The following is a 288,358-nucleotide window of genomic DNA, read 5'->3' as shown; positions in this document are numbered from 1 at the left end:
CTGCGGGCTGGGTGAGGCTTCGCCCCGACTCCAGGGCTCCAGCAGGTGGCCAAGGTGAGGCTGTAGTGAACACTGGGCAGTCATTGGTTCAAAGATGGGTATGTGACCTATGCCAAGCCAATCAGAGAATCCCTAGGGCATTGTGGGAGCCACTAGAAAAGACCCTCACTCTTTCCTGCAGGACATAAACCTGAGAGGGCAGGAAGCCCACGCTGCCACCACGTCGTCACCACAGGGAGCCTGGTGGGGAGGGGGACAGGAAGGCAGGCCAAGAGGTGAGGGACGTTCAAAGCCTTGGAACAGAATGAGGTTTGAGCACTGGAGGGAAAAATCCAGAGTTGAAATGGCAGAAGGGACAAAGGGTGACAGAATTAAAGGATGAAACAGAAGACCAGGGGAAGAGGAGCCTGAGGAAGGAGGGGAGGATTGAACACAGAAACGCAAAGAGGCAAAGGAGCAGGGCAGCTTCCCGAGCCTCCCCAGGCCCAGCCCCTCCCATGCCCCACCCATGCCCCACCCACTTCTCAAGGTCCTCCTCCACCACTGCTAGCTAGGAAGTCAGCTTCTAGCCTTTAAAAACATGCAACTTCCCTGTGTAGCTTCCGTTTGGGAAGTTATTCAAAGAAATTATAAAGTATATGCACAAAAAATTATGTGCAAAGGTGTTCATCTTACCTTATTTAAGATAACAAAGTGGGTAACAATATAAACGTCCCGCAATATGCGTATGGAATATGAATCCATTCTGTTTGTGTGTGTGGAGATACATATATATACATATATATTTCATACGCCCACCCAATCTCAGAGGAAATACACAAAAAATGTTATTAACAGTGGCTGTTTGGTGGTGAGATTATGGGAGGTATTTATTTGCTTATTTGTACATTCTAACCGATTCTATAAAAAACATGTATTATTTGCAGAGTAAAAAGAAAAGAAAATAACCAAATGTCAAGGCTGCAACTAGGGTGAAGCCCAGCTGCTGCTGATCTGTTGCCAAGGGCCCTGCTCAGGAGAACCAGGTGGGGTACCCACATGCCACCTGCTCCTCAGGCGGAGCCACCACCTGTGGCCTCCTGTGGGGCCAGCATGGACCCCAGCTGCCAGGGCCGAGTGATGGCCCCAGACCTGAGAGTGGGCCGAGAGCCCCGCCCCACAACCCTGCTGAAAAAGGCCAAAGGGCAGATGAGGCCTTTGCTCCCCGGACCAGGTCACCCTCTCCAGTTTTCCTTCCAGGCAGACAGGCCATGTACTAAAGAACAGCTGCAGAGGAAAGGCTGGACCAGGTGTGCCGGGGGGCAAGGTGGTGAAGGTGAGTTTTTTCCTGAGCCCCTCCTGGGACTCATTAGCACCTCACCATCTGCTAGGAACCGTCTTCACAAATGTAATTGTGCCTGTAGGGGGAAGATAAATTTTTTTGTTCTTTTGTTTTGTTTTTGCTTATTTTCTTAAAGACAAAAAAGGCTTTTTCATTTTGAAACCCTTTCAAATGGCTCAACCTTCTCCAGTGGGTAGAAGATCTCTTAATTACATCTTGGGCAAGTCCAAAATTTTACTGTTGTTTTCAGGTATTAACCCTCAGTCCACTTTAAAACATCAGTTCCAAAGTTGATTCTACTCTCATTCGTCTCCCTGCGCCACTGCCCACCCCCAGTCCAGTGCAAGCTTGGACCTTGACCCTGAATGAGGGAGGTCTATTTCCGGGACACGCCTCCGCTCCCACTTTCCCTTTTGGGAACTAGTTCCTCTAATGCACTGGGTTGAGAGGTAGGACAGAGAAAGGGCCGAGGGTCGTAAACTAACAGGGCACGAGGTAGCCTTCTCTCTAGTGATGGCCCACTGGGACTGGCTGTGAGGCAGGTATAGATGCACTAGCTTTCTCTGGAAGACACATCTGTGTTCTTTTAGAGAGACTTGCAGGGCAGGGATATGGTAAATGCAGCCTCAACACCTCCATGCCTCTCAACTCCCATGACTGAACATGTACTCTATGGACTCTTTGAGCTCAAGCTCCGCAGTAAATAGGAGAGAGAATCCTGCTGGGACAGGGATGAAACAAATCCAGCCACCTTCTAATTAGCATCCACTTGAATTGCAGGAAATGTATTTTCTGGCTCTGACCAACTCGGTGGGTTCGGACTGCCCCTGCGGCTCCTCTTTCTGCCGTTTCTTCTTTCTCCAAGACCCTCCTCTGTCCCCAGTGATATACAAATAAACCAGCAAATTCTTTTCCTAATCACATGTCTAATGGAGGAACTACTTTACATCCCAATATTTGTGGATTCATTTTCTTAAAACCTTACTAGGGAGAAAGGACAGCCACTTCCCATCACCATGGGGAGGGGAGGAAGTCCCCTCTTCTCACATGTCCTGTGCTCCAGTGACACTTAGATTTATTTCTCTCTCTCCCTCCTTCCCAGTCTTACTGGGTAGAAGGTGGAGCTGGTGGTAACATGGCCACATATGTCATCTATTGGGAACCCTTTGTTCCCGGTTCCAGTGGGTGTCAGCTCAGGCATAGAGTACTTCTCTGTCCTCACTCTGGGTCCTGGGAGCCCCTACAGAAAGAGTCCCCATTCATGGTTTGTTACATGTTTAGAGAAGTTGAAGTTCCACTTTCAGAGATCTTCATCCTTTTTGTAGAGCCAGATTTTTGTCTGGTATCATTTTCCTTCTGCTGTAGCTACAAAAGCTAAAAAAAAAAAAAAAAATTAGTCGGGCATGGTGGATCTTTTCCTTTTCTTTTTAGCTTTTGTATGTTTGAAAGTCTTTTGCATTTGTTTTGAAAGACGTTTTTGCTAGGTATAGAACTTTAGGTTAGTGGCCATTTCATGTGAAAGACCAACAACAACAAAAAAAAATACAATTCTAGGTTCATAATATTTTTCTTTGATTACTTTAAAGATTATTGTTCCAGGCCGGGCACAGTGGCTCAAGCCTGTAATCCCAGCACTTTGGGAGGCCGAGGCGGGTGGATCACGAGGTCAAGAGATCGAGACCATCCTGGTCAACATGGTGAAACCCCGTCTCTACTAAAAATACAAAACATTAGCTGGGCATGGTGGTGCGTGCCTGTAATCCCAGCTACTCAGGAGGCTGAGGCAGGAGAATTGCTTGAACCCAGGAGGCGGAGGTTGCGGTGAGCCGAGATCGCGCCATTGCACTCCAGCCTGGGTAACAAGAGCGAATCTCTGTCTCAAAAAAAAAAAAAAAAAAAAAAAAAAGATTATTGTTCCTCTGTCTTCTCCCTTGCCTTGCTTCTGACATGAACTCTGCTGTCATCCTTATCTTTGTTCCCCTGTTTCTAATATAATTTTAAGATTTTCTCTTTATCACTGGTATTGAGCAATTTGATTATGATGTGCCTTGGTATAATTTTCTTCATGTTTCTCTTGTTTGACTTTTACTTTGCTGAGTGCTGAATATTTTTATTAATTTTTTTTGAGACATAATCTTTCTTTTTTGCCCAGGCTGGAGTGCAGTGGCACAATCTCGTTCACTATAACCTCCATCTCCAAGGTTCAAATGATTCCCCTGCCTCAGCCTCCTGAGTAGCTGGGACTACAGGTACCCACCACCATGCCCAGCTAATTTTGTATGTTTAGTCAAGAGTTTCACCATGTTTGAGGCCAGATTGGTTTCACCCTCCTGACCTCAAGTGATCCACCAGCCTCGGTCTCCCAAAGTGCTGGGATTATAGGTGTGAGCCACCACACCTGGCCTGGATATTCTTTACAAAAAAAAAAAAACAAACAACTATTGAGTGTTGTTCTAGGACACAGTTAATTTACTTGAAAACAGTTTGATCCTTTTATGACTTGTTTAAAATACATATATATAAACAAAAAAACAGTCTCACTGTATTTCCCAAGCTGGTCTTGAACTCCTGGCTTGAGCAATCATCCTGCCTCAGCCTCCTGGGTAGCTGGACACACACCACCGTGCCAGCCAAGACTTGCTTTTAAGCCTTGTTAGGAGGGTCCAGAGGAGCCTTTAGACTAAGCTGAATTGGGCTTCATTACTGAGACAATGTTCTGGGTGCTCGACTCACTGCCCCGTGAATTAGAAGGTTTTCAACCGTGGGTGGTGGCCACAGGGGCTATTCTTGGGCTGGCGAGAGCTCTAGGAATGGTTCTTTCTAGTCCTTTTGGGTGATTCTTTTTCTGGCCTCATGTGTTTTCTTCACATGCATATGCTGATCAATACTTAGCTGAAGACCTAAAGGTGACACTCTGCAGAGCTCCAGAGTTCTCTCCGTGTGCAGCTTTCTTCTCTCCAGTATTCTCTCCTGTGAGTTCTAGGTGCACGGGTGTCCTTGGGATCCCAGCCCCATCCCTCTACGCAGGAATATGCCTGTGCTCCAGCTGTACTCCCTGTCCCTGAGACATGGCCTGGAAAGTGTCTCCAGGCAGCAAGCTGGGGCGATCACAGGACCCACCTCACTTGCTTCCATTCAGGAATCATTGTCCTGTGCCACCTGTATTCCAATATCTGAAAAATGTTGGTTCGAATATTTTGTCTGTTTTTTTACTTGTTTCAGAATGTCGGTTTTAGTGTGCATTTCCTGGAACTCCTGGAATTGTGGATGTTAGCTCCTAGGTGGGCTTTAAAGATCATCTAATTCCATACCTTCCGTTTGCCAGTGAAGAAACTGAGATGGGAGAAGGGGCAGTGCCTGAGTTTGTGGCAGACCCTGAACTGGGCCACATCTCGCAACTCGAGATTGAAGTTGCTTAGAAAGCAGTGAGCTCCTGGGAGAAAATAAGGGGTTTGGGGAATTTCAAGTCAAGACTCTTTTGTGTCAGAGGGTAAGGAGAGTCCGCTGCTGCCTGTATCTCACTGTCTTCACTCCAACATCTGCCCTGTTTTGTGCAATGATGTTGGCCTCTTGCCTCAATTTCTGCACTGATAATGTAGAGGCTTCCATTCCCTCTGATGCCTTCTACTAACTCAGTCCTGTAATAATTGAAGGATATTATGGAATCCCAGCACCAAGAAGAGATAGATAGCAGAGCCAGGGTTGAGCTGAAGCCTCAAGGACCTCCCAAGGGAGCCTGAAGAGCATCAGAACCAAGCTATCATTTTATAGACAAGGAAACTAAGACCTGAGCAGGTTCACTGGTACACTGAGGCAGAGCTCGGATCCAGGTGTTGCACCTAGACACCCATCTCTGAAAGATACTGTGCTTAAGTGTTACACAGTTAGCTCTTAAGGATTTGTAGTTTTAATGTATGTTCAGCTCACTGCATCCTTTGCATACAAGAAACACTCCAAATCCAACTGGAACTCAGTATCAGATTTTCCATTTCTTTTGTTGTCTGTGTTATCTGAACACATTAACAGTTGCTTGTTCACGCACACAGTGGGTGAGACTTCCGGACAGGAGCTTGGGGTCACTATGAGGGGAAGTTTTTAGAGAGGAGGGCAAATGTCAGAGAAGGAGGCAGAAGAAGAAAGGAAGCAATGAAAGCAATAAACCTATTTCTCAGGTTATTTTAAAAGCCTCTACTTTGGGACACTGAGTAGACAGTATCTATTTTTACTTGCTTTGAGTATTTTTAAAGACATTGCCCCTCCCCATTTACTTTAATACAATACTAAGCACACATTTCTCAGCACGTAACAAGTCAGGATGTTCCAGGTTTTGATGCACAGGGCAAACTTTGCTTTGCCTTGTTGACCAGCCTTGTTGACAATAGGGCCTTTCATTGCAGGAGCACATGAATCCCGGCAACGTGACTCAAGAGCTGGCTGACGTTCCAGGACAGCACAAAGGAACGGAACTTGTTTTCATGCTATGAGTGAGCAAACCAATGGACAGTTTTGGGGGTTACTCATGATTACTCCTCGGTCCAGAACTCAGGCAGCAATCTGAGCCACTCAACTGCTCTTCTTTACCCCTCTACCTCTGCAGTTCATTGATGGCCAAAGCTGAGCCAGGCTCCTGGGACAGAAGAAGGAGGCAGGCCTGGGGACGTCCACTTAGGGTAACACACAATTTGCACACATAAAGAAATTTTCACCTTTGTATGGACTGTGGTAATTATTTTACCTTCTTTTGTGAACTTGCACATTCTCAGAGAGAGTTTATTTAAGCAGAATCTGAAAGTGGAGAATTCTCACACAGATAAAAGAGTGGCAACCTGAAATTGGATCATCAGGAAGTGTCTTATGGCAAAATACACTTAGTGTCAAACTAAAGAAAGAAATATTTCAAACATTTTCTTTAAGGAAAACTTAATGGATGTGACTTAATATTGTCCAGATTGACCCAACAGCACGAGGTGGTGCCTTCAGGGACTTTTCATCTCAATCCACAGGAAAAGGGTTCGATTTAGATGAGAAAGAGAGGGCAGGGCACAGCTAGGCTGGACAGGCTTCCTGTCCAAGGATTAGTCTTCACTCTTCGTGTAGGCAGTAGAATGGTAAATGGGGCTTTCTTAAAACAGCAACTCCCAAACAAACACTGGGAGATTGATGTGTTTTCCAAACGCTCACTGATTCCTGATGTTTGGCGCAGTATGGGGCCACCTGAAAATGGTGCTTATCATATGGAGTTTGTGGAACGTCTCCTGTGTGTACTACGGGGACTCTACTATCCTCTGTGATCACAATTTCACTGGGCCAGTCACCTAGAAGATGTCACAGGGGTGTTCAGTCTTTTGGCTTCCCTGGGCCACATGGGAAGAAGAATTGTCTTGTGCCACACACAACATACATTAACAATAGCCGATGAGCTAAAAAAGGACGTTGCAAAAATATCTCAATGTTTTAAGAAAGTTTACAAATTTGTGTTGGGCTGCATTCAAAGATGTCCTGGGCCACATGTGGCCAGTGGGCCACAGATTGGATAAGCCTGAAGAGAGCCATGAGTCTACTGATGAAAAAATGGATGTGGTTTATTGAATCCATATTGTCTACTAGACTCTTCACATGCAGAGACTCATTTAACGCTACATGTTATGATAACAATCTCATGAGGCTGGGACAAGCATATCCCCCGTCTTACAGAGGAGGAAGCCCACTTGGAGAAGCTAAGCCCACTCAGGGAAGGCAAGATCACACAACCAGAGTGGGGATTCAAACCAGGCGACATGAAACTACAGACCACAACTTACCTACCGGCAATGTAAGTACACAGGGAAACCAGAGCAGGAGGGCAGAAAAAAGGAGGGGAGGTGGGGGTTATAAGCAAGGTGTGGGTTATAAGGAAGGTCAGTTGACGTCTTCTATCAATGTCCTGAAACCAGGATGAAGAATTCCAGACCAAGAGACTCGAGAGAGAAAAACTGCTCCAAATGAGAGAGAAGAGAAAGAGTGCTGATGGTAAAATATCAGTGAGATGCTGTGATTTATCTTTTCTATCTGGCTCCCCTAGCAACAGTTAAGTAATATGAATGTAAATGCTCAGTAACACGCCGACGTGACTGTTCCACCAGGCATAGCATCTCTGGTAAACAGAATACAGGCTAATTTCTGCTCCTTTAAGCATGGGAAACATCACTAGGGGCTTCCCAGTGGAAAGGGACAAAAAGCAGATAGAAAAATGTTTAAATCTCAAGGTTATGTGAGAACAGAGAAGAAGGAACATGTTGTAAATTATTTTTTGAAATATTAAGCTACTAACAAAATCCTAACACCAAGACGGACAACAGGGGAGGTAAAAGGCAAAGGAGAGACAGTCACAATGCAAACGGTTTTGTTACAGCATATTGCTACCGCCACGTTTCTCTGGAGTATCTGAAGATATCAGTCTTGAAAATACATATGCATTATTTTTTCAGAGGTGTGTGTCTGTAGCCTTGGGGCTGGAGCTAGAAAACAAACAACACTATTGCCATGAGCTCATGCTGAAGTCTGTGTAAACTGTTTCCTCTCCTTATGTATAATGTTTCTAATTAGGACTGTTACAGAGGATGAGCTCTGTGGGCTGCTGAATTGACTCTTTGTGCTCACTGCAAATCTAGGGCTTTATGCCTGACCTTGCTTGGGCTGACCTGCTTCTAGATGACCTGCCTCACTAGATGGGGAAGGTGACCTCGTCCTGCTTCCTGATGTCTGGTATCGGGGCTGTTGGGGAAACACCCAAGAGATACGGTCTCACCCTGGAGTGGATACATGACTCTGGTTTCTATATGTATAACTCTTGTTTCTAGTTGGCTCTTTTATCCAATTATACCTTTAATAAACAAAAGTCCATTTTGAGGTCATTTCTCTAGGAGACAACTATTTACCTCAAAGTTGTAGGGTGGGCAGTAAATACTAGTTCCTCCCTCTGCATCAAGAATTTAAGAAATGGGCTGGGCACAGTGACTCACACCTGTAATCCCAGGACTTTGAGAGGCCAAGATGGGCAGATCACTTGAGATCGGAAGTTTGAGACCAGCCTGGCCAACATGGCAAAATCCCTTCTCTACTAAAAATACAGAAATTAGCTGGGTATGGTGGCACATGCCTATAATCCCAACCACTAGGGAGCCTGAGGCAGGAGAATCGCTTGAACCCAGGAGGCAAAGATTGTAGTGAGCTGAGATCGTGCCACTGCACTCTAGCGTGGGCAATGGAGCAAGGCTCCATCTTAAAAAATAATAATAAATAAATTTTTGAAAGAATTTTAGAAATATTTAGAGAAAGTGGAGTAGGACTCTGCTTCCCCAAGATGCTAAGGATTTGGAGAGAAGGTGGCCCAGAGGGTATGAGATTCCCTGGCTTGGACCCACTCCTACTCCCCACCTCTGACATGTTTCTAGGTCAGACACACTTAGAAACTTAATCCTCAGCCATCTGAATTGTGCAGGCAATTCCCTTCCACCAGTAAAACCTCAGTCAGCTCTGCTGGGCAATGCATAGAAATACAGTATCGGCTTGGCTTAGAGGTCTCCCAGTGGGTCCCAGAGGACGAAGTAAAGGTTCCTTGTTGATCTAGTACAACATTCCCACTGTGGGACCTGTTAGGCTCCATAGTACTGAAGAGGTGCCAGGAATTCAAGGAGGATGGAGACTGGTGCTGAAAAGCGTCCCCCAGTGATTCTGATATGCTCCGAGGGGGCGATGATGGTCGTCTTGGGCAGGCTTCCCATTGTGTCAGGCCTGTGGTATCACTAATTCTTGTCCAGACCTGCAGAGCCAGAATAGCCCAGCCCACAGAGCAGAAGCCACAATGTAAGAAGCCCAGCCTGGGCCAGAAAGGCTGACGATGCCAGAAAAAAATTCTCATCAGTGTGGTGCCATGGAAACCCTCGACAACAGGCAGATCTTTCTGCCTACAATCCCATTGGCACCTGCCTGGGAAGTGGGAGCTGAGTAGGGAGGTAAATCCCAGAAGCCAGTGGGACACAAGTTTCATGGAGAGCCTGGATGCAAACCAGTAGCAGGGGACTGCTCCTCTGCACCCCAGAGGTGTCATGCCTTCCCCCTGGTGGCTTGCCAATGGACAACTTCTCCATGACCTAGTTTTCTTCCTGGTCTGAAATGAGAAAAATAAGTACAGCATAGCAAGTTTTTCATTAAGCTAGATTTGTTCTATCTAAAGAACCACCGTTTGTTCTGGATCTATGTCCTTTCTACTGTTGTTGGTAGAAAAAAAGAACTTTTAGGAAACAGATGTGACAATGTGGTAGTGGGTGACAACATTTTTGGTGTTGCCTTTTAATATTTCTATTTGCCAAAATAAAACCTGGCAACACTGTGTCAGTCCTCCATTCTGTTTGCCTGCTTTTGTTTCTGTGTGTGGTAGATTAAAGATGGCCACAAAGTCTTCGGAACCTTTCCGACTGAAAGGTGCATCTAAGTTGCCTTCTCTTAAATCTGGGCTGGCCTTAGTGACTTACTTGACTCATAAAATGTGGTGCACATGACCACGTAGGGCTTCTGAATCTAGGTCACAGGAAGCCTTGCAGCGTCCTTTCCAGGCCTCTTGAAACTCTTACTCTTGGAACCCGGCTGCCATGCTGCCAGGAGCCCAAGTGGCCAAGGTAGAGGCCCAGACAGAAAAGAAGCAAATACCTAAATGTTTGTCTTTGGTTAAGCACTCCAGTAAAGTTACTAAAGGACACAAACTACAACATTTTTAAAGACAAAAATATCTACATTACATATTCTACTTTACAGATTATGTGACTTTTAACAGTGCTCTATTTTTAAATCTCATCATTTGCTTTCGTTATAAATTATTATGTTTTCATCTAGGTATGTGGTACAAAATCCAAAGAGTACGAAAGAATACAATGAAAAGTAAGTTTTCTTTTCATCCCAAACACCCAAAGGTAACCAGAGTAGTCAGCTTCTTGTGTATTCTCGCAAAGATACCAAGCCATATAAAAGCATACATACGTCTATTTTTTTTTTCTTTCTTCTGAAGATCAGCTTCTGCACTGTGGCTGTTTCACCAAGAATACTATCCTGTGAGGCCTCTCAAGAAACAGACAGCTTTCTGGTGGCCAGGCGGAAGCATGTTTCCTTGTATAATACCTTTTTTATGCAAATAGAAACTTACCACACCCAGTGTTCTGCACTTCACATTTCTTACCTAACAATAAATTTGGGAAACAAATAACTTATCATCTCTCTTGTCACAACTATATTCCCTATCACAGCACCCTCTGCATGCAACAGGTGCTCAGTAAGTGTTTTTTAGCTCATGGTAATAAGTTTCCTGTTGAGAACTGTAAGGGAAAGCTGTTTACAACCATAAACCACCAGAGAAAGGTAAGAAACTGTCACGACCGTCTAGCTGCTATGGAAAGAAGTAGGTCCTGTGTTGATCAGTATTCCTTCTGTTTTAAGGGCCAAACCCAAACTAGAGCGTCCACTTCTTCCCCTGGGTTCTAGACTCAGCAAAGCCGGGGCTGTCAGTCCAGATAATGCTGTTTAACGAACAGAAGTCAGAAGGCGAACTTCCTGTTAAGTCAAGCTCATAAAGCCACCGAGAAGGTGAAATGGTTGAGGCAGAAAAGGACCTCAAGAGAATGGTTTATTTACTCTACAGGAAAGGCTACAGAGTGACTTTTATAGCCTAAGAGAGCCTCAAACAGGAAGGAAAGGGCTAAAGAACCACAGGAAGAATAGAATGAGCTTCGGAAAGATCTCTGAGCCTGGTGCGGTGGCGTGCACCTGTAGTCCCAGCTACTGGGGAGGCTGAGGCAGGAGGATCTCTTGAATGTAGGAGTTCGAGGCTGCAGCGAGCTGTGATCACTGCTTGAGTGACAGAGCAAGACCCTATCACTAAAAATAAAAAATAAGAATAAAAAGACCTCTGGGATAGCACTATGGACTGCAGCTTCCACCCCAGCATTTTGGCAGGAGCCCCCTACCTCTGCTAGCACATATGGCCCTTTTGTAGGATTGAGGCAGACCCAGCTGAGAGGACTAAGGTATTCAGTGGAGGAAGGCTTTGCCCCAGGATGAGACTTCAATGCAGGGCTCCTGCTGGATTTCAGCCCCACTCGCCCCATCTTTGTGCAAAGTGCAAACTCCCACCCCTAGGTTTCATTCATTAGTTCATTAGTTCGTTGGATATATATGTACTGATACCCACTACGTGTCATGCACCATACTAGGTACCGGGGACACAGCATGAACAAAGCTCCCAGCTCATGAGGAGTTTATTTCCTAATGGAAAAGATACAACAAATCTTCAAGAAAGGCAATTTCAGAGAGTGAAAAGTGGAAAGAAGAAAGTATACAGGATAACTTGAGAATGACGTGAGGGTGGTGGGCAGTATTTGGCCAGAGTAGTCAAGAAAAGCCTTTTTGAAGAGGAGATCCCTCAAGTTCCAGGCTCCAGGCTGGAGTCCTTTGAGTCTCTTCCTCCTCCTCTTCCATCCCTCCAGTGGGTCTGAGCTGGGGACTTACGTTTCCCACTGGAAACAACCTCCAAGATAGCCCCTAATGAGCTTACCTCTTGGTGTCCATGCCCTTGAGCCGTCTCTTTCCACATTGTCTCAGGGTTTGTCTGTGTGGCCAACAGAACACAGTAGAAGTGATGGTTGTCACTCCCAAGGCTAAGTCATCAGAGACCTCATGCTCCCCTGCCCTGCCCTCTCTCTCCCTCTCGGGTTACTCGCTCTGGGGGAAGTAAGCTGCTATGTTATAAACAACCATAAGACAAGGAACTGAGGTCTGCCAACAGCCATGCACATGAGTGAGCTTGGAAGCAGAGGCTGCAGCCCCAGTCAAGGCTTCAGATAACTGAAGCCCCGAAAGACATCAGCCTCATGAGTGAGACACCCAGCAACTATCCAACTAAGCTGCTCTCAAATTCTTTTTTTTTTTTTTTCCTTAATGAATGAGGCAATTTATTAACTCAGGATAACTTGTTCTAATGCTTCTTGTTGGCAGCTGCCACCTATCCAGCAATTCTGTCCAGATCTTTCTGATCCTGAGGTGTCAGCTTGTGGCTCCCATCTTGGTCATTTTCCACTATTTTCAGCCCCTCCAGGGCTTGAAGGATTCAGTGGGCCACACTCTTGGAATCTCAGCTGACGTGGCTGGGCATGACACCATTTCTCTGACATCCTCCATAGATCTTGGTCATGGAGCCAACCCCAGCACCACCTTGGCGGTACTGGTGCCACATTGTGAAAGCAGCTCGTGTATAGAACTAGTCCTCATCTCTCATCTCAGAGAGTAAGCCCTTTGTGCTTGGCCAGTTTGGTGATGTCCACCCATTCAGGGACTTTCAGCTTCCCGGACTTTATGAGGAAGGCTACTAAAGCTCTGATAAACTCCTGCTGATTCATGTCTTCTACAGTATCTCCAGGATTTGTGCCACCTCTGCGCTGCCAACCAGGGGAACAGCTGTTCTCAAATTCATGATCCACAGAAATTACAAGATAATAAACACGTTATTGTAAGCCACTAAGGTTGGAGGTTATTTGTTACACAGCACTAGATAGCCAATACACAATAGACAGCCCTTGTACATCAATCTCACTGCACCCTGCAATCCAGACCTCCTTGTCTCCTATGTCCTCTCCAGCCTACGTCCTCTCCAGCATCTAGCCTGCCCAGTTCTCACACACTAACATTCCCATGTCACTGCTTCAACTGTAACACTGTCCCAACCCACTCAAAGACCATCCGCCACCCCATATTTCTCAGTCACCTCCAGGGAAAATGTTAAATCAGCCTGACTTCTAAGTATGTCCATAAATCTAACTCTGCAAGCATTTATTGCAGATTTGTGATGTTTAGCTTAGTGTTTCATGCTGCAGGGAAAACACAGGAACTATTTATTATAATTCCTGTCCTTGGTGTTGTTGGTAAGATAGACTGATGTCTCTGAAACAATCAGAAGACAGTGCAGAATAGTTAATCAAAGGCTTGTGGGGTTGACAAAGTGTTAAGTGAGAGGTTGGAGAACTCTGTGAAGGCTGGAGGTGGGAACCAGGGAGAAGTTGGGGCCTGGGTCAGCACAGGCCAGGGAGGAAGGGTAGGGCCCAAGCAAACAGAGGGGCTGAAAGCAGAGGTCGGTTTAGGGAAATAAAGACTAGAGCAGAGGTTGGTTTAGGGAAACAAAGCCAGGGGCGGCTGAGGACGTGGACAGCCTTGAGAGCCTTGTGAAAGAACCCAGACCCAATCCACTGGGCAATAAACAACTGTGAATCTATTTAGATCGATGACATTAAAGGCAGGGAGTGAGATGGAAAGAAGATGAAGCAAATAAGAAGGTGGGAAAAGAGATCAGGGCTGGGGCAAAATGACTTTAGAATTGTTTGCCACCACTGAGATGTGAGCACCTGAAGCTAGACAGCAGGAACAAAACCAGGGGCATTGCTCTGATTTGAGGCTGCACAATTGAGGTGCCACCCCCACCCCAGGCCTGGCACCTGCCTCCTATCTCGGGGAGCATAGATTCAATGAGACTGGAGTCAAGAACAGGTCAAGTTCCTGCTGCTTCTGTAGCAGAGGCGCTTAACCCTCGATGGACATTAGGATCACCTGTGGAGATGTGAAAGGACACTTGGGGACCAATTTGAAGCACTTTAGTGTAATAATCTAGTGCAGATTCGGATAGACTGCCCAGCTCTACCTCTCACAGACTGAGGGATCTTTGATCAGTCACTTAACTCCCCAGAGCCTCACAGTCCTCATCCAAAGATGAAGATAATAAGAGTGCCCACTCCACAGGGTTGTGGAGATTCAACAAAATGAAAAACACTTGAAACAGTTAGCTTTTTTGCTATCCAAATGTTCTTGCACTGACCTGGGTTGCAGTTTAGGCATAAACATTTTTAGTTTCCTGGGTACAGCCAAGATTAAGAATTAAAAATCTAGCCATGCACAGTGGCTCACACCTACAATACCAGCATTTTGGGAGGCCGAGGCAGGAGGATCACTTGAGTCCAGGAGTTTGAGACTGGCCTGGGCAACATAAGCAGACCCCATCTCTACCAAAAATAAATAAACAAATAAACAAAGAGAAATAACAAATTAGCCAGGCATGATGGTGCTTGCCTGTAGTCCTAGCTTCTTGGGAGGCTGAGACAGGAGGATTACTTGAGCCCAGGAGATAGAGCCTGCAGTGAGCCACGAATGCACCACAGTCGAGGCGATAGGACAAGACACTGTCTTGAAAACAAATAAAGCAGGCCAGGTGCAGGGGCTGGTGCCTGTAACCCCAGTACTTTGGGATGCCAAGGTGGGAGGATTACTTGAGCCCAAGAGTTCAAGACTAGCTTGGGCAACATAGGGAGACCCTGTCTCTATAAAAAATGAAATAATTTTTTTAAAAAATCAGAAATCCACAAGGACAAATAGCTCACCTCCTCATCCTTCCTACCATCCTCTCTACCATCAGAATAGGAAGTGAAAACTATCACTTCAAACATTCTCTTTGATTCAATGAAGGTAAGACCTGGCTGGATTATGGTTTTGACTCAGAACCATGGGCAAAGTCTATGATTTGGGAGTTTCTGCAGGAAGCTTGGGAATGTTCAGCAGTTTCAGCTAAACTTGACTCTGAGTTTCAAGTCTATGAAATTCCAAAACTCAAAGCAAAACAAAGGCACCCTCAAGGTCAGGGATCATACGCTGTCCATCTCCATCTCTGGCACCCAGCGTGGCACCCACACTTGCTGGTTGGCTGGAGGAGGTGAAGCAGGCCTTAACTCGGTCGGCACACAGAGCTGACTGGTCTCGGATATGGACCACGGCAGGTAAATTTGATGAAGCAAAGACAAAGGCATAAAGGAAGCAGGCTTTGTGCCATTTAGGAGTGCAAATTAGATGTTCTTCATTGCTGGAGGATTTTCATACTGCTAAACCAGGAATATTCAGACACCCACTTTCCACCCCCAGTTTAGGATATTTATGTTAACAGAAGACTCAGAGGGAGATGACTTGTTGGGTCTTTTGAGTTGGTACAATGCAGATGCAGGTGCCATATTCAAAGCACGCCTGAAACAGGTGGGCAGCCTCCCAACACCCCTCAGGCCAGTGCTTCTCAAACACTGATGCACACACCACTCACCCGGGAAGCTTGTTCACATGCAGATTCTAATGCGGTAGGTGTGATCGAGAGCCTGAGCTTCTGTATTTCTATTTCCTTTTCTTTTTTTGAGACAGAGTCTTGCTCTGCTGCCCAGGCTGGAGTACAATGGCATGATCTCAGCTCACTGCAACCTCCACCTCCTGGGTTCAAGCAATTCTCTAGCCTCAGCCTCCTGATTAGTTGGGATTACAAGCACCACCACCACCACACCCGGCTAATTTTTCTATTTTTAGTAAAGACGGTGTTTCGCCATGTTAGCCAGGCCGGCCTCAAATTCTCGACCTCAGGTGATCCACCCACCTCAGCTTCCCAAAGTGCTGGAATTACAGGCACGAGCCAACATGCCCGGCCAAGGTTCTGCATTTCTAACAAGCTCCCGGGAGACGGTGATGCTGCTGGCCCAGAGACCAGCACATTGAGAGGTGAGGCATCAAAGTCCACTTTGGGACAGAAGCCAGCCCAGATTTGGTGTATCACCCAGACAGTAGCCCTAACATGGATTAAAAGAATTAACAAGTCCATGCCCACTGGTCACATATTTATCATTTTTTCTGCCTTAAAAGTATCCTGGCTGAGTGTGGTGGCTCAGCCTGTAATCCCAGCACTTTGGAAGTTCGAGGCAGGGGTTCACTTGGGCCTAGGAGTTGAAGACCAGCCTGAGCAATATAGTGAGATCCTGCCTCTACAAAACGTAAAAAAAATAAAAAATTAGCCAGGCATGGTGGCACGCACCTGTAGTCTCAGCTACTCAGGGGGCTGAGGTGCGAGGACTGCTTGGGTCTGGGTGGGCAAGGCTGCAGTGAGCAGTGATCGTGCCACTGCACTCCAGGGTGCAGTGCAAACTCCTGTCTTTAAAAACATCCTTAAAGTAGGCTGAGAGTCTGAACGTCTTAATTATCAAATAGGCTCACTGGATTTTTAGACTGTCCTTGTCACTTCTGGTGTAATTTGTCGCTTTGAGCATGCTGACTCTGAAATGCTCTCTGTAACTGGAAAGGACATGTCCACCAACACTCACCCTTCTTGCTGCGTAAATCAGGGACCTTCTTGGGCTCCAGGGCTAGGACAGACCTCTGGATTAATGATTTAACTCCAGGGCTGGTTAATAAAGGCCCAGCTGAATCTGGAGCCTTGCCCCAGGTCTCACAGCTGGTGGAAGAGCCAGGAAGATCTGAGCTGTGTTTTCCTGGTATACGGTTTGGTGGTGATGGTTTATATGATATCCCGCTTCCATCTCAGAGCACTGGTTTAATTCAGGAAGTAAACTGGCTGCTTTCAGGGACCAGGGTCCAGAGGGAGCCAGTGGTTATCTCAAGATGCCAGGTGAGAAGATGGGAAAAGAATGTCTGGCCTCCGACATTTCATCTCACCCTGGGTGAGATCTATTAATACTACACTCTCTCAGCACCATGCTGAAAGCACTCTCACAGGATTAACGAGAATTTCAAGCCAGGGTCTAGGCAGAGTTATAGTTAGGCAGTGACCAGGGTGTGCTGGTGCACTTTGACCCACTTCCCTGCAGTTGCTCACAAACCAAGAATCACGTAGCATGCTGACCACTGGCTCCCTCATTGTTCCTGTAGATAGAATCTCTGACACTGGACCTTTTTCTCCAAATAATTCCTTAGGGTATTTTTCAGATCCTGCATTCCAGCAAAATGCTTGGCATCAATGAGTCTGAAGATCCGCAGCCCCAAGGTGCCAACCCAGCACAGAACTGTTTCCTTCCACTCCTTGTCCCATAACTTCACCCATCACTTCTCGACCAATCAGCAACCCCTAGCTCATCAACCTCCTACCCACCAAAATTCCTTTAAAACTCCAGTCTAAAACTCCTTGGGGAGGCAGATTTGAGGTTCCCTCCCACCCCCTTTGTTTGGCTGCCATACGATTATTACACTGTTTCTCTGCTACAACTCCCACCATTTCTGTGTATTGGTTTGTTGCTGTGCAATGGGCGATTGAACCTGGTGGTCCTATAACAGCACCTCTCCCTTAAGCACTGTGTACTGTTATTTGCAGTACAATTATTGATTAAGATCTAAATGTCCCTCATTTAGACTAGAAGCTTCCTGAGGGCAACATCAGTGTTTCTTTGTATTCACCATTGCATCTCCATCACTTGATGCAGCATGTACCAAGCGGGTGTTCAATAACGTGTGTTGAATAAATAAATAAATGCACAAGAACCAAGCCTTATTCCATATGCCAGCATTATTCAACTGTTTACCTGGACTGGACATGGTGGCTCCTGCCTGTAATTCTAGCACCTTGGGAGGCCAAGGTGAGCGGATCACTTGAGCCCAGGAGTTGGAGACCAGCCTGGGTAACATGGCAAAACCCCGTCTCTACAAAAAAAAAAAAAAAAAAAAAATTAGCTGGGTGTGGTGGTGCATACCTGTAGTCCCAGCCATCTGGGAGGCTGAGGTGGGAGGATCTCCAGACCCCAGGAGGTCAAGACTACAGTGAGCTGTGATCACGCTACTGTGCTCTAGCCTGGGCAACAGAGTGAAACCATGTCTCAAAAAAAAATGTTTACGTATATTTACTCTTTCAATTCTTACAAGCTTATGGAAACAGGTAGTAGTATTATCCCCTTTCACATAGAAGGAAACGAAGGCAGAAGGTGCATAAGTAACTTGCCCATGATTGCACAGCTCATAAATGCACGGCACCAGAGCCTATCTTCTTAACTTCTGCATGATTCATTGCCTTTAGACAATGAAATTTCGATGAGTGCCTGAAGAGCCAGGCTCCCATGGCAAAGAAAGCAACATGCACTTGCACAGCCCAGAAGACAGAAACATGTGCAAGACCATGGGGCCATGTAGGCAGAGCAGAGAAGCAGGCAGACCAACAGGGACACAGGTGCTGGAATAGGAAGATTTGACCTTTAAGCCATCTCAGATTCCTCATGTGTGTCCTGGCCATGGCAAAACCCTAGCTAGACAGATTCTGAGGTGACGGGGTGAGGAGCAGTATTTAGGACTTGCAGGGAGAGGCCAGAGGAAGTCAGGCAGCCTTAAGGGAGTCAGGGCCTTCTCCACCAGAACCGCTGGGCTCAGGGAAACTTTTGACACGCAGGCGCACTAGTGACTCCAGGCCCTGCCCTCCGAGGCTTCCACAGCCTCCTTGCAGGTACCCTGTCATCTGCTGTCCCAGGGAAGATCTCAGCCTCCCTGCATGCTTCCTCCTGCCCAGGGCTTCTCACTTTTCTTTTTATTTCATTTTTGTTTTTTAGAGAAAGGGTCTTGCTCTGTCATCTCACTCTGTCACTGAGGTTGGAGTGCAGTGGCATGTCCACAGCTCACTGTAGCTCAAGTGATCTTGGGCTCAAGTGATCCTCCCGCCTCAGCCTCCCAAGTAACTAGGACTATAGGCACACACCAGCACATCTGGATGTTTTTACTTTTTATAGAGACAGGGTCGCACCATGTAGGCCAAGCTGTTCTCAAACTCCTGGGCTCGAGCAATCCTCTTGTCTCAGCCTCCCAAAGTGCTGGGATTACATGCATGAGCCACTGCACCCAGCCTAATTTCTTTTTTTCTTTTCTTTTTCTTTCTTTTTTTTTTTTTGGTGGAGACAAAGTATCACTATGTTGGTCAGGCTGGTCTGGAACTTGAGCTCATGCAATCCTCTTGCCTCAGCTCCCAAAGTGCTGGGATTATAGGTGTGAGTCAACCACACCTGGCCTCATTGTGACTTTTGTCCAAGGGACATCCTTCACATTACTGTTCCTCCTGCTACATTGGGCCCAACACCTTCTCACTTTTGAGTGGGAACCTCACTACTCTTGTGGTGCTGAATGAGCCCTGCAGTTTGGTACCTTCTGTATGAAGTCAGCCAGATCACCTCATAGAATTCTTGGGCATTGCTTATACTGCCCAGAGTCCCCAGGGACCCTAACCTATCCTTTGGCAAAAATGTAGACACAGTTTTTAGGTCTGATGAAAGACGGCATCCAAACACAGGCAGAATTGTGCAGGTGGGAGGCCTCCTTTCAGGCACCTAGAACTCTCGGCAGGCTGCTCCCTGAACTGGCTCTGTATCCATTGCTGTATTTGTTTAAACCCCAGCCTATGGTTCCCCTCTCCTGCAGTTAATATTTTAGACCAGGCGTCCCCAAACTACGGCCCGTGGGCCGCATGCAGCCCCCTGAGGCCATTTATCCGGCCCCCCACCGCACTTCAGGAAGGGGCACCTCTTTCATTGATGGTCAGTGAGAGGAGCACAGTATGTGGCGGCCCTCCAACAGTCTGAGGGACAGTGAACTGGCCCCCTGTGTAAAAAGTTTGGGGACGCCTGTTTTAGACTTTCTGTCTCTAGTGTAAGTAAATGCTTTTTGTTAAAGGAATTTGGGGTATCATCAAGTACATGAGGAGGCACACAGGGCCCAGGGAGGGAGGGATCCCACATTGCACAGGCCCGGGAATGCCCGAGCCTGGGACGTGAGTTCTCACCGTCAGCTCAGTGGGGTCTGCCTCAACCGTCCCAACATTGTCTCCAAACCTGCCCACTATGGTCCAGACTGAAGCAGGGAGAGAAGTTATATCACCAGATCTCTTAGAATTTGGGGCAAGATGGGAGATTGGCAAGGAAAGAAATTACTCAATTTATATCACCCATCGTTTTCCTTTTCAAATTGCAAAATAAAATAGGAAATAGAATAGAAAATTAAATAAAATATCCTTTTTGGTGATTTTGGAGATAGACCAGTTCTGGTTTCCTGCCGGCGGAGATTACCCAACAGTAGCCTCATTGAGCTTTTGGTACTGTAGTAACCGTCTATTTATAATAAAGTCCAAGGTCCCGGCTAAGAACAGGGAAGGAAGAAATACTTAGAAATGTCTTTTTTCTGCACATGCCATACCATTTACAAACACGGCCCCTTTGCTGACTTCGTCACTGCTTTGCCCTTGAAAGAGGAGTTCTTATAATGTGCCTTGCAAATGACAAAACCTGATAAGTCGCTGTGCAAATGTCCCTGCATGCAGAGGAGGTGGCTCCTCTGTGTGGTGGCCTAGGAGGCCCTGCTTGTCACCGAGGACTCTGCTGGCCCCCTGCTTGGTCATGGGACAGATGAGGGGGCACCCTGCTACATTTGCTGTCTTTAATTTCATGCTTTCCGTTCATCTTTCCCTTTGTAGAAAGTGAGAAATGTGTTCTCATTTACCCAAACCAGCATTTCGTCCACTCGCTACCTACTCCAGAAAATACTGGGAGAAAATTATTTGTATTTCTTTTAAATTGCAATATTTAAATTCTCATTAAAGAACCAAACCATGTTTATTATTGAAAACTTGGAGGGGGAAAAAAAAAACTGCCCATAATCTCATCATCCAGAGACAAATTATTCATAATTTGGATTACCAAGATAAACCCCTCTAGGTTGTGATGTACTGTCTTTTTATTTATATTGCTGAATTTGATTTGCTAATGTTTTGTTAAGGATCTCTGCATCTATGTTCATGAGGAATTTGAGTCTGTTATTTGATTTTTTTTTTTTTTTTTGGTAACATCTAGTTGTAGTTTTGGTATTAGGGTATCACTGCCCTAATTAATTGAGCTGAGATGTGTTTCTTCTGATTCTATATTCTGGGAAAGACTGTAGAATTTATTCCTTAAATGTTGGTAGAATTTACCAATGAAAACATTTGGGCCTGGAGTTTATTTTGGGCCTGGAGTTTATTTTAGCTGCAAATTCAATTACTTTACTTGTCATAGATGAATACAGAATTTCTGTCTCTTCTTGAGCTAGTTTTGATAATTCGTGTTTTTCATAATAGTCCCCTAAAATCCTTTTGATTTGTTTCAAATTAGCAGTGATGGGCACTCATCATTGTTGACTTCGAACATTTGTGTCTTTTCTTTTTTTTTTCTTATTCAGTCTAGCTAAAGGTTTATCCTTTAAAAATATTTTCATGCTTTTCATTTAATTAAATTGATTTTCTATATTGTTTTTCTGTTTTTCTGTTACTGGTTTCCACTACAATTTTTGTTATTTCTTTTCTTCTGCTTACTTAGAGTTTCATTTTTCTTTTTTCAATTGCCTAAAGCAAAAGCTGATTTATAGTATTTTAGTCATTTTTTTCTTTTATAATATAGGTGGTAAGTATATTATATTCAATACAAATTTAACATGTTGTATTTTGTTTACTTTAAGTTTTTTTTGCGGGGAGGCAGTTAGAAATGGAGTCTCACCATGCTGCCCAGGCTGGTCTGGAACTCCTGGTCTTAAGCAAATCTCCTGCCTCAGCCTCCCAAAGTGTTAGGATTACAAGCTTGAGACACTGCTCCCAGCCTCCTAATGTTTTTTAATTTCCTTTTAAATTTATTTTTTGGTGCATGGGTTACTTAGAAATAGATTGTTTAACTTCCAAATATTTAGGGATGTCTCAAATTTCTTAACTCCATTGTATTCAGAGAACATGCTTTAAATAATTTAAATTATTTCAAATATGTTTATATTTGTTTAATGGCCTAGCATATGGTCTATCCCAGAGAATGCTTCATGTGCACTTAAAAAGAATATATATTCAGCCAGCCACGGTGGCTCAAGCCTATAATCCCAGCACTTTGGGAGGCCGAGGCGGGGGGATCACGAGGTCAGGAGTTCAAGACCAGTCTGGCCAATATAGTAAAACACTGTCTCAACTAAAAATACAAAAAAATAAAAATTAGCCAGGTGTGGTAGTGTGTGTCTGTAATCTCGGCTACTCAGGAGGCTGAGGCAGAAGAATCACGTGAACCCAGGAGGTGGAGGTTGCAGTGAGCCAAGATTGTGCCATTGCACTCCAGCCAGTTTTTTTTGAGAACTCTGTCTCAAAAAAAAAAAAAAAGAATGTGTATTCAGTAGCTGGGCCCCAGTAGTGGGTGCCTATACTCTCAGCGACTCAGTAGGCTGAAGTGGAAGGATTGCTTGAGTACAGGAAATCAAGGCCAGCCTAGGCAACATGGTAAAACATGAGACCCCATTAAAGAAAAGAAAGAAAATAATGCATAATCTTCCATCATGCTTTTTTCCAGCATTACTCATCTTCTGTCCAGTTGTTCTATCAATTATCAAAAGTTGGGTATTGAAAAACCTAATTATAGTTGTGGAATTGTCAATTTCTTCTTTTAATTCTGCAAATTTTTGTCTTATGTTTTGGGGCTGTTTTTAAGTGTGTATACATTTATATCTTCCTGAGGTACTGACATTTTTGACACTATGAAATATCTCTCCTTATTTCTAGCATATTTCTTGTCTTAAAGTCTATTTGTCTGATAGATTTACTATGTAAACAGTAACAGTAAGAGAGCTAGGCCAGCTCTCTTACTGTTTACATAGTAAATCTTTCCCTATGCTCTGTCAGTCTATATTTATTTTTGAATTTCAAGTTTGCCTCTTGCAGACAGCATATTATCAAATCTTGTTTTGTATCCAACCTGAGAATTTCTACCTTTGATTGGATATTTAGGAAATAATATACTTTTAATGTACTTGATAGGATTGGATATCTATCATTTTGCTATTTAGTTCCTATATATTGCAGATTTTTATTCTTTTGTTGCTTTTTTACTGTTTTGTGTTAAACAAATATATTGTGTAACATTTTATTTGCTATTTATTTTTTTAGTTTTATTTTTCTGAAACAGGGCTTTGCTCTGTTGCACAAGCTGGAGTGTAGTGGCCTGATCACAGCTCGCTACAGAGTCAACCTCCTGGGCTCAATTGATCCTCCCATCTCAGCCTCCCAAGTAACTGGGACTAAAAATGGGAACTACCATACCTGACTAATTTTTGTGTTTTTTATAGAGATGAGCTTTCACCATGTTGCCTAGGCTAGTCTCGAATTCCCCAGCTCAAGCAATCCACCTGCCTTGGCCTCCCAAAGTGCTGAGATTACAAACGTAAGCCACCATGCCTAGCAGCTTTTTAAAAATTTTATTTTAGGAATGGTTGCTCCACAGATGAATATATACATCTCATCTTGTCACAATCTAGCTCAAGTTAATACTGACTTAGTTCCAGTAAACTATAAAAACTTTTCTCCACTATAACTTTATTCCCACCTTCCTTTATTTGGTTAGTATTGAGATGTTACACATATGTGTTACAAGTTTAAAATTGACTTGTAATTATGATTTTACAGAATGTTTTTCAAAGTAATTACAATGAAAGATCAATATTTATATAATTCTTTATATTTATCCACATATTTACCATTTCTTGCATTTTTTATTTCTTTATGTTTTGTAAACAGGTCAGCTAGCAACAAATTATCTCAGTCTTTCTTTATCCGGGAATACATTTTACCTTCATTATTAAAGATGAGTTTTTCCAGATTTTGATTTCTTGGTTGACAGTTTTTTCTTTTTCTTTCAGCAATTTGAATATATCATTCTACTGTCTTTTGGCCTCCATGGTCTCAGGCAAGAAGTTGACCATTAATCATATTGTTCCCTTGTATGTGGTGATTTGTTTTTTTCTTGCTAGTTTTAGATTTTCTCTTGTCTTTAGTTTGCCTTCCAGTGGTTTGACCATGATGTGTCCAGGTGTGAATCTCTTTGTATTTACTTAGAGTTTCTTGAGCTTCTGGAGTCGGTGAAATGATTTTTTGAAGTCAAATTTGGGGAATTTTCATCCATTATATCATTAAATATTTTTCTGTCATTTCTCTGGAGTCCCCTTCTGGGATCTCAATTCCATGTATGTTGGTATGCTTCATGCTATCCCACCAGTCTCTGAGGCACTGTGTATTTTTCTTCTACGTTTTCCTCTCTGTTATTCACACTGAGTAATTTCTAATGATTTATCTTCAATTTCATTGACTCTTCTGTGACCTCCTCTAGTAAATTTTTAATTTTTGTTATTATTTATTGCAACTCAGAATTACCACTAGGTTTTTTTTAAAAAATAATTTCTGCTTTTTAATTGAGATCCTCTATTTGTTGAATCATTGTCATTACACTGATTTATTCATTCTTAAATGGTTTTCTTTAGTTCTTTGAACATATTTACAACAGCTGTTTTGAAATCTTTGTCCAATAATCTAATTTCTGGAACCACTCATAGTTTACATATATATACATTTTTTTTTTCCCTGAGTATGGGTCAGATTTTCTGTTTCTTCACGTGTCATAATTTTTCTTGAAAATTTGACATTTTAGATTATATACTCTAGCAACTCTGGACTCTGATTTCTCTTCCTGAAGCAGTTATTTTTGTCTTTATTTACTTTCCCAGATGTAATCTGCAGAATCTTTGTCTTCTGCAGCACGGGACCACTAATGTCTCAGTTCAGTTTTTTACGTCTTATGTTTAATTTTTAGCCTGGCCTTCTAAGAGTAGTCCCTGTAACTTAGTTTAGTGGTTAGCCAATGATTGGGCAGAGGTTTACATAAAATTTTAGTAACTTTTCTTTTTCTTTCTTTCTTTCTTTTTTTTTTTTTTTTTAGATGGAGTCTTGCACTGTCATCCAGGCTGGAGTGCACAGAGAGTCATTTTGGCTCACTGCAACCTCCGTCTCCCAGGTTCAAGCAATTCTCTTACCTCAGCCTTTCAAGTAGCTGGGATTACAGGTGCCTGCCACCACGCCCAGCTAATTTTTCTATTTTTAGTAAAGACAAGGTTTTCCATGTTAGCCAGGCTAGTCTTGAACTCCTGACCTCAAGTGATCCACTCACCTCAACCTCCCAAAATGCTGGGATTACGGGCATGAGTTGCCATGCCTGGCCAGTAACTCTTCAGACTAAAATTGTCTTAATTCCTTTATTCCTTTTGGTTGATTTCCATAGCCCTGAAATTGTTTTTTGCAATGTTGCCCAGTTTTGTGGGGGTAAGAATTTGCCAACCTCTTCACTTTGCAATAGCCAAAAGTCCCATCCTATATGTACTTTAAAAATGCAACCACACAACACATCCTATTTGCTCACTGAAAAGTCTATATGTTCTAGATTTTGTTTGATTTACAGATTTGATAACTAGGTTTTTTTAATTGATGTTTTAAATTCTCATATTAAACTTTTGGGATCTTTACCTCCTATTAAATAAAATTTATAGGAGTTCATTGATTTGGACTGGGTTCCTGCCCTAGATCCCACCAGACCAAACCAAAATGGAGTCACTCATGCCAAAGTTTCATATCAGCAAACTGAAACTAAGTTGTTTATCTAACCTTCCAGAGAAATCAGGAGAGAGATAATAGTCAACTCCTCAAACAGGCCAGTTTTAGCCATCTTAATAAAGAAATCCTCCCTGCTTTAACCCTTACAAGCGTGTGCCACCATGCCCAGCTAATTTTTGTATTTTTAGTAAAGTTAGGGTTTCACCATGTTGGTTAGGCTGGTCTCCAACTCCTGATCTCAGGTGATCTGCCTGCCTCAGCCTCCCAGAGTGTGGGATTACAGGCATGAGTCACTGCACCTAACCCAATAATAGCTAGTTTTGTTTAATGTCTTATGAAAATTTTCATGAGCAATTCAAGCATAATTGTTAAGAACAAGGGAATTAGGTGAATGAATGTAAGTGAGATAAAAGTTTGTAAGCAAACTTTTCATAGTTTCAAAATTTTCTTTGGTAGCTCAAAAGCTTTAAAGTTATGGTAAGTTAAATTAGGTAATAGATATTCATTAAATGCCTAGGAAATTTCTAATTAACTTAAAATAGGTTTGGCACAGTGGCTTACACCTGTAATCCCAGTATTTTGGGAGGCCAAGGCTGTCAGATCACTTGAGGCCAGGAGTTCAAGACCAGCCTGGCCAACATGGAGAAACGCCATCTCTACTAAAAATACAAATACTGGCCAGGCGCGGTGGCTCACGCTTGTGATCTCAGCACTTTGAGAGGCCAAAGCGGGCGGATCAGGAGGTCAGGTGTTTGAGACAAGCCTGGCCAACACAGTGAAACCCTGTCTCTACTAAAAATACAAAAATTAGCTGGGCGTGGTGGCGGGTGCTTGTAATCCCAGTTACTTGGGAGGCTGAGGCAGGAGAATTGCTTGAACTCAGGAGGTGGAAGTTGCAGTGAACCGAGATTGCGCCACTGCACTCCAGCCTGGGTGACAGAGCTAGACTCCTTCTCAAAAATAAATAAATAAATAAGTAAAAATACAAATATTAGCAGGGTGTGGTGGTACACACCTGCAATCCCAGCTACTCAGGAGGCTGAGGCACAATAATTGCTTGAGCCTGGGAGGTGGAGATTGCAGTGAGCCAAGATCACACCACTGCACTCCAGCCTGGATGACAGAGTAAGACTCAGTCTCAAAAAAAAGAAAGAAAAATTAAAATGTTGATGCACTGACCAGGCACGGTGGCTCATGCCTGTAATCCCAGGAATTTGGGAGTCTGAGGCAGGTGGATCATGAGGCCAGGAGTTCAAGACCAGCCTGGCCAACATAGTGAAACACCATCTCTACTAAAAATACAAAAAGTAGCGGGGCATGGTGGCACATGCCTGTAGTCCAGCTACTTGGTAGGCTGAGGCAGGAGAATTGCTTGAACCCAGGAGGTGGAGGTTGCAGTGAGCCAAGATTATGGCACTGTACTCCAGCCTCGGGCAACAGAGTGAGATTCCATCTCAAAAAACAAACCAACAAAAACCCTGAAGCATTAATAAGTGTTAGTTTATGTTTATATACTTTTGGAATTTTGTTTTTAAATGGTATAGAGAAGCTAAAAATATTGTGTCTGTTAATAAACATAAAAATTGGTACTATAAGAAGGCATATATTAGGCTAGGTATGGCAGCTCACACCTGTAATTCTAGCACTTTGGGAAGCCAAAGCAGTGGATTGCTTGAGCCCAGAATTCAAGACCAGCCTAGGCAACATGGCAAAACAACATCTCTACAAAAAAATGCACAAATTATTTGGGCATGGTTGTGCACACCTGTGGTCCCAGGTACCTGGAAGTTCAGGTGGTAAAAATCGCTTGAGCCTGTAAAGTTAAGGTTGCAGTCAGTCACAATTGCATACTGCATTCCAGCCTGAGTGACAGAGAGAGACCCTGTCTCCAAAAAAAAAGAAAAAAGACAGAAAATAGCATATTTCTAGAAATAAAACCTACTAAGCTAAAAAGTAATTGACATATGTAACTAAAACTATCAGAAATGGTAAAAGAAACAACTCTATGAGAAAAAAGTAAGACATACTCTTGGGAAAGAAAGTTGTAAGGTGTGAGGATGCGTTTTTGTTGCTGTTTTGTGGTAAAGATGTCTTAGTCCATTTTCTCTTGCTATGACAGAATATCACAGACTAGGTAATCTATAAAGAAAGAAGTGTATTTGCTGATGGTTCTGGGGGCTGGGAAGTAAAGGTCATGGCACCAGCATCGGGTGAGAGCCTTCTTACTATGTCATAACATGGCTGAGGGCATAGCATGGCAAGAGGGCAAGAGAGTGTGTGTCAGCTTAGCTCTCTCTTTCATTTCTTATAAAGCTACCACTTTCATCTTGGGGGCCCCATCCTGATGACTTTATCTAATGTGAATTACCCCCCCCAAAGCCCCACCTCTAATCAACATATGAATTTGAGGATTAAGTTTCCAACACATGAAATGTGGGGGATACATTCAATTCATAGTATTCTATCCTGGCCTCCAAAATTCATGTTTTTCTCCCCTGCAAAGTATTTAATCCATCCCAATAACTCCAAAGTCTTAATTGTCCCTGTATCAATTCAAAAGTCCAACGTCCGCAGTCTCACCTGAATCAGATGTATCAGATTCAAGGCATAAGTTATCCTGAGGTGAATTCCCTCCAGCTGTGAACTTATGAAATCAAACAAGTTCTCCATCTCCAAACATGATGGTGGGATAGGTAGAGGATAGAGATTCCTGTTATAAAAAGGGGAAAGAGGCAAGAAAAAAAAAAAAAGGGTAATTGATCTCAAGTAAGTCCAAAACCCAACAGGGAAAACAATATTAAGCCTTAAGTCTCCAGAATAATTTTGGTTACCTCGCTGTCCTGTTCTGTAGATAAACTGAGTGGAAGTTGGGCCCCAAGGGCCACAAGCAGCCCCATCTCTGTGGCTTTACTGGGCTCAGCCCACCTTTAAGTTTTCATGGGTTAGAGTCTTGTGATCTGCAACTCTCCCAGATCGGTGCTGCACACCGGTAGCCCTACAGTTCTCAGGTCTTGGTAGCAGCCCCACTCCCACAGCTCCACTAGTCATTGCCATAGTGGGGACTTTCTGTAGTGGCTCTGACCCTGCAGTTCTCCTGGGCATTAGTCTAGTAAGAGCTCTCTATAGTGACTCCACCCATGCAACAAGCCTGTGTCTGGGCCGCCAGGCTTTCTGTGACATCCTTTAAAATCTAGGTAGAGGAAACTGTGCTCTCAAAGCTTTTACATTCTTTATGCCTAAAAGATGAACACCATGTGAACACCACCAAGCCTTACTGCTTGTGCCTTCCGGAGCTGTGGATCAAGCTGCACCTGGAACCTGAGCTACAGCTAGTATGGCTGAGGAGGACTGCGCCAGAATGAGGGACAGAGCTGCCCAGTGGTTCTGGACAGCAGCCCATTCCCTGAAACCATTCTGCTCTGCTAGAGATCTGGGCCTTTGATAGGAAAGGCAGTCTCAAAGATCTCTGAAATGTCTTTGGAGTTTTTCTCCCATTGTCCTGATGCATAGCCTCTGCCTTCATTCTAATCATATTACTCTCCTTATTAATCAGTTGCTTGCTTACATCCTTGGTTTTCTCTGCTAAAAAGTTGTTTTTTTTTTTCATTCTTTACCACATGGCCAGACTGTAAATTTTTCGTATTTTTCTGCTGTGCTTCCCTTTTAATTATAATTTTATTTTTAATAGAGACTGGGTCTCACTGTGTTGCTTAGGCTGGTCTCAAACTCCTGGGCTCAAGCAATCCTCCTGCCTTGGCCTCCCAAAGTGCTAGTATTACAGGCATGAGTCACCACACCCAGCTGTTTTCTAATCGTATCTTTCCTTGCTTAGTTTACTATAAGCAGCTCAAAGTAATCATACAGCAGGCTGAATGCTTTGCTGCTTAAATATTTTATCTGCCAGATAGTTTATTACTCCTAAATTCCACCTTCCATAAAACCCACAGGTATAGACACAGTTCAGCCAATTTTTTGCTATAAAAATAAAGAATGACCTTAATTCCAATTTCCAATACTTCATTCCTCATTTGAGACCTTGTCGAAATGGCCTTTACTCTCATATTTTTATCAACATTCTTGTCATGACCACTAATGTAATCTCTAAGAAGTTCTCGACTTTCCCTTCTCTCCTTGAGTCCTCACTAGAATCACCCTTAACTCTCTGTTTATGGCAATATAGGCTTTTTCTAGCCTGCTCCTCCAAAGTCTCCCAACTTCAGCCCATTACTCAGTTCCAAAGCCACTTTCACATTTTCAGGTATCTATTATAGCAACAGCCACATTTCTCAGTATCAATTTTCTATCTTAGCCCATTATCTGTTACTATAACAGAATACCACAAGCCAGGTAATTTATAAAGAAAAAAAGGTTGTTTCGTTCAAGGTTCTGAAGTCTGGAAAGTCCAAAGGCATGGTAATGACATCTGGAGAGGGCCTTCTTGCTGTGTCATAACATGGCTGAGGGCATCACATACTAAGAGGGCAAGAGCACATATATGAGCTCAGGTCTTTCTTCCTGTCCTATAAACTACCAATTCCATTATGGGGACCCTACCCCGATGACCTTATCTAATCCCAAGTACCTCCCAAAGGTCCCCACCTCCAATCAACGTATTAATTTGGGGGTTAAGTTTTCAACACATAAACTTTGTGGGGACACATTCAAACCATAGCATAAGGGGAAAAGAAAGTAATTTTTGACCTAAGGTAAAGTGACTAGTTATTCCACAGCAGGCAAGAGGAAGAGAACAGGACAAACTAAACGAACATAAGAAAGTTGTAGGGGGAGGGACCAAGATGGCCAACTGAAGACAGCTGTGGTCGGAGGCTCCCACTGAGAAGAATGAAAATGGTGAGTGAATCCTGCACTGGCAATTGAGGTATATCCAGATTCTCTCATTGGAACTGACTAGGCAGTTGGCGCCATGCATGGAGAGAAAGGAAAAGCAGGGTGGTGTGATGGTCCCTCTGGAATGTGGCAAGAGGAGTTTCCACCCCCCAGCCAAGGGAGGCAGTGAGTGATCATGCCACCCCCACACCACCACCACCACCACCGGGAAACCATGCTTTCTCCATGGCTCTGCAACCCACGGATCAGGAGATCCCCCTTGTGAGCTCACACCACCAGGGTGAAGCACAGGTCCCAAGCACAGAGCTCAGCAGATTCTCGAGGCCACTCTGATGGAGACTGCCTAAGACTACTGAGTTCCCGGGTCGGGGGGTGGGGGGTGGTGATCATTACTGTGGCTGCCTGCTGCCTAAGATGACTGAGCTTCTGGGGGAAGGGGCAGCAGCCATCACTGTAGCTCCACTCTGCCGTTTTTTCCCCGCCGGTGCCATGGAGATTGGATGGTTTGGACCCAGGAGGAATTCCCCACAATGTAGCACAGCAGCTGTGGCAGATCGTGGCCAGACTGCCTATTTAGACCAGACCCTGACCCATCCCTCCTCACTGGGCAGGGCCTCCCTGCAGGTTATTCAGCAACTCCAGCCAGGGGTTTAGAGATAGAACTCTGATTTCCCTGGGACCGAGCCCCTGCGGGCAGGGTGGCTGCAGTCTCTGTGGATCAGCCGACTTAGTCTTTCTCCTGTTGGCGCTGAGGAATCCGGCAGTCCAGATGAGTGGGATTTCCCGCAGTGCAGCATGCCTCTTTCGCCAAGGGGCAGCCGGAATGCTTTGTTAAGCAAGTCCTCGATCCTGTGCTTCCTGACGGGGTGAGACACCCCCAACAGGGGTCACCAGACACCTTACACGGGAGTGTTCCCACTGGCATCAGGTCAATGACCCTCTGGGACAAAGATCCCAGAGGAAGGCGCAGGCAGTCCTTCTTTGCTGTTCTACAGCCTTCACTGGTGACACCTGTAGGTGCAGGAGAGACCCAGGCAAATAGAGTCTGGAGTGGACCCCCAGCAAACCACAGCAGCCCTACAGAAAGGGGCCTGATTGTTAAAAGAAAAACAAGCAGCAGCATCAACAAAAAAGTCTCCATAAAAACTCTGATTGTTAAAAGAAAAACAAGCAAACAGAAAGTAACAACAGCATCATCAACTAAAAAGTCCCCATAAAAACCCCATCCAAAGGCTGGCAGCCTCAAAGATCAATAAACCCATGAAGATGAGAAAGAATCAATGAAAAAACACTGAAAAGTCAAAAAGCCAGAGTGCCTCTTTGCCTCCAAATGATTGCAACACGTCTCCAGCGAGAGTACAGAACTGAGCAGAGGCTGAGATGGATGAATTAATAGAAGTAGGCTTCAGAAGGTGAGTAACATCGAACTTCACTGAGCTAAAGGAACATGTTCTAACCCAATGCAAAGAAGATAAGAACCATGACAAAACATTACAGGAGCTGTTAACCAGAACAACTGGTTTATACAGAAAGATAAATGACCTGAGGGAGCTGAAAAACACTAGAATTTCACAATGCAACCGTAAGTATCAATAGCCAAACTGACCAAGTAGAGGAAGGAATTGCAGAGCCTGAAGACTATCTTGCTGAAATAAAACAGGCAGGCAAGATGAAAGAAAAAAGGATTGAAAAGGAACTAACAAAACCTCCAAGAACTATGGGATTAAGTAAAAAGACTGAACCTACACCTGATTGGGGTACCTGAAACAGATGGAGAGAACAGAACCAAACTGGAAAACATACTTCAGGACATCATCCAGGGGAACTTCCCCAACCTAAAAAGACAGGCCAACATTCAAATTCAAGAAATCCAGAAGACCCTCGTAAGATACTCCATGAGAAGATCAATCCCAAGACACATAATCATCAGATTCTCCAAGACCAAAATGAAGGAAAAAAGTGTTGAGGGCAGCCAAAGAGAAAGGCTGGGTCACCTACAAAGACAAACCCCTCAGACTAACAGCAGACCTCTCAGCAGAAACCCTACAGGCCAGAAGAAATTAGGGGTCAATATTCAACATTCTTAAAGAAAATAATTTCCAACCCAGAATTTCATATCTGGCCAAACTAAGTTTCATAGGTGGAGGAGAAATAATATCCTTTTCAGACAAGCAAATGCTGAGGGAATTCATCACCACCAGGCCTGTCTTTCAAGAACTCCTGAAGGAAGCACTAAATGTGGAAAGGAAAAACTGTTACCAGCCACTGCAAAAACACACTGAAGTACAAAGACCAATGACACTATGAAGCAACTGCATCAACAAGTCTGCAAAATAACTAGCTAGCCTCATGATAACATGATCAAATTCACACATAACAATATTAACTTTAAATGCAAATGGGCTAAATGCCCCAGTTAAAAGACACAGAATGGCAAGCTGGATAAAGAGTCAAGACCCATTTGTACTATATTCAGGAGACCCATCTCAGTGCAGACACACATAGGCTCAAAATAAAGGGATGGAGGAAAATTTACCAAGCAAATGGAAAGCAGAAAAATGCAAAAATCCTAGTTTCTGGCAAAACAGACTTTAAACCAACACAAATCAAAAAAGACAAAGAAGGGCATTATATAATGGTTAAGGGTTCAATTCAACAAGAGGAGCTATCTTAAATACACATGCACCTAATACAGGCGCACCCATATTCATAAAACAGCTTCTTAGAAACCAACAAAGAGACTTAGACTCCCACACAATAATAGTGGGAGAATTTAACACCCCACTGTCAATATTAGATCATCAAGACAGAAAATTAACAAGGATATTCAGGACTTGAACTCAGCTCTGGATCAAGTGGACCCTGATAGAAAGATCTAGCTTTCTAGCTTTTGTTAGAAAATTGACACCCTGACATCATAACTAAAAGAACTAGATAACCCCAAAGCTGGCAGAGAACAAGAAATAACCAAAATCATAGCAGAACTGAAGGAAATAGAGGCACTAAAAACGCTTCAAAAAAATCAATGACTCCCTCCGCCCAAAAAAAATAAAAATAAAATAAATAAATCAATAAAGCCAGGAGCTGCTTATTTTTTTAAAAAAAAATTAATAAAATAAACTGCTAGCTAGACTAATGAAGAAAAGAGAGAAGAATCAAGTAGACACAATAAAAAATGATAAAGGGGATATCACCACTGACCCCACAATAATACAAACAACCATCAGAGAATATTATAAACATCTTTATGCAAATAAACTAGAAACTCTAGAAGAAGTGGATAAATTCTGGACACATACAGCCTCCCAAGACTGAACCAGGAAGTCGAATCCCTGAATAAATCAATAACAAGTTCTGAAACTGAGGCAGTAATAACTAGACTACCAACCAAAAAAAGCCAAGGACTATATGTATTTACAGCTGAATTCTACCAGAAGTACAAAGAGGAGCTGGTACCATTCCTTCTGAAACTATTCCAATTGAAAAGGAGGGACTTCTCCCTAACTCATTTTATGAGGCCAGGATAATTTTGATACCAAAACCCAGCAGAGATACAACAAAAAAAAGAAAACTTCAAGCCAATATTCCTGATGCAAAAATCTTCAATAAAATACTGGTAAACTGAATCCAGCAGCACATCAAAAAGCTTATCCACCATGATCAAGTCGGCTTCATCCCTGGGATACAAAGCTGGTTCAACATACACAAATAAATAAATGTAATTCATCACATAAACAGAACTAAAGACAAAAAACACATGATTATCTCAATAGATGCAGAAAGACTTTTAATAAAATTTAACATCCCTTCATGTTAAAAACTCTCAACATACCTCAAAATAGTAAGAACAATTTATGACAAACCAACAGCCAATGTCATACTGAATGGGCAAAATCTGGAAGCATTCCCCTTGAAAACATGCACAAGACAAGGATACCCTCTCTCACAACTCCTATTCAACATACTATTGGAAGTACTGGCCAGGGCAATCAGGCAAGAGAAATAAATAAAGCGTATTCAGATAGAAAGACAGGAAGTCAAACTGTCTCTGTTTGCAGATGACATGATGCTATATCTAGAAAACTCCATTGTCTCAACCCAAAAGCTTCTTAAGCTGATAAGCAACTTCAGCAGAGTCTCAGTTTACGAAATCATTGTGCAAAAATCACAAGCATTCCTGTATACCTATGATAGACAAGCAGAGAGGCAAATCATAAATGAACTCCCATTCACAATTGCTACAAAGAGAATAAAATACCTAGGAATACAGCTAACTTTAAGCAATCCTAACTTGGCACACTTAAGACCTAAGGGCGGGAGAAGGTAGTAACAGAGACAGGGAGCAACACTAATAAGTTATTTTCAGTATTTGAAAGACGCCACATGGAAACTGTACAATTACTAGAGATAAGGTGCTAAGCTAACCATAATGTCCTGTTTCTAAGTTTGGGCTGGAATTACTTCAATTCATGATAAGAATTCTGATAATTTTATGCCAATCAAGGGTTTTGTTGGTAGTTATAAATAGCCTTCATTAACAAAAGTGGGAGGGTAAGCCAATCATTATCTAATAAAGCAGTTCATTTTCATCATGGGTGTGGGTCCAAGAGAACAAAGACACAATCACAGGGACCCTTGAAGATCAAGTAGATGGAAACCTCTGATGTGACTGAACCTCCCTGGTCAGAGGAGGGAATGTAAAGCCAGTCGGGCAGGCCAATAGCAAGTTAATAAATAGGATTCAAACCTACATATATGGACAACTCAACTTACCCTTTAAGCCTACAAATGTATTACAGCACAGAGGATATAGCTACTGCCTGTCTACTAAGTCCTATGACTTAAACATTAGAACATACAGACCAGCAATGTCTAACAGAACATCCTGTAACTGAAACTGCCTTTGCAAAAATTATAACAGAAAATTATGACAGTGAAAGAGACCTGACCTAATCAATTCCATCTTGTGTTTAACCTCCAAACTGCTCTTGGTCATTCCCAGGTGTGGCCCAAGCTAACTTTGGCAGAAATGTATAGTTTAAATGACAATAGTCCTCAAAACTACACCATCTTTGTAAAAGTAATGGAAGCTTACCAGGTTAGGAGGATGAGAGGGGCCTGAACTCTGCTACCATGTAGGCACAGCTAAATGATTACCAGCCATTATTCCAGAAGTCACAAAATTTGCACCTTCCCCAATTACTCCTGTAAATAATGTCACTATTGTAGAACCTAAGATTGGCCTTTTGAGATGTCTTTTCAAGCTTTTGCATTTCTGACCAGATGGCCCCACCAGGACCAGTGACTCTTCTGTGGACCTCCACCCAGCAGGGGACTCAGTAAACCAGGACCAGCTTCCACACCCTGAGGGTTGCATCCCCAACCAATCAGCAGCACCAATTCCCTAGTCCTCTGTCTGCCAATCTATCCTTGCAAAACCCTAGCCTCCACATTTTTGGGGAGGCTGATTTGAGTAATAATGAAGCTCCCATCTCCCCTTCAGCCAGCTCTCTGTATTAAACTCCTTCTCTTTTGTCATTTCCCTTTCTTGAGAAATCTGCTCTATCTGGGCATTTGCATCATTTGTAAAATTAAATTCCTCCTCTAAACTATTCAAGGCATAGGCAGTTATTTTCAAACTTTTTTTTTTTTTTTTTTTGAGATGGAGTCTTGCTCTGTCACCCAGGCTGGAGTGCAGTGGCACAATCTCAGCATACTGTAAACTCAGCCTCTTGGGTACAAGTGATTCTCTTGCCTCAGCCTCCTGAGTAGCTGGGATCACAGGCATGTGCCACCATACCCAGCTAATTTTCTGTGTGTATTTTTAGTAGAGACAGGGTTTCTACTATTACCAGGCTGGTCTCAAACCCCTGACCTCAGGTGGTCCACCCACCTCCACCTCCCAGAGTGGTGGAATTATAGGCTTGAGCCACTACACCCAGCCTATTTTCAAACTTTAAATCACAGAATCCCTTCTTCAAGGAAGAAAATATTATTTCCATATCAATTTAAATGCAAACTAGCAGTGCGAACATAGGGGAGGGCCCAGGCCCAACTCACCCCTCCCCTCACTGTTTATCCTTATCAGTTCTCACCTACCCTTGCTGGCTTCACCTGCCCTGGTCCACCTGGGCTCTCAGGCACCTCCTCAAAACTCCTAAAATTGCACTGAACACAATTTGAAAGCCACCAATTAAAAAAGCAGAAGAAACCAGTATTAGGTAATTCCCCTAATAAATATTTACTGAGCAGCAACTAAGAACCAGGAACTGGTCTAGATGATGTAGGAGGTGCATGGGAAATAAAGTCCCTGACACAGAGACAGGAAAAGGTGATCACGTTTGTCAATAACATCTTAGCTGGATGCTCCTTAGCTCATTTTGCCCTGGCATGAGCCCTGTGGTCCTCCTTTCACAGTTTAGTACACTGCGTTCCAAAGAGCTCACCCAGGGGCACACACACCATGCACCAGGGGGTGCTGGGACCCAGGTCTTCCTGACTAGAGCTGTGCATTGCCTTGCAGAGCTTGTCATTGAGATGGGGAGTTTCTCTGTACCCAGATACGCAAACACAGGCCTTCGGGAGCTGGAAATGTGAGAAATAACATGACTGCCTGAGGGTTATGCTGCCAATGGATCAAAGAGAAGATATTCACAAGTAACTCCCAGGCTCAGAGCCTCTACTATAAACAGATAGAATATAGGCAGTATCTAAATAGAGTTGTTAGATAGGGGTGAGGGTGCGTCAGCCATGAAAGGACAGGAGAGGAAAGGCCCAGGCAGATGTATACAAGGTGGACACAAGCACAATCAGGAGACCAGAAGCCGGCTGAAGAATTGAGTATGTCTAACTCATCGCAGGATACCAGGGCATCCTGACCGTGGGAAGAATTCATCAGCTCTTGAGCTTGAAGCCAGAGAATCTTGTGTCATTCTAGCTCCTAAGTTCTGAGTCCAGGCCCACTGTGTGCTCTCTCTGCCAGTAAGAGGAAGAAGTGCCAGTGGGAGGGATCTTCTTTCTTCCTGGAGATGCCCAGCATTGAAGTGCTTCCAGAAGGCCAGGACCACCAAGCCAGGCCAGCCAGTCCTGCTTAATACTTCTTTTTCAACCCAGAGTCATCTCTCCTTCACTGCTCTATTGTCAGAGATTTCTCTCCTTGATGAAGGATTTCTCATGATGAATTTTAAAAGTGGCCATGAGCCACGATGTGGTTTCCCATGAAGTACTGATCACAGGAAGAGAATGTGCTGACTGAACCCTGAGATGTGAGGCTCAGCTATGAGGGACCAGCACCAATTATTGACCCTGCATGGGCCCAGAAGTTAGTTTCAGCAAAGACTTCAAAGCTATTATATATTTGTTCAAAGCATTAAAGAAAACGATAATGACAATGACTCAATAGACAGGGAGTCTCAGCAGAGAGGTGGAAACTATAAACAAGAACTGAATGGAACATTCACTTCTGGCATAATGGAGTGAGAAAATAAACACACCCCCTCCCAGAAAGGCAATTATAAAGCTGAACACAACTGCCAAAACGTATGTTAACACTTCTTAAAATGGAGGAACCCTTTGTTCAAACAGAAGTGTGCATGGGAACTCAACTGGTGCATGGAACAAATAGAAACCTGAGGGGGAGGCAGACCATCCTTCTCCCTTAGTTTGACCTGCTGTCTCCTGTGATAGGTCTCAGCACCCCCTTGAGAACCAGGGCAGTGAACCAGTAAACTGGCATTTGGGGGTTCACCTCAGCCCCTCAGGGTAAAGCTGGATTATATGGCAATAATCCTATCTCCAGAGGGCCTTGGTTTGGGGATCAGTGGATCTTACTATAACCATTGCATCCTAGGAGCCTTTCTAGAAATTTGTGAGGACTTTTGAGGTTATCTAAAAATTGGGGGTTAGTGTTGGACTGTAGAGGGTGAGGGCCAGAGTTGCTAGGTGTGCCAAAATATGCCAGACTGTGCTCCACAATAAATTATCCTGCAGCCTTTGCAACTTTTGAATGTCCTGAAATCCGTTTATTATATAAACTAATAAAAGTGAACCTAACTTACTTTTCATATAAACAAAACATGCTTTTTGCATAGTTTTAATATGTGTGTATTGCTAGAAATAAGACCACCACATAAATCAAACTAAGCTGTACTTTGGCTTCTTTTTCTTTTTTACCTTTACCAAAAGTTGTCCATTGTTCCAAAAGTTGTCCATTGTTTCAAGAGTTGCACCATGACCACAGAAGGTATCTACAGAATAATAAATGATAAAGAAAGCCACATCACTGATAGTAGCATAGCTTGTGGCATCTGAGTTGCCAAGACAACACCTCAGATCAGTCTGTGTTTTCTCACTAGCTCATTTGGCATCTAATGCAGTTATACCAAACATCTATATAATGAAATTCACATTGTCGAAGGTCTCCAACTTACGGTAGTTTGACTTACAATTTTTCAACTTTATGATGCTACAAAAGTGATATTTACTCAGTAGCTCCTAGATTTGTGATGGGGTTACATCCAAACCAGATGTAACCCTGTCAGAAGCTGAGGAGCATCTTCACTTTATCATAAGTTACTTTCCTTTTATTCTGTCTTATAAGTCACCTAGGGCATTGTATTGATGTATTTTGAAATTGCATGTGGAGGCCAATTATATTCTCTATGATTTTCATGATAAATAAAGGCACTACAGAAATATTTCTTGTAAAAGGAGATGTAGGTCTGACAGAGAACCGCTGACTTAGATAGTACTCTTACCATTTCCACCATCTCTTTACTACTTTCTTTCAATGAGATGGGGGAGAGAAAACAGGAGCTCATATGAGAAAAATGTATGTATATACAATTAAATCCCCGACCGCGTGGTTCAGCTTGGGCATCTAGGATGAATTCTTCAAAGGGCTTGCTCAGTGGGGGCTGGAGTAATTGGGGAGGCCTCATGGAGATGAGGCTTAAACAGTACTTTTAGGGTGAGGGGTTAGGGCTTGGAGGACAGAGGAGAGGAACCTCTTCTAGGGCCTGGCATATAGGAAGGACTCTGTGCAAATGAGTTGAAGGTGAAGCGGAGAACAGTCTTAGCCTAGGTACTGCAGCAGGTGAACAGGTAGCCAGGCAGAGGCACAGGCTGCTAAGCGTGTTCTGCTTCCTAAGAGGCTCCAAGGGATTTCAGCACTTATTTATGGATTTCATTTTTACAGTGCTTTGAGAATTGTTTATCATCATAGCCTGTCACTGCTGCTAAGGAATAAATGTTTAATTTCCTAATTCAGAGGCACTAGACATAGTAATATTAAAGTCATTCATTTATACGTAAAGATTGCAGCCTTTAGGAATAATAGTAGGAGACACTCAGTTTGTAATCAGCCACTGCTTTTTAACAATAAAGATTTCCAAACAAAATGCTTTGAATGTTCTGTAATCATGCCAATGGCATTAAGTAAGTCTCAGACTGGTTAAACTCTCTGTATCTGAATAATTTTTACTGCTAATATCAGAAAATCCAAATAAAATTTATTTTTAAAATAAGGCTATTTATAATCTCCCAGAAAAGAAACCCAGAGATAGGGCAGTTCCAGGGCTGATTAGATCACGGATTTGATGCTGTTCTTAAGATCCCAGCTCTTTCCATCTTTGTTCTAGTTGTTTCTCGCATTTGAGCTTGGCCTTTGAGGCTAGCTTCCTTTATGTCCCTGACATGGCTGCCACAGTTCCTGTCGCATGATGCCTTGGTAATCTTTTTAAGCTTGAAACAAATCCTACTAGAAATCCCCCAGAAGATTTTCCCTCCCATTTTATTGGCCAGAATTGTATTACATTCCCTGTGATATGGTTAGGAGGCTTGCTCCCTCTAAATCTCATGGTGAAGTGACCCACAATATTGGAGAAAGGGGGGACCTAGTGGGAGGTGTTTGGATAATTGGGGTGGATCCTTTATGAATGGCTTGGTGCGTTCCCCATGGACATTAGTTCACACAAGAGCTGGTTGTTTAAAGAGCCTGGCACACCCCCTTCTCTCTCTCCCTTGTCATGTGACACAACAGCTCCCCCCTTACCTTGTGCCATGATCAAAAGCTTCCTGAGACCTTACCAGAAGCAGATGCCAGTGCCATGCTTCCTGTATAGCCTGCAGAACCATGAGTGATATGGTTTGGCTCTTTGTCCCCACCCAAATTTCCTATCAAATTGTAATCCCTATGAGTTGAGGAAGGACCTGGTAGGAGGTGATTGGGTCATGGGGGCAGTTTCCCCTGTGCTGTCTCTCTCTCTCTCTTTAGCTGCCTTATGAAGAAGGCACCTGCTTCCCCTTCCACCATGATTATAAGTTTCCTGAGGCCTCCCTCTCCAGCCACGTAGAACTATAAGTTAATTAAATCTCTTTTGTTTATAAATTACCCGATCTCAGGTAGTGTCTTTATGGCAGTGTGAAAACAGACTAATACAGCGAGCCAAAATAAACCTCTTTTCTTTATAAATTAACCAGTCTTGGGTATTTTTTTATAGCAATGCAAACAAACTAACACCTCATGCTTAAACCAATAGCTTGGCAAAGAAAACAAGACGCTACAGTTTGAATGTCCACTCCAGAACTCACGTTGAAATTTAATTGCCATTGTGATAATATTAAGAGATGGGACCTTTAAGAGGTGATCAGATTATGAGGGTTCTGACTTCATGAATGGACTAATGACATCTTCACAGGAGTGGGTTAGTTATGGCGGGAGTGGACTTGTGATAAAAGGATGAGTTCACCTTGTTTCCTCTCTCCATCTCACACACTCTCACCCTCTTTGGCCATGTGACGCCTTCTACGATGTTATGATGCAGCAGAAAGGCCCTCATCAAACATGACCATTTGACTGTGAACTTCCAGGCCTTTAGAACCATGAGCCAAGTAAATTACCCAGACTGTGCTATTCTACTATAGCGCAGAAAATGGACTATGACAGAATTCAGTGTATTTAGTTAGGTCCAATCAGTATTTATCTGGAGCTGAGGAAGGGGCCCAGCCTCCTCAGAAGGACATGGCCACTCTGGGCAGAGTGAACAGCAAGGGGAAAGCAAAGGATGCCTGGGCAGGAGGCAACATCAGCATCTGTTGAAACCAGGGATTTCCAAATTGTTTCATCAGAGCATTCTTTGTAGGTACAAGAAAAAAGACAGTTATTTGGCCAAGTAAGCTTAGAAAGGGTACAGCATATCACCTTCCTGGAAATTCACAATGTTATCAGCATATTAAAGGCTTGGCTGAGCACCATGGCTCATGCCTGTAGTCCCAGCTGAGACCAGTTCAAGACCAGCCTAGGCAACATGGTGAAACCCCGTCTCTACAAAAAACACAAAAATTAGCCAGGTGTGGTGGCAGACACCTGTGGTCCCAGCTACTTGGGAGGCTGAGGTGGGAGGATCACTTGAGCCTGGGAGGTAGGGGTTGCAGGGAGCCAAAATCATGCCACTATACTCTAGCCTTCATAATAGAACAAGACTCTGACTCAAAAAAAAAAAAAAGATTGTGGGGAGCTCTGAAGAAGTCCTATTCTTTTTGTTTGCTTATTTTGAAACTGGGTCTTGTTCTGGCATCTAGGCTAGAGTGCAGTGGTGCCATGACAAGTCACTGCAGCCTTGACTTCTAGGCCCAGGGGATCCTCCTGCCTCAGCCTTCAGAGTACCTGGGACTACAGACAGGAGCCACCATGTCTGGCTAATTTTTTTTAACTTTTTCTAGAAATGGGGTCTCACTTTGATCAGACTGGTCTCAAACTCCTGGGTTCAAGCAATCCTCCCAGGTCACCCTCCTAAAGTACTGAGATTACAGAGATTATAGGCATGAGCCACCATGCTGGCTTGGTCCTGTTCTTTTTAATGGTGTTAACCCACAATTTTCCAGATGTATTTGGCCATGTAATCTTTTGTTTGTGAACAAGACAATAAAAGTAGTGTTTCATGAAACATTCATTTGTTACACACTAGGATGGATAGTTAATATTTGTTTGGCTTTCTGAACAATATTTTAAGTTGGATTTAGATGTTAATACGTTTTATGTGCAGATACATTGATAAGGAGAATTTTAGGTAGTTTTAACTTTAAATGTTTTGCTGATTTTTTAAAACAGCGTAAAATGTTGCAGAATTCATTTGCTGCTTTCTCTAAAGTAGAAAGGGTGGGGTGGCCACGGCAGGTTGGAGATTAGCTTGTTTGCTGAAACTAGGTCTGGTAAAAAGATCTAGATTCTAGATCCATTGTTTTTAGTCGTTAGCCTTGGAAGCAAACAAAAGTTAATTCTGTTGGCCAAGGCAAGTCCCAGATAAGATGTTCAGCCTTTCTATTATGTCGTTTTCCCACAGAACATAGGGATAGGAACAATACAAAGAGCCTGTCAAAAGTCACATAGTATGTGAACCACCTCAACAGCAATGGAATGGTTGATGGTTTCCAACAGTGAGGTTACGTGTCGTTGTGTAGATCAGTAACCAATTAGAAAAGTTTCAATTTAGGAAGTTATTCCATATGCCCAATCTTAATCTTCTAGCTCACTTAAACAATATAATAGGACATTCATTATATGTAAAGGGCCCTGGGGAGATTCAAAGGTGAACAAAAACAAAAACATAGTACTTGCTGTAACAAGTACACTATTTAATTCATGTCAAGATACAAGCCTAAATGTTAAATGATAACAGAACAACCAAATAATGCGGGGCAATTTTACGAGAAAAGTCACCAAGCAGTATTAAGACTACATGAGGCTGGGTACAGTGGCCTACACCTGTAATTCCAACACTCTGGGAGGCTAAGATGGGCGGATCACTTGAGGTCAGGAGTTCGAAACCAGCCTGGCCAATATAGTGAAACCCCATCTCTACCAAAAATTTAAAAATTAGCCAGGCCTGGTGGTGGGCACCTGTAATCCCAGCTACTGGGGAGGCTGAGACACGAGAATCACTTGAACCCCAGTGGGTGGAGGTTGCAGTGAGTCAAGATGGCATTACTGCACTCCAGCCTGTGTGACAGAGCGAGACTGTCTCAAAACACACACACACACACACACACACACACACACACAACGAAAAAAGACCATATGAAACACACCTTGAGTTTCTACTTAAAAACCTATTTTTCTTCATTGAGAACTTAATAGAAAAAAAATAACCTATTACATCTGCCCTTATATGCCTATTAACGAAAAAAAATTTTTTAAATAACATATTGCAATCGTAGGAGAGCGTTTCATACAATTTAGTTGGTAGAAGCCTCCACTTTGTCTGTAATTCTTTTTTGGAATCTTCTTCTTCAAGTTCCTATTAAGCAAGTAAGTAATCATATATGAAAATGTGTATATGCATATATTACGGTCAATGCTAAGCTCCCTGTTCAGGTCAAAAAAGCTTTTATATACATAGCATGAGCAGAGAAGCAAATACAAATCTATTCCTTGCCTATGTGAAAGAATGTGTGGATTTTTTTAAGCCATTGGAAAACTGAGAAAGTATTTTTTAGAAGATGTTTAGATATGTGGTAGAATAGAAACACTTATGATTAGAAAAACTCAGAAAGCTTCTACCAGTTCCCTAGGGAGAAATATGCCTTTGGATTTTCTGGACCCACCTCTTTTCCATTCTCCACTTTCATTTGAACCTTCTCTTTCCTTTGTCCTGCTCAATTTGGATGATGCATCCAGCAGTTTCTCCTGACGGCAGGACTCTGGAAGGGAATCCTGTATTATTGGTTTGGTGTTTATGGACCCTGACTGCTTCAACTCCACCAGGCCTCACTGAGTGGTGAGTGGTGCTCACCAGCTGACTGGAATCTGAGAGCTCCTACACTCACCCACTCACCCACAGGGGCTGCTGAAATCAGAGGGACCCCTCATGCTGTCTACTTGCAGATGGGTGATCTCTTTCTCTCTCAAAATTCACAAGTTATTTTTGTTCCTGGCCATCTTCCTCATATAAATGGTACAAAAGTATTGGCAACTGAAAAGTTTTGTGAATCTCTAGGTCACGCCTTATAAGATATGACCACTTAGGAGTTGGAAGTACAGATGGTAATTTATGAGAACCACAGTTTAGAAACAGAGGAATTACGTTCCCTTTAGAATCTCAGATGCAGGTGGATCCAGACTAGCTGGGTGGCTTCTTTTTAATGTTACAATTGAATGTCCAGAAAAGATAGTTGCTCTCATTGGTGGAACTACAGCTATAAATGTTATAGAAATGCAATTCAGTGAACTTTTCCCTGCTGATGTAGGAGGAACAAAAGGAGGTGATGGGTGATGTCACCAAAACACAACGAAAGAATGCCTTATTTTTTCAAGAGTTTCGTTAATGAAGCCGGGTCCTGGGGCTTGTTGGACAGCCCGCTGCTTGTGGGAATGCCCCTAGGCATGAGGGGTGGTTGCCTTCCTGGCATTCATTCATGCAAAATGGCTAACCCAGTCAACTGTACAGATACAGATGTCGTCCTCTTTAAAAGAGTGATCATCGGCCAGGTGCAGTGGCTCACGCCTATAATCCCAGCCCGTTGGGAGGCCAAGGCAGGTGGATCACCTGAGGTCTGGAGTTTGAGACCAGCCTGACCAACATGGAGAAACCCCATCTCTACTAAAGATACAAAATTAGCTGGGCGTGGTGGTGCATGCCCATAATTCCAGCCACTCAGAAGGCCAAGGCATGAGAATTGCTTGAACCCGGGAGGCGGAGGTTGCAGTGAGCTGAGATCATGCAATTGCATTCCAGCCTGGGCAACAAGAGCAAAACTCTGTCTCAAAAACAAAAGAGTGATCATCAAATGAAGGAGATAAAGAACATGAAACTTTTTACTTATACCAGAAACACAGATTCAAACACGGAAATTGAAGAGGAACATGTGAACCAAAGGAAATCACATTTATTGAGAATCTACTTTGGGGCAGGCACTCTGCTCAGCACTCTTCTCATTTATTCCTTAAGCTCTGTGAGGTATATAATATTTCTGGCATTTTACAAAAATTAAAACAAGATTACAGAGGTTCAGTAACTTAGCTAGGGCCACACAGCTCAGAACCTGGTGTATAGAAGGGCTAGGCATCAAGCCTAAGTTTGTCTTGTCTCCAAAACCTGTGTACTTTGTGTCATGCTGTGTTGATACAGCTGAGGGAGAGGTGAATATCACAACTCAATTGTTATTAGGACGTATAAGTAGAAATCATCCCTGTGAGATTTAACCAGCTCAATGTTTATGGTCTTTTTTGCAACATGGGAAAAATATAATGGGAAATGTCATGAAATCTACTGATTGGGGACCCTGGGTCAATCAACTTTTTTTCTCTTCTTGGTCATAATAAAGGTAACCACCCTCAAAAAAATGTTGGGATCAGGGAATAGTTTTCCCCAAATGCTGGAAAGGTTATCCCTTGGTGCTGTGGTTTGAAGATGTCCCTCAAATTTCATGTGTTGGAAACTTAATCTTCAATCACCAGTGTTGAGAGGTAAGATAAGAAGTGATTTGGTCATGAAGTCTCTGCTGTCATGAATGAATGGACTAATGCTGTTATTGTGGCATGGGTTTGTTACCACAAGACTGGGTTTGTTCAAATTCAAAAACCAGCAAAAGACAAGAAATAACAAAGATCAGAGCAGAACTGAAGGAGATAGAGACACAAAAAACCCTTCACAAAAATCAATAAATCCAGGAGCTGGTTTTTTGAAAAGATCAACAAAGCAGATAGACTGCTACCCAGAACAATAAAGAAGAAAAGAGAGAAGAATCAAATAAATTCAATAAAAAACGATAGAGGTGATATCACCACTGATCCCACAGAAATACAAACACCATCAGAGAATACTATAAACGCATCTACACAAATAAAACAAAAAATCTAGAAGAAATGTATAAATTCCTGGACACTTACACCCTCCCAGACTAAACCGGGAAGAAGTTGAATCCCTGAATAGACCAATAACAGGTTAAGACGGCAATTAAGACAGCAATTAATAGCCTATCAACCAAAAAAGTCCAGGACCAGATGGATTCATAGCCTAATTCTACCAGAGGTACAAAGAGGAGCTGGTACCATTCCTTCTGAAACTATTCCAAACAATAGAAAAAGAAGGAATCCTTCCTAACTTATTTCATGAGGCCAACATCATCCTGATATCAAACCTGGCAAAGACACAACTAAAAAAGAAAATTTCAGGCCAATATCCCTGATGAACAGCAATGCAAAAATCTTCAATAAAATACTGGCAAATGGAATCCAGCATCACATCAAGAAGCTTATCCATCACCATCAAGTCAGCTTCATCCCTGGGATGCAAGGCTGGTTCAACATATGCAAATCAATAAACGTAATTCATCACATAAACAGAACCAAAGACAAAAACCACACGATTATCTCAATAGATACAGAGAAGGCCTCTGACAAAATTCAGCAACTCTTCATGCTAAAAACTCTCAATAAACTAGGTACTGATAAAACATATCTCAAAATAATAAGAGCTATTTATGACAAATGCACAGCCAATATCATACTGAATGGGCAAAAACTAGGAGCATTCTCTTTGAGACCGGCACAAAACAATGACGTCCTCTCTCACCACTCCTATTCAACATAGTATTGGAAGTTCTGGCCAGGGCAATCAGGCAAGAGAAATAAATAATGGGTATTCAAATAGGTAAAGAGGAAGTCAAATTGTCTACATTTGCAGATGACATGAGTGTATATTTAGAAGACCCCATCGTCTCAGCCCAAAATCTCCTTAAGCTGATAAGCAACTTCAGCAAAGTCCCAGATACAAAATCAATGTGCAAAAATCACAAGCATTTCTATACACCTATAACAGACCAACAGAGGGTCAAATCATGAGTGAACTCTCATTCACAATTGCTACAAAGAGAATTAAATACTAAGGAATAAAACTTACAAGAAATGTGAAGGACCTCTTCCAAGAGTATTACAAACCACTGCTCAAGGAAATAAGAGAGGACACAAACAAATTGAAAAACATTCCATGCTCATGGTTAGGCAGAATCAATATCATGAAAATGACCATACTGCCCCAAGTAATCTATAGATTCAGTGCTATCCCCATCAAGCAACCATTGACTTTCTTCACAGAATTGGGAAAAAAAAAAAAACCCTTAAATTTCATATGGAACCAAAAAAAGAGCCTGCATAGCCAAGACAATTCTAAGCAAAAAGAACAAAACTAGAGGCATCATGCTAGCTGACTTCAAACTATACTACAAGACCACAGTAACAAAAACAGCATGATACCAGTACCAAAACAGATATATAAACCAATGAAACAGAACAGAGGCCTCAGAAATAATGGCACACATCTACAACCATCTGATCTTTGACAAACCTGAAAAAAGCAATGGGGAAAGGATTCCCTGTTTAATAAATGGTGTTGCGAAAACTGGCTAGCCATGTGCAGAAAGCTGAAACTGGATCCCTTCCTTACACCTTATACAAAAATTAACTCAAGATGGAGTAAAGATTTAAACAAAGACCTAACATCGTAAAAACCCTAGAAGAAAATCTAGGCAATACCATTCAGAACATAGGCATGGCAAGGACTTCATGATTAAAACACCAAAGGCAATGGCAACAAAAGCCGAAAGAGATGAATGGGATCTAATTAAAGAGCTTCTGCACAGCAAAAGAAAATGTTATCAGAGTGAACAGGCAACCTACAGAATGGGAGAAAATTTTTGCAGTCTACCCATCTGACAAAAGGCTAATATCCAGAATCTACAAAGAACTTAAACAAATTTACAGGAAAAAAAAAAACAACCCATCAAAAAGTGGGCGAAGGATATGAACAGACACTTCTCAAAAGGAGACATTTATGCAGTCAACAAACATGAAAAAAAGCTCATCATCACTGGTCATTAGAGAAATGCAAATTAAAACCACATTGAGATACCATCTCATGCCAATCAGAATGGTGATCATTAAAAAGTCAGAAGAAAATAGATGCTGGAGAGGATGTGGAAAAATATGAACACTTTTACACTGTTGGTGGGAGTATAAATTAGTTCAACCATTGTGGAAGACAATATGGTGATTCCTCAAGGATCTAGAACTAGAAATGCCATTTGACCCAGCAATCTCATTACTGGGTATATACCCAAAGAATTATCAATCATTCTACCCAAAGAATTATCAATCATTCTATCATAAAAACACATGCACACATATGTTTATTGCGGCACCGTTCACAATAGCAAAGACTTAGAATCAACCCAAATGCCCATTATTGATAGACTGGATAAAGAAAATGTGGCACATATACACAATGGAATACTATGCAGCCATAAAAAAGGATGAATTCCTGTCCTTTGCAGGGATATGGATGAAGTTGGAAATGATCATTCTCAGCAAATTAACACAAGAACAGAAAACCAAATACTGCATGTCCTCACTCATAAGTAGGAGTTGAACAATAAGAACACATGGACACAGGGAGGGGAACATCACACACTGGGGACTGTCAGGGAACGGGGGGCTAGGGGAGGGATAGCATTAGGAGAAATACCTAACGCAGATGACAGGGTGATGGATGCAGCCAACCATCATGGCACATGCATAGCTATGTAACAAACCTGCATGTTCATAGAACTCAAAGTACAATTAAATAAATAAATAAATAAAAGACTGGTTTCTTATCAAAGCAAATTCTGTTCCCTCTTGCTCTCTTGTACTCTCTGGCCCTTCTGTAGTCTGCCATGGGATGATGCAGCATGAAGGCCCTTGTCAGATGCCAGCACTTTGATCTTGGACTTCCCAGTCTCCAGACTATGAGAAATAAATTTCTTTTCTTTATAAATTACCCAGTCTGTGATATTTGGTTATAGCAGCACAAAATGGACTAAGACACTTGAGATGACTACAAAACTCCTCTGCTCCTCTACCTCTCATCCTCACTCATGTTCTGTAGCTGGTACCAAGAAGTACACAAAGATCTAAGAAACATGTACAATTTAGAAAAAGATTTTCATTAACAAAAGTTGAACTAAAAAAGATGTACTTTATGCTCAGCAAACAAAATAAGATTTTTGTATTTATGTAAGATAACCTATTTGCTTCTCCCTACTCCCAAAAACTAAGATTAATTTAGTGCTCAAGCCCCCAGTTTCCTGTCAAGGTTAGAAGTGTTAGAACTGAGAATCCTCAATGGAGCCAGAGACTAGGCAGTGAAGGAGGTCCAAGTAGAGACAGGAGAAAGGACAGAAGCTGACTCCCTCATTAGAAGGAGGATCAAAATATATTTTTTAAAAGCACAAGACTCTACTTTTTGCCGGTCAGATTGGTTCATAATTTAAAGATTGCTCACAGTGAGTTTTGGTAAGGCCAAAGGATATGGGCACTCATACACTGTTAGTGGGGGTGTCATTAGTACAGCTGTTTTGGAAAGTAATTTGGGAGAATGTGTGAGAAGGGTACACATAAGTAGTGGTTCTTAAACTCCAGCATGCATCAGAATTACCTGGAGGCTCATTAAAGCAGATTGCAGAGTCCCACCCCCAGAGTTCCAGATTCAGTGGTTTAGAGTGGTACCTGAGAATCTGTACTTCTAGAAAGTTCCCAGGTGATACTGATGCTGCTGGTCCAGGGAGAATACTTTGCAAGCCACTGGTAGAAATGGTTAGGAGGCTGGCTCTGATGCTTTCAGCTGTGTGACTTTTACAAGTTATTTAACCTCTCTGTCTCAGGTATTTTTTTTAATTTGTTAAAAATGGGGACAGGTTGGGCACAGTGACTCGTGCTTGTAATCCCAACAGTTTGGGAGGCCGTGGCAGGAGGATCACTTGAGTCCAGGAATTGAAGACCACCCTGGACAACAAAGTGAGTACTTTTCTACAATATTTTTAAAAATTAGCCGGGCATAGTGGCACACGACTACAGTCCTAGCTACGTGGGAGACTGAGATAAAAGGATGACATGATCCCAGGAATTCGAGGTTGCAGTGAACTGTGCACTGCACTTCTGCCTGGGTGACAGGGGCAAGACCCCCATCTCTAAAAAATAATCATAATAATTAATTTAAATTTTTAAAATGGGGACAATCTGGGCAATAGCAAGAACCCTGTCTCTAAAAACCAAAAATAATTGATTAGATTAAATTTTTAAGAAATTGGGCAATAATAGTATCTACTTCATATGCTTGTTATGAGAATGAAATGAATTAATATATATAAAGCATGTATCGGAAGTGCTCAATAAATGTTAGCTCCATAAATGTTATCATTAAAGGTGTTCATTGCCTTTCAGCTGATATTTCATATCTAATAGTTTATCTTTTTTTTTTTTTTGAGATGGAGTCTTGCTCTTATTGCCCAAGCTGAAGTGCAATGGTACGATCTCAGCTCACCGCAACCTCCGCCTTTCGGGCTCAAGCAATTCTTCTGTCTCAGCCTCCTGAGTGGCTGGAATTACAGGCATGCACCACCACGTCTGGCTAATTTTTGTATTTTTATTAGAGACACGGTTTCACCATGATTGGCCAGGCTGGTCTTGAACCCCTGACCTTGTGATCCACCCGCCTCAGCCTCCCACAGTGCTGGGATCACAGGCATGAGCCACTGCGCCTGGCTCTAACTGTATATCTTATGAGAAATATTTATATTACAATGTAGATGAAGGCATTCCTTGCCTTGTGGCCTCATCATTCCAATCTCTGTCTCCACCTTACCATTGCCTTATCCTCTGTGTTTATCCCAGGAATGAATGCAAGGTTCTTTTAGCATTAAAAAAATCAATGTGATTTGCTTCATTAACAACATAAAGGAGAAAAAAGTCATGATCATCTTGTATGTAGAAAAGACATTTAATAGGCCAGGCCTGGTGGCTCACACCTGTAATCTCAGCACTTTCGGACGCCAAGGTCGGGGGGGAAATCACCTGAGATCAGGAGTTCGAGACCAGCTGACCAATATGGAAAAACCCCGTGTCTACTAAAAATACAAAATTAGCCGGGCGTGGTGGCGCGTGCTTGTAATCCCAGCTACTCAGAAAGCTGAGGCAGGAGAATCACTTGAACCTGGGATGTGGAGGTTGCAAGTGAGTCGAGATCACGCCATTGCACTCCAGCCTGGGCAACAAGAGCAAAACTCTGTCTCGAAAAAAAGAAGACATTTAACAAAAGTCAGCATGTCTCAAAAAAAAGAAAAGACATTTAACAAAAGTCAGCATCGGTTCATGATTAAACCTCTTATCAAAACATGAATAGAAAAAAACTTATTCAATAAAGGGCATCTATGAAAAACTTTTATCTAACACCATATCTAATGGTGAAATAGGAAACACTTTCTCTCCAAGATTCAGAACATTACAAGGTTATTTGCTCACACCAATTCTTCTGATGTTGTAATAGGAGTACTAGTCTATGCATTTAGGCAAAAAAACAAACAAACAAACAAAAACGAAATAAAAGTTATACATACTGGAAAGTGAGAAGTACAGGTGTCTTTTTTCAGAGACATGTTTGTGTATGTAGAAAACTAAAGGAATCCTTCCTCACACGTACACAAATACTTCCAGAACAGTGAATTTAGCAAGGTTGCAGGCTATAAAGGCAAAATGCAAAAAATGATTGTATTTTTACTAACTGGCAACAAATAAGTAGAAAATGAAATTTTAAATGTGCCATTTCTAGTAGCATCAATATCTAGGAATAAACTTAACAAAAGATCTGCAGACTTCTATACTGAAATTTGCAAAATGTTGCTGAGAAACAATGAAGATCTAAATAAATGAAGAGATACATCATGTTTATGGACCAGGAAACTCAATATTATTAAGATACCAGTTCTCTTCAAGTCAATTTATAGAGTCAAGGAAATTCCAATCAAAACATAGCAGGTTTTATCTGTAGAAACTGACAAGCTGATTTTAAAATGTTTATGGAAATGTGTAGAATCTAGAGTAACCAAAATAATCCTGAAAATAAGAACAAAGTTGTAAGGCTTACCGTACCTTGTTTTAAGACTTATTTTAAAATTCCAACACTTAAAATAGTGAGGCCAGACGTGGTGGCTCATGGTTGTAATCCCAACAGTTTGAGAGGCCAAGGCAGAAGGATCACTTGAGCCCAGGAGTTTCAAATCAAGCTGAGGAACATGGCAAGACTTCATCTCGACAAAAAAATAAAATAAAATTAGCTGGTTGTGGTGGCACATGACTGTAGTCCAGCTACTTGGGAGGCCGAGGTGAGAGGACCGCTTGGGCCTGGGAGGTTGAGGCTGCAGTGAGCTGTGATCACGCCACTGCACTGTAGCCTGGGCAACAGAGCAATAACTTGTCTCAATAATAGTAATAACAACAACAGTAAATAATAGTGGCTCAGGATAGACAACAGTTAAATGGAACAGAATGAGGAGTCCACAAATAGACTCACACACATATAGTCAATTGATTTTTCGACAAAGACACATATGAAATTCAATGAGGCAAAATGACATAGTTTGGGTATTTGTCCCCTCCAAATCTCATGGTGAAATGTGATTTCCAATGTTGGAGGTAGGACCTCGTGGAGACTGGATCATGAGGACCAATCCTTCATGAATGGTTTCGCACCATCCCCATGGTGACAAGTGAGTTCATGCGAGACCTGGTTGTTTAAAAGCCTAGGCTCTCCCTCTTTTCTCTTTCTTGCTCCTACTCTGACCATGTAGTGTGCCTACTCCCACTTTGCTTTCTGCCATGAATGTAAGCTTCCTGAGGCCCTCACCAGAAGCCCAACAGATGTTGCTGCCATGCTTGTACGGCCTGCAGAATCATGAGCTGATTAAACCTCTTTTCTTTATAAATTACTGAGTCTCACATTCCTTTATAGTAATGCAAAAATGCAGAAAGCAATGTCTTTTTATCAAATAGTAGCTAGATGACTGCGTATTCATATGAAAAAAATGATCCCTGACCTATACCTCACATATTACACAAAAATTATTTCAAAATGGATCTGAGACCTAACCATAAATGCTAAAACCATAAATCTAGAAGAACGTAAAGGTATCTTCATATGATAGGCAAGGGTTTCTCAGAAGACGCACACATGGAAAAAAGGGATGAACTCTACCTCATCAAAATTAAAATTTCCTAATTATAGACATTAAAACAATAAAAAAACTGTGATGCATGCATCTCACATAGGACTTATATTCAAAACAAATAAAGATTGCTTCCAAATTAATAATACGCTACTTAAAAGTGGAAAAAGTCTTAAAGAGACACTACAGAAAAAAGATATTACAAATGGCCAAACAGCACATGGAAAAATGCTCAAATTCATTAGTTGGGAAATGCAAAATAAAGCCGTAATGATGTACCATTACAAACCCATTTGAATTGCTAAAATTAAACATTTGACAATATTAAATGTTATTAAAAATGTAAAACAATTGAAATTCTTACGCCTTGTTTGTAGAGTATCAAATGATACAATAATAATATTAGAAAGTGCTAGAAATTTTTTTAAAGATGAAATATACAGCTATCCTATAACTCAACAATTCTAAGTATACCCAAGAGAAATGGAAACATCTGTCCACAAAACTTATACAAAAATGTTCACAGCAGTTTTATTCATAGTAGCCCCAAACTGGAAACAACCCAAATGTCCAGTAATAGGTAAATGACTAAACAAATGGTGGTATATTTATGTAATGGAATATTATCCAGCAATAAAAAGAAACAAATCACCAATACACTCAACATAGATAACTGTTAAAAACATTATTTTGTACAAAAGAATCTAGACAAAAAGAGTACAAACTGTATAATTCCATTTGTATGAAATTCCAAAAAGGTAAAATTAAAATATGATGGTAGACATCAAAACAGTGGTTGCTTCTGTGGGTGAGGAGGTATTAATAGAAAAGAAAATGAAGGAATTTGAGGAGGTAGTAATGAAAAGGTTCTACTTCTTGATTTGGGTTTTGGTTATATACATGTACACATTCATCAAAATTCTTTGAACTGTACACTTAAGATCTGTATATTTTACTGCTTATAAAATATGTCAATAAAGAAAAAAGAAACATTTAATCCTGTGTTTGCAAACCAAACATGGAATCTGCACCTGAATTCAATCAAATCTGGCACCATCTTGTTTATAACTTAAGGCCTACAGGTTTCAACTAATTTAGTTTAATCTTGCAACCAAAGAGGAAAGCTCAGTATAGGATAGTATTTGCTTGAGGACTCAGATCTTCAATTAATTCATTTATTTATTAGAGACAGCATCTCACTCTGTTACCCAGGCTGAAGTGCAGTGGTGCAATCATAGCTCACTGCAGTCTAGAACTCTGGCCTCAACCAATCCTCCCACCTTGGCCCCGCAAAGCACTGGGATTGCAGGTGTGAGCCACTGTACCCTGCCTATGGGCTCAGATCTTTCAAAAGAGGATTTTCCCAGGACCAGCGAATTCATGTAAGAGAATAAATATGGAGGACAAGGCTGGAGGAAGGTACAAGTCTGAAATGTTTGAAGCTTGTCTGCCTAGTTTCCAGTCTGCCTTCTGATAGACTGTGAGTTGGACCTATTCAGTCTATCTTCCTCACCACCATGAAACATATCTTCCTAAGACGCAAATTTGAAATTCATGCGGTCTCTCCAGATTCATCTCCAGCTTTTCTTCTCTCCGCCGTCCAGACACACACACACACACACACACACACACACGCGCGCGCGCGCGCGCGCACGCACACATCATTCTCGAGTTCTTGCTTTTTTCACATACACCTCACTCATTCACGCTTCTTTCTTTGCCTGGAGTCCTTCCCCTCCGGTTCATTCTGTCAAACATCTGTCTTTGACACAAGCTGTGACCCCCAGGCAGCCATCCCACTCCTCCATGCCCTCTCGTATAGTCCTTATCACACCGTCTTGTCTGTGACCTGCCTTAGGTTTTTGCCCGTCTTCAACTCTAATTACAGGGCTGGGAACGTCTTACACACATTGGCTATGTTGGCATCTCCAATTATCCAGCATAGAGCCTGGTTCACAGTAGGTATTTATGGAATGACAATCTGGACAGGAAGTGATGGGGACACATTTACAGTTGTTCTTCCCAAGAACATTAATAATTTTTAGGAAGACAGAATAACAGTCTCTAGGTGTGTGTAGGTGCATGCACGGGTTCAAATATGAAGATAATCTTTGGCCAGGAGACTCTTGGAGGCCCTCTGAATTCACGCCAGCTTGGTAATAAAGAAGGGTTTAGAATTCAGTTAAAACTAACTCAGCAAAAAAGGTGCGGGAAAAGACAGGAAACAGAAGGTAAGGGCTGTCTTACCAGTTCAGGGACAATGTTCTCTACAGAGGAGGGAGAGAAGTCAGAGCCCGAGCAAGGAGTATTACTCCATTCTCACACTGCTATAAAGACATACCTGAGACTCAGTAATTTACAAAGAAAAGTGGTTTAATCGGCTCATGGTTTTGCAGGCTGTATAGCTTCTGTTTCTGAAGAAGCCTCATGAAACAGTAACGGCAGAAGGGGAAGGAAGCTTGTCCTACATGGCTGGAGCAGGAGGAAGACGGGGAAGGCGGAAGTGCTACACGTTTCAACAACCAGATCTCGCGAGAACTCACTATCCGAGAACAGCAAGGGGGAAATCTGTCCCCATGATCTAATCACCTCTCACCAGGTTCCTCCCTTAACACTGGGGATTACAATTCAACACGAGATTTGGGTGTCGACACAGAGCTAAACCCTATCACAAGGATAACTGGTTTTGCTGGCTAAAAGGTAAGACGGCTGGACGTGGTGGCTCACGCCTGTAATCCCAGTGCTTTGGGAGGCTAAGGCAGTGGATCACCTGAGGTTGGTAGTTCAAGACCAGCCTCATCAACATGGAGAAACCCCATCTCTACTAAAAATACAAAATTAGCCAGGTATGGTGGCACATGCCTGTAATCCCAGCTGAGGCAGGAGAATTGCTTGAACCTGGGAGGTGAAGGTTGCCATGAGCCAAGATTGCACCATTGCATTCCAGCCTGGGCAACAAGAATGAAACTCTGTCTCAAAAGAAAAAGTAAGATGAGCATCCACATCAGCTTGGGCTACCATGACAGAATACTATAGACTGGGTGGCTTAAACAACAGAAACTTATTTTCTCACAGTTCTGGAGGCTGGAAACTTCCAATATTTGGTCTGGCAGAATCTGCTTCTGGTGAGGGCTCTCTTCCTGGCTTGAAGATGCTCGCCTTTTTGTTGTATCCCTGAGGGAAGAGGGGAGAGGGAACAAGTTCCCTGGAGTCTCTTCTTATAAGGGCACCAATCCTACCTGTTCAGGGCTGTGTGAATTTGGAGAAAACGCAAATGTTCAGTCCATTGCAGCATCATTGTGAGAACTCAACAGGAGCTTGTGCAGCAAAGAATGTACTGAAGAGATACATTTTGATGTTTTAAGTCAACATTTTCATTTCCTTCTCCAATACTATATTCTCTCATTTAGATAAACAAAATCTTTTTAGGTTTGTAGTTGCTTGTCTACGCTGGTTTCCTACAGCCTACTAGATAAAATGATGCTATGCAAGGCCTTAAAATGCCTACCTCTCGGCCGGGCGCGGTGGCTCAAGCCTGTAATCCCAGCACTTTGGGAGGCCGAGGCGGGTGGATCATAAGGTCAAGAGATCGAGACCATCCTGGTCAACATGGTGAAACCCCGTCTCTACTAAAAATACAAAAAAGTAGCTGGGCGTGGTGGCGCGTGCCTGTAATCCCAGCTACTTAGGAGGCTGAGGCAGGAGAATTGCCTGAGCCCAGGAGGCGGAGGTTGCGGTGAGCCGAGATCGCGCCATTGCACTCCAGCCTGGGTAACAAGAGCGAAACTCCGTCTCAAAAAAGAAAAAAAAAAAAAAAAAAAAAAAATGCCTACCTCTCTGCGGCCAAAAGAAAGATGACTTCGGGCTGGGTGCGGTGGCTCACACCTGTAATCCTAGCACTTTGGGAGGCTGAGGTGGGCGGACTGCCTGAGCTCAGGTGTTGCAGACCACCCTGGGGACAACATGATGACACCCCATCTCTACTAAAATACAGAAAATTAGCTGCGCATGGTGGTGCATGCCTGTAGTCCCAGCTACTCAGGAGGCTGAGGCTGGAGGATTGCTTGAATCCAGGAGGCAGAGGTTGCAGTGAGCAGAGATTGTGCCACTGCACTCTAGCCTAGGCCACAGAGCGAGGCTCTGTCTAAAAAAAACAACAAAAAGAAGATGGCTTCTAAAAAAGATTGACAAGTATGGCTTTTTTTTTTTTGAGACCCTCATTTTGTCACCCAGGCTGGAGTACAGTTGTGCAATTACAGCTTACTGTGGCCTCAATCTCCCAGGCTCAAGTGACTCTCTCACCTTAGCCTCCCAAGTAGCTGGGACTATAGGTATATGCCACCATGCCTGGCTAATTTTTTTAAATTTTTTGTAGAGATAGGATCTCACAATGTTGCCCAGGCTGAACTCAAACTCCTGGGCTCAAGTGATCTTCCCACCTTGGCTTTCCAAAGTGTTGGGATTACAAATGGCATGTGTCACCATACCTGGTCTTCTTTTATTCAAATGGAATTTGAATAGTTTGCCCCTTTAGGGTGATTTTTATTACGACTCTGCAGCCAAACACAGAAATAAACCTATTTTAAGAAAGTGAACCAGGCCAGGTGCAGTGGTTCACACCTGCATCCCAGTAGTTTGGGAGGCTGATGTGGGAGGATTGCTTGAGCCTTAGAGTTTGAGACCAGCCTAGGCAGCATAGGAAGACCCCATCTCTATAAAAAAATTTTTTTAAAATAAATTAACCAGGTGTGGTGGCATGCGCCTGGGTCCCAGCTACTAGGGAGGCTGAGGTGAGAGGATCACTTGAGCCTGGAAGGTGGAAGCTGCCATGACCTATGATCAGGCCACTGCACTCCATCCTGGGTGACAAAGCAAAAGATCCTGTCTAAAAAGAAGAAAAAATTAAGCCAAGCATGGTGGCTTGTGCCTAGGAGGCTAAGGCAGGTGGGTCCAGTGAGGCCAGGAGTTTGAGGCAACAGAGTGTCATGATCACACCTGTGAATAGCCACTGCACTCTAGCTGGACAACACAAACCCCGTCTGTTCATAAAAAAAGAAAGAAAGAAGGAAAGAAAGTAGTGATGTCTGTTTCCAGCATTTTTATTATTCACAGAACAAAGTTATGTTCATTCTTATCCATATACAAACATTGTATGATCCAGGATTTCTATGCAAGTGTACAAGTGATGCTATGACTTACCATATTAAGCATCTTATTAGCACCTGCTCTGTGTTGAGCATCATGACAGCTGCTGGGTGAAAGGGGAATAAATAAAGGGCCTGTTGGGGACAGGCCCTGTCCACAACAACTTACAGTCTGCTAAAGTGATGGACATGACCTTTCCAGAAGTGGTTAAGTTCTCCCAGGAGTGGTAAAGGGTTTGTCCAGTCATCTGCTTTCTCTTAACCCAGATGGTGGGTGAGAAAAGCGGCAGAGGCCAAAGAACACTTTTCCAGGAGAAGATCTGTCCTACAAATAGCACAGCACTGAGTATAAAATCAGTGTCAAAAAGAGAAGCAGCCAAGTAGGATGTGTGCAGTGATTATTTTAAATAGAAACGAAATCTTGTATTCATGCCACTTAAACATTGTTCAATTCACTCTGTGATGCCTTTGAATATTGCAGTAACAACCATAGATTAATCAAACAAATTACAGAAGGAGCAGCCAGGTACCAGAGTGCTCTTATAAAACAAGAAACTTCCAATCTATCCCAACCACAAAATGCTTATTAGTCTTTTTCTAAAAATAATTCTAATTTACATTTTTTAAAAAAGATGTTTCTTCTAAAGATGTATAAAAACCTGCAATTTTACTTATGACATATTTGTAAGCCTTGCTTGCTTTGCAGTGTTATGACATCATAGCATCCTAAACAAAATAACCTATTGGAACTCACAGAAAGACTTCGTATCTCTGCAAGATAAGTATAATTATAAAAGCTTCGAGGCACACAGATAAGATTTTAACACTAGATGGGGTCTCACTATGTTGCCCAGTCAGGTCTCAAACTCCTGGTCTCAAGTAATCCTCCCAACCTCAGCCTCCCAAAGTGCTGGAATTACAGGCATGAGCCACTAAACCTTATTCTAAGAGTTTTCTATACTTAAAAAATCCATACAGAAGCAAAGTCAATTAAATTTTATTTCAACCAAGAATATAAAATAAATGCAATGTAATTTATTTTAGTTTTAACAGTCATTTCAAGAAGGAAGTCAGGACAACTCAAAAGCAGGAAACCCTCGCTCCAAAGCAGCAGCTCCTCCTGCACCCCATGGAGCAGGCCTTGCTGGGGCGCAGCAGCTCTGAGCACAAACCTCGCAGTGGAGCACGAAAAGCTACAGTCATATCTATAATCATACAAAGGGGGATGCGTGCAGAAAAGGACTGAAAAAAGAGACAAGAACAGGTACACTTCACAAATAGGAATTATAGGAATATACAAACTAGGCAGTTTAGAAAGGATATACTACATAACATATATAAAAAGTACTTTAAATTGTTGTTAAAAAGGACACCTTCAGTCCAGATTTTGTGTAATACTTTTAGTGTCTACACAGACAAATCTTTAAAAAAATTAAATAGTATTAATTTACTAAATATTTAGGAGATAACAGTGCATTAAGGGTTTTTTCATATAATACATACATATCACCCCTTTGCAGTGATAGCATAGAAGAGTAAGTATGGCCTTAGGTACAACACATTTTTTAAAAATCCTAAAACAATGAACTTTCTTATATTTGTGACTATTCATAAGGATTATGGGGACCTAAACTGCTAGGTTTTATATAAAATATTAACTTGTACTCGAATCTGTCAAGCCTCTGTTAGTCTAACTGCCATTTAACTGCCTTCCTCTCCTCCCTAGACATCACCATAGTGTTTTGGATTTGTAATTTCCATAGAATTCCTCCTGCATTGTATAGTTCCTGCAGCATAAACTTACTCAAAAGCAGATCAAACTGCATGTCTTATTCTCCAACTATTATTTTTTCTTTTCTTTTACCTTTAGCAGAGAAAACAGCATCATTTCAGAGGTATAGAAAACAAGTAGCAGTTGCTTCACCAGGAATGAGGCAGCACACATAGGTAAATGTCATCCCTTTCCATTCTTAAGAGTACATTATGTTTGTAAAAGCAAAAGAGTACTGCAGAAGGCCAAAAATTCTAAGTACTAAAGTTTCACACCCACACAGATATAAAAATATACATAATCCTTGGTCTTTGTATGTCACTGCATGATCTACTTCATCACAAGGATTGTTTCAGCCTCACTGAATCAGCCCGGCTGCCAAAGCTACCTTATCTTGAGCTCATCTGTCCTGGAACACTTAAATTCCTTTTCACAAACACACACCTCACTAAAAAGCTAACTCTGAAACTGGTCTGTAATAATATGGAGAGCAGAAAGTCTTCACTTGGATTCATTCCTTCCTGTCAATAACCCTTCCTGTTTTGGGTGTTTCCATAGGCTGAGGGATGCCCCTCCAGTACCCTTGGGGGACGTAATAGTATCTAATAAATTTCAAAGAGAAATGCAGTCATTTGGGACCGCAATGGTAAACTTTGCCCTCAAAAAGCTTCACAGGTCTCCTTAGAGGTCTGGCTTGAGAGCTCTTATATGTGTTAAAAAGGCTTTGTTCCTGGCTGGGCACAGTGGCCTGTAATCGCAGCACTTTGGGAGACTGAGGCGGGGAGAATCATGAGGTCAGGAGTTCAAGACCAGCCTGACCAATAGGGTAAAACCTCGTCCCCACTAAAAATAGAAAAATTAGCTGGGCGTGGTGGCACACGCCAGTAGTCCCAGCTACTCAGGAGGCTGAGGCAGGAGAATTGCTTGAACCCAGAAGGCAGAGGTTGCAGTAAGCTGAGATCATGCCACTGTACTCCAGCCTGGGCAACAGAATGAGACTCCATCTCCAAAAAAAAAAGGCTTTGTTTCCCTTTAAAGAGAAAGAAAATGATCTAAAATTATTTCTAAGGATAAAGGGAATCAGTGGGTAGCACTAACCCTGAGGCAAGGAAAGAGGAGAAAAGAACCAGTACCAGTGCAGGGACAGGAACCCAGTCAGGGGTGGAATGGAGAGTTCTGGCTATGTCCCGCAGGATACTGTATACTACTGGGAGCAGAGGACGAAATCCCCTTATGGTTTACATTTCAGTTCTGCCAGTAAAACTCATTATATACAAGGAAAGCAGGGTAGTCCTGTGAATGTATAAGCATAAGAACTATTTAACAAAGCTGCTTATAAAGTATTCAGGGGCACAGTATTTTGGCTTACGTGTCTATGTGGGTTTGTCTTCTTTTATTAAAGGTAATCTCCCTTGAGAGCAGAAACAGAGCTGCTATTTTCCTTGCAATTTCCTACAACCACTTAGTAGAGGAGTATGTTCTGCCTGCAAGGAGCACCCAATTGCTGTCAAAATTCTGCTGTGAACATTTTAAAGATGCATGGATCCCTTTTGTGATATTTAATCACTGGCTTTGTCTAAGATAGACTGACATAGAAACCCTTCCATAATATTATTTACAGAACAGATTTGGGGACAGTAACTACCCAAGTGGGTTTAGAAGTAAACAAAAAGACCTTCATATGATAAGACGGTTTCACTTATAAGTCAGTCACATGGCACAGACATCCCAGGAGGGCTTACTGTCACAGAACAAATCACAAGCTCCTTAAGGACAAGAAGTATGCCCTGTCCTCTGTGTTCTCTATCCAGCAGGGCACTGGGCACACGGTGAGGGTGCAGTGAGCATCTGATGACCAACAGCACTGGACAGTGAGGCTGTGGGGCACAAGATAAAACTGCATATAGGCAGCTACATTATGCAGAGGGCTGCTAATTTCTTCTTTTAAAAAATGGAAGGGGTAAAACAGCAGGAAACTGTCAGAAACTCCTTCCAATGGAGCATGTAACCTGCTTCATCTTCAGTCTTGATGAGTGTCACTATGCAGATTTTATTATTATTAGTGAGCATTATTATGCTGAGATCAGTTAAGGTCCTGACTGGCTACAGTATCACATCAATAGTGCAAAATGTATACTGGCTTCTGTCTAATCTTATTTTACTTGTGTATGGACCCAGAGTATCATAACCAGGTAGATAAGTTCGCAAAGAATAGTTTTAAAAAATGCATGTAATTTGCATATACAACAATCAGGTATTTCTTCTAGCTCAAGAAAACACTTAAAACAAGGCTGGTGCTGCTAGTAGCATTCAGAAGAACACAATTTTTTTGCCCCTTACATTACAATGGGAGTTCTAAGTCTTTACATTTCCTTTCGACTCTAGGGAGTGAGGGGCTCCTTAAAGCAGCTAAGAAAGAACTCCGCCACTGATTCATAGATAATGGAAATGCAAATATTCACTTTGTCTAGTATAGTCTTATACTATCTGCCCATAGTTTTAGGCACAATTATTAAGTTTTCTCCTAGGGGCAAAAGAAATCATTCAGTGCAATGAAAAGATTCTTGATAGAATTAAGTTTCACTAACAACAGCAAAATTATGCATACATAATACATACTTTAAACATGAATAAAACCTACATTTTTAACATGCTTTAAAAATAGTCACTCTATGTCTAATGCAAATATGAATGGAGAACACTGCTCTTTATTTTAAAGGCAGATTAATTTGCAGGCTTCTACTTGAGTACCCTTGATTATGTGAAAAAGTTACTCACGCAGACCCCGATGTGAAGAAACCAGCAGTTCTTTAGAGAAGCCAACTTTATGTACAATACACACTAAAAGCTTTTCCTTCAAAGGGAAGTAACACATCTTTTGATCAAAATTACTACTCCTTAAAGAAATCCTAGTGCAGTTGATTTGGTGTGGGCCATCAGAGACTGTATTTCATCAAAGCTCTTGAAACCCTTTTTAAGGTAGACTTAGCTACTTGAAGGTTAAAATTATAATTCTTAATTACTGAATGCTATTCAGAATGAGATGATGCTGGGAACTCAGTTCCATATGAATGATTACATAAAAATTACTGCATACTTCAGTTCTTCATAGCATAACGCATAGTAACTGCAAAGATCTAGGCAGTTTTTGGTTGTAGATTCCCTCTGTCCCACCACTTGTCTTTTTATTAGACCTTCCCTGAAACTAGATAAATAAAAACCTAATAGTAAAAGTACTTTGGGACAGTAACAGTTTCTGTTTAAGACTTCCATGAGCAAAACAGTTATTGTCTGTGAAAACGTAGTGCTTGAAAAGGTGCATTTTTACCTGTGTTGCTAAAATCAGTTCATGAAGTAGAAAACTATACACCACTGGAATCCTGTTTCTAAAACATTAAAATCCTATTAAAAGAGCTTTGAAAGATAAACCATAGTGATTGCTACAGCATGAGAAAGGTGCACCAGGAAATCCTTCCAAAAAATGCCGAAGGTTACAGAAGTGCTGGGATTAGATCAGACGCTTTATCAGAGAAGTCACAATGGAATACATGCAGGGAGGGGTGCTGGGAAACTTCACAAGAATCTTCTTTAAGTCAATAAAGAAGAGCTATCAGTCCTGCAAAATGCTCAGTATATAAGGTTTTCCTCCCGAGTGTGTGAGTTTTAAATGGCATCATAGTTTGCATTTTTTTTTTTTTTTTTGGTTCTTTTCAATGCAGACATATTGCTGGAGTCTGTGCTCTGGGCTGGGCTGGCCTGGCCCAAGGAGAGCTGGTTAGTACCGGTGGGCCTGGTGAGATGGGTGGTACTGTGAGCTCTGCTGAGACGAGGAAGAGTAGCCAAGTGTGCTCTGGGACTGAGAGGATCCCTGAACGCTGCTTTGGTAATTCAGGCGAGAACTGGAGTGCTAGGGGAAGGAAATAGGAAAAGGGAATTACTGATGGAGGAAGAGGATGACTCAAGATGCTAATCACAGTAGGACAGAGATATGAGCCATTTTCATCATTAGGTTCCTGGTTCAGACCCACATAGCTGATGGCTAACTTAATTTGTTAACACATTTTGCTTATTTGAAATCACAGCCTGCCACCACTGTAACCACACATTCCGGCAGGCACGAAGTCTGGCTGGATTTCTGTGGGAGATAAGCTACTCTGGAAAGAAAGCAAGAGGGGAGATTTCAGGGGCCCAATTCTCTTTATTCCAATTCTGGGGTGTAACTTAATCCTTTGTGTAACTGAGATGTGCAAACAAGAATAATCTATTTGGCATACTGAAATCAGTAGTATTCATAATGTACATTGACAGGCCATTATTTTTCTTATTATAAATAACAAAACTGTGATTAAGAAATCACTATTTTAGAGCAACGGTTTCCAGAGGTAAAAGCTAGGGGCATCAGGAATTCTACCTACAAGACAAAATAAGGCAAGGTCGGGTGGGGTGTGGCAGCAACATGCTGGTTTTATAAACTCCAGGTAACATTTAGAATAAAGCAATTTTCACATATGATTGTCCTCAAGAGAAGACAAAAAATACATTCCAATTCATTTTTACTACACTAAATGAAAGCTTCATTTTCATAGTATCTGAAGAAAAACTTTTGAAACTTCCTTTGCAAAAATTTTAACAGCGAGAAAATTATGACAGTGAAAGAGATCTGACCTAACCAACCAATTCTATCTTGCTTTAACCTCCAAACTGTTCTTGGTCATTGCTGGGCACGGGCTAAGCTCACTGGGAGAAATTTAGGCACTCCAGCCTCGGTACAGAGTGAGACTTTGTTTAAAAAAAAACAACTCAGTTTTGTTCCTTCCTAAGTTACACAACTGACTGCATATGTTGGTTACAGAAGATCAGCCTGGGTAACAAAGTGAGACTTCGTTTCAAAAAAAAAAAAAAAAAAAAAAAAAAAACCTCTCAGTTTTGCTCCTTCCCAAGTTATACAACTGACTAGATATGCCGGTTACAGAAGCCTTTAAAAATTCCAAATTTTAATTACATGTTTTGTTTTGAAGTTTATTATGAAAAATGTTCTTTCAACTTTTAAGTTATTTGTGGCAATTTTGCCATAAAATATGATGTAAACGTGTAAGAATCTAATGTGCTGTGACATAGCTTTTTTAATGATAAGGGGTTTGTTTTGACAGAAAATAAGCCAGTGTCATGCTTTTCAAAGTGCTAACTGTACTTGCTTATAATACATCGATGAAGCAGCTCAAAAGCCTTGAAACTCTACTAATGGAACCAATACCCCAAAATGAAAGCCTTAGGAGCAAAAGTTTTTCTCTGAGCTTTTCGTGCCCTCTTGTCTCACAGTCCCATTCTCCCCAAGGGCAGCCACAGAATTCCCTTTCCCTAAGGCAGGTCATAGAAACCAGAACCCCTCTTCCCCAACACCAGCTGTGAAACCTAAAAATATTACTCTAACTTTTCCCCGACCTTTCTGTGTAAAAACTGGCCATAAGGAAATGATCTGGCATGCTTTGTCAGACTATAGGTCATGAGACTCCTGTTCCAGAGAGGGTCCTGCCCCACACCCAGAGGCAGGAACGTGTGCTCAGAGAGGCCAATAGGAATCTAGACAGGCCGTACTGGGCTTCCCAGTCAGTCTATTAGCAACAGATCATACCCTTTCTGTCCAATCATATTTCTACATGGCTGTCCACACTTTCTTGAATTTAAGCATAAAAATGGACAATTTCTAGCTGGTGCAGTGGCTCACACCTGTAATCCCAACACTTTAGGAGACCAAAATGGGCGGATCACTTGAGATCAGGAATTTGAGACCAGCCTGACCAACATGGCAAAACCCTGTCTTTACTAAAATACACACACACACACACACACACACACACACACACACACACACAATTTAGCCATGAATGGTGTTGCATGCCTGTAATCCCAGCTACTCGGGAGGCTGAGGCATGAGAATCACTTGAACCCAGGAGGTGGAGGTTGTAGTGAGCCAAGATCATGTCACTGCACTCCAGCCTGGGTGACAGAGTGAGATTCTGTCTCCAAAAAAAAAAAACAAAAACAAAACAAAACAAAAACTGTAAGAAACACAATTTGAATTTCTGCTTAAAAACCTAGGACATCATTATATGCTCATTAACTTACTGAATCACCCACTCACCAGCACCACGACAGTTCCAAGAACACCCATAATTTGGCATAAAAATGAGAAGCACCGCAGTTCCAAGAAATCTCCACCTTTTTCCAGGAATTTTCAAGAATATTCCACCCTTTGGTTAAAGAAACCCATAAAGATAGAAACCCACAGCAGACTGCATGACTGTTTTTTTGTTTGTTTGTTTTTTTTGTTTTTTTTTTTTTTTTTGAGATGGAGTCTCACTCTGTCACCCAGGCTGGAGTGCAGTGGCGCAACCTCAATTCACTGCAACCTCTGCCTCCTGGGTTCAAGCGATTCTCCTGCCTCAGCCTCTCAAGTAGCTGGGATTACAGGCATGTACAACCATGCCTGGCTAATTTTTATATTTTTAGTAGAGATGAGGTTTCGCCATGTTAGCCAGGCTGGTCTCAAACTCCCGACCTCTGGTGATCTGCCCACCTTGGCCTCCCAAAGTGTTGGGATTACAGGCGTGAGCTGGGCCAGACTCTCTCTTGAGTATACCTGCACTCTCCTTTCTTTAGTGTGTACTTTTCCCTTTGCAATAAATCTCTGTACTTTTGCTATTTTCTGACTCATCCTTTAATTCCTTCTCCTGACGGTGTTAAGAGTCTGGACACAGGGTGGGGTCGAGGTCCCACCAGAATTTGGGGACCTCCCTCAGCCCACTGCTATCAAACTTGTATGCCTTTCTGTCCTGATAAGTAAGCAACAAGGAGGAAGGGGCTCCAGGTGGGGAAAAACAATGAACAATTGTTCTGAGACACTGCAAGTCACAAACAACTGGTGGGCACAATGACCTCACTTGGCAGGGAGCTCCCTCCCGAAGGACCCTGTAAAACTTCCTTCCAGCCCCTGCTCCCTGCAGGCAGCCCCTTTGCTGCTGTGCTGCCTGTTGCAACAACATGTTTTCATATCTTCTGTAATAAATCTGCCTTTCTTTACCCATAACTGTGTTGGTAAAAGCCTAGACTGCCTGAGACACTGGCCCCAGCTAGTCACACCCATGACATTTTCTCCAATTAACCTGCCATTTGTGAGTTGATTTTTCAGCAAACCTACGGAGGGTGAAGAGGAAGTTTTTCCCTTGGCCCCTAGATGGTGTATGAGTTGCAAGTTCTGTGTAATGGGACACCCGGCTGCGCCTCCTGCCAGTCTCTTCAATTAAATAGCTGAGATAGCTATTCACTTAATAGATATTTTGGAAGGTTTATTATTTTTTTCCACAGACATCAGGACTCAGCTGCGAAAGGTTTATTTTCAAGTAAACAAAACAATATGGACATAGAAAAGCATTTCAAAGAATTTGGGAAAAAAAAAGAAATACAGTTATCTGTCTATAATTGACTATAACTGGGTGACAGAGACTCTTTCCTTTGACAAAAACTGCAGTCTGGCTCCTCTCGGGCAGGGTACGGTCAAGGTTTTTACCAAGACAGTTATGGGTAAAGAAAGGCAGGTTTGTTACAGAAGGCGTGGAAACGTTGTTGCACCCAGCAGCATGGCAGAGGAGGGGCTGTCTGCAAAGAGGGAGGGGCTGGAGGGAAGTTTTACAGGGTCACGCTGGAAGGAGCTGCGTACCATGAGTCTTCTGCTTGACTAGGCCTGAACTTGAGCTTTCCTCTGTCCTTGGAGAATCCTGTTAGAGCAAGAATCTTGCTAAGCTGGCTTGGCAAAAATCCCCACCCTTATCACCCGGGCCTGCCTTCGGCCTAATGCTATGCAGTCAGTTTAGCCAGAAACCCTTTATCCTGGATGTTTCCTCTTGGTAACTTTCCACCCACTGACCCCCACCCTGCTCTTTGGCTATAAATCTCCACTTGCCATTGTGGAAGTCGGAATTGAGTCCAGTCTTCCTCCCCAGCTGCCAGCCCCTGTGGCAGTGGTGTCTTTACGCACTGCCATGGCCCTGCCTTCAATAAAGTCTGCCTTACCAACTTTAACAAGTGTTTAGGTAAATTTTTTTTTAAACACAGGTTAATATGATTTAATCAGAGACACAAAGATGAACCAGTATATAGGAAACATTTGTTGCTCAGAACAGATTTTATAACAAAATTCAAATATGCTCGTGCTACTACCTAGATAGCAAGCTGTTTTCAGTAGATCAAACTGAAGCCTCAATTTGTTTAATTGGAACCAAGTGGAAGTAATATGTACTCTTCTGCTTGCAGGGATCTTAAGAAGAGAAGTTTTTCAGAGAAGCAGCTGTGTGGAAGCACATTAGTTTGTGGAGCTATTCAATATGTAAAGGCAGTTTAGGCAGCTATTTGTTATGTCTTTCTTGTTAACATTTCTCTTTATTGCAGTTCCTTATCAGTGAGTTTATGGCTCCCTTGCCAGAGGTTTTGTTTTCTATTAACTCTATCCTAAGTGCTCATCTCCAAGAGTTCCCTGAGGGACTGTGGTTCTAAACTTAAAACAAAAAAAATTTAAGTTTTCCCTTCTTCTTGGATGTTTTCTTAACTTGTTACTACCTTGAAAAGAATTTTATTTTTCAAGATTTCCTACAATTACCACAATGGGTATTTTTGCCTTTCTCTCCAAATACCAATCCTTAAACTTAGTTCCTTTAATTTCCTGAATTAGTACTGCAATTCATGTTCTTTTTATCTGAATAACAGTAAGTATTTTCTAGTCTCAAAATGATTTCTATTGAGACTTAACAGTTATTTCAGAGAAGCCTCAGTCTTGGCCCCCGTCTCTTCTTCGTCTATGCAGCCATTTTCTCCCAGGAAGAGCATATCTGTCTGAAGAATGCCATTAATTTTGTCTGTAGTAAGCAACCACTCACCTCCGCTTTTCAATTGCTTATCTATGTATCTTTTTCTAATACACCAAAACTGCTAACGCAGATGCAAGGGTAAAATGAAGTTTTTCTTTAAGGAGGGGGGCGCTGCCCTCCCTACCTTCCTCTCCTAAGGGTTTCAGGATACATAAGGCAGAATATGAGATATCTTACACATAAGGCAGAATATGAGGTATCTTACAATTACAGGAAATATGATGAAAATCTTCCTTTTCAAAGAATGCCCTAGAAATAGGATTGTACAGGTGGCACAGTCAATGTAAGAGTTAAGTGTTACCTAACTCTTAACAGGATCTAGCATACATCTATTCCCACTTCGTAAAGCATATGAACATTAGACATTCAGGGAGTACCTGATAATCCGAGGGCATCACAGGCCCGCCTGAGTTTGCGCCTGAAGGCCCTAGCCGTGGCTTCTTGTTCGGAGGCACCTGGTTCAGGCCGGAGTCCTGGCTGTGCTGCAACCCTGTTCCAGTGCCCCCGACCCCGGCCCCGGCCCCACCAGCGGTCCCGTTGGTCTGGGTGCTGTTCTGCTGGGGTGGGGGCGCCTGTGGAGGGGCTGCTGCCTGCTGTGGAGGGGCTGTGGGCTGCTGATGCTGGTTCTGCTGCTGTTGCTGATTCTTTTAAGGGGAAAGAAGCAAGCTTGGTATGAAACCAAATTAACAAAAACTTCCTTTAATTATTTGATATGCACATGAGGCTGCTGACCAACCTGGGGGAGCAATCTATGTCCAACACTAGAGTGACTCGGAGGACAGAAGAATAGAGCAGCCAGGGAGCGTGGTGTTCCCAAAGGGCAGGGCACCAAGCCCCAAACAGGGCTCTTGCCCTGAAGTTCATTTAGATTGCACAGTGATCCTCCAGATCAGTCACAGACGGCCACAGGCACATCAGAAATACACTTCTTATAGGTCACAAAAAGCTATATAAGAAATCTTTTCAATCGTGATTCTGGAAAGGCAAAACAGTCTGGAGAGTGAGCTAATATATCCAGTTAAGAGGAAAGAATAGAGTGATGCTTGCAAAAGTCAGCCTGCATAAAGGGGTGGCAGTGACAGCAAACAAACAGCAAGAGCAAGAAGGGGGACTCCAGGAGTGGAACACGCTGGGGCCCACACCGGGAAGCTCAGGTATCTGCGAGCTGCTCATACTTCAAACTTCAGGGCACCTTTACAATCCCCAAAATTCCACAGAAAGATACGTACAAATTTAATTAAATATTAGAAAAGGTCGTTAAATATACAGGAATTACGGAGTGAGACCTAAGCTATCTTTTTGCCTCCCTCGCTCTTTGGAAGTCAAAGTAGAGCGTGCAGTTTATACCTTGTCACCTTTTTCTTCAGGTTCATCTTCATTAAGGAATTCTCGTTTGGGGTATGGAATCTGGCAGCCAGCAAATACACTAAAAATCATTAAAAAGAAAAAAAATATGTCATGATCTAAAATCTACAATATCACTACCTTGTTAATTTAAAATTCCAATATGTTTTTCTTCACTTATTTCCTATTCTTCATCTGTGGCTGGTGTTTGCTATGTGCCTCCTATCACAACTTAAGCAATAAGAAAAGAACAATCAATTGTATGAAGTTTTATAATAATTGCTACTTTCAATTTCAAATCTTGACTGCTGCTAGCTAGTTGACATATTGGACATAGAAGTTTTTCTATACTAACTTCATTAGCATCAAAATTAATTTGTATTTTCTTTAACAAGAAAAACTCCACCTCTTGTAGATGAAAACACAGAGTATATACTTGGGGGTAAGAAGGATGAAGTTCAGGGGTTTTGTAGCACAATGGACATGCTCTAGAAGACAGATTAACTTCTCAGTTACTTGCTGGTTTGGCTGAATTTCTGAGCCGGCCAGATGGTCTATAAAGATCTTAACTAGTCTCAGCTTTAGTTTTCATCTGTAAAACTGCAAATGGTCATTCCTAAAACACTTGTTTTCATTCATACCTCTCTACAGCTTTGCCTGTTTCAAAATGTGGAAGCTTTCTCTCAAGCAGTCTTTAGGTGGTATTGCTAAAAAAGTTGAATACTTCAGCAGCAAGTGCTTCCCTTGCTTTCAACCACCATGCGACATCCTCGGCCTGGAGCAAAGGACACAGAAAAGACGAGATACATACTCTAATGTTGGCAAGGGGTCCTCCTGAAAATAGGGATCCTGCAGAGCTTGCTCCGAGGTAATTCTCTTGGTGGGATCCATGGTCAGGAGTTTCTGAAGCTAGAGTGACACACAGGAAATTTACAGCACACGAAAAGGTTGTTTACAAGTCAACACCTTGTCTTTTATATTACTGCGTAACAGGATTAATATAAACTACATTTTGTATAGCTCACTGCAGATTATACATACTACATACTTTTATGTGAAACTGGCAGAAATCATCAGCATTAAAGCCATTTTAAAGTTCATTTTCTGCTGATAAATCATTTAAAAAGTTAACGCTGAAAGTCAAGGGTGACATCGTAACAAAAAAATGTTTAATTTTGCCCCAGCATCCACCAATTCCTTTAGTTTCTAAAGAGGAGGAATAGCTGAGTAAATAGGAGAATGCAAGAGTTGCACCAAGGATCAGATTTCAGTCTGGGAGAGAAGCACCTACCAAAAGGAACACTTTGCTGTCAGGCTTGACCTTGTGTTTCTCCATGTACTTTATGAGGCTACTGTTGGCATACCTGCAAGGACACACACAGTCACACATCACTAGGAACACTCATCCAATTGCTATTTTTTAATGATAAGCTTCAAAATCGGTTTTCCTATAAGGTATGTGTTTAAGCCATAGTTGTTTCTGATTAAGGCGGAATACATTGCCAAATATTAGCAAATGTGTGAAGAAATAGGAACTGTCACACACAACATGAGAGTTTATACTGTTACAATGCCTTTGGAAAACAGTTATGCATTAACCATTAGTGTTGAAAATGTGTATAGCCTATACCTAGCAACTCCATTTCTAGGCACATACCTGAGCCTAAGAGATTCTTTTGTACATATAAATCAAGATACATGGATAAGAACGTTCTTAGCAGCCTTTTAGTAATGGCAGAAAAACAAACAAAAATGAAGATGACCCAAATGTCCATCAACTGAAGAATGGGTACATTTTTATATACTCACAGAATGGAGTGTTCCCCAACAGTAAAAATGAGTATGTAAGGTTGAGTGATGAGAAAAAGCAAGTTGCAGAAGAAAATACATACTATGTTACCATTTATAAAAAGTTGAAGGACAATAAATTGAAGAGTAATTTTTAGAGAAACACACATGTGAACTAGAAATATCATAAAAATTGTGGGATGACAAACCCAAATGCAGAACACTGAGAGTCTACCCTCTGGAAGAATGTGGCTAGGAAGTGGGGGCATATGGGTACTTCAGTAATCTTAGAAATGCTCTAATTCTTAGGTTCAGAGGTGAGCAAAAGGGTATTCATTTTATTATTCTAAATACACTATGTATTTTTTCATTATATATTCTTTCCTACATATGAAATATTTCAAATTAAAAGGTCTAAAAATAGGTAACATATGTTTCATGATAAAAAGAATTACAGAATACAGAAAGTATAAGGAAGAAAATTAAAATCACTCACAAGCCACTCAGTAACAAGAAACCACTGACAAAATTTTTATAATGTCCCTTTGTGTGTGTGTGTGTGTGTGTGTGTGTGTGTGTGTGTGTGTGTGTGTGTGTGTATGTGTGCGCGTGCGCGCCTATATATATATGGTATATGGTATAAACATAGATTTTTTTTTTTTGCTTTTTTTCGTAAAACTGGAATCCTACTATAAAAATAGTCTTAACTTTCTATTTAATATTGTTCCATAAACATTTTGCCCTGTCAAATACTCTTCAAATGTCTACTTTGAGTGGCTGCCTATCTCCTACTGGTATGGGTATTACCTGTTTCTAAGAGCTATGGCATACAAGTCCTTGTAGCTAAATCTGATGTGCATGGCAGGGAGCTGATACTCTAGGAGGTGAGACTCAGACCCCTACTAGACCCTGACTCAGTCATTTACCAATTGTGTGATCTTGTGTAAGTTAGTTAACCTCCATGAAAGCCTTAGGTTCTGAATGTGAAAAGTGGACATTGTAATTATACCTACCCTATAGATCTGCTATGAAGATTATATGAAAAAATGTAGGTAAAGGGTTTAGTACCACCCTGGTATATAATAAGTACTCAGCTATTTGTGGCCACTCTGATTACTTCCACAGGATAAATTCCAGGAATTACCAGGTCAAAGGGCATGCACATTTTAAAGCCTTTTTTAGGTGCTCCAGAATCTCACCACACAAATGTAGACCTTACCAGCAATCTGAGCATCACCTGAGAACATATATTAGAAATGAAGATTTTCAGTCCTTACCCCTGATTCTGATTCAGAATCTACATTTTAAACAAAGTCTCCAGGTTATTCGTAGGTACAATGAAGTTTGAGAAGTACTCATCCTCACCAGTAGCATATGAGTAATAATTTTTTTTAAATAAAAATAGAGACAGGATCTAACTATGTTGCCCAGGCTGGTATCAAACTCCTGGGATCAAGAGATCCTCCCACCTCAACCTCTCAAAGTGTGGGGATTACAGGTGTGAGTGAGCCACTGTGCCTGGCCAGAATGTCCATTTTATTGTACCCTTGCTGGCACCACCCTGATGGGTTGTACCTTGTTGGCAAGGGTACAATAAAATGTTAAATGAAAATAACTAGTTTGGTTTTGGGTGTTTAATTTAAAGAATTTATAGAACATTCAGGTTGGGATTCCACAAGGCAATTAGATAAATGATTTTGAAACTTGGAAAAGTGAAACTGAGTAAGATACATATTGGGAGTTATCCACATAATTGATGGTAAATTGTGGCCATCAAAATCATGGAGTCTGACTGGGAAAATCTCTAGAGTGAGAAGAGAGCCCAGGATAGAGCACTGATATCAGCACTATCCTTAAGAAACGGATAGAGGCAAAGAACCCCACCAAGGATTGTGAGAACAAGGGGCCAGAAATGATCAATGCCATTCTCTACTTCTCTTTCTGATGTCTGCTTTTTTTCCTGTAAGCCATCCTGTCCTGAAATGTTCCTGGTAAGTTGCCCATAGAGAACCTCCTCCACCATTTTCGGCAGGGGTGCCTATTTATAACAAACTCCTCACCTGCCATCACCCTTAATCTCATTTTTGCTCAAAGTAAATGCCTTTATCAGTTTGTTTTACTCATATTCCAGGCATGTGTTCTTCCTTCTGCCAGCCTTCCAGGTTTCCTAGTCCAGCCTGTCAGTTACCAGCCATTACTCAGATAAAGATGAAATCACAACTGTGGCCTTGAATTGAGACCTCTATTCATTCTAAAACATAACAGATATAAACTACCTATTGATCCTTAAATTCTTAAGTTTTTAATACTACAGCCTCAACCTGAACTATATATATGTTAACAGTATCTGGAGTATCTTCTTTAAATCACAGGCATAATTAATATACTAAAATCTCAGTTTCTAGTTTAAATAATAATCTACATCTGTTTTTTGAAAAGATTAATTTAAATATTCCCATTGAAATTACTACCTATAACAAATGTGCACTATGGTTTTAATGTTTATGTCCCCTCCAAAATTCATGTTGAAACTCAATTCCCAATTTAACAGTATTAGAAGATGAGTCCTTCCAAAATTCAGGGCTTTGCTTTCGTGGGCAGGATTATTGCCTTGTAAAAGAGGCATCACACCGCATCTGCCCCTTTTTGCCCTTCTACTTTCCACCACGTGAGGAAACAGCAACAAGAAGCCACCTTAGAAGCAGAAAACAACCCTCATGAGATACCAAACATGCCAGTGCCTTGATCTTGGACTTCCCAGCCTTAAGAACTGGGAAAAAAAACAAATTCCTGTTGTTTATAAATTACCCAGACTAAGGTATTTTTTATAGCAGCACAAAAAGACTAAGACAATGTGGAATTACTTACGTTGTTCTTCTAAAGTCTTTTTGAAGTGTGGGATATTCTGGCATCTTTCTGATATCTTCCCAGTCTTTGTCTTACAAAAAAAATTAAATATTTTAGAAAAAATGTGTTAATTTAAACCTATTTTAGTTGAAAACTATACATTAAAATATGCTTTTGAGAAGAAATGATTTTGAAATATGACTTAAAATATGACTTTAAAAAGGAAAATAAATTACCTGCAGGAAATCCCATGACACTAAATATCCGATCCAGTTGATCGTGATGGAAGGGATTGCTTGTTTTTATATCTTCCTGACGACAGTGAAAAATAGGTTCTGAAGTCAACAATTCAGCAAATATACAACCTATTGCCCAAATATCTACGAAGGAAGATAAACAAGATTTTGTGTATATTTTCTTGGTTATAATTCCTAGATATAATCCCAGCCTACTTATAAAAATACTTTTCAGTAAATCAATATACAAAGTACAATAAGTGCATTAAGAAAACATTATTATACTTTGTATACTGACATACATATGTATGTGTTTATGTATACATATGTGTGTGTTTACATATATATATGAAATAGCTATATCATGTAACAGATTGAAAGCCAAATAATAAAAAACATTTATTTGTAAATTTTCTGATGATGATGATAAACAGGAAGAGTCAATTTAGCAAGCAATGAATTCTTTAGATTTAGGCAAAGGTCTTCCTAACCACTTGTTGTTGTTGTTGTTGTTGGGGTTTCTGTCACCCAGGCTGGAATGCAGTGGTGTAACCATGGCTCTCTGAAACCTTGACCTCCTGGGTGCAAGCAATCCTCCTGCCTCAGCCTCCAGAGTAGCTGAGACTATGGATGTGTGCCACCATACCTGGCTAATTTTTTTTTTAACTGTTTTGTAGAGACAAGGTCTCACCATGTCTAACATCTGTTAATAATTTAATCATTAAAGTATTCAATTGATAATCTAATATCTTGCATAATACTCAGATCTAATATACTGAAACAATATCATCATCAGACATGGTGATGTAATTCTTTTAAAGCCATCCAACATACAATGATAGAGCAGAATATTTTGAGTCTAGACACACAATACAGACCACATAATAGAATTGGGGAGGCTGGGTGCAGTGGTTCACACCTGTAATTCCAGCACTTTGGGAGGCTGGGATGGGTGGATCACTTGAGGTCAGGAGTTCGAGACCAGCCTGACCAACGTGGTGAAACCCTGTCTTTACTAAAAATACAAAAAATTAGCCATGCATGGTGGCACATGCCTATAGTCCCAGCTCCTCAGGAGACAGATGCAGGAGAATTGCTTGAACCTGGGAGGCAGAGGTTGCAGTGAGCCGGGGTCATGCCACTGTACTCTAGCCTGGGCAACAGAGCAAGACTCCATCTCAAAAAATATATAAAATAAGAAGAATTGGGGGAAAAAAATTTTGTCTCAAAGACTACCAGCTTGTTTTTCAACAAATTGGTCTAGAACATCATAAATAATATATATATATATATAAAATATATATGTCATATTATATATTAATATATATTATATAGAAGCTCATAAATTATATATATATATATACACCACTGCATGACACCAGCAGACATAGCTCTTATTTAAATATATTCACTTATATGTTGCCCCACAACCATCCCACACCTCAGGATAGTTAGGCATCTTTAGAAGTTTTATTAACTATTCAAAATCACCAGTTATAGATTATTCTATTAAGTTTTACACATTGAAAGACTGAAGTTTATATTCTGAGGTTACAATGATATTAACAGTGCTTTGCCAAATGTATAAATGAATTAACTTTTGTGAAATGCATATTCATACTTGCCTACTTAAATGCCATTTAGTAAATATTTTTAAAATAAAAGATAGGCCAGGCGCAGTGGCTCGCGCCTATAATCCCAGCACTTTAGGAGGCTGAGGCGGGTGGATCACCTGAGGTCAGGAACAGACCAGCCTAACCCACATGGTAAAACCCCGTCTCTACTAAAAATACAAAATTAGTTGGGTGTGGTGGCACATGCCTGTAATCCAGCTACTTGGGAGGCTGAGGTAGGTGAAATGCTTGAACCTGGGAGGCAGAGGTTGCAGTGAAATGTGATTGCGCCACTGCAATCCAGCCTGAGCAACGAGAAACTCCATTTCAAAAAATAAATAAATAAATAAATAAATAAATAATAAATGTGTGTGTGTATGTATGTAAGTGTATGTATATAATAATTCAAAAACCATGGTATAGGCTAGGCACAGTGGCTCACACCTGTAATCCCAGCACTTTGGAAGGCCAAGGCGGGTAAATTGCTTGAGGCTAGGAGTTTGAGATCATCCTGGCCAACATGATGAAACCCCATCTCTACTAAAACCACAAAAATTAGCCAGGTGTGGTGACATAAACCTGGAGTCACAGCTACTCGAGAGGCTGAACCAGGAGAATTGCTTGAATATGGGAGTCGGAGATTGCAGTGAGCCAAGATCACGTACCACTGCATTCCAGCCTGGACGACAGAGCAAAACACTATCACAGGGGAAAAAAAAACAAAAATAAAACCTATGGTACAGCGTAAAAAAGTACTGCGTTTAGTAGCCTATTAAATATGGGAAACACATTCTTTGATAAGCTAAACAAGGAAAAAGGTTAATTACAGTAGTCCTTTTTCATCCAAGTTTTCGCCCTCCAGTTTCAGCTACCTGCAGTCAGCCACTGCAGTTTGAAAATATTAAATGAAACATTCCAGAAATAAACAACTTATAAATTTTAAGTTGTGTTCCATTCTAAGCAGTGTGCTGAAATCTCATGCCATCCTTTCATCTTCCCGGGATGTGAATCATCCCTCTGTTCATCCACACTGTATACTCACTAGCTGCTGGTTAGTCACTTAGCAGCTGTCTGGGTTATAAGATGAAAAAAACATAGTATATACAGGGTTCAGTGCTATCTGTAGTTTCAGGCATCCCCTGGGGGTTTTGGAACATATTCCCAGTGGATACGACTACTGTATATCCATTAGCTAGAAGACCTATCAGATTGCTCTCTTCTAGAAAAAACTGCCAAATGGGAAAATCCATACAGTAATGCCTTATTTGACCATATTCAGGTACAGTTTCCTACCACATAATTTAGCCTTCTGGATAATGGAAATATATTCCTTCAATAACCATTTTTTTTTAATTACACCATTGCCCACCACCAAAAGAGGCTTTAAAACACAATATAATCCTCCTTAATGATGCGGCAAGGTCATCTTCATTATGAACATCCATCACTAACTACAGAGTAGAGTAACAATACTGCTCAATGTTCACTTCTGAATTCTTCTCTCCCTCCCACATCATGTTGATTGTCCCTGCTCTGGCTGCCTCTGATGGTCCCATCTCTCCTCCTCATTGCTGCCTCTACTATGCAGTCCACCAGAACTACTATTGCATGTGCCTGGTCATGTCAATTCCTGGCTTGTCTTTCATTCAAAGGACAAGAGCCAGGGTCTTGAATTCCCAGGGAACTGCTAAGATAAGAAACTCAGATAGCAGATGGCAGTAAATTTGAGGGTTTTCTGCCTTCTATTAGCCTAAAATTTCAATTGGCCATCTGGCTCCTGCAGCATCTGTAGCTACTTCTCAGGTCTCTTTCCTCTACCAATGGCTTATTCTCCTGACACACATACCTCCAATACTGCTGCCACCATCACTGCCACTGCCCTCCCCAACTAAATGTCAATCCATAAACCTCCACTGATTATCAAATAATCAAATGCTCTTTTTTTCTGTGCTCTGAATCCAAGTACTCCTTTCTTTCTTTCTTTCTCTCTCTCTCTCTCTCTCTCTCTCTCGACAGAGTCTTGCCCTGTTGCCCAGGCCGGAGTGCAATGGCGTGATCTTGGTTCACTGCAACCTCCGCCTCCCACGTTCAAGCAATTCTCACATCAGCCTCCTGAGTAGCTAGCATTACAGGTGTGTACATCCACACCCGGCTAAATTTTGTATTTTTAATAGAGACCAGGATTCACCATGTTGGCCAGGCTGGTCTTGAATTCCTGACCTCAAGAGATCCGCCCGCCTCAGCCTTCCAAAGTGCTGGGATTACAGGCATGAGCCACCACACCCGGCCCAAAGTACCAAAGTACTCACTTCTAACATGGACCATGTATAGAGAAGAATATGAAAGAGTGAATAAGTATGTACTTATAAATATTTGCTATTAATATATTTGAAGCCCTAAGATAACTGATTTGGGGATTATTCTTTTTCTCTGTCTTAACTTTCTCCTACCTTCTAATTTTACAAAACTATTCAGCAGTATTTATCATTATTTATAATATTCCAGCATTGGGCTAGAGTCTTAGTCCCTGGACAACATCTAAATGTGTTCTGGTGTCTGAGTTTTGCAGAAAGCAGATGTCTTGATGAAAGAGGACTTACTCTATTTTTTGTTTTGTTTTCTTTTTAACCCATGAGTAGGCTAATTATCAGTCTAATGTTTCCAAATGTGAGCATTTACTTTGTAGTTCTTTGGGGGTCACCAGGTTTTCCATAAGCTTTTTTTAGCAGAGAAAGAATTATGCTTGTCTATTTTTAATAATTTTATACTTGCAGTGCCTTTATTAAATAGAATTCAACAAAAGCAGCTAAATGTAGCCAAAACTGAGATGAGGCTAATATCAGTAAACAGAAAATTCAATAAACGGAAAATTTAAAGAAATATACTTAGGAAATTTGGGTATCTTGCAGAACCAGCCCTTCTAACAGCTACGATGTACTCTCCCCTACTCTCTCCTTTTCCTTCCTTTAAAGAAATCTCTAGGTTTGAGGAGGGCCAGCTCCTACTGACTCCCTTCATTCATAGCTGGGCCCGCTGAGGATACTGCAGTGACCAGGTAGCAAATCTCTGAAGCTACTGTTCTGAAGCAGACTTTAAATCCTACAGAGAGTATGTTTATAACAGATTTTCTTACTCAGTTTTTTTAACTTGATGAGATGGCAAGATGCTGAGCACAGCTAATCTACCCAGACTCTATTTCCTACCTTAATGGAAAAACTGCTATTCTCATAACTGTAATGGCAAGAGAGAAAGATTAGTCATATTGCTTCTTGCTTAGGAAAGGATGTGACTAACTTTTCCCCAAATAGAAGGAGTTCTTTCCAATACTGCACTACTCCTGTTTTTGTTTTTCATTTTGTGAAGAAAACAATTCTAAACTTCTCTCCAGTTCTTCTGATCAATAGCTACTAAGTACAAAGTAAAATGTGTATGTTATTGTTTCCATAGCAACTCAACAGGATCAAATACTGACACCTCTATTCTCTGAAAGAAAATGCTTTCTTCTTTTAAAATAACCATATTCTCCTGTACAGTTAAAAATCCAAATCTACCAGAAATCTATGAATATAGAAGACAATAGGACTTTTACAAAAATGTATAAAATGGTTTTTATCAAGTAGCTTTATTATTACACCATTTTATAGTTATGATCATTAGATGCCAAGATAGTAAATCATTTTAGACCAACTTACCAATGGCCTTTGTATAATGCCTTGCACCAAGCAAAAGTTCTGGAGCCCGATACCAAAATGTCACAACTACTGGATCCAAATCTGCTAGTGGCTTTAGAGGAGAATTGAATAATCTGGCAAAACCCATGTCAGCTAAAAAATAAAATAAATTAACATAAAATTCAGTTTGATCGTTTCTCAGCTTTCTGGCTAAGACCAGGTGTAAAATTCAGTTTGACATGCTATTAGAACCATGCAGGGTTGACAACAATAGCTGCTGACCTTATAAAGCAATTCTTTTCTTCCCTTTTTAAACAAAGATCTATACCAGATACCAGAAAGTAATTGCTTCATTTACCTTTCTTACCTACCATCAGAAGTAGATACTGTTGTTGCACCTGTTTTACTGATGAAGAAACTGAGGCTTAAAGATATTCTGGGCTGGTGCAGTGGCTCATGCCTTGTAATCCCAGCACTTTGGGAGGCCGAGGTGGGATCACCTGAGGTCAGGAGTTCTAGACCAGCCTGGCCAACATGGTGAAACCCCACCTCTACTAAAAATACAAAAATTAGCTAGGCATGGTGGTGCACACCTGTATTCCCAGCTACTTGGGAGGCTGAGGCAGGAGAATCATTTGAATCCAGGAGGCAGAGGTTGTAGTGAGCCAAGATTGCGCCACTGCACTCCAGCCTGGGCGACAGAGTGAGACTCCATCCCCTATCCCCCCCAAAACATATTCTGATTTGCCCAAGGTCACAGAGCTACTAAGTGCAGAGTCAGAATTAGAATCCAGGTCTGACTTCAGATTCCTGGCTTTAAGAGACAGTTACAAAAACATTCTTGTTTTCTGAGATCTAAAATAGTCCAAAAATCTCTCTGATTAATAATGACTTCTGTGTGCTTATAAACCTAAGAACTGACAAAAATAGTCCCAAAGTCTCCCTGATTAATACATCTTCTGTGTGCTTTTATGTCTTTAGTTAAGACATAAAACTTGACTATGTCTTAGTTTAGTATGTGCTGCAGCCAGATCCAACAAACTCACAAGAGCTCATTTTTACCTATCTCTTCTCAATTCTGCATTGAATTACAGCATATTGGTGATTTGGAATTGGCTATGGTAGGAGTATCTACAACATGCAGTAAATGCGACAAACGGAGACTTTTTTTGCTCCAGAGAGCCAGGTACTGAACGGTAATCAGCACATCACATGCATGTTTTCAAGAACATACACGGAACACATAAAAGATAACTGGCTGTAATTCAGCATTTAACAAAGGTCTAAACCAAAGTTAATCAATTGAAATATTTCGGGTATACGAAAGTAGTAAAAAACAGAACAAAACAAAACAAAACTACTACTGCAATAAGATCCTGGAAACTAATTTTCTTAAGGTATCATAAATAACAAACACCTTTTATCAAGAAAGTCCTTTGCAGTTTACAAATGGCTTTCATATACATCATATTTCACCTCATTGAATCCTCGTAAGAACACTGGTTTAATCAGTATTTTGCTCCCTATTTCAGAGATGAAGAATCTAAAGTCCAAAGAAGTGAAATGACTTGCCTGTGGTCACAGGGATAGTAAATAAAGATGCCAGTACTCAAACAAAAACCATGTTATAATTTGGGAGATACCTTCTTAACTACTAAATCTGACATCCAACAAATGCAAATGTAAGTCACCAAGGCAAATTCACAAGAATGATAAGCCTCTATAATTTGAATACATAATATACATAGCAAATTTTGATTGCGTAAGGGGCCCCAATATACTATAAAATGCTAAATGCACATAAAAGTTACAACCACAGAGTGTCATTTAATCTTAAAACTAATATGCCATGATATAACACGCATTACAATTTTACATTTACATAAGCAGAATAGGCAAAAAATCTTTTTAACTTAAAGTGATTTGGGTTTCTTTTTGTTTTGTTTTGAGATAGAATCTCACTCTGTTGCCCAGGCTAGAGTGCTGTCTTGTGATCTTGGCTCATTACAACCTCTACCTCCCAGGTTTAAGCAATTCTCCTGCCTCAGCCTCCTGAGTAGCTGAGATTACAGGTGGTACACCACCACGACTGGCTAATTTTTGTATTTTTAGTAGAGATGGGATTTCACCATGTTGGCCATGCTGGACACAAACTCCTGACCTCAAGTGTTCTGCCTGCCTCAGCCTCCCAAAGTGCTGGGATTACAGGCATTAGCCACCATGCCCAGCCTATAGTGATTTGTTTCTTTGGATTTTGAATAATTTGTAAGACTTTTTTGGAGAATGCTTTGGAGTATCCAGCTCTTAAAAACTAAAGTTTTCTAAAGGAAGCCTATGTGCTGATGTCTACTCTTTTTAAACTACATTTCCCTATAACAAACAAAAATATTCAAGTTCATTCTACCAATATTATACCTATTATTCTACAATATTATACAATATTGAAGGCACTGTTTTATATATTTAATAGATACTGATTGTTGTTGATGACAAAGTAACATGATGGAATACTGTTTCATCCACTGAAAAATATTTTGAAGTGAAGCCAGCTAAAGCCAGTATTTCTCCCCTTATTCTTTACCTCCTTAGTTTTACCTAAACCTCATCTTTTCACTTTCAGATGAAATCAAGGCCAGAAGGAAAAAAAACAGATACTTTCAAAAACAATTCCTGTCTATGGTATGAACTTTAAAAGAGTTTCAAACTACTTTTCAAATAATTACTAATTTAGACAAAAGGTAATTAGCTTAAAGATTACTCTAACAGCTGACTTCCTAAATTTACTAACGGATGTAATTGTTCCAGTCCATGGATAAGGGTAGCACAATTCTGGTGTGGGTGCTAATTAGTATTAAATGATGAAAAGCAGCAACAAACAAGGTTCACCACTAAGGAGCTTACATGAAGGTAAGATGACAAAATATACAGAGTAGATAAAGGCAAAAAAGTGATAACTGCTGTGAAAATAAAGAAAGTTGTTACTGGTTTCTACTAGAAGCTAAGTCCCGTGGGGGAAGGTCTATTTCTCCTTTTTGATGTTATCTGGAATAATGTATAATAAACATTTGTAAAAGTGGACTAAATTGAAAGTGGAACTTGGGCTGGATCCTGAAGGATGAATTGTTTTGAATAGCAAAAAAGGAAGGCAGTAAGTATTTTAGGTAAGATCTGGGAAGTTTTTAGGTTGCTGAGAATGGGAAGGCTCAGATACAGCAAAGGGAACAATGTGTTTTCTATTCAACTATCCATTCTCACCCATTCCACCCCAGAGTCTCACTCTCTTGCCAGACTGGAGTGGCTTACTGCAACCTCTGCCTCCCAGGCAAGTGATTCTCCTGCTTCAGCCAACAGGTGCATGCCATCACGCCCAGCTAATTTTTGCATTTTTAGTAGAGACAGAGTTTCACCATGTTGGCCAGGATGGTCTTGATCTCTTGACCTCATGGTCCACCTGCCTCAGCCTCCCAAAGTGCTGGGATTACAGGCGTGAGCCACCACGCCCGGCCCAACTATCCTTTTCTTTTAAGCCAAAAAAGAACTACATCAAAGCATTAGGCAATGCATCAGTATTACCAATGTTTAAAAAAAAAAAAAAAGTAGCTATTAAGACAATTTAAAAGCCAACTAATAAACTATCTTGATTGTCTACTAGATCTTTATCATTAATTACTGCTTACTTTTAACCCTAGTTTTATCCGTAATCTTGGAAAAATTACAATCTTAAAACTCATAATAGTAAGGTAACTAACTGGCCTGGCCAGAGTACAGAATTTTATGTTAAGGAGTATTAAGAGAAGACATTAGATTTGGGTTACTGGGAAAAATGTGATGAATGGTTCAAACAAGGGGAATATAAGATGATGATGATGAATTTGGTTTGGGCCAACAGAGGATAAGTTACCAGCAAGACATCCAAACAGAAATAAAGACTTCAGCTAGGGTGAGAGATTAGAATCTGGTATCAAGATCTTAGGTCTAAGATTCTGAGGCCACAACTTAACAATTTCCTGAACAAGTAATTTTAGAGGGAGGCCACGTCCTAAACCAGTGCCTTGAAACAATAGGTTAGTAGGAGTAAGAGGCAAGGATGAATAAAATGCAAAGTCACAGCAAAAGTGGGAGGTAGAAAAATGGAATTACGGTATGTCACATAGACCAAGGGAGAAGGCATCCTCCAATCCAGACTGCCAGAAGAACAAATGGTTTACTGCAGTAAAGGAGAATGGTGACTAGAGCCCACTTGATTTGGTAAGGTCGAGGTCACAGGTGTCCTTTTAGAGGGCACTTTTAATAGAATGATGGAATTAGAGGCCAGATTATAACAAATTAGAGCAAGTGGAACCAAAAAGTGAACATCATGTGTTCTAAAAGTAGAGGAACAAAAGGGGAAATGAATAGAACAAATGCTAAAGAAAACAAGATGGATATAAGACTTATTTTAAATTGGGAAGAGGACAACGAGGGTTTGAAGGTGGAAAAGAGAAACCTGAGAAGGGAAGAATGGCAATACTGTACTATGAGGAGCTTAACTAAGGCAGCAAGATATTTAGAAGCTAGGAAGAGCACTAGAAGATAGGACTTAGGGAGGGAAAGTCTCTCTTTCACAGAGGCTGTTTCAAGGGCAGGGCTGTACAGCCGAAGAGTGGATGTCAGTGAGACCACACCAGACTGCTCTACTATCACTAGGAAGGGATATTTGCAGGGAAAGAGCCGCAGTACTTGGAATTGAAGTTCCAGCTTTGAAAGGCAGAGCAAGCTACACTCTCTCTAAGTCTTCCTATCTTCAGAGGGTGGTTGTATAAAATAAATGCGGTAACATCTGAGAGCATCTCTTGTGATGTATAGTAAACTGTTCACTTGACTGTATCTCACAGAAGGGACCATCTTCTATCTCCCTTTCACCTGTATTTGGTGAAAAGTAGGAATTCAATAAATGCCTCTAAGAAAAGAAGTCCAAGAGTAAAATAAAAATAGAGACAAGTGAGAAGCTGTGGGGAAGTGGTGGGGGAGAAGAGAAGGAAAGCTACCAGCTATTAATGAACATCACCGAATTTCTGATGGATCAGAATCTCAGCAAACTCAGGATAGAGGTGTTTAAATAAAAGGAAGTTGATTTAGAACAGCTTCTTCAGGAACTGGGCTAGGGAGTTAACTGAAGAAGTAGAAAACCAAACAGCAGGGCAGGCTTGAAACAGGGCAGCATGAATTTGTAGCGGGTCACCTGAGCATAATTTTGCATCACCTTTAGCATAGTACTTTTTTTTTTTTTTTTTTTTGAAATGGAGTCTCACTCTGTTGCCAGCTGGAGTGCAGTGACATGATCTTGGCTCACTGCAACCTCCTCATTCAAAAGAATGTTGAATGCTTTTTAAAAATATGTTAAAATAAAATTTCTTCATCAGCCCAGTTTCTTTGCTATTAGAATATACCACGTTAGGCCAGGCGTGGTGGCGCATGCCTCTAATCCCAGCACTTTGGGAGGCCGAAGCAGGCAAATCACCTGAGGTCAGGAGTTCAAGACCAGCCTGGCCAACATGGTGAAACCCCATCTCTACTAAAAACAAAAAAAATTAGCTGGGCGTGGTGGCGGGCACCTGTCGTCCTAGTTACTTGGGGGGCTGAGGCAGGGAGAATTGCTTGAACTCAGGAGGCGGAGGTTGCAGTGAGCTGAGATCACGCCATTCCACTCCAACCTGGACAACAGAGTGAGACTCTGTCTCAAAAAAAAAAAAAAAAATTATCATTGTAAGGTCTGGCAAAAAGAAAAAATAATAATAGTAATAATAATTAACAAAAAAATTAGAATAAAGCATTTCTTAGGTCATCTTCTCCCCAAATATGTCATAGTTATATATAAATGATGCTAATTCTTTTGGAACATTCATGATTACAAAGGAAATCTTAATATACAGTAAAATTCCTGCCAGTGCTGCAATCTAAGAGAGGCAGCTAAGAGAGGTTGTAAATATATATAACCATTTGGAAAAGGTATGTTAGTACTTGGCTCAAGATGTGCAGGCCAAGTGTGGTGAAGCAGGGAGAACCTGTGAAGGCTTAAATGTATTTGCTCAGAGTGGGGAGGAAAATATCCAGGGAGAGAATATTTGGTAAACCTGAAACAGAGGTAAGATTTAGAGGATTATACTTAAGGCATCTGTGCAGGACAGTGGTGATGACATAAACACATGCTTAGGTTATTGTATAGGGGGAATGAATGCTTTTGTGAACTTGCTTGTCAATTTCCAGTGATGCCTCAACTTAGAACTAAATAATCTTATTTTGGGAAAAAGCCTAGGAGTTTTATAGACTATCTATCTACATTTTCCAGTATCGTTTCTAAAAATATTATGAGGAAGTAATTTTAAAATTAACTACCTAAATAAGGGCATTAAAGAGGGAAACCATCTTTGCAGTTAACTTCAGTTTTTAAATAAATTATTTTAGGAATAATTACCTACCTATTTTGACTCTCCCCCTCTCAGGACCTTCTCCCATTACTAGGATATTTGCTGGTTTCTAGAAATAAAAATAGAGCATTCAAATTACTATGTTTATTCTTTTGACATGCTCTAAAATGGAGAAAAGTTCTTATCATATAAAAGTATCATTTCTGTATTTTCATCAAAACTAAATCAAATATTAAGCACCTTCTACATAGTTAAAGCATTTGACATACTTGAAGTCAGCACTAACTTTATATAAACATCCTTGCTATGGAAACACACCTTATTTTCAAAATTACATCATACAAATAATTACAAAGCAATTAAAGCTATCATTTCTATTCACTCCATAGAAATAACTGATAATATTTTTTAAACCTGCCCAGAGTTTATGTGGTTGAAAAATTTTATATGAAATTTCAAACCACAACATCATTGCCTTCGTGTAAATAAGTAAAATGGAATATTCCTTCCTAAATATTTCTAAACTACCACAGGAAAACATGACCAGCATTCAACAACTCTATTAAAATTCATGCATCAGCTATCATACATGCAAAAGAAAGAAATTCCAAATATAATTTCAAGATGTAGGAAAATAAAAACCAAGGCTAATACGGAACTACAAGAAGAAATGAGTAGGCAGATAATCTTATTCTGGAAAAATGTATCCACCATATTTCAGTCACCCTTATCTGTAGACACCTGGAAACAGAGGAACTGTTGAGATAAGACTTTGGAAGGGGGAGAGAGTTAGTCTCCTTTGTAAAGTCTTTGGAGAGAAAATTTATGTGTTTTTAACTTACTGGATTCATTTACTCAATCAACGATGTATTTTTAGTATCTTCTACGGATAAAAAACCATGCTAAGCTTTAAGACAGAAAACAAAAGCACAGTAAAAACAGATATAGGTGACGGGAGGATGGAGGCAGCAAACTACCTAACCTCCATGTTTGTACCTATGCAACGATCCTGGCATGATCTGCACATGTACCCCAGAACAATAAATAAATTTAAAAAAACAAGTTCCTAACCTCCATATGCTCACTACATAAAGAGAAAGAAAATTAAGAATCGTGGTGTAATACTAGAAACTAGTGCTGTGTATGAGTTATAGAGAAGACTGAGGTCTTGGGTTCAAGATTAAACTGGATTACTTTTAAGATCCCTTTTAATTTGCTGATTGTTAAAAATGCTTCAATGAACAATAAGCACTAAAAAAACTACTTCAAAGGAGAAAGTGATGAATTAAAGATTTCATTGTTAAGAGAAATATTCATTGGGGATGGACGTGGGAATGGTGTCCATTAGACAGATCATGAAAATGAACAGGAAACATCATGGCAGAGCAGAGGAAGGGCAAGGACACCATAGGAAGTGGAAAAAGGATATGACCAGCTATGCATAAGACACAGAAGTCTGACTTGGGCCAGGTGCAATGGCTCACACTTGTTATCCAGGGGCTAAGGCAGGAGGATCACCTGAGGAGTTCAAGGCCAGGCTGGGCAAAACACAAAATAGTGAGAGTCCGTCTCTACAAATAATTTTTAAAATAGCCCATGGTGGCGTGTACCTGGAGTCCGAGCTACTCAGGAGGCTGAGGTGGAAGGATTGCTTGAGTCCTGGAGATTGAGGCTACCAGGCAACTCCCATGAGCCATGATGATACCACTGTACTCCAGCCTGGGTGACAGAGCAAGACCTTGTCTCCAAAAAAAAAAAAAAAAAAAAGTTCCAAAAAGGGTTCATGTTGAGGGTAGTAGGATGAATCCAGACTCTGGATAGTCTTAAATGTCAAGTGAAGTAATTGGACCGTTATATTACAGTCAGTGAGGTTATAGGTGTGAGGTGGTAAGAGTTCTGCCCAATGTCTTGTCAGCAGAAATGATGAGGGAGGTATGGACTGAGAAGCATTTTAGAGGAGAAAATTAAAGTTATAAAAGGTAATCGTTTAAAAATAGGGAATAATAAAGAGGAGACAATATATTGAGTTTGAAAAATGGCTAGGCATGGTGGCTCAAACCTGTAATCCCAGCACTTTGGGAAGTCAAAGCAGGAGGATCGTTTAAGCCCAGGAGTTTGAGACCAGCCTAGGCAACATGGAGAGACCCTGTCTCTATAAAAAACAAACAAACAAACAAAAAACTAGCCAGGCATGGTGGCACATGCTGTGGTCCCAGCTACTTGGGAGGCTGAGGTGGGAGGACTGCTTAAGCCCAGGAGGTCAAGGCTACAGTGAGCTGTGATCGTACCACTACACTTGAGCCTGGGCAACAGAGTGAGACCCCGTCTCAAAAAACGATAAGTAAAAGGAAAGAGTTTGAGAAATGTATGATGCCTAAGTCATACTAGCCACAGGAGTGAGAAGAGGAAGATTTGGATTTGAAATTTATTATCATTAGAGTATGATACATGAAAACATGAGATGGGATTGGTTCACCATATTAGAAAGAAAAAACTATCAGGGATCCATTATGCATAAAGTGTTATACTTCAGACCTTTAGGAAACAACAAGAAATAAAACATGAAGATCTTGACTTTAAGGAGCTTAAATCCAGTAGGAAATGACAGACAGCTATTAAGAATACAAGGCAGAGGCCGGGCATGGTGGCTCATACCTGTAATCCTAGGCACTTTGGAAGGCTGAAGCAGATAGATCACATGAGGTCAGGAGTTGGAGACCAGCCTTATCAACATGGTGAAACTCCATCTCTACTAAAAACACAAAAATTAGCTGGGCATGGTGGTGTGTACCTACAGTCCCAGCTACTCAGGAGGCTGAGGCAGGAGAATCGCTTAAACCCAGGAGGCGGATGTTGCAGTGAGCTGAGATCACGCCACGTACTCTAGCCTGGGCAAGAGAGGAGACTCCGTCTCAAAAAAAAAAGGAAAAAAAAAAAAAAAAAAAGAATACAAGGCAGATGGGAGATTATGAGAAGTACCAATATAGAAAGAAAAATGTCACGGAATGAATAATTCTCTTAATTGAACATCGAGAGAGTCTTTAGGAAGATGCCTCTGGATGACTTTAAGTAAGGATAACTAAGATTTTGATAAGCATCAACAACAACAACAACAAAAAGTTTTCAGACTCATGGAATCCTACAGATAAGGACATGGTCATATAAAAACACAGACATGGCATACTGAGAGCCTATACATATTTTGACGTGACAAGAACAGTGAATGTTTGGTGCAGAAATGGAACTGGAGAACTACACTGGGAATAAAATACCACATTAAAAAAAACTGGAGGCTGGGTGCAGTGGCTCATGCCTATAATCCCAGCACTTTGGGAGGCTGAGGTGGGTGGATCACTTGAGGTCAGGAGTTCAAGACTAGCCTGACCAAAATGTTAAAACCCCATCTCTACTGAAAATACAAAAACATTTAGCCAGGCATGGCGGCACACACCTGTAATCCCAGCTACTTGGGAGGCTGAGGCAGGAGAATCACTTGAACCATGAAGGCAGAGGTAAAGAAAAAGAAACTGCAATTTATTCTATAGGCAAAGCCAAGACAGGACAGTGAGATAATCATATCTATATTTGGGAAGAAAGTCTGGTAGCCACACGAAGGATGGATTGGAAAGAATGGATGAACCACAAAAACAGAGAAAAGAGATCAGTTGGAAGTGGGCTAAAATAGTCTAGGGAAAAGTAAGGGCATCCTAACTTGTGAAAATGGTCATAGTGGAACACACAAAAGCATTTGAAGGTAAGAGTTCAAGATTTGGCATTGCCTTTTCACATCATCTTCTCAACCCTCATTCATTCAACTAATACTGTTTGATCACATGCTAAGTAACAGGCAGTGATTTAGACTCTACGGAAGCAGCAGAAAACAAAAATAGGAAAAATCCTTGCCCTCATGGAGTTTACATTCTAGTGAGAAGAGAAAGACAATAAATAAGTCTACAACATGTCATATACTGATAAGTACCATAGAAAAGAAAACAAAACAAAGAGCATATAAAAGATTGTCACATCTGCTATTATGGCTGATTAGGTCATACTACGGCTCTGAGGGACCCTTCCCTTAACAGAACAGCTATATGCTATATAAGAAACAAACCAGGCACAGTGGTGCACACCTGTAATCTCAGTTACTCCAGAGGCTGAGGTGGGAGGATTGCCTGAGCCCAGGAGTTCAAGGCCAGCCTGGGCAACATAGTGAGAAACCTTGTCCTGGATAGGAGAGGAAAGGAAGCAGGAAGGGGAAAGGAGGGGAGAAGAAGAGGGGAAGGTGGAGAAGGGAGAAGGAAAGGGGGAAGAGGAAGAGGGAAAGCAGAGGAGAAGGAAAGGAGAAGAAACGGAAAAAGCAAGGAAATATTCCTTGAAGCATCCCTTATCGCCCAAGAGATAAAAACTTCACCCTTACTCAAATAAGGTATCCTTGTGGCTGGAGAGTTAGGGAAAGGCAAGGCAGGTCTGAGAGCAGCTGCCAATAATGCATTTCAGCAAGGACACTGAACCTCGGGCCACCAGCAAGGTGAGGAAGCTGAGCCTGCTACCCCACAATCACCAAGACCTTCAAGGGCACTAAAGGAAACCTAGATGCTACCAGTAGAAGTCAAAGCAAACCCTTTCTGGAGGAAACACTAACTTAGGCCTGACGAGTAAAGTAATATATTTTCCAGCTAAAAGACACAGGTATTTCCATACTGGATTAAAAACAAATTCCATGCTATTTACAAGAGGTCCACCTAAAGGAAGAACCATAAAAGCTGAAACTAAAAGGATGTTAAAAGATATATTAGGCAAACTGCCAAAAGAAAGCTGGGTCAACTATGGTAACATCAGACAAAATAGCTTTTAATACAAAAACATTATTAGGATAGAACTGGTGATCATTACATTAAGTGAAAGAAACCAGGCGCAGAAAGACAAACTTTGTTGTGTTCTTACTTACTTTTGGGAGCTAGAAATTAAAACAATTGGGCCGGGCGCGGTGGCTCAAGCCTGTAATCCCAGCACTTTGGGAGGCCGAGGCGGGTGGATCACGAGGTCGAGAGATCGAGACCATCCTGGTCAACATGGTGAAACCCCGTCTCTACTAAAAGCGCAAAAAATTAGCTGGGCATGGTGGCACGTGCCTGTAATCCCAGCTACTCAGGAGGCTGAGGCAGGAGAATTGCCTGAGCCCAGGAGGCGGAGGTTGCGGTGAGCCGAGATCGCGCCATTGCACTCCAGCCTGGGTAACAAGGGCGAAACTCCGTGTCAAAAAATAAAAAATATAAAAAATAAATAAATAAATAAAACAATTGGCTGGGTGAAGTGGCTCAGTAAATAAAGAAGAGATACTAAGATTTGGGGGTTATAAGCAAGGATAACTAAGATTTTGACAAGCATAAACAACAACGAAGTTTTCAGGCTCATGGAACCCTACAGGTAAGGACACAGTTACATAAAAACAGACATGGCATACTGAGAGTCTATTCACATTTCGATATGATAAGAGCACTGAATGTTTGGTGTAGAAATGCAACTGGAAAACTATATTGGGAATAAAATACCACATGAAAGAAATTGGAATTTATTCTATAGGCAAAGCCAAGACAGGACAGTGATCCCAGCACTTTGCAAAGCTGAGACAAGAGGATCATCTAAGCTCAGGATTTCAAGACCAGCCTAGGCAACAGAGTGAGACCCCATCTCTACAAAAATTTTTTTTGAAAAATTAAAACAAGCCTATAATCCCAGCATTTTGAGAGGTCAAGGTGGGTGGATTACCTGAGATCAGGAGTTTGAGATCAGCCTGATCAACATGGAGAAACCCCGTCTTTACTAAAAAATACAAAATTAGCCGAGCATGGTGGCACACGCCTGTAATCCCAGCTTCTAGGGAGGATGAGGCAGGAGAATTGCTTGAACCCGGGAGGTGGAACCTGCATTGAGCCGAGATCGCACCATTGCACCCCAGCCTGGGCAACCAGAGCGAAACTTCAAAAAAAAAAAATTAAAATGATTGGCCAGGAGTGGTGGCTCACACCTGTAATCCCAGCACTTTGAGGGGCTGAAGTAGGCAGATCACGAGGTCAGGAGTTTGAGACCAGCCTGGCCAACATGGTGAAACACTGTCTCTACTAAAAATACAAAAATTAGCCAGGCACGGTGGCCCGTGCCTGTAATCCCTGCTACTCAAAAGGCAGAGGCAGGAGAACTGCCTGAACCCAGGAGGCGGAGGTTGCAGTAAGCCGGGATCCTGCCACAGCACTCTAGCCTGGGTTAAAGAGCAAGAGTTGGCGGGTGGGAGAGATTCGTATGCAGAATACCATGAAACCTTATCTTAAATGACATTTTAAAAGTCTTAAATAAATTAACCCATGTATTTAGATAAGAAGATTCAGTATAGTAAAAAAAAAAAAAAAAAAAATTCTCCCCATACTTATCTGTAAATCCCATCAGGGATTTTGTTCCTATGGAACAAATTGATCAATGGGTAGAGCAGAAACCCTCAATGGAATCATGACAGAGAAAAGAGAAACCTGAGATCAGTAGAGAAAAGAGCATCTATTCAATGAATGATGTTGGTACAACAGGTTACCCAAATGTGGAAAAAATTAATTAAATGAATCTTCACCTCATGCTATAAACACATCAATTTTAGGCAGATTAAAAACATAAATGTGAAAAGCAAAACTTCAAAACTTTTAGAAAAAATATAGAACATCTTTTTGATCCTAAGGGAAGAATTTCTTAAACAAGATCCAAAAAGCACTAATCATAAAAGACTGAAAAATTTGGCTATTATTAAAATAACTTCTAATTATCGAAAGAGAAACAAAATAAATGACAAAGCAGAAACTAGCAGAAATATATGCAACACATATAAGCAACTAAGATTTAGTATCCAAAATAAAGAACTACTGTAAGTCAATATGAAAAACAACAAAACAGAAAAATGGGCAAAATGTCCAAACAGGCATTTAAGCACAGAAAGTTTTAACCAATACATATATAAAAAGATGTTCAACCTCATCAATAATGAGGGATATATAAATTAAGATCACAGTGAGATACCTTTTTTTTTTTTTAAGACATAGTTTCACTCTTGTTGCCCAGGCTGGAATACAATGGGGCAATCTCAGCTCACTGTAAACTCCACCTCCTGGGTTTAAGCAATTCTCCTGCCTTAGCCTCCCAAGTAGCTATGATGACAGACATAAGCCACCATGCCCAGCTAATTCTGTATTTTTAGTAGAGACAGGGTTTTTCCATGTTGGTCAGGCTGGTCTTGAACTTCCAACCTCAGGTGTTTTGTCCTCCTCAGCCTCCCCAAGTGCTGGGATTACAGACATGAGCCATCGCACCCAGCCTGAGATACCATTTTATACCTACTAGATGGGTTCAAAATTTAGAACTACAGAATAGGAAGGTCAGTCAGAATTCCAGCGCATAGCTGGTGGCAGAATAATTGTTGGTACAACTTCTTCGGAAAACAATTTGGCATGACCTTGTGAAAGGAACAACTGTATATACCCTTTGAATCAGTAATTTCATTTTTTAAAATGCCAGATTGTAATTTAAAAAAAAATTGTGGTAGAGTCACACAATGAATTTTAAAACAGCAATAAAAAAAATCACTGAATTACAAATGAATGTAAAAACATGTTCAAATCTTGGAAGCATTATGTTAGGTGAAGAAAAGCAAGATTTAAGACTATATAGAAAAGGATGCCATTTCATAAAGCTTAAATCCAGACAAAGATAGAGAATATACTATTTAGACGTACGTAAAAATATAATAAATCTGTTTTTCAATAGAAGAGAATAAGAGATTCAAAATCCAGGATATTTGTTACCTCTTGGGAAGAGGCCGGAGGATAGGATGGGGGATACATAAACACAAGCATGCTACTGGTGATCTCCCTCGTGCTGGGTAAAGTGACAAGTTCTCAATAGTTCACTGTATTTTTATGCTCTGTAACATCCATAAATACACCAAATATTCTTTTCTACGTATCGTATATTAAGAAGATAACAAAGACAAAAAATAAAGCAAGGCATGGGGACAGGCATTGTTGGGAGTGATTTGGGAGGGTGTAATTGTAACATTATTTAAGCCTTATTTTAGGTTCTTCAGAGAAAGTGTCTTTGAGAAGGTAACATTTGGGATAAGACCCGAGTCAGCGGGGTATCTAAGGAAAGGGCAGTCCTGGCAGAGGGAGGAGCAAGCTGGAAGGCCCGAGGCAAAGTGGGGTGGGGGATATCTGTAGGGGTGGGGGATATCTGGTGAACTGGAGACAAGACTAAGGAGAATAGGAGGGGTCAGGAAAAATAAGAGTGATACAGCTATGGGAATTATAAAAGAGGAAACCAAAGGAAGGGCTTGCTTGCTGTTTCAAACGGTTCTGGTTTTGTCCAAGTCATTTTAGTACCAGAATTGGACAGGTTCTGGGGCACTTTCTGACCTGTACTTTGGCAGCTGGGGAGGACTGCTACCACTACAAGGTTTGCAGGAGGGCAAGGGCAAGGTCATGGCGTTCAGAGCAGTTAGGAAAAACCTGAGTGAGCTAGCAGACTGGCTAACGAGAGTAAGAGCAAAGGGGTCAATGTGAGAAGAGGAGAGTAAGTACCAGGAGAAGTCGAGAGGTCAGGCAAAGAGTTGGGAAGGGGGTTGTCAATCCTACAAAATCACCTAAGAACTTGGAGAGACTTCAGGTTTGACATGACTAGAATTAGCATCACTTGTTATATTATTTTTCTGCCTTACCCATAATTTTTAAATAGTTGAAATAGTTCTACTATCTATCTGTCTATCTATCTAATCTATCTATCTATCTATCTATCTATCTATCTATCTATCAATCATCTATCTTCTGCCCAATCTCTGATGGCAGGGGATTTGAAAAGACTATCACTTCTAGTACACTAAATATTTCTATAATGTTTGATTTTGTCTATTTTGGTATTGCTTACAATTAGAGAAATGGCATTTTAAAACATATAATAAAAAATAGGCCGGGCATGATGGGATACGTCTGTAATCCCAGTACTGTGGGGGGCCAAGGAGGGCAGATTGCTTGTGCTCAGGAGTTTGAGATCAGCCTGGACAACATGGAGAAAACCCCATCTCTACAAAAAATACATTCATATTTCTGGATTTGGTTTACTTGTATTTTTTTTTAATTTTTACAATGATTCTCTTAGGTGAGGTTAGGCTGAAATTTCTTTTTCATGCTTTGTCTGGTTTTGCTATCAAGATTATACTGGCTTTCTAGAATACGTTTGGAGCATTCCCTCTTACTCTATTATTTGACCATGTTTGAATAGTATCAAAACAATCTGTTGAAAATTTTGAGAACTTGCCTCTTAAGATCATCTGGGGTTGATGTTTTCTCAGAAAGATTTTTAACTACAGTTTTAGTTTACTTAGCATTTCTTAGCTTCTTCAGTCTATGAAAGAAATAATAAATAAAGCAAGCAAGCAAAGAGGAATAAAGGGAGGCTGGAGGAACAAGAGTCAATGAAAGAATCTGTGAAGGGAAAGTCACTTGAACCCGGGATGTGGAGGTTGCAGTGGGCTGAAATCATGCCACTGCACTCCACACTCCAGCCTGGGTGACAGACTGAGACCGTCTCAAAAAAAAAAAAAAAAAAAAAAAAAAAAAAGAAAGAGGAAAGGAAGGAAGAAAGGAAGAAACAAAGAAAGACAGAAAGAAGAGAAAGATCCTTGAAGGAATATTAAAGGTAAGAAAACCAAAAAAGTAATAAATAAATAAATAAATAAATAAGCTAAAAATGAAAGAAAACAAAGGTAAGAAAACCTAGATAGCACAGGGTTCTTTCTCGAAGCTAAGAGAACCTAAAAAGGAAGGAGGAGCCATCAAGTGCAACATAATGAAAGCTGAGAAAGGGCCTTTGGAACGGACAATTAGGTCATAGGTGATTCAGAAAAAAATAATTTCTGTGCATTTATAGAAGCCAGACACAGTAAATGAGATCCAAATAAATGGGGAAAAGGTAAAGGCAGATTTTAGAGTACACTTTTGAAAGCTTTAGTGAGAATGGAATCTCTGGGGGAACATAACAATTTTTTAAATTTTGAAATTATCAAATAAGCCATCTTATTTTTTATTTTTCATTCCTGAAGTTTGAGTTTAAGCCCTTTAAAAATAAAGATAGTAAGATAAAAAAAAAAGAACACTACAAAGTATAAGATCTGAGAGCAAAAATTGCTTCATGTAAGAAATGAAAGTAGATTATTAAGCTGCTGAATGCTAGTCCAGGAAGGTGGTTTTACACTCAGCTATCTCTTGATAGAAGTTCTAGCAGTCACGCTATGTTGAAACAGAGAATATGAGCACCACAATGGAATGAGGACACAAAGAGAGTGATAAGAGGAATGCTCTTTTCTAGTATTGAAGTTAGTAGAGAATACCTTTGATATAACATACTTAAAGCCTATGGAAGCTCTAAGTGCAGGCTCTCCATGTAAAGTCTGAGATGAGGGCAGAGGCAGTGACATCGTTTAGAGGAGTAGCGGCTTATGAGCTCTTTTATACAGTTTGAGAACAGAACCTAGAGCTTGGGCAGTAACCACAGAGAAGGGCTCCTGAAGTCAAGTGAAGACCTCGAATGGCAGAAGGAAGTCATTTTTAAATGTGCATTTCTTAACTGGGATTGCCTGTTCCCTTCAGAACAAGTAAATAAATGTTAAGGTCTTAAGATACTTGATGTTTCAAAATATAAACAATAACAGGATGAAGCACCATTAAAGTGTGTTTAATTTTTCAAAGCATTTTAGCATCCATCATTTCATCTTTCTTAATGGAAATATTCAATGGTACACAAGACTATGGGTCAAGTCTCAGGGCAACTCCAATCAATCCCCAAGATTCTATACTTAGTTGTGTTTGCAGATGTTATGCTTATTTTTCAAGACTAACTTTAGCAGTGATTAATTTTAGCGAAAGTATATGCTTCAAGAAAAAAAAAAAAAAGGAACGAAAACTGCAGTTCAGGCACACATACCTTCACCCACATAAAAAAACCTAAAAAGATGAAGAAAGGATACCAAAATTGTTCTGACCTACTTACATCCCAATTAACACAGACTATGCTTTACTAAAACTCCTCTTCTTACTGTGAACACAAAATGCCAGCTGTGAAAGCAAGCGATACTGCTGGGTTTGCACACTTTGGTTACCATAGAAACAGTAGAAATGGCAAGAGTTGGATGCCTTGCACTTAAGTTATCGACAATAAAATCAGATAGATAAACCAATGCCCAGGGTTCATTTTAGTTAAATTGTATTTTACAGGCAAAAGTCAGGGAAATAATGTGGTAAGTAATATAATTACTCAGAAGCTATTCCTGAAATAACTGCATGTTAGGAGAATTTAGTTAATGCTTGAATTTATATTCATGATACTTTAAATGTACTCCAGATTTGCTTTTTCCTTCTATAGAATCAATGTTTTCACAGGGTTAAATATATTTCAGTTAATTGGCACATCATGAGTAGCGCAGCCTAAAGATACACAATCTTTCTACTACATTTGCTTTCTCCCCACCCCAGGACATTTGGGACAAAAATATGAAACTCATAATAGGACTCTTACCAGCACCAATAAAGAGAGAAAAACACAAACACAATTGTCTACAATCCTGAATAACAGGAACACAGACAATGAGACTATCAATCGGACTAGTTTCTGAAACAATGAACAGTGCAGGCTTGATATTAATGGCTATACCTATACTTTTATTTAAATATAGTTAGTGGTGACACAGCTCTCCTCACATTTGATGCAAACGTACAGTCCCAGGAAAAAACCCTCAGTTCATGCTCCTTTCTTTACACTGTTTTTCACTGTTTACCATGAAAAAATATGATTCTGCGTTGTAACAAATAGGGCAAGGAACAACCTAAGAGTAAAATCTATGCCTTTTCCTTTTTTTTTTTTTCTTAAGCAAATAGTCATTTGCTAATAGCACTACTCTATATAACTTAAAACAACTTCACTGATTAGACAGTAGATGATTTAAAATATAGAGAATCTGATCATTGTGATTGCAACTTCCTAGAGGGCAGGGAGAGTCATTTCTGTCACCACTTCATATGTCTGCTGAGAACTAGGCATATACTGTGTTTAATAAATATTTGTTGAATGAGTAAACAAATAAGCGAATGAGCTAATAATTTGCCAATGGTTTGTAATCATAATCCATCCAGTTATGGCGTAGGTTATGAGTGTCCTTTGAGAGAGACAAGTTCCCAATTTGCAAAGAAGTTGAAGGAAACTAGAATAAATACCCTAAAACATGCCAAGCTCACTTCTGAATAAGGGTTTTAAAAAATATTATTTTAATTTATTCTGCAGTTTCAAAATCCTCTATAGGCTGGCCAAGGTGGCTCACGCTGTAATCCCAGCACTTTGGGAGGCCAAGGTGGGCAGATCACAAGGTCAGGAGTTCGAGACCAGCCTGGCCAACATAGTGAAACCCCATCTCTACTAAAAATACAAAAATTCGCCAGGCACAATGGCACGCACCTGTAGTCTCAGCTACTCAGGAGGCTGAGGCAGGAGAATTGCCTGAACCCAGGAGGCGGAGGCTGCAGTGAGCCAAGATCGCGCCAATGCACTCCAGCCTGGGTAACAAAAGCGAAACTCCGTCTCAAAAAAAAAAAAAAATAGATATGTCAAATGCACGTTGCCCATCACCAGAATAAACACAAACTCAACTTGTCCAAACTAAATTTTTACTTTTCCCTGTCGAAACTGCCTCTTTTTTTGGTTAATCCTTTCTCAGTCACAAAATCAACAAAAGCAGAAATTTGAACTTGCATTGATGCTCTCCTTTCTCCCTCAAATCTAACCAATCCTCAGATATGACTATTTACATCCTAAATATTTGTTGACTATGTCCCCTATTCTCACTTCTGATCAGCTCTGTCATAGTTCAGCCCTTCCTTATTTCTCCACCAGCTGACTACAACCACCTGATAATGCTGCTATCCCTGTGCCCTCAAACCAACTCTCCAGAGCCCTGTCTGAGTGGTCTACCTTTAACAAAAACCTGACCAGCTCAGGAAACTGGACACAAGAAAAATCCACACTTCTAAATAGGACAACTAAGATCCACCATAATCTGGTCCCTACGTCTTTCTCTTGCCTCTTCTTTTACTCCTTTTTCCTTGTCCCAGTAATACAAAGTGCTTGAAGTTTCTTCTCTATGCCCTTATTCATACTCCTGTGCCTGGAATGCTCCTCTCACCCACCTCTTTTCATCTTACTAATTTTTATGAATCCTTTCCAATTCAACTCAGTATGAATCGTCCAAGACAGTTCCCATCCCAGCTGGTTAGGTGTTATTCTGTACTCAGTGCAGTATGCTTAGCTGATCCTTGAATGTACCTCATAATTTCTTTTGTAAACCTTGTTGCTTTATGATTATGTTTGTTGAATCTTCCCCCACTCATTGGGGGAAGGGACTGTATTTATTAACTCTGTATTCCCAGTGCTGAGCATACAGTCTGGTACATGTTAAGAAGCCAAATATGTTTGTAATGCAAATATTCTTAGTCTATAAACCAGTACTTCCCCCACAGAAATCCAGTTATAAATAAGTGATCTAGTTAAAAATGACAATTAGGTTCCATAATGATATTAGTGTCATAACTTTAGGTACACTGTAGGCTAAACAGGTCTTTGTATTCAGAGACTCTGACCGGTTTAAAATGTTATTTCTAAATGGAAATGCCTTTCTAGTTTGAAATTTTGTATTTACAACTAAAATGTAGGCTACCTGTAAGTTAGGAGAAACCTCTACTATTAAATTGTGATCAATTTCATTTTACCTTAAACTGATCTAACAGTATCTGTAATAATAACACCTGTGTTAATCAAACTTTGGTATTCACAGTAAACAATACCTGCCAATCCAGCAATCCCAACAGTTAACAATGCGTTTCATTGTCTTTTAGAAGTAGTTACAGGCCTGAACAACAGAGATAAGGTTTTCTTTTCTCTAACAAGAGCCAATGAAAAGCAATCATAAAAAGCTCAATGCAAGACAAATATATGTATGTAGAAGGCCATTTATCTAACTAACTTCAAGGTCATTATGCTAGTATAATTAAGACATATTCCACATTAACATCTATGGCAAGAATAATGTTACAAAGGTATTCAGATTTATTCCTGTTCATTAACAAGTACAATTCATCCTTAGAGAAGCAACACTGTCAGAGAGTAGTTTTCTATTTACGTTTGGAACATCCACATCCAAATCAAATAATTTGGTCTTACTATCATGAGAAATTAAGAATGTCAGAGATAGAAATTCTCAGACTCAGTCCTCCTGCTTTAGTGATAAAGAAACAGAGGCCCAGAGAAGTGAAAGATCTACAACTTGACCAAGTTCACTCTGTGCGGACAGAAGCAGATTCAGATGAAAACCCAGTTCTCTCAGAGACTCACTCCAAGCCAGACTTGTGAGAGCAACAGCACCCTGGGAAATGAACAGTACTTAACCACTTACGGACTTCCCTACAGAAGACTTCTATCCAATGTATGCTTAGGTGAGAATATGATCCCACAAAATAACCATCATATATAATCTCCTGGTAAAATGAATCATCGGTCCTTGCATGCAAGAGTCCCTCATTCTTATAAGGTAGCTATCTATGTTGCTAGTCTAACAGAATACCTGTGGTGTTAATTAACCAGGTATACATTTATCAAAACTCATCAATTTGTAATTAAAATGGGTGCACCTTCAGCAAAAGAAATTATCAATAGAGTAAACTGGCAACCAACACAATGGGAAAAATTTTTTGCAATCTACCCATCTGACAGAGGGCTAGTATCCAGAATCTCTGGAGAACTTAAACAAATTTACAAGAAAAAAAAAAACCCATCAAAAAGTGGGCAAAGGATATGAACGTTTTTCAAAAGAAGACATTTGTGCAGCCAACAAACATATGAAAACAAGCTCATCATCACTGGTCATTAGAGAAATGCAAATCAAAACCACATTGAGATGCCACTTCATGCCAGTTAGAATGGTGATCACTAAAAAATCGGGAGACAAGGGATGTTGGAAAGGATGTGGAGAAACAGGAATGCTTTTACACTGTTGGTGGGAGTGTAAATTAGTTCACCCATTGTGGAAGACAGTGTGGCGATTCTTCAAGCATCTAGAAATAGAAATACAATTTGACCCAGTAATCCCATTACTGAGTATATACTCAAAGGACTATAAATCATTCAATTATAAAGACACATGCACACATATGTTTACTGCGGCACTGTTCACAATAGCAAAGACTTAGAATCAACCCAAATGCCCATCAATGATAGACTGGATCAAGAAAATTTGGCACATATACACCATGGAATACTATGTAGCCATTAAAAAGGATGAGTTCATGTCCATTGCAGGGCCATGGATGAAACCGGAAACCATCATTCTCAGCAAACTGACACAAGAACAGAAAACCAAACACTGCATGTTCTTACTGATAAGTAGGTGTTGAACAATGAGAACACACGGACACAGGGAGGGGTACATCACACACTGGGGCCTGGGGAGTGGGGAGGCTAGGGAAGGAATAGCAGGTGGTGGGGGGATTGGGAGGGATAGCAGTAGGAGAAATATCTAATGTAGATAACGGGCGACAGATGCAGCAAACCACCACCATGGCACACGTATACCTACGTAACAAACCTGCACAATCTGCACATGTACCCCAGAACTTAAAGTATAATAAAAAAAATTTTTAAAGGGTACACCTTATCGTATATAAATTCCACCTCAAGAAAATTAATTTAATAAAATAGCATGCCTAAATTAATTCTTCAGTAATAGCCAAAGGCCTCAAAATACTGGGGCTCTGTCTAGAGTCCTTGATTGTCAACTAGTTCTGCCATTACTATCAATGTGGGATGTATCTTAATTAGACTCTCTTAGTGACCTTGAAGTTACTTTGGTGAACAGTCTTCTTCATACATGTGTTTGTCAGCACAGGCCACTAAAACTTTATGTTTAAGTCAGTGATCATCAAATGAGCCCTGTCCCTAAGTTAAACCTTAAGAGGCTTCATATTTCACTGTGACTCAAACCACGGCTTCTTGAAAGCTGGCCCTCTTGGAGGTAGGATTCTTGGTATGTACCCTCTGCCTACAGAATAACTGGTAGCGTATTAATTCAAACTGACAGGTAAATGTGCAGGACTCTGCTGAAAGCTCCAACTACCGGGCTATGAGGCCAGATGATAAAACTGTCATGCCAAAAACAACAACAAATTACAGCCCATGTCTAGAAAACACATTAACATTACCTTCTTATATATGTAAGGTGTGTGTCACCGTATCCAGAGCACTGTAAGAAACACTGCGTCTGATCTACACAAGGCCTGTGTAGAGGCAGCAAGACAGGAACATAGAGGGCATCATTACCATCAAAGGCCTCCTGAATGCAGACATGAATGGCTAAGCCATAGACTATCAAGGACTCAGCTTTAAGGAACTTGTTAGGAACCAGAGATCACTATAGGAACACGAGTATGATTCTTCGGCATGACAAGATTTGTAATTGTCCAAAAAGTAGCGGGTCAGAAGATATCCAGGCCATACTTTGCTTTTTGACTACTAACTTTGAGACAGAATTTCGCTCTTGTTGCCCAGGCTGGAGTGCATGGTGTGATCTCAGCTCACTGCAACCTCCACCTCCCAGGTTCACGTGATTCTCCTGCCTCAGCCTCCCGAGTAGCTGGGATTACAGGCATGCACCACCAAGCCTGGCTAATTTTGTATTTTTAGTAGAGACTGGGTTTCTCCATGTTGGTCAGGCTGGTCAAGAACTCCCGACCTCTGGTGATTCATCCACCTCAGCTTCCCAAAGTGCCAGGATTGCAGGCATGAGCCACCGCGCCCGGCCAACTCTTCATTTTAAAAGAAATTGGAATGATTAAGTCATATTAAAAGAAATACTACTTCTTACCATAATCCTCTTTAAGTAGAAGGTTAACTGATACATCAAATAAAAAATAACAAATAATTAAGTAATTTGACTAGCATGGAATTGTTACCTCCAAAGCCTCTCTTATTAATATCTCATTCAAGAAGGAAGAACAAAAAGCATATTTGAAGCAGTTGCTAATTGTGATCTCATTTAATCAAGCTTTTAAAAACCTCCTTATTTTAAATATGAAGACTTGGTAAAAATATTTGCAACATTTAAATACAAACAGGATGAAACAGAGCCTACTTTTTTTTTTTTTTTAACACCAGGAGGCATGCTTCACATATTTATACTAGATCTCTGCTTTGTAAAGCTGAAGGGGCTAGGAAGAGTATTAGACTACAGGCATTCTGGGGGGAAAGGAGGTTAAATAAAGAAAGGGTATCTTTGGTTTACTGACAGGATCAAAACAGAATGTACACAAGCTTCTACAGAAAGGAAATGAGATATTCAGGAACTCTGGAGCTACATTCAGAAACTTTGGTGGAACTGAGTATCAACAACCGTATAAATTACTTCTCAGTATTCCCCATTGTACAGATGAGTAAACTGAGGCTTAAGGATCAAAATCTTTGAATTTTTTAAAATACAGGTTCTCAAAGTTTCTGTATCTTAAGGACTAAGTAAGGCTAAAACTCCAGAACAATATTAAATGCCTGAAAAATGCTGGCATGATGGTTACAGTAAGATTTTAGGGGTTTTGCCTTCTCAAGCCCTATTTAGCAGAGACAAAATTAAAGACCTACTGTATCTCCTTGTCAGACAATTTATGAAGAGAAGCTATGCTGCATGCAGAGATTTCTGAGCACTTATTTTAATCAAATGTTCACAAAGATGAACAGTACAGCATTTTTCTTACAGCTGAATGAATATAGAGGGTGGTCTTTGACTTTTACATACATGGTATTAGACTTTCATACAGAGATGTCTTTATTCTCTTTAGCTAAAGGTCTTTTTCATCTTTCTGCATGGTGTCCTTTCAATGCCTCTGGGCTAGCGGTTATAATTCAGCAGAAATACCAGCCTGGGAAAACAATGTTTTACCATTATTTAAAATTTTATTCGCATTTTTGCCTCTGCTTTACACAAAAGAGTAGAATACAGAAATAAGAAAGTACCAATACTAGTGATAAGCACAGGCCTCAGACTGCATAAAAAGAAGGAAATGTCTAGGTATGTTCAAAGTGATAAATTCTGGACCTCAATTGAACACATCATCTGAACTTAAGTAGATTAAACCTGTGGTTCAACAGCAGGGAGAGGAAGAAGAGGAAGGAAGAAGAGGAGAGGAGGGGAAAATTAGGAAACATATTTTGAATTCTGAAAATCACTGAACAATGTTTCTCAAAGAGAAGAGACAATTAGTACATTATAACTATTTTTTAGCTCTTTCCAACCAGAACTGCCCCCAAATCCTATCATCCATGTAACTTTTACACATGAAAAAATTACACATGAAAAACGGGACTTTTGCATTTTCTCTCTCTTTTTTTCTTTTGTGAGATGAAGTTTCCCTCTTGTAGCTCAGGCTGGAGTGCAATGGTGCAATCTCGGCTCACTGCAACCTCCACCTCCCAGGTTCAAGCGATTCTCCTGCCTCAGCCTTCCAAGTAGCTGGGATTACAGGCATGTGCCACCACACCCAGCTAATTTTGTATTTTTAGTAGAGATGGCGTTTCTCCATGTTGGTCAGGTTGGTCTTGAACTCCCAACCTCAGGTGACCTGCCCGCCTTGGCCTCCCAAAGTGCTGGGACTACAGGTGTGAGCCACCACACCAGGCCTACATTTTCGTTATTGTATTTCCACTGAATACAAAATGACAATAACAGGATCTATTTGCCATTTAATTTTTGCTCTGTTTTGTTTTTTAGAGACAGGGTCTATGTTGCACAAATTAGACTCAAACTCCTGGGCTCAAGGTATCTTCCCACGTTATCCTCTTGAGTAGCTGGGACTATAGGCATGTGTCATCACAGCTAGTCTCAAATATCATTAAAAAGCTTCCTCAACTCTGATAGTGAAGCAGGATATTTCCCTGACCCCTTCGCAGGCTGGAATTGGAATGCATGGGTGCCTGCAGGGGTGAACTCCACTCACTCAACCTGCTCACAGGATGGGGAGCATGCAGGTGAGTAGATGCAGGAGCCGGGGCAAGTCCTTTTGGGTGCCGGCAGGAGCAAAACTCTGTGTGGGTCCCCTGGCAGCATCTAAGGGGGGTGTCTGTGACCTCTGAAGCCCCAGAAGGAATAGTACAGTGGCCCTTTAGCTTTGCCATCTGTGGACACATTTGTTAACAGCTCAGTGGAGGGTCAGCGTGACAGCCTTTTGAACCCACACCCATGACACCCAACTTCTTGTTCAGCACCCAGGAGGAATGAGGTCACCCTAGCGAACTGAAGATGGTAAATGCGGGCGATTTTATTCCCAATAAAAGTGGCTCACAGCAGGAAGGAGAGCAGGAAAGGGGATGGAATAGGAAGCTAATCTTCCCCTGAAGTCCAGCCGTCCCCTGCTAGACTCTTCTCAAAAGCGACAGCATCAAGCTGTCCTGAAGTCAAGCTGCTTCTCTCCAACGTCCAACCATAGTCTCCAACATCCAGCTGCTTCTCCTCCTCTCTGCCACGTGAACCTGAGGTTTTTATGGGCACAGGATGAGGAGCAGGGCAAGCCATGGATGGTTTTGGAAAAGGTAACATTCAAATGGGAAAACAAGGACATAGTTCTCACCTTGGGCCACAGTATCATGGTTTTTGGCTTAAGGTTGGGAACCTTGCCAGAGACCCACTCTCTTCTACCCAGAATTTCCCTGCCTCCTGTCTCTATCAGTAGGTAGCTTCAGACATGTTTTCCAATCTTTCCCATCTCTTGGTATACACACTGTTGTGTAAACTCCTCTCTTTGAGTGTGGACTGTATCTAATGACTTGCTTCTAGCGAAGAGAATACAACAAAACTAATGGGATGTCACTTCCATAATTAGATTACAGAAGATTTACTTTCTTTTGCCTTCTTGCTTGCTCACTCTGGTGAGCGAACTGCCATCTTGTGAGGTGTTCTATGAAGAGGCTCTTGTGGCACAGAACTTCACCTCATGAGCTGATGGATGAAGGTTTTCACCCATCAGTGCACAAGGAAATGAATCTTCCCAACAACCAAATGAGTGAGCTAGGAAAGGGATTCTTTCCAGTCAAGCTTTGTGATAACTAATTCTGGGTAGAATTTCCTTTTAAAAGACCTTGAAACAAAGGACCCAGATAAGCCACCATGGATTCCTGACCCACAGAAGCTGTGAAATAATAAATGTTGTTTAAGCCACTAAGTTTGGGGTTAACCTGTTACACAGCAACAGATAACTGATACAGCATTAAAATATATATAGCCAACATGTCAAAACCTAGAATGCTGTTGAAAATCCAGTAAGTATTTAGCAAACAAGCAGATGTCACAAAAAAGCAAAGTTAACAAACCAAAACTATTTTTAACTATTTTCAACAATTAGTATGAAAAAATATCCAAAGTCATATAATATATATAGTTCCCAACTTATAATGGATCTATGTATTGATCTTTCAACTTCAGGATGGTGCAAAAGCAATACACATTCAGTAAGCTCCTTAACTTACAAAGAGGCTACTTCTGGATAAGCCCACTGTATGTTAAAGATATAAATTATAAGTTAAAAAGGTACTTTTGCCTTATAATATTTCAACTTATGATGGGTCTATTGAGATGTAACTCTATCAAAAATTGGGGAATATCTGAACTTTCCTCTGCAACTAAAATATCTACTGCAACATTTCTTTTTTATTTTATTTATTTATTTAGAGATGGGGTCTCACTATGTTGTCAGACAGGAGTGTAGTGGCTATTCACAGATACAAACATAGCATACTACAGTGTTGTACCACTGGCCTCAATCAATCCCCCTACCTCAGGCTTCAGAGTAGCTGGAACTACAGGTATGTGCTACCCTATCCAGCTTGCATCACTTTCTTTAATCAAATGAAATCATATCTGACTCAAAGTACTGGCAAGGTTTTTTGTTATTACTACTATTCTGATAGACTTCTAATAGAAGTTTTTAGATAAAATAGTAGCTGATAGCTACTAAAAGGTTTAGTAGCTGTTAATTAACAACAAAAGCCAAAAGATTCCTGGATACAAAATTATTTTCTCTCTCAAGTGGATCTCACAAAATTTTGACATACTGTACGATGTTTGCAGACCACATAGTAATTTGTGCCCACAGACTTCAAAAGACTGTAAATCCACCCATTCATGTAAAAAGAGCCTTGGGATGGAAACTCCACACATTATTTTTAATTTATTTTTATTTTTTATTTTTGGGGGACTGAGTCTCACTCTATTACCCAGGCTGGAGTGCAGTGGCCCAATCTCAGCTCACTGCAATCTCTGCCCCCCAGGTTCAAGCGATTCTCCTGACTCAGTCTCCCAAGTACCTGGGATTACAGGTACCCGCCACCACACCCAGCTAATTTTTGTATTTTTAGTAGAGAGGGGGTTTCAGTATGTTGGCCAGGCTGGTCTAGATCTCCTGACCTCAGGTGATCTGCCCGCCTTGGCCTCTCAAAGTGCTGGGATTACAGGCATGAGCCACTGCACCTGGACTCCACACATATATTTTAAAAGACAGAGCTAGGGTTGGCACTCTAAAGCATTCATTCAAATCCTTCATTCAATAAAGACTTAGTGCTTATTGTGTACTAGGTTCTGGGATATGATAATGAAAAATGAAATAGTCTAACTGATGGTTCAATTTATGTCACTGAGCTAGTAGCAAGATTCTGAAATGAAGGAGTCATAAATCCACTTAATAATATTATCATTTAGCCAACATTTGTCTATCATTGCTAAAGAATAATGTAAAATTGCCATATGCCTTGCTGAAATTCAATTCAAATAACTTTTGAGCATAAACAATATGCCAATGCTGGGACTACAAAAATTAGTGAGATATGAACCTTGCTCTCAAGAAGCTCATAATTTGGAAAAAGAGATAAACTAAATCTTGGCATTCTTCCAATCTACCAAAATAGTAATTCCATAAAAATGAGTCATCTTACATTTCATTTTCTTACTCTTAGCTATATCCTGCTATAAAATTAAAATACATCTTTTCTCCCTTGGTGTTTACAAGTTCCAAGTATTTATAGACTTACGTCTCCACTGTCTCTCGGCCAAAATGAATATATTTAGCTCTCTTTCTCTTTTCCTTTTAAAGCAATTCCTCATTTTAAGTTATTTTTCATGACTTTATTTAAATTCCCTATTTCTGTATAAATTCTAGGATTCAAATGACATAATTAAAATACTGATTCAGATATAAAATCAATCATAATGAAAAACACCAATCCTTATGATGATGTAATGCCTCTGCGTATGATGTCCAAAACACTGGCTTTTGTTTAAATTTTTTATTTTATACTGTAAAGTTATATTTACTCTAACACATTTAATTGTATGGATTTTCCAGGTTTCTCACATCACATGAAATTCAGGGACGATGAGCACTCAGCTGTGACTAGCAAATAGTGTAAAGCCAAATTTCTTAAAGCAACAGAAAATGAAACATTAAGAAAAACAAAAGTAGTCATTGACTACAACAGCAACACTACTCTTAAGCTCACAAAAAATAGTATTTCAAATGTCTCCATCATCCTCTTTTAAAGACCGTATTTATATTTGATATACTTTTATTTTTGTATCTACTACAGAATATATTTATGAAGTAAGCATACGGTTTAAATCTACTTCTGAAAGTACTCTGGCAAAACCATGACAATATGGAACAGATATCAGAACTCAAGATTAGTGAATCACGAATTGAAGAGGAGAATCAACAATCAATTAGAGAATCAAGAAACACAGACTAGATTCCTGTTGGTTCAAAGTTTCTTTATCTTTTTCTTAAGACATGGTCTCAATTTGCTGCCCAAGGCTGGAGTGGAGTGCAGTGGCACAATCACGGCTCACTGCAGCCTTGACCTCCTGGGCTAAAGCAGTCCTTCCACTTCAGCCTCCCGAATAGCTGAAACTACAGGCATGCACTGTCACACCCAGTTAATGTTTTATTTTTTTGTAGAGATGGGGGTCTCACTATGTTGCCTATGTTGCTCAGGCTGCTCTTGAACTCCTGGGCTCAATCAATCCTCCTGCCTTGGCCTCTAAAAGTGCTGAAATTAGAAACATGAGCCACCACATCCAGTCAGTTCAAAATTTCAAATATTATTACTCACTTGAGGAGTTGGGGCCATTCAGTCAGTATGCAGGTAAAATATACACCAGTGCTATACTATGTAAGAACCACATTCAGAACGTGTTTTCAACACTGTGTTCATGTTATTGATGAGGTAATAATCATCAGTGGTAGCTTTTCCAATGGGGGAAAAAATTCATTCTGTGGCTCACAAACTGTCAGTACTTAAACAAAAAGACCCCTAAAACTCTCTAGCGCAAGCAGGCTCCATCCCATATCTTCTGAGTCCAACCTCACACTACCACAATTGAGCTTATCCATATTTGAGCCAGCTAGAACTGCATATCCTTTCTGAGATAGAAATCTAAGTGCTTTATTACCTCAGAATTTTTACATCCAAAACTCCCTTAGGTTACCCTCATCAACAAAGTCTCTATTTAAATTCTACTCATCTTTCAAAGTCTAGCTCAAATGTAACCTGCTCTTTGAAACTTTCCCTTATCCCCTACTCACAAGCTCTTCTGATCTTGCATAAATTTAGTCTGTGCTTCCCATGTAGCTACAATCAAATCTGTCTTATTTATCTTACAGCATAATTGTTAGTGTGTATGTCATATTTCTTCAAGGCTCCTTGTGAAGAAGGTCTTTGATGCACTCATATTTATATTGTTCCCATCCCTCTGTACTTTACACATACAAGAAAACAAAAAATGTTCATTGAGGATAGTATATTTGAATACCTGATACCCAAAATGTCACAGTACTATTTTCCCTGATACTCACTCACTGAGGAAATATTTCCTCAACACCTATTGTGTACAGGGGAAGTAACATACAAAAAGAGTCAGACATAGACCTTGCTCTCTCAAGAAGTTTACAGGCTAGGAGATGTTCTAAGAGTTCTCTAAAACTGCTATAATACTAATAGATAAATGCCATAAGTAAAGATGCAAACAACAGGAACCAACAACAAGGAGAGATTCATTCCAAGTAGACATGGATATGAGGTTAAGTTTCCAATAGCATTTGTGTTGGATCCTGAAAGACAGATTGCATTTGAGTATGTTGAGACAGGGTTAAGGGGTTTTAAGATAGGGGAAATAAAAGCCATTAAGGCAGGAAATCCCAGGAGGAGACAGGGAACAATCCATAGTTCAGTAGTAAAGTATACACGAAAGACGACAGGGGTAGAGAAAAATTTTAAAGGCAGTTAAAGCTATATTTGGTAAAACTCTGAAAGCCAAATAAGGAAGGAGAGATTTAGTCTGTAAGCAACGAGGAACTATTTCAAAGTTCTTGAGCAGAACCTGAGTAACTGGTCAGAGGGCCAAAGCAGATTGGAAGGGAAAGAGATTGTTGACAACAGACAAGTATAGAGAGTAGTATCACAATGCCAGAAAGAGATAATAAAAGCCTGAACTAGGAATGAGGACTAGAGATGAAAATAGATGAATGTAAGGCATATTTTAGAAATGACGCTGAAAGAACTTGACAAGTTCTGGATGTGGAGTGCAAAGAAGGGTCTGCAAAGAGGTCAAAGAAGTTTCTAAGCTAGGAGGAGGGTGGTGCCATAACCAAAAGAGAGGACACTAAAGCAGCAGCAAATCTGAATGGGAGAAAACTGAGTCCTGGGCATACTAAATTTTAGTATCAGTAGACATTCAGGTAAGAGTGTCACGAATAAAATGTGTTAAGCTATGCTATTTAGAACAAAATATAGAATTTTATGAAACAAGAGAGAGGAGCTCAGATAAATTAATCTTTAATAAAAGATTTTGATCAATCATTCAAACATGAACACAACCTCAAAAATATAACCTGCATAAGTTTCATTAAATGCACATTAACTGCACATTAAAATCTAAAAGCCCATTTATGAAGGAGGTCTTCTCATGATCTAGATCAACATCATGTACCCAATAATCTTTTTTTTTTTTTTTTTTTGAGATAGGGTCTGGTTTAGTTGCCCAGGCTCAAACCATCCTCCCACCTCAGCCTTTCAAATAGCTGGGACTGCAGAACTGCACCACCATGCCCGGCTAATTTTTGTATTGTTTGTAGAGATGGGGTTTTACCATGTTGCCTGGGCTGGTGTCGAAGTCCTGAGCTCAAGTGATCCACCCACCTCAGCCTTCCAAAATGAGCACCATGCCCAGCCCAATCATCACTTTAAAACATGGTGATTCATAGTTAATAGTAAAGTGGACATGTGGAAGCCTCAAAGAATCTTAGTTAAAAATTGTAAGAAGACATGCTTCCATTAATATGGCAAATACACCTTTTATGGCCACTATCATTTGACCCCAGTTTATACAATGTCACAGCAAGACATGGTCAAGTCAGATGAGTAGCCTTGACTGACAAGGTCCCAGAGGATACCAGCTAGATCCTTTACACAATAAACACCTCTCATCAGTTAATAAAATAAAATTTACCTAGATGTATCCCTACCATATCCTGCGAATTCTCAAAAGCCTAAGAAACAAAAGATCATGAAATCACTTTGTGAGGGCAAAATAAAACCTCCAATGATAAACTGAAGAGAAAAATGAGGATTGTAGCTATTTCATAACCATATCTTAAGAACAAACAAAAGAAATTTCATCAACATAAACTAAAATGACAACAACGTGAAGATGAATATCTAGCAATATAATCTGGTATCAGTAAATGTTTATTAAATGTATAGTGAAAAAGTAAAACAAAGTGATAAATTTCAGCCAATTTGCCTAATAAGCACATTCAACCTGTTATATTTATTTATTCATCTGTTTATTAATATTGATAACATTCTTTTTACCAGGTACAATGCCATTATTTCAGTTTAGATCATAATGAAAAGAAAAATGAGAACTCAATATTAATTATGTTTTTACTAATGATGAGCAATAATATGAAGGAAAACTTGGATTGAAATGTATTTGTTTCACATGTGACTACTCCATTAAAATTGTACAGTAATCATTTGTTAAAAATCACACTGATATTTTACAGCTATGCGTAAATACAATGGAATGATATACACCAAATGTTATTAGCATTAATCTTTTGATTATAAGTTTATGAGTGATTTTTATCTTCTTTTTTGCTTATGTATATCTTCAAGTTTTTCTATAATTAATGTTTTATTATAATGGTACCAAGAAGAAAATATATTTTTTAAAAGAGGAGGGAAAAACATATTGACTAATTTAAAAGAAAAATACTTACCAAATCTCTGTGAAGCACCCAATTTGCATGGAGGTAATGAATACCATCAAGAATCTGGTAAAGTAATGATTTAACCATAGATCTTGGCAACTGCATGGGCTTTTTATTTGCTTTTGATGCACGGTGAAACTTAATAATATGCTAAAAATTAAAAAAAATATATAGTATTTGATAATATCTTTGCCAACAAAACACAATCAATGCTATAAAAAATGCTCTATATTTTTAAATTACTTATTAAAGGCCAATAATGACACAAAGAAAAAAATTTGAATAATAAGTTCAACCAAAACTGAATCTATTTTGAGAGTGAATGTGACTGTGTTAATGAGGGGTTATAATGACTAAATTTACTGAAACCATTAAGATTTTCATTAAATAGGACTAAGAGGTAAGAAGGACTGATATTGAAACAGCTGCCTACAAAAAATATTTATATTCCTTACTCACAGAATGAAAGATTAAAAAAAGAAAGAAAAACTGTAAATCTTTACTATCTATAAAAAGCACTTAGCACATTTGGATAACATCACTGATCAGGTGTATATTTTAATTATTGGAAAAGTTCCATCTTTGTTTGGCACAGAATAAATTTGAATATATTCCTGGGAATTAATATTAAATATGAAATTGCTAAAAAGGAGGAGAGAGAAAAAATGGGAAATTCAATCCCACTGAAATACATACAACTGGATCATCATATTCAAATTTTTATATCCATATGTTATATTGTGGGTTATAAAAACACTGTACTAAATGGAAAAAAATGCTACCTGCCTCCCCAGTGCTCCCACCTCCACCACCTCCATCCCTACCCTACTCCTGCCTCTGTCCAAGACACAAAATGGACATTGAAGGCCATCAAAATTCTCCACAAACAATACTGATGAAGTTGTCAACACTGCTCCAATAACTTTAGAATGACCAAATGGTGTTGGCTGCCACAGTGGCTTGCAGAGGCTGCAGTGAGCTGAGGCCAGGATCACACCACTGCATTCCAGCCTGGGTGACAGAGCGAGACTCCGTCTCAAAAAAAAAAAAAAAAAAAAAAGACCAAATGGTATATAAAATGATTAAGCTATTTATACAGCTTTCTTATTTTGTTTTAAACTGTTCAGTAATAACACTGATTTAAGAAATTGGCCGGGTGTGGTGGCTCACACCTGTAATCCCAGCACTTTGGGAGGCCAAGGCGGACAGATCACTAGGTCAAGAGATCGAGACCATCCTGGTCAACATGGTGAAACCTCGTCTCCACTAAAAATAAAAATAAAAAAAAAATTAGCTGGGTGTGGTGGCGCGCGCCTGTAGTCCCAGCTACTTGGGAGGCCGAGGCAGGAGAATGGCTTGAACCAGAGGGCAGAGGTTGCAGTGAGCCAAAACAGCACCACTGCAGTCCAGCCTGGAGCCTGGCAACAGAGCGAGACTATGTCTCAAAAAAAAAAAAAAAAAAAAAAAGAAATAATAGAAAATTAGAGTTTATACCATAGCAGTGATTTCCAGTAGAAATACACTGGGAGCCACATGTATAACTTTCAACTTTTTAACAGCTATATTAGAAAAAAAAAAAAAAAAAAAAAAAAGAGGCCAGGTATGGTGGCTCACACCTGTAATCCCAGCACTTTGGGAGGCCAAGGTGAATCACCTGAGATCAGGAGTTCAAGATCAACCTAGAGAAAATTCCATCTTTACTAAAAATACAAAATTAGCTGGGCATGGTGGCATATGCCTGTAATCCCAGTTACTCAGGAGGCTGAGGTTGCAGTGAGCTGATACTGTGCCACTGCACTCCAGCCTGGGCAAAACCCCATCTCAAAAAAAAAAGAAGAAGAATAAAAAGAAGAAAGGTAAAATCAATGTGCAAATTTTTAAATATTACAAATACTATCTTCTCAGTAAAATGTCAGTTTATTCCTTTAATTATTTAAAATCAACATTTATGATTATATTTATTTTAAAATATGGTGTTGGACAGTACAGTTCTACAGGACCTGACTAGTTCAATGTTCTACACCTTCTTTCATAATGCCACTAATGTTCAAAGTAAAGTACATACACTATCAAGTAAGCTTTGGTTGACACATAGGGAAATAGACAAAAATGAGGAAAATACAATGTCTATGAATATCCCCGAAAGGAAGTGAGAAAAACACACCAGAATCTCTTGTCCATATCTGCTATAATGGCATACACTCTGAAAGTTTCTTTAAGACCTGAGTCTGTGTAAAGTTATTCCTCACCATATTTATCTTATATAGATGACAAACCACATTATATTGAATCAAAATTTACTAGCCAGCTGTGGTCAAGCACCTGTGGTCCTAGCTACTTGGGAGGCTGAGGCAGGAAGATCACTTGAGCCCAGGAGGTCAAAGCTACAGTGAACCATAATTGTGCCACTGCATTCCAGCCTGGGGGATAGAGCAAGACCCTGTTTCAAACAAGCAAACAAAACAGACTGGGTGCGATGGGTCATGCCTGTAATCTCAACACTTTGAGAGGCCAAAGTAGGACGATCGCTTGAGCCCAGGTATTCAAGACCAGCCTGGGCAAGATGGAAAGACTTCGTCTCTATAAAAAAACTTTGAAAAATCAGCCAGGTGTAGTGGTGCTAAATTAATTATCCATAATTTGAACTTATTGCTGGATTTGAATTTTGTTACTTTGAGCAGTTCCTCAAATAAAGTGTTTAAATATTCTGATTCCTAATTTGAAAAGACAGAAATTAAGAATTTTTTGCTTCTTTCATACATTGATAAAACATCCTTAAAATTTGCAAAGCCACACATGTACTTCTATTTGGTGTAGCCATTTTTAAATGGCAAAAGCTTCAAGAGGTTGATCTTAACTTGGAAAGAGAAACTTCACAAGTACATACCTGGTTAAATCTGAACCACTATAAGCATCACAAAATAAAGTAATTTTCACTATACATATTAGTAAATTGCCATTAATTACTTGCATAAAAGTATAGTCTCCCATTCATGAAAATTTTCTGAAGTAAAATTTCTAAATATTACAAATACCATTTTCTCAGTAAAAGTTTATTGCTTAAATTCTTCAAATTCAACATTTATGTTTATATTTATTTTGAAATATGGCTAACAGAGCAAGCCTTCCTTTCTGTGCATTAACAATATATATTGTATATAAATATGCTCCCTACCTATATAAAATCATCTTAGAAATACAGTGAGATTATACTTACCCACAAGTCATGCTCTGCATAATCAAACAGCAGCCATACCTTCCTGTCACTGTGAGAAAGGAACACCTTCTGCAATGCGATCACATTAGGGTGCTTCAATTCTCGCAAAAGCTGAATGCAAGAGAAAGAGAGGGGTCACTATTATGTTAGCAAGAAGGGGGAAATGATGAATGCCTTATAACTTCAAAATGAAATTTCTGAAAATTTAGAGAATACAGGTAAGCAAAATGAAAGAAAAAACACCACCCCAAATACCTCTACTCAGGGATAAGCTCTGTCAAAATCTTTCCTTTTCCTTTTTCTTTTTCTTGAGACAGTCTCACTCTGTTGCCCAAGCTGGAGTGCAATGGCGTGATCTTGGCTCACTGCAACCTCCGCCACCGGGGTTCAAGCGTTTCTCCTGCCTCAGCCTCCCAAGTAGCTGGGACTACAGGCGCATGCCACCACATCCTTCTAATTTTTTGTATTTTTAGTAGAGACAGGGTTTCACCATGTTAGCCAGGGTGGTCTCAATCTCCTGACCTTGTGATCCTCCCTCCTTGGCCTCCTAAAGTGCTGGGATTACGGAAGTGACCCATGACACCCGGCCTCCAATCCTTTTTCTATGTGTATGGGTGTATTTGTTTTGTTTTGCTTTGTTTTGCTTTGCTTTGCTTTGCTTTGTTTTACTTTCTTGTCAGAGACTGCAAGCAGGAATGTGTTTTTAAAAAACAGGATTTTAAATGGTAAAATGTAAAACAGTAAACAAAAGTAAATCATATCATTAAATAATTAATGACATTTTTGTATATGCATCTTTTTTTAACTAGAGAAATTGTTCCTTGAGAAGCAGGAAACATGTATTAATACTGCTTATATCTACCCTAGCACAGTATTAGTACTCAAGAAATATGTGACAAAAAAAGTAAAGATATTTAACAATCCCTATACTTATCCATCCCTAGAGTGTGTGGTTGAGTGTGTACTCTTTTTAAAAAGTAGTGAGTATAAGGGAATGATGTCATGCCCACTTACAAAAACTGAAGTTAAGAACAGGTCTTGTAAATAGAAAAAAAGGAATAGGCCTTAACAAAGAAAAGCTTTAAGCTGGACTCTGACGATGTGGAGGAAAGACAAACCAGGGCAGCAAGTAGAAACAGCACTTTGCACATAACAGACAGTTGCCTGATAAAATATTTAGCAACAATGACATCGTTGCTCAAGGTAAAAGCCTTAGAAATATGCCTGCCTCAGGCTGTCCTTAACCAGGGTTCACAATTCATAGGTAAAGAGAAACACACTCAATTTAATAAATATTTTGAATACCTTTTAAATGTAAAGTTCTGTGGAAGATACAAAAAGGGAAACAGAAAACTTCCCTTGAATATTTTCTGCGTGCAAGATGATTACATACAAATGTTTTTCTCTCACCTAATCCTTAGAACAATTTTATGATGCACACAGAACCCAAGGCTACATGTGATAAAAATAACCTGACCAAAGTCAAACAGCTAGAAAGAGAAGGGGTTTGTACTTAAATAGATCTGCCTGATTGCAAAGTCCATGCTTTTTCTACTACAGCTAAAATTCATGTCTTCAATTCCCACAGTGTGGTAAGGAAGACAGACCTATAAATAGAACAATGAGGCAGAGAAAAATAAACCGCTTACCCATTCTAGTAACTTTATTAACTTTTTTTTTTTTTGAGACAGAGTCTTGCTCTGTTGCTGAGGCTAGAGTGCAATGGCATGTTCTCAGCTCATTGCAATCTCTGCCTCCATGATTCAAGCAATTCTCCTGCCTCAGCCTCCCGGGTAGCTGGGATTACAGGTGTGCGCCACCACACCAGATAATTTTTGAATTTTTAGTAGAGATGGGGTTTCTCCATGTTGGCCAGGCTGGTGTCGAACTGCTGACCTCAGGTGATCCTCCCACCTTGGTCTCCCAAAATGCTAAGATTACAGGTGTGAGCCACTGTGCCAAGCCAATTTTAATAAACTTAAGTAAGTAAAATGTATCTTGAGTGCCTGTGCTGAAATCATATAAAAATTATCTGAATTCCAACTCTGGGATTTTTCTAGCCTACTTCTCAGTTTCCTGTTTCTTTACTATTTTCCATTGCAGATGTCCTAGTTCTTCAATCCTCTCATTTTGGCTCTGTACCTCAGCTCTTTCTGGTCATCTATCTTCATTCTAGGATGTGACTCCCTGTATTTTCTAACCTATATGCCCTGGAATATAGCTAAGAAGTTAGGAGCTAGGATGGGATGGGATGGGATGGGCTGGGCTGGGCTGGGCTGGTCCTAACCAGCCTTCTACTTTTTGTAGCCTGCCTCAGGGATCTATCTGTATTTCCTGTTGAGTCTAGGTGGGAAACGAAAAGCCAGAAAGAAAATGATCAGGGAAGACACAACAGTCCTACACCTTTTTGTGGGAAGAGCAATTAGGCCGTACTTAGCTGCTGTCTCTTGGTACTGCCTAAGAAATATAATGCAGCCCTGCTTCTCGCTTCAGATGTAAGTGTTAGACATAATATGCTCCTAATTAATGATGGGATAAGAGAAAGTTGCATTTTGCAGGGATGCAGGGCTATATCTAGAGAATTTGCTATTTTGAACACTTCAGGCTCTCTGGCTCTGGCAAGTACTGTTTTTAATGACCCCACTGCCATGGCCAGCCTTTAAGCACTTAGACCCTGGTAGGAGACCTCACCCTGGGCACAATGACTGTCTCCTTTCTGACTCCTCAATATTGATTAACTTAAGAGTCTGTCTTTATTCCCTACACAAAATACATTCTCTTTGCAGCCTGAAGTAGATGGGAAAATAGAACTTCACTTCTGTATCTAAACCAGGCTCTTGAAACACCCAACAGTGGCACACAGATCCCTGATTCCTGGACCTCGCTTGTCTGGGAAAGTGGATGGATATCACAGTAGCAATATTTAATCAACACCTTTAAAAAAGCTACATTCTCTGTGACTTCCAATTGTTGACCCTTCTAGAATAAATTCATTTTAAGTCCTCTGTTAAAAAATTATTTTGACTAGATAGGGCATTTATATGGTTCAAAAATCAAAAGTACACACAAGGATATATATTGAAATGTCTCACTACAACTCCCCTTGCCTCCCTGGAGGTAACAACTTTTGTTAATTGCTTATTTATCCTTGTAATGTTTCTTACTGCAAATAAAAATATGAATATATATTTTATCCTCCATTGTTTATACAAAAGGTAGCATGATATACAAACTGCTCTTCACTTTTTTTTTTTTAATTACCCTTACTCTATATAGGAAATCTCTCAATATTAGGACAGTATCACTATTAGAAATACTTCTTTCAAGTGAGAAGTAACTAAGCAACAAAAAATTAAAGAAAAAAATAAAAATAATCTTTTTTTTATAGTAGCATGGTATTTCTAGATCACTTTTTTTTTTTTTTTTTTTTTTTTTTTTTTTTTGAGACGGAGTTTCACTCTTGTTACCCAGGCTGGAGTGCAATGGCGCGATCTCGGCTCACCGCAACCTCCGCCTCCTGGGTTCAGGCAATTCTCCCGCCTCAACCTCCTGAGTAGCTCGGACTACAGGCATGTGCCACCATGCCCAGCTACTTTTTTGTATTTTTAGTAGAGACGGGGTTTCACCACGTTGGCTAGGATGGTCTTGATCTCTTGACCTCGTGGATCCACCCGCCTCGGCCTCCCAAAGTGCTAGGGTTACAGGCTTGAGCCACCGCGCCCGGCCTTAGATCACCTTTTTTATTGTGGTAAAATATATACACAATGTAAAATTTACCATTTCAACCATTTCTAAGTATACTAAATATACTTAGTATACTTACTTAATCACACTACTTATACTAGTTCAGCAAGATTAAGTACAACCATCATCATACTGTATATTTCCAGAACATTTTCATCAACCGAAAATGAAGATCTATACCATTAAACAGTATCTCTAGGTTTCCCCCTCCCCCCAACTCCTGATAACCATTATCCTAATTTATGACTCTATGAATCTGAATGTTCTTGGTATGTAGCTTAAAATAATACAGTATCTGCCTATTTGTTTCTGCCTTTTATCACATAATATAATGTCTTCAAGGTTCATCTATGTTTGTAGCATGCACAAAAATTTCATTACTATTGAAAGCTGAATACTATTACATTGTATGTATAGACCACATTTCATTTGTCCATTTGTTCCTGAATAAACATTTAGGTTGTTTCCACCATTTGGTTATTATGAATAATGTTCCCCTAAATATTGTTGTCTAAACAACCATTTGAATCCCTACTTTCAATTCCTTTATACATACACCCAGAAGTGAAATTGCTAGATCCTATGGTAATTCTATGTTTAATTTTTTGAGGAACCACTATATAGGTCACTTTTGTAAAACAAACAAACAAAAACCTTTTTTGTAGAGATAGAGTCTCACTATGTTGTCCAGGCTGGTCTCGAACTCTTGGCCTTAAGCAATCCTCTCACTTCAGTCTCCCAGAGTGCTGGGATTAGAGGTGTAAGCCACTGCACCTGGCCTAGGTCTCCTTTCAATATGTCATAAAAATAGTTATTTCATTGCTTCACAAATACTGTGTTTTTAACAAGTAGAAGGTTTTGCGGCAACTGCGTCATCTTTCCAACAGCATGAAGCTCATTTAATGTCTCTGTGTCACATTTTGGTAATTCGTACAACATTTAAAACTTTTTCAGTATTGGTACATCTGTTACAGTGATCTGTGATCAGGGATCTTTGATGTCACTACTGTAATTGTTTTGGAGCACCACAAATCATACCCACATAAGATGGCAAACCTAACCTATAAATGCAGTGTGTGTTCTGACTGCCTCACCCACCAGCTGTTCCCCCATCTTTCTCCCTCTCTTCAGGCCTCTCTATTGTCTGAAAAACAACAATATTGAAACCACAATGGCCTCTAACCGTTTAAGTGAAAGGAAGAATCTCACATATCTCTTGATTTAAATCAAAAGATAGAATGATTGAAGTTACTGAAGAAGGCATGCCAAAAGTTAAAACAAGCTGAAAGGTAGACCCTTGCACTAGTTAGCCAAGTTGTGAATGCAAAGAAAAAGTTCTCGAAGGAATTTAAAAGTTCTATTCTGTTGAACACACAAATGATAAAAAAGCAAACAGCCTTATTTCGGATATGGAGAAAGTTTTAGTGGTCTGGATAGAAGATCAAATTAGCTGCAACATTACCTTAAAACAAAGCCTAATCCAGAGCAAGGCCTTAACTCTCTTCAATCTGTGAAGGCTGAGAGAGGTGAGGAAGCTGCAGAAGAAAAGGCTGAAGTTAACAGAGGTTGGTTCATGAGGCTTAAGAAAAGAAGTCGCCTCTATAACGTAAAAGTGCAAGGTGATCCATCAAGTCATCCAAAATATGTAGCTAAGATCACTGATGAAGGTGGCTACACTAAACAACAGATGTTCGATGTGGACAAAAGAGAATTCTACTGGAAACAGATGCCATGTAGGACTTTCACAGCTAGAGAGAAGTCAATGCCTGGCTTCAAAGCTTCAAAGGACAGGCTATCTTACTAGAGTTTAATGCAGCTGGTGACCTGAAGTTGAAGCCAATGCTCATTTACCATTCTGAAAATCCCAGGATCCTTAAGAATTCTGCCAAATCTACTCTACGTGTGCTTCGTAAGTGGAATAACAAAGCCTAGACGATACCACATCTGTTGACAGCATGGCTTACCAAACATTTTAAGCCCACTGTTGAGACCAACTACTTAGGAAAAAAAAAAGACTCCTTTCAAAAGATTACTGCCCATTAATAATGCACCTGGTCACGCAAAAGCTCTGACGAAGATGTACAAAGAGACTAATGTTGTTTTCATGTTTGCTAACATACCATCCATTCTGCAGCCCATAAACCAATAAGTCTTTCGGACTTCCAAGCCTTATTATTTAACAAATACATTTCATAAAGCTATAGCTGCCATAGGTTTTGATTCCTCTGATGGATCTAGGCAAAGTAAATGGAAAACCTTGCAGAGCGGATTCACCATTCTAGATGCCATTAAGAACAGTGATGATTCCTTCAAGGAGATCAAAGCATCATTAATAGGAATGTGGAAAAAGTTGATTCCAACCCTCATGAATAATTTTGAGGGGTTCAAGATATCAAGATTCTGAGGAGGAAGTAAATGGGATATGGTAGCGAAAACAAGAGAAAAACAATTAGAAGTAGAGTTTGGATATTAATTGAATTGCTGCCATCTCATGACCAAACCCGAATGGATAAGGAGTTGCTTCTTACAGACGAGCAAAGAAAGTGATTTCTTAAGGCAGAATCTACTCCTGGTGAAGATGCTGTGAACACCGCTGAAATAACAACAAAGAATTTAGAATATTACATAAACTTAGTTGATAAAGCAGTGGCAGGGTTTGAGGGGACTGATTAAAATTTTGAAAGTTCTACTATGGGTAAAATGCCATCAAACAGCATTGCATGTTACAGTGAAATCTTTCAAGAAAAGAAGAGTTCATTGATGCAGAAAATTGTATTGTTGTCTTATTTTAAGAGACTACCACCGGGCATGGTGGCTCATGTCGTAATCCCAACACTTTGGGAGGCTGAGGCAAGTGGATCATGAGGTCAGGAGTTCAAGACCAGTCTGGCCACACACTGAAACCCCGTCTCTACTAAAAATACAAAAAATTAGCTGGGCATGGTGGTGTCTGCAGTAATCCCAGCTACTTGGGAGGCTGAGGCAGGAAAATTGCATGAACCCAGGAGATGGAGGTTGCAGTGAGCTGAGATCACGCCATTGCACTCCAGCCCAGGAGACAGTATGAGACTTCGTCTCAAAATAAAAAAAAATTGCTACCCCAAGCTTCAGCAACCACCACTCTGATCAGTTAGCAGCCATCAACACTGTGGAAAGACCATCCACCAGCAAAAAGATTATGACTCACTGAAGACTCAGATAATCATTAGCATTTTTAAAGCAATAATGTATGTTTTGATTAAGATATATATTTTTTATACATAATGCTACTGCACCCTTATAGTAGTGTATGTTTATACTATAAACCACAGTATAATAAATATGACTTTACCAGGAAACCAAAAAAAATGAGTGACTTGCTTTATTACAATATTTGCTTTACTGCAGTGGTCTGGAACCAAACCTGGAATATCTCCAAGGTCTGCCTGTATAAAAGGGAAGAGTATAAAGTTTACAACTACATGAATTTACTAGAAATTCTTTCCTAATTCCCAAATTTACATTTTCTAGGCATCAATCTGCACTTTCTACTTCTGTGTACCTCTTATGCTTTTCCTACCCTACAAGTTTCTGTAAGTCATTAAATATCAACATGAAGGCAGACCAAGGCAAAGAAATAGCAAATTAATGTTACCTGCATCTATTCTGTTCCTTCTTCTAATTCACCTTTCCCTCTGCAGCCAGAAGTGGTAAACCAAAATTCCTTAACAGATCACCTGTCACTATGAACAGGTTTAAGGAATCAAAGCAAGAGACGAGGCAAAGACCATATAAATGGAGTCTTGTAAGCTATGCGTAAGTGTCACCAATGAGGTTCTCTAGTATCACTGGCAAGATGCTAGGGTAAATGGGTCAGTAGAGAAGCCAGCTGTTAGAAAAGGTACCACACTTTGACTACCTTCTGTACATGTTTCATGACTCTCAGATTTTTCCTCACTGAATTATATTAGTGTATCTTACGACGTTTTAACTGTTTGCATCTCTCCCCTGCGCTCCTCCCACATTAGACCATAAGGTTCGTGAAGACAAAGACAATTTTTACTTACTTATTTTGAGACAAGATCTCACTTTGTCTCCCAGGCTGGAGTACAGTATCACAATCATAGCTCACTGCAGCCTCAAACTCCTGGGTTCAAGTAATCCTTCTTCCTTAGCCTCCTTAGTAACTGAGACTACAGGTGCAAGCCACCACACCCAGCTAATATTTTTATATTTTTGTAGAAATGGGGTCTCACTTGGTTGCCTAGGCTAGTCTTGAGCTTCTGGCTTCAACTGATCCTCCTGCCTCGGCCTCCCAACATGTTAGGATTCCAGGTGTGAGCCATCTTATAAATTCATTTCTATATTCCTAGGGACTAGCATAATGCCTGACACACTGAAAGAGCTCTTTTAAGTGATCTCATCTGGTCTGGGGGCTTTACATGTCACCCATATGTATTAACGCCCAAATGTTTACCTCTAGTCCACTCATCTCCCCTGAACTCCAGCTGTGTGTATCCCGCTGCCTCAACAGCTCCATTTGAATGTCTAAAGGCCAAAACTGAGGTGGCGCTCTCTACCTCCACTACCCTCCATTCCAGGACCTGCAGTACCCTCTATGCCAACGGCTCTTCCCCCACCTCAGGTAATAGCAACTCCATCATTCAATTACTCAGGCAAACCCTCGTGTACTTTAACTCTTTCCTCAAATATCTCCTCCTCCTCCTTCCCTAGCCTTTCTATTTAAAATCATAACCACCTTTCTGCACCTTTACCTTTCTGCAATTAATAACACTTTCAAACATACTATAACTCTGTATCCTTTGTCTACAATTCTAAAGAAACTGTAGAAAACCAAAAGCTTCCTAGTAACTCAGGTAGAAAAAATTGTTTGTGATTCAATGGGAAAAAAATGCATTGTTAAGGGCACATCCTTGCAGTTATCTGACTCTAATTCTATAGAAGCTATTTTACAACTCTGTGCATCACAGATAACTGGTAACCATGCAGAATAATTCTCACCTATAGTCATACAAATTCTGTGCTGTCTGGTAGAAGTTCACTGACTTGTCTCCCCAATAGTGGAAGAAGCTGGTTTTGCCGTCAGTATTTCTGATCTGTACATGTATCTGTTTTAAAGTTTCTCCTTTGAATAGGCTATAATATCAGCTTGGTTCCTTCATTCAAAAAGTTAAGTAAGCTGGACGTAGTGGCTCATACCTGGAAATCCCAGCACTTTGGGAGACCAAGGCAGGAGGATCACTTAAGGCCAGGAGTTTGAGAATAGTCTGGTCACACAGCAAGAGCCCCGTCTCTACAAAAATTAAATTAAATTAAGTTATCCAAGTATGCTGGAGCAGGCCTATAGTCCCAGCTACTAGGGAGGCTGAAGTGGGAGGACTGCTTGAGCCCAGGAGTTCAAGGCTGCAGTGAGTTATGATCACACCACTGTCCTCCAGCCTGGGTGACAGAGTGAGACCCTGGCTCTTACAAAAAAAAAAAAAAAAAAAAGAAGGCGGCAGCCAGGTGCAGCAGAACTTTGGGAGGTCAAGACAGGCAGATCACCTGAGGTCAGGAGTTTGAGACCAGCCTGGCCAACATGGTGAAACCCTATCTCTACTAAAAATACAAAAATTAGCTAGGCGAGGTAGTTGGTGCGTGTAATCCCAGTTACTCAGGAAGCCGAGGCAGGAGAATCACTTGAACCTGGGAGGTGGAGGTTGCAGTGAGTCAAGATCACACCATTGTACTCTAGCCTGGGCAACAAGAGTGAAACTCTGTCTCAAAAAAAAAATTGTTTTTTAAAAGAAAGTTAAGTAAAATCATTAAAATGTGTTCATTTTATACCTGTATCACAGTCATAATTTTACCTTTTTTGAAAACAATCATTTAATATTCATTGTACAAAAATATGTCACTTGAAGTGACTTGAAGCTGTCTGTCTGACATGAAGCTATTAAACTGATGAAAGTATTTATATGTTATTTATTGTATGTCTCTCTCCATTAACATATAAGCTCTATGAAGGCAAAGATTTTTGTTGGTTTTATATCGCCAGTGCATAAAATGATACCTAGCGGCTGGGAGCGGCGGCTCACGCCTGTAATCCTAACACTTTGGGAGGCAGAGGTGGGTGGATCACCTGAGGTCAAGAGTTCAAGACCAGACTGGCCATCATGGTGAAACCCCATCTTAAAAAATAAATAAATAAAATAAAATAAAAACAAACAAATAAATAAATGAGATATATTTATAAAACAAAAAATAGGCTGGGCATGGTGGCTCACACCTATAATCCCAGCACTTTGGGAGGCCAAAGTGGGCAGATCACTTGAGGCCAGGAGTTCAAGACCAGCCTGGCCAACATGGCGAAACCCAGTCTCTACTAAAAATACAAAAATTAGCTGAGCATGGTACCACACACCTATAGTCCCAGCTACTCGAGAGGCTAAGGCAGGTGAATCACCTGAACCTGTGAGGCAGAGGTTGCAGTGAGCCAAGATCGTACCACTGCACTTCAACATGGGTGCTTGAGTGAGATTGTCTCAAACAAAACAAAACAAAACAAAACAAAACACCGAAAATATGCCAAAACATTAACAATAGTTATTTCTGGGTGTGAGATCATGTGTAATTTATATTTCTTTCTATCTTTTCTATTTTACAAGTTTTCTACAACGAGCATTACTCTTATAATTTAAAAACAAATACATACACACACCAAAAGACAGCCCTTTCCAGAAATCCACCTACCAAAATAAGACACTATCATACTACCTTGGCTTCTTTTTATGTGGTTATCTGATAGGGACACAGTGAAAGAAGGAGATGACCATACTTGTACTTTCCCTATCTCTTGATAAGATCAGATTTTACCAACAGACTTTAATCTCTCGTCTAACAAATATTTGTTCGCCATGACATCATGCAACTACAAATATGTGTAATCATATTTAAACAGCAGTTAAGCAGACCATGATTTTCCCGTGTCTCATATTACATGATAACATCTTCCATGCCAGATACTCACAGCAGAGTAACATGATTCCACTGGAACCTAATGAAGAATGTTCAATGAACATGCCAGTATTTTATCTGATCCCCTTTCAAAGCATATAAGTAGTTAAAGTGTCTACTTTTCACTGTTCTAAACACAAAATAATCTACAGTTCGAATTCTAAACTTTCTCTAGATCCTGACTCAATTTAGAGGGTCTGTGCTAAATTAAAAATTCCAGAATCCATTTGTATTTTTATCTACATATCTTTTTTCCCTTTTCACTTTCTGTTCTCCAAGTCTATGATGCCACCATGGGTCCCTGACTCCTTTTTCAAGGGTATTCTGAATGGAAAGGTCCTCTCATACTTCAATAACTCACTACCTCAAAGTAAAACAAATTTTCTATTCTTGTTTGATCTCTTTTAAGTAATAGTGTGATTCATCTGACCATCAATCTTTCCCCTAGGTGAGAAGAGTATCACTGACTTTATTTTAGAAAGCACTACCATTTTTTAAAATGTGTAAGACCTCTTCCCCCTTCCCAAAGAACTGAAGGTAAATGAAGTACTGTGTTTTACAGCAAATAGGAGATGTGCATAACTCCAAAATGTTCCAGTATTCCTAAAACTGTAATTTAAGAATTATTATTTGAAAGTTGACACTTTCATATCTATGACAGGGCTTTTGGAAGCTGCTCTTTATAAGTACATCAGATTCATTATAACCTTCCAGCAGGTGGCACTCATACTCTGAAAAGGGGTCTGTACAGACTAAGACAGCTCTGGTTCAAAGTGGCCCTAAATTTTTTGCTTCATGTTACTTTAGTGACTCTGCTTGGTTACCAGTCATAAGCTCCAGGGAGGTCGATGTTCCCCATTGCTACCCAGTTGAAATGATAGTGAGGCAGCAAGTAAAATGCAAAAAATACAGGTTTTAGAATCAGAGGCTAAGTTTAAATCCTTACTAGCAGCAGTTAAGACATAAGGCAAGTTGCTTAACTCTTCTGAATCTCATAGAAGAATAAGATGTTTACTTACAAACAAAAACACAGTTTCTACAAAAAATAAATTAATACAAGCAGATTAAATACACAGCACAATGGGCCGGGCGTGGTGGCTCATGCCTCTAATCCTAGCACTCTGGGAAGGAGAGGCAGGTGGATCACCTGTGGTCAGGAGTTCAAGACCAGCCTGGCCAATATGGTGAAACCCTGTCTCTACTAAAAATACAAAAATTAGTCAGGTGTGGTAGTAGGCAGCTGTAGTTCCAGCCACTTGGGAGGCTGAGGCAGGAGAACTGCCTGAACCCAGGATGCAGCGGTTGCAGTGAGCCGAGATGGTGCCACTGCACTCTAGCCTGAGCAACAGAGCAAGACTCTCTCTCAAAAAAAGTGAAACAACAAAAAACAAAAAGTACATAATGCGATGCTTGGAGCAATGCTTGGAATGTATTAAGCATTTGACAAATTACGGATTTTATGATCATTTTTAACCACTACTATTTGCAAGAATGTTATGAAGAGTAAATCAGATAATCTATGTAGAATGCCTGGCATTGTTCTTGATAAACAATAGCTGTTGTTGTTGTTGTACTTAAGTGAAAATTTCAAATCTAACCAAAGTGGTTAGCTTTGAAATCAGAGATACTTAGAGTGAGGCTGAGTTGGAAAATGCCATAGCATTTCCTTACCAAAGTCCATGAAACACCCATTTGGTAGTTTCTATAATAATAAAATGGCTATATAAGTTATTTTCCTTCCCATTTTTTAACAATTTGGTTTCTTTTTCTCTCTGACTTCTAAATTCTGCATGTACTTGGTCTAACAGAGATATTTGAAATCAAGTGAGGTCTCTAAAAAATAAGAAATTCACATCTCCTTGACTATGATAGCATATCTGTTCTTTTTTTAGTTTAAGTATTTAATCTTTAATCTTTCTCTTTTTTTGAGACAGAATCTCACTCTGATACTGGGCTGGAGTACAGTGCCATGACCTCAGCCCACTGCAACCTCCACCTTCTGGGTTCAAGCAATTCTCCTGCCTCAGTCTCCCTAGTAGCTGGGATTACAGATACATGCTACCATGTCTAGCTGATTTTTTGTTTCTTTCTTTTTTTTTTTTTTTTTTTTTTTTTTTTTTTCAGTAGAGATGAGGTTTCACCATTTTGGCCAGGCTGGTCTCAAATTCCTGACCTCAGGTGATCTAGTCGCCTTAGCCTCCCAAAGTGCTACTACAGGCATAAGCCACCGTGCCCATCCTTAATCTTTTATGTAACATATTCCACATGCAAAAATTGGATATACTTCTTACAAATCAGGGGCGCTCTGAATAAACATGATTTATATATGACAAATTAAACAGATACAAACTAAAACCAAGAGTTTACAAAGTAAAGTCTTAATTACCTGGAATTCTGAGGGGCATTCTAACTAATTTACTGATTCATTAAGTAAACTTTTGCTTGCAACCCTCCTGCTAAAAATCTTCCTATCTTGACAATTAAACAAAATGAAATTTGCATTTGACTCTTTGTGGTGTTGTTGATTTTGCATTGCTATAAGACCCTAGGCAATCTTCCAGTGCCTTGGGATTTCAATAATCAACTCCTAACAAATGTTTATTTCCTTCTTATTTATCCTTTTCTCTCCTTGAAATAGAATGCTGGGGGTAGGGGTGGAGTAGGGAGTGGGGGATAAAGGGGCATGGGTGGAACCTAAAATTCCTTATTTAGATTCTAGCTTAAAAGAAAACAGTTATCAACTTATTCTCCAAATTCTTTCCCTAGTTCTCTTGTCCTTCTCCATTCCACAGTTTTTCGTGACTTCTTACCCATGGACTTGAGTTTTAGCTGCTCCTTGTATGGATGGAGAATCCCAAATCTCAATCTCTAGCCCTAATGTCACTTATAAACTGACATCAATTTCCCAAGATGCATAATTTAACACACTCACGAGAATAACCCACACTGTACCTCAAAATCCACAGATCCAAAACTGAGTATCATTTGCCCAACTTTACCTCCTTAGTGTTCACTATACCTGCAATGATGGCAATATTTCCCAATCATTAAGGCAGGCTGAAAACCTTATAATCAGCCAGGCACGGTGGCTGACACCCATAATCCTAGCCCTTTGGCAGGCTGAGGCTGGTGGATCACCTAGAGACCAAGCTAGCCAGCATGGTGAAACCCCATCTCCACTAAAAGTACAAAAATTTGCCCGGTGTGGTGGCTTACGCCTGTAATCCCAACTATTCAGGAGGCTGAGGCAGGAGAATCACTTGAACCTGGGAGGCAGAGGTTGCCATGAGCCAAGATTGCGCCACTGCCCTCCAGCCTGGGTAACAGAGTGAGACTCCATCTCAAAAAAAAAAAAAAAGAAAAGAAAAAAGAAAATCTTATAATCAGTGTTCAGTCACCAACACACTCTACTTCTTAAATATCACTCATTAATTCTCACCTTGATAATTAAAAGAAACCCTTAACTAGTGTATACAGAGGTGCTCTTCTCTCTGCCTAGAAAGGTACAGAAAAATATTTCCTATCTTCTTTGCCTGATTAATGCCTACTTACTTTTTAGAAAGAACTCATTTATCACTTCCTCTAAGAAGCCTTCCCTGAAATAATTCTTCTGAAGTATCTCTTCTGTGTTCCCATCCAAACTGTATTACTTTTAACACACTGCTAATTAAATAAAATTATGACATAGTATAATTGTCTGTCTCCCCCTAACTGACTATAAGATGCAGGGACTATGTTTTCCATCTATACATTTCCATTGTCTTGCACAAGCCAAACACATGTAGATTTTCAACAAATGTTGGCTGAGTAAATGATAATCTATCTCCTACCTCTTCTAATATACTCCATGCATTGACATCAGAATATCTTCCTAAGATAAAAAGTCTAATAAATGTTAACTCTCCTATTTCGAAATTTTAAATGACTTTAAAGTTAAAACACCTAAGTAGAACATTGAAAACTATTCACCACAAAGGGATGAATAATTTTAAAACTATTTTTCCTATAATTTATTTTGGGGGGCCTGAGGCTCAAGCTAAAACTATACTGTAAAGATTTTAACCAAAAATATGGCAAGTGACTAAGATCTAAGTTAAGGACAAGTGGGCTTTCCCCTGCAAAAGGTAGTATCATAGTTGGCATATGTATGGCCTTTCCCTTCAGGACGCTCCACATGCAGTCATCATGAATCAGCTTCTAAGTCACCACTGCACAGAATTCTGCCCACTACCTCCCATGAAGCCTTGCCCTGGGACATGGAAATGAGGCAGAAGCATAATGGAAAATACCCAGCAGATAGCAATGGGGTAAAAGGTCTAAAAATCTAAATTCGTATGATTGAGCGTGGTGGTTCATGCCTGTAATCCCAGCACTTTGGGAGGCCAAGGTGGGTGGATCACGAGGTCAGGAGATCAAGACCACCCTGGCTAACAAGGTGAAACCCTGTCTCTACTGAAAATATAAAAAAATTAGCCAGGTGTGGTGGCAGGCACCTGCAGTCCCAGCTATTCTAGAGGCTGAGGAAGGAGAATCACTTGAACCCGGGAGCTAGAGGTTGCAGTGAGCCAAGATCATGGCACTGCACTCCAGCCTGGGTGAAAGAGTGAGACTTCATATACAAATATATGTATTTATTTATATATGTATACACACACATATAAAAAATATATATATGTATGCAGGGAAGTATGCAGGGAAGTTTTTTTTTCCAAGATAGCAGACTGGAGGCAATGTTACCATGCCTCTCCCCTAGGAAAGACAAAATAGTGTGTAGAGACTCATTCTGGGAACTTTTTTTCCAAGAAGCAACATAGGAACTTAGGAAACCTGAAAAATCAACAGACCCTTTAAAAGAAGTGACAGGCTGAAGCCTACCCCATGAACCAGGCAAAAAATTCTAAGTCCCCCAAGTAGTGTGAGAGGGGGAGAGACTGCCTCCAGGATATACATCCCCTCCAGGGAACCTGGAAATCCAGGCCACAGAGAAAGGCCTTAATCCCACCCAGCACAGAAACTGATTTAGGGAGTGGTGAGAAACATAACAGCAGGAGCAGCAGTGGGAAGAGCATTGCATGCACTCCCAGTCTCCAAGGCAGACTGAGGGAAGACATTCTGCCCCACAGGGGACCTAATATAAATCTGCCAGCTAACTCAGGCAGTGGCTACAGAATGAAAGAAGCCCTCAACTGAGTTTCATGATATAACCTCAAGTGGGGACAAACTCTCTTTTTTTTTTTTTTTTTTTTGAGACGGAGTTTTGCTCTTGTTACCCAGGCTGGAGTGCAATGGCGTGATCTCGGCTCACCGCAACCTCCGCCTCCTGGGTTCAGGCAATTCTCCTGCCTCAGCCTCCTGAGTAGCTGGGATTACAGGCACGCGCCACCATGCCCAGCTAATTTTTGTATTTTTAGTAGAGACGGGGTTTCACCATGTTGACCAGGATGGTCTCGATCTCTTGACCTCGTGATCCACCCACCTCGGCCTCCCGAAGTGCTAGGATTACAGGCATGAGCCACCGCGCCTGGCTAGGGGACAAACTCTCTTGACCAGAACTAGGTAACGAGTGGGAAGTGTGCTGCAGCCATGAGTGCAGGAGCTAGGTGCCCTGGCTTTGCCCACAGACTGGGAAGAGCAATTGCTGTCTCAATGGGGAAGGCTTATACCCTGGGGCAATTTTGAGTTCCGAGCTGTAAGATCTGCCTTGCCAAGAACGTGGGAGCTGGGTGGGGCTTACTGCTGCCTACTATTCCTCGCTCCCTGCGTGAACTCTTCTGTGTGGCAGAGGGAGCTGCGATCCTCTCTGGAACATTACCCCAGAGGCCAGAGAACCACCTCCTGACTCCCACAGGGGCCACCCCTTCTCCGGCATGCAGGGAGTCAGAGCACAGACCAACCTGACTGAGCCCCATCTGGCTTTGCCTCTCCACCCACACGGGTAGCTTAACACAAAAGACAAAACTTTGGGGGAGCTCTTAGGCCCCACCCATCACCTGAGAAACCAGAGTACCTCCCTGGGTAACATAAGGCAAGCAAAAATCCCACCACTACTACCACAGCTGGTGCTCTCTTGTAAGCATCACTTCCTGGCTGGAGGCCAATCAACACTGTCCATTACAGCATCTCCAGGTAGAATAACATTGTGCCCAGGAAGGAAAAAACTTGTACATCACCACTGCCTGTGCCACTCTGGCTAACCTGGAGGTACTGAATCTGTCTGTCCACATGACAGGTTCGTTACTATTACAATTGGCATTTGAGAAAGCTAACATACTAAGCTGTCTACATCCAAGGAATCTTAATAGAGTCTATGTCACTCCCCAGCCACCCCCATCAGAGCTAGTGCTGGCACCCACTACTGAAAGACCTGAGGTCAGGTCACATCACTGAATTCTTTGCAGACATTCTCCAGCACCAGCCTGAAGTGTGGCAGCCCCGCTGGGTAGTCAGACCCAGAGGAGCAACAGCATTCCCAGTAATCTGCCTTTCAGGGACTGCTACTCCTAGGGGAAGGGGAAGTGCACCATATCAAAGGAATACCCCCCTAGACAAAGAATTGGGACAAGCAGGCCTTGAGTCCCAGATCTTTCCACTAATGGGAAATTTCTTTCAGCAGAGGCACAGTTGCAGTGCTGGGCTCAGTGGGGAAAATCTGCAACTTGACCCCAACAGTCAGGCAGCCCTGGTGTTCATGAAGGGTCTTGGAGAAGGGGACTTCTTTTCCCCCTCGTTCACCACTGCAGACAGTTAGGGCTTCTCCCACAGGAGCTCAGCATGTGTGCAGCCTTTCTGGAACACTTCACGGTGACTGCATCACCACAGGAGGTCTGCCAGGTTCAGGCTTATGTAAGAAGTAGAGTCACAACTCCTCTCTACTCAGAACATCAACATTCCTGCAGATGAAGAAATGCCCATCTGATGAATAGCTGGATCACTGGGTCACAAATGTGTCTGGAGAGATAGCTTCCCTGCTGAACTGGCAGGGGAGTTGAGATGGCTCCCACCCTTCCCCCTGGTAAGACCTCAGTGCATTCTACTGAGAGCTTCCCCAACCACCTCTGTCAAGGCTGTGACCTCTGCCCACCATTAGCTCTTGCATTTACCCAACTGCTTTAGCCACAATGGGTTTCTACCCAAGGATACCTACCCTACTGGCCTGAAGATTAAAATAGTCAACCTAGTAAATAAAATATTGTGGAATAAATGAATGAATGAATGAAAGAATGGATGCACACCCTAAAAAGGAAAAAGATAAGCTTTAAGAGATTCCAACCCTATAGGAGACCATGAATTTACTCACACATCGAGTACACTGCTACTACAACCAGCATCTGAGACAGTTATCAAAGACTCTCTATAACCAAGGAACTCATATAGAGTCATCACCCCTGAAATCATCAAGAGCCAAATTAGGCTGCAATAAACTATAAACATTAAAGTCACATCCTTAAGGAAGGGAAAAAGAAATTTTATAAAAAGTAAAATAAAAAATAAATTCAAGAATAATTAGGAAAGATAGTCTACCCAAATGAGAAGGAACCAGAAAAATAATTCTGGTAATATGATAAAACAGAGCTCTACAACAGCCACAGAAATTACCCTAGCCCTCCAGCAATGGAGCCAAACCAAGAGGAAATAACCCCAGAAAAAGAATCCAAAAGGTTGATTATTAAGCTACTCAAGGAGACTCTAGAGAAATGTGAAAACCAATATAAAGAAATTTTTAAGCCAGGATATAATGAAAAATTTTCTAAGAAATAGATAGGAAAAACCAGGCCAGGTACAGTGGCTGACAACTGCAATCCCAGGACTTCAGGAGGTTGAGGCAGGCAGTTCACCTGAGCTCAGGAGTTCAAGACCAACCCGGGCAACATGGGAAAACCCTGTCTCTATTTAAAAAAAAAAAAAGAAAAATCAGTCAGAACTTCTGGAAATGAAAGACACATTTAGGGAATTACAAAATGCAGTGAAAAGTTTTAACAGTAGACTAGAACAAGTAGAAGAAAGAATTTCAGAGCGTGAAGACAAGACTTTTGAACTAACCCAATCAGGCAAAAAAAAAAAAAAGAATTTGAAAAATGAACGAAGTCTCCAAGAAATATGAGATTATGTAAAATGGGCAAAGCTAAGAATAATTGGTGTTCCTGAGGGAGAAGAGAAAGGAAAAAGTCTGGAAAGCTTATTTAAGGAAATAATTGAGGAAAACTTCCAGGCCTTGCTAGAGATTTAGATACATACAAATATAAGAAGCACAAAGAACTCCTAGAAGATTCATTGCAAAATGGTCATCATAAAGGCATATAGTCAATCAACAGGCTATCTAAAGTGAACATGAGGCCAGGCACAGTGGCTCACACCTATAATCCCACCACTTTCAGAGGCCAAAGTGGGTGGGTCATCTGAGATCAGGAGTTCAAGACCAGCCTGGTTATCGTGGCCAAAACCCTGTCTCTACTAAAAATACAAACATTAGCCAGGCATGTTGGTGGGCACCTATAATCCCAGCTACTTGGGAGGCTGAGGCAGGAGAATCACTTGAACCCGGGAGGCAGAGGTTGCAGTGAGCCAAGAGTTACACTGCACTCCAGCCTGGGCAACAGAGCAAGATTCCATCTCAAAAAATAATAACAACAATAATAAAGTTAATATGAAACAATTCTAAGAGCAGTGACACAAAAGCAGCAGGAACTCTCAGCAGAAGCCATACAAGCCAGAAGGGATTGGGGTCCTATCTTTAGTCTCTTAAAACGTAATAACTGTCAGCCAAGAAATTTATATCCAGCAAAATTAAGTTTCAAAAATGAAGGAGAAATAAAGTCCCTTTCAGAAAAATAATTGCTGAGGGAATTTTTCACTACCAGACCAACTCTACAAGAAATGTTAAAGGGAGTTCTAAATTTTGAAACAAAAGCTCAATATACATACCAAAATAGAACCTCTTAAAAGCATAAAACTCGGGGCCTACAAAACAATAACAAGAAAGAAAACAAAGTATCTAGAGAACAATTAATATGATGAATGAAGCCATACCTCACATCTCAATAGTAATGTTAATATAAATGACCTATTTAATGCTCCACTTAAAAGATATCGATTGTCACAATGGATTAAAAAAAAATCAAATCACAAATGGAATATTTGCTGTTTCCAAGAGACTCATCTAACACAAAATGAGTCATATAAACCAAGGTAAAGGGGTGAAAAAAGATATTCCAAAGCAAATGTAAAGTAAAAGTGAGCAAGAGGATTAAAATCTAACAGATGGGAGACAGGACTAATGTGGAACTACCACTTGGACAGACAGAACTGTGTGTGGAGACTCACACTGTGAACTTTTGCTCCAAGAACCACTGTAGGAACACACCAGGAAAACTGAAGGAATTCACAGATCCTTTGAAAGAAGCAGCTTGCCACCACAGTTCTCAAAGTGTGAGAAGGGGAAAAGTCAGCCTTCAAACATATATCCCTACTGGGGAACCTGAAAATCCTGATCGTGGGAGAAGGATTTAACTTTACCTAGAGCTGAAATGAATTTAGGGAGCTAAGCAAAATATAAAAGTAGAAGCAGCAATGGAAAGAACCCTGCAGTACTCCCGGTCCCCAGCAGGTGGGGAGGGATGAGGCCAGAAAGCCCTGCTTGCTTTCTTAGTGGAGAGGCTTATACCCTGGGACAAGAGTGCAGCCCTGTAGGCTGGCTGCTTGGATATAAACTTGGTGCTGTTAGTGGGGCACAACAGGAGTGAGGCTGGCCTTGCTAGCTGTGTGGGAGCTGGGTGAGGCCCATCATTGCGGGCTCTCCCCAACTTCCCTCGTGACCTGTATGACACAACAGAGGCAGCCATAATTCGCCTTGGAACATAATCCCATTGGCCTAATCCCATCCCCCATACTGGCCATAGCAAGCCCTGCCCTGAGCTCAGACCTACCTAACCTGCCCCCACCTGACGGTTTTTCTCTACCTGCACAGGTAACTGAAGACAAAAGACATAAACGCTTGGGAGTTCAATGGCCCCACCCATTACCTGAGAAACCTGAATATTTATCCTTACCAATTTAGAGCAAGCTTTTATCTCTCCCTTCTACTACCGCAGCTAGAGCTCTCTTGAAAGTACCACCTCCTGGCCTAAGGCTAACCAAGTAAAGCCATTAAAGCAACTCATAACAAAACAACCCTGCTCCAAAGAAGGAGAAAACAACAGCTAATTTCACTGCCTGCAACATCCTGGCTAACCAGAGATCCCGAGTCCACATGACAATTTCACTGCTGGCATAACCAGCATTTGAGAAAATCAGTGCACTAAACAAAACTACAAGCAAGGATTCTCACAGAGTCCGCTTGATACCCCTGCCACCTCCACCACAGCAAGTACTGGCTCCAAGGCTGGGAGACCTGAAGATGGATTATATTACAAGACTCTGCAGACATTCCCTGGCACCAGCCAGAAGCCCAGTAGCCCTGCTGGGTGACTAGACCCAGAAGGGAAATAACCACCACTGCAGTCTGGCTCTCAGGAAGCCCTATCCTTAGGGAAAGGTGGAGAGCACCACATCAAGGGATCATCCCATGGGAAAAAAGAATCCAAACAGTAGCCCATGAGTTCCAATCTTTCCACTGAAACAGTCTATCCAAATAAGAAGGTACCAAAAAAGTAATTCTGGTAATATAAGAAAACTAGGTTCTATAACACCTCCAAAAGGTCACACAAGCTCTCCAGCAATGGATCCAAACCAATCTGTGAATTGCCAGATAAAGAATTCAGAAGGTTGATTATTAAGCTACTCAAGGAAGTACCAGAGAAAGGTGAAAACCAACTTAAAGAAATTAAAAACACAATACACGATATGGGTGAAAAAGTCTACAGAAAAATAAATATCATAAAGAAAAAACAACCACAACTTCTGGAAATAAAAGACACACTTAGAGAAATGCAAGATACACTGAAAAGTTTCTAAAATAGACCAGAACAAGTAGAAGAAAGCATTTCAGAGCTTGAAGACAGGGCTTTTGAATAACCCAATCTGACAAAGACAGAAAGAATTTTAAAAATGAACAAAGCCTCCAAGAAAATTGGGATCCTTGAACTGGCTGCACCATAGGCTGTACTCTAGTCAAGCCATGACGACACCTGTGACCAGAACATACATCTCCAGAAAAGAAAAATGGCTAGCTCTGCCATTGTTCCTGCCTCAACCATTCCTGCCTTAACTGATAAGCCAATCTTGTGACACTGGACCTTGGACCTGGTGACACCCCCTGGCAACAAAAGAATACCTAGCTCCCGCAGTGCCTGATTAACTGACTCTGCAACATTCCACCATTGTTCTGGCTTAACTGATAAGCCAACCTTGTGACACTGGACCTTGGACCTTGTGACATCCCCCACAACACCACCACCACCACCCCTGCTTGCAAAAATCACCCTTAACTATAACTTCTATAACTTTCCACTGCCTACCCCAAACCTATGAAACCAACTCCTATTCCACTGCTTGCCACTGACTCTCTTTTTGGACTCAGCCCACCCACACCCGAGTGAATAAACAGCCATGTTGCCTACACAAACCCTGTTTAGGGGGTCTCTTCATTCAGAGTGTGCTTAACACTAAGAATAACTGGTGTTCTTAAGGAAAAAAAGAAATCATTAAGTTTGGAAAACTTATTTGAGGAAATAAGCAAGAAAACTTCCCTGGCCTTGTTAGAAATCTAGACATCCAAATACAAGAATGTTCAAGTACACCTGGGAAATTCACTGCAAAAAGATCACCACCAAGCACATAGTCATCAGGTTATCCAAAGTCAAGATGAAGTGGCCGGGGGCGATGGCTCATGCCTGTAATCCCAGCACTTTGGGAGGCCAAGGTGGGTAGATCATTTGAGGTCAGGAGTTCAAGATCAACCTGGCCAACCTGATAAAACTCTGCCTCTACAAAAAATACAAAAATTAGCCAGGCATGGTGGTGGGTGTCTTTAGTCCCACCTACTTGGAAGGCTGAGGCAGGAGAATCGCTTAAATCCAGGAGGCAGAGGTTGCAATGAGCCGAGATCATACCACTGCACTCCAGCCTGGGCCACAGAGTGAGACTCCCTCATTAATAAATAAATAAATAAATAAATAAATAAATAAAGTCAAAACGAAGTAAAGTGCTGGGCATGGTGGCTCACACCTGTAATCCCAGCACTTTGGGAGGCCAAGACGAGTACATCACAAGGTCAGGAGTTCAAGACCAGCCTGGCCAAGATGCTGAAACCCTGTCTCTACCAAAATTACAAAAATTAGCTGGGTGTGGTGGTGGGCGCATGTAATCCTAGCTATTCAGGAGGCTGAGGCAGGAGAATCACTGGAACCTGAGCAGCAGAGGTTGCAGTGAGCTGAGATCATACCACTGCACTCCAGCATGGGCAAGAGAGCGAGACTCTGTCTCAGAAAAAGAAAGAAAGAAAAAAGAAGGAAAGAATCTTAAAAGCTGTGAGATAAAAGTATCAGGTAACATATAACAGAGCAATTATATGATCTAAAAAAAAAAAGAAAACAATCAACAAAAAAGAAAAAATGAAGGAAAGAATCTTAAGAACTGTGAGATAAAAGTATCAGGTAACAGACAAAGAAAAACCTATCAGATTAACAGATTTCTCAGGAGAAACTATAACACAGAGGGACTGGCATCCTATCTTTAGCCTCCTTAAACAAAATAATTATCAACCAAAAATTTTGTATACAGTGAAACTAAGCTTCATAAATGAAGGAGAGAGAAAGTCTTTTCCAGACAAGCAACTGCTGAGTGAATTAGCCACTATGAAGCCAGCACTGCAAAAAATGCTCATAGGAGTTCTAAATCTTGAAACAAAACCTCAAAATACACCAAAAAAGAACTTCCTTATAGCATAAATCTCACAGGGCCTAAAAAACAATAACATAATGAAAAACAAAACAAAACAAGGTATTCAGGCAACAACTAGCACAATGAGTGAAACAGTAACTTACATCTCAATACTAATGTTGAATGTAAATGGCTGAAATGCTCCACTTAAAAGATAAAGGATGACAGAATGCAAAAATCCACCAAGTATCTGCTGTCTTCAAGAGACTCACCTAACAGGTAAGGACTCACATAAGCTTAAGGTAAAGAAGTATAAAAAGATATGCAAACAGAAGCTATGTTTCCATGCAAAAGGAAACTGGAAGTCAACAGGAATAGCTATTCTTTTACCAGACAACAAAGACCTTAAAGCAACAACAGTTTAAAAAAAAAAGAGGGACATTATATAATGATAAAAAGATCAGTCCAACTGAAAAGTATCACAATCCTAAATATATATGCACCTAACACTGGAGCTCCCAAATTTATAACACAATTACTACTAGACCTAAGAAATGAAATAGATGACAACACAAGTGGGAGACCTCAATTCTCCACTGACAGCACTAGACAGTTCATCAAGACAGAAAGTCAACAAAGAAACAAGGGACTTAAACTACTTCCTAGAACAAACAGACTTAACAGATACTTACAGAACATTCTACCCAACAAATGCAGAGTGTACATTCTTTTCATTAGCACATGGAACGTTCTCCAAGACAGACCATATGATAGGCCACAAAAAAGTGTCAGTAAATTTAAGAAAATCAAAATTATATCAAGCACTCTCTCAGACGACAGTGAAATAAAATTGGAAATTGGCCAAGTGCAGTGGCTCACGCCTATAATCCCAGAACTTTGGAAGGCCATGGCAGGTAGATCACCTAAGGTCAGGAGTTGGAGACCAGCCTGGCCAACATGGTGAAACTCTGTCTCTACTAAAAATACAAAAATCAGCCAGGCGTGGTGGTGGGTGCGTGTAATCGGAGGCACTCAGGAGGTTGAGGGAGGAGAATTGCTTGAACCCAGGAGGTGGAGGGTGAAGTGAGGTAAGATCGCACCACTGCACTCCGGCCTGGGTGACAGAGTGAGACTCACTCTTAAATAAATAATTAATTAATTTTATTTAATTGGAAATTTACTCCAAAAGGAAGCCTCAAACCTATACAAATACATGGAAATTAAATAATCTGCTCCTGATGACCTTTGGGTCAACAATGAAATCAAGATGGAAATTTAAAAATTCTTTCAACTGAACGATAATAGTGACCACAACATAGCAAAATCTCTGGGATACAGAAAAAGCACTGCTAAGAGGAAAGTTCACAGCATTAAATGCCTACATCAAAATGTCTGAAAAATCACAAACTGACAACCTAAAGTCACACCTCAAGGAACTAGAGAAACAGAGACAAACTAAACCCAAAGTTAGGAGAAGAAAACAAAGATTAGAATGGAACTAAATAAAATTGAAACAAAAAATCACAACAGATCAATGAAACAAATAACTGGATCTTTGAAAAGATAAACAAAATTGATAAACCATTAGCAAGATTAACCAAGAAAAGAAGAGAGAAGATCCAAATAAGCTCAATTACAAATGAAACTGGAGATATTATAAGTGACACCACCGAAATACAAAAGATTATTCAAGACTAGTATGAAAACCTTTATGCACACAAAGTAGAAAATCTAGAGGAGATGGATAAATTCCTCAAAATATAAAATCCGTCTAGATTAATCAGGAAGAAATACTCTGAACAGACCAATAACAAGTACTTGGATTAAAATAGTAACAACAAAAAAAAATTACCAACAAAAAAACTCCATGACCAGATGGATTCACAGCTGAATTCTATCAGATATTCAAAGAAGAATTGGTACCAATCTTACTGAAACTATTCCAAAAGACAGACAGAGGAAATCTTTCTATGAAGCCAGTGTCACCCTAACATCAAAACCAGAAAAGGACATATTGGAAAAAAGAAAACTACAAACCAATATCCCTGATGAACATACATGCAAAAATCCTCGAAGCAGAAAACCCAGAGGAGATGGATAAATTCCTGAAAATATACAACCCACCCTGATTAAAAATATACAACCTACCCTGATTAAATCAGAAGAAATAGAAGCTCTGAACAGAAATAAAGTCCATAATAAATGTAATGTACTCGAATCATCCAGAAACCAGCCCCCAGCCCTGGTCTGTGAAAAAGCTGTCTCCACAAAACTGGTCCCTGGTGCCAAAAAGGTTGGGGAGTGACAACTATTTGCAGAGATTATAAAATTCAGCTTTTTTTGAGGAAGATGTGGTCACAAGTGCTGGGGAGCTCTGTTCTGCCACTCCTGCTCATGATTCAATGCTGTTCACTCTTGCTGAGGAACAGGTCAGTTAGGAGGCTGTGCCACATCCATGGCCTTTAAAGATACCAGAAAAACAGCTGTGGAGCCAGGGGTGGTGGTTCATGAATTAGAATAAAACCCCTGGAGAAGGTGTGTGCTGACGTCATCACAGATGAAAAGTTTAAAAATCTCACAATAAAAGGACCAGTTTTTATGCCTACCAAGCAAGACTGGAAATCACTGTAAGAAAAACTCCTTGTGGTGGAAGTTCTAAGACATTGGATGGTTTCCAGATGAGAATCCAAAAGTGTCGACTCATTGACTTGCACAGTCCTTCCAAGACTGTCAAGCAGATTATTTCCATCAGTATTATACCAGGAGTTGACTCTGAAGTCACCAGTGCAGATGTTTAAGTCAACTATTTTAATAAATTAATTATCAGTTGTTAAAAAAATAAGAAAAATAGAAAACCCTTTCATAGTCCAAGGGGTAGAGAATATGGACATTTCACAAAAATAAATATATAATAATCAAACACTATCTAATAATATGACTATCTCAATTTAAGAATGCAAATTCAAGCAATGGAGATATATTTTTCATTGATCAGACTGGGAAAAATTTTAAGGCTTAGTATTATCTAGATGGCATCAATAAGAACTGGCTGAAGAAATTAAAGTCCATCCTACAATGGAATATTATATAGCCATTAAAAAGAATGCAATAAGAAGGCTTATGACTAGAAAAAGTAAAAGCAAAGCAGTAAGTGTCTCTCCATTCATAGCCAGGTGGCTTCTTCTCTCCCTTAACCATCAAAGGCAGCCTAGCTTTTGTTGCAGTCTGGCTTTGTCTCCACTTTCAGTTTAATTCAAAAAGTTAAGTTAAATGCCCATATGCATGGATAGCCTTGTTCTCAGTGCAGTAAATAACCAATGAGCAAGACATGCATGATATCTGTTTTCATGAAACTTACAGTTTCAGTGCAGAGAACCATCCTTTTTATACTTCCTAAGTATCTTCAATAGAGGTTGACAAATCTAATAGATATTTCTCTTAATAACTGAAATTATTTTTCCCCTTCTGGGAGGAAGGAAATCTTTCTTGGTTTTGTTAACAATATCCTCTCCTGAGAGAAGGACGCTTTGCTTCTGTGAACATACCTTCTGAGTCTGTGTAATCCTGTGCCTTAAATGTCTCTTTTTCAGACCCTTTAATGTTTTTACTTTCCAAAAAGGCTCTCTACTAAATGCCCTTCCCATTTGCTCCCTTACAATGCTTCCAATCTCTTCTCTATGTAAGTGACTCCCAAGTTCTTTACCTGCAGTTGAGCAGGATCTCAGCTACTCAGGAGGCTGAGACAGAAGAACTATCTGAACCCAGAAAGTGGAGGTTGCAGTGAGCCAAGATGGTGCCACTGCACTCCAGCCTGGCAACAGAGCAAGACTCCGTCTCAAAGAAAAAAAGAAGATATATAACTGGTAGATCACATAAAACAATGCAAAGTACCAAACACCATTTAAGAAGAAAGATAGCTTATGGGCCGGGCGCGGTGGCTCAAGCCTGTAATCCCAGCACTTTGGGAGGCCGAGGCGGGTGGATCACGAGGTCAAGAGATCGAGACCATCCTGGTCAACATGGTGAAACCCCGTCTCTACTAAAAATACAAAAAATTAGCTGGGCATGGTGGCGCGTGCCTATAATCCCAGCTACTCAGGAGGCTGAGGCAGGAGAATTGCCTGAACCCAGGAGGCGGAGGTTGCGGTGAGCCGAGATCACGCCATTGCACTCCAGCCTGGGTAACAAGAGCGAAACTCCGTCTCAAAAAAAAAAAAAAAAAAAAGATAGCTTATGACTAGAAAAAGTAAAAGCAAGAGAAAAACAGTCATTCATAACAAACTAATCTTGAAGCCAACTCAACCAATTTTTGTTAAATGAGCCCTCACAGTTTTGTTATACGAGCCTTCACTTCATGCTTTGTCAGAGTCAAGATCCCTGTGAGAGAAGATCTGTTCTGGCTCTTCAGCAACTCACCTGGGAATCATTTTTGTCTTACCTGGGAGAGGCTCTGAAACCATTTTGTTCTGTCACTGCCAGAACTGGCTGACTTGTCTAAAGGATCAGGAGCCAACCACTCATGAAAGAACCTGAGATCATCAGTCAAAAGACATAGCAAGCCTAAATGGAAATATAATAATACCCTTTGTCTGTCTGTTTGGGCTGCTATAGCAAATTATCATAGAAGGGTTGGCTTATAAAGAAAAGAAATTTATTTCTCACATTTCTGTAGACCAGGAAGTCCAAGATCAAGACACCAGGAGATCTGGTGTCTGGTGAGGGCCCACTTCCTCAGAGACCACCATCTTTTCACTGTAACCTCACATGGTGGAAGGGGAAAAAGGTCTCTCTGTGGTTCTGTTTATAAGGGCACTAATCTCATTCATGAGTGTGCAGCTGTAGTGACTTAATCATCTCCCAAAGGCTTCACCTCCTAATATCATCACCTTGAAGGCTAAGATATCAACAAATTAATTTTGGAGGGACACAAACATTCAGACCATGGCACCCCCAGAAGACACAAAGGGAATCTAATCTACAAGGCTACAGACTTCATTTCCTCATTGGATTCATGTATTGCATGTAAAAAAACAACAACAAAAGGGGCAGAAGGGTTAGCCACACTGATCTAATCTTGTATCGTCTATCATAAGAGCTTACAATCCTTTATGAGTATTAGAGACATCCATTAACTATAAAGTTCTCAAAAGCAAGAAAAGCAATGTAATAAATGAGTTATTTTAGAAAAAAAAATTCAAGTACATGAAAAAGCCAAAATCCTACACTAATTAAACCTAATGAAAAGAGAAATGATACCTACAATAGGTTTCTTATGAATATGTTGTGATTTAAAATATTAATGTCTACATATTTCTATGTTAAGAATGGCTAGACTGGGCTTTACCATCCTCAAAAAGAAAAAAAAAAGAATGGCTAGACACTGAATGTCAGATATTTTCTGTAGAGAGGGGTTAACAAAGTAATAAATTGTGAGTATTTATTAATTACACCTTCAACATTTAGAGCTAGTTACTTTCTTAAAGAAGAGCTTGCCTTAAGACATTTGGATTTCAAAGGGGTATTTGAATTATCTAAGTCTTACATTTTATACCAGAATCAACAAATGTACTCTTACATACGCCTATAATCCCAGCACTTTGGGAGGACGAGGCGGGCGGATCACAAGGTCCAGATTGGGACCATCCTGGTCAACATGGTGAAAACCCATCTCTACAAAAAAATACAAAAATTAGCTGGGCCTGGTGGTGCGTGCCTGTAGTACCAGCTATTTGGGAGGCTGAGGTAGGAGAATCACTTGAACCAAGTTCAAGTTCAGCCAAGTGAGGTTGCAGTGAGCCAAGGTCGAGCCATTGCACTCCAGCCTGGGTAACAAGAGTGAAACTCCATCTTATTCAAAAAAAAAAAAAGAGAGAGGTTGACAAACTTATTTATCAGTTAAAACCAGGAATGTCCTAGTGCTTTATTCAAACCTGAAGAAATATTTTTGTACAGCAAAAGAAAAAAAAAATCACTGGAAGACAACAATGACACTTGTAAGTAAAAGGAAAAAAATGAGGTCTACCCTTGATGGACAATTTATAGATGAACTAAATATATTTAACATGCATATTAAATAGATTTCAATGGGCTGGGCGCAGTGGCTCACGCCTGTAATCCCAGCACTCTGGGAGGCTGAGGTCAGGAGCTGGAGACCAGCCTGGCCAACATGACAAAACTCCATCTCTACTAAAAATACAAAAATTGTCGGGAGTCGTGATGAGCATCTGTAGTCCCAGCTCCTCTGGAGGCTGAGGCAGGAGAACTGCATGAACTTGGGCGACACAGGTTGCAGTGAGCCGAGGTGGCACCACTTCATTCCAGCCTGGGTGACACAGCAAGACTCCATCTCAAAAAATAAATAAAGAGATTACAATGAACTTCAGGTAGTTTTGGGTACTAGCTGGTAAAAGTAGCTACTTTTTTTTTTTTTTAACTGCAGTGACACAAATTTACAATGCTCTAGGACAGTATCTCCCCAAATGATGTTATGTAGGCTATTAATAGACATGCTGCTCCCCTGTAAAAAAAGATCTGAGCTCAAATAAGGTTTTGGGAAATGCTGAATCAAACAGGTTTCTTGACTGAGAATGTCATATAGCACTTAACAGGCTAAGGTGTTATGGACCTCCAAGAACAGGTAAGCAACCTTTGCTAAATATATTTGACCACAGAATCTTCTCTCTTCCAAAGCAGAACTTCTTTTCGCATTTCAAGGTACTAATATTCTATGGAACATAGTTTGGGTAAGAAACGCTACCCTCAAGAGAGTCTATATATTCTATGTTGAACAGAAACATAAATTTACTAATAAAGATACTGAATCAACATTAAATAATGTTTGATCTTTAGAAATAGCAGATCTCGACCCAGCACGGTGGCTCACGCCTGTAATCCCAGCACTTTGGGAGGCTGAGGTGGGCAGATCAGCTGAGGTGGGAGTCCAAGACCAGCTTGACCAACATGGAGAAACCCGGTCTCTACTAAAAATACCAAAAAAAAAAAAAAAAAAAAAAAAAAATAGCCAGACATGATGGTACATGCCTGTAACCCCAGCTACTTGGGAGGCTGAGGCAGGAGAATCACTTGAACCTAGGAGGCAGAGGTTGTGGTGAGCCGAGATCGAGCCATTGCACTCCAGACTAGACAACAGAAGCGAAACTGTGTCTCAAAAAAAGAAAAGAAAAGAAAAAAGAAAAGAACAGAAATAGCAGACCTCTGTGGAACTGTAATACTAACTGCTACGGACAATTTCTCTTCTAACAGGCTTCACCAAAGAAGACTGGGCCTTTGCCTTATTAGTTCTCATTCTCACTCCCCATCCCACTTCACTTTTGTCTTTGCAGTTATTGCTGTCCATGTTTCCAAGGCAGAGGAAGCAGGCATGCCGAAACATAAAAAGATCTAGGGAAGCCAGCAGGAGTGCGGAGAAGCAGGATAAACGGGATGTTTATCCAATGGCTAGAAACTGTGTCATTAAAGGAGTAGGTTAGCAAAAGGGAGTCAAAAATTAAAGTTTCAGGTCGGAAAGGCATGTGTGAAACTAACAATAGTAAGAAATTAAGTAGATTCAGAATAAGATGGCAAGGAAAGTGTAAACAGTTTGAGACATACTGCTCATCACAGTTAAAAGCAACACACGAGGCACAATAAAATACCCTACATGGGACTGCCTTGTGGTAATTTATGCTCAGATTCTTTGTAACTAGCAAAACTCCTAGCCGGGTATGATGTTGCATGCCTGTAGACCCAGCTACTTGGGAGGCTGAGGTGGGAGGATCACCTTGGGCACAGCATTTCAAGGCCAGCTAGGCAACACAGCAAGACCACCATCTCAGAAAACAAAACAAAAACAAAAAATTCCTTTGAATGAGGCCTAAAACAGACATACTTTCTATTGAAATCTGCTCTAAAGAGTTTTTATTTGACATCTATATATTTTCTTTTCTTTTTCTTCCTTTTTTTTTTTTTTTTTTTTGAGACAGGGTCTCACTATATTGTCCAGGCTGAAGAGCAGTGGCACAATCATGGCTCACTACAACCTCAAATTCCTAGGCTCAAGTGATTCTCTTGTCTCAGCCTCCTGAGTAGCTAGGACTACTACCACTCCCAGTCAATCTTTCCATTTTTTGTAGAGATGGGGCCTCACTATATTGCCCAGACTGGCTTCTATATATTTTCAACAAACATTTTTTGTAATTTTTCTTTTCTTTTTTTTTTTTTTTGAGGCGGAGTTTCGCTCTTGTTACTCAGGCTGGAGTGCAATGGCGCGATCTTGGCTCACCGCAACCTACGCCTCCTGGGTTCAGGCAATTCTCCTGCCTCAGCCACCTGAGTAGCTGGGATTACAGGCACGCGCCACCATGCCCAGCTAATTTTTTGTATTTTTGGTAGAGACGGGGTTTCACTATGTTGACCAAGATGGTCTCGATCTCTTGACCTCGTGATCCACCCGCCTTGGCCTCCCAAAGTGCTGGGATTACAGGCTTGAGTCACCGCGCCCGGCCTTTTTGTAATTTTTCTAAGCCCAAAACAACAATATTGAAATAAAGTTCCCTTTGGTTTTAAATTTTTTACTTCGGTAGTATCTTACTAAGAAAATATCTATAGGCCAGGCACTCATGCCTGTAATCCTAGCATTTAGGAGGTTGAGGCAGGAGGATTGCTTGAGGTCAGGAGTTCAAGACCAGCCTGGACAACATGGCAAGATGCCATCTCTACAAAAAAATTTTAAGTGTTTTAAACTTAAAAAAAAAAAAAGTTAAAAGAAAACAATTATAACCTTACTGAGTATTATTTCTACTTATTGAGGTAAAATTCATATAGCATACACTTCACCATTTTCAAGTACGGAATTCAGTGACTTCCAATATATTCCCAATGTTGTGTAACAATCGCAATTATGTAATTCCAGAACATTTTTAATCACCCCCAAAAAGAAACGGCATATCCATTAAGCAACAACTCCCCATTCTCCCTTTATCCCAGCCCCTGGCAACCAATAATCTGCTATGTATACGGATTTGCCTACTCTGGACATTTCATATAAATGAAATTATACAATACATAGCATTTGGTATCTGGCTTCTTTCACTTCACATAACGTTTTCAAGGTTCATCCATATATGGCAAGTATCTGTACTTCACTCCTTTCTATGGCTGAATAATATTTCCTTATATGGATATAGCCCATTTTGTTTATTCATCAACTGATGGACATAACAGTTATTTCTAATTTTTTGTTATTGTGAAACTATAAACATTCACATACATTTTTGTTTCAACATCTGTTTCGATTCTCTTGGGTATACACCTAGAAGTGGAACTGCTGGGTCATATGGCAACTTTCTGAGGAACCACCAAAATGTTTCCTACAGTGGCTGTACCATTTTACATTCCCACCACCAATGGATGTGGGGTCCAATTTCTCTACATCCTCACCAATAATTGTTATTTCCCTTTTGTCATTACCATTCTAGTGGGTGTAAAGTGGTACCTTGAGGCTTTGATTTGTATTTCTTTTTCTAATAATTAATGACATTGAGCATCTTTTCATGTACCTAAGGGAGATTCATATATCTTCTTTGGAAAAATATTTTTTCTTTTGTTTTTTGCTTTTTATGAGACAGAGTCTCACTCTGTCACCCAGGCTGAAACACAGTGGTACAATCTCGGCTCACTGCAACCTCCATCTCCCAGGTACAAGCAATTCTCTTGCCTCAGCCTCCTCAGTAGCTGGGATTACAGGCGTATACCACCACACCCAGCTAAGTTTTGTATTTTTAGTAGAAACGGGGTTTCACCATGTTGTCCAAGCTGATCTTGAACTCCTGACCTCAGGTGATCCGTCCATCTCAGCCTCCCAAAGTGCTGGGATTACAGGTATGAGCCACTATACCCAGCCAAAAAATGTCTTTCCAAGTACCTTGCCCATTTTTTATATGTGGTTTCTTTTTTGTGAATATCCATTTGTTTTTTTTAAGACTGAGTCTCACTGTTACCCAGGCTGAAGTACAGTGGCACGATCTCAGCTCACTGCAACCTCCACCTCCCGGGTTCAAGTGATTCTCCTGCCTCAGCCTCCCAAGTAGCTGGGATTACAGGTGCCTGCCACCACACCCAGCAAAGTTTTGTATTTTTAGTAGAGACAGTGTTTGACCAAGTCGGTCAGGATCTCTTGACCTGGTGATCCACCTGTCTCAGCCTCTCAAAGTGCTGTGATTACAGCCGAGGGCCCTGACGCCCAGCCATGAATATTCATTTTAAAATCTATTACGCAATCACCTTTTCTTGAATTCTTCAAGTCTGCAGACTGGTTTTAGCCATATTTTTGTAGAATGTTAACTATTTACTTTAACATTTTCCTTACCTTCCTCTGATTTTACATCTTATAATGCTCTCAAGGACACTGAGGACCAGCTCATTATACCTAACACATCTAACAGTAGCTTAATCATTAAGTGAAAAAGACAACATTATGCTAATAGACTAACAGGGTCAAAAATAACTTGGTCACTTAAACTCAACCAACATTTGCTGAACACTCCTATATTCAAGACGCTGTATGTGGCTTTGTTTAAATACTTAAGAAACTGGTAGAAAATGAGTCTTTAACGTCTTCATAATGGTACTAACTACTCTGTCATTCATTTTGTGTGTTCAGTTCTTTGGCAGAAACTTTTTTTTTAGACTAGTCGCTCTGTTGCCCAGGCTGGAGTGCTATGGGGCAATCTCGGCTCACTGCAACCGCTGCCTCCCAGGTTCAAGCAATTCTCCTGCCTCAGCCTCTCGAGTAGTTGAGATTACAGGCATGCACCACCAAGCCTGGCTGATTTGTATATTTTTAGTAGAGACAGGTTTTTGTTATATTGACAAGGCTGGTCTTGAACTCCTGACCTCATGTGATCCACCCGCCTTGACCTCCCAGAATGCTGGGGTTACAGGCATGAGCCATCACACCTGGCCATCTTTGGCAGAAACTTTTGTAAACGATCATCAAAGTCTCTGAATCCCAAAATGTCAAGCAGTTTGCATTTCTAAACATTTTTGTATGATTTAAGTAATAGAAAAAAAAAAAGGAACATGCTTCTAAGAATAGTTTTAAATTATTTTTGAGTTGTAAATATTTTTATTTTAGCACCCTAAAATAGTTTGGCACTACTATGACATTCTTCCTGAACAAAAGGATACTACATTTACCAAGAAAGCATGCATTTTCTGTCTGGAAGGAAGTGTAATGATGCTAATTATGTTTTAAAACCATGAGGCTAACTAATACTATAATTTCTTTTCTGAGCTTAGGGTAGGCAGATTATTTTTAAAATAAGATAATTAATCTAAAGATATAAAATACTTAATTCCATATCTAACGTTTAACTTTTAAAAATATTCCTTTAAAAATGAAGGATGCTCAAGTGTAAGGGAAGGGTAAATACACAAACACATGCATCATTTTTATTAGAGTATTTAGCATATTACACTACAGAATTAATAAGCATGCCTATATTTAAAAAAGCAAGCCACAAAACTCATACTTTCTATTTATTAAAAGTATCAATCACTGGACCACCTATGAGTTCAAATATTTTATCAAACCTTAATTGAAAAATCATAACAAAGAAAAAACCTAACAATGACTTATGAACAGTACACACTGTATGATCCCAGGTGGTGCTAACGCTGGAGACTCAGGAACCACGCTTTGAAAATCACTGCCTTAGATCATGGCAAAGAATCTTTCTACAGAAAGATGATAGAAGTATTAAATAATCTTTCTAGAATATTCACATTATCTGAACATACCTAGAATAGTCTCAGGCTCCAACAAATTCCTCAAGTTAAACATGAAACAGGGGCCCAAGTACATAATTTCATAAGGGATATATAGATATAGAGAGAGCAGAGAGAGAGAGATCTATGTGTATTTCTAGGTAGAGAGATCTATGTGTATCTCTAGGTATATCGATCTCTGTATATGGATATATAGATAAATATATATATTGGCCCAGTGATCCACTGGTCCAGGATTGATACTTTTAATAAATAGAAAGTATGAGTTTTATGGCTCACTTTATTTTATTATTTTTTCTTTTTTTAATTTTTTTTTTTTAAAGATGGGGTTTCACCATGATGGCCAGGCTGATCTTGAACTCCTGACCTCAGGTAATCCACCCACTTCGGCCTCCCAAAGTGCTAGGCTTAATTTTTTTTATACAGAAGTGCTTATATGATATACAACATAACAGTAGCAATATAGATATATACATATCTATGTATATATCCTTTATGAATGAAATACTTGGGCCCTTGCATATACTTTAAATCTTTTTATGGAATAAAGCAGACAATGAGTCAATCAATGAGACCTTAGAGCTATGGATATATTATACACCTCAACTGACATTTATACTAATGCTCTAGAAATCTCATGAGATGGAGAAATAAATTCTCCATGTTTCAAAGGTCTCTGATTCCATTATGACTCATCTTTTCAAGACTGTCTCATTTTCTTTATTTCTCTCATTAAACACATTTTAAATGGTACATTTGAAAAGTCAAAAAGGAAAGTCCCCAAGTACTGTGGTTTTATTAAAGGGTGGGGCCTTTTGGGGGTGATTAAATTCAGAGGGTGGCATTCTCATGAATGAGATTAGTACCTTTGTAAAGGAGGCCTACAGGAGCCTGTCTGTCCCTTCTGCCATGTGAGGCCACCATTAGAAGGCTCCCTCTATGAAGCAGAGAGCAAGCCCTCACCAGACACCCAATCTACTGGCGCCTTGATCTTGACCCCAAATTTCTGTTGCTTATAAGCTACCCAGTCCAAAATGTTTTGTTGGAGCAGCCCAAATGGACTAAGACACCAGGTGCCAGGAACAAATGAAAGGCAAAAGAATGCAACGGTCTGATGTATAAAGTCCAGGAGGATTTGAAATTTGGATATAGGCCCTAGGAGCCAGGATTCTAAACTCCCACTCAAAAACAGAAGATGATCCCTTAAGTGTATATATCTGAGGTGTGGAATTAGCCTCCTGCAGAGTCCAGAGCCCTAGGAATAGCTACCATGTCAGTGAAAATAAGACTAGGAAAACTCTATCAACTGGCCTGGCCTGGGGAGGCAGTAAGGAAGCTTGCTGTATGTCCTGGGCTTGCATTGTGTATAGCGTGTAGAACAAAAGCAAAGAGAAAACCTTAAAATCACACACAGAGAGAAAATATTACCCTAGAAAGGCAAGACAATTACACTGATGGCTGACATCACATCAGCAACAAAGAAAGCCAGAGAACCATGGAGAAATCTTCAAAGTGCCAAAAAAACAAAACACAAAAGAACAACAAAAAAAAAACCTTCTAATTCTATATCAAGCCAAATTATATTTTTTAAGTGAGGGCAAAATAAAGACATTTTCAGGCAACAACTGATAAAATTTGCCATTCACATATTGTTGCTGAATCACTAAAAGATACACCTAAATAAGGAGTATATACAAAAAAGCAAAGTCATATAAGTCAATCCAAATAAACCCTGACTGCAAAGGAACTAAAATACATAAAGTTGGGGTAGGGAATGGAGTAGTTAAGTGAAAACAAGATAGAGCTAAAATAATAGAAATAGCAGGAAGGAGAGATCTGAAAAAAACTGAGAAGACTTGGCAATCAAGTAGGGTGAACCTTCAACTATTTCATAAGAGATCTCTTTTAAAATTTATTAGATAGCTAGATAAGATGTTTTTTATTGTTTCTGTGCCGGAATTAAGTATGTCTAAAACTACAGTGCAATACCAGAAGTATTAATATATAAAGCCCTAGGTGGAAAATGAAATACACAATGTTACTCAGAATTCTAAATCATACTGATATGGGAAGGATACCAGCTATTGGAGTCTTTCAAAACAGTACTATGAATGCAGAAATGAATACAGCCAAGTGAGTAAAATCAAAGTGTCTTTAACTGATATCTACTGTGTGAGTTCCAATAGTACAGAATTAGTATTGTATGCATTTTTCACTATTATATCTTCAGCATCTAGAATTTGTTGAATGAGCAAATAATTAAAGTACATAAATCTAATCTCCATAAAGTATAATTTATGTTAGTTTCAAAGGATGTCTTACAGATCTGTTAGCTTTCAAAAACCATAGCAATGAAGGATAGAGAACGGTAGCCAAACTAGAATACAGAATAGGTCATGCTTTTGGATGTTGAAAAATCTCAAAAGACTGAGTTAATAGAAATTAAACTAAATTTAGCAAGAGAGAACTAAGCAAACAGAAGAGGGAGACATGGGATTAATAATTTTAATTATAAATATAATATCTTCCCTAAACCCTCTCAGAAAAATAATGACTCAAACATTGAGATGAAATTGAATATTACTAAACATAAATAGGGCTGATTTTAGGCCTTAGCCCGTCTGCACCCAGGCATGGTGCGTTGCTCCACACTGCCTTGTGTTGTTTGTTGGTGTGCTCTCGGGGTTCGAACCAGTAATAGTGAGGGACAGAGCCTTGCAGCTTGAACCTGGGAGACGGAGGTTGCAGTGAGCTGAGATCACACTCCAGCCAGGACTCTGCACTCCAGCCTGGGTGACAGAGTAGGACTCCATCTCAAAAAAAGAAAAAAACTATGGAAATGATGTTAGACAAAAAGCAAATATGAGCTATTTTCTTATCTGAGTTCAAAATGGGTTTTAAAGCAGTGGAGACAACTCGCTTACAACAATGCCTTTGACCCAGGAGCTGCTAAGGAACACATATTGCAGTGGTGGTTCAAGCAGTTTTGCAAAGGAGACAGAGCCTTAAAGATGAGAAGCTTAGTGGCAGGCCATCAGAAGTTGACAATGACCAACTGAGAGCAATCATCGAAGCTGATCTCTTACAGCTACATGAGAAGTTGCTGAAGAACTCAAGGGTGACCATTCTAGGTCGTTTGGCATTTGAAGCAAATTGGAAAGGAAAAATAGCTCGATAAGTGAGTGCCTCATGAGCTGAGCAGAAAAAAAAAAAAAATCATCAGTTAGAAATGTCATCTCTTATTCTACACAACAACAAAATTTCTTGATCGGATTTTGACATGCGATAAAAAATGGATTTTATACAATGACCAGCTCAGTGGTTAGGCTGAGAAGCAGCTCCAAATCCCTTCCCAAAGCCAAACTTGCACCAAAAAAAGATCATGGTCCCAGTTTGGTGGTCTGCTGGCAGTCTGACCCACTACAGCTTTCTGACTCATGGCAAAACCATTACATCTGAAAAGTATGCTCAGCACATCGATGAGATGCACAAAAACTGCAACACCTGCAGCCAGCATTGGTCAACAGGAAAGGGCCCCATTCTCCACGACAATGCCCGACTGCACATTGTACAACCAACGCTTCAAAAGTTGAACAAATTGGGCTATGAAGTTTTGCCTCATCTGCCATATTCACCTGACCTCTCGCCAACCAACTACCACTTCTTCAAACATCTTGACAACTTTTTGCAAGGAAAACACTTCCATAACCAGCAGGATGCAGAAAATGCTTTCCAAGAGTTCACCAAATCCCAAAGCAATGATTTTTACACCACAGGAATAAACAAACTTATTTCTCATTAGCAAAAATGTGTTGATTCTAATGGTTCCTGTTTTGATTAATAAAGATGTCTTTGAGCCTGGTTATAATAATTGATTGATAGATAGATAGATAGATAGATAGATAGATAGATAGATATAGATAGATAGATCGATAGCATAAAATGGATAACATATATAATTTAAATGTAAAAAGATCTAAAATATCTTAGCATTGATTTTACAAAATGAGTAGACAGAGAGAGAAAGAGACAGACAGAGAGAGAGAGAGAGAGAGAGAGAGAGAGAGAGAGAAACAGATGCTGAACAAAATCTATCATTCCTCGTGCAGCCTAAGAGAATGAGAAATCATCACAAGGGTAATATGGGCATTGCAATAACAGTCTCATAAGCAGCCAGTCAGCTTCTGGGTACAGATAATAAGCACCTTTAAATAGAACCTAGGAATTATTTCACTAAAATTTGGCAGTACTTAAGCTTTTTAAATTATTCAAGCCTAATTATGAGATGTGAAATGTTGACAATTCAAAATCAAAGATAAACTTTTACATAAGCAAGAAAACACTAGGAAGCTCACTTTATTTGCATCAAAGTGTAAAATCCTTTGTTACGTTCTGCTTAACAATGCTTCTAAAAGAAATAAAGAGTTATGTTCTTCTATTGGCTTGATTTTATAAATAAACTCTTTCGAAAAGCATTTCTTCTTTTTTCAGTCCAACTTGTAAAAGATGCCACGTTTTCCATAAGAAACTAGTAGGGTGTTGCTATGGAAACATCATTTTCATACCATTTTTAAAACACCAGTAGCTTCAAAGAACAATGAGGTAAAGAAAAAAGAAGGGAAACTACTCTTATCTGATTGGGGAAAAAACGATAATCCTAGTATTTTACAACGCAACTGTTATAATAATGTTACAATCATGTATCAAAAGCACTTCACGTACTTTTTCTGTACTTGGGAAGGAGAATTTTAGGGAATACTTTAAGAGATAATCAGCAAAGGTAAATTAATGCAAGCATTTTGAGTAAGAATAAACAGATGTTACCAGGTCTTTGTCCCAAGAAATAAGAAAGGAAAGCACTGTGATATGTGATGAAACTCTGAAATATCATCTCTATTCAAAGTCCTACAAAGCCCTCTGACTAAATATAAGTGTTCTTTCAACTCGAGCCTAAAGAAAATAGGGGAAGGGGCACTGATTAAGTAATAACTGATATACAAGTAATGCCTGAAAATGTTCCATTTAGAAAATGTCCCCAGTTATAGATAACTAAGTGAATGGGGTGGGGAGGGATCTTAAATCTTAATTGGGTAATTTAGAAAAATATTTTGAATTAGTGACTTAGGCTTATTATATCTGTGTTAATTTTTTTAAAAATTATATTTTTGTTAGTAGCAAACAAAACCACAACTGAGTGGGAAAGAAAAATCACTACACACTTCCAAAAATGAACCTGGCCTAAGAGAGCTGGGCTCTTCAGACTCCAGATTTAGACACAGTTGCTAGGAAAAAGTCCACTGTGCAGTCACTTTGCTACAGACCAAAAAATATTTACTTCTAGGTTCTGAAGAGTAACATGGAATATATGAAAGGATTAATAATACTTTGCATTTTCATTTTTTTTGGGAAGGGGAACACTTTGCATTTTTATAATCCCATAAAGTCTACTAGGTACTCTCATATAAATTAAATCACATGCCATTTTTCCCCTAAGATAATCAAGCTGGAAAGAACAACTATTATTCGGTGGCACATCTTCATAACATTCTGTCAGAGAATAGTATTTCTAGTTCTATTATACGTCAACAATAGAATACTGGGTTTCAATAATATGAACTTTTCAATAAGTAGAAAAGGCAGAGACATAAGACAGAATTAAGTAATATAAGACCATTTCTCATGAGATATATGAAAACACATTATAGAAGTCAAATTACTATAAACAAAAGATTCTTGGTTGACCCGTGATAAATACTAAACTGCTCTGTAACTAGTAACTGATCACCCAGACCCTCACCACACCCCTTTGACTAACTACCTATTTTTCCATTTACTGTTGGAATGCTTCTCCCTCCCTCCCACACTACTTATCCTTTAAAGTCCATCTTAAATATTTCTTTATCTCTGAAACTTTTCCTCCAGATGGAGGAGAAGATGTAGGGAGAGTAGTTAGAAAACCATTGCAGGAATGGTCAGAGTGGTAAAAAAAAAAAACTAATTTGACTGTGTCATTTTCCTGCTAACACCCAAGATCATTAACACAGCCCACACAGCTGCATGTGACCTGGCCCTGTTAGGGGGTCTTCCTCTCTCAGGTCACTTTACCCTCACTCATCACTCCAGGCACACCAGCATCTTATACTCTCAAATGTGGCATGCTGCTTCATGCTTATGCTCAATGTTCCCTTTACTCTGCTTAATTAGCTCCCACTCATCCTTCAAATCTCTGCACAAATGTAACTTTCTTGGGGAAATCCTCCTTGATGCCCTAAAGTTAGATAATCTTTCTCTTGTTATCCTGCCATGATACTATGTTTTTCCTTAGCTCCTACCATATTGTGTAAATATTCGTGTGAATATTTACTCATTAACAATCTCTTCTGTGGCCGGGCGCGGTGGCTCAAGCCTGTAATCCCAGCACTTTGGGAGGCCGAGGCGGGTGGATCACGAGGTCGAGAGATCAAGACCATCCTGGTCAACATGGTGAAACCCCATCTCTACCAAAAATACAAAAAAACAGCTGGGTGTGGTGGCGCGTGCCTGTAATCCCAGCTACTCAGGAGGCTGAGGCAGGAGAATTGCCTGAGCCCAGGAGGCGGAAGTTGCAGTGAGCCGAGATCGCGCCATTGCACTCCAGCCTGGGTAACAAGAGCGAAACTCCGTCTCAAAAAAAAAAAATACAAAAATTAACCAGGCAGGCATGGTGGTGGGCACCTGTTAATCCCAGCTAGGCAGGAGAATTACCTGAACCTGGGAGGCAGAGGCTGCAGTGAGCCGAGATGACGCCACTGTACTACAGCTTGGGCGACATGAGTGAAACTCCGTCTCAACAAAAAAAAAAAAAAGAAAAAAAAAAAAGAAAAAAAAAAAAAGAAATTTAGAATATCAGGCTCTTCTACAAGCCTACTGAATAAGAATCTGGTTTTTTTTTTGTTTTGTTTTGTTTTTTGGTTTTTTTTTGTTGTTGTTGAGACAGAGTTTCACTCTTGTTGCGATCTCGGCTCACCGCAACCTCTGCCTCCTGGGTTCAGGCAATTCTCCTGCCTCAGCCTCCTGAGTAGCTGGGATTACAGGCACACGCCACCATGCCCAGCTAATTTTTTGTATTTTTAGTAGAGACGGGGTTTCACCATGTTGACCAGAATGGTCTCGATCTCTTGACCTCGTGATCCACCCACCTCGGCCTCCCAAAGTGCTGGGATTACAGGCTTGAGCCACTGCACCTGGCCTTTTTTTTTTTTTTTTTTTTTTTGAGATAGAGTCTCATTCCGTCACCAGGTGCCAGGCTGGAGTGCAGTGGCACGACCTTGGCTCACTGCAACCTCCGCCTCCCCGGTTCAAGCAAACCTCCTGCCTCAGTCTCCCGAGTAACTGGGACTACAGGTGCACATCACCACACCCAGCTAGTTTTTTTTGTATTTTTAGTAGAGACAGGGTTTCACTATGTTGGCCAGGATGGTCTCGAACTCTTGACCTCATGATCTGCCCGCTTCGGCCTCCCAAAGTGCTGGGATTACAGGTGTAAGCCACCGCACCCGGCCAGAATCTGCATTTTAACAAGATCCCCAGGTTTTTAACAGGGCCATAACATGTGAAAATCACTGGATTATAGAATGACTCAAGGAGAAACAATCTTCATACCTTCAGTGTGGGATCACTGGCTGTGATGATGCTGGAAACAGGCTAATTGAAAGAGAATACTGAATCGGCAAATCCATAGAGGCAGAAAGTAGATTTGGATTACTGGTTGCCAAGAGCTGAGGTGGGGAGGGGAAGGGTAATGGCAAATGACTACTACTGGGTACAGAGTTTCTTTGTGGGATGACGAAAATGTTCTAAAATGAGACAGTGGTGATAGCTGAACAACATGTGAAAACACTAAAAAACAATGGATTATATACCTTAAAATGATGAATTTGATGATATGTGAATTATATCTCAATTTTTAGAAAAGAAAAATATAATAGCACTGGACCTTTACCAGTCTCTCTCATGGAAGAGTCTAACTGGTTATTTTAATACTACATGACTGGTCATTAAAATTAAATATGGAAACTTACACTGTAATTTGTACAATAGTAAATACTATTCAAGTAATTAGTAATGGCCTCAAATTCCTATCCAAGAAATTTATATTCAAACGATTATTTTCCACCTCTTATTCATTAAATCATAAATGGTTATGAAATGGAAAATCAGAATGGATCAAAAATTTTAGATAATACAAAGAAAGAGTCCACAAAATTTATTTTTTAATGTTTTCTTTTATGAGACTGGGTCTTGCTATTTTGCCCAGGCTGGTCTCAAACTCCTGAGCTCAAGCGATCCTCCTGCCTCAGCCTCCCAAACTGCTGGGTTCACAGGCATGAGCCACCATACCCAGCAGACAAAATTTAATTTTATATTTCAAATAAGAATATGCCTGAACAGAAAGTTTAAAATCTTCTACTACAAAAAAAAAACTTTGTCAGAATATAACAGTCTTATAATGCTACTAATATTGTTAAAATAACAATTTCAAATAAACTCTTGCATTTATTTAACAAATTATTAAGAGCCTATTTTGGCCAGGTACAGTGGCTCACACCTGTAATCTCAGCACTTTGGGAGGCCAAGGCGAGTGGATCTCAAGGTCAAGAGTTCAAGACCAGCCTGGCCAACATAGTGAAATCCCGTCTCTACTAAAAATGCAAAATAATTAGCCAGACATGGTGGCAGACACCCGCAGTCCCAGCTACTCGGAGGGCTGAGGCAGAAGAATCGCTTGAACCTGGGAGGCAGAGGTTGCCAAGATTGCGCCACCGCACTCCAGCCCAGGCAACACAGTGAGACTCCATCTCACCAAAAAAAAAAAAAAAAAAAAAAAAAAAAAAAAAAAAAAGATCCCACTTTGAGGCCGAGCACAGCGACTCACGCCTGTAATCCCAGCACTCTGGGAGGCTGAGGTGGGCAGATCACCTGAGGTCAGGAGTTTGAGACCAGCCTGACCAACACAGAGAAACCCCACCTCTACTAAAAACACAAAATTAGCCGGGCATGGTAGTGCATGCCTGCAATCCCAATTACTCAGGAGGATGAGGCAGGAGAATTGCTTGCAGTAAGCCTAGATTACGCCATTGCCCTCCAGCCTGGGCAACAAGAGCAAAACTCCGTCTCAAAAAAAAAAAGCCCACTTTGTTCCAAGCACTGTAGATTCCAAGGATTCGATAGTGAATATATTAGATACAAACTCTGAACTAAACTTCATGAAGTCACAGTGAAACTATGCCAAAAATCCCCCATTTGAGACATGAAGAAACTAAGATTCACAGAAATTAAATTCTATTGATAATTGCTTATGGGATTAATAATTCTTTAAATCAAGAAACTAAAAAACAGATTGCACAGACTGAGAAGGATATTTAATTCCAAAACTAAATTAAGCAGAATAAGTAGCCTGAAGAACAAACTAGAATAAAAGTAGAACTCATCCATATTATAATCCAAGAGTTTATATATAGTATATATCACTAAAATATATGCAAGAGGAAGACTCTGCTCTCACAGGCAACCACTTCCTCTTAGTAACTCAGAAGATTTTTTTTTTTTTTTTTTTTTTTTGAGACGGAGTTTCGCTCTTGTTGCCCAGGCTGGAGTGCAATGGCGCGATCCCGGCTCACCGCAACCTCCGCCTCCTGGGTTCAGGCAATTCTCCTGCCTCAGCCTCCTGAGTAGCTGGGATTACAGGCACGCGCCACCATGCCCAGCTAATTTTCAGTATTTTTAGTAGAGACGGGGTTTCACCATGTTGACCAGGATGGTCTCGATCTCTTGACCTTGTAATCCACCCGCCTCAGCCTCCCAAAGTGCTGGGATTACAGGCTTGAGCCACCGCGCCCGGCCAGATTTTTAAACATTTTTGGAAAGAAATGCTTTGCTAAAACATTTCATGAGATTCAGTTGACATTGTGGTGACAGGGTGGAGCTGAGAACGACCCCGAACTTTAGCAAGGAAAGAGATTGTGAGAATCTGAGGAACCTGTGAACTACTGCACGGCCTGCTCCCTCAGCAGTGCCAGCCTTACCAGCAAATCAAAACATACCTGATTCCTCTTTAAAATCCTCATCTCTATCGCTACCTAGCAAATAGGTCCAGGTACTAACAGTAATTTGCCAAAGATGTCCAGGAATAATAGTGGAATCCAGGTACAACCCCAAGTCTATCTGAATCCAAAGTTCAAGTTCCTTCCCACCTTACAATCTGAAGCCAAAGCCATATTAAAATTTTTTTTTTCTTTTACCACTTCAATCTCCTATTTTTAATCTAGGATTACTAAGTTTATGTTAAATTTTATTGTTTAGTATCTTCTAAAAGAACACATTCTAAAATGAAATTTATGGTCTTAAGAATAATTTATTTTTGACCACAGTGAAAACAAGTTGAGATATTTTCTTTGCTTAGAGTTTAAATAGGAAAAAGTTATTACCAATAATAATACCAACAACAAGAACCAGCACCATTTACTGGACATTTATATTCAGGCTCTGAGCCAAGCCCCTCACATACCAGTATCAGCATTATTTTCAGTTTTTCACTCTGCATTTATATCACTGGCACAACTTTGCTTAAATATTATTCAAGAGAAAAATAAAAACTAAAAATAGGGAATTAATAGCCAATTAAACCTAACTGCTTAGAGCAGGAATATTAAATTGATAATTTTTATGTTTTTAGGAAAACTAAAAATATAAAAGAACTAAAAATAGAAAGACCTTAGATCTCCCTAAGATCTAAGATTTGTCTACTTAGTAGGGAGAGATACCGACACAGCAGAAAGCCAGCTTTTCCATCATAACCCACCAATTCTTCATGGAAGGAAGGCAGTTGCAGCTACCACAAGAGCCTAAAGGTTGTGCTAACAGCTAACTAGTCTATCCCCTAGAGTGGCAGAAATGGAAACGTTTTCAGCTACATTTATGACTTGTGTTACCACACCATCCCATCTTCCCTTACATAACACACACACGAACACACACACACATTAGAAACTGATGAGCAAAGCTGGTATCTTTCAAAGTGTTCCTTCTCACAAAAGTGAGTAACATGAAAGTGAGAAGGAACAAGACCCCATAAACGTGTATGGCCCATCTCTTTTCTACTACTGGCAACAATGGGTATTTAAATCACCTTCTGACAATACGAAGATCTGTCACTTAGTCTTCTCACAGGAAACATACAGTAGCTTAAAATATAGCCCAACAGGTGTACATACACACACACACACACACACACACACACACACACACACACAAACACACCCCTTTCAGTAGACTCATGGCTTAACAGACATAGTAGAACACACAAGAGACAAATATACCATAGGACTGGAGTTTCTATCTGCTGGCTGCCTCCTTGTACCTCTTCAGGTCTTAAAAGGAAATTTAAAATGCTACAGTGTAGTTCCTTCCTATGCACTGACCTTGAATTAGCTTCCCGGAATCCTCCTACAATAATAGCAAACTTCAATCCAAAACTCTTACAAGATTTCATTTTTAACTATAGGAGTTGGCAGAAAGTCTTTATTTTCCCAAGGAAGCTAAATATATATTTGAGAAAAATATTAACTATCATCATACATTGCAAGGAAAAAACATTTTTCATAAGGAAATATCCATGCTGAGTCTTCAACTTGAAAAGTAAAATTTTTGTTTGTTTGTAAGAAAAACATAAGGATTACATCAAAGAACAGATCTTGCTCAAGGGCAATTTCACATATAATTTATTTAGTTCTATTCTCTTAAAAATCATGCCAAACTTTCAAAGAAAATAATTGTTACAGAACATCACATTAAAAGTCTGCAAAAAAAAAAAAAAAACAACTTCTACTTTGTGTTCTTTAAAAAAATCTCAATACTAAAGATTTTGTTCCTTTCACAGAAAAGGTAAAATACTTGATTCACACATCAATTTCCACTAATCTATACCTTCATAAAATTGGGAGCATTTTTTTTTTTTTTTTTTTTTTTGAGACGGAGTTTTGCTCTTGTCATCCAGTCTGGAATGCAATGTCGAGAACTCAGCTCACCACAACCTCCGCCTCCCAGGTTTAGGTGATTCTCCTGCCTCAGCCTCCCAAGTAGCTGGGATTGTAGGCATGTGCCACCACACCCAACTAATTTTTTGTATTTTTAGTAGAGATGGGGTTTCTCCATGTTGGTCAGGCTAGTCTTGAACTCCCGACCCCAGGTGATCTGCCCACCGCCCTCAGCCTCCGAAAGTGCTGGGATTACAGGCGTGAGCCACCATGTCTGGCTTGAATGCATATTTTAAAGAAAAAGAAACTTACACTCAGTGTAAAACATGAAAACAAGCTGAGTGGCAGCTCACATCTGTAATCACAGCATTTTGGAAGGCCAAGGTGGCCAGACCACGTGAGGTCAGGAGTTTGAGACCAGCCTGGCGAACATGGTGAAACCCCATCTCTACGAAAAGTACAAAAAAAAAAAAAAAAAGGTAGCCAGGCATGATGGCACATGCCTGTAATCCCAGCTACTCAGGAGGCTGAGGCAGGAGAGTCTCTTGAACCTGGCAGGCAGAAGTTTCAGTGAGCCAAGATCAGGCCACTGCACTCCAGCCTGGGCAACAGAGTGAGACAATCAAATAAATAAAACATAAAAAAACAACTGAGATGATATAATTAAATAATTTTAATAAAACTGAATAGATACTTCTCAAGTTGCAATACATAAAATTTAATAGGCTGGGCATAGTGGCTCACACCTGTAATCCCAGCACTTTGGAAGGCAGACGTGGGTGGACCACGAAGTCAAGATATCGAGACCATCCTGGCCAACATGGTGAAACCCCATCTCTACTAAAAATACAAAAATTTGGCCAGGCACTGTGGCTCACACCTGTAATCCCAGCTCTTAGGGAGGCAGAGGCGGGAGGATAGCTTGAGCCCAGGAGTTCAAGACCTGCCTGGGCAATATAGCAAGACCCCATTCTCCACAAAAAGGAAAAAAACAGAAAGACCCCCCCAAAAAAATCAAAAATTAGCTGGGTGTGATGGCGTGCCCCTGTAGTCCCAGCTACTCGGGAGGCTGAGGCAGGAGAATTGCTTGAACCCAGGAGGAGGAGGTTGCAGTGAGCCGAGATCAAGCCACTGCACTCCAGCCTGGCGCCTGCAAAACTCTGTCTCAAAAAAAAAAAAAAAAAGAAAGAAAGAAAAAATTAACAAAGTAATTTTAAGGTTGGTGAAATTAAATTAATGAGAATTAGAGCCTTGGCTAATAGACATTTTAGAGTTTTTCTCAGAGGACTCCTCAGCAAACACACATTCTATCAATTCCACTTCATAAGTTTGAAAAAGCAAAGGCTTATTGTTTTATGCCAAGAGGAAAGTTCCAAGCATTCCACCAAAGTTTACAAAGCACCTGCTACATCACCATGGTGGCAAGAGAAGACAAGAAAGAGTGGCAAAGTTCTCTACCTGCCGCTCCACTCCACCCTGCCTGCTGGGCACTCTGTGGAAGAAATGCAGATAACACTCCCTTTCAGCCGATCCTGCCTCTCACCATAGAAGCAGCAGTGCTAGGATGCTGATGGATTTATACACGAGAAATAATTGAGCAGAGGTGAATGAGGGAGTGGTGGCTAATCAGCAACCCAAGCCAGAGCTGAGGGAGGCGGCAGTCTACAGGAAGTCAGTATTTCCCTATTTCTCTTCCCCCTCAATAAACTGAATGTTTATGCCCCTTGCCCTCCCAAATTCATATGCTGAAATCCCAACCCCCAACCAAAGTGATGACATTAGGACATGAGGCCTCTGGGAGGTGACTGGGTCATGAGGATAGAGCCCTCATGAATTGAATTAGTTCCCCTATAAAAGAGAGCCGAGAGAGACGGTTGCCTTTCTACCATGTGGAAACACAGGGAGAACATGGCTGTCCATCTGTGAATCAGGAAGAGCCCCAGACACTGAATGGGCCTTGATCTTGGACTTCCCAACCTCCAGAATTGTTAGAAATAGGTGTCTGTGGTATTTTGTTATGGCAGCCCAAATAGACTAAGACATCTCCTCAACCTATGCCCTTCACCCTACCTCCCTCTTAATTTTCCTGTCAACAGCTCTTCACTTCATTTGGAAACATCTCAATGTTGTTAGAAGTACTCAGGAGTAATATTTTTATTGCATTATATATGTATTTTTTTGAGATTCTCGCTCTGTCACCCAGGCTGAAGTGCAGTGGTGCAATCGTAACTCACTGTACCCTCTAATGCCTGGGCTCAAGCAATCCTCCCACCTCAGCCTCCCAAGTAGCTAGGACTATAGGTGAGTGCCACTATGCCCCACGAATTATTATTATTATATTATTATTATTATTATTATTATAGAGACAGGGTCTCACAATGTTATCTAGACTGGTCTCAAACTCTTAGCCTCAAGCGATCATCCCACCTCAGCCTTTCAAAGTGCTGGGATTACAGGTGGGAGCCACACACCTAGACTCGAGGGTAATATAATCTTTATAGCCTATAAAACCTAGAATGATTAATAAATTTAAAATTTATATTTGTATTATTCCAGATTAAATTATATTTCATGAAAATTAATGAACTCTCTGGTCTTGTGGGGGGGAAATTCTCTGTATTTTTGCAAAGAAAAAAGTCTAGAAGAATATACAAAAAACAGTAATAATGACCACTTCTGAGTGTTGGCATAACAGATGCTTTTACCAGCCTTTTTTTTTGTGGGGGGACAGAGTTTCTCTCTAGTTGCCCGGGCTGGAGTGCAATGGCGTGATCTTGGCTCACCACAGCCTCCACCTCCCAGGTTCAAGTGATTCTCCTGCCTCAGCCTCCCAAGTAGCTGGGATTACAAGCATGTGCCACCATGTCTGGCTAATTTTGTGTTTTTAGTAAAGATGGAGTTTCTCCATGTTGGTCAGGCTGGTCTCAAACTCCCAGCCTCAGGTGATCCACCTGCCTCAGCCTCCCAAAGTGCTGGGATTACAGGCATGAGCCACCATGCCCAGTTTACCAGCCTTTTTATATATTGTCTGCTAATTTTATGACAAATATATTTTAATCTCATAATCATAAAACAAATTAATGGAATTTGAATTAATGGTATTTATCATATTTTCAACCTACTAACCTTAAGATTACAGAGGCCACAAATGTAATAGTTTATATTAGAACTTCCCTATAATCCCAGACAAAAATTGCTGATGTTCACATGTTTCTGGTATTTTAATCACCCAGAATTACTCCCTGTTGTGGCAAAATGTAAAGTGTAAAGCACTGTACAAAGGTATGAAGTTATAACTACCTTTTGGTCAATAAGGTTCAAATGAAATTAAAATGTGATGTGATACTCTTTTAGTGAGACTTGAGGTAATATAACACATTTCATTCTAATACTTTTTTACTTTCTGTACACTTGTACTTCTTCCAAGTTTGTTCCATGATTACAAGTTCTTTTAGCTTATTTTTCCAGCATCCAATTATAATCTCAACAGTTATTCTGCAGTCATAGTCCCAAGTTTTAAAGTAATGAGTGAAATGTTCACTCCTAATTATTTCCGCCTTAAAATCCTCTCAGCTATGTGTGCCTATGCGAACTAGAAAATACCAGGCGTTACGTAATGGTCTATAGAAGGAAGACGACAGACAACAAGCTCTATCTACTCTTTATGGTGTTGTCTCCAGTCTCTCCGATCTATCAGTCCCTCTTCGCCTCTCTGACTCTCAATTCCCTTACATACTCTGTCCTTCCACCCCATCGCCAGGAAAACTAAACAAATAGTAACTAAAACGAAAATTTCACCAGAGTGGCTCAACAGCAGAAAAAAGAATCAGCAAACTTAAAGACAGACAATTAAGAGTATCCAGTCTGACCAACAAAAAGAATGATGAAAAATGAACACAGCCTTGGAGCAGATGGTATACCATCAAGCTTATAAACATATGTAGAATGAGAGCTGCAAAAGGAGAACAAAGGAAAGGAAACAAACATTATGAGAAGAAATGCTGGCTGTGGTGGGGTGCCGTGGCTCACACATGTCATCCTAGCACTTTTGGAGGCTGAGGAAGGAGGATCACTTGAGCTCAAGAGTTTGAGACCAGCCTGGGCAACATAGTAAGACCTCATCTTTACAAAAGATTTTAAAAATTAAAACACACACACACACACACACACACACACACACACACACACACATTAACTGAGCATGGTGGTACATGCCTGTAGTCCCAGCTACTTGGGTGGCTAAGGTGGTAAGATTGCTTAAGCTCAGCAGGTCAAGGCTGCAGTGAGCATGATTATGCCACTGTACTGCAGCCTGGGCAACAGAGTGAGATACTGTCTCAAACAAAGTAAATTAAAATAATTTTTTTTAAATGATGACTGAAAACTTCCCAAATTGGATGAAAAACATTAATCTACACATCCAAGGAGCTCAACAAATTCCAGGTAAGATAACTCAGAGATCCACACCAAGACACATCATAGTCAAACCGTCAAAGCCAAAGACAAAAACAGAATCTCGAAATCAGCAAAGGGGTCCGGGGGACCTCTTCATAGACAAGGGATTCTCAAGATTAACAACTGATTTCTCATCAGAAACCATGAAGGCCAGAATGCAGAGATGGCACAGTCAAAGTGTGAAAGAAAAGACTATCAACCAAGAATTCTACATCCAACAGAACTAACACTGCAAAAATCAAGGAGACCTGGGTAAAGACAGAAAAGGAATTAAGACATTCCCAGATACAAAAACTGGAAGAATTCATTGCTAGCATACACGATCTACAAAAAATACTAACAGGAGGCTTTCAGCTAAAATGAAAGAGCTCTCTACACAGTAGCTCAAATCCACACAAAAAATTAAGAACACCAGTAAAAATAATGACATAGGTAAAGAGAAAAGAAAGCACAAATGTATTTTTGTCTGTAACTCTTTTCTTCAATATGATGTAAAGGACAAATGCATAAAACACTAATTATAAAATTGTGTTAATGGGCTTAATATATAGATGTATGTGCACAGCCACTGTGCAGCACCATCCACACTAAACTTGTGTGAAAATCCCTATCATGTTGAGGTTAATTCAATCTAGAAACTGCATACTTTCTAAAGTTCTATTAGGCAAACTCTCAATAAGAATATGAAGGCTATGGGTGGGAGTGGTGACTCATGCCTGTAATAGCAGCACTTTGGGAGGCTGAGGTGGGTGGGTGGATCACCAGAGGTCAGGAGTTCAAGACCAGCCTGGCCAATCTGGTGAAAGCCCATCTCTACTAAAAATACAAAAATTAGCCAGACATGGTAGTGCGCGCCTGTAATCCCAGTTACTCAGGAGGCTGAGGCAGGAGAATTGTTTGAACCCAGAGGGCAGAAGTTGCAGTAAGCTGCAATTGTGCCACTGCACTCCAGCCTGGGTGACAGAGCAAGATTCTGTCTTCAAAAGAAAAAAAAAAATGAAGGTTGTATCAGATTTCAAGAGTTAAGGTTCTCCATCACATTCCAAATTTATAACACACACACTCATGACTCCTTGGCACACAGAAGTCTCTGTTTCAAAAAGGACATTTACAATTGGGTTATCATTTCCTATTAATCAACACCTAACATTTCAGCTATTTAATAATTCATGGAAGGTAAGGCTGAAAATGCTATTCTGAATTATGGTACTCTGATATAGGAAAATAGCACACCAATAATATTCTTATTGGTTGACACAATAACATGTAAGGATTTTAAAATCTGAAAAATCACTTACCAAATGTTTATCTGGTAAAATATTACAAATACCTACCCCTCCCTTTTTTTTTTTGAGACAGAGTCTCCCTCTGTCACCCAGGCTGGAGTGCAGTGGCACAATCTTGGCTCACTGCAACCTCCACCTCCCTGGTTCAAGCAATTCTCCTGTCTCAGCCTCCTGAGTAACTGGGACTACAGGCGAATGCTACCACACCCAGCTAATTTTTGTATTTTCAGTAGAGACAGAGTTTTGCCATATTGGTCAGACTGATCTCCAACTCCTGACCTCAGGTGATCCACCCACCTCAGCCTCCCAAAGTGCTGGGATTATAATTATAGGTGTGAGCCACAAATACCTCTTTATAATCAACGGAAAAATGACCAAATTAGAATTTTTTCAAATAATAAATTTGCATTCTAAAACAAACCTAGGGCCAAGCATGGTAGCTCACACCTGCAATCCCAGGACTTTGGGAGGCCAACGCAGGAGGACTGCTTGAGGCCAAGAGTTCAAGGTTATAGTGAGCTATGATTAAGCCGCTGCACTCCAGCCTGGGTGACAGAGCAAGACTCTGTCTCTAAAAAAAATTTTTTTAAATAAAAGTAACACAAACTTAGACACATAGATCACTGGTAGAATTTTTTATTCTGGTTCATTCATTTATTTATTCAAGAAATGTTTATGGCACACTTGCTGTGTCAGATACTATGGTAGGAACTAGAGATAAAAAGACAAGATCTGCCTCTCGAAGAATGCACAGCCCAGGGAGAGGCTCCCATTCTACAATAAAAGAAGGTATGATTACAAGAGTCCTAATAGTTCCCTTATTTAACAGATAAGGAAACTGGGACACATCACTACTTAGCTACTAAGGTAAGACAGACATCCAGGTCTAGAGATTTCCCACCCCATGTGTTCTTTGCACTATATTTCTTAGGACTAAGGGTGATGAAGGAGTGTTTCCACGTAGGTGAAGCAGAAACATGGAACTCTGGGCAATATATATGTAATATTAAATTAGAGACAGAAATCCCTAATGGATATGGATAATATAATTATCTAACAATTTTTAAATAACAATTATTTAAATAAATATTTAACAGTTTAGAACAAACATCTCTAATAGATGTGATATTTTGGTAAAGCCCTAATTAGCAACCTTTATTGAAGAACTAAAATAAGGTAATACAATAGTAAGCCTTCTGAGCTATAATTACAGTTTTGCCTCTGTTTTTTGATCTGTAAAATGGGGATATTAAAATTTTATTTCACAGGCTGTTGTAAAAATTAAATGAATACTTGAAAGCACTTAGTAAGCCTGGTACCTAGTAAACACTCACTGAATGTTTGGTAATCTTGTAATCATTTCTTAAATGTACCAGTATGACACAGGGAACCATTTTTTTAAGGGATAATCCTATTATTATGATGGTCTTATTTTCTGGTGACTAGTAAAATCTCACTATAACACATATTTCAGAAATAGTATGTAAAATGAATAAAATTTAATAGTACGGCCCCTTTCTCTATAAAGACCTTTATCAGTCCTAAAGCTACAGAAAAACAGACATTAAATTATTAATTTAAATAATATTCCATCATGATTGTAATTAATTAAATCATTTCGAACAGTATTTCTGAGATACCAGAGATGACTTTCAAGCAACTAAAAAGATTATGGTATAGGTGTGGTGGCTAATGCCTGTAATTCTAGCAATTTGGGAGGCTAAGGAGAGAGGATCATATGAGCCCAGAAGTTTGACACCAACCTACGCAACATAAGGAGACCTCTTCTCTACAAAAAGATGTATAAATTAGCTGGGTATGATGACACACGCCTGTAATCCCAGCTACTTGGGACTCTAAGGCAGGAGGATCACTTGAGCCTGGGAGGTCCAGGCTGCAGTGAACTGTGATCCAGCCTGGGTACTCCAGCCTGGGCAACAAAATGAGACCCTGTCTCAAAATTTAAAAATAAAATAAAAAGTTTATGCAGATTTTCTCATTCTACATAAACTATTCTTAAACTAACATCTATAAAATAACCATCCACTGTATATATTAATGAAACTTTCATATTAAAATAATTCATCATTCAATATCAATAATAAAATAAATAACTGTATTTGTATCCACTTACTGCAATCTCTCTACAAGCCGACATGGATATTCCTGTGCCTTCAATTTGTTTCAATGCATACTCCTTTTCATCTTTTCTGCAAATAAACAAAAAACATTATTTTTCCATATATCACTTTCAGACTCAAAATTGTAACTAAAAAACAATGGAAATAAACTTAATTTCCCAGTGATATGTAAACACTCTCACTATGCCATGCATTGCTTATTATTTTTGATATTTCAACTACAGAAATATGAAACACCAAAAGAAATTCATGTTACAGTGAAAACATCAGACAGAGCCAAAACACAAAATTCAAAATTGAAACAGAACAGGATACTAAACACAACACTAGTTTCAAAGAGTAAACAAGCATAAATATAAACTCAAAACATATTGCAAGATAATTCCACTCCTGTCTTAATTATCTGGAATCTACAAAAGCATTCTGTTATAGACATTCACTATAAAAAACTAACAGACATAAACTCCCAGATTCATTTAAAGTAATTTCATAGTATAAGCATTTATAGGAATGAGAACCCACTGAAACAGACTGGTTCTCACCTAGGATGAAGACATTCAAAAGCCCGACAACCTCAATCAAAAGCCTTCTAAAGACTTCAAAGCTCTGGCCACCAACATCTCATTCCCAGAACTCTAGGAAGAACCCAATACTTAAACTGGATTTTTTTAAACAACGGACATAGTATTAGGAATTCTGGGAAATCCCATTAGTTACTGAGTTGCTTAACCAAGAGAATATAGCAGTTCAAAAAACAGTGAAACATTCTGTTAAATTATTAATAATATGAGATGAGTGGCTAGTGCAATACAGTAAGTGTCCTCAAGGGTGCTGACACCAGAACCAGCCACACAAAGGTCCCAGCTGAACATAACTATAATTCGTATTGTGAGTTGTTCTTACAACAGGAGTTAAATCCATGCCTTCAAAGTTTTGTCTTTTGATTGTATTAGAGCCTCAGTAAGGTGGCACCACGTCATAATGTTTTTGTCAAATACAGCGCCAATGCGGTGCCACATCTATCTACTTCCCTATTCCTAATTTTCTTCATTCTGTGTTTACTTACAGATAGAGCAGTTTAGGTTATTCAAAATGTGCATTTTAAAATACTATTTTACATCCCTTTTGAAGATTTTCACAATCATCTACCAGCAAATAATTGAGTTATGGTTACTTTCCCTCACAATCAGTTTGAAAATTATATCCATTTTTCTTCCAACATACAGCATTCAGGAAATAATTAAACAGTATTTTGACAAACAGAAAACTACTAGATATGTTAATAAGATGGACTCTGATGCAATTTTTAAAATGATAGCTAGAAGGTCATTAGAAACATGGAAAATGTTTACCATATGCTACTGAGAAAATACACAAATTACATAAAAATCTACATACATCTACAAATATGCTGAAGGTAATACAAAAAATTGAAAATAGTTATGTTAAGATATAGGAAGTTATGTCAACTAACTTTGGTGCTAATATTATACTGCCTTTTAAATTAGAATTAGCAGTAAAGAGAAAAAAAGCCAAAATAATTTGATACTCTGAAAATACCTTCTAAAACAATCTTTAGTATTGTGATAGCTCAGGCATGTTTTAAAGAGCAAAGTCAAAAAATAAGGAAAGCTTAAATGATCTTTTTTTTTTTTCCTTTTTCTCCATCCTGTTTTTTTTCCCAAACATAAAACTAGACTTTTTCAGACCACTCAGAAGCCACTAAGAAGCACAAGCACAGGTGACTGAATGTCATCAAAGCCAAGTGTCCCTCCTGTGCCTTCAATGTATTTGTGGGGACATGAGTAAGAGCACATGTGCCTGAGAAGCTCAACACATTGCTTACAATGTAAATTTTACACATTTAATAATTAAATTATCTACCAGGTAGCTATTGCTAAATATTTGTTTGATATATTCTTGAAACAAAATTATAAAAGCTTTCTGTAAATAAAAAATAAATGAGATCTTTGCTAAGAGTAGGAAAAAAAAAGCTTTCTGAAAATTTTTTCACATGAAACCATAATTTTTTCAACAGAAATATTTCAATCCTCAGTTCCCCTAGACAAAGTAGTCCAGAAGCTCATGTAATTGCATAGTTTTATTTTTAATACTGTAAAGAATATTACACAATCTGGATAGGTTATAGTTGCTATGGAAACTATAAGATCTTTGAAGTAAGTCAAAAAGTGCAAAATTAACACATCAAATTAATGGCTTTTGAATTTCACATCCAGGCTGTCAAAGGAATTTGAAAGCTTGAAAAGAAGAGACTGAGCATAGGCCTTTTACTCTAAATTATGTGGACAGGAACAAGGAAGAAATCCAGTAATTACTTCACTTAATAAGTTTAAATATAACTTCCATCTGTTAAATTAAGAAAATACTCAAAAATCTACAATTTTGAGATTTGCAACATTTAAATTGAGAATGAAAGAAAGTACACATATCATTACTATTTCTCACTGTAAACTGTCAGATGGTAAGTGATGATGCAGCATCTCTAAGGTTCACCATATGAAGAAGTTGCAAGGTCCCAGAGGGCATATGGTACTCCTTGGCACTGTACTATGTGAATGCCAATCTTTGGGCATATGCCAATACCTTATTCTGAAGACTAAATATGCGTCCTTTAACACAACGTCCAGAAATACTTCAGTGATTAGGCACATGAGACAGGGCAGCTTTATTGCTGTCATCCCATGTGAGTACCACTCTCCAGGAGTACCCCCAAGTAGAGGAATTCACACCTCACAGCTTAGATGTTTCAGGCACATGTAATATTAAATATCATAAAAGAACATTTTCTTTTTTTCAAGACAGAGTCTAGCTCTGTCGCCAGGCGCCAGGCTGGAGTGCAGTGGCGCAATCTCAGCTCAATGCAATCTCCGCCTCCTGGGTTCAAGCAATTCTCCTGCCTCAGCCTCCCGAGTAGCTGGGACTGCAGGTGCATACCACCACGCCCAGTTAATTTTTGTATTTTTAAGTAGAGACGGGGTTTCACCATGTTGGCCAGGATGGTCTCGATCTCTTGACCTCATGATCCAACCGCCTCGGCCTCCCAAAGTGCTGGGATTACAAGCATGAGCCACCGTAATAGCTGAAAAGCAAGTGAACCTGCCTAGGTTACCCTGGTATGATAACCTGGCTTTTAGAGGCAGCATAGTTCCTCCTTAAAACTATTTCATTTCCAAATTACTTTTATTTCTAAATACATAAAGATAGACAAAGCAATTTCAAAGCCTTCTGAGAAACTGTTTTCTACATTTTCATGTATATTAGATAGTATGATTAGAGCAACTGCATATTGAAATTAATAAGTTTACTAAATCCATCCAGAAGAATTAAAAATACATGTATTTGTAGTATAAATATGGATAAATGCTATATAGAATTTTTAAATATCAACATGTTTCTTCTATATGTCTATAATGTGTAGCAACACCATAAAAACTTTACTCTCTTGGCTGGGCATGGTGGTTCACGCCTGTAATCCCAGCACTTTGGGAGGCCAAGGCAGGTAGATCACGAGGTAGGAGTTCGAGACCAGCCTGGTCAACATGGTGAAACCCCATCTCTACTAAAAATTTAAAAATCATCTGGGTGTTGTGGTGGGTGCCCATAATCGCAGCTACTCAGGAAGCTGAGGCAGAAGAATCACTTGAAACCGGAAGGTGGAGGTTGCTGTGAGCCAAGATTGCGCTACTACACTCCAGCCTGGGCTACAGAGCGAAACTCTGTCTCAAAAAAAAAAAAAAAAAAAAAAAAATTAAAACTTCACTCTCAGCGGTCACAATGAAAAACAATTGTTTGATGTGAACATTATGCAACAAAATAGAAAAAATAAATCTGACAGAGATTGCTTCTATTAGGTCTTCCATCTGAGACACTATGTTCCTTTTCTTTTTTTTTAAACAGCTCTGTCCCCCAGGCTGAAGTACAGTGGCATGATCTAGGCTCACTGAACTGTCGACTTCATGGCCTCGGGTGATCCTCCCACTTCACTCTCCCAAGTAGCTGGGACTAAAGGCACACATTACACACCCAGGTAATTTTTTTGTAAAGATGGCGTTTCACCATATTGGCCAGGCTGGTCTCGAACTCCTGAACTCAAGTGATTTACCCACCTCGGCCTCCCAAAGTGCTGAGATTATAGATCTGCACCACTGCACCCTCCTGGGCCTGGAAAATTCTTGATGCAAACAATTCTATAGATAGTAGAAAATATAAGAAGTTCACACCTGTGCAAAGAATAGAAATCATTACCTTAAAATGAAAGCTTACTCTCATATAAAAAATCAAGCTCAGTGTTAGAATTTAAATGTAATTCAGAGAAGAATTTCTCAAGTCTAGAGAAGCAAGCCTAGCAGGAACATCTCTTAAGTGAAATATTAGGACCTGTTTTAATGAAAAAGATAGTCTTATACCTTTCAATAACATCCAAACTTGGTGACCAGCCTCCACACAACTGTAGCAAGGTAAAGCACAATTCAGTAGCCTACATGCAAAAACACAAGAGTTTAACCAAAGTTCCATTTTTGCAGTCACAGTTAGACTGGCCCAAGGCTCTCTGACTCCTATCAATAATACTGCTGGGTGTCCAGACCAGCTCTGGGCCATGTTGATCCCAAAGACCTACAGTAGACAAAAAAATTTACAAGAAGCATCTTTTAAAGAAAGATAAGAAAACTCAAAATCAGACAAGATTGAAGGAAAAATTTTACAGTATTCAAACGAACAGAAAACCTTTTACTTTGTTTCTAGTAAAAACAGAAAAGCTTTATTATTTTATATCAACTAACAACTACTGAGTTTATATTATGTATCCCATTACTGCCAAACTCTTGGGATGAACAAATTAGAGATAGATACCAGGAAGTTTATAATCCACATGGAAAGAGATTCTGAGTAGGCAGAAAATATAAAAGTCACCCTGATGTGCTCCACACCCACAAAAGATACGTGTAAGTCCAGAGAGAATGCAAACAATAATTAATTCCGAGCTTTAAGGAAGGTAACTCCATAAGCCATGCCTTTGAGGGAGGGGTTCCCCAGGTAGAGAAGGGATCAAGAGGTTAGCGAATTCCAGGCAGAAGTATGGCATAAAAAAAAAAACAACAAAAGCATATTCAAGAAACAGCTAGTATCCAGTATAAATGGACAGCTAGGTGCATTATGACTAGGGCAAGAAATGAGGTTAGAAAAGTAAAGAAAGAGACCACGTGAGTCCTACAAACAAGCTTGTACATGATACGTAAACAGTGTAGAGTCAAAGGTTTTTGGAACAGGGAAGGTACATTAACAGATCTTTGCTCAGAAAGATAACAATGCTAACTACAGAAAAAAAAACAGGTGGCAGAGCAAACATTTGGTAGGTTGCCGTCAAATGTCCAGATAAGAGAAGATGAAGGACTAGATTAGATTATCAGCAGAGGAGAAGAAATAATAGGTTCAAAAAACATTTCTGAGTCAGAACTGAAGAATTTGGTAACCATTTGTTCTGTGTGAAGAGAAGGTGACTATATGAATGACCACACTTTTTTTTTTTTTTTTTTTTTTTTTTTTTGAGAAAGAGACTCACTCTGTCGCCCAGGCTGGAGTGCAGTGGCTCGATCTTGATTTGCTGCAACCTCCACCTCCCAGGTTCAAGTGATTCTTCTGTCTCAGCCTCCCAAGTAGCTGGGACTACAGGAACGTACCACCATGCTCAGCTAATTTTTGTATTTTTATTAGAGACAGGGTTTCACCATACTGGTGAGGCTTGTCTCAAACTCCTGATCTCGTGATCCACCCACTTGGCCTCCCAAAGTGCTGGGACTACAGGCATGAGCCACCACTCCCAGTCAAATGACCACACTGTTAACCAGAGAAATGATAACATGACCTAAATGAAGACCTGGAAACCTAAGATTTTATCCTAAAGGTGATGAAAATTACATATCAAGGTTAATCTTATTAAAAAGAACTAAGATTACAGGGATGAAAAACAATTAGCAATTTACTTCAATGTAAGTGTGAGAAGGTGAGAACCTGGATTAGAAGAACATAATGTTCACTCTGAAAGGGATCTAAGACAATCCTGTATAATCACTTCACTTCAGTGATGAAGAAACTAGGCCAGTGGCTAGAGACAGAGCTAAGACTAGCGCTTCCAATTCTTCATGACAGAGGGGTAATAAGACAGGAGAAAAGAAGGGACCCCTGTGATAGTCATTTTAAAGGAGGAACTGGCGGAACGAAAGGAGGAATTGGCGGGACGAAATGAATAGAAAGATTAAGAAGGAAGAATCAAAGACGAGTCTGAGGTTTTGAGCTTGGCTGATGCAAGGATGATGCCACTGAGAATAAGGTTCATATCAGATCTCAGAAGATTCCCTAGCTTATAAATGATTATTTTACATAGAAAGAAACCCCAACCAAAATTGAAAATATCTGGGAAGTTCAAAAAGGAGAGGTCTTGAAAATACTAAGGGCTTCCCATAGTAACATTTCAGACTAAAAGGTTTAAATCCACAGATGTGATCATATTGCCTGGAGGAAGTAGCACATAGATAAGAAGATGACTTCTGAGTGCCCAGGAAAGAACTGGAGGGAGAAAGGAAACAGTTCTGAAGACACTTGTTTTTGAGACCGTCTCAGGTTGGAATACAGTGGTACAATCTAAGCTTTACTGCAACCTCGGCCGCCTGGTTCAAGCCATTCTCCTACCTCAGCCTCCAGAGTAGCTGGGATTACAGGCACATGGCCGTCATCACGCCCAGATAGTTTCTGTATTTTTAGTAGAGGCAGGGTTTCACTATGTTGGTTGCTCTCAATTCCCAGCCTCAAGTGATCCACCACCTCGGACTCCCAAGGTGGTGGGGTTACAGGCGTGAGCCACCACACCCAGCCCAATACTTCTCTTTTATATCCCTTAGAAGAGAGTCCCCAACACTTGGACCACAGATCACTACCGCTCAGCAGCCTGTTAGGAATGGGGCGCTGAACAGCTGGAGGTGAGTAGTGGGCAAGCAAGCAAAGCTTTATGTGTATTTACAGTTACTCCCCATCACTTGCATTACCACCTGAGCCCACCTCCTGTCAGATCAGTGGCAGTGTTAGATTCTCACAGGAGCTTGAAACCTACTGTGAACTGCATGTGCAAGGGATCTAGGCTGTGTGCTCCTTATGAGAATCTAATGCTTGATGATCTGTCACTGGCTCCCATCACCCCCACATAGGACCATCTAGTTGCAGAAAAACAAGCACAGGGTTCCCACTGATTCTACATTATGATGAGCTGTATTTCATTATATACTACAATGTAATAATAACACAAAAAAGTGCACAATAAATGTAATGCACTTGAATCATCCCGAAATCATCCCCACCCTGATTAGTCTATAGAAAAACTGTCTTCCACGAAACCAGTCCCTCGTGCCAAAAAGGCTGGGGACCACTGCCTTAGAAGACAAACAATTCTTTGAAGTTTGCTTTCTCTCTCTCTCTTTTTTTTTTTTTTTTTGCAATGGAGTTTCGCTCTTGTTGCCTAGGCTGGAGTGCAATGGGCATGATCTTGGCACACCACAACTTCCACCTCCTGGGTTCAAGTGATTCTCCTGCCTCAGAGGCCTCCCAAGAAGCTGGGATTATAGGCATGTGCCACCACGTCCAACTAATTTTGTATTTTTAGTAGAGACAGGATTTCTCCATGTTGGTCAGGCTAGTCTCGAACTCCCGACCTCAGGTGATCCACCTGCGTTGGCCTCCCAAAATGCTGGATTACAGGTGTGAGCCACTGTGCAAGGCTGCTTTTCCTAAACCTTATGAGTAGAACTCAAATCATGAAATACTCAGAAATACAGTATCTAAAATGAGACAGTATTACCAGTTTTTTTGTTTTTTAATTTCTAGTATTACCAGTTTTTACAACTAGGTGTTACTAATAAGACATTCTTTAAACTATATGATGTGAATCCACTGGTCAGATTTAAAAAAAAAAAAAAAAAAAAAAAAAAAAAAAAAAAGACATTCTTCAAATTATATGACACTGGAGCCAACTATTTTTTTTCTTCAAGAAGAATGATGAAATAAGTCAATGTTGTATCCCTTTCCTTTATTATGTGATGATTTGGCTTAGCAGATTAGGCGGCTTCCACAACATGGAAAAATAATTTTAAAAAACAATGTGTAATAAAAATTTGGAATAACAAAAAAACAAAAAAGATCATCTTGTTTCATATGGGTATCATTCTGAATTATTCAGTATCATCATGAGCCCAACATTAAGCCAGCCTAATAGTGATGATCCCTTATTTGGAAACATGATTCTTTATTACACAATAACATATTTAAATTTTGTATAATTAAATTTTTCAAAAATAAATGGCAGTAATACTCTATGTATCCATCACACAAGTATCAACTCATGAACAGTCTTATTTCTACTGTCTCTACATTTTGTAATTATTTTGAAACAAATCCCAGACATCTTTTGATTTCATTAATAAATAGTTCAATGTCATAACACTTCAATATCAGTAATTTTTCTAGTTTGAATAATAGCCTTTTAAAAAGTGATTCTGAAACATTTAAAATCTTCCAGCATAAGGTACTGCCATTCTTTTGTATTCTTCTTATTTATGAGTGATGTCAAATAATACTAGCACCCTCTTTATGCTTTCCTTTTCTGACAAAATTGAGCTTCAAAAATTATGCTTTCATCCACCAAATATTTCATCTATTCGATCTCTAAACATCACCAAAATATAGTACTATTCTTCTTTATTCAACTTAAGGATTCCCTCACAACATGGAAATGTGACAACAGTGTGATTATGTCTTTGCTTTCATTCCTTAGCAAAGGAATTTACTTACTCCCATTTCGTATATGGAAGGAGATAGGGTCTCACTAAATTACCCAAGCTGGTCCCAAACTCCTGACCTCAAGGGATCCTCCTGCCTTGGCGTCCCAAAGTACTGGAACTACAAGTGTAAGCCACTGACCTAGCCCAGTCCTTTTTCTTACAAACTGATTGACTAGTTTATGTTTCTTTTTTCTTTTTAAAGACAGGGCCTCATTCTGTCACCCAGGCTGGAAAGCAGTGGTACAATCTCAGCTCACTGCAGCCTCAACCTCCCAGGTTCAGATGATCCTCCCACTTCAGCCTCCCAAGTAGCTGGAATTACAGGCATGCTCCACCATGCCAGGCTAATTTTTTGTACTTTTTGTGGAGACAGGATTGTGCCATGTTGCCCAGGCTGGTCTTGAATTCCCAGCCTCAAGCAATCCGCCCACCTTGGCCCCCCAAAGATTATAGGCCTGAGCCACCACACCTAGCTAGTTATCTTTTTCTAAAAAATAATCTTTATTTTTTACTATTTCCTTCATTTAGAATTCCAAGTCGGATAAACATTTAGTATTTTTTAAACTCTAAAATTATAAAATTTTAGAAATCCCTATTAGTTTGGCCAAAAAAAAAGTTTCAAAACATAATTAGAATAATGTTTTGTTTTGTTTTATTGTTTTTTTTAAGACAAGGTTTCTGTCACCCAGACTGGAGTGCAGTGGCACGCTCATGGCTCACTGAAGACTCAACCTCCCAGACTCAAGCAATCCTCTCACTGCAGGCTCCAGAGTAGCTAAGACTACAGGTGTGCATCACCATGCCTAGCTAGTTTTTTTATTTTTGTAGAGATGGGGTCTTACTATGTTGCCCAGGTTGGTCTCGAACTCTGAGGCTCAAGAGATACTCCTGCCTTGGCCACCCAAAGTGCTGGGATTACAGGGATGAACCACCATGCTTGGCCTAGAATAATGTTTTCATTGATTAATTGTATAATTTCTTTTTTTTAATGTGTTCTTATTTGGTTGACATTTATATGCAACCATATCTCGATCGGAGAGCTTTAATGAAAAACAACAATTCACTGAATTGAATTTGCACATCAATAAACTTCACCACTGGCCCACTAACACTTCAAATCTTATTAATTAGGATACGTTGTTAATACCCAAGCTTTTTACTTTTTAGTCAACAGCTACTTGAACTGTCAGTGGACTTCTAAAATCTCAAGTTCAATGTTGCATTGGTAAATGTATTACTACATATCATCAATATTTAATGCTTAATTTGTTTCTAAAAGTGGCAAAGTTTCTTTTTTTAGACAGGGTCTTGCTCTATCACCCACGTCAGAGTGCACTGGTGCAATCATGGCTCACTGCAGTCTCAATCTGCCAGGTTCAATCAATCCTCCTGCCTCGGCCTCCCAAGTAGCTGGGACTACAGGCACACATCACCACACCCAGCTAATTATTTATTTTTTATTTTTTAAGACAGGGTCTCACTATGTTGCCCAGGTTGGTCTCAAACTCCTGGGCTCAAGCGATCCTCCCATCTCCGCCTCCCAAAAGTGCTGGAATTACAGGCGCGAGACATTGCACCTGGCCTAAAAATCACAAATTCTTATTGCTGGGAAATGAGTTTTTAAAAAATGTATCTGCAGCAATGCTTAAGAATTCAGGCACTTACTTTTAAGGCTTAGGCTTAAAACAAATAATTAGGGTCTTATATAGACTATAATCCTTGGCAAATATTTAGTTAAACCAAATATTTTATAGAAAACATTATCTTACTTTGAGAATTTATGAATCTTAAGTCAGACTCACTTGCTACAAAAGGTAATATAACAAGTAATGTGAGGCATTTATTTCAGAAATATTTTACTAAGCACATAATATGTGTCAACCACTGTGCTAGGTTCCAGGAACAGGAAGAAGAAAGAGCTGATCCTTTTCCTTGTGAATCTTTTTTTTTTTTTTTTTTTTTTTTTTTTTTTGAGACAGATTTTTGTTCTTGTTGCCCAGGCTAGAGTGCAGTGACACAATTTCAGCTCACAGCAACCTTCACTTCCCAGGTTCAAGCTATTGTGCTGCCTCGGCCTTCTAAGTAGCTACAACTACAGGTATGCACCACCACACTCAGTTAATTTTTGTATTTTTAGGGTTTCACTGTTTTGGCCAGGCTGGTCTCGAACTCCTTAACCTCAGGTGATCCACCCGCCTCACCTCCCAAAGTGCTGGGATTATAGGTGCAAGCTACCATGCCCAGCCCCTTTTGAGTCTTTATACAGAGATACACAAGCAAAGGGTACAATCTAGTAAGTGCTATAACAGAGAAACATGCAAAGAACATCGGATAATGAGTGAATAGAGGGGCTTGGTTCCGGTGGAGGGGATAGACAGGGACTTTCAGGTAAATAATTTTCAAAGGAACATCTGAGTGGGTCCCGAGAGATGAGCAGAATTTCACTGAGCAAAGGAGGAAAGGACAGGGCCTTAGAAACACCAGAATGTGTGGACTTTGTCTGAAGATTAAAATCCATGGTATATCCAAGCAATTAGCTAAAGGCAAATACAGCTACAATATAAGAGGTGAAAAGAGCAAAGCAGATGGAATCAGCATAGTTTTGTATGGTATGCTGAAAACTTGGCACTTTTCCTGTACAATGGAAAGCCATCAGAGGTTTTCCAGCACTCTTGCTGGAAATGTGATCAAATAGGTCTTCTCAATAAGTAGATAGTATGCAGGGTGGATCAGAAGATTTAAAGCCAGAGGCAGGGGGACCAGTGTAGAAGTCTGAGGAGGGTTGGTGAGGACCAAAATTAGAGTAAACGTAGTCAGAATGGAGGGAATGGACTCAAGAGGCATTTCAGAGAAAAAAATTATCTATTATAGCCAGATGCAGGGGCTCAGGCCTGTAATCCCAACACTTTGGAAAACCAAGGCAGATGGATCATGGAGATCAGGAGTTCAAGCCAAGCCTGGGCTACATTGTGAAACCTTGTCTCTACTAAAAACACAAAATTAGCTGGGGTGATGCACGCCTATAATCCCAGCACTTTGGGAGGCTGAGGCAGTTAGATGACCTGAGGTCAGAGGTTCAAGACCAGACTAGCCAACATAGTGAAACCCCGTCTCTACTAAAAATACAAAAATGGTGATGTGCATCTGCAGTCCCAGCTACTCAGGAAGCTGAGGCAGGACAATCTCTTGAACCTGGGAGGCAGAGGTTGCAGTGAGCCGAGATTGCACCACTGTATTCCAGCCTGGGCAACAGAGCAGGACTCCATCTCAAAAAAAAAAAGTACAAAAATGAGCCGGGCATGGTGGCTCGACCATGGGTTCCAGCTACTCGGGGAGGCTGAGGCTGCAAGATCACTTGAGCCAGGAAAGTGAAGGTTGGTGTGAGCCAAGATCATGCCACTGCACTCCAGCCTGGGCAAGACCCTGTCTCAAAAAAAAAAAAAAAAAATTATCTACTATGGCCAAATATATTCTGGTACATTGTAGACATTCAAAACAGATTTAATGAATAAATATGTATGCATATGTGTGCAAGTGTGTGTGTGTGTGTGTGTGTGTGTGTTTCTTGGCAGACAGCTGTAAAACAGCTGAAGGCGACTGAGGTTTCTAGCCAGTGTTGTCTCAGTGAGACCGTTTACAAAAAAGAAAAGAATGTATTGACAATGGGCTAGTTTGGAAGTAGAAAATAAATTCATTTTGGACATGTTGATTTTGAAGTATCAACTGAAGATGTAGCAGAATATGAATGAAAGGAAGTAACAGAACTGGAGTTTAGAAAAGAGAACATCTCCATAGAAGTGACTGTTAAAACCACAGAAGTAACTATGATCACAAAGGGAAAGAACACAGAAGAAAATGCTAAAGATGGCAGTCAGTGCAACCAAACCTCTTTCACATGATGGCACCCACATAATGCTATTTTTTCTACCCTGGACACCAGGGTAAACAGACAAAATGCTCACGGTCAGAGATTAAGGGACCCATGGGCTTCCACTGCCCTAAACCCCACTGGTTGCCAAAGAATTTAGAGGTTTAATTAATAGGACCCACAACCCATTCATAGCACCCATGCCACAGGAGCCCTTCTTTGGTAAACACCATCCTACAACAGGCTGCAGAAACAGAAACTATTAAAATTCCCTGATAGTAGGCAAATCTGGATGTGGGATACTCTAAGCAAACTGGCTTGACTCCCCTCCTCTTAGAAAAGAGGAGGAGCCATAAAAAAGGTAAAATGAAGAGATAACCTAGATTAAAAGAGACTCAACGCATATAACAATCAAATACTATGCATGAAATACTTGACTAAACTGTGATTCAAATAAAAATAGCTATAAAAGTTTACTTGCGAGACACCTAGGAAAATTTATATATGAACCAGAATTTATGTAATATTATGATGGCATGGTTACTTTTTTTTTATTTTATTAACTGTCAAATATAGGATAATGATATGGTTAATGCAAGTAAATGTTCTTACTCTGAAGAGATGTAGGTTTTAGTATTTGTAGGTGACATGTAATGACAACTGCAAATTAATTTCAGATTGTTCAATACATCAAAAAACCATTCATATAGATACACACACACACACACACATACACACAGAGATAAAGCAATTATAGAAAGATAATAACAATTGAATCTAGGCATTCAAGGCAGCTGAATGTAGGTATTCGCTGTTCTAAAGTAAACTTACCTGTTTTTACAAAAATTTTCTTAATAAAAAAAACACTGAAGACAGAAATAACTAATAAACAGTAGTTTAAGAGTTAAACAGAAGGCCGAGTGTGGTGGCTCACATCTGTAATCCTAGCACTTTAGGAGGCCAAGGTGGGAGAACTGCTTGAGGCCAGGAGTTTTGAGACCAGCTTGGGAAATGCGGCAAGACCCCATCTCTAAAAAAATTTTAAAAATTGGCTGACCATGGTGGTGCACACCTGTGGTCCCAGCTACTCAGGATGTTGAGGTGCGGACCACTTGGGCTCAAGAGGTTGAGGCTGCAGTGAGTCATGTTTGCACTACCACACTCCAGCCTGAGCTACAAAGCAAGACCCTGTCCCCACCTTCCCCCACAAAGAGGAGTTAAAAAGAAAACAAGAAAGGGGTGTACAGAAGCAAAGAAACAAGCATTAAAGAGTAGGTGGGCAAAAGCATCAAACATAGAAGCAAGGTCAAATAGCACAGAATGAAAAAGAGCTCACTGGATTTAACAGTTAATGACATTTGTAACAGCATCACTAATAGAGCAAGTACTTTGTTCAATACTCTCTCAAGGGCCTTACCATATTTTATTATAATTACTTAGAATTGATTCAACTTCCTTATCCCATCCCCAAATAAGGAAAAAGACTATCTTGCTTATTTCTGTATATTCTCTAGGAGCTAAGTACTTTGCAAACAGGAGGAACTAAACATACATTACCGAAATAAACCTGTTCATTAGTCTTGGTCATTTAAAAAAATATTTTCATTGTAAAAAGAAAATCTAGAATACTGTCTTTTAACATATTCCAAAGATAAATATATATTTATATTTTGAAAAATAAAATTAAAATGACAGCGATGATCAAACATCAGTATTTTTATTGGAAAAGTAACTGTATGTAGAAATTTACCATAAAGCAAGTACCTCCTTCTGGAGGGAAGGAGAAAAATACAAATATTCGGCCATTCTTCAATCCAGAACTGTCAGATCAGATAGAACTAGATCATCAGATCAGACAGTAGTGAATCAACAATCTGCTCCCCTTAGGTGCTTTTTTTTTTGAGACAGGGTCTCAATCTGTTGCCCAGGCTGGAGTCCAGTGGTGCGATCTCAGTGTAACCTCCGCCTCCCAGGTTCAAGCAATTCTCCTGCCTTAGTCTCCCAAGTAGCTAGGATTATAGGCACTCACCACCATGCCTAGCTAATTTTTGTATTTTTAGTAGAGACGGGGTTTCATCATGTTAGTCAGGCTTGTCCCTTAGGTGCATTTTAAGATATTAGTCTTCATGAAATCATCTCAAATCATACGTATCAATGAAAAATAAACACTAAAAAAAAAAAAATGATGGACCAGGTGCAATGGCTTATGCCTGTAATCCCAGCACTTAGGGAGGTGCATGGCATGACCCCAGTAGTTCAAGACCAGCCTGGTCAAAGTAGCAAAGTCTCTACAAAAACTTTCAAAATGTTTTAAAAATTAGCCAGGCAGGCCGGGCGCGGTGGCTCAAGCCTGTAATCCCAGCACTTTGGGAGGCCGAGGTGGGTGGATCACACAGTCAAGAGATCAAGACCGTCCTGGTCAACATGGTGAAACCCCGTCTCTACTAAAAATACAAAACATTAGCTGGGCATGGTGGCACGTACCTGTAATCCCAGCTACTCAGGAGGCTGAGGCAGGAGAATTGCCTGAACCCAGGAGGCGGAGTTTGCGGTGAGTGGAGATCGTGCCATTGCACTCCAGCCTGGGTAACAAGAGCAAAACTCCGTCTCAAAAAAAAAAAAAAAAAAAAAAATGAGCCAGGCATAGTGGCACATGCCTGTAGTCCCAGCTACTCAGAAGGCTGAAGCGGGAGGATCACTTTAGCCTAGGAGTTGGAAGTTGCAGTGAGCTAAGATCATACCATTGCACTCTAGCCTGGGTGACAGAGCAAGACCCTGTCTAAAAAAATAAAAAATAATTAAAAAAAGAAGAAGAAAGAAAGAAAATTATTAGGCAAGATATCAAAATCAACACTTCTAAAATTTAAATATATATGTTTTCACCATCCCACTGAAGGTGCTGCCAATTCCAGGCCCCTGTGTAATCTTCTTTTGATAAAATGTAGTTTTTGCATATTTTTCGTAGTTGATCTCTACTATTATTACAATGAGTCTCTTTCCTAATATAAGTATCCTTGCTAGAACCCAAACAATTTGAATCTTTATAATCTACAATCTCTGAAATATGCTTGAAAGAAAAAAGAAAATTCCTTTAGAAGACTTTAGCTGAAACTTTAATCAACATGGCACGTAAATTATAAGTCAAATTAAAATGTCATCTATCAACTATTAAAAATTATGTTGAATGAATTATGCTGCATTTTTGTAATATTTTAAAAGGCAAATTATAAAACCATGTACTCTTTTCTGTAAGAAAATAAGTATATTATATATACGCTGAAATATTAACAATGGAAGCCTGGCACAGTGGTGCCTGCCTGTAGTCCTAGCTACTCCAGAGGCTGAGATGGAAAACTTGCTTGAGCCCAGGAGTTCAAGGCCAACCTGGGCATTATAGCAAAACCCCATCTAAAAAAATAAATAAATAAAATATTAACACTAGAGAGAATTTTATTTCCTTCTTTGTACTTATCCATACTTTCTGATTTTTCTATAATGAATATTAACTACTTGTATAATCATCATTTTCTTTTAAAAATTTCCATATAAATTGGCCTCAATTTGTCTGTATGAAAGCTCAGGTTAACTTGACCTTGTCAAATGATCCATTTCATAGAAATGTCAACCCAAGACCAAATTCTAGTCACTAAAAAACAGAAAAACAAGAAGTCAGGAAAAGAAAGCAGCTGCCAAAGCAGAATAAATACCAACAATAATGAGCCAATCAACTGGGAACTTATGGAAGGGAACAGCGTTTTTCCATTTATCATTAAATCAGCCTTAAAACAAAAATTCTACACAATACAACACATTTACAATAAGATTTAAAATCATAGCTATACTTATATAGTACTTACTATATGCCAGGGACAAATTAAAAGATGCAACTAGACCAGGCACAGTGCATCACACCTGTAATACCAGCACTTTGGGAGGTCAAGGCAAGCAGGTCACTTGAGGCCAGGAATTCGAGACCAGCCTGACCAACATAGTGAAACCCTGTCTCTACGAAAAATACAAAAATTAGCCCAGCATGGTGTCACTTGCCTATAGTCCCCAACTACTCAGGAGGCTGGGGCATAAGAATCGTTTGAACCCAGGAGGTGGAAGTTGCAGTGAGCTGAGATTGTGTCACTGCATTCCAGCCTAGGCCACAGAACAAGGCTCTGTCTCAAAAAGAAAAAAAAAAACAAAAAAGCCTCAACTATATTAACTACTTTAGGCTGGGCACTGCAATTCCAAAACTTTAAGAGGCTGAGGCTAGAGATTACTTGAGCCCAAGAGTTCAAGACCAGCCTCAGCAACATAGTGTGACCCTGTCACTACAAAAAATACAAAAAGGAGTTGGGCATGGTGACACATGCCTGTAGTCCCAGTGACTCGGGAGGCTGAGGTGGGAGAACAGCTTGAACTCAGAGGTCAAGGCTACCGTGAACTATGATCACATCACTGCACTCCAGCCTGGGCGACAGGGCAAGACCTTGTCTCAACACAAACAAAACCCTTCTAATCCCTACAACATGCTCTGAAGCAGGTACTATTAACCATCCCCATTACACAGATGAGGACACTGAAAGCAGGTAGGTTAAGTAACTCATTATATATCACAAAGCTCATTAAGTAGCACATCCAGAATTCACACTTAAGTAGTCTGGCTACAGAGCCTGTGCTTTAATCGCTATAGTGATTATTTTCATTTCTCCATATTCCCCTTCTGAGAAGAGAGAATAGCATGTGTTAAGTCTCACTGGCAAGACAGCATGATATGTCTAAAGTTCAGTAAGGCTGGTTTCACATAGGGGAAAGCAAGTTAAAGCAGGAGAAGCAAGCAGGGCCAGATGAAGCAGAACAAGTAGGAACACAGGTCAGGATTTTAAGCAATCTGGGTTGGTGTTTTCATTTGTTTGTTTTTTGGTATGGGGGTCTCATTTTGGTTGCTCAGGCTGGTCTCAAATGGCTTGGCTCAAGTCATCGTCCGGCTTCACCCTCCAGAGTAGCAGGAATCACAGGTACATGCCATCCTGCCCAGCACACAATCTGTGTTTTTTGTAGTCCTGCAGGTGTGAAGACAGCACAGGCAACTAGTTAAGAGGACTTTGCAATAATTTAAGTGAGAGGTGGCTATAGTCGAAATTAGGATAGTAGCAGAGGGAATAAAAAGAAGTGGATGGATCTTACAGATAATTAGGAAACAGTGTCAACAGAACATGTGGTGAAGAAACAAAGAATGCAAGAACTTGATTCCCAGTGTATGGCTTGGGCAATGGGTGAGGGTGGTACCGTTCACTGAGTTAAGAACAGACTGGCCAAGTTTTAAATAAGTTGAGGTTGAGAAGATTGTGGTATTGTCTAAACAAAGATGTTCAAAGGTGTCTGGACACACATATAACTTAGATGGGAGACGTGAGCTAGAGATAGAGATGTGAAAGTATTTAGAAATTGAAGTTGTGAGACTAGGAAAAAGGACAGAACCCTGAAAAACATCATTTAAGGAAAAGGATCCTACAGTATTTACAAGATACACTACATTATTTGGCGCTTATCGCTGCTCAGTGGTTTACCAATTATTTTACTTTACTATTCTTTTTTCCAACTAAACAATAAGTTCACTGAAAGCAATGATGCCTCCTCCTATAAGCCTCTGTAACTCCACAGCTTTTCAAGTATTAATGGGTGTTTGTGAGGTATTTAACCGAGGTATTGAAAAGGGATAAATAAAATACACTTGACACTAGGAAAATCCTTTTCTTAGGATTCGTTTGATCTTCCTTTTTCCCTCCAGGCTTTTCCTCCCTCGATTACTGCTGCAGACTGTGCTAATGCAATGGAAAAAGACGAGTTTGGGGGCTGATAACTCTGGAGTTATGTAAAAAGCAAGTTAAGGATAAATTATTTTGTTTAAGAGAAAAATGGAGAAGAAGGGCCCTTATTTAAAATAAAAGACAAAATTTGTTCTAGTGTATTTTCTGGCCACAGAAGAAATGTGTATACTGTCAATGAGAAAATAATTAACTGTTCTTGGCCCTCCATCTTCTTCTCACTGATTGACCTCCCTGATCTCTCTATCTTCCTATTCTTCATATCAGACAAGATTAAGCTTTCCAGAAATTTTGTTAACACCCTAGCCTGAGGTCAAAGCTCCCTTCTCTGCATTCACCAAGCACGTGTATGCACTATAAAGTAGCATTCATAATATACCACTTTGTATGGTAACGTTTCCATAGTGTGTGATTTAAGTATATTGGGCTATGGACTCATATACCTATCCCACTAAGTCACACAGTGAATAGGTTACTTATACCCTCATATTATCAGTTTTTGCATCTGTAAATTAAGAATACTTCCCTTGTTCAACTGCTGTGAAGATAAATGAGATAAAGGAGAATGTACCTAGCACAGGGTCTGGCACCTGTTACAGGCTCATTAAATGCCAGTTCTTTCAACAAAACTGTAAACCTTTTAGAGACTATGGAAGAATTTCACACATAGACATTTCAATTAGAGTACTTAGGAAGACATACAGGAGTATGAGTTTTTGGCAAATACGTATCAGTAAAAATGGAACACAGCACTTGAAATTAACATTTCTTATATGAATAATACGTTCCCAGAGAGGAGGTATCATTATCATGTGTGTCTTTGCAACCAACGTTATACCTTGGCACTAACAATCAAATATTTGATGAATTGATTAATTGATTAGATGACTGACTTCACTGGCTATCTGCCTTTTCAAATAAGATAGAGGTTTACAGCAAGAGTCTAGAATTAGGTTCTATATTCAACAAATAGTTATGTGCATTATAGTACGTACTGGGCACTACAAGGGTTGCAACAATATACTGAGGTATGGTCTTTGCCCTCCAGAAGTTCACAAAGGAGTAGAGAAACTGAAGAAAACAGAAAGTATTATATTTTAAAACTGCCTGAATCCCATCATTTAAAATACTTTTATGACCATCCATTTAATCCCATCTTTCTCATAAAAGTTAAGGCAAAGTGAAGAAATGGAGGGGAGGAGAATGGAGTCCTCCTATGATCTGATATAAGCAGTACTTTACATTTTTTATACTACCAAATAGGATAATCTATTGAGAAATTTGTAGAGAGATAATAAACTGGTTCTCCATAAAACCAGAAACAAAGCAAAGATGACTGCTCTCGCCACACTTTTTTTTTTTTTACACAGAGTTTCGCTCTTGTTGCCTAGGCTGGAGTGCAACAGGGCCATCTTGGCTTACCAGAACCTCTACCTCCTGGGTTTAAGCAATTCTCCTGCCTCAGCCTCCAGAGTCGCTGAGACTGCTGGCACGTGCCACCATGCCCAGCTAATTTTGCATTTTCAGTAGAGACAGGGTTTCTCCCTGTTGGTCGGACTGGTCCTGAACTCCTGAGCTCAGGTGATCCGCCCACCTTGGCCTCCCAAAGTGCTGGGATTACAGGCATGAGCCACGGTGCCCAGCCTCCTCTCACCACTCTTATTAATCAGCATAGTAGTAGAAGTCTTGGTTAATAGAGGACAAGAAAAAGAAATAAAAGGTATGCAAATTGGGAAGGAAGAAATAAAACTTTGTTCACAGATGACATGATTGTCTATGAAGAAAATCCCAAAAAATCAACAAAGAAGACTCCTGGAACTAATAAACAATTATAGCAAGATTGCAAAGTACAAGAAATTACAAACACAATACCATTCACATTAGCAACCCAAAAAAGAAATATTAGGCATAACTCTAACAAAAGTATAAGATATATATGAGGAAAACTTAAGCTACAAAACCCTGATAAAAGAAATCCAAAAATATCCAAATTTTAAGTGGAGAGTGTCATATACAACTCTAAGAAGGATTGTCAAGAGGTCAATTCTTTCTAACTTAATCTGTAGATACAACATAATCCCAATCAAAATCCCAGGCAACTGTTTTGTGAATATCAACAAACTGATTCTAAAGCTCATGCAGAAAGACAAAAGACCCAGAATAACCAATGCAATACTGAAGAACAAAGTTGGAAGACTGATACTACCCAACTTCAAGACTTACTATAAAGCCACAGTAATCAAAACAGTGTGATATTGGTGACAGAAAAAGCAAACAGATCAATGGAACAGAATAGAGAGCTCAAAAATAGACTCACACAAATATACTCATGTGTTCATTGACAAAGGAACAAAGAACAGCAATGGAGAAAGAAGTTGTTTCAACATACAGTGCTAGAATGGCCGGACATGCATATGCTAAAAAAAGAATCTAGACAGAGCCCTTACACCTACACAAAAATTAACTCAAAATGGACGTTGATTTAAAATAAAATGGAAAACTATCAATTCTTTTTTTTTTAAGAGATGGGGTCTCACCATATTGGCGAGGATGGCCTTGATCTCCTGACCTCGTGATCCGCCCACCTCGGCCTCCCAACGTGTTGCAATTACAGGCATAAGCCACTGCGCCCGGCCCAGAAAACTATAAAATTTTTATAGGAGGCTGAGCATGGTGGTTCACACCTGTAATCCCAGCACTTTGAGAGGCTGAGGTGGGCAGATCACCTGAAGTCAAGGGTTTGAGGCCACCTTGGCCAACATGCGAAAACCTCACCTCTACTAAAAATATGAAAATTAGCCGGGTGTGATGGTAGGCACCTGAAATCCCAACTACTCCGGAGGCTGAGGCAGGAGAATTGCTCGAAGCCGGGAGTCAGAGGTTGCAGTGCACCAAGATCGTGCCATTGCACTCCAGCATAAGTGACATCTCAAAAATAAATAAATAAATATTTACAGGATACATTTTTATTTATTTAGAGGATAACATAGAAGAAAACCTAGATGACCTTGGATTTATAATGCCTTTTAAATACAATCCTAAAACACAATTCATTGTTTTCTTAATTTGGGAGTGAAGTAACCAAGATATCCTTCAGTAGGTGAATGGATAAACTTGGTACGTCCAGAAATAGAACATTAGTCAGCACTAAAAAGAAATGAGCTATCAACTCATGAAAAGACATAGAGGAATCTTAAATGTATATAACTAAGTACAAGAAGCCAACCTGAAAAAGCTACATATTCAACTATAGGCCATTCTGGAAAAGGCAAAACTGTGGAGACAGAAAAAGATCAGTTGTTGTCAAGAGCTTGCAGGGAGGGAACCAGGTATAAGAAGGTGTAACAGAAGGGATGTTTAGGGTAGTGAGCTATTCTGTATGATACTGTGATGGCGAAATTCATATCATTATTTATCAAAACCCATAGAATGTACTTAATGTATAATAAGTAAACCCTGATGTAGGCTGGGCATGGTGGCTTAAGCCTGTAATCCCAGCACTTTGGGAGGCTGAGGCAGATGGATCACCTGAGGTCACGAGTTAGAGACCAGCCTGGCCAACATGATGAAACCCCATCTCTACTAAAAATACAAAAAAATTAGCCTGGCATGGTGGCATGTACCTGTAGTCTCAGCTACTCAGAAGGCTGAGGCAGGAGAATTGCTTGAACCTGGGAGGTGGGGGTTACAGTGAGCTGAGATGGTACCACTGCACTACAGCATGAGTGACAGAGTGAGACTCTGTCTCAAAATAATAATAATAATAATAGGAAAAAATGGGGAGTAGGAGGTATGGCATATGGGCACTCTACCTTCTACTCCAGGTTTTCTGTAAACCTCAAACTGCTCAAGAAAATAGTCAACTAATTTTTTAAATATTTTCATAACCATTCATTTAATCCAGGCGTCCCCAAACTACGGCCCATGGGCCGCATGCGGCCCCCTGAGGCCATTTATCCGGCCCCCCACTGCACTTCAGGAAGGGGCACCTCTTTCATTGGTGGTCAGTGAGAGGAGCACAGTATGTGGCAGCCTTCCAACAGTCTGAGGGACAGTGAACTGGCCCCCTGTGTAAAAAGTTTGGGGACGCCTGATTTAATCTCATCTTTCTCATAGAAACTCAGGTGGAGTTGGGAACTGGGTGAGGAATCTTCCTATGTCTTGATATGAATAATCTATTGAGATTCTCAACTAGCAACAAAATACACCACAGTCAGATTAGCTAAACAAATATAAGAATGCACAATAAAACAGTGATGAAAATCGTCAACTAAGCCAGGCGAGGTGGCTTATTCCTATAATCCTAGCACTTTGGGAGGCCAACGTGGGTGGATCACTTGAGGCTAGCAGTTCGAGACCAGCCTGACCAACATGGAGAAACCCCATTTCTACTAATAATACAAAAATTAGCCAGGCATGGTGGCACATGCCTGTAATCCCAGCTACTCAGGAGGCTGAAGCACGAGAATCACTCGAACTCAGAAGGTGGAGGTTGTGGTGAGCCGAGATCGTGCCACTGCACTCCAGCCTGGGAAACAATAGCGAAACTCCATCTCAATAAAAAAGAAAGAAAATAGCCAACTACCCTGCAAATGTATGAAAAGGCTTTAAATTGCTTCCAATCTATTAGTGGTAAAGAGAAAACATCCTCAAAATAGCCACTGAGAAAAGTAAAATAAAGGCAAAAGAGTTTGGGAAGTAAAATTGTAGCTTACCTCAATAAACAGCCTGAAATTCACCTATCTCTTCCAGTTAAGAAAAACTGCTTCTCTGAATAGGAGGAAGTGGAAGAATAGTGAAATTTGGTTCATTGTAAAATGGTGTGTTCCTGTGTTGGGCACACAGTAGAGATTTCATAAATACCTACTAACCAACTCCACATAAAGTGTAGATCCTAAACATAAGACACAATATGCAGCCACTTCGTATTAGTCCATTTTCATGCTGCTGATAAAAGACATATCCAAGACTGGGAAGAAAAAGAGGTTTAATAGGACTCATAGTTCCACATAGCTGGGGAGGCCTCAGAATCATGGCACAAAGCAAAAGGCACTTCTTACATGGTGGAAGCAAGAGAAAATGAGAAGGATGCTAAAGCGGAAGCCCCTGATAAAACCATCAGATCTCATGAGACTTATTCACTACAAGAACAGTATGGTAGAAACTGCCTCCATGATTCAAATTATCTCCACTGGCTCCATCCCACAACACATGGGAATTATGGGAGTACAATTCAAGATGAGATTTGGGTGGAGACACAGAGCTAAACCGTATCAGACCCTCCAGATCTCATGTCCTCACATTTCAAAACCAATCATGCCTTCCTAACAGTCCCCCAAAGTCTTAACTCATTTCAACATTAACCCCAAAGTTCACAGTCCAAAGTCTCATCCAAGACAAAGCAAGTCCCTTCTGCCTATGAGCCTGTAAAATTAAAAACAAGCTAATTACTTCCTAGATACAATGGGGGTACAGGTATTGGGTAAATACTAGCTATTCCAAAGGGGAGAAATTGGCCAAAACAAAAGGGTTACAGGGCCCATGCAAGTCCAAAATCCAGTGAAGCAGTCAAAATTTAAGCTCCAAAATGATCTTTGACTCCAGATCTTACAACCAGGTCACCCTGATGTGAGAAGTGGGTTCCCATGGTCTTGGACAACTCCAACCCTGTGGCTTTGCAGGGTATAGCTGCCCTCCTGGCTGCTTTCACAGGCTGGCATTGAGTGTCTGTGGCTTTTCCAGGAGTATGGTGCAGGCTGTCAATGGATCTACCATTCTGGGGTCTGGAGGTCAGTGGCCCTCTTTTCACAGCTCCACTAGATGGTGCCCCAGTAGGGACTCTGTGTGGGGGCTCTGACCCCACATTTCCCTTTCACATTGCCCCAGCAGAGGTTCTCCATGAGGGTATCACCCCTGCAGCAAACTTTTGCCTGGGCATCCAGGTATTTCCATACATCTTCTGACATCTAGGCGGAGGTTCCCAAACCCCAGTTCTTGACTTCTGTGTACCCGCAGGCTCAACACCACATGGAACCTGACAAAGCTTGGGGCTTCCACTCTCTGAAGCAACAGACGGAGCTCTACCTTGGCCCCTTTTAGTCACAGCTGGAGTGGCTGGGATGCAGGGCACCAAGTCCCTAGACTTCACACAGCACAGGGACCCTTGGCCCAGCCCACAAAACCATTTTCTCCTAGGCCACCAGGCCTGTGATGGGAGAGGCTGCCTTGAAGACCTCTGACATACCCTGGAGGCATTTTCCCCACTGTCCTGGGCATTAACATTCTACTCCTTGTTACTTATGCAAATTTCTACAGCTGGCTCCCATTTTCTGGGTTTTTCGTTTCTATAATATTGTCAGGCTGCAAATTTTCCAACCTTTATGGTCTGCTTCCCTTATAAAACTGAATGCCTTTAACAACATCTAAGTCACCTCTTGAATGATTTGCTGCTTAGAAATTTCTTCCACCAGATACCCTAAATCATCTTTCTCAAGTTCAAAATTCCACAAATCTCTAGAGCAGGGGCAAAATGCTGCCAGTCTCTTTGCTAAAACATAACAAGAGTCACCTTTGCTCCAGTTCCCTACAAGTTCCTCATCTCCATCTGAGAGCACCTCAGACTGGACCTTATTGTCCATATCACTATCAGCATTTTGGGCAAAGCCATTCAACAAGTCTCTAGGAAGTTCCAAACTTTCCCACATTTTCCTGTCTTCTTCTGAGCCCTTCAAACTGTTCCAACCTCTGCCAATAACCGAGTTCCAAAGTCGCTTACACATTTTCAGGTATCTTTTAAGCAGCGCCCCACTCTATTCATAACAATTTGCTGCATTAGTCTATTTTCACACTGCTGATAAAGACATACCTGAGACTGGGGGAAAAAAAGAAGTTTAATTGGACTTACAGTTCCATATGGCTGGGGAGGCCTCAGAATCATGATGGGAGGTGAAAGGCACTTCTTACATGGCAGTGGCAAGAGAAAATGAGAAGGATGCAAAAGCAGAAACCCCTGATAAAACCATCAGATCTCATGAAATTTACTTACTACCACAAGAACAGTATGGGGGGAACTGCCCCCATGATTCAAATTATCTCCCACTGAGTCCCTCCCACAACACGTGGGAATTATGGGAGTACAATTCAAGACGAGATATAGGTGTGGACACAGAGCCAAACCATATCACACTTACTTGATATCTAAACAACTCTGATTTCCAGAAGCCCATAAAAAAACCATTCCTCTAGTTCCCATTCAGAATCTATCTAAAACCTAGGCGCATTACTAACTTTATGTCTAAAAGTACATTGTTAGCTGCCATAGATCTCTTAAAAAAAAAAAAAAAAAAAAAAAACAATTCAAGTATCATGTGAAGAAAGCTCATAAATGGTTGCATTAACAGAAAGTAACATCTATAATATCTGGCATGTAAATGGCAAAATGTTTCCCTTTTTTTTTTTTTTTAAAGAAGCACTACCCAGGTAAAGTAATATGTCAGAATTTCTGATCTCTAGTCACATCACAGAAAGTGATTTCACCAGATACAGTGTCTCATACTTGTAATCCCAACATTTTGGAAGGCTGAGGCAAGAGGGCTATTTAAGGCCACAAGTTCCAGACCAGCCTGGGCAATAAAGCAAGACTGTGTCTGAACAAATCTCTTAAAAATTAGTCAAGTGTGGTGCTGTGAGCCTGTGGTCTCAGCTACTTGGGAAGCTGAAGTGGGAGGACTGCTTGGGCCTGGGAGGTCAAAGCCACAATGAGTCGTGATGGCACCACCGAACTCAAGAATGGGCAAGACAGTGAGTCACCGTCCCCAACAAAAAAAAAAGATTCATGCTGGTCAAGGTGGCGTGTTCCTGTAGTCCCAGCTACTCAATGAGGCTGAGGCTGGAGGATCACTTGAGCCCAGGAGTTCTGGACTTGAGCGTGCTATACCAATTGGGTGTCCGCACTAAGTCTGGCATCAATATGGTGACCTCCCAGGAACAGGGGACCACCAGGTTGCCTAATGATGGGTGAACGGGCCCAGGTCAGAAACTGAGCAGGTCAAAACTCCCAGGCTGCTCAGTAGAGGGATCGCACCTGTGAATAGCCACTGCACTCCAGCTTGGGCAACATAGGGAGACCCCGTCTCTCTTTAAAAAAAAAAAGACTCATTAAGAAGATCTCCATAGCAGGGTGTGGTGGCTGATACCTATAATCCTAGCCCTTTGGGAGGCTAAGGTGGGCAGATCACTTGAGCCCAGGGGCTCAAGACCAGCCTGGGCCCTGTCCCTTTAAAAAAAAAAAAGTCTCTATAAAAACATATTTTACAAGTGTGTGGGATGTGTTTGTTTCTCTACTGAAACAAGAACTAACTGCAGGCAGATCATGAGATCATGAGATCATGAGATCAAGACCATCCTGGCCAATATGGTGAAACCCCGTCTCTACTAAAAATGCAAAAATTAGCTGGGCATGGTGGCGTGCACCTGCAGTCCCAGCTACTTGGGAGGCTAAGGCAGGAGAATCACTTGAACCGGGAGGCAGATTGCAGTTAGCTGAGATTGCGCCGCTGCACTCCAACCTAGCATCAAAGCAAGACCCCATCACAAAAAAAAAAAAAAGAAAAGTAAGTTCTCAAGAGACAGGAAAGTAGCATATTGGGAACTAACGTTTCTGCCACATGGAACCTATAGTAACTACCTCCCAGTCATGAGTCATGGATTAGGCTGCCCCTCTACTGTGAAGCAATTTTTCAGTAAAAGGAGCAGCATATGAATAATGATTTGGACAAGTTCCCAAGAAGAAAGCCAAGTGAAGCTAGGTCTGAGAAAATTATACAGTATACATTATACTAATGCTCTGTTTTCTTATTCACTCCTACTATTTCTTACTGGCAAAGAAAGTGAAATTTAGAGTCTTTAGCTCTATCTAAATTTTACTATTTTTCATGAATTTTAGTAATACAGAATAAAATTGTACAGGTATTATCTTGGTTTTAAATTTTATGAAAGTGAATCATTTAATGTATCATTATAAGTTACTTAATGATTATACTTGCGAAAAGCTCTCACCTGTCACATACCCACCCCAGCACACACACACAATGACACCAGAAGGCAATACTCTGCTTTACCTTCTGCTGAAAAGTCTGCTACCTCCAACGCTTGAGGTCCATACACGAAGCCCTCCTGGAATCTATGAACACAGCAGAGGCAAAAGGCAGAGAAGTTTATGTAGATTTAAAGTTACGCTGCCCAAAACATAAAATGCCAAATGCCTACCACAAGTCTACATATCTGCCAAGAAAATCAGATTTTAGATTTGACAATGAGCAAATCCAAAAAAATATGTAACATTCACAGTTCATTATATATAATGCAGCTTACTGTGTGAAAAAAAACAAAAGTTGAGCCTTAACTAATTATATTCTTTTTTTTTTTGAGATGGAATCTCATTCTGTCGCCCAGGCTGGAGTGCAGTGGGTTCAAGTGATTCTCCTGCCTCAGCTTCCCAATTAGCCGGGACTATAGATGCGCGCCACCACGCCCAGCTAATTTTTGTATTTTTAGTAGAGATGGGATTTCACCATGTTGGCCAGGATGGTCTTGATCTCTTGACCTTGTGATCCACCCATCTCAATCTCCCAAAGTGCTGTGATTACAGGCGTGAGCCACCGCACCTGAAACTAATTATATTCTTATCAAAAGAAGCAATTTACACTACTGGAAAAACTAATACAGCAATAAAGTATGAATTTATATACACTGAAAGTAACAATTCAACTTTCTAAATTGTGTGAGAGAGCCAATACATATGCAGTAGTCCACCCTATTCACGGGGGATATGTTCCAAGACCCCCAGTAGCTGCCTGAAACCTGGGATAGTACCAGACACCCGATATACACCTTTTTTTTTTAATCTAATAACTAAGTGACAAGTAGTGTCTACAGCATGAATACGCTGGACAAAAGGACGATTCATGTCCTCAGAGGCACAGAGCAGGACAGTGCTGGACAGCACAAGATTTCATCATGCTACTCAAAATGGGTACAATTTAAAACATGAGTTCTTTATTTATGAAATTTTCCATTTGATATTTTCAGACTGCAAGTCAGTAACTAAAACAGCAGAAAGCAAAACTGTAGATAAGGGGGCTACGGTATAAAGAATACAAAACAAATTAAAGGCTAGGCACAGTGGGTCACACCTGTAATCCTAGCACTGTGGGAAGCCAAGGCCAGCAACTGCTTGTGCTCAAGAGCTCAAGACCAGCGTGGACAACAGGGCGAAACCCCTTCTCCATTAAAAATACAAAAACTAACTGGACATGGCAGTGCACACCTGCATTCCCAGCTACTTGGGAGGCTGAGGTGGGAGGATCCCCTGAGCCCAGGAGGTTAGGGTTGCAGTGAGTCCTGATCACACCATTACACTCCAGCCTCAGGGACAGGGTAAGACCCTGTCACAAAAGAAATTTAAAAAAGAAATTCGGTAGAAAAATTTACTTCACAAAATGGGAGTCTGCCAGGCCCTGCAGCTCAAGGTACATTTTCTTCTTAGAACCAGAAATTGTTGGGAATATAAGAGAAAAACAATTAAAAACAGACCTAGAAAGGTGAAAGAAAAAAGGGGAAAGTAAGACTAATGGGCCGGGAGCGGTGGCTCAAGCCTGTAATCCCAGCACTTTGGGAGGCTGAGGCGGGTGGATCACGAGGTCGAGAGATCAAGACCATCCTGGTCAACATGGTGAAACCCCGTCTCTACTAAAAATACAAAAAATTAGCTGGGCATGGTGGCACGTGCCTGTAATCCCAGCTACTCAGGAGGCTGAGGCAGGAGAATTGCCTGAACCCAGGAGGCGGAGGTTGCGGTGAGCCGAGATCGCGCCATTGCACTCCAGCCTGGGTAACAAGAGCGAAACTCCGTCTCAAAAAAAAAAAAAAAAAAAAAAAAAAAAGACTAATGCTATCCTAGTAGCAAGATTTAATTTAATTCTGACAGCAATATTGAAATAAGCAAGGTACTACATATGCTAGCCAGTATGGGAGAAATCTACCTTGTTCCAGTATCATAAAATAAAAATAATCATGAAATATGAAAGCCTTTTCAGAAAACATTCATGTAAAAAAATTAGAATGTAATCAGGTAAAATATTTAGATCTCAGATTTTATTTCATTCTTTTCTGGTGATAGGGATAAAAGACTATAAAATACAGCTGATGTATAAAAAAATGAATGAGATAAATTTTATCAGCTGTTAAATTTAAAAGAGAAGAGCATGTTATCTTTATGGAATATTTAGAAATCTTTAAAAATATCACCAAATAATTAGGAAAGAAGGAACAAAGTATTGTCTTAAAACCTGATGACATGTCAAGGAAAAAACAATATTTTAAAACACTGGCCCCAAAGCCAGGTGACTTGAGTTCAAATCCAAGGTAGTTCACTTAATTGCTTTGTGACATCAGGCACTTAATCTCTCAGTATAACCAGAGTTGTTCAAGGAGGACACCTTCACCATCTCTCAGATTTATACTGAATATCAGCAAAACGAGGTTTTTAAAAATGTTATAAATCACAGAATGCTATTTTATGCAAAAATTTAAGCCAGTGCATTCTATTTAAATTAGCGACTAAGCAAAAGTTAACTAAGAACCAAAGAAAACAGCCAGGCAGTGGGTCACGCCTGTAATCCCAGCACTTTGGGAGGCCGAGGTGGGTGGATCACCTGAGGTCAGGAGTTGAATATCAGCCTTGCCAACATGGCAAAAACCCCATGTCTACTAAAAATGCAAAGATCAGTTGGGTGCAGTGGCAGGCACCTGTAATCCCTGCTCAGGAGGCTGAGACAGGAGAATCACTTGAACCTGGGAGGTGGAGGTTACAGTGAGCTGAGGTCACGCCATTGCACTCCAACCTGGGCAACAAGAGCGAAACTCCATCTTTTTTTTTAAAAAAAAAAAAAAAAAAAAAAACACCAGAAAATATTCTTTGCCTAGCCAAAGGAGAATCTGGGGAGCTGCATGAGGAAGCCCCAAGAAGCAAAGCAAAAGCTTGGGCTGGCCAAAAGAGCCTAGGATAGCTAAATGGCAAGCCAGAAGAGCACAGTACCCAAGAGATGATTATATCAAATTACTAAATTAACAATATGCCCAGCCTCAGCTGTATCTTCTCTTAATTCCCAAAACAGTCTTCTAGACTGCACCCTCCTCTACAGTATGCTTGTGACATTCTAGTTGTGTATTTGATATACTATGTTGAAACTAATTGCATATCATGCAACTAATTGCATATTACATATAATCCTAAAAACCAGAGATAAATTCCTATCGAATAAAACAAAAATGGCAGCTAAGGCTTATATAGAATGTTTGATGTGCCAGGCACAGTTCTAAGAGTTCTACAAGCACTAACTCATTTGGTCTTCAAAACTCTGACATAGGTACTATTATACTTTAAAGATGAAGAAATGAGGTACAGAGAATTTAAGAAACTTGCCCAAAAGCATGCAGCCAGAAGTGGCAAAAACCCAGACCACTTCTAGAAACATGTTCTTAATCACCACATCATCCAGCCTATGAAATTAAAATCATACAAACCAGGCATCTATCTATATGTAAGAAGCCAAACAATTATACATGTTCTTAAGTATTCAACCATGCTATATATTCCTAAGCATATGCAACATTTTCTCAGAAAATTCAAATTAAAATGATGGCGTATAAAATAGGTAATAAAGTGAGAAATATTTGACATGAAACTAAAAGAAAAATTAAAACTTTTTCAAAACAAAAGTCCTTAACATTTAAAATCAATATATCCAAATAATAAATAATATTGGTATGAGTAGCTACTGAGTATTTCTGTTTTTCAAACTTGCTGCCATTTGATTACATAACTCAAACATTTTGTAAACTTTAAAATCTCAATACAATAAGATACCACCTCAAACCTTATGATGGATACTATCAAAAAACTAAAAGAAAAACTAAAGAAATAGAAAATAATAAGTGTTGGTGAGGATGTGGAAAAGCTGGAACCCTTGTGTACTGTTGGCGGGAGTGTAAAATGGTGCAGATGCTATGGAAAATAGTATGGTGGCTCCTGAAAAAATTAAACACAGAATTACCATATGATCCAGCAGTTCCAGTTCTAGGTACAGAGTCAAAAGAACTAAAAGCAGGGACTCAAGGAGATACTTCTATACCCATGTTCGTAGCACCATTATTCACAGTAGCCAAAATGTGGAAGCGATCCAAGCTTCCCTTAACAAATGAGTGGATAAACAATTGGTAGCATATACACAGAATAGAATATTAGCCCTAAAAGGGGGAAATTCTGGCACATGCTACAACGAGCTTTAAGGTATTATGCTAGGTGAAATTAGCCCTCACAAAAGGACAAACACTATAGATCCCATGTATATGAGGTGCCTACAGTAGTGAAATTCACAGAGACAGAAAGCAAAATGGTGGTTGCCATGGGCTGGGGGAAGGGAAGAATGGGGATTTACTCTTTAGTAAGTACAGAGTTTCAGATTTGTAAGATGAAAGGTCTGTGGATGGATGGTGGTGATGGGAGCACAAACAATACAAATGCACTCAATGCCACTGAACAGCATACCCAAAGATGATTAAGATGGTAAATTTCGGCGCTGCTGGGATGGCACGTCGCTAGACTTATAGTGGGTCTAGCTGCTGGGGGCCGGAGCAGCACGCTCCGAGCCCCCGCGCGCCAAAGCAGGAATCCGGTAGGCGAGCAGCTCTGCAATTAATGCATGTATTTTAAACTCCCAAACCTGTGGACGCTATGCACAGGAAGCACCTCCAGGAGATTCCAGACCTGAGTAGCAACGTTGCCACTAGCTTCACATGGGGATGGGATTCCAGCAAGACTTCTCAACTGCTCTCAGACATGAGGGTCTCCGCCCCGGAGAAAGAGGAGCCCCACAGTGAGAACATCCCCCAGGAACTGCTCTCCCGCAGAGCCCCCCAAGGAAACGACCGAAGAGCAAAGGAAGTGACAAAGACTTTGTGATTATTCGCAGGCCTAAGCTAAACCGAGATAACTTTCCAGGTGTTTCATAGGACTCATTTCCGGATGAGCTGCTTTTGGGGATCTTTTCCCGTCTGTGCCTCCCTGAGCTGCTAAAGGTCTTTGGTGTTTGTAAGAGGTGGTATCGCCTAGCGTTTGACGAGTATCTATGGCAAACCTTAGACCTCACAGGTAAAAATCTGCACCCGGATGTGACTGGTCGGTTGCTGTCTCAAGGGCTGATTGCCTTCCGCTGCCCACGATCATTTATGGATCAAACCATTAGCTGAACGCTTCAGCCCTTTTCATGTGCAGCACATGGACCTGTCGAACTCAGTTATTGAAGTGTCCACCCTCCAGGGCATTGTCTCAGTGTTCCAAGTTGCAGAATCTAAGCCTGCAAGGCCTGCGGCTGTCGGATCCCATTGTCAATAATCTCGTACAAAACTCAAATTTTGTTTGACTTAACCTTTGTGGGTGTTCTGGATTCTCTGCATTTGCCCTGCAGACTTTGCTAAGTGGCTGTTCCAGACTGGATGAGCTGAACGTCTCCTGGTGCTTGGATTTCACTGAGAAGCATGTGTAGGTGGCTGTTGCGCATGTATCAGAGACCATCACCCCCGCGAATCTTAGCGGCTACAGAATCTCCAGAAATCAGATCTTTCTACTTTAGTTAGAAGATGCTCCAGTCTTGTCCACCTAGACTTAAGTGATAGTATCATGCTAAGGAATGACTGCTTCCCGGAATTTCTCCAGCTCAACTACCCCCAACAACACCTGTCTCTCAGTCAGTGCTATAATACCTGAAACTTTACTTGAACTTGGAGAAATTCCCACTAAAAACACTACAAGTTTTTGGAATTGTGCCAGATGGTACCCTTCAACTGCTAAAGGAAGCCCTTCCTCATCTACAGATTAATTGCTCCCATTTCACCACCATTGCCAGGTCAACTATTGACAACCCAAAGAACCAGGAGATATGGGGCATCAAATGCCGACTGATCCTGCAAAAGCCCAGCTGTCTGTGAAGCATTTATTGCAGGATGGTGTCTCTTCTTTAGAACAGGGAAAGTAGGCAGGAAGCCCAACTGATGGAGTACTTAGCTAGTTTTATTCTTGGTTTTCCCTTTGCCTCCATTCTGCAAGTATATTAGGGAACCATTTGAGAGGAAAAACTATGAAATCTTGCTTTTTGAAATGATTCTAAAAGCTTCTATTACTGCTTTGCTCTTAAGAGCCAAAGTTGTAGGCCTTTTGAAATTCTGGGAGAGTGAGCCTCTAATTTCAAGATACCTTAAAGAGCAAAATTTGAGCCACCTTTTCCAAGTGCCCTTCTTATTAAATCTATTAAGAATCAAGCTTAAAAATTACCAACAGCAAACAATCTTGATAGCTTATATAGCTTTTATCTATTTAATTTTATAGTATTGCTTTATAAGACAGCTTAGAAGAACAATAACCTATTTGTATTATGAGCTGAACAAAAAGAGAATCATAGGATAGCAGCATATGAAGCCATCTTTTCTGGTAATGAGGAAGAAAAAAATGCATTTTAATTTTGTCTTTAGATTTGAAATTAGGTTAACAGAAATTAGCAGCCACACGTAATTCACCTTAAAACTTATAAAAGACCAAACATTACAAAAACCAGAGGTATAGAATTGGCATAGGATTTGAAGGCCCAGGAGACAGGTTAATTTCAAGTGTCTCGTAATGTTCATTAAGTTACTGTGTTTCCAGAATTCTAAATTAGATGAGAAATACAATTGTTTTCTAATTTGATAATCAAATTATGTGAACATGGGTCCTTAAAATTTTTAAATGACTTGGTTTGTTTTAGAAAGGTGCTATTAATCTAGTCTCTATTCTTGAACATTTGGATGGAAGAATTCTAAAGTTGCCTGCTGTTTTTCTTTAGCGCTGAGGTTCTTAAGGAAACTTTTATATTCTAAAATCAAGTATTTTTAATTGTCTTTTTTTTAATGATCTCTCACCAATAATTGTTTGAAACTTTCTATTTATAAGGGTATCGGACCTGAAGTCCAAGGAACTGCACTCCCTTCAATCAGAAATATACAATAGAGGCAGGTATGTTTCATGCAGTTTCAGCAGTATGCACTACTTATACCTACATAAGAGTTAAAATCCAGATGTGGGACCCTTTGATACCATCAGTGATATTTTAAAACTGGTACACAGAAAGGAAAAGATTAAATTCTACTTCTTAAAAATCACACAAAAAAAAACTAGTTTAAATTGACTTCTTCATATTTCAAAATGTAACACCAAGAAAAGCCAAAACCCATCATTTGTATTAACTTTTTTTTAATCAAAAATTGTTAACGTAGTGTCCTTTGTAGGGACATGGATGAACCTGGAAACCATCATTCTCAGCAAACTGACACAAGAGCAGAAAATCAAACACCGCATGTTCTCACTCATAGACGGGTGTTGAACAATGAGAACACATGGATACAGGGAGGGGAGCACTACACACTGGGGTCTGTTGGGGGGAAATAGGGGAGGGACATCGAGGGGTGGGGAGTTGGGGAGCGATAGCATGGGGAGAAATGCCAGATATAGGTGATAGGGAAGAAGGCAGCAAATCACACTGCCACGAGTGTATCCATGCAACAATCTTGCATGTTCTTCACATGCAAAACCTAAAATGCAATTTAAAAAAATTGTTAACGTTAGAAACAAAGTATGAAGTGCCTTTATCTGCTTAGACCTAAGATGTTAAAGATTTTAAAGTTGGGTTACACAGGAAATGATTATGCTTAAATTTTCTTAGTAAACAGTGCTAAATACTACTTGAAATTATTGTTTACAGATTAGTGACAAGAGCTGGGGTTAGGATTCAGTTGGACTGATATCCGGATGCCCTCAAACATACAGAACTTCCAAACTCAAGTTCAGCCATAAGCTATTCTGCCAACATGTCAGAGTAATCTGTATTTTTGTATGTGATTTCTACTTTTATAGACTTGGTTTAAAATAATAAAACACATTTTTATAAAAATTAGTACTCTAAAAAAAGATGGTAAATTTCTTGTTACGTGTATTTTATCACAATTTTTTAAAAAGTAATGTGCTAAGTACAGAAAATCTAAAAAGGGAATTGCAAAAAAGAAAAATAAAATTATCTCATCTCCCAGAAAACCACTGTAAACCCATTTAATGTATACTGTCATATAGTTTTTGGGAGGCCAAGATGGGTGGATCATGAGGTCAAGAGTTCAAGACCAGCCCTGGCCAAGATGATGAAACCCTGTCTCTACTAAAAATATAAAAATTAGCCAGGCATGGAAGTGAGCACCTGTAATCCCAGCTACTAGGGAAGCTGAGACAGAGAACTGCTTGAAACCCGGAGGCTGAGGTTGCAGTGAGCCGAGATCACGCCACTGCACTCCAGCCTGGGCAATAGAGCTAGACTGCCTCAAAAAAAAGAAAAAAAAGAGAAGAAAAGAAAAGAAATTCCTATCAATGTCTTTCTTACAAACGTTAATCCTCTTTAGTACTGAAATATTTAATTTTACTAAAAGTTTAATTGGAAACCTTTTAATTCAAAGGTAAAAACAAAGTATAATTTTTGCCCCTCTAAAATAGTTATCAAAATAACCACTTTATTCCTGTAAGTTTCCCAGCAGAATAGCTTTTACTCAGTTACCACAGAGTTTCAATTCTTATATTTATTAACCAAATCGGTCTTGTGTAGGCAATCACATGTATTACTACTTGGGTAAATAGTACTAAATTGTTTTCCCTACCTCCACTATCCATCCTCTTTGTGGTAAACACTACTGTCTGCCTGCCTAGTATACACCCATTCTCCCTTTCTTCCTTAGGAACAGATCATGGTTTTATTCTGGGTGGCATGTATCCAGATAAAAGTGTACATTTCCCAGCCTTCCTCACTGCTAGGACTGGTCAATAAGCTAGAAGTGGAAGTCATTGGATGGGACACTTCCAAGATAGCTACTTAAAGGGAACTTAGCTAGAAATGTGTCTGTAGCTCGGATATGGTGGATGGCACTCCAGCAGTCATTCTGGACAATAAGGGTAATGGAAACTGCCAAGGGACAGTGAACCGGACAGAAGGAACTCGGGTCTGTGATGATCCTAGAGTCGTCATGCCAAAACTGGACATCAGTGTGAGAAATATACCTCAATGTTGTTGAGAACACCTGTTTTGTATTATAGGTGAACCTAAATCTAATATACCCACCTTTACACTGGTGTAACAGTGATCTTTCTAAAATGCAAATCAGAATTGTCAAAATCCTTATCTTGGGACACAGGACCTTTCATGATTTCTTTGACCTCTGCTTATAACTGCAGCCTTACCTCCAGTTATAAAGAATCAATTACAGGCTTCTAATACCACCCTGCCTTTGCACAGGCATGCATATACTCTGCTTGGAATGAACGCCCTTCCCCAGTCTTTCTCCATGTGTCGTTCAAGTCTCAGCTCCTCCAAAGAGCTTTCCTGCTGCACTCACCCTATACACAGGCATGAACAACACACTCATGCACCAAATACAAATGGATAATGTTCCTTTGTGTTTACCTTTCCTATGCAGCTATAATGTAATGTGGGGGTGTTTTGGTCTACCTTTGTCATCAAAGGGAAAGGCCTTGAGGATAGGAAACCATTCGTAACTCTTTGGCTTTCCATAGTCCTTAGCACATGGTCTAGACTACAGCATAAAGAACTTAGTAAATGTTAGATGAATAAATGAAGTTCAGAGAAGTAGTCATTCTTAAGTACTTCAGAAACCTCGGCTGGTCACACTGCCTCATGCCTGTAATCCCAGCACTTTGGAAGGCAGAGGCAAGAGGATCACTTGAACTCAGGAGTTTGAGACCAGCCTGGGCAACATAGTGAGTCCTCCATCTCTACAATAAATAAATAAATTTTTTAAACTCATATTCTCAAGTACTTAAAAAAGAGGCCAGGCACCGTTTCATGCCTATGATCCCAGCACTCTGGGAGGCTAAGGTAAGCAAAGTACTTGAGGTCAGAAGTTTGAGACCAACCTGGCCAACATGGTGAAACCCTGTCTCTACAAAAATACAAACATTAGGCTGGGCATGGTGGCTCACGCCTGTAATTCCAGCACTTTGGGAGGCCAAGGCAGGCAGATCACCTGAGGTTAGGGATTCAAGACCAGCCTGGCCAACATGGCAAAACCCCATCTCTACTAAAAATACAAAAGTTAGCTGGGTGTGGTGGCACACATCTGAAATCCCAGCTATTCAGGAAGCTGAGACAAGAGAATCACTTGAACCCAGGAGGCAGAGGCTGCAGTCAGCCAAGATCACGCCACTGCACTCCAGCCTGAAAAAGAATCAGCTGGGTGTGGTGGCATGCACCTGTAATCCTAGCTGCTCGGGAGACTGAGGCAAGAATCACTTGAACCCAGGAGGCAGAGGATGCAGTGAGCTGAGATCTCACCACTGCACTCCAGCCTGGGCAACAGAGTGAAACTCCATCTCAAAAAAAAAAAAAAAAAAAAATCACACTGTTGCCTTCATTTCAAATCGCAACACAAAAAAAATCTCCTATCAAGGTATATATCAGAAGACACCAGAATTTATCTTAAGACAGTTGGTAATACTTAAATTTCCATAGCTACAAAATATCATTTTTCTTCCAAAATAAACCAGGCTTCCTGAGTGGATAAACAAACCTATTTTTTTCAGTATACTTGTTCAGGTGTTCAAGAGAAGGCAATGAAGAACATTTTACCTCATTTCAAGATATCTCTACAACAAATATTTATTGGGATCAATTATGTGCCAGGCATTGTACTACACAATTAAAATACTGAATGATGAGCTATTTGAAAGAAGAAAGTTCCAAGGTACTATGAGTGCACAGGAGGAGTATCGTGCACATTTCTTATCTCTGGAAGATTTCTTATCATCCCATCTTCCAGAGATGAGAAAGCACAGAGGAGGTGGCACTTAGATATACTTTTAAATTTTTTTTACAGGAAAAATGAAACTTGCAGGAAAGAGATTTTAACTTTTTTAATAATCTCAAGTTTGTTCTTAAGAGAGAAGAAGTCGGTGTCTTTTAGTGTCCACTACATAGCATTATGTAGTTCTTTATGTACATTATCTTGATGAACCATTCAAAAAGTTGTAAGGAAAGAAAATGTGTACAGTATTAGTGTATTAGTCCATTTTGCATTGCTAGAAAGGAATACCTCAAATTGGCTAATTTATAAAGAAGAGAGGTTTATTTGGCTCATGGTTTTTCTGCAAGCCACGTAAGAAACATGGTACCAGCATCTGCCTCTGGTGAGGGTCTCAGGAAGCTTTCAATCATGACACAAGGGGAAGGGGAGCCAGTAGGTCACACGGCAACAGAAGCAGCAAGAAAGAAAGGAGGGATATTCCAGATTCATTTTGAACAACCACATTTCCCTGGGAACTGATAGAGCAAAAACTCACTCGTTACCCAGGACAGCACCAAGCCCCATAAGGGATCTGCCCACATGACCCAAATATTTCCCAGTTAGCCCCACCTCTAACAGTGGAGGTCAATGTTCAACCTGAGATTTAGAGGGGGCAAATATCCAAACTGTATCAGACAGTTTCCTGTTCACAATGGTAAGAAACACAGCAGAACCTGATGAAGGCAAGACCCAATTTGGGCTGAGTGCGGTGGCTCACACCTCTAATACTAGCACTTTTGGGAGGCCAAGGCAGGCAGACGGCTTGAGCTCAGGAGTCGAGACCAGTCTGGGCAACATTGTAAAACCCCGTTTCTACAAAAATAAAAAAACTAGCCAGGCGTGATGACACATGCCAGTAGTCCCATCTACTGAGGAGGTTGAGGTGGGAGGATTACTTGAGCCCAGGAGGTTGATGCTGTAGTGAGCCAAGATTGTGTCACTGCACTCCAACCTGGGTGACAAAGTGAAACCCTGTCTCAAAAAAAAAAAAAGACCCTATTCAGGGATACAATCAAGCTCTTAGAGTCGAAGAATCAAAGACTGCCAATAATTTGCCAAAGTGGCTCCCTCACCCCACCTCAATCCCAATTCCCCAGAATAAAAATTTAAAGATTCCAATATAAACTTTGTGAAGTTTAAAAGCTAATGCTACAATTACACACCAAAACAGAAGCAAATTCTCAAAGAAACTTGCTATCATCAACTAATAAAAGAGAGAAACATAATTAGTAAGAGAAAAGGTCATGATAAAACAGCTTTTATCTGTCAAAACAAAATTGAATTCTTACTTTTACCCTCCCCTTCTAAATAAACTCAGAAACACAGGAGGAAAATAAGAACAAAAGGACAGACTTTTCACTCTGAAATTACGCTGTTGGCAAAAACTGCTATTTGTCCTTTTTATGCAAAAATGATGCCACAATTTGGTTCCAGATTCTGGGAAATCCCTCCCATCCTGGCCATTTATCTGTCCTTCACACCAGTTGCCAAACTGGTCACTGAATCGTAGCTCCTAAAACTTTTCCCCAATTCTGCACCTTTTCTACCCCCACAGCTACCACTAAGCAACAGGTCCTCATCATTTCTATTTGGATCTAACACCCATCTTCTTCCAATGTCATCCAACTTTTGTCCTTTCCAACATTCACACTGCTGTAAAACTGATCATAAAATTCTCCTCTGTAAAACTATACAGCAAACTGTCAAGCAGTGGTTACATCTAGTGAATGAAATTATAGGGACTTTTCACTGCCTGCATTTTTTTAATACTTGTTTGCAATTTACAACAAACATGTATTCCCTTTACAGTCAGAAATAAAAATCACTATTTCCATTTTGGGAACTAAAGGAATTTATTCCACTTGGATCTATTACTCCCTTCCTCCATCAGGTTAAGGGCCAAATTCTTTAGCCTGGCACACATTACCATGCTCTCCCTTTCTCTCAAATGTACTTCCAACCTCCATCCTGAGAATTTGCTCTAGACATACTGAATGATTTGCTGTTCTTTCCTTCACAATTTTATAGATTTTGCTACTTCTGCATAGACTACAAAGATGTAATAATAATCTTGAGTCTGTTCCAAATAAGCAATCTACCTCCTACTAACAGTTATCATAAATTATTACTCTAAGAAGAAGGAAGTTTCACTTGTTCACCTGCAGCACACTTCCTACAGTCTGTGGACTATAGTCCCAGCACTACACCAACGTACTCAATTCTTTCCTTATCAGGGTAACTGATGTTTTTAAAAGGGTAAAATAAAACGACACTTTGCATACATAGCCTGAGAGATGACATGGGAGGAGGCAGCACAATGCAGAGTACTAACTTTGGGTAGGAGCAGGAACAGCAGACAAACACAGGGCAAGGAGCCTGGTTAAATCGCTGCTCAAGTTTTCAGAGTGCAATAGCTTTACTTGAAGTGTTGCAAATTTCCACATCAAGTAAAAGCTTTAACAATAAAGTTAAAGTAGAAAATACTAAAAATATCTGAGCTGGATGTGATGGTTCACATCTATCATCTCAGCACTTTGGGAGGCCAAGGCAGGCAGGTCACTTGAGGTCAGGGGTTCGAGATCAGCTGGCCAACATGGTGAAACCTCGTCTCTACTAAAAATACAAAAATTAGTCAGGCATGGTGGTGCATGCCTGTAGTCCCAGCTACTCAGAAGGCTGAAGCAGGAGAATCGCTTGAACCTGGGAGGCGGAGGTTACAGTAAGCCAAGATCACACCACTGCACTCCAGCCTGGGCAACAGAGCAAGACTGTCTTTAAAAAATAAAATAAAATAAAATACCAATATTATCTTTATTACTTTCCCTCCCTTCTTTACATGAATACTCAAAAGTTGGTCACATTTTTTTCTTATTTTATGTTCCAAGGGTACATGTGCAGGTTTGTTACATATGTAAATTGCATGTCACAGGGGTCTGGCATATGAATTATTTTGTCACCCAGATAATAAGCATAGTACTAGTTTTTTTTGTTTTTTTTTCTGCATATCATATAATCAATGCTTCAAAAGATAGGTAGTTTTTCAGTCTTCACCCTCCTCCCACCCTCCACCTTCAAAAAGGCCCCAGTGTCTATTTTGCTTTCCTTGTGTCCATGTGTACTCAATCTTTAGCTCCCACTTGTGAGAACATGGTATTTGGTTTTCTGTTCCTGAGTTAATTTGTTAGGATAATGGGCTCCAGCTCCATCAATGTTGCTGTAAATGACATGATTTTGTTCTTTTATTATGGCTGTGTAGTATTCCATAGTATATATGTAGCATATTTTCTTCACCCAGAAAGATAAAGATAGAGGCTCATCCACCACCATTAATGAGCCTCTAGGTTGATTCCATATCTTTGTTATTGTGAATAGTGTGGCAATGAAAATCTGTGTGCATGTGTCCCTATAGAACAATTTTTATTCTTTTGGGTATATACCCATTAATGGGATTGCTGGGTCAAATGGTCTTTGAGAAATCTCCAAGCTGGTTTCCACGGTAGCTGAAGTAATTTACATTCCCACCAGCAGTGTATAAGAATTACCTTTTGTCGGCCGGGCGTGGTGGCTCAAGCCTGTAATCCTAGCACTTTGGGAGGCCGAGGGGGGTGGATCACGAGGTCAAGAGATGGAGACCATCCTGGTCAACACAGTGAAACTCCGTCTCTACTAAAAATACAAAAAATTAGCTGGGCATGGCAGTACGTGCCTGTAATCCCAGCTACTCAGGAGGTTGAGGCAGGAGAATTGCCTGAACCCAGGAGGCGGAGGTTGCGGTGAGCCGAGATCGCGCCATTGCACTCCAGCCTGGGTAACAAGAGCGAAACTCTGTCTCAAAAAAATAAAAATAAAAAAATAAAAATAAATAAAAAATAGGGCCGGGCGCGGTGGCTCAAGCCTGTAATCCCAGCACTTTGGGAGGCCAAGGCGGGTGGATCACGAGGTCAAGAGATCGAGACCATCCTGGTCAACACGGTGAAACCCCGTCTCTACTAAAAATACAAAAAATTAGCTGGGCATGGTGGCGCGTGCCTGTAATCCCAGCTACTCAGGAGGCTGAGGCAGGAGAATTGCCTGAACCCAGGAGGTGGAGGTTGCGGTGAGCCGAGATCGCGCCATTGCACTCCAGCCTGGGTAACAAGAGCGAAACTCTGTCTCAAATAAATAAATAAATAAATAAATAACAAATAAATAAAGAATTACCTTTTGTCCACAACTTCGCTGGCATCTGTTATTTTTTGACTTTCTAATAATAGCCATTCTGCTGATGCGGTGGCTCACGCCTGTATTCCCAGCACTTTGGGAGGCTGAGGTGGGTGGATTACTTGAGTTCAGGAGTTGAGACCAGCCTCTACTAAAAATATAAAAGTTAGCCAGGCATGGTGGCACGAACCTGTAATACCAGCTAATCAGGAGGCTGAGGCAGGGAATTGCTTGAATCCAGGAGGCAGAGGTTGCAGTGAGTTGAGATGGACCCTCTGCACTCCAGCGCAACAGAGCGAGACTCCATTTCAAAAAACATAGTAATAGCCATTCTGAGTGCTGTGAGACAGTATCGCAATGTGGTTTTGATTTGCATTTCTCTAATGATTAGTGATGTTAAGCATTTTTTTTCCACCCCTTCACCGTAAGAGCATTTTTTCATATGCTTGTTGACCACATGTATGCTCTCTTTCAAGATTTGTCTGTTCACATCCTTTGCCCATTTTTAAATGAGATTGTTTTTTGTTTAAGTTCCTTAAGATTCTAGATACTAGGCTTTTGTTAAATGCATAGCTTGCAAATATTTTCTTCCACTGCCTGTTTACTCCGTTGATAGTTTTTTTGCTGTGCAGGAGCTATAGTTAAATTAGGTCCTACTTCTCAAATGTTGTTTTTGTTGCAATTGCTTTTGATGTCTTTATCATGAAATCTTTGCCAAAGCCTAGGTTCAGAATGATATTTCCTCCATTTTCCTCTAGAGTTTTTATAGTTTTGGGTTTTACATTTAAGTCTTTAATCTATCTTGAGTTGATTTATGTGCATGGTGAGAGGAAGTTTCATTCTTCTACATATGGCAATCTAGTTATCCCAGCACTGTGTATTGAATAGGGAGTCCTTTCCTCATTGCCTGTTTTTGTCAACTTTGTTGAAGATCAGATAGTTGTAGGTGTGCTGCTTTATTTCTGTGTTCTCTATTCTGTTCCATTGCTCTATTTGTCTGTTTTTCTACCAGCACCATGCTGTTTGGTTACTGTGGCCTTGAAGTCTAGTTTAAAGTCAGGCAATGTGATAGTTGACTGCTTTCTAAAAGCACATCAAGTAGCTTTGCCTTCACCTCAGTTTTTTCTACTATTTAACAATCAAATGGAAACTACTGAGACTATACGTAACTTCATACCTCCTGATTAAAAATTACATAAATCCTCTATTTCAAATCACATAAAATACGGAAACAAAATACAGAAGTAAAAATACAAACCACCACATAAGGAACATCAAAACATTCTTTTCATTTGATTGTATAAGTGGGTCAAATGAAATCAGCAAACAGTTTTATCCAATGCAGATTTCTACCTAAGTAAATAAATTCAAGAAGAGGATAAAGAAGGACAGGGATAGGGACAGTTCAACAGATTAGTTGTTAAGGAATGAATCTAAGGATTTTCATAGTTTTTGTAATACATTATATAATATAATCTTCATCTATTAAAAAACAAATTATGTTTTAGCTGTAATAATGGTATTATACAGGAGAATACATTTATATTTTTAGGAGATACATGCTGAGATATTAAAGAGTATAGTTCCAAGATGATAACAACTCATTTCTGATTGGTTCTGAAAAATATATTTGCATCTACACACATTTACAGAGAAAGCAAATATAACAACCTGATGTTCAATCTGGATCGGGGATGGCAAATTCCAGTGCAGACCAAATCCAGCTGTCATCTGCTTTTGCAAATGAAGTGTTATTAAAACACTGCCATTCCCATTCATTCACCTATTGTCTATGGCTTTCCCAGTACAACTGCTGAATTCAGTAGTTGTGACAAAGATGACATGGCCTCCAAAGCCACATCTGACCCTTCACAGAAATACAGAAAATATCTGACCATTTATAGAAAAAAAAAAATTGTCTAGATCTAGACAGTGGATATATAAATGATCATTGGTGATGTCGTTTAGATGTTTGTTCCCTTCAAATTTCAAATATAATCCCCAGTGTTGGAGGTAGGGCCTGACGGGAGGTGTTTGGGACACGAGAGGAGATCCCTCAAGAATGGCTTGGTGGCTTGGTGCTATCCTCACAGTAATAATGAGTTACCAATCTGAGTTCACATGAGATCAGATTGTTTAAAAGAGTGTGGTACCTCCCCTCTGCCACTCTCTCCATGTGACATGCCTGCTATCCCTTCACCTTCCATCATGACTGTAAGCTTCCTGAGGCCCTTACCAGAAGCAGAAGCAGAAGCAGATGCCAGCATTTTGTTTCCTGCACAACCTGCCGAACCGTAAGCCTCTTTTCTTTATAAATTACCCAGCCTCTGACATTACTTTTTTTTTTTTTTTTTTTTTTTTTTTTTGAGACAGAGTTTTGCTTTGTTGCCCAGGCTGTAGTGCAGTGGCTCAATCATGGCTCATCGCAACCACCACCTCTTAAATTCAAGTGATTTTCCTGCCTTCACCTCCCAAGTAGCTGAGATTATAGGCATGCACCACCACACCTAGCTACTTTTGTATTTTTAGTAGAGACCGGGTTTCACCATTTTGGCCAGGCTAGTCTCAAAATCCTGGCCTCAGGTGATCTGCTCAACTCAGCCTCCTAAAGTGCTGAGATTACAGGTGTGAGAGCCACCATGCCTGGCAGAGTGAATGGCATTACTGCTAGTTATCTTTTCCCTGTGTATATTCTATTTGACCAAATACACTATACAGTCCTTAAAGATTGGAACCCTATAGCATGCCGTTCACTTTAAAAAAAAAAAAAGCACTTCCAGGCGGGGCAAGGTGGCTCACACCTGTAATCCCAGCACTTTAGGAGGCTGAGGTGGGCAGATCACTTGACGTCAGGAGTTCAAGACCAGCCTGGCCAACATGGTGAAAACCCCTCTCTACTAAAAATTCAAAACTTAGCCAGGTGTGATGGCACATAGCTGTAATCCCAGCTACTCCAAAGGCTGAGGCAAGAGAATCCCTTGAACCCCAGAGGTGGAGGTTGCAGTGGGCTGAGATCGTGCCACTGCACTCCAGCCTGGGCAATAGCGTGAGATTCTGTCTCAAACAAAACAAAACAAAACTTCCAGACCTAAATATAAGAGCTTAAACCACAAAACTCTAAGAAGAAAACAAAGGAGTAAATCTTTGCAACCTTGGATAATGCAGTGGTTTTTTAGCAAAAGGAACAAAATTTTAAAAACGGATGGATTGTACTTCATCAAAATTAAAAACTTTTGTGATTCAAAGTCAATCACACAAAAAAAGTGAAGCATCAAGAAGTGAAAAGGCAGGCCAACCGTGGTGGCTCACGCCTGTTATCCCAGCACTTTGGGAGACCAGCCTGGCCAACATGTTGAAACCCCATTTCTACTACAAATACAAAAAATTAGCCTGGCATGGTTGTACATGCCTATAATCCCAGCTACTCAGGAGGCTAAAGCAGGAGAATTGCTTGAGCCAGGGAGGCAGAGGCTGCAGTGAGCCAAGATCATACCACTGTATTCCAGCCTGAGTAATAGAGCAAGACTTCATCTCAAAAAAAAAAAAAGTAAAAAGGCAACTCACAAAAACTAGAGAAATATTTGCAAATTATACATCACATAAGAGCACAGTATTAAGAATATAAAAAGAACTCTTACAAGAATAAAAATACAACCCAATATTAAAATGGGCAAAGAATTTAAGTAGGCATTTCTCCAAAGAACAAATGCAATGGCTGCTAAGCACATGAAAGGATGTTCAACATCATACATTATTAGGGAAATAAAAATCAGAACCACAATGAACTGCCACTTAACACCCACTAGGATGACTAAAATCAGAAAGACAGACAATACTATATGCTGACAAGGATGTAGAGAACTGAAACCCTCATACATTTCAGGTGGAAATGTAAAATGGTACAGCTTTGGAAAAGAGTCTGGTAGTTCCTCCAAAAGTTAAACATCATAACAGCTAACATATTATGCTGCAATTCCCTCCTAGATATATACCCAAGAGAACTGAAAACATATAGCCCAACAAAAACTTCTACAAAAATATTCATATAAGCATTATTCATAATAGCCTAAAAGTAGAAACAATTAAATGTTCATAAATTGATAAATGGATAAACAAAATGTGATATATCCACACAGTCACTTAAAAGAATGATATATCCATACATGCTCCAATATGAACTTTGATTATGCTGAGTAAAAGAAGACACATAATAACCATATAGTATGATTTCATTTATACAAAATGTCCAGAATAGATAAACCCATAGACAAGCCACAAAAAAGTTGGTTAGAGGATACCAGGGAAATGGGGAGTGACTGCTAGTGTGTATAGTTTTTGTGGTGATAAAATGTTCTAAAATTAGATAATGGTGATAATTATGCAACCCAGAACAGAGGCTAAAAAACACTGAATTGTTTAAAAAAAAAAAAGCCCCTGCCTGGAAAGCCCTAAACATTAAACTAACGGAAAATGCACTGATTTATCAATCAATTAATATTCTAGAATGTTTATAGAAAAGCATGTTGACAATCTTGATAACCAATTTGCTTTCATCAATCTCCCTTCATTAGAGATCACTGCTTGCTCCACAGGCAAATACAAGTTGATCCTTCAACAACACAGGGTTTGGCGGTGTTTACCCTACACAGTCAAACACGAACATACAACTTCTGACTCCCACAAACTTAACTACTCATAGTTAAGTTGAAACAACTACTCATAGCTGTTGACTGGAAACCTCACCAACAGCATAAACAGACAACTAACATATACTTTGCATGTCATTTTTATTATATACTATATCCTTACAATAAAGCTAAAGAAAACAAAATGCTAAGAATACCATAAGGAAGACAAAATATATTTACTATTCATTAGTGGAAATGGAATATTATAAAGGTCTTCATCCTTACTGTCTTCACGTTGAGCTGGTTAAGAGGGGAGTTGGTCTTGCTGTCTCAAGGATGGCAGAGGTGAAGGCAGAAGGGGAGATAGAAGAGGCAGGCACACTTAGTATCTAACTTTAAAGAAATACATCGTAATTTCTGCCTGACTTTTCTTTTTCATTTCTCTAGCAAACTTTTGGTATGGTACCATTCCTTTTTCCACCATCTGCTTTTGTTTCAGTGTCTGTATCATAGAAGAGTCTATGTTATACAAGAAGTCAACGCCTAAATAATCAGAACTTTTTTGCCAGCTTGTCTAACATCAATTCGTTTCCTGATACTGCTTCTTATGTATCTTCTTCCTCCTCATCTAGTTTGCAAGCACTCGTCTCCATCAAGTCATCTTCTATTAATTCCTCCAGTGTGCCATCTATTAGGTCTTGAATTCTTTCAGATCTGTATTTTAAAACCCTTCACTCCTCCATCTTTTTTTCCATATCCACAAATTCTTTCATGATTTATTAACTGGCTCTGTCACAAACCTTGCGTAAGTCATGCACAGCATCTGGGCACTGTTTTCTCCAGCAGGAATGTATTGTTTTGAGCTTGATGGCTTTTGTGGCTATAACAATGGCATCTTAAATGGTGCAATCCTTCTAAACTTTCATGATGTTCTATTAGGGTTCCCTTTCATAATATAGACAATCCTTTCCATGGAGTACCACATGTAATTTAAAGGTCTTATGACTCACTGATCTAGAGGCTGAATTAGAAATGTATTTGGGGGCAAGTAGATCACTTCAACACCTTTGGTGTTAACTCATGGGGCTCGGGGGTCACGGCATTGTCTAATATCAAAAGAACTTTGAAAGGCAGTCCCTTATGGTAAGGTACTTTCTGACTTAGGGAACAAAGCACTGATGGAACCAAGCAAGAAAAAGGGTTCTCGTTCAGACTTCATTTTTGTAAAATGAAAGGACTGGCAGCTGGTGTTTATCTTTTCCTTCCAAGGTTCAGGGGTTGGCAGCTTTAAAGATAAGGGCAGTTCCTGATCATAAACCCAAACTGCATTTGCACACAATGGTAGAATTCTATCCTTCTATCCCTTCTTGCCTTAAATCCTGGGGCTTGCTTCTCTTCATTACTAACTAATGTTCTTTGTGGCATTTTTTTCCAGAATAAGGCCCTTTTATCCGCATTAAAAACCTATGCAGGGCCAGGGGCAGTGGCTTATGCCTGTAATTCCAGCACTTTGAGGCAGGCAGATCACTTGAGGTCAGGAGTTCGAGATCAGCCTTGGCCAATATGGTAAATCCCTGTCTTCACTAAAAATATAAAAATTAGCTCGGCGTGGTGGCACGTGATTATAATCCCAGCTATATGGGAGCTTAGGCAGGAGAATCATTTGAACCCAGGAGGCGGAGTTTTGCAGTGAGTGGAGATTGAGCCACTACACTCCAGCCTGGGCAACAGGACAAGACTCTGTCTAAAACAAACAAACAAACAAAAAAACCTCTTCAGACAGGTATCTTTTCTCCTCAGTACAAGATCTCACTCTATCGCCAGGCTGGAGTGATATGGAACAATCACAGCTCATTGTAGCCTCTACCTCCTAGTGTTAAGTGATTCTCCAACCTCAGCCTCACGAGTAGTTGAGACTGTAAGTAACGTGACACCATAAATACATACACATACACACACACACACACACTTTCTTTTTTTTTCTTTTTTTTTTTGTAGTGATAGGATCTATGTTGTCCAAGCTGGTCTCGAACTCCTGGTCTCAACTGATCCTCCTGACTTGGCCTGCCAAAGTGCTGGGATTTAAAAGCTTGAGCCACCACACCTGGCAGGAATTTATTGTTTTTGAGCTTCCGTAATTCAATGATTTTCTCAATGGCATCTCAGAACTTATCTGCTGCATTTACGTTATCTAGACTGCGTTTTTGGGGGTTTGTTTTGTTTTGCTGGTTTTTTCCAAAATGGAGTCTCGCTCTGTTGCCCAGGCTGGAGTGCAGTGGCGTGATCTCAGCTCACTGCAACCTCCGCCTCCTGGTTTCAAGTGATTCTCCTGCCTCAGCCTCCTGAGTAGCTGGGATTACGAGCACACGCTACCATGCCTGGCTAATTTTTGCATTTTTAGAAAAGACAGGGTTTCACCATGTTGGTCAGGCTAGTCTCAAACTCCTAACCTTGTGACCTGCCCACCTCAGCCTCCCAAAGTGCTGGGATTACAGGCGTGAGCCATCATGCCCAGCTTGGTTTTCTGTTGTTGTTGTTTTGAGACAGGCTCTTGCTCTGCTGCCCAGGCTGGAGTACAGTGGTGCAGGATCATATAGCTCAATATTGATAACCTCAAACTCCTGGGTTCAAGTGATCCTCCCACCTCAGCTTCTCAAATATCTAGGACTACAGGTGTGCATCAACATGCCTGGCTAATTATTATTTTTTTTTTTTAAGAGATAGGGTCTCACTATGTTGCCTAGGCTGGTCTCAAACTCCTAGCCTCAAGTTATCCTCCTGCCTCAGCCTCCCTAAGTGCTAGGATTACAGGCACAAGCCACCACATCTAGACTATCCTGACCCTTTTAAAGCTATCTCTTTCCAAAATTATCAAACCATCCTTTGCTTCCATAAAATTCTCCAGCTTTAGATCCTTCACCTTTCTTTTTCTATAAGGTGTTACATGAATTCTTTTTTTCTCAAATCACATTAGAATCTACAGGTATGCCTCTGTTATAGCAATCCTGCACCCACAGAGAAGCTGTATCTTTTCATAGAAATGACTTCACAAATTTCCTTTTCTTTTTATGATCCTTACACTATATTCATTTATCTTGAAATAGTGAGCAAGTCTACAGCTGCAGACTTCAATATACAGTACGTATCAAGGAAATGAATTTTATTTTTCTAATGTCATGACTTCTGCTTCTTGGGAGCACTTCTGAAATCAATAATGGCACTCCATATGGGTGCCACGGTGTTATTCAAAGTTTACAGTATTGCATCTAACATGATGAAAAATATACACAAACCACAAGAGATCACTTTTTATTGCTATATCCTACTTATGAGAGAGAAAAACTGCTTATGTGGAGATGATTAGCACCCTATTGCATTTTAAGTAGATATCTGCAACACTTGGGCTCACAACAATAGCAACAAGAAAAGGCTATGAAATTATTACAGTAAGTAGTACAGCATATAAACAGTGAGTTTTATGATTCAGTACTACACCTTTATATTTGTTTACATTTCTCTGGACTGCAAATGGCATCATGAGTGGTCTTTAAGTGTTTGTGTGCATAAGTTTTGAAAAATTTACCTTTTTTTTTTCTTTTTGAGACAGAATCTCGCTCTGTCATCAGGCTGGAGTACAGTGGCACAATCTCCGCTCACTGTAACCTCCACCTCCTGGGTTCAAGTGATTTTCCTGCCTCAGCCTCCCAAGTAGCTGGGACTACAGGTGCGCACCACCACGCCCAGCTATTTTTTTGTATTTTTAGTAGAGATGGGGTTTCACCATGTTGGCCAGGATGGTCTCGATCTCTTGACCTTGTGATCCGCCCACCTCAGCCTACCAGAGTACTGGGATTACAGGCATGAGCCACCGCGCCTGGCCAAATTTTAACTTTTTTTTTAGACAGGGTCTCACTGTGTTGCGCAGGCTGGTCTCAAACCCCTGAGCTTAAGGAATTCTTCCACCTTGGCCTCCCAAAGTATTGGGATTACAGGAATGAGCCACTGTGCCCGGCTAAATTTTAACTTTTTATAGTAGACGTGTGTCTATTTTATGGTAGTAAATAAAATCAACTAGTATCTACATATATTTTATACATTCATGACATACCTAATTTTTCTTTTTTTCCATATTTCTAGGCTATGCAATTCATCTACAAGTTTATTCAAATTGCTGCAAATCTCCAAAAAATTTTCCTATATATTTATTGAAAAGAATCCAAGTATAAAGGGACCTGTACAGTTCAAATTTTGTTCAAAAGGGAACTGTAGTTCTCATTAGCTTTATAAATACTATTTCATACTTAAATGTTGGGATAGGAGTTAGAAAAATCAATATATAGCTATTCATGTACTCAACACCAATATATCATATGCTGAAACATATTATGTGATAGTAAGGAAGGCATTTTCTATTTCTAGACTTCTTCTGAGGCAAGCAATTTGAACCAGATAAGATTCTACATAGCTCTAAAGGCTTATGCTGTGTTTATACTGCTCCCTATAAATACATCAAAGAGGAGATTTTTAAGTTTTTAATTAAATTATATAGGTTCTTGGCCTGGGCATGGTGGCTCGTGCCGGTAATCCCAGCACTTTGGGAGGCAAAGGCAGGTAAACCACATAAGGTCTGGCGTTCAAGACCAGCCTGGCCAACATGAAGAAAACCTGTCTCTACTAAAAATAGAAAATTAGCTCAGCATGGTGGCAGGCACCATAATCCCAGCTACTGGGGAGGATTAGGCATGAGAATCACTTGAACCTGGGAGGCAGAGGTTACAGTGAGCCAAGATCATGCCACTGCATTCCAGCCTGGGTGACAGAGCAAGACTCTGTTTCAAAAAATAATAGTAAAATGGAAAGTAAAAAATAAATTATATAGATTCTTAAACTCTTACTTTATGTAAATCAATATAGTAATAAGAAATACTTTCCTTGAGAACTATCAAAAAAAAAAATACTGAGATCCACTGATTTATTTTGAAATTTTATAATAATCATTATAAAGTCAAAAATTAAATACATTTTGATTTACGAACTCTTTCCTATCCCTCTACATATTTTCACTTTAGAAAGATCTCTCAGAAAAACAAAGTTTTAACTGGACATCTTTGATCATACTGCTATTTATAATAATAAAAAGTAATAAATAAGCATCAATCAACAGAGTAGTTAAACAAATAAAGGTACACATATATAGACTATAGTTATTAAAAATGTAGAACATTGGTTCTGATCTGCCATGAAAAAAAGAAGAAACATAGAATTGAAATTTAAAAAAGAAAAGAAAAATGTAGAACAGTGACTTTGGGGGAAAGAAGGTTAGAAAGCAGACGTTTACCCACACCCTTAAGAATAACTGCATATATAGAATACAAAAGAAAAAGCGGGGAGGGGGGAGGGCGGAGAATAACTGCATATAATTAAAGACATTATTGATGGAAGGGTTGTAGATGTGAACAGTATCAATTTCCTTTAGGAAAAAAGGCCAGAACACAACACAAAGAAAATGTCTTTGTGACAGTAAACTAAACAAGGAAAAGAAGGTTTAGTAAAATGGATAAATACTCATAATATATTGTGAAATGTAAAATATAGGTTACCAAAAAGTATGTCGAATATGATCACATTTTGGAGAAAATAAAAGTAGGCAGTTGCTATGAAAAGTGTAGAAAAACAAACCACACCATTCATGGCGCTCATCTACGTGTAACTTTACTTCTTTTTGCTTATTTTTGTTTCCTAATTTTTCCTCTTTTTTTGTAAAGACAAAGTCTGTGTCACTCAGGCTGAATTCAAATTCCTGGGTTCAAGCAATCCTCCTGTTTAAGCCTTCTAAGTAGCTGAGCCTACAAGCATATGCACTGTGCCCAGCTTGGTTTTTTAAATAAAAATATTTACTATTATTATTATTTTGAGAGATAGGGTCTATGTTACCCAGGCTGATCTTGTACTCCTGACCTCAAGCAATCCTCCCACCTCTGCCTCCCAAAGCGCTAGGATTACACGTGTGAGCCACCAAGCCCAGTCACCCAGCATGTTTTCTAATTTTTTTCTTAAACACTTTTTTTTTTTTTTTTTTTTTTTTGAGATAAGAGTCTTGCTCTGTTGCCAGACTGGAGTGCAATGGCATGATCTTGGCTCACTGCAACCTCTGCCTCACAGGTTCAAGTGATTCTCCTGCCTTAGCTTCCTGAGTAGCTAGGACTAGAGGTACACACCACCACACCCAACTAATTTTCATATTTTTAGTAGAGACAGGGTTTCACCATTTTGGCCAGGATGGTCTCTATTTCTTGATCTCATGATCCACCCACCTCAGCCTCCCAAAATGCTGGGATTACAGGCATGAGCCACCATTCCCGGCACTTTGTTTGTTTATTTATTTATTTAGAGAAAAGATGAGGTCTTCCCCTTTACCATTTATCTTTATTTTCAAGGTTTAACAGAAAAGAGCCCATTATCAAACCAATTTTTCTTTCCTAACATAATAAAGGAATTTTTTTTTTCCGAGACACTCTCTTGCTCTGTTACCCAGGGTAACAGATGGGTAACACTGCAGTTGCGCAATCTTGACTTGCTGCAACCTCTACCTCCTAGGTTCAAGCGATTCTCCTGCCTCAGCCTCCCAAGTAGCTGGATTACGGGTGCACACCAGCAGGCCGACCTGATTTTTGTATTTTTAGTAGAGAGGGGGTTTCACTATGTTGGCCAGGCTAGTCTCAAACCCCTGACCTCAGGTGATCCCCCCGCCAAGACAGGGAAGGGACTGACATTCATGGCAAATAAACTTTTTTATAACAATTCTTTATAGATGTGGATGAAATTCTATCTTCCTGCTGAATCTAACCAGGTTAATCATCACTCTTAAAAATTGACTGTAATTTTTCCCCAATATCTACCCTTTTTATTTGCTAACTTAACCTTCAGGGAAATTTATCATTGAAACCCTTTTACACAGATTTAGAAAATAAATAAACTAATGCTTTGCTGGGGACTTTTACACATTTTGATTCAATTACCCTCTCAACAGTCAGTGTGGAGTACTTTGTCATCCAACAAATCTTACAGATGGGGAAATTGAGGTACAGAGAGATTATTTAACTACCAAAATCCTACTGCTGGACAGTATTTATTAGCTGAGATTTGAAATAGGTTCCCAAAAGGTTTCCGTACATCACAGTTTTGTTTTCCTTTCTATGTCTATTTACTGGGAATCAGGAGCAAAAATCCTTCCCTGAGACAGGAAAATACAAGTAGTTTGTTAAGAGGGAATAAACATTATTCAAATCATTTAGACCCCTCAAAAATACCATTTATTCAAATGCTGAAAAGGAAAATGTCTTTGTGATAGTAAACTAAACAAGGAGCCCTAGCTAGTTGGCCTAGAGAAAAGGTAAACTCTAATATGACTCAGTTATCTTCACTATTATAAACACCAAATTTCTCTCTGGTGTTTTCCTATCACCTAAAAGTGATAGGAATTTTTTTTTAAGCAAAGCCATATAACACATATGGCTTTGCTTAAAAAAACTTTCCTAAATTTTAAGCCTTTATACTTCTATGACATGAAAGTCAACAACATGTGTTTTGGTTGATTATGAAAAGTCTTTACATAGTGTGGGACACAGTGGTAATTCATAAATTGTACTTATCATTAAGAAGGTGGGTTTTAACTGCTTAAAGTTAATTCAAAGATTTCTTCCTCCTTTCCCACCTTTAACTGAACCCTTTGTTCCACACTATGGCAAAGAATATTACTGACTGGCTTCCCTACAGCCATTCATAACCTGTTTTCCCTTGTGTTCCTCTAATCCATAGAAGACACTTGCTTACCATTTGATTGGCACAGTCTCTTTTACCTTTCAGCCTTTGCCTCTTCCCCTTCTTCCTGCCTAGAATGTGGAAGAAATACCTGGAGGCACAACAATCATTTGGGACCAAGCGTACAAAAACCACAGGACAGACAGAGGAAAGGAGGTGAATACTTGTGAAGATCTTGGTACCCCTACACCAGCCCCACATGCCCCACCTCCTGGACCTTTCATTACAAGACGAAAATAAACACCCTATTTGTACAATACTGATTGGTTTTTCTGTTACACAAAGCCAAAATGACAAATCCACCACACACAATAAACACCACAGTTGTGTTCTTCCCAGTTTTTGTTTTATTTTGTTTTGAGATGGAGTCTTGCTCTGCCGCCCAAGCTGGAGTGCAGTAGCTCAATCTCAGCTCATGGCAACCTTCACCACCAAGTTCAAGCAATTCTCCTGTCTCAGTCTACCAAGTAGCTGGGACTACAGGCACTTGCCACCACACGTGGCTAATTTTTGCATTTTTTAGTAGAGAGGGGGTTTCATCATACTGGTCAGGCTGGTCTCAAACTCCCAACCTCAGGTGATCCGCTTGCCTCAGCCTCCCAAAGTGCTGGGATCACAGGTGTAAGCCACCACACCTGGCCTGTTCTTCCCAATTTTAAATGATAGCTAGATCTGCAATCTCCTCTCTCCACTAGTTTGAAATTTGCTAAAATGCTTATAACAATTTCTACACCAAAACACAACATGAAACTTTATTCTTTACTGCTTTTCAGAATAATATGATATATATCTGTGAAAAAAAAATCACCCATTATTTCAATAAAAATTAGAGTAGGAAATTAAGAGGACTACAAAACTTCCTGGTTGATATATAATTAAGATATATATTGCTGAACGTATCTTTTATATAAAAATAGAAAAATGTGGATGACAAGATTACATAAATATACTGTATTCCAAGGAAAACTTGCTGCTGTCTTGTTTTGCTTTGTTTTTGTGACAGGGTTCACCGTCTGTCACCAAAGCTTCAGTGCAGTGGTATGATCATGGCTTACTACAGTCTCAACTTTCCCTGACTCAGGTGCTTCTCCCATCTCAGCCTCCCGTGTAGTTGTGACTACAGGTGCATGTCACCACACTTGGCTAATTTTTGTCTTTTTGTAGAAATGAGGTTCCCCCATGTTGCCCAGGCTGGTCTCAAACTCCTGGGCTCAAGCAATCCACCCACTTTGGCCTCCCAGAGTGCTGGAATTACAGGTGTGAGCCACCAAGCCAAGCCTAAACTTGCTGCTTTTTAATAAGTCAAAAATACTTACCAACTATAAAATGCATAAAGCCTAGTGAGGTTGGAAGGGAGAGTGGTATCTCAATCAGGAACTAAAGGTCCTAAGAGCTAAAAGAGATGTAAATTGTAAGGCTGGTCAGATCTTTAGCTCAGAAACCATGGAGAAAACAGCTCTAACTACTATCCACTAGAGCAGAAACCATTTCAACTGTCAAATTGCAAAAAGAACATTCAAGTCATAAATTAATCCTTGCCTCAGCTATGAGAAAAAATATATAGGTGGCCAGGTGCAGTGGCTCACACTTGTAATCCCAGCACGTTGGGAGGATCACTAGGTCAGGAGTTCGAGACCAGCCTCGCCAACATGGTGAAACTTCGTCTCTACTAAAAATACAAAAATTAGCTGGGCATGGTGGCAGGTGCCTGTAATCCCAGCTACTTGGATGGCTGAGGAAGGAGAATCGTCTGAACACAAAAGGTAGAGGTTGCAGTGAGCTGAATTATTGCGCCACTGCACTCCAGCCTGGGCAACAGGGCGACACTCCATCTCAATTAAAAATACATATTTTAATTTATAAAACAAATACGAAATAAAAAATAATTTTTTAATTATAAAAAAATTAAAAAGTGTAAAATCAAAAAGAGTGAAGAGGGCTGGGCATGGTGGCTCACACCTATAATCCCAGCACTTTGGAAGGTGGAGGCAGGCAGATCACTTGAGCTCCAGAGTTCAAGACCAGCCTGGACTACATGGCAAAACCCCATCTCTACAAAAAACACAAAAATCAGCCAGGCATAGTGGCACATGCCTGTAGTCCTAGCTACTCAGGAAGCTGAGGCGGAAGGATCACCTGAACCAAGGGAGGTCGCGAATGCAGCGAGCCATGATTGCACTACTGCACTCCAGCCTGGGCAACAGAGTGAGACTGTGCCTCAAAACAAGAAAAGAGAAGAGTAAAGAAAAAAAAAAACAGCCAGGCGCGATGCCTAATGCCTGTAATCCCAGTAACTTTGGGAGGCCAAGGCAGGCGGATCATTTGAGGTCAGGAGTTTGAGACCAGCCTGGCCAACATATTGAAACCCAATCTCTACTAAAAATACAAAAAAATTAGCCAGGCATGGTGGCACATACCTGTAATCCCAGCTACTTGGGAGGCTGAGGCATGAGAATTGCTTCAACCCAGGAGGCAGAGGTTGCAGTGAACTGAGTTCATGCCACTGCACTCCAGCCTGGGCAACAGAGCGAGACTCCGTCTCAAAAACAAATAAAAAATACATATACATTGAAATAAGAAATTGGATTTTTGTTTCTCTCTTAAATAACCACAATTACTTGGATGTGTGCACTAGATGAATACCATACAACTTATTTTGCTTTGTGAGACAGTCTTGCTCTGTTGCCCAGGCTGGAGTGCAATGGCACAATCTCAGCTCACTGCGACCTCCGTCTCCTGGGTTCAAGCAATTCTCCTGCCTCAGACTCCCAAGTAGCTGGGACTACAGGTGCGTACCACCGTGCCCAGAAAATTTTTTACATTTTTAGTAGAGATGGGGTTCCACCATGTTAGCCAGGATGGTATCGATCTCCTGATCAGGTGATCACCTGCCTCGGCCTCCCAAAGTGCTGGGATTACAGGCATGAGCCCCCAAGCCCAACTACGAATAACATACAACTTTTAAAATCTTGGAATCAAATCAAACATTGCCACTGTCATTTCTTGCTTCACATTTTTTGTATGGTAATTACTTTTTATCACAACAACCTCAAAAACTTATCTTCCCCAAAACATGACATCATCAAAAGGAACTTTACACAGCCTAATACTGTAACTGTAAACTACTTCAAGATAATAGTTCTGACAGATGTCTGTTTCCCTCTCTCAAAAATCTAAAAAATCCACAGTACCCCCAGATGACTTTGCTGTGTCATCTCAGAGAACCTCAGTACACAACTTAGAAGGCATTATCTGTAGTGAAAAGGCATCATAAACAACCAATTAAAAAGAATAATCACTCATTTCCTTACAAAATAACAACAAAAGATAACCCAATTTAAAAATGACAAAGGACTTCAACATGCGTCTCTCCAAACAAGATACATAAATCGTCAATAAGCACATGAAAAGACATTCAATATCACAGACCATTATGAAAATAAAAATCAAAAAGAAAAAAGAAAAGAAAAATCAAAACCACAACGAGAAAACTACTTCACACCCACCAGAGCAGCTACAATTTATTTTTTTTTTTTAAAGTAAAAAGTGTTGGCGAGGATGTGGAGAAACAGACTGCTCATATAATGTAGGAATACAAAATGGAACAAACATAGTAGAAAACATTTTGTCAGTTCTTCACAAATTTAAATATGAAATTACCAGCCAGGCACAGAGGCTCACACCTGTAATCCCAGCACTTTGGGAGGCCAAGGTGGGTGGATCACCTGAAGTCAGGAGTTCGAGACCAACCTGGCCAACATGGTGAAACCTCATCTCTACTAAAAACACAAAAATTTGCTGGGCATGGTGGTGGGCGCCTGTAATACCAGCTACTTGAGAGGCTGAGACAGCAGAACTGCTTGAACCTCAGGAGGCTGAGGTTGCAGTGAGCCACAATAGCACCAAGAGCAAAACTGTCTCAAAATCAAAAACAAAAAAAAAACGTGGTTTGGATGTGTACATTAATTTAGGTATAGAAATTAATACCACTACCCATGAATTATATGGCCTGACCATATGAGTTAAGTGTACTGTACTGAAGAACAGTACTCCACAAACATGGGTGGTAATAAGACTTCCCTCCCAGGATGCCAATCAGTGCAACAGAATGGTAGATTAGAAGCTATTAAGAAGGCACCTATTAGTACATTATGTAAGACGGCAACTATATTAAAGAAAAATCAGGAAAAAAAAACAAAAAAAGTAAAAAAAAATTTTAAGAGATTCTAGAGAGGAAATATAAGCTTGAAAAACTAAACTTCCTGGCCAGACATGATGGTTCACTCCTGGAATCCCAGCACTTTAGGAGGCCAAGGTGGGCAGATCACCCAAGGTCAGGAGTTTGAAATCAGCCTCGTCAACTTGGTAAAATCCCATCTCTACTAAAAATATAAAAATTAGCTAGGCATGGTGGCAGGTGCCTGTAATCCCAGCTACTTGGGAGAATCACTTGAACCCAGGAGACAGAGGTTGTAGTGAGCCAAGATCACACCACTGCCTGGGGGACAAGAATGAAGCTGCCTCAAAAAAGAAAAAGAAGAAGAAAAGAAACTTCCCAGGAACAAGAAGATATACTAGAAGACCTGAAGCAAGAGTTTGGAATGCTAAGAAAAAATTATTCTTAAGTATTAATTCAGCCAAACTATCAATCAAGTATGAGAACAAAATACATTATCAGACATGCAAGAACTCAGAAAATCTTTATATCCTATAGGAAAACACTACTTAAGAAGACATCCTCAGCCAGGCACAGTGGCTCATGCCTATAATTCTAATACTTTGAGAGTACTAGAGGCAGGCGGATCACCTAAGCCCAAGAGTTCAAGACCAGCCTGGGCAACATGGTGAAACCCTGTCTCTACAAAAAAACATAAAAATTAGCCAGGTGTGGTGATGAGTGCCTGTAAACCTAGCTACTCAGGAGGCTGTGGTGGGAGGATCACCTGAGCCAGGAAGTCAAGGTTGCAGTGAGCTGTGATCATGCCACCGCACTCCAGGCTGGGTGATAGAGTGAGATCCTGTCTTAAAAAAAAAAAAAAAAAAAAAAAGATATCCTCATTTAAAAACAACCACAAAAAGAATCCAAGAAAACCACAAATGGGATATAAAGAAAAACTATAAGCCAAGTATGACCCAGAAGACTTGAAGAAATGGCAGAATAAATTAACACCAACCATTAGGCCTTAATACCTGGAACACTGTTTCAAGCAGCACTTATTTAATACAGTAATCCCTCAATATGGTGTGGGGAGAAGTATGTGGAGCACGTGGCTAGTTTCAGTTCCTTCCAAACCAAAATCCAAGGATGCTCAAGTCCCTTATATAAATAGGCACAGAATTTGCATATAACCTACATGTATCTCTTAAATAAATACTTTAAATCATCCCTAGATTACTGATAATATTTAATACAATGTTAATACTTTATGAATAGTTGTGCTGGGTTTATTTGCGTTATTTTTTTTATTGCTTTGGAGTTTTTTTCCTTTTTTTTTTTTTTTTTTTGGAGACAGGGTCTCACTCTGTTGCCATTCTGGAGTGCAATGGCACAGTATCGGCTCACTGCAACCTCAACCTCCCTCGCTCAAGTAATCCTCCCACCTCAGCCCCCAAGTTAGCTGGGACCACAGGCATGCATCACTGCACCCAGCTAGTTTTTTTTGTTTACTTTTTTGTAGAGACTAAGTCTCATTATGTAGCTCAGGCTGGCCTTAAACTCCTGAGCTCAAGCAATCCACCCACCTCGCCTCCCAAAGTGCTAGAATTATAGGTGTGAGCCAAAGCACCTGACCTTGAATATTTTCAATATAAGGTTGACTGAATCTGTGGATGCAGAATCCATAGATACAGAGGACTGACTGTACTCAAGTCTACATTTCCTTCTCCATGAGTCTCAACATATTAATCTACTCAGCAGTAAATAAATTTTAAAATCATAGTATTTTAATGCTGTTGAATGCTTTACAATGTTCTCTTTTTAGAATCAATCCATGGACAAAAGAGCGTTGAATATACCAAAATACTATAAACATTATACTTTAAAAATTGAGAACTAGCAATAAAGAGTGAGAAAGATGGGCCAGGCGTGGTGGCTCAAGCCTGTAATCCCAGCACTTTGGGAGGCTGAGGTGGGTGGATCATGAGGTTAAGAGATCGAGACCATCCTGGTCAACATGGTGAAACCCCATCTCTACTAAAAATATAAAAAATTAGCTGGGCATGGTGGCACGTGCCTGTAATCCCAGCTACTCAGGAGGCTGAGGCAGGAGAATTGCCTGAACCCAGGAGGCGGAGGTTGTGGTGAGCCGAGATCACGCCATTGCAGTCCAGCCTGGGTAACCAGAGTGAAACTCCACCTAAAAAAAAAAAAAAAAAAAAAAAAAGAGTAGGAAAAGTGGGAAAAATGTATTACTTCCTTTAACATTCACGTCAGAAAGATACAACCTCTAAAAATTGTACCAGGAAGAAACTGAAACCCTGAACAGACCAATGACAATTTATGAAATGGAATCTAATTAAAAGCCTACCAACCAAAAATAGCCCTGGACCAGACGGATTCACAACTGAATTCTGTCTGGTCCAGGGCTGTACAAAGAAGAGCTGGTACCAATCCTACTGAAACTATTCCAGAAAATCAAGGAGGGAGGATTCCTCCCTCATTTATTCCACGAAACCAGTATTACCCTGGTAATGAAATTTGGCAAAGACACAATAAACAAAGAAAACCACAGACCAGTATCCTTGATGAACAGAGATGTAAAAATCCTCAACTAAATACAAACCGAATCCAGCAGCACATCAAAAAGATAATTCACCATGATCAAGTGGGCTTTATTCCTGGGATGCAAGGATGGTTCAACATACGCAAATCAATAAATGTGATTCACCACACAAACAGAAATAAAAACAAAAATAATATGATCTCATTAGGCATAGAAAAAACGTGAGAAATCTAACAACGCTTCATGACAAAAATTCTCAATGAACTAGGCACTGAAGGAACACAGGTCAAAATAATAAGAGCCATCTATGACAAACCCACACCAACATCATACTGAAACAGCAAAAGCTGGATGCATTCCCCTTAAGAACTGCAGTAAGGCAAGGATAACCACTCTCATCACCACTATTCAATACAGTACTGGAAGCCCTAGCCAGAGCAATCAGGCAAGAGACAGAAATGAAAGGCATCTAAATAGGAAAATTATCTATTGACTGATAATATATCCTATACCTAGAAAACCCTAAAGATTCCTTCAAAAGACTCCAAGATCTGATAAATGACTTCAGTACAGTTTCAGGACACAAAATCAACATATAAAAATCAATAGCATAACAGCATATCTTCCTTATTTACTTTTTTTTTTTTTTAAACAGAATTTTGCTCTTGTTGCCCAGGCTGGGTGCAATGGTATGATCTCAGTCCACCACAAACTCTGCCTCCCAGGTTCAAGTGATTCTCCTACCTCAGCCTCCCAAGTAGCTGGAATTACAGGCATACACCACCAGGTCTGGCTAATTTTGTATTTTTAGTAGAGACAGGGGTTTCTCCATGTTGGTCAGGCTGGTCTCGAACTCCTGACCTCAGGTGATTCACCCGCCTCGGCCTCCCAAAGTGCTGGATTATAGGCATGAGCCACCATGCCTAGCCAAAATCAACAACATATCTACACACCAGTAACATTCAAGCTAAGAAGCAAATGAAGAATGCAACCTTGACTGGGGGCTGGGGGAGGGGGCTGGCTCACACCTGTAATTGCAGCACTTTGGGATGCCAAGGCGAGAGGACTGCTTGAGCCCAGGAGTTCAAGACCAACCTTGCCAACATAGTGAGACCCTGTCTCCACAAAAATTTAAAAATTAGCCCGCTTAGTGGTGTACACCTGTGGTCCCAGCTACTCAAGGGGCTGAGGTGGAGGAATTGCTTAGGCCCAGGAGATTGAGGCTGCACTGAGCCATGATCATGAAACTGCACTCCAGCCTCAGTGGCAAAGCAAGACTATGTCTCAAAAAAATAAAATAAATATATATATATATTTTTTTTGGAGACAGAGTCTCGCTCTGCTGCTAGACGCCAGGCTGAAGTGCAATGGCGCAATCTCGGCCCACTACAACCTCCACTTCTCAGGTTCAAACAATTCTGTTGCCTCAGCCTCCCGAGTAGCTGGGACCATGCCCAGCTATAAAAGTTATTTTAAATTTTTTAAAACAAGAAAAAGACAACCCTATGAAAAAGTGGGTGAAGGACATGAATGGACACTTCTGAAAAGAAGACATACAAGCAGCCAAAAACATGGGAGAAAATGCTCATCACTAGTCATCAGAGAAACACAAAGTAAAACCACAGTGAGATACCATCTCACACCAGTCAGAATGAGTATTACCAAAAACAAAAAATAAGAGATGTTAGCAAGGTTGAGGAGAAAAGGGAACGCTTATATACTGTTGGCAGGAATATAAATTAGTTCAGCCCCTGTGGAAAGCAGTTTGGAGATTCCTCAAAGAACCAAAAATAGAATTACCATTTGACCCAGCAATCCCATTACTAGGTATCTACCCAGAGGAAAAGAAATCATTCTACCAAAAAGACACCTGGACTCATAAGTTTATTATAGCACTATTCACAATAGCAATGTCATGAAATCCTCCTTGGTGTCTATCAACAATTAAAAAGAAAAAGTGGTATACATATATAGCATGGAATACTATGCAGCCATAAAAAAGAATGAAATCATGTCCTTTGCAGCGACACGGATGGGGCTGGAGGCCATTATCCTAAGTGAAGTAAGTGAGAAAATTAAATACCCCATGCCCTCACTTATAAGTGGGAGCTAAGCAATGGGTACACACAGACATAAAGATGGGAACAATAGACACTAGGGACTCCAAAAGAGGGAAAACCAGAGGGGAAAGGGTTGAAAAACTACCTACTGGGTACCATGCTCACTATTTGGGTGATGGGTTCAATAAAAGCCTGAACCTCAGCATTATGCAATATACACATGTAACAAACCTGCACATGTATCCCCAAATCTAAAATTTAAAAGAAGAAAAGCAATTCACATTAAAGATCAGAGATAATGTCTAAATTGATATATAATGAAAAAAATTTAAGTTTATAATCTAAAGCCATAGAAATATTTACTAGAAACATATTAAAATGGAAGTAATAAATTTGAAAGTTAAGATGAGAAAAGGGAAAACAGAAGGGGGTAGTGGGATTTCACAAAATTGCTCAGCTTCTCTAATAGAAACTTAACAAAAACTGCCTAAAGTTGATAAATAAAGCAGCAGAATTACATGCATATTATTTAAAGTTATCATGGTAAGCAACAGCAAAACTTATAACAAAAATGGTTAACACTGGTTACCTCTGAGATGTGACAAGGACAGTCTCTGGCATGGACAGTAAGAAGAAAGGCTTTTACTTTTCATTTTATATACAACTATACTGTTTTAAGTTTCTTACCATACCCAATCATTATTTCATAATTTTAATAGCATAAAACTATTTCCACTTTGATACAAATATACAACAAAGATCAACAAATTTCTGAAAAATTAGTTAATAGAATTCTGGTTTTTTTAAGACAGACAAGATCAAATTACATAAAACCTTTTAGAAAAAAAAAAAGCAGCCAGGCGCGGTGGCTCACTCCTGTAATCCTAGCACTTTGGGAGGCCGAGGTGAGTGGATCACCTGAGGTCAGGAGTTCAAAACCAGCCTGGCCATCATGGTGAAACCCCATCTTTTAAAAAAAAAAAAAGCCCCCCTTTTTTGCTCCTAAATCCTAAAATAATGGGATTTACTCAGGTTTAAATCACTCTTAAAATGCAATTACAATAACTAGGTTATTGTAGTTGAGGCTGGGTGCAGTGGCTCACACCTGTAATTCCAGCACTTTGGGAGGCTAAAGTGGGTAGACAGCTTGAGCCCAGGAGTTCGAGATCAGCCTAGGCAACATGGAAAACCCCACTGGCACTACAAGAAATGCAAAAATTAATCAGGTATGGTGGTACATGCCTGTAGTCCCAGCTACTCAGGAGGCTGAGATGGGAGGATCACTTGAGCACAGGAAGTCAAGGCTACAGTGAGCTATGATTGCACCACTTTCACTTCAGCCTGGGTGACACAGCAAGACCCTGTCTCAAGAAAAGAAAGAGAGGAAAGAAAGAAAATGCAGGAAAAAAAAGAAAAGAAAAGAGAGAGAGAAAGGGAAGGAGGGAGGAAGGGAGGGACACAAGGATGGAGGCTGGGAGTTTTCCAGCAACCATGGACTTACCTTTCTGTCCAAATTTAAGTATCTCCAAATATATGCAAAACACTTTGCCATGAACAGGTGTTGTTCTGTAACTACAGAACAAAGCAAACGTAACTGGCCTATTTGGTAAATAAATCCATTCCCTAATCACATCCAGCTTAGTAACTGAGATCATCCACCACAAAGCCTCACTGAAAAAAAAAATGTTTTTAAATAGAAAATACACAACAGTTTTAAAGCCTCTGTAAGAGGGGTGTATTTTTCCTTTAGCAAGACTTACTATAGCTCAAGATTTTTTTTTTTTTTTTTTTTTTTTTTTTTGAGATGGAGCCTCGGTCTGTCACCCAGGCTGGAGCGCAGTGGCACAATCTCAGCTCACTGCAACCTCTGCCTCTCAAGTTAAAGCGATTCTCCTGCTTCAGCCTCCTTTAGTCTCCTGACTAGCTGGGACTAAAGGCACGTATCACCACATCCAGCTAATTTTTGTATTTTTTAGTAGAGACGGGGGTTTCACCATATTGGCCAGGCTGGTGTTAAACCTCTGACCTCGTGATCCACCCACCTTAGCCTCCCAAAGTGCTGGGATTACAGGTGTGAGACATCGCCCCCGGTCAAGTTAAAGATATTTTATAAGGACACCTGTTATCTGAGGACTTTTCAGGTTTTTATTTCTCTTTGATCTATCACTCAATTCTGGATTAAAAACTCAAATCCTCAATAAATAACTACTGCTGCACAGTTGTATCCTGAATTACATCCTGTCTTCTCTCTTGAGACTCTCTTTTATCCTGTACAATGCACACTCAAAACAGCTATTACAGGAAGTGTTGTACTATCAGCTATTTATAAATGGACAAAAATCTTCAAATAGCTTTATCTGCTACTCCTTTATGGTTCTAGGTTCTAGATACTATCTGGTTTTAAGAAATTGTCATGCTAGTTATTCAAAATATTAAAATGTACAAGTAAAAAAGGTTTGTCCCTTTTTAGATTCCAAAATAGTACTAGTATTATATAGTCAAAACATTGTTAACAAGTTGATTTAAAAAAAACACACACATTAGTTTTTAACCATCCAAACACTATCACTCTCATCATTTACCACCAAGAAAATTGCAAATTGTAATATATTGCTTTAAAATCTTCTATACTGTCATCTAAACCTGCACTATAGAGTAATTTTTCAAAACAAATAGTTGTCCCTCAGGATAGCTGGAGGGTTGGTTCCAGGACCTCTGCATATACCAAAATCCACACACACTCAGGTCCTGCAGTTGGCCCTGGAGAACCCGCCTATACAAAAAGTCAGCCCTCATACAGGCAGGTTCCACAAATCTGTGTCTAAGTGGACCCACGCAGTTCAAACTCCTGCTGTTCAAGGGTCAACTGTACACAATTTATACCATGTTAACTTATTTGTCTAGCTTATCAAGTTCAAAAATAGAGTACACAATATTTTATATACTTTAAAAAATAAAAACACTTAAGTCATCAACATTGGCACAGATTGCATTAAAAATCTTTCCATAGAGCTACTCTTCTATGTAAAACTCAGAGACACACCTTTCCCATGCTGCTAAAACAGTAGCTCAAGAAAGTAGCTTGTACCTGGAGGTGGAGGTTGCATTGAGCCACAATCTCACCACTGCACCCCAGACTGTACAACAAAATGAAACTCTATCTCAAAAAAAACAAAACAAAGTAACTTGTGCTTCCCTTAGCAAATTATTTGTAGCTCATTTTTACATTTTAATTATTTTTTTCTTTTACATGGTTGCCTACATGCAGATGTTTTAATTATTCTTGTCAGCCGGGTGCAGTGGCTCATACCTGTAATCCCAGCACTTTGGGAGGCTGAGGTAGGTAGATTACCTGAGGTCATGAATTCAAGAGCAGCCTAGCCAATATGGCGAAACCCCACCTCTACTAAAAAATACAAAATTAGCCAGGCATGGTGGCACATTCCTGTAATCCCAGCTACTTGGGAGGCTGAGGCAGGAGAATCACTTGAACCCGGGAGGCAGAGGTTGCAGTGAGCCAAGATCGCGCCATTGCACTCTAGCCTGGGCAAGATGATCTCAAAAAAAAAAAAAAATTTAACTACTCTTAACATTTCACTTCCTGATTCTTAGCCAACCCATCTCCAGTCTTTAGATATTTATATCTTATACGTCACCATATTAGTAAACCATTCCAAGGTAAAACCAAGGTAAAATAGGCACAAGTTCTGTGCCCTGCCCCCACGTCACAAGCGGCACAGCAGCCACTCAGGCCAACACATCCAGAACTATGTAACAATCAACAGATGAGAACTTGTTTCCAGGTTATGAATATTTGTAATGCTTCCCTCTGAGGCCACAACAGGCCCTATCTCCCAGCTCTTAAAGCTGCTCCCCATATTTCCTAGGGCAAAGGGCTCCTCCTTTACCAACTGTTCCCCTAGCTGTTGTGGAAGAGCAATTGCTGGCCCTTCAGTCTGATGTCCTGGTATACCCAGATCAATGGCAGCTACATGAGCCTTGGTCTCCCAGTTCTGGGGCCCTGGACTGAGGCTGAAAACAGGGTACCTTCCCCATGGCTGAGACTCCTGCAACAGCCAGGCTTTCCTTGGAATCCCTGCTCTGTGTCTCAGGGGTGCTGGGATCCTGTCTTTGGCTGGAGGACTGTAGCTTACAGGCCGACTCCCCCTTGTCTCTCTCCCTGTTGGCCTGGGGTGAATAAGAGACTATGATGAATGCCCTCTTCTGCAGGGCAGTGTCTGCAGGGACCAGCTCTGCTCTGTGTCCTGTTGAGGATGTTTCTAGAATGCTCAGCTTCCACTGATGCAGGTCCTGCTCTTGCGGTGCATCTTGGAGTCTCACCACCCACCCCTCACCAGGTTCCAGCAGCAATTTCCAGTGTTGCCCTGGGGTCCTCCAAGCCACTACTTCCAAAGGTAAACAGCTTCTAGGAATTTAACACATTAATAGGTACAAAATGCTGTACTTACAAGGATATTCACTTCAGTGTCAGAACAAGCAAAAGACTGGAGAGAGCCAATGATATAAGTCGATATAATGGGATGTAACAAAACTATTCAGAGAAACAAGGAGTCTCTACACAGATATGTCATGATATTTAAGTAATGTTTAAGATTAAGAATATGGGCCAGGCATGGTGGCTCACGCCTGCAATCCCAGCACTTTGGGAGGCCAAGGCAGATGGATCACTTGAGGTCAAGAGTTTGAGACCAGCCTCGCCAACATGGTAAAACCCTGTCTCTACTAAAAATACAAAAAATTAGCTGGGTGTGGTAGTGTGTGCCTGTAGTCCCAGCTACTTGGGAGGCTAAGGCAGGAAAATTGCTTGAACCTGGGAGATGGAGGTGGCAGTGAGCCAAGATCTTGCCACTGCACTCTAGCCCGGGTTACAAAGCAAGACTCCATCTCAATAAATAACTTAATTAATAAAAAATAAAAATAGGCCAGGTGCAGTGGCTCACACCTATAATCCCAGCACTTTGGGAGGCCAAGGCGAGTGGATCACAAGGTCAAGAGATCGAGATAATCCGGTTCAACAAGGTGAAACACTGTCTCTACTAAAAATACAAAAATTAGCTGGGCTTGGTGACATGCGCCTGTAGTCCCAACTACTCAGGAGGCTGAGGCAGAATTGCTTGAACCAGGAAGGCAGAGGTTGCAGTGAGCTGAGATTGATAGTTCTTCAAATATTCAGCCTTAATATTTCTCCTATAATTTGAAAGAGATAATAGTTATCTGTCCATATCCTCATTTGTACATTTTTATTGAAAGGTCAGCTGATAGATCAGAGAATTATTTGTTACTAAGCCATTCATCCAAAGACTCTAAACCTACACAGTCCAATGTAACAGCTACTAACTCATTTCTCCATCACACTAACTACATTCCAGTAATCAATACCTGCGTGTGACTTGCGGCTAGCATGCTGGACAGCACAGATGCAAAACATTTTCAGATCACTGCAGAAAGTTCTATTGAACATCAGTGCTCTACACCAGGGGTCAGCAAACTACAGCCTGCAGACCAAATTCAGCCAACCATTTATTTGTGCAAATAAAGGTCTGTTGGAACACAGCCATCCTTTCCATATTGGTTTATGTACTATCTGTGGATGCTGTGGCACTACAACAGAGTTGAGTAATTGCAACAGGGACAGTTTGGCCCAAAAGGCCCAAAGTATTTAATATCTGTTTCTTTACAGAAAAAGTTTGCTGACCACTGCTCTAGATTATCAAATTTCATTGAAAAAGAAAACATTCTCCTACCTCAGCCTCCAAGTAGCTGGGATTGCAGGCACAAGCCACCATACCCAGCTAAATTTTTTTGTATTTTTTAGTAGAGATGGGGGTTTCACCACGTTGGCCAGTCTGGTCTTGAACTCCTGACCTTGTGATCGGCCCGCCTCAGCCTCCCAAAGTGCTGAGATTACAGGTGTGAGCCACTGCACCCAGCCGAAAAAGAAAACATTAATTTCCCTTGAGCCTCAAGAAGTTTTTGAAGGCCTGCATTGCAAAAATGACAAACCAGTTAAACGTAAACTGATGTCCACTTCATTTGCTAAGTGTTACAGATACTTAATTTTTTACCATAAATCCATAAAACCAAAAGATTTCTTAAAATGTATTTAAATACTGGTATTTTCTTTCTTTTTTTTTTTTGAGATGGAGTTTTGCTCTTGTTACCCAGGCTGGAGTGCAATGGCGCGATCTCGGCTCACCGCAACCTCTGCCTCCTGGGTTCAAGCAATTCTCCTGCCTCAGCCTCCTGGGTAGCTGGGATTACAGGCACGTGCCACCATGCCCAGCTAATTTTTTGTATTTTTTAAATACTAGTATTTTCTAAGCATCTCTATAAAATAGCTAGTAGAACCACAGAAAACAGATTATTAGTCTAGCAATTCTTTTTTTTTTTTTTTTTTTTTTGAGACGGAGTTTCACTCTTGTTACCCAGGCTGGAGTGCAATGGCGCGATCTCGGCTCACCGCAACCTCCGCCTCCTGGGTTCAGGCAATTCTCCTGCCTCAGCCTCCTGAGTAGCTGGGATTACAGGCACGTGCCACCATGCCCAACTAATTTTTTGTATTTTTAGTAGAGACGGGGTTTCACCATGTTGACCAGGATGGTCTCGATCTCTCGACCTCGTGATCCACCCGCCTCGGCCTCCCAAAGTGCTGGGATTACAGGCTTGAGCCACCGCGCCCGGCCCTAGTCTAGCAATTCTAAAAGAGCTGGCTAAGAGAAAATAATGCTTACTATTTCCCAAAAATATGCCTTTTTTTTCTTAGCAGTATCTATTTTTTTTTTTAATAGGCTAGGCACAGTGGCTCATGTTTGTAATCCCAGCACTTTGGGCGGCTGAAGCAGGAGGATCACTGGAGCCCAAGAGTTTGAGACCAGCCTGGGCAACGCAGTGAGACCTCATCTCTGCAAAACAAAAACAAAATTAGCCAGCATGTGCACCTGTGGTCCTAGCTACTCAGCAGGCTGAGGCAGGAGTATCACTTGAGCCCCGAAGTTCAAGGCTACAGTCAGCTAGGACTACACGACTACACTCCAGCCTTGGTGACAGATCATCTCAAGGGAAAAAAAAGAAAGAAATTTATCAACTGTTTGGAAAAGCAGCACATTTCTCAGAAAAAATACACTAGAAATATTTATATCTACCAACTATGTCATGTAACATCACTCTACTTCAGGCTTTCAAAACAATTACTGAAAACACTGCTTTTTAACAACAGCAAATAAACTTACATTTTAAAAGGAATTTGTTCTGCTTTTAAGATCAGTGAAACATATCTACCAATGAAGAGCATTTTTAATTGAATATAATTGAGTGTGTATTATGTGCCCAACTCTTTACAAAGCACTAGAAATAGAATGATGATCCTTTTGCAGCTAGTAATCTATGAGGCATATGAGACTCACCTATAGTCACTTTATATATAAGAACAAAGGGGTAGAAACATAGCTAAGGAGTACACTGAGTAAGAGAAGGCTTTGAGGAGGAGAGCTATTTGAGTCGGGTACTGAAGTATGAGCAGTTTGACAGGTTTGTATGGGTAAGGTAAAACACAGAAGGAGGAATGGCACAGCAACACCATTCTAGAGTGAATGTAGAACAAAAATGAGACATAAAAGGACTTAAGTGCCAGAAAATATGAGTTCAATGCTACAGAAATATACAGCTTGAATGCACTGGAAAAAAAGAAATGGTGGCAGGTATCAAGACTACAGACTTCAGGGTCTGAATGCAAATGTCCTTACATGCCAAACTAAGGAATTAAGATTGGATCTAAGTCTCAAGTATGATTCATGCGAGGAGAGAAAGAAAGATGAGAGATTGGATCTGATAGTATAGGCCATAGCAAATGTAAGAGTTTTCCAAAAAGAGATACGACACGATTTTACAGGAAAATGACACTAGCAGCAATTTGGATCTTGGACTACAGTGAAAGACCAATCAGCTACTATCAAATCAGAAATAATGGCCAGAAGTATTGACAGTGAAGATGAAGAAAAAAAAACAGATGAAAAGCAGCAGCTACATGTAGTACAATGTACAGTCCTGCACTCCCACTTTGCAAATGTCCTTTATATGTGATAATTTCCCTTTTTTCATATTTTTTGGTATAAATGCACTTTTGGCATGGAAAAAAAGTTTATTAAGTTATCAAGACTGGAGGTAAGATGACTTTTTTTGTTTTCCCTCCCATGGTATCAGGAAGGAAAATGCAAGAAGGCTGAGTTAGATGTGGATTACAGGCTATCTCTGCTGTGACACTGTGAGCACGACAGTTAACCTCTCAAAGCTCTAGGTTTCTCATCTGTAAAAAGAGGAAATTGAACTAAATGATCTTAAACTCTGTAAAGTTCTAATACTTTAATCATACTGATAAATCTTCAATGTTCTGTAAGTGTCCAATAAAAATGCAAATAAAATAATCTAATTACAAACCGATTGTGAAAAACCCATCAAAGGCAAATACTAGTTTTACCTATATGCATCTACCTGTACTTATTATTTGTGAATAATTTCATGACATACATTATGTAGTCATCAACCACTCATTCGAAACCCTGACGAAACAAACTCTACAAGCTGTGTCAGCCACACATGCCACCACGCTCAGCTGATTTTTGTATTTTTAGTAGCGATGGGGTTTCCTCTTGTTGCTGAGGCTGGTCTCCCAGTCTCATGTGCCTCGGCTTCCCTTGAGTCACAGGGCGCAGCCGATAAAAGAACTTTTTAACAATATTCCTTTATCAATCAAATTTTTAAATGTTTCAAACTGGAGAAATGCAGTCTTGAAATCCGTAACCATAAATTGTCATGTGTGACTTATTAATAATGAATAAAAATTATTTTATGAATTCTTGCTTGTATTAAAAAGTTCAGAAATATTCTGAACTTGTTCCTCCTCAAGTCTAACATTTGGCCGGGTGTGGTGGCATGACCCTGTAGTGCCAGCACTTTGGGAGGCCAGGAGTTCAACCTCAACAACACAGCAAGACCCTGTCTCTATACAGCAAAAAACAAGTAAGAACAACTTTTAAGCCAGATTTTTTTTAAGAACAAGAGTTGGAGGTCCAGCATGGTGGCTCACACTTGCAATCCCAGCACTTTGGGAGGCTGAGGCAAGAGGATCACTTGAGCCCAGGAGTTCAAGACCAGCCCACGCAACACAGCAAGACACTGTCTCCACAAAAAAATATTCAAAAGTATAAATACTAAATAAAAAGGAGAGTTGGGTCAAAAGCTTCTCTTTCAAAACAAAAAGGTGAACAAAGAACATTTTTAATTAAAGGTAAAAAAACTCAGACATAAATCTTGCATTCCCACTGTTATAAATTTATGTAATATAACTTAACACCGAATGGGGCCGGGCGCGGTGGCTCACACCTGCAATCTCAGCACTTTGGGAGGCCGAGGTGAGTGGATCACGAGATCAGGAGTTCGAGACCAGCCTGGCCAATATGGTACAACCCCATCTCTACTAAAAATACAAAAATTAGCTGGGCATGGTGGTGGGCGCCTGTAATCTCAGTTACTCAGGAGGCTGAGGCAGAAGAATAGCTTAAACCTGAGAGGCAGAGGTTACAGTGAGCCGACTGGGCCACTGCACTCCAGCATCAGCGAGAGCAAGACGCCATCTCAAAAAATAATAATTAACACTCCCTAAATTAGAGTCATACTTCAAGGGAATAACATTTAAGATTTTGTAAACTGTATTAAACAATTATATTTTATGCCAAGTTATTTCTTCCAATATTTCTTCTCAAGACCTGAACAATGGTTTGGTTATATACATTAAATACACCAGAATCATTTCTCTTTAATGTAACCTGTGTGATTTCTGGCTCCCTTTAATAGCATTATGCATTTTCTGAGTTAACCAAAATAAAATCTGGAAAGAGCTAAACTGTAACCTACCATAGTCAGAGTGTAAAATCCTTTACTATGCAAATCTACCTCACAATTTAAAACAATTTTTAAAGTTTTGTTTTTTTTTAAAAAACATGAACCCACAGGACACAGATGTTCTTTCAAATTGCTGGTATCAATGAACATAAAACTAATCCCACTACCAACCCACAAGAGATGTGGGCGTTTACTGTAAAGTTGCAAATCTCAACCAGATTTGTGGTCCAGGAAAAAAGCCTTTATTATGGCTTTTTTTTTTAAATGTAACATGGTGATTTTAACTAATGCTTTCAGATCCTAAGATTTTTTTTTTTTTTTAGAAAAAAAGAGCATTATATTTTGAAGACACATAAACTAATCTTACTCTACTAAAGAAGCTTTATTAATTCTAATTAACAAATTTCACTCAAAAAGGAAGTGTATTCGAATCAAATACTTTATTAGAGGGGAGCATATTCAAAAAGAATAGAAGCAAGTATTATCTGGCTTTTGTTTTAAGCCCATTCTATTCTAACACAATTCAGAAGCAGAATTTTTAATTTCTCAAAAGTTCCCTAATAAAAGAAAGCTACTTTAACAAAAACTAAAATAAAAACCCACTAAGATACATTTTTTTAAACCTAAAAAAATGTTTTAAAGTTAGCATAAGGAGTATGGGAAAAACCAACCTCAGATTGATTAACAATGTCCAAACAGGAAAACTGGATGTGCTTTCCCTAAATACATCTGATAAGATTTCTACAAGAACCCTAGTATAACAGGTAGAGTGGATATTCCAAAACCAAAATATGTTAATTACAGTACCTCACATTCCATGATAAGCATTCAAGGACACCTGGTAATTAAAGGAATTATGAGAAACAACTGATACCTTGAAGCCTGTTCAGTTATTACAAAATTTTAAAAACTCCGCAATAATAATCATCCTTTATACTTGGATAGTACTTTGCAATTTTCACGATATCTTATGATAAAGCACTTTATAGAGTTGTGTTTGTTTTATGAAATTAGTGCATACGCACATAACCTACTTTAGTCCTAGAGTTCATATACCAATCAAATTATAACAGCGTGCACAAAGATAAGCGGCACTTCAAATGTTACTAACGTCATTGTAGCTGATCAGTTTATTCTGATATGTTCCGTTACAATTCTCTTCCATAGAGAGTCTGACTCTCTTTAAAGTCTATGCTGGACAGGGTTATCTTCCTGGGTCCCTAACCTTGGGGGAGGGTAATTCCTGCCAAGGAGCTGGTTCCACCAGTCCTCCTGTCTGCCCTCCAGGACCAAGGAAGAACAGGCATTCTCCATACATCATCCAGCTCTTCTTATCCTAAAAGGACAATCAGTAAAAGCTTCCCAGGGTGTTCCTACAGTTCTCCCTCAACTCCTGGAAAAACACAGGTTCGGGGCAAGCTGTCACTCATTCCCTTCCAGATAATCCAGGTACTCGATTAACCCCAGCCCGCAGTCATCTCGCAGAGGATGGAGCAGAGGACAAAATTCCCAAGATACCCAAGGGGCTACGGGGTAGAGGATGGGTAGCAGAGACCTGAGCCAACTCTTAAGTTACCGCGTGCTAAACGCAGCTGGCCCGACAGGAGGTCTCCTTCGAGGGGGAAAGATACGCAATTCAGAATGTGAGAATAAGAAACCCGCCAAGCAAACAACAGGGATAGGAGGACTGCACCGAGGGGCCAACGGGCCGGCCAGCCCCAGGATCGCAGATCGCGGCTGGGGGCGGCGATGCCCGGCCCGTCGGAGTCGCGGGGCTGGCGAGGACCCCGGGCCGTGTTCGCAAGACGGCCTCCCAGGCGAGGTTTCAAACCGCCGCCCCCGCGAGGCGCTCAGCCGATTGGAAGTTCCACAACGACCGTCACTACCCAGGGCCAGAGAGGTAACTCCGCGGCGGAGCGCCCACTGCCCGCTGCGTTCCCCGAGGCCAGACCCCACAAACTCCTCCTCCACCGTGGTCCCAACTCGAGTCCCGCCGCCGTCTCCGATCACTTGGAGGGCGCCCTTCTGGGACGGGACCGACGCCTCGGACCGGGCTGCGCCGCGGGAGTTCGAGGGGCGCAACGGGGGCCGCGCGGGGGAGGCGGGCGGAACCGGCGGCCCTCGGAGTCCATCTCCGGACGCCGCCCCGCGACCCCCTCCGCCTCGCCCCTCGCGCACGGCCCGACTGGGCTCCGACCCACCCATCCCGCCCGGTGGCGGGCAGGGCGATGACCCGAGCGAGCCTACTCCTCCCGACCCTGCTCTTACCCATCTTTCCGCCTCGCCTTGTAGACGTGCCCGTAGGTGCCGCGTCCCACTTTGCACCCTTCGTACTCAAACAAATCCTCCACCCGCTCCCGCTCCGCCGCCAGCTTCGCCTTGAAATCATAATCCATTGTCTGCTTCCCCCATAGAGGCACGGGACGCGGGGGCCGCTGCCGCTCAGTCCCTCCTCCTCCTCCTCCTCCTCCTCCTCCCCCCGCGACCGCCGCTCCACTTCTCCAACAGCCGCCTCTCGGGCGCGCGCGCGCTGCCCGCCGCTCCGCGGTCCGCCTTCAGCAAGGAACTCCTCGGCGGCCGAGGCAGCCGCCTCCTCCACCTCTTCCTCCTCCTCCTCCGCGACGGCGGCGGCAGCGGCCTCCGCAGGCACCCCCAGTCCCGCCTCCCCCCTTCATTTCCTTGTTTTGGAACCTGGTGGGCCGCGCCGTGGCTTCCTCGAGCTCATTAACGAACCCGCCGGCCCGCCCCATCGTTGCGGAGGCTCCTGGGAAACGTAGTCTCGAAGGCTGCAGCGGCCCGGGCGGTTTTATCAACCTAAGAAATACAGCTCCCAGGTTACCTCGGGCCGCCACAGCCTCGCCCCTACAAGGCATGCGCGCCTGCGCAGCAGCTCCCACGCCCCCCGCCTCCCGCCCCCCGCCTCAGGTAGCGCTGGGCTCCCGGTTCCTGTGAAGGCAGAAAGCTCAAAGTTCTAGTGTGGTTGCTGCGGTTTTCGGGGAGGCACCGGAAAGCAGTGCCTTACTCTAGTGAGAAGGGGATACTCCACTGTAACTATCCCCACGCGGAGAGAATGGGAAGCATTGAATCACCACCTTGCTGAGGGGTTGGCTGCAGCGGCTGTGCAGGCGAGGGCCGGTGAGGACAGTTGTACCGCAGCTTGTTTGTTTTCTAGGGCAATGGGTCCGCCTACTGCCCCGCCCCCCATCCCGCTGCTCATTGGCGGGGGCTGGAGAATGACGTCCTCGTTGGTGCGTGGGTATCCCCAAGCTTTGGCTTCTTTCCCGCTCTTGATTGGTGATTGGATGTGCTCGGTTCTTCCTGATAGGTTGATCTTTTTTCTTTACGATGCAAAAACCGTATTTCAAAAACTGAAGCTTCAGCAGTTTCTTAGTTCCTGCCTTGACCAGAGGAGAATCTGCAACTTCTGAGCCCCGGCAGCCAATCATCATTTTCTTGGAGCTCTAGTCAGTATTCTCTTAGCATATGCGGTTCCCGTAGCCAGGCTTTGGCCATCTGTCTAAGGATAATTGAAAGTGCCTGGAGGAAGCACGTTTTAAAACGATCCTTTGGGTTGAATTGTAAAGGATTTTTTACGGCCTATGCATGATGCTGAGGTTCTCCCAGAATGTTTAAGAAAGCTCCTTTAGTTAGGGTTAACGTTGATTGATTTCATTGTATTGCGGCTCAGGACACACCACCCCAAATGTAACTGAAGGAATACAGAATATACACCCCAAAATATGCCACTAGGGCATATTGATTTTGTTCAGCAAAAATAAATGAAGATCCAGCCACACAGAAAAATGCTTCGCTTTCTCCTCTATTGCCTAAAATAAAGGACAAAACTCTCCTTTTGTGAAGAGAAATTTACATTTCTAAAGGAAATTTTCATAATTAAAGGAATCTGTACCACAAAGAGAGCTGCTCCAGTTAACTTTTATCATCTGGGGTACTTTTATCGGCATAAACGTCAACCTTTTTTCACCTTACATTTTCTCTTATTCTCCCTTAACTTGTCTCCACCACCCCGGGAAGCCCCAAGCCTTACTTTTATTTTGAAGAGACTGGCCTTGCCCTGTTGCCCAGGCTGGCCTCCAACTCCTGGGCTCAAGGATCGTCCTGCCTCAAACTCCTGAGTAGCAGGGATTACAGGTTCGTGCCACCATGCAGAGTCCCACTTCCTTTCTGAGGTCAGGACGTAATGTAAGTGTCCTTCTTTGAGTCCCACATTTTGTGGGACTCTTGCGCATACATATGTAATTAAAATTGTTTTCCTCCTGTTAACCTGACTCATATCAATTTAGATCATTAAGTGTATCCCAAGCATTTGGGACACTAGGACCCTTCTAGAATAGGGTTTCCTCCCCTGTAATGGTGGGCCTAGTGTCCCAAATGCTTGGGATACACACTTTAACAGGATTCGTGCTAGGATAGGACATAACACATTCATTAGGAGCACAAAGATGGGAAAGGTCAATTTCTTTTTTTTCTTTTTTCTTTTTTTTTTTTTTTTTTTTTTTTTTTTGAGACAGAGTCTTGCTCTGTTACCCAGGCTGTAGTGCAGTGACGTGATCTCGGCTCACTGCAACCTCCGCCTCCCGGGTTCAAGTGATTCTCCTGCCTCAGCCTCCTGAGTAACTGGGACTGCAGGCGCCCGCTACCACAGCCAGCAAATTTTTGTATTTTTGGTAGAGATGGGGGTTTCACCATATTGGCTAGGCTGGTCTCAAACTCCTGACCTTGTGATCCACCTGTCTTGGCCTCCCAAAGTGCTGGGATTACAGGCGCAAGCCACCACACCAGGCCGGGAAAGGTCAATTCTACAGGAAGTGATAGATAAAGAAAGTTAATAGTGAATTGCCTGCTGGGTTTTGAAAGAAACTGGAAAACTAGAGGGAGGAAGCTATTAAAGACTTTTGAGCTAAGGTGAACTATCATAAGCCTTGTGTATTAAACAAATTCTGTGACAAAAGTGTTTAGGATCAATTAGAGGAAAGTGAGACTAGAAAAGAAGCTATTGCAATAATACGGTGGAAACAAGGATCTGAACCACGGAAGAACAGTGCTGACTGAGAAAAAAGCACATACTAGAATTATTTAGGAATAAAATTTAACAGGACTTAGTAATTACGAATTAATTAAATGTTGGATTACAGGAGAGGGAAGAATCCAGGATAACTTTGAGAATTTTTACTTCAATATGGTAGAAATTTTGGAAAGTTAGGAAACACAGGGATGAGAGCAATTTTTGAGGGAAAGATAAGCTTGGCTGGGCTATATTGAATTCAAAGTGCCTACGGGGGCATCAAGATAGAAATAACTGTCAGGCATTTGAACCACAGCAACTCCATCTTGAATAGGGTAGAATAAGGCTGATACCTGCCAGGCTGCATTCCCAGGAGGTTAGGCATTCTTAGTCACAGGATGAGATAGGAAGCCAGCGCAAGATACAGATCACAAAGACTCCACTGATAAAACCAGATGCAATAAAGAAGCTGGCCAAGACCCACCAAAACCAGGATGCTGACCTCTGGTCTACTCACTGACCTCCGCACTCCTGGCTGCTCATTATATGTTAGTTATAATGCATTCACATGCTAAAAGGCACTCCCACCAGAGCTGTGATGGTTTACAAATGCCATGGTAACTCCAGAAGTTACCCTATAAAGTTTAAAAAGGGGAGGAGCTCTTACTTCCGGGAAATCCTCACCTCTTTCCCAGAAAAACCTGTGAATAATCCACCCCTTGTTTATCATGTAATCAAGAAATAACTCAGTGGAGCAGCCCATATCTCTGTTCTGCCTATGGAGTAGCCATTCTTTTGTTTATTTCTCCAATAAACTTGCTTTCACTTTACGGACTCACGCCAATTTTTTCTTTTTTTGAAGCGGAGTTTCACTCTTGTTGCCCAGGCTGGAGTACAATGGTGTGATCTCAGCTCACTGCAACCTCTGTCTCCCGGGTTCAAGCAGTTCTCCTGCCTCAGCCTCCCAAGAAGCTGGGATTACAGACACACCCCACCACACCTGGCTAACTTTTATATATTTAGTAGACACAGGGTTTCTCCATGTTGGTCAGGCTGGTCTTGAACCCCCGACCTCAAGTGATCTGTCCGCCTCAGCCTCCCAAAATGCTGGGATTACAGGCATGAGCCACCCCATCCGGCCCCAAATTCTTTCTTTTTTTTTTTTTATTTAAGACGGGGTCTCGCTATATTGCCCAGGCTGGAGTGCAGTGGATATTCACAGGCGCAATCCCACTACTGATCAGCACGGGAGTTTTGACCTGTTCCATTTCTGACCTGGGCCGGTTGACCCCTCCTTAGGCAACCTGGTGGTCCCCCACTCTCAGAAGGTCACCATATTGATGCCGAACTTAGTGCGGACACCCAATCGGCATGGTGGACTACAGCCCAGAACTCCTGGACTCAAGATATCCTCCAGCCTCGGGAGTAGCTGGGACTTCAGGCACACGCCACCACGCCCGGCCCAAATTCTTTCTTGAGTGAGCTCCAAGAACCTGCTCTGGGGGTTTGGATTGCGACCTCTTTACAGTAACATAACCAGCAAACAGATGAATATTTTTACTTGCCAATAAGAAATTTGGCCTAAATGTACAAATTTAGAAGTCATCAGTGTATGATGGGAAGATATGGAGAATATTTTTGGTTGCCTGCTATTTATAAATATGGGGTTTTGCATTTGTTATGTCATCAAACTCCCAATTTTTTTTTTTTTTTTTTTTTTTTTGAGATGGAGTCTCACCCTGTCACTCAGGCTGGAGTGCAGTGGCACAGTCTTGGCTCACTGCAACCTCCACCTCCTGGGTTCAAGCAATTCTCCTGCTTCAGCCTCCTCAGAAGCTGGGTTTACAGGCACCCACCACCACACCCAGCTAATTTTTGTATTTTTAGTAGAGACAGGGTGTCACCATGTTGGTCAGTCTGGTCTCAAACTTCTGACCTTGTCATCCTCTTGCCTCATCCTTTCAAAGTACTGGGATTACAAGCATGAGCCACTGTGCCTGGTGACAAAATATTTGTATAAGGTATGTTGTAGAGGTGGAGGGAAAGCTTCTCTGCCCTCTGAAGGTTTTCTGAATATGTACTGACTATAGGCAGATTAATAGGAGAAAAGGCTATATAAATTTGTCTTATGAGCCTAAACAAGGTGAATTGCTGGAGAATGATTACCCAACAATCAAATCAGATTCAAAATACCTTTCTTCATTGGAGAGAGGAAGATGGGGATAATGTGTCAATTTTAAGAGGTAGTAAATAGATTTTAGGTGAAATGAGTAGGCCAATGCTCACAAAATGGTTAGTAAATGATTCTCATTAGAAACTAAATGAGCCAGCCGGGTGCGGTAGCTCACGCCTGTAATCCCAGCACTTTGGGAGGCTGAGGCGGGTGGATCACAAGGTCGAGAGATCGAGACCATCCTGGTCAACATGGTGAAACCCCGTCTCTACTAAAAATACAAAAAATTAGCTGGGCATGGTGGCTCGTGCCTGTAATCCCAGCTACTCAGGAGGCTGAGGCAGGAGAATTGCCTGAACCCAGGAGGCGGAGGTTGCGGTGAGCCGAGATCATGCCATTGCACTCCAGCCTGGGTAACAAGAGCGAAACTCTGCCTCAAAAAAAAAAAAAAGAAAGAAAGAAAGAAAGGAAAAGAAACTAAATGAGCCAAGTATAGTGGCTCACACCTGTAATCTCAGCACTCTGGGAGGCCGAGGTGGACTGATCACTTGGAGGCTGAGGTGGGCTGATCACTTGAGGTCAGGAGTTCGAGACCAGCCTGGCCAACATGCTGAAACCCTATCTCTACTAAAAATACACAGATTATCAGGGCATGGTGGTGCTTGCCTGTAATCCTACCTACTAAGATTACAGGGACAGAGGATTGAGAAATGGTGGCGGCAGGGAGGCAGCAGCTGGAGGCTGCTTTAGGTCATCATGCCAAAGTGCCATATTTTGGAGTATTGTTTTCTGAGACCCAACATGTTCTGTTTTTCCCATTTTACATGTAAACACACTGAGACAGCTCAGTGAATTGCAGAGTCAGGGTTTAAAGAATATGTACTTGGGGGGTAAATAGAAAGTGGAAAAGTGGCCCGGGCACGGTGGCTAATGCCTGTAATCCCAGCCCTTTGGGAGGCTGAGGCAGGTAGATCACAAGGTCAGGAGATTGAGAACATCTTGGCCAACTTGGTGAAACCCCATCTCTACTAAAAGTACAAAAATTAGCTGGGCATGGTGGCGCACACCTGGAATCCAAGTTACTCTGGAGGCTGAGGCAGGAGCATCACTTGAACCTGGGAGGTGAAGGTTGCACTGAGCTGAGATCATGCCACTGTACTCCAGCCTGGGTGACAAGAGCAAAACTCCATCTCAAAAAAAAAAGAAAGAAAGTGGAAAAGTGTTTTAGTAAAAATATAGATTATAAAAAGGTTAACTATTTTAAAAATATAATAAAAAAACTATTAAAAAATATGTAAATGTTAGACAACTCCCTGTGTTACCAAGGGCAAGAGGAAACAGATATTTTCCTGAATTGCCTATGGAAGTATATATTGGAAAAATATATACAGTGTATACATCATATTTTTATTTTGACAACACCTTTTAAAATTACAAATGTAAATATGCTAAGACTCAGCATCTAAGAATTTATCCTATTATCCTATTAGACCATCTAGGAATTTATTCTACTGTTATACCCCTTGTGCCATGACTTGCCTCCCAGATCCCTCTTCAGGACTAAAGATTGTATTCCCAGGCCAGGCAGGTTGGCTCATGTCTATAATCCTAACACTTTGGTAGGCTGAGGCAGGAGGATTGCTTGAGACCAGCCGTTCAAGACCATCCTGAGCAACATAGCAAGACTCCAAAAGAAGGAAAAAAGCAGCGGGGAGAGAAAGAAGGGAAAGAGAGAAGAGAAGGAGAAAAGAAAGGGAAGGGGAGGAAGAAATTATTCTACCAAGATGTTGCTGGGAGTATTGCTATAGACACCTTTCAGCTGTCAGCTCTCTTCAGGAATTGCCTGGCTAAAATGGTACCTCACCTAGGGTCATGCCATTTCCCTAAAGCAACCTATATCCAATGACTGATCACCACAGGAGTATAAAACCCCAGATTTCTCACCCCATTTCTGGACTGAAATTCTTATCAAATATGAGTTTGGCCACTTGCTGCCTGCAAAACCAATCAACAAGGTTGGCCAGGCACTGGGGCTTATACCTATAATCACAACACTTGGGAGGCCAAGGCAGAAGGATTGCTTGAACCCAGGAGTTTGAGACTAGCCTGGGCAATATAGTGATACTCCATCTCTACAAATAATAGAAAAATTAGCTAGGCATGGCACACGTCTGTAGTTCCAGCTACTTGGGAGGCTGAAGCAAGAGGATCATTTGAGCCCAGGAAGTCCAGGTGGCAGTGATCCATAATTGCATCAATATACTCCAGCCTGGGAGATAGAGCAAGACCCTGTCTCAAAAACAAAAACAAATTAGCAAGATCAAGATATGGTAGAAGGTGAGTGACTTTATCATAAACCAAAGCCAGCAGTGGGGAATACAATCCAGGTTATTGTCTCAGTGAAACCACTTCAAATTTCCAAGTGAAATCAAGGGTTTAGGAAGGGAAGGTTTTGGCATGGAGGGTATGCAGGGGGCGAGGCAGTGCAGGTCAATGTGACTTATTCCCATGACTTGACTTGAGTGATTTCTCTATCTGGTGAATGGGTAGGCACCATCTTAGGCTCCAGTAGCCATAAAGCAATTTCGTGGTGGGTGCAATTTCCATAGTTGCCTGTATTGTTCAAGATTTAGTCTCTGGAACTTTTAAGCAAACATAGTAAATACACTAGTATGAAATAAGTGTGAAGGGTACCTAGTGGAAAGAGGAGGATAAAGGTTACTATTTCATTACTGAAAAGTAATACAAAGGGCCAAAGAAGGAAAAGAGGCGGGGGGGAAAACAAAGCTCAAAAACAGGATACTAGGTTACAAACTACCTGTGGGGTTAATCGAGCCCATCATTAAGTTGCAGACCAACTTCTCAGTCTCCCCAATCCTGCCTTCCTCCTTTCCCTTCAGTAGATATTGAATCAAAGGACACACCCTAATAAACCGATTATCCTGGTGTGATTCCATCCTGCACGGCTGTTTTTTTGAGCAGTGGTCGTTTATCTCTGCCCGTCTTCTCTTCTACCTAAGTGCGTTCCGCCACCCGATAGAAGATTCGATGGGCATGGACATGAGCCCCCTGAGGCCCCAGAACTCTCTTCGGTTGTGAACTAAAGGCCAACAAAGATGGTCACTTTAAGGTGGATAATGATGAAAATGAGCACCAGTTATCTTTAAGAATGGTCAGTTTAGGGGCTGGTGCAAAGGATGAATTGCACATTGTTGAAGCAAAGGCAATGAATTATGAAGGTAGTCCAATTACAGCAACACTGGCAACTTTGAAAATGTCTGTACAGCCAACAATTTCCCTTGGGGGCTTTGAAATAACACCACCAGTGGTCTTATGTTTGAAGTGTGGTTCAGGGTCAGTGCATACCAGTGGACAGCACTTAGTAGCTGTGGAGGAAAATACAGAGTCAGAAGATGAAGAGGAGGAGGACATGAAACTCTTAAGTATATCTGGAAAGCGGTCTGCCCCTGGAGGTGGTAGCAAGGTTCCACAGAAAGAAGTAAAACTTGCTGCTGATGAAGAAGAAGAAGAAGATGATGATGATGATGATGGTGATGAAGATGATGAGGAAACTGAAGAAAAAGTACCATGAAGAAATCTACATGCAATACTCCAGCTAAAAATGCACAAAAGTCAAGTCAGAATGGAAAAGACTGAAAACCATCATCAACACCACGATCAAAAGGACATGAATCCTTCACAAAAAAAAAAAACAGGAAAAAACTCCTAAAACACCAAAAGGACCTAGTTGTGTAGAATACATTAAAGCAAACATGCAAGCAAGTATAGAAAAAGGTGGTTCTCTTCCCAAAGTGGGAGCCAGGTTCATCAATTATGTGAAGAACTGCTTCCAAATAACTGACCAGGAGGCTATTCAAGATCTCTGGCAGTGGAGGAAGTCTCTTTAAGAAAATAGTTTAAACAATTTGTTAAAAGTTTTCCATCTTATTTCATTTCTGTAACAGTTGATATCTAGCCGTCCTTTTTATAACGCAGAGTGAGAACTTTCCCTACCGTGTTTGATAAATGTTGTCCAGGTTCCATTGCCAAGAATGTGTTGTCCAAAATGCCTGTAGTTTTTAAAGACAGAACTCCACCCCTTGCTTGGTTTTAAGTATGTATGGAACATTATGATGGGACATAGTAGTAGCAGTGATCAGACATGGAAATGATGGGGAGACAAAAATACACGTGAAATAAAACTCAGTATTTTAATAAAGTTAAAAAAAATGATATATTCATCTCCATCTCAGAGTCCACTTCCCCAGGAGCCCAAGTTGTGGTACTCTCTCCAAATATGCAAGATGATGTAAAACAAAGTTATTCGGTAAGCCTTATTTGTAATAGGAAAGGACTAGAAATAACAATAATGTTCATTGGGAGGGGACTGAATAAAGTATGATACTTCCATCAATTAATTATTATGCAGCCTTAAAAATAATATGAAGGCTGTGAAAATAGCCTCTCGGCTCTCCTTCTTCAGGGAGACCCCAGCTGCTAAGCTCTGAATCCACTGCTGCATTGACACCAAGGGCACACTTCCAATGAGCTGTTACTAGCCCATGACTGCGCATAGCAAGATACTAGGAAGGGCCATTCCTGTAAGATGCAGGATTCCTCTAATGGGCAGCTGTGCTCAAGGACTCCCCATCAGCTTGAAATTTTTTTTTTTCCTCCTCCTCACCCAGCCTGAAACTTTTTCTTTTTTAAATTTTTTAATTGTGGCCACATGCAGTGGCTCATGCCTGTATTTCCAACACTTTCAGAGGCTGAGGCAGGCAGATCACCTGAGGTCAGCAGTTTGAGACCAGCCTAGTCAACATGGTGAAACTCCATCTCTACCAAAAATTAGCTGGGCATGATACCAGGTGCCTGTAATCTCAGCTACTTGGGAGGCTGAGGCAAGAGAATAGCTTGAACCCAGGAAGCAGAGGTTGCAGCGAGCTGAGATTACACCACTACATTCCAGCCTGGGTGACAAGAGACTCTATCTTAAAAAAAAAAAAAAGAAAAAAAGAAAAAAAAAAAAAGGCCGGGCACAGTGGCTCTTGCCAGTAATCCCAGAGCACTTTGGGAGGCCAAAGTCCGCGGATCATGAGGTCGGGAGTTCGAGACTAGCGTGGCCAACATGGTGAAACCCTGTCTCTATTTAAAATACAAAAATAAGCCAGGCATGGTGGTGCATGCCCGTAGCTACTTGGGAGGCTGAGGCAGGAGAATTGCTTGAACTGGGGAAATGGAGGTTGTGGTGGGCCAAGACTGCACCATTGCACTCCAGCCCAGGCAACATTGCACTCCATCCAAAAAAAAGAGAGAGACAGAGGCTGGGCACAGTGTAATCCCAATACTTTAGGAGGCCAAGATGGGGAGATCACTTGAAGCCAGGGGTTTAAGACTAGCTCGGGTTGGGTACAGTAGCTCATACCTATAATTCCAGCATTTTGGGAGGCTGTGGTGGGCAGATCACTTGAGGTTAGGAGTTCCAGACCAGCATGGCCAACATGGTAAAACCCCATCTCTACTAAAAATACAAAAACTATCTGGGCATGGTGGTGTGTGGCTTTAATCCCAGATACTCAGGAGGCTGAGGCTGGAGAATTGCCTGAACTCAGGAGGCAGAGGATGAAGTGAGCCAAGATCATGCCACGGCACTCCAGCCTGGGCAACAGAGCAAGACTCTGTCTCAAATATATATATATATAAAGTAGCTGGGCATTATGTCTTGGGCCTGTAATTCCAGCTACTCAAGAGACTGAGGCAGGAGAATCATTCTAACCCAAGAGGCAGAGGTTGCAGTGAGCAAGATCATGCCATTGCACTCCAGCCTGGGCGACAAGAGCGAAACTCTATCTCAAAAAAAAAAGAAGAAAAAAATAGGAAAGGTGGGTGTGGGCAATGGAGTGAGACCTTGTCTCAAAATAAAATTATTTGAAATGAATGATAATAGTTACACAAGTTATCAAAACCTTTGGGATACAGCAAAAACAGTTCTAAGAGGAAAGTTTTTAGTGCTAAATGCCTACATCAAAAAGTCTGAAAGCTCACAAATTGACAACCTAACATCATACCTTCAGGAACTAGAAATACAAAAATAAACCAGCCGGGCACAGTGGCCCACACCTGTAATCCCAGCACTTTGGGAGGCCAAAGTGGGCAGATCATCTGAGGTCAGGAGTTTGAGAACAGCCTGACCAACATGGAGAAACCCCATCTCTACTAAAAATACAAAATTAGCCAGGCATAGTGGCACATGCCTGTAATCCCAGCTACTGGGGAGGCCGAGGCAGGAGAATCTCTTGAACCCAGGTGGTAGTGGTTGCAGTGAATTGAGGTCACGCCATTGCACTCCAGCCTGGGCAACAGAGTGAAACTCCATCTCAAAAAAACAAAAAATGAATAAAATAATAAGAAGAATAAGAAGAGGAAGAAGCAGCAGCAGCCAAACCCAAAGCTAATAGAAGAGACAGAAAAGATCACAGCAGAACTAAATGAAATTAAAAGAAAAATATAAAAGATAAATGAAACAGGCCGGGCGCGGTGGCTCAAGCCTGTAATCCCAGCACTTTGGGAGGCCGAGGCGGGTGGATCACGAGGTCGAGAGATCGAGACCATCCTGGTCAACATGGTGAAACCCCGTCTCTACTAAAAGTGCAAAAAATTAGCTGGTCATGGTGGCGCGTGCCTGTAATCCCAGCTACTCAGGAGGCTGAGGCAGGAGAATTGCCTGAACCCAGGAGGCGGAGGTTGCGGTGAGCCGAGATCGCGCCATTGCACTCCAGCCTGGGTAACAAGGGCGAAACTCAGTCTCAAAAAAAAAAAAAAAAAAAAAAAAAAGATAAATGAAACAAAAAGGGGGTCCCTTGAAAAGACAAACAAAATCAATATTCCATTAGCTAGATTAACCAAGAAGATAAATGATTCAAATAAGATCAATTAGAAATGAAAATGGAGACATTACAAACACCACCACAGAAATACAAAAGATCATTTGAGACTACTATGAACACTTCTATGCACATGAACTAGAAAACATAGGGGCAATAGATAAATTCCTGGAACTATGCAACCCCTCAAATGAGAAAGAAATAGAAATCCTGAACAGACCAATAACAAGCAGTGAGACTGCAACAACAACAACAACAACAACAACAACAACAAAAGTCCAGGCCAAAGGATTCACAGCCAAATTCTAGCAGACATTCAAAGAAGAATTGGTACCAATCCTGCTGAACCAATTCCAAAAGATTGTGAAAGAAGGAATCCTCCCTAACTCATTCTATGAAGCCAGGAAAGGACATAACAAAAAAAGAAATCTATAGACAAATGTCCCTGAGGAATCTAGATGCAAAAATCCTCAACAACATATAGCAAACTGAATCTAATAGCACATCAAAAAGATAATTCTCCATGACTAAGTGTGTTTCATCCCAGGGACGCTGGGATGGTTCAATATATACAAGTTAATAAATGTGATTCACCGCATAAACAGAACTAAAAACAAAAACCATACAATTATCTCAATAGATGCAGAAAAAGCATTTTATAAAATCCAACACCTGACCAGGCGTGGTGGCTCATGCCTGTAATCCCAGCACTTTGGGAGGCCAAGGCAGGTGGATCACGAGGTCAGGAAATCAAGACCATCCTCGCCAACATGGTGAAACCCTGTCTCTACTGAAAACACAAAAATTAGGCAGGCGTAGTGGCGTGCACCTGTAATCCCAACTACTCAGGAGGCTGAAGCAGGAGAATTGCTTGAACCCAAGAGGTGGAGGTTGCAGTGAGCTCAGATGGTGCCACTGAACTCCAACCTGGTGACACAGTGAGACTTCATCTAAAAAAAAAAAAAAATCCAGCATTCCTTTATGATAAAAACCCTCAACAAACTAGGCATAGAAGGAACATACTGCAAAATAATAAATGCCATATATGTGCCGTACACAGTGGCTTATGCCTATAATCCTAGCACTTTAGAAGGCCAAGGCGGGCAGATCACCAGAGGTTAGGAGTTCCAGACTAGCCTGACCAACATGGAGAAACCCCCATCTCTACTAAAAATACAAAATTAGCCAAGTGTGGTAGTGCATGCATGTAATCCCAGCTACTCTGGATGCTGAGGCAGGAGAATTGCTTGAACCCAGAAGGCGGAGGTTGGAGTGAGCTGATATCTCACCATTGCACTCCAGCCTGGGCAACAAGAGCAAAACTCCATCTCAAAAAGATAATAATAAGAATTTAAAAGTAAAGCCGCATATGATAAACCCACAGCCAACATCATACTGAGTGGGGAAGAGTTGAAAGCATTTCCCCTGAGAGCTGAAACAAGACAAGAACGCCCACTTTCACTTCTTCTACTCAACTCAACTGTACTCAATTATACTCTTCTACTTCAACTCAATTGTACTAAAAGTGCTAACCAGATTCATCAGGCAAGAGAAAGAAATAAAGGGTATCCAAATTGGAAAAGAGAAAGTCAGACTATTTCTGTTTACTATTGATCTGATTGAATACCTAGAAAACTCTAAAAGACTCCTAGATTTGATAAATGAATTCAGTGAAGTCTCAGGTTACAAAATCAGTGTACACAAATCAGTACCACTGCTATACAGCAACAATGATCAAGCTGAGAACAAATCAAGAACTCAAGGAAAAGAATTTTCTGATGTTACCTTTTTTTATGTTTGGTTTATTCTTGAATGTCTAGTTCCTTGAGAGCTAGAGATGAGTTTTAGAAAAGAATTCAATGCCTAAACTATTAATAGGGTGTCTTTTCCCTATTGAGTTCTTTCCTAGAAGAACTCAATCCCTTTTACAATGTCTGATTTAAAAAAATAAAATAGGAATATATTTAACCAAGGAGGTGAGAGATCTCGACAAAAGAACTACAAAACACTGCTGAAATAAATCATAGATGACTCAAACAAATGGAAATATATCTCATGTTCATGGATTAGAAGAATCAAGATAATGAAAATGATGTGGTGAAAAGGGAATGTTTATATACTGCTTGTGGGAATGTAAATTAGTACAATCTCTGTGGAAAAGTGTGGAGAATCCTCAAAGAACTAAAAGTAAATCTACCATTCAATCCAGCAATTCCACTACTGCATATCAAAAAGACCTGCATGCCTATGTTTATCACAACACAATTCACAATTGCAAAGATATGGAACCAACCAAAGTGCCTATCAACCAACAAATAAATGGATAAAGAAAAGGTGGTATATATATGCCATGGAATACCACTCAGTCCTAAAAAAAAAAAAAAAGAATAAAATACTGTCTTCTTCTTCCTTTTTTTTTTTTTTTTTTTTTTTTGAGACGGAGTTTTGCTCTTGTTACCCAGGCTGGAATGCAATAGCGCGATCTCAGCTCACCACAACCTCCGCCTCCTGGGTTCAGGCAATTCTCCTGCCTCAGCCTCCTGAGTAGCTGGGATTACAGGCACGCGCCGCCATGCCCAGCTGATTTTTTTGTATTTTTATTAGAGACGGGGTTTCACCATGTTGACCAGGATGGTCTCAATCTCTTGACCTCGTGATCCACCTGCCTCAGCCTCCCAAAGTGCTGGGATTACAGGCTTGAGCCACGGCGCCCGGCCTTTTTTTTTTTTTTTTTTTTTTTTTGAAACGAAGTTTTGCTCTTGTTGCCCAGGCTGGAGGGCAAAGGTGCAATCTTTGCTCACTGCAACCTCCACCTCCTGAGTTCAAGCAGTTCTCCTGTCTCAGCCTCCCAAGTAGCTGGGATTGCAGGCATGTGCCACCACGCCCAGCTAATTTTCTGTTTTTTAAGTAGAGACAGGATTTCACTATGTCGACTAGGCTATCTGGAACTCCTGACCTCAGGTGATCCACCTGCCTCAGCCACCCAAAGTGCTGAGATTACAGGTATGAGCCACTGTGCCCAGCCTGAAATACTGTCTTTTGCAGAGACTTGGATGGGGCTGGGGGCCATTATTCTAAATGAAGTAACTGAGGAATGGAAAACCAAAATGCCATATATTCCCACTCAAAAGTGAAGCTAAGCTATGGGTACACAAAGGCATACAGAGTGGTATAATGGATGCTGGAGACTCGGAAGGGGGAGGGTGGGAGAGGATTAAGAGATTTAAAAAACTACATATTGGGTACAATGCGTACTATTTGGGTGACTATGGCGCTAAAGTCTTTTTTTGTTGTTGTTTTTTTTTGTTTTTTTTTTTTTGTTTTTCTGTTTTTTTTTGAGACGGAGTTTCGCTCTTATTACCCAGGCTGGAGTGCAATGGCGCGATCTCGGCTCACCGCAACCTCTGCCTCCTGGGTTCAAGCAATTCTCCTGCCTCAGCGTCCTGAGTAGCTGGGATTACAGGCACGTGCCACCATGCCCAGCTAATTTTTGTATTTTTAGTAGAGACGGGGTTTCACTATGTTGACCAGGATGGTCTCGATCTCTTGACCTCGTGATCCACCCGCCTCAGCCTCCCAAAGTGCTGGGATTACAGGCTTGAGCCACCGCACCCGGCCTGCGCTAAAGTCTTAAACATCTCCACTACACTGTTCACGCATGTAACCAAAAGCCACTTGTATCCTAAAAACTATTGAAATTTTAAAAATATATGTTTTTTAAAAAGTTATTTAATGTAACAAAATTTATTTCAATAAATGGTGAATGTAAAGTTTTTGGTAACATTCAAATGTCACAGCTTCAGGCAAAAAAATAAATTTTAAAAAGAGCATAAAGTTTTTGGTAACAAAAAAAAGTGTACTAAAGGTAAGGGCAGAGGGCTTGAGGAAAGAAACGATGGTTTTAGTATGTTTCCTGGAAAGTAAGTAGAATGAACACGACAGCTTTTACTGAATCCTAGGCATACGTTAGCTAATATAAGCCTCATAGCTGCCCTGTGAGGAAGGTATGTTTTCTCTCCTTTTTACCTATATGAAAACTGAGGCTCCAGGAGGAAAATTTGTGTAGTTTTACAGTTAGACCATGATAGGATTTAATCCAGGCCTGTAAGACTAATAAGACTATAGAGGACAAAGACTGCAACGCCCAGTACAGTAGTCCCCCCTTGTCCTTGGGGATACACTCCAAGTCCCCCTGAAACCCAGATAGTACTGAACTTCAAATACATATACACACACTGCTTTTTCCTATACATACATACCTATGATAATAAGGTTTAATTGATAAATTAAGTACAGTTAAGAGATAACAGTAACTGATACTAAAATACAATTATCACAATGTTCTGTAACAGAAATTATATGACTGTGGTCCTCTCTTTCTTCCTCTCTCTCTCTCTCTCTCTCTCTCTCAACATCTTATTATTCTGTATCATGGATCATTGAAACCATCGAAATCGAAACTGTGGATAAGAGGAGACTATCAATTTTGCCATTTATCAAGATCAAATGATCCCACTGAAATATTCTTTCCTCTTTGTCTTAAATCTTACTTTGTATATGTTAAAATCACCACCTCTGTGCTTTTGTTTCCATATTCGATTGATAGTCATTTTTACCCCTTCTCTGTGTATGCAAGAGTCATGGGGCTTATGAAATGCAGAGAATGTGTAGGTCCCACTGCCCCTGCGACTGACATGTTTATTGCTTCAGTAAGTATGAGAAGCCTTCTTTGCCTTTGTGCTTTCCACTCTGCCAGTAACAGTTATGTAGCCAATCAGATTGCAGAGCATTTGCTGCCAAGTAAAAACCTGTTACTCTTCCAGGAGTGATATTCTGACTACTTAAACATTGAATAAAAGTCTGAGAATAAAGCTCCCTTAAATAAGGATGATTAAGGCGTGAAGGGTGTTTAGAAAACAGATTCTGGTCTACTTAGTACAGAGCTGATGTCAGGACACCTGAGGAAGTAGGACTGGGAAGCAGTGGGATTAAGAATCAGGTATCGCCGGGCGCGGTGGCTCACACCTGTAATCCCAGCACTTTGGGAGGCCGAGGCGGGTGGATCACGAGGTCAAGAGATCGAGACCATCCTGGTCAACACGGTGAAATCCCGTCTCTACTAAAAATACAAAAAATTAGCTGGGCATGGTGGCACGTGCCTGTAATCCCAGCTACTCAGGAGGCTGAGGCAGGAGAATTGCCTGAACCCAGGAGGCGGAGGTTGCGGTGAGCCGAGATCGCGCCATTGCACTCCAGCCTGGGTAACAAGAGCGAAACTCTGTCTCAAAAAAAAAAAAAAAAAAAAGAATCAGGTATCTAGCCAGGCACAGTGGCTCACGCCTATAATCCCAACATTTTGGGAGGCCAGCGTGGAAGAATTGCTTGAGACAGGAGTTCAAAACCAGCCTGGGAAACAAGTAAGACCCTGCCTTTACGAAAAAAGCTGTAAAATTAGCCAGGCATGGTGACATGCTCCTAATCCCTATTACTCAGGAAGATGGGGCATGAGGATCACTTTAGCCTAGGAGTTAGAGGCTGTAGGGAGCTATGACTGCACTACTGCACCCAACCTGGGCGACAAAGACCTTGTCTCATTTTTTTTTCCACCCCCTACCCGTCCCCACCTTGTCTCATTTGAAAAAAAAAAAAAAAAAAAATCAAACTTCTCTCTGTTGGATGAGGATGCAGGCAGACTAAGGAAGGGTTGCCCGCCTCCTCCTGATACGGTATGAGAAAAGCCTGATTGATGCCTGTGGCAGTTTCTTCAGGCTGCTGTCACAAATTGCCACAAACTGGGTGGCTTATAACAACAGAAACTGATTAGCTCACAGTCCTGGAGGCCAGAAGTCTGAAATCAAGATGTCTGGAGGGCCGTGATCTCTCTGCAGCCCACAGGGGAGAGTCCTTCTGTGCAGATTCCAGGTTCTGGTGTTGCCTGCAGGCTCGGCAGTCCTTGCTTTATGGCAGCATAACTCAAATCTCTGTCTCCACGCGGCCGTCTTCCCTCTGCATCTGTGTAAACAAACTTCAGTCTTATTCCACAGACACTAGTCATAATGGATTTAGGGTCCACCCTAGTCCAGTATAACCTCATTTTAACTTGGGTACATCTGCAAATAGCCTATTCCCAAAAATGTCACATTCACAGGTTCCAGGTAAATATAAATGTTATGGGGACAGCATTTAACCCAGTGCTATGTCCAAGCTTTGACTCTGTCACTGAATGAAGGGCCATCCTGAAAATGCATTCAGTGGGAGTTGGAGGACATCTTTGATATCCATGAACAGGGCTTTCTTATTTATATTTTTCTTTTTCAGGTTTTTTTGTTTTTGTTTTTTAAGATGGGTTTTGCCACGTTGCTCAAGCTTGTCTCTAACTCCTGGGCTCAAGCGATCCTCCCACCTCAGCCCCCAAAGTTCTAAGATTACAGGCATGAGCCACTGTTCCCAGACCTCACGTTTTCTTTCTGTAAAGGAGAGTCTAACTACAAGAGTCCGGGTGCGGTAGCTCACGCCTGTAATTCCAACACTTTGGGAGGCTGAGGTTGGTGGATCACCTGAGGTCAGGAGTTCAAGACCACCCTGGCCAATACGGTGAAATCCCATCTCTACTAAAAATACAGAAATTAGCCAGGCATGGTGGTGGGCACCTGTAGTCCCAGCTTTTTGGGAGGCTGAGGTAGGAGAATCGAGTGAACCTGGGAGGAGGAGGTTATAGCGAGCCAAGATCACTTCACTGTGCTACAGCCTGGGCTACAAGAACAAAACCGTCTCAAAAAAAAAAAAAAACCCTACAAGAATATTACTAAAACACACCCTCTCCATCTTTTAGTGCTTTACTCTGATGGTAAAAACATATGATGGTAGACAAATTTCATTCTTAAGCATTAGGCTAGTGTTTTCTGTCAACAGATTACAAGACCTTTTGTTGTTTTTATTGTCATATTTTAGTAGATTCTGTGTGAAAAAACATTGGATGTCTTCACATATGTAATAAACACAATGTGCTACAAAACAAAAACAAAGTTGATTAACCCACTATCAAGCTGATGCTTATTTCACAGAGCTGGAACATTTTAATTTTCATTCAGAAAAGAAATTTTGAAGTGAACAATGGGATGATTTTTAAAAAGAGAGGCTAGGCAGGCGTAGTGGTTACATCTGTAATTCCAATACTTTGGGAGGCCACGGCAGGCGGATCGCTTGAAGCCAGCAGTTCGAGATCAGCCCGGCCAACATAGCGAAACCCTGTCTCTGCTAAAAATACAAAAATTAACCGGGGATAGTAGCAGGCACCTGTAATTCCAGCTACTCAGGAGGCTGAGGCAGGAGAATCACTTCAACCCAGGAGACAGAGATTGCAGTGAGCCGAGATCGCACCATTACACTCCAGCCTGGGTGACAAGAGCAAAACTCCGTCTCAAAAAAACAAAAACAAAACAAAAACAAAAACAAAAAACAGGAAAAAAAAAAAAAAAAAAGGAAACCTGCAATAAAAGAAAAATGTAGTGGTGTTAACAATTTTTCCAAGTCAAAAGGAAAGGTGGGTGTGCCCAGCATCAATGGATTAGTCATGTGGAGAACTGAGCTGCAAATCTTGCAAGTCAGGTTCCCTGCATATGTGATGGGAATAGTAAGCAAAATGATGACTATTTTTAAATGCTTATGCCCTTCATCATGATAAGTTTATGAGCTATCTGGAAGTCAAATTTGAATCTGGAGGTAAAATTTCTCTTACCACAGTCTAATCTAGGTCAGGGAAATTTATTGAAGAGATTTACCAAGCTGTTTGTTCACAGTTTAAGGTTAACTCAGGATCATCTCCTTCAGGAGGTCTTCTCTTACCTCTCCTCAACTAGGTTGAGTGCCTTTCATCCATTCTGCTGTTAAAACCCTGTACTGATCTCTTTATAGTTGTGCCTGGCCTATGAATAGAATTTTTTTTTTTTTTTTTTTGAGACGGAGTCCCATTCTGTCACCCTGGCTGGAGTGTAATGGCGCAATCTTGGCTTACTGCAACCTCTGCCTCCCGGGTTCAAGCAATTCTCCCTCTTTAGCCTCTTGATTAGCTGGGACTACAGACATGCACCACCACGCCTGGCTGATTTTTTTTATTTTTTAGTAGAGACGGGTTTCACCATATTGGCCAGACTGGTCTCAAACTCCTGACCTCGTAATGCACCCACCTTGACCTCCCAAAGTGTTGCAATTACAGGCATGAGCTACAGCCCTGTTTATGGAATTCTAAGTTAAAAATGAATTTTTGGCTCAGCACATTGGCTCATACCTGCAATCCCAACACTTCGGGAGGCCAAGGCGGGCTGATCCCTTGAGCCCAGAACTTTGAGACCAACCTAGGCAATGTGGCAAAACTGTACCTCTACCAAAAAAAAAAAGAGAAAAAAAACGTCAAAATTAAACAGGCATGGTGGTGCGGGCCTGTAGTCCCAGCTACTTGAGAGGCTGAGGCAGGAGAATTGCTTGAGCCTGGGAGGTCGAGGCTATGGTGAGCTGCTATTGTGCCACTGCACTCTAGCCTGCATGACAGAGTGGGACCCTGTCTCAAAATAAATAAATAAATAAATAAATAATAAAAAAAGCTGGGTGCGGTGGCTCAAGCCTGTAATCCCAGCACTTTGGGAGGCCAAGGCAGGTGGATCACGAGGTCAAGAGGCGGAGACCATCCTGGTCAACATGGTGAAACCCCGTCTCTACTAAAAAAGTACCAAAAAAAATTAGCTGGGCATGGTGGCGCGTGCCTGTAATCCCAGCTACTAGGAGGCTGAGGCAGGAGAATTGCCTGAACCCAGGAGGCGGAGGTTGCGGGAGCCGAGATCGTGCCATTGCACTCCAGCCTGGGCAACAGGAGCGAAACTCCGTCTCAAAAAAAAAAAAGAAAAAGAAAAAGAAAAAGAAAAGAACAAAATTAAAAAAAAAAAAAGATCCGAGTCATGGCACCATAAAAAAAAAAAAAAGTTTTTCTCAGAACCCTGAAGGCATTAACTCCAGTATTTTCTTTTCTTTTTTTTTTTTTTTTTTTTGAGACGGAGTTTCGCTCTTGTTACCCAGGCTGGAGTGCAATGGCACGATCTCGGCTCACCGCAACCTCCGCCTCCTGGGTTCAGGCAATTCTCCTGCCTCAGCCTCCTAGTAGCTGGGATTACAGGCACGCGCCACCATGCCCAGCTAATTTTTTTTGGTACTTTTTTAGTAGAGACGGGGTTTCACCATGTTGACCAGGATGGTCTCCGCCTCTTGACCTCGTGATCCACCTGCCTTGGCCTCCCAAAGTGCTGGGATTACAGGCTTGAGCCACCGCGCCTGGCCAACTCCAGTATTTTCTAACATTCAGTAGTTCAGATGTGTTGTAAATCTGTTTAATAGAGAGAGATCCAAGATGGCTGATCACTAGCAGCTCGGGATTGTAACTCCCAGCGAAAGTGCAAAGAATGAGAGGACGCCACACCTTCACATGAATTCTTGTTGCTCACACCCCAGGAGATTCCCAGCGGAGGAGCCCCACGGGTTGCCAGCGCGACTCTTGTGACCAGTGAGGCGGTTTTGCCGGCACCAGTGAGGCGGTTTTGCCGGCGCCTTGGAGCGACGGTTCCTGGTGCAGAGTCAGAAAAGCACCATCAATCTTAGCGCCGCTGATTTGGTCGGTGCAGTGGGTTGCTCAGATTTCGGCGCTGATAATCAGTAAGTTGGACGTCCACTCAGAAACCCAATTACAAAGACGGTAAATACAAAGACCACAGATGGATAAATTTATAACGAAGGGAAGAAAACAGCCAAAAAAGGCTGAGAATACCCAAGATCAGAACGCTTCTCCCTCAGGGGGGGATCACAGTTCCTCATCAGCAACGGAACAAGGCTTGATGGAGAACGAGTGTGTTCCAATTACAGAAGCAGGCTTCAAAATGTGGATAACGAGAAAATTCTGTGAATTAAAAGAACTTGTTTTAACCCAATCTAAAGTAACTAAGAACTTTGAAAAAAGATTTGACGAAATGTTAACAAGAATACACAATTTAGAGAGGAATATAAGTGAATTAATGGAGCTGAAAAACACAATAGGAGAACTTCGTGAAGTATGCACAAGTTTTAACAGCCGAATTGATCAAGCAGAAGAAAGGATATCAGAGGTCAAAGACCACTCAATGAAATAAAACAAGAAGACAAGATTAGAGAAAAAAAGGATAAAAAGGAACGAGCAAAGTCTCCAAGAAATATGGGACTATGTGAAAAGACCTAATCTACGCTAGATAGGTGTACCTGAATGTGATGAAGAGAATGAATCCAAGCTAGAAAATACGCTTCAGGACATTATTCAGGAAAATTTTCCCAGCCTAGTAAGGCAGGATAATATTCAACTCCAGGTAATACAGAGAACACCACAGAGATATTCCTCAAGAAGAGCAACTCCAAGGCACATAATCGTCAGATTCACCAGGGTTGAAATGAAGGAGAAAATACTAAGGGCAGCCAGAGAGAAAGGTCAGGTTACCCACAAAGGGAAGCCTATCAGACTTACAGCAGATCTCTCAGCAGAAACCCTACAAGCCAGAAGAGAGTGGGGGTCAATATTCAACATCCTTAAAGAAAAGAACTTTCAACCCAGAATTTCACATCCAGCCAAACTAAGCTTCACAAGTGAAGGAAAAATAAAGTTTTTTGTGAATAAGCAAGCACTCAGAGATTTCATCACCACCAGGCCTGCTTTACAAGAGCTTCTGAAAGAACCACTACACATAGAAAGGAACGAACAGGCTTTCTAAAAAAATTATCAAAAAGAGCATCAATATAATGAAGAATTTACATCAACTAATGGGCAAAATAGCCAGCTAATATTAAATGGCAGTATTAAACTCACATATATTATTATTAATTCTAAATTTAAATTGACTAAATCCCCCAATCCAAAGACAGACAGGCAATTTGAATAAAAAACTAAAACCCATCAGTATGCTGCATCCAGACCCATCTCACATTCAAGGATGCACAAAGACTCAAAACAAGGGATGGAGAAAGATTTACCAACCAACCAGAGACCTAAAATATATAAATAAAAAGCAGAAGTTACAATTAAGCAACAAAGATCAAAAGACACAAAGAAGGACATTATATAATGATAAAAGGATCAACGCAACAACAAGAAGAGCTAAAGATCCTAAATATATACGCACCCAATACAGGAATACGCAGACATACAATACTTATAAAGAGACTTAGACTCCCACATAATAATAGTGGGAGACTTCAACATTAATATTAGACAAATCAGTGAGACAGAAAATTAACAACGATATCCAGGACTTGAACTCAGATCTGGAACAAGTAAATGCAATTAACATTTATAGAACTCTCCACTTTAAATATACGAAATATATACTCTTATCAGTACCACATCATATCAACTTAGAAGTTTAAATGAAATCTTGGTTGGCTCCTTGTTTGTTATTCTCTTCCCTCATTTTCTTTTATATATCCATTATTAAGGACAATATAGGCATACCCATATTTAGATTGCATTCTAGCCCGGGGAATAAAGCAATACCCCCATCCTCTCTCCCTCTTCCTCTTTCTCTTTCTTCCTCTTCTTTATTCTTTTTCTTATAAAAAAAAAATCTGTTTAATATCCTTTTTAAGCGTCCTATTTTTCCCATAAAAATGTTTAGGATAAGTTTTTGTTTCTTTGTTTTGAGACAGGATCTCACTCTGCTGCCCAAGCTGGAGTGCCATTGAGATTGGAGTCAGGACTCAACTCCAGTCCAGATGGAAGACTGGCTGAACCAGGGAAGAGGTACCAACAGCACTTCTCTATAAGACATGCCCACCAGCACCATGGCAGTTTACCATTGCTGTTGCTTTTCTGAAAATTTCTAAATAACCTGCTTCTTAATTTGCATGTGATTAAAACTAGGTATAAATATAACTGCAAAACAGCCCCTGAGCTACCATTCTAGGCACACTGTCTATGGAGTAGCCCTGTTCTGCAAGGAGCAGTACTTTTGCTGCTGCTATACACTGCTGCTTCAGTAAAAGTTGCTGTATAACACCACCAGCTTGCCCTTGAATTCTTTCCTGGGCAAAAAGAAGAACCCTCGCAGGCTAAGCCTCCATTTGGGGTTCATCTGCTCTATATCACCATTGCCTGATGGTAGTTCATTGCAGCCTTGACCTCCTGGGCTCAAGCAATCCTCCCAACTCGGCCTCCCCAGTAGCTGGGACTACAGACACATACTACCATGCCTGGCTAATTTTTATTTTTAATTTTTTTGTACAGATGGTGTCTTGCTATGTTGCCCAGACTGAAGATCTGTTCTTTAATCTCAGAGATTTAATTAAATCTTTAATCTTTATTCTTTAATCTTGGAGGTTTCACAAGCATGCATCTGGGTGCAGGTATTTTTAATTCATTTTGCTTTGTTATTTTCTCTGATATTTACTTTCTTTCTCTCCATTATCATTGCTTTGCCACTGAATTTCGCAACTCTTTTGAGGACTCCTGTTTTCATATTTGGAAATGTATTTTTATTATGTTTTGTTTATAGACACAGGGTCTCACTACATTGCCCAGACTGGTCTCTAACTCTTGGGCTCAAGCAATCCCCCCACCTCCACCTTCCAAAGTGCTGAGATTATAGGCATGAACCACCATACCCAAACTTGAGGACTCTCATTAGTCAAAGGTTGGTCTTCTTTGGTTCTTAAGCCTCTTGCCAATTTTTTCTTTCACTTTCCTCTCAGGAGCTGATGTTTACATTGGAAACCTTAGCATTTTTTGTCTTACAACACCACTCCTGTTTTCAACCTGATGCTAAATGTCTAAGGCTTTGCTTTGACAACACTTTTCCCATAGGGGAAGTGGAGTGGATAAGAGAAAATCAACTGTTTTATATGTAATTTTTTTTTATTTAGTTTTTTTTTTTTTAGACAGGGTACACTTTGTCACCCAGGTTGGAGTGCAGTAGCGTGATCACAGCTCACTGCAGCCTCAAACTCCCAGGCTCAAGTGATCCTCCCATCTCAGCCTCCCAAGTAGCTGAGACTACAGGTGAGCCACCATGCCTGACTAATTTTTTTATTATTATTATTTTGAGATGAAGTCTCACTCTGCGATCCAGGCTGGAGTGCAGTGGTGCTATCTCAGCTAACTGCAACCTCCACCTCCTGGTTCAAGTGATTCTCCTGCCTCAGCCTCCCGAGTAGCTGGGACTACAGGCACACCACATACCTGGCTATTTTTTTTTTTTTTTCTGTATTTTTAGTAGAGATGGGTTTTACCATATTGGCCAGGCTGGTCTCTAACTCCTGACCCCATTATCTACCCACTTCAGCCTCCCAAAGTTCTGGGATTACAGGCGTGAGCCATGGCGCTTGGCCCATGCCTGGATAATTTTTTGTAGAGATGAGATCTCATTATGTTTCTAAGGCTGGTCTCAAACTCCTGGACTCAAGTAATCCTCCCACCTCAGCCTCCCAACCTCCCATAGTGCTGAGATCATAGGCATGAGCCACCATGCCTGGCCTATATGCAATTCTTCAATTGATATTCCAGCTCTGAAGTCTACTGCTGCACTCCCTCCTGTGCCAATGCTGGTAGCCCCAGAACTTCTCAGAGGACTGTGACAAGCCACCTGCATCTCTCCAACCTTATAGACAAGACCTATAGCTGCCTATACTCTATTACAAACCTATCAGCAGTGTTACAGACATAATTTGTCTTTATTTTTATGTACTTTTTAAATTTTAACTTATCACCGGTAAGAATAGTAATATTTAAAAGCTCATCCTCTAGTGTTCTCACTCTTAGGTTACCCCTCTTTGTACTTCTGAATCTATTTCAGTGATATCTTAAGAAACACAGGATATGTTTGTTCCATCCGCTTTTTGTTTTCTCGTGGTTTTTTTGTTTCTGTTTTTGGGGATTTTTGAGACAGAGTCTCACTCTGTCACCCAGGTTGGAGTGCAATGGCACAATCTCGGCTCATTGTAACCTCGCCTCCCAAGTTCACGTGATTCTCCTGCCTCAGTCTCCAAAGTAACTGGGATTACAGGCACCCACCACCATGCCCAGCTAGTTTTTATATTTTCAGTAGAGATGGGGTTTCACCATGTTGGCCAGGCTAATCTCAAATTCCTGGCCTAAGTGATCCACCTGCCTCAGCCTCCCGAAGTGCTGGGATTATAGGCATGAGCCACTGTGCCCGGCCAATTCATCTATTTTTAAACAGAAGCAGGAATCATAGTATGAAGGCAAAGGCTGTGTCTATTTCATTCGTCAAGAAATGCATAGTGCCTAGCAGTTTATAGTACTCCATAGAAATTCATAATTTGTCAAATAAAAGAATGCTTCAGTTGTCCAGAGTATTTTTCTCCTCTGATTCACCTTCTACAATGGCCAAGAGAATGTGATCGAATTGGGATATAGCACTAGTTTTGATGATGCAGATACATCCAGAACAATTAAACAAAAATGATTGTATGTACCAGGGGGAAAAAAGAACACTGCAGGTAGCCTAATTCCAAGAACCAGTTAAACTGAAATAGAAACTAAGAGCCATGGTTATTAAGTAAATCTGGAGAAAGAATTGCAATGTGCCTATTAAATATTCTCAGGAATAGTTTAGTTTAAAATCTTCTCAGTGACTTTATAATTTATTTCTCTATAAGTAGAACTTAGCATATATACCTATATACTTTTATAAAAGTTCATTTTAGTTTCTAACAATCATTCCGTATAAAATAAAGAAAAAAGAACTATTTGTTTTAAAAAAAGAAGAAAATAATAATTTGATTAAAATTATTTTTTAAAACAAAACTCATGTAGTATACTAACTCCTCTCATACTCTTTGGACTTTACATTTGTTTACTCTCTTAAAAATTGAAGAATAAAAGCTGGGCACAGAAGCTCCGGCCTATAATCCCAGCACTTTGAGAGGCTGAGGGAGGAGGATTGTTTGAGCTCAGGAGTTCAAGACCAGCCTGGGCAACACAGTGAGATCCTGTCTCTACAAAAATAATAACAATAAAATTAAAATAAATAAGATTTGAGGAACATAAGAACTCTGGCTTATGTGGGTAATAGTTCTCAATATTTTGTGTATGAAGAATAACAATTGATTTTTTTTTTTTTTTTTTTTTGAGACTGTCACCCAGGCTAGAGTGCAGTGGTGTGAACATGGCTCACTACAGCCTGAACTTCCTGGGCTCAAGCAATCCTCCTGCGTCAGCCTCCTGTGTAGCTGGGACCATAGGTGCAGCGACCATGCCTGGCTAATTTGATTTTTTTGTAGAGATGAAGTCTCACTTTGTTATCTAGGCTGGTTGATAATTTTTTGGTTAATTATTAATTATTCAGAAATAACAAAGCCAGACATGGTAACCTATGCCTGTAATCTCAGCACTTTGGGAGGCTGAGGTGGGAGAATCACTTGTGCCCAGGTGTCCCAGGCTGTAGTGAGCTATGATCATGCCACGGCACTCCAGCCTGAGTGACAGAGTCAAACCTCATCTCCTAAAAAAAAAATAATAATAATTCTAGCATGTTTATATGAAAATAATTGTGCTTTCCAAAACAAAAATAAAAATATGAGAAGCGTGTCATTGTTTTACATGTTTGTAAATCTCTATATCTAAATTTATAGACTACAGGTAGATTTCCCTATCTGCTTCTGCAGTCATTCTATTGCAATATGTTGTTTTGGTTAAATATATATATATATATATATATATATATATATATATATATATATATAAATCTCACTGATGTGGGGGCTCACGCCTGTATTCCTAGCACTTTGGAAGGCCAAGGCAGGAAGACTGCTTGAGCTCAGGTGTTCAAGATCAGTCTGAACAACACAGTGAGATCCCCGTATCTACAAAAAAAAAAAAAAAAAAAAAAAATCTGGCATTACATAGTATATAGTTAAAAAAGGGAAGGGCATTTAAATAGACTTTTCAGATAATTACGTGGATACTATTCTATGATACTACCTCAAAACTCAACAAGTGATATGTTTACTAAAGGTTAGTTACAATGTGGAATCTGAAACTATAGTAATGAAGTTTTTATATTCAGTTACCTTAAAATCCATTGGTCTATCCTGCACTTTGAATGGATCTTTTTCTTAATTTGTAGCATCAGACATTTGTCATTGGAAAATATTGTGTTTCATTGAGTTATGCAGCTCTTCCAAATCTTGGCAAATTCTATTATTTAAAAAATCAGTCCCAGCTACTTGGGAGGCTGAGGCAGGAGGATCACTTGAGCCCAGGAAGGCCAAGGCTGCAGTGAGCCATGATTGCACCACTGCTCTCCAGCCAGGGCAACAGACCAAGACCCTGACTCAAAAAAAAAAAAAGAAAAAAAAAATCACTGAAGCTTGCTCAGTTTTAACTAAAGACTGGGAAATTGGACAATGTTATACATTCTCAATGGGAAGATAAGCCAATGTAATCTTTCCTGAAGGCAATCTGGCAATAGGAATCCAAAAGTATCCCTTTTGACCTAACAATTCCACTTTTGAGAAGTCTTAAGAAAGTAGCTAGACAAGTGTGGAAAGATACATGAACAACAACACAAAAAAATTCATGCTGATCTTTGGAGATGTTTAAAAAATATATATGTATAATGTTGGCTATGACTGTTTTATCACAAAAAATAGAAACAATTTAAATATTGGTTAAATAAATAATAATATAACCTTTCAGTGAACTATACTGGAACCATGTAGCAGAATGTTGTACATCTAGTTTGTATCAATGGAGAAAGATGTTCATTTATATTGTGAAGTTAAAAAAAGTACTACACAATAGTATAGAGATAATAGAGTCACCAAATACTGGAGTATAAAAAATTTGACAAAAGATTTTCATTTAGAATATTTCCAAAACATTTCTTATCATTTATTTTTGTTTCAAGCTCTTAGGAAATTCACAGGAAACTTCAATGTTAACATTTTCTTTCTAAAATCATAGCAAAACATAGGCCATCAATTGGCTTAAGTTTTACTTTTTTTGTTTTTCAATTGTTGTTGTTGTTGTTGTTTGAGTTAAGAAAACCTTTTTGTTCTTTTTTCTGTCCGACCAAGATTGTTTGCTTTGTTTTGTTTTTTAATGTACTTGTATTTATTTTACTGGAAATGAACCTAGTGGGAACAGCAAGTTGAGATTATTTACAGGCCAGTGAAGAGTTGGTCTCTGTTGATAGACATGAAACAGTGTTTTCAGGCTAGGCACCTTGACTCACACCTGTAATCCCAATGTTTTGAGAGGCTGAGAAGGAAAGATGGTTTGAGCTCAAGAGTTCGAGACCAGCCTGGACAGCCTAATGAGACCTTGTCTCTACAAAAATTTTTCTAAAAACTTAGCTGGATGTGGTGGCAAGTGCCTATAGTCCTAACTACTTGGAAAGCTGAGATGGGGAGATTACTTGAGCCCAGGAGTTTGATGCTGCAGTGAGCTGTGATACCACCACTATGCTACAGTCTGAGAAACTGTCCCACTCCCCCCCCCCAAAAAAAGAAAAAAGCCTCACAGCTGTCATCCTAGCACTTTGGGAGGTTGAGGTGAGAAGATTACATGAACCCAGGAGTTCAAAATTAGCCTGGGTAACAAAGTGAGAGTCCCATCTCTATTTAAAACTTAAAAAAAAAAAAGAAAAATATTTTCTTCCAGTTGTCTACATGCTTTCTATATAGGTTACAATAATTCTGGCTGAAGTTTTACCAGGCTCATAACTGATACATTAAATATTCCTTGCCAGACACAGTGGCTCATGCTTATAATCCCAGCACTTTGGGAGGCCGAGGTGGTCAAATCACCTGAGGTCAGGGATTCAAGACCAGCCTGGCCAACATGGTGAAACCTTGTCTCTGCTAAAAATACAAAAAATTAGCCAAATGTGGTGGCGGGCGCCTGAACTCCCAGCTATTCGGGAGGTTGAGGCAGGAGAACTGCTTGAACCCAGGAGGTGGTAGTTGCAGTAAGCCCAGAGCATGTCACTGCACTCCAGCCAGGGTGATGAGTGAAATTCCATCTCAGAAAAAAAAAAATTCCTAATGCAGTAAAGCTAATCTGGAGGGAAAAAGAAAAGAAAAGAAAAAAATTCCTCTGGGCCGGGCACTATGGCCCACACCTGTAGTCCCAGCACTATGGGAGGCCAAGGTGGGTGGATCACTTGAGGTCAGGAGTTCAAGACCAGCCTGACCAACATGGAGAAATCCCGTCTCTACTAAAACTACAAAATTAGCTGGGTGTGCTGGTGTGTGACTATAGTCCCAGATACCAGGAGGATGAGGCAGATTACAGGTGTGTGCCAGGTGGGGTGGCACACGCCTGTAATCTCAGCTACTTGGGAGGCTGAGCCAGGAGAATTGCTTGAACCCGGGAGGTAGAGTTTGCAGTGAGCCTAGATGACATCATTGCACTCCAACCTGGGCAACAAGAGCAAAACCCTGTCTCAAAAGAAAAAAAAAATTCCTCTGCTATATAAAAGTTTTCTAAAAATTAGAGATAATCCACTTCCAGAGAGCTTATCAAGCTCTGGGTTTTAGTAATGAAAGAAGGAAAAAAAAAATCAGCCTGTCTTCAATCCATATTAAATCTACTAGTATGAAGAACCATACTACATAATAACTAACATAATAAAAATATAACTTTTAAGAGCTATATTTTATGTTATAATAAAATATAACATATATGTTATAATAAAATACAGCTCTTAAAAGTTATATTTTTATACTTTATTATAACAATAACAATATAACCCTTAAAAGTTATATTTTTATTATGTTAACAACTACTTTCCATCAGGGTGCAGTGGCTCGTGCCTGTAATCCTGGCACCTTGGGAGGCTGAGGTGGGTGGATCACCTGAGGTCAGGAGTTTAAGACAAGCCTGGCCAACATGGTAAAACTCCATCTCTACTGAAAATACAAAAATTGGCCTGGCATGGTGGCAGCCGCCTGTAATCCTAGCTACTTGGGAGGCTGAGACAGGAGAGTTGCTTGAACCCAAGGGGCTGAGGTTGCAGTGAGGCTGAGGCAGGAGAGTCGCTTGAACCTAAGGGGCTGGAGTGAACAGCTATGATCGTTCACTCATCCAGGCTGGAGTAAACGATCACACCTGTTCACTCCGGCCTGGATGACGCATTGAAACTTTGTCTCAGAAAACAAAACAAAAAAAAGGGCCGGGCACGGTGGCTCATGCCCGTAATCCCAGCACTTCGGGAGGCCAAGGTGGGTGGATCACAAGGTCAGGAGTTCAAGACCAGCCTGGCCAATATTGTAAAACCTTGTCTCTACTAAAAATACAAAAATTAGCTAAGCATGGTGGCAGATACCTGTAATTCCAGCCACTCAGAAGGCTGAGGCAGGCAGGAGAATCATTTGAACCCAGGAGGTGGAGGTTGCAGTGAGCCAAGATGGTGCCACTGCACTCCAGCCTGGTGACAGAGAGAGAGTCTCCAAAATAAAAAGCAACTGCTTTCCAATTGCACCATGAAAATATATCTCATGCCAGGCACGGTGGCTCATGCCTATAATCTCAGCACTTTGGGAGGCTGAGGCGGGTGGATCACGAGGTCAAGAGATCGAGACCATCCTGGTCAACATGGTGAAACCCCGTCTCTACTAAAAATACAAAAATTAGCTGGGCATGGTGGCGTGTGCCTGTAGTCCCAGCTACTTGGGAGGCTGAGGTAGGAGAATTGCTTGAACTCAGGAAGCAGAGGTTGCGGTGAACCAAGATCACACCATTGCACTCCAGCCTGGGTAACAAGAGAAAAACTCTGTCTCAAAAAAAAAGAAAGAAAGAAAGAAAATATATCTCATTAAATTGTTCCATGCTCCTTGGACAGGGATCCATGCAATATAGTCCTTTTGGACCTTAATATAAAGGGCAGTGTCTGGAATATTTTCTTTTTACTTATTTATTTTGTTTTTTGAGACAGGGTCTTGCTCTGTCCCCAGGCTAGAGTGTAGCAATCCCATTATGGCCCACTGCAGCTTCAAACTCCTGGGCTCAAGGGATCCTCCTGTCTCAGCCTCCTGAAAGAATAATTTCTTTATGTAATTTATTGAATTTTCCTTTTAGCTTTGGTAATTAGAAAGCTCAGTGTTGGTGGGGCACAGTGGCTCATGCCTGTAATCCCAGCACTTTGGGAGGCCAAGGCAGGTGGATCACCTGGGTTCAGGAGTTTGAGATCAGCCTGGCCAACAAGATAAAACCCCATCTCTACTAAAAATACAAAATTTAGCTGGGTGTGGCAGTGGATGCCTGTAGTCTTAGCTACTCAGGAGGCTGAGGCAGGAGAATCGCTTGAACCTGGGAGGTGGAGGTTGTAGTAAGCCAAGATCATGCCACTTCACTACAGCCTGAGCAACAAGAGCAAAATTCCGTCTCGGAAAAAAAGGAAAGCTCAGGCTGGGTGTGGTGGCTCAAGCCTGTAATCCCAGCCAAGGGAGGCTGAGGCAGGCAGATCACCTGAAGTTCGGAGTTCGAGACCAGCATGACTAACATAGAGAAACCTTGTCTTTAGTAAAAATACAAAATTAGCCAGGCGTGGTGGCACACACTTGCAATCTCAGCTACTCAGGAGGCTGATGCAGGAGAATCACTTGAACCCCAGAGGCGGAGGTTGCGGTGAGCCAAAATTGTGCCATTGCACTCCAGCCTGGGCAACAAGAGTGAAACTCCGTCTCAAAAAAAAAAAAGAAAAAAGAAAAGAAAGCTCAGTGTTACATTTCAAACTTCCTTATAATAACCATGTTGGGCTATGTGGTGGACACCTTTTCCTACTCAACTTTCAATATTTTAACTTCTGTTTCATTTATTTTTTTTTTGAGACGGAGTCTTGCTCTGTTGTCCAGGCTGAAGTGCAATGGCATGATCTCAGCTCACTGCAACCTCTGCCTCCGGGTTCAAGGGATTCTCCTACCGCAGCCTCCCAAGTAACTGGGATTATAGTTGCCTGCCACCACACCCAGCTAATTTTGTATTTTAGTAGAGATGGGATTTCACTATGTTAACCAGCCTGGTCTCAAACTCCTGACTTTAAGTGATCTACCCAACTCAGCATCCCAAAGTGCTGAGATCATAGGCGTGAGCCACCATGCCTGGTCCCCAACTTCTGTTTTAATTTAAACTTTTTTCATTTATCTCTAGTGTTATAAACGGTATTTCATCCTTCAAGGAAACTTTTATGATTGTATCTTTCCCATTCATATGCAAATGTAAACTGTTAATATCTGACATTTCTCATGGATTTTATAAAACACTCTGTTTCTAGACACTTGAATGATAGGGAAAAAAGTTCTCTCTAGGCAAGGCGTGAAAAAGGAAAAGAAAGTCAACTAACATTTATTGCCTACCTAATATGTGATAGGCACTGCTTAAGAGAAACCTTCAAACCATGTTTTTTCTTTACTCTCATACCGCAATGACACATGTTTCTGTGGCCAAAGGTATAAGTGCTTTTCCACATAAACCAAGCAGCAGGCACCAGTTGAGTATCCTCCAATTCAATGCCGACACTATCTACCTGGAGATAGTGTCAGATCTCATGGGTTGGGGGCTCAGTCCCCAAGACCACCACCCACTTCAGACACCAGTCACAAGTCCAGGCCTCTGGAACTTCTGATTGACTGGTTTCAAGTTAGTGTTCCCACAACCCCCTCTTTGGGTTCAATTAATTTGCTGGAGCAGCTCGCAGAATACTTACTTATGTTTATCGGTTAATTATAAAATAGGATATTACAAAAGACACGGATGAAGAGATGCACAGGGCAAGGTATAGGGGAGGGGCTCAGAGCATCCATGCTCACCCTGGGCCCCCCACCCTTCGGGAACATTCAAGAGTTCAGAAGGTCTCAGAACACAATCCTCTTGGGCTTTTATGGAAACTTCATGATGTCAGTATTCATTCTCCCAGGGTATAGAGCGGGCCCTCTCTGGGGAGGTCTGGACACCCACAATCAGAAAGGGTGCAGGGTGAGGGAAGATTAAGTTCCACCTCAGGGGAGAAGTGAAAGGAGGGCAGGAGGGCAGAGAGAGGCCATTTCCTGAGGCCTCCGCAATGCACTCGACGTTATAACAAAAACTATAACAAGGACTGTGAGAGTAATGAGCCAGGGACTGTGGATAAAAACCAATATCTGTTATATATCATCACACCACAGGCACCGTCATAGGCACTCTTTATTTTTCTTATTAATACAGTATTTATTCGTCTTTTCTCTATCACACCCTGAGCCAACCACCTTTCCAGGTCTCCTGGGGAGGTATATAGAAAAAGAACCACACAGGACCGACCACACATGGGAGAAAGAACTATGGGAGGTGGAGATGGCTCCTTCACATGGCGAAGAGGATGAGAAAGGCCACCATCAGGCAAAAGAGCCCCATGGCCTCTGAGAGGGCAAAGCCCAGAAGGGCATAGGAGAAGAGCTGCTGCTTCAGGGAAGGGTTACCGGTGGAACCAACGATGAGGCTCCCAAACACAGTTCCAATTCCAGTCTGGCCCAGAGCTGGCCACTCCAACTGTGGCAGCCCCAGCCCCAGTGAACTTGGCTGCTGTGTTGATGTCCTTTGAAATGGCGCTGGTCTGGAAGCTGTGGCTAGAGACAGGTGAGGTAAGTGGGCGTGAGACTGCCAAGCTGCTGAGGCTCTCATCTGTCAGTCTCTCTGGTGGTTTCAGCACCACCGCAGCCATGAGGTGCTCTTGACCAAGGAGGGAGTGGAGACGAACTTGGAGCAGGCAAACATTTTCAGGGAGTGAGGGCTATGGCAGGAGAACTGCTCCCAGTGCAGAGAAGACAGAGAGGGGCGGAGCAGCAGGAATCCATAGGCACTCTTTTATATAAGATCTCCTTTTATTCCCTTAACAATCTTGCAAAATAAGAATCCTACATTTGCAAGAAAATTAAAAAAAAAAAGAAAAAGAAAAAGAAAGAAAAGAATCCTACATTTGGAAACGTTAAAGTGACTTGTTGAAGGTCACACTGTTTTTAGGAGTGGACCTCAGGTTCTGATTCTTAAAACTATGATTTGGGGCTGGGGGCAGTGGTTCATGCCTGTAATCCCAGCACTTTGGGAGGATGAGGCAGGCAGATCACAAGGTCAGGAGATCAAGACCATTCTGGCTAACACACTGAAACCCTGTCTCTACTAAAAATACAAAAAATTAGCCGGGCATGGTGGTGGCATGCCTGTAGTCCCAGCTACTCAGGAGCCCAAGGCAGGAAAATCACTTGAACCTGGGAGGCAGAGGTTGCAGTGAGTTGAGATCATGCCACTGCACTCCAACCTGGGCAACAGAACAGGACTCTGTCTCAAAAAAAAAAAAAAAAAAAAAAAAAAAAAAAACCCATGATTTTGAAACCACCTTTGCAAAGATTAGGACGGTGAGAAGAAACTAGCATGGCTAACTCCATCTTGCCTCTAGCTTCACAGGCTACTCATTCCTGCCCATAGGCCAAACTAACAGGAGGAAGTTAGTTTATAGTTTACCTTGGAAGCAATGATGATAATAGGCTCTTTCTGTAATGAACCCCCTCCTTGCTCAAGGACTGAAACCACCTTTGTAATACTAATGAAAGGCCACAAGATTAGGATTATGAGCCTGCTGCCTAAACAGAGCCAATTTCTCAAGACAGGGGAATTGCAATAGAGAAAGAGTAACTCACGCAGAGCTGGCTGTGCAGGAGACAGGAGGAGTTTTATTATTACTCAAATCTGTCTCCCTGAGCATTCTGGGATCAGAGTTTTTAAGGACACCTGGTGGGTAGGTGGAAGCTAATGAGCCAGGAGTGCTGATTGGTTAGGTAGGAGATGAAGTTAGGTAGGGAATTGAAGTTATACCTTTGCTCTGAGTCAGTTTCTGGCCACAAGATCAGACGAGCCATTTTACCCATGTAAAATGGGTAGTGCCACTTGATACATCAAGTGTAAGGTCTGCAAAATACCTCAAGCACTGATCTTAGGAGCCGTTAAGAGAGGGTCAGAATCTTGTAGGCTCCAGCAGCATGATTCCTAAACCATAATTTCTAATCTTGTGGCTAATTTGTTAGTCCTACAAAGGCAGTCTAGTTCCCAGGCAAGAAGGAGGTTTGTTTTGGGAAAGGGCTGTTATCATCTTTGTTTTAAACTATAAACTAAGTTCCTCCCAAAGTTAGTTCAACCTTAGTGCAGGAATGAACAAGGACAGTTTGGAGGTTACAAGCAAGATGGAGTTGGTTAGGTCAGCTCCATTATAATGTCACAACGGCAGATTCAAAAGGGTCCTGAATTCTGCTAAAATGTAGGCAGAATTCAGCCACTGTTTCGGAGGGCACGAGATTTTGTAACTTGCCCTATTGCCACTATGGATAGCAACACTACTGTAAAACCTAGAAGGCTGGGCGCAGTGGCTCACCCCTGTAATCCCAGCACTTTGGGAGGTTGAGGTGGATGGATCACCTGAGGTCAGGGGTTTGAGACCAGCCTGACCAACATGGAGAAACCCCATCTCTACTAAAACTACAAAAAAATTAGCTAGGTGTGGTGGTGCATGCCTATAATCTCAGCTACTTGGGAGGCTGAGGCAGGAGAATTGCTTGAACCCAGGAGGCAGAGGTTGCAGTGAGCCAAGACCACCACATTGCACTCCAGCCTGGGCAAAAAGAGCAAAATTCCATCTCAAAACAGACAAACAAAAAAACCTAACACTGGTCATTTGAAATAGTATTCAGACATCTGCATATATATATTTTTTGAGTCACAGTCTCTTTTCATAGCCCAGGCTGGAGTGCAGTGGTATGATTTCAGCTCACTATAAATTCGCCTCCCAGGTTCAAATGATTCTCCTGCCTCAGCCTCCTGAGCAGCTGGGATAACTGACATGCACTACCACGCTCAGCTAACTTTCATATTTTTAGTAGAGATAGGGTTTCACCATGTTAGTCAGGCTGGTCTCAAACTGTTGACCTCAAGTGATCTGCCTGCCTTGGCCTCCCAAAGTGCTGGGATTACAGGCATGAGCCACCATGCCTGGCCCCTTATTTTTTATTTTTATTTTTTGATGCAGGGTCTCACTGTCATCCAGGCTGAAGCGCAGTGGCACGATCTCAACTCGCTGCACTTCTGCCTCCTGAGTTCAAGCGATTCTCATGCCTCGGCCTCTCGAGTAGCTGGGATTACAGGATTGTACCACCATAACTGGATAATATTTTCATTTTTAGTAGAGATGGGGCTTTCACCATGTTGCCAGGCTGGTCTCAAACTCCTAGCCTCAAGTGATCTGCCCACCTCAGCCTCCCAAAGTGCTGGGATTACGGGCATGAGCCAGCATGCCAAGCCTCTTTTTTTTCTTTTTCTTTTTGTTTTTTTAGATATGAGATCTTGCTCTGTTGCCTAGTCTGGAGTGCAGTAGTGCAATCATAGCTCACTGTAACCTTGAACTCCTGGACTCAAACAATCCTCTTGCCTCACCCTCCTGAGTAGCTGTGACTACAAGCATATGCCACCATGCCTGGCTAGTTTTCTATTTTTATTTTTATTTGTTATCTTTATCTTATTTTTATTTTTTGTAGAGATGAGGTGTCTTGCTATGTTGCTCAGGCTGGTCTTTAACTCCTGGCTTCAAGCAATCCTCCTGCCTTGGCCTCCCAAACTGCTGGGATTACAGGTGTGAACCACAGCCCCAGCCTGAGTAGAACACAATTCTAACTGCACCCAGGTGCTGCTGCTACTGCTGATCATAGGCCACACTTTGGGCCCATGAGTAAGTTTTTGGTGTGTTTACACTGTAGGAATCCAGATAGTTACTGTGTTAGTGATTAAATTGGAAATGTGAAGCATTTCTAAGATTGCCAGCATAGCCAGTTGCGGTGGTACACACCTGTAGTCCCAGCTACTTAGGCTGAGGTGGGAGGAATACTTGAGCCCAGGAGTTCAAAGCTGTGGTGAGCCATGATCATGCTACTACACTCCAGGATGGGTGACAGATTGAGACCCTGTCTCAAATAAATAAATAAAATTGCCAAGAAGAAAACGATGTAACTGTGTAACTATGAACAACTTAGAGAATCCTGAGAATGGCTCATTGCGGTGGCACACGCCTGTATTCCTAGCACTTTGGGAGGCCAACGCCGGTAGATCACATGAAATCAGGAGTTTAAGACCAGACTGACTAACGCGGTGAAAACCCATCTCTACTAAATAAAAAAAAAAATAGCCGGGCATGATGGTGCATGCCTGTAATCCCAGCTACTCGAGAGGCTAAGGCAGGAGAATCACTTGAACCCAGGAGATGGAGGTTGCAGTGAGCGAAGATCACACATTACATTCCAGCCTAAGCAACAGGAGCAAAACTCTTCTCAAAAAAGAGAAAGAGAGAGAGAGAGAGAGAGAGAGAGAGAGAGAATCCTGAGAACTTACTTCCTGTGTATAGTAGCCTTATGTGGGGTGATATTAATCCTACAGCAGGTAAATTTTTAGGGAAAAGTCGCAGTTAACTGAAAAGATGTCATTTCCCAGCCATGTTGGCTAAGTACATTCTTTTCCAAACCTGACAGCCTCCTTGATAAAGAACAAAAGGTTGAACAGCCCTCAGCATTTATTCAGGTGGCTCAGGATAACCTAAGCTCCAATTATAATTGCCTTCCTGTATTTTGGCCTCTCTGGCAGCATGGCAGATTAGATACAAGAAATAAACTTCCCATGCCCCCTCTAAAAAAAAAAAGAAAACTAAAATGCTGGATAGATTACATAAAATATTTGTTTATTTATTTTATTTACTTTTTTTGAGATGGAGACTCACTCTTATCTAGGCTGTAGTGCAGTGGCATGATCTCAACTCACTGCAAACTCTGCCTCCCGGGATGGAGCAATTCTCCTACCTCAGCCTCCCAAGTAGCTGGGACTACAGGTGTGCTCCACCATGCCTGGCTAATTTTTGTATTTTTAGTAAAGACAGGTTTTCACCCTATTGGCCAGGCTGGTCTCAACATTCTGACCTCAAGTGATCTGCCCACCCTTGGCCTCCCAAACTGCTGGGATTATATGCATGAGCCACCTACCCCGGCAAAACATTTGCTTAAATACAAGCCTGGGTTCCTGGTCCAGACTCAAACTACCTGTTGATCGGAAACAACTGTTCATGAGTCTTGCACATTTCTGCCCATCTGGTGAGCAGCAGCACTAACTGCCTTTGCTCCACACTATCTTTTTACCAATTTGTGTAGTAAGCAGGCTTGGAAGATAAAGATGGCATATCCCTCCAGCCCAGAGGGCAGATTTGCTCATAGCATTGGAAGATAGGGATAATGTCTACCTCTGCTGGGGAGAAAAAGGCAGCAGACTTAATGCTCATTATAAAACATCCATGTTCCCTAAATTCAGGGATCCTTTCCTGTAAGGCAACCCTCTGCATATGCAGATGTCACCTGCTCCACTTTGTATTCGGGACTTGGGGAGCCAACGCAAGCACTGACACTCTGATTACTGCTATTGCTTTGAGGAATAAACTGTCTTTTGCCTCTGACCAAAGAATAGCATGTTTTCTGTCAACATCCAAGCAACGTGGCAGGCTAACCGTGGCAGAGTAGAATCTCAGATTCTCCATAGTTCTTAATGTCTATGTGGTCCCAAACACTTTATGATGAAAATTAAGTTGGTCTTAGGTTGGTAGTGCCCTAGACAGCCAGTATAAGGAAAAGAAAATCCTCTCTGGAAGAACACCCTTCAATCTAGACCTCAAACAATTCCAATGAACCAAAACTTTTAGCCAAAAGTCAAAAATACATACACTTTTAGTCAAAAGTCAAAGAACAGCTGGGGCTCAGTGGCTCATGCCTGTAATCACAGCACTTTGGAAGGCCAAGTCAGGTGGACCCCCTGAGGTCAGGAGTTGAAGACTAGCCTGCCAACATGGTGAAACCCAGTCTCTACTAAAAATACTAAAAAAAAAATCACCAGGCCTAGTAGTGCAGGCCTATAATCCCAGCTACTCAGGAGGATAAAGCAGGAGAATCGCTTGAACCCAGGAGGCGGAGGTTGCAGTGAGCTGAGATGGCACCACTGCACTCCAGCCTGGGCAACAAGAGTGAAACTCCATCTCAAAAAAAAAAAAAAAATGTCAAAAAGCACACAAGGAAATAAAGTACTATGAGTTAGAAGCAGTTTCAAAAACTTCAGATACTAGAATTTTAGACAGAATAGAAAATAAATATGTTTAATACATTTATTTATTCATTTTGAGACAGGGTTTCACTGTCACCCAGGCTGGAGTGCAGTAGCTCCATCTCAGTT

At 40.7% G+C, this 288,358-nt stretch overlaps 1 protein-coding gene and 3 pseudogenes across 5 annotated transcripts; 2 read left to right on the top strand and 2 right to left on the bottom strand.

Annotated features, from left to right (window-relative positions):
* Positions 1-59,611: 59,611 nt before the first annotated feature.
* Positions 59,612-248,714, bottom strand: CDK19 (cyclin dependent kinase 19). 5 transcript variants are annotated; one of them, XM_074397605.1, is made up of 16 exons: positions 248,250-248,340; positions 199,766-199,827; positions 176,541-176,611; positions 176,241-176,354; positions 172,107-172,182; positions 116,875-116,985; positions 113,667-113,807; positions 87,280-87,337; positions 80,843-80,974; positions 75,538-75,681; positions 75,323-75,392; positions 71,958-72,030; positions 71,478-71,575; positions 70,670-70,748; positions 69,700-69,966; positions 59,612-64,308 (listed from the first exon to the last, which is right to left on the bottom strand). In XM_074397605.1, exons 5-16 carry the CDS (start codon positions 172,128-172,130, stop codon positions 64,177-64,179), a joined length of 1,329 nt encoding a protein of 442 aa, XP_074253706.1. In that variant the 5' UTR covers positions 172,131-172,182; positions 176,241-176,354; positions 176,541-176,611; positions 199,766-199,827; positions 248,250-248,340; the 3' UTR covers positions 59,612-64,176. The 5 variants fall into 5 exon arrangements, with proteins under 5 accessions (XP_074253706.1, XP_074253705.1, XP_074253707.1 ...); XM_074397604.1 differs by having other exon boundaries at positions 176,241-176,611; XM_074397606.1 differs by lacking the exon at positions 176,541-176,611.
* Positions 204,406-205,925, top strand: LOC101048361 (S-phase kinase-associated protein 2 pseudogene; annotated as a pseudogene).
* A 7,596-nt stretch (positions 248,715-256,310) lies between the features above and the next one.
* LOC101036129 (nucleophosmin pseudogene) lies at positions 256,311-257,116 on the top strand (annotated as a pseudogene).
* Positions 257,117-282,422: 25,306 nt separating this feature from the next.
* Positions 282,423-282,843, bottom strand: LOC101036448 (ATP synthase F(0) complex subunit C2, mitochondrial pseudogene; annotated as a pseudogene).
* Between the last annotated feature and the right edge of the window lie 5,515 nt (positions 282,844-288,358).

This window comes from Saimiri boliviensis, chromosome 4, assembly GCF_048565385.1.
Source record: "Saimiri boliviensis isolate mSaiBol1 chromosome 4, mSaiBol1.pri, whole genome shotgun sequence".
NCBI classification, from domain to species: Eukaryota; Metazoa; Chordata; class Mammalia; order Primates; family Cebidae; genus Saimiri; species Saimiri boliviensis.
This window is presented reverse-complemented; position numbering and strand designations above follow the sequence as displayed.

Excerpts from the sequence above, each read along its gene's own strand:
- CDK19 (XM_003935967.4), bottom strand. The coding sequence starts at position 248,377 with ATGGATTATGATTTCAAGGCGAAGCTGGCGGCGGAGCGGGAGCGGGTG. Across the intron at positions 87,338-113,666 it reads GGGTGCTTCACAGAGATTTG|AAACCAGCAAATATCCTAGT; the intron begins GTAAGTATTTTT and ends TTTTATTTCTAG. Across the intron at positions 75,682-80,842 it reads GCATTATACAAAGGCCATTG|ATATTTGGGCAATAGGTTGT; the intron begins GTAAGTTGGTCT and ends CTTCCTTCGTAG.